The sequence below is a fragment of the Symphalangus syndactylus genome, chromosome X, assembly GCF_028878055.3.
Source record: "Symphalangus syndactylus isolate Jambi chromosome X, NHGRI_mSymSyn1-v2.1_pri, whole genome shotgun sequence".
Lineage (NCBI taxonomy): Eukaryota > Metazoa > Chordata > Mammalia > Primates > Hylobatidae > Symphalangus > Symphalangus syndactylus.
The window spans coordinates 118,726,625-119,014,982 of NC_072447.2; the positions used below are offsets into that span (position 1 = coordinate 118,726,625).

Genomic DNA, 288,358 nt, shown 5'->3' on the forward strand with positions numbered 1-288,358 from the left:
CTTGATAAGAGTTATCATTTCACAATGTATACGTATATCAAACATCAGGTTGTATAGCTTAAATATATATAATTTTTATTTGTCAATTACACTTCAATAAAGCTAGAGAAAAAATGAAATGGGAAAAAATAAACATGTAAAATTATTTTTCAAAAAAATATAACTGTTAGAACCAACTAGCAGCAATAAATATTCAATTACAATGTTTAGTACAAAGAAGTGAACTTTAAAAATTGCTTGCAAAACGTAAGAATTAAGAATAATAAATTTCTTCTTTCCTTTTTTGAGATAGGTCTCACTCTGTAATCACAGCTCACTGCAGCCTCAATCTCCCTGGGATAAGGTATCTTCCCACCTCAGCCTCCCGAGTAGCTGAGACCACAGATGTGCACCACCACATCAGGCTAATTTTTGTCTTTTTTGTAGAGAAGGGGTTTCACCATGTTGCCTAGGCTGGCCTTAAAGTCCTGGGCTCAAGTGATCTGCCTGTCTCAGCCTCCCAAAGTGCCGGGATTACAGGCGTGAGCCACCATGCCTGGCCAATGATAAATTTCAATAACAAAATTTAATATTATAAATTTTGATCTATTTTAATGCAACAGCCAGAAGCCAGCAACTGAATTCCTTTGTAAAGCTCTCTACAAAAAGACCATGTCCTATTCATTGCCATACCCACAAGGCCTGCAATACCAATACCTGGTATGTAGTAAGAGCTCAAAAAAGTGTTTCAAATTAACTAATTCAGAATTATTTTTTCAGAGTATAATAATGTTATCATATTGAAAACAAAGTCATACATAAAAGCTTTAAAGACTTGGAAAAGAAAACAAAAATCATACATACAAAGTATGTTTTAGTACAGTAGGTAAATGATCCAGGGATGGTTACGAAAAAGTTCAGTCCTTAAATAATAGTTCAAATCATATTTCTGGACCTTGGTTTCCTAGCCTGAAGAATGAAAACATGGCAATACCCAAATTCTAAAAATCTTTAATGGTTTAAAATTTTTTTATGATTATACCTAGGAGTATCATAAACTCTTCTTTATCTTTCACAATGAAAAACTGAAAACTTTGATGATGCAAAATGCCTAAAAATTATACCCATATTTTAAAATGTGTATTTGTAAATATATTTTATTAACTACTAACCATGATTATATCCAAGTATGTGGGGTTTTAAAATTTGAGTTACAGCATAATATTCATTTCTACTCAGTTGTTAATCTTAGATGTTAAAGATAATGAATGACAGACATACATAAAGTTATATTTTATTATTTATAATTCAATTATAGAAAAAGGTTCTAGTTCAATGTTGCACGTCTGTGCTCTTCCTTTTCATATTTAATTATTAATATTTCCATCTATTGTCAAAGTAAATGAGTCACCTTGCCATGAAAGGCATTTGACTGCCTTTGGCGTTTCAGGCTAACTTGGATCTTAATTTGTTTTCTAATTAGCAATGTATCCAGAATTTTTGTAAGGCTATTAAAATGAGTAAAATGATTCCAAATGTTTTAAATAAAGGAAATAGCATTTCGCATTTGTTTTGCGAGGGGGAGAAATTTATCTTTATCTCAAAATTAAGCTCTGATCATGGAACATAACTATTATGTTAAATAGATATTAGTTTATTTGTATATGGTCTACATTTAACATGTTATCCTAAAAAAATGATTATGTATTCAACTTAAAAGCAAGGATAGCAAGAAAATGGATGGATCTCAAGACTATAAAAAAAATTCATGTAGTTTTCTAAGTGCTCCAAAAAAGAAAGATAACACCTTTGTGCTTTAATATTTGTTAATTTAACATTACATTTGTTAATTTAACTTGTTTAGATATATACGACCATTTTATAATCACACATACCTGTGACTAGTTTCATTTATCTTGAAAATTATACAGCTGTGTGTGTTTAAAATGATTTTTCAGAAATGAAAATGTGAGATAGTACTAATCACAACAAAAAGTATACCTTTTTAAACCATAAAGAAAATCCCAAAGCCCTTAATAAAGTAGAACACATTTTAGAATAGAATTTAAAATATTAAGTAACGATCTTGAAACATCACTTAAAATATCGAACTACTATACTATTGTACAGTAAATTGATATTACTACAGCACTTGAATGACTATAGGGCTTTACTATACAAGTTGGCTATTGGACCAGCATCACTTGGAAGCTTGTTAGAAATGCAGAATCTCAGACCCCACACATGACCTATTGAATCAATCTGTACTTCGTTAACAAAATCCCTAGGTGATCCATATTGATCCATATGGATTTCTTAAAATCCAAAGTTTAAGAATCACTGCCCTAAGGTATTATTTTAATTACTACTTCATAAATTATACAGAATCACTTTGTGTTTATTTGAATTGGAAATGAATATCTGAAGTTTTATAACATTCAATTTGCTATTGAAAAATCTATTTCTATTTATCATTTACATATGTACATACCCAATACATTTCTCACCTATTTAGGTAGATAATTAATTGATGCATATCAATGGACTAGAGTAAAAATAAATTTATTTTTCTCTAACCATAAATGGCAGGGTACTCAAAGTATCCAAGAAATGAGGAAAATATTATGCAATAATTTAAATTTTAAAATGATCACATTTTAAAGAAACTTCTGTTTTTATTTTGGTAACTTTCAAATTATTCAATCACCAACCTTCTATCCTAAACTCTTTATGTAAGAATTCTCATAACTTCTGAACTCTGGTTTTCCAATGCAAATGCAATAAGATTCTATTTTGCTAAAACAACTGGAGCCTTACATGAAACACACACACACACACACACACACACACACACACACACACACTACTGGGGAAATTCTAAGCTATTTAAACACTGTAAGCATAAGGATATTTTTCATGTTTTAAAATACAGGATTAGAAAAGTTTATGCCTTAAGAAGTAGATGACATTCGATATTTTCCAATTTACCAATTCCAGAATATATCTGGACATTTCCACATGAATCTAATATACAGTAAATATATCAGTACCCTGGAGTGCTCTGGATAGTGAGATAGGTTCCTGAGAATTCTAGGCCATTCCATGTAGTGTACCAAAACTGTACATTTACTGAAGGAGAAAACAAGCTTAGTACCATTATCTAAAGATAATTCAAGGTTCTGTGATAAACTTAGAATCATTTTCAAACAACTTACACCAAATATTTACTTACTTAAGTACTTGTTTAAATCTGAAAGTTTACGATGAGTAGCTATAAAACAGGGAATAATATTATCTTCAGTAACATTTACCTGGATGACTTTCTACTTGTATGGTAAATCACAATTACAAATTAATAAAAGTTATTTTAATAAAATATGTGGATTTTTAAAATATTAAATTTACCTGAAAAAAGAAAGATTAATTTTTTATCATATAGCTTAAGGGCAATTCAATAATATACCTTTCACTAAAACTACAATAAAATTAATCACAATTGGCTGGGCGTGGTGGTTCATGCCTGTTAAATCCCAGTACTTTGGGAGGCCAAGGTGGGCAGATCACCTGAGGTCAGGAGTTTGAGACCAGCCTGGCTAACATAGTGAAACCCCATCTCTACTAAAAATACAAAAATCAGCTGGTGTGGTGGTGCACATCTGTGGTCCCAGCTACTAGGGAGGCTGAGGCAAAAGAATGGCTTGAACTCAGGAGGTGGAGGTTGCAGTGAGCCAAGATCACTCCACTGCATTCCAGCCTGGGCAACAGAGCAAGATGCTATCTCAAAAAAAAAAAAAAAAATCACAATTTTACCTATTCTACATTTATTTAACATAAAGTTCTCTTATATTGGCTGGGTGCGTTGGCTCACAGCTGTAATCCCAGCACTTTCAGAAGCCAAGGCAGGCTCATAACTTGAGGCCAGGTGTTCGAGACCAGCCTGGCCAATATGGCAAAATCCCATCTCAACTAAAAATACAAAAATTAGCTGGGTGTGGTGGTGCGTGCCTATAGTCCCAGCTACTCAAGAGGCTGAGGCATGAGAATCGCTTGAGCTAGGGAGGTGGAGGTTGCAGTGAGCTGAGATTGCAGGGCAAGACTCTGTCAAAAAAAAAAAAAAAAAAAAAAAAAAAATTCTCTTATATTTATGTTACATAGTTTATTTTACATAAAGGCAATATTATTTGGTGAGGATATCATAAAAAATTATTGTTAAAGAAAATATTACCTACTGAAAATGACATATTGTGAACCCCAAATATCTGAGACAGCTCTCAGTTAATTTAGACAGTTTATTTTGCCAAGGTTGACAACACAGAATACCCGAAAAGGGGTGAGTGATGGCTTTGTTCTGAATTTTTTAAGGTGGTTCAAGTCATTAGAAGCCTCCTCTAGATTTTTTTTTTTTTTTTTGGTACTGCAAATGGCAAAAAATAGGGTGGAAGAAAAGTAAATGAAAGAATGTTTGTTTTCAAGACAGGAAGCAAACACAGAAACCAAGTGCACGGTTTTTTGTTTTGTTTTTTTCCTCTTTTGCAGCTGCGAGGAATTTTAGACAAATTAGAGAGGCTTTCTTACCCATAATTTGGAATTCTCACTCAGATTTGACGAAATCAGGTAGAGATGGTCAAATCTGATGGGAGAAAGACCGGAACAAACAACAAAAAAACCCAACAATATGATCACTGAGCGCTCTAATGGTAAGGAGAAATTAAAACCAGCTGGTTGTTAATTTTAGTCAAATCAAAACCCCAATTCAGTTACTTACCTAGGGATGGGTCTCAGGCTGAACAATGTTCTCTACCATCCTAAAAGCACGAAAAAACTCAAACCCATCTTCCCTGTTGGGAGTGAGCTCAGACTCCATAAAGGATTACCTGCCTTCCATTGTCATGGAAGCAGGAAATCTTCCCTTCCTTGTTGGGAGCAAGTAAAACTCCAAAACAGGGAATCATATAGCAAAATAAACTTTAGATTTTGACCAGATTTTGGGAGATTAGGGATTCTCTGTAGGGGGTGCTCCCAGACCTCAGCAAATTGCCTTATTGGTTTGAGCCATACAGTTAGCTCATGTTGGTACCAAGCACCAATAAGAGATTTGTCAAAGGTCAGGGGTACCTCCACTCAGAATCCCTTCGTGGTTACCAAATGTGAACCCCAAATATCTGAGACAGGTCTCAGTTAATTTAGAAAGTTTATTTTGCCAAGGTTGAGGATGGTGCCCATGACACAGCCTCAGGCAGTCCTGACGACATGCGCCCAAGATGGTCAGAGCACAGCTTGGTTTTATACATTTTAGGGAGACACAAGACATCAATCAACATATGTAAGACAAACATTATTTCAGTCCAGAAAGGCGGGAAAACTGGAAGCGAGGAGGGGGCTTCCAGGTCATAGGTACATAAAAGACAAATGGTTGCATTCTCTTAAGTTTCTGATTAGCCTCTCCAAAGGAGGCAATCAGATAGGCATTTATCTCAGTGAGCAGAATGGTGACTTTGAATAGAATTGGTGGTAGGTTTCTCCTAAGCAGTTCCCAGCTTGACCTTCCCCTTTAGCTTAGTGATGTTGGGGCCCCAAGATTTATTTTCCTTTCACAATATAAAGTGAATCTGGACCTCTAAACCACTTACTTTGAATATTCTCTCAAAGTCTGGCTATTTTTCTACACTAGGGAACATAGACACCATCTATCAAATGCTGACAAAAAAATGGATGATGTGATGGTAAGAAAGGAGGTAGAGAGGGAGAAAAGAAATACCAGACTTAAATTTTTTCTTTCAACTTTATCCACAGTTTGCATCGGTAATATACATTTAAGTGTTCCATGTATTTTTAAATGCATCAGAAAAGCAATTATGATAGATCTGTGACCAATACAAACATTTCTGATTTATTCAAAAAATTCAGTTAAAAAAGTCATTAAACTAGCAATCTGTAAAGATAATTATTAAACAAATGGTAATGCATTTTTACTCCTTATTTCATTTCTAACATACCCAATGTCACTTCTTTCTTGTGCCATACAGTAATAAAATGTAACAGAAATAGCTATCTATTAAATTTTGGGGGACTAATAAAATATTTTTGATTATTCAACTGTCATTAAATCACAAATCCCACTCAAGTAATGAAAATCATTCTTAATTCAGTAACTGGTGAAATAGATAATAGCCATAAAACATTTAGAATAAATTTTACACTTAGAAACTACTAAAAGAAATACATCAGAGCCTTGGTATAACATTGTAGGGGACTATGCTGTGAAACTGCTTTAGAGGTGGTGTTGCCATTTGGCACAAGAGTAAATGAACTGCCATGATGTGGACCTCAGAGAAGCCCATCTTAAATTGAATTTTGCTCTGCAGTAAAGAATGCTACAGTGAGGTTCTGCTGTATTTTCTTTTTAAAGGAATAATTAACTGAAAAGTAACTGAAATGCAATAAGAAAATGGCCTACAATTTCACTACTACTTCAAAGATATGAAACAGGACAACACTTGTAAAATAAGTAATACTAGATTGATTAATCAGAGACTATCATAACACCTATGAAAGCAGTATGAATGATTGCTGTGTTTTTAATGCTCACTTAATTTGTAATGCTGTCAAATTTCTACATAAAAAGTCATTAACTAATGTATTTATTTGCCATTTCTTACATATATTACCCAAGTTTTCACTAGGGAGATTATGTCAGTGAGTTTTTTTTTTTAATCCAACTAAAAAATTAACAACTAATGAGGTCAAATATTTAAAATAATAAATTACTAATAATTTAATTCTTAAACCATATAGTCATAGAAGCTTTAATTCTTTAAAAGCTCCAATTTGACCCTTGGGGAATGTAATGAACACATCTGTATTCTAAAGCCAAAATTTAATTCTATGGCTTCATGCCAACTGATCAAAAAAGGTACAGTTGTTCCTATACCATTTGGCACACTAGTTTTTACCTTACATATATACCCTTTGAAATACCCAGGCCAACATTTTTAATAAGTTGCATCCATATTAAGAGGTAACAAGTGCAAATGATCACATACTTAAGATATGATGCTTGCTTGGTTACTACAAAAGTAACTATTAAGGTTCTTCTATAGGAAACTCAGTTATTCATTACAGTAATGTTTTTGAAAAATTCCTGCAATACCACCAATGTAAATTTACCCATATCTAAGTTAAAACAAGGACTTTGTGTAACACAATATCTCATGAAAATATTTATAGAAGAGTCTGTGTTTAATTTAACATCAAAGTAATCGAAGATCACAAGGTTTACAGGATTCACAAATGGCCAGATTTTGAGTAAAAACCTATTCCTCAACTGCTGCTCTCTGAATATACGTAAAGGCAGCACTGATAGAATGCTGCTCAAAGGGAAGATATAAACCCAAACTTTGGCAGTTTTATCAAAATGTCCTTGATAATTAGTACTTCACTAGTTCTCAAAAACTTCACTGCTTTGTGTAACATTTTCAATACAGAAATAAAATACTCTTCAAATAATACATTTTAAAAGATGATTTTCACAAAATTAAATAGCATAAATTAATCATATTAACATTGGTATTTTTGACAACATGAAATAACCAATTTAAGGGAAACTGCAATGGACTAACTAAAAAACCACAAATGTCACCATGTGAGGCTCATTTAAATCCTCACATATTACTGACTTTACAAAATCTACTAAAATATTTTAAAGTTCCATTGACTCTATTAATACATTTAAAAAATTGCAAAAATGCTTAAGACTATATAAGAGTCATCAATTACACAGGCACTTCACATGTAAACAATCTACAGTACAACTGAAAATATTTTGGCACCAACCTATAATACTAAAAGAATTTAATATAAAGCCAGAATTGTTTTTTCTACTCCTTTTTTCTAAAAAACTAAGACCAAAGATTGAAGAAATTGTGTATAAACTAGAATTAGAAGTGTATTAAATAACTCAAATATAGAATTGCTCTAAATTGCTAAAAAAAATTACCTTTATCCAGATGTTTACTAGTATGCGATGATGTAAAAAAATTAAACCTAATGTGATTATTAAATTGAAACTACATTTTAAATTTAGTATCAGTCTGCTTTCTGAAAAATAATCAAGATTATCAACTGACTTAGTAAAAAGAGAATTTGAGTTTATCAAATACTCTTATTAAATTAATCCAGTTTTCCCCCAAAGAAGTTTGGGCAATTCAATGTTTAAGTTTGATGTTTCAATGTAATTTTTTAAAAATCCTAAGGCGTGACCTAAGGCAAACTGTTTTTGACGGAATATTCTTATTCATGAATTTGAAATATTTGAAATCACTTCAAATAAATGAAACTATACACTTAAAATTTTAAAATGTTATATCAAGCCATAGAAAGCTGAGATGCCTTGGTTGTTGGTAATTCAAGGAGCGCCTGAACTGTGACACCAACTTTCACAAGTCCTCGTTCTTCCAAAATATGATGAGGCAAACAAAGTCTTTCCTGGAGAAAAAAAAGAGATATTTGAACATTCATTTTTTAGAAGTGTAATAAAATTAAGTCAGAATTTGATTTTAAAAACATGATTTCTGTAAAACATCAAGAAAAATACATAATTCTAAGTTTTCTCTTATAAATATTGTAATCTAAAATGTTTTTAGATTCTTAATTTATACTAAGAAAAAAGATTATAGAAGTTGGCCTTGTTTGAAATGCTGTCATTCCACACTTGTACCTCTTTCTCTACAAAGAAAATGTTTATAAAAGAGTTGGTCACCACTTTTGCATTTCCCACTCACTACTCAACCACTGCTATCTTACATCTAACCCTAAAGCATATGCCCACTAAAACTATTTTAGTAAAAATCACCAATGCCATCTTAAATGTCAAATGTTGCATATGTCTAGCTGACTGCTCAGTCATATTATGCCTTTGATTAATGCCTTTCTAGGAACCTTACCCCTCCCCTGTCTTGTGTGACACCATTCTTTCTACTTCAACTTTTCTGACAGCAATTGTGCAGTAGCTTTCATTAATTAGCCCTCACTGATCCTCTTCTAACATACCAAATGTATCCAAGGGTTCTGTCTTCACTCTCTTCTCTTTTACACTATATCCTCTCTTTTGGTATTCTCATCTATTTCTAGTTTTAACTACCCCTTCCATACCGATGATTCCAAGTTTTTATTTCCTCCCAAGGTCTCTCTATCGATCTCCAAATACACATATCAACTGGACACAGCCAAATGGACATCTAACAGACATATCAAAATCAATGTGTCCACAACAGAACTACTTTACCAAATTAACTTGTCCTTCTGTGATCCATGTCTTAGTAATACACTATTCAATCTCCATTGACAAACCTGTGAAATATAATAGTCTTCCTCTTTCTTCCTTACTCCCATAACCCATTCTCCAAATATTACTGATGGTATCCCATAAAGAGTTCTCAAAATTATTGCCTCATCTCCATCTTCACTGCTATATTTGTTGCCCTCTTAACATTTTGCTTATTTATTCAAATAACCACTGAAGTGTATACTAGAAAAGAAGGAAGGCTTCAAATCAATGACTTCAGCTTCCACCCTAGAAACTAAAAAAAGAAGAGCAAATTAAACCAATGGCAAAAGAAAGGTGCAAATAATGAGAATGAGAGAGGAAAACAATAAAGTAAAAAAACAAAAAACAATAGATAAAAAAATCAATGCAACCCAAAGTTAGTTCACTTAGAAGATTTTTTAAAATTCATAACCCTCAAGCTAGGCTAATCAGGAAGAAAAGAGAGAATACACAAATTACCAATATCATAAATAAGAGAAGTGACACCACAAGATATTCTACAAATACCAAAATGATAATAAGGAGACATTATAAACAACTTCATAATAATAGTTTGACAAGTTAGATGAAATGGATGAATTCTTTGAAAGAATAATTAAATGATTCTGTATAGAGAAACTCCTAAGGCACAGAAACACACACACAAAAAAAACTATTAGAACTAATAAATGAGTTCTGCAAGGTTGCAGAATACAAGATCAATAAAAGAAAATCACTTCTATTTCTATAAAGTAGCAATAAAAAATTGACAGTGGAATTAAGGAAATAATTATATTTATAATAGTACCAAAGAGAATAAAATACTAAGCATTTAATTTAACAAATCTAATGAAAAACTCATACACTGAAAACTACAAAACACTGTTGGAATAAAAATTAAAAGATATAAATAAATGGAAAGGTGTCTCATGTTAATGGATCACAGGAATAAATATTGTGAAGACGACAATATTCCCCAAATCATTTTACAGATTCGGTATCCCCAGCAAAATCCCAACTGGCTTTTTTGCAGAAATTGACAAGCTAATCAATCCTAAAATTGATATGGAAATGCAAGGGACTCAGTATAGCCAAAACAACCTTGATATAGAACAAATCTGGAAGACTCACACTTCTTGATTTCAAAATGCATCACAAAACTACAGTAAGACAGTGTGATACTGGAATAAGGAATTTAGTGGTAAAAAAACTGAGAGTCCAGAAATGAAGCCTTATATTTATGGTCAACTGATTTTTGACAAAGGTGCTAAGACAGACAATTCAATGGGGAAAAGAAGAGTCTTATCAACAAATGGTGCTGGGAAAATTGGATATCCACATGTGAAAGAATGAATTTGGATCCGTACCTCATACCATGCACAACCTGCAGAATGGGAGAAAATATTTGCAAATCATATATCTCTTAGGCAATTTGTATCCAGCATACATAAGGAACTACAACTCAAAAAAAAAGATAAATAATCCAATTCAGAAATGAACATAGGGTTTCAATAGACATTACTCCAAAGAATTTATACAAATCAATAAGCACAAGAAAAGATGCTCAACATCATTAACTACTAGGGAAACGCAAATCAAAACCGCAATAAGGTATCACATCACACACACTAAAATAGCTAGAACCAAAAAGGTAGACAGTAGCCATTGTTGGTGATGATGTGAAGAAATTAGAACCCTCATATATTGCTGGTGGAAATGTAAAAACAGTGCAGCCACTTTGCAACATATTTTGGCAGTTTCTTAAAAAATATTATAAAGATAGAGTTACCATATAACCTAACAATTTCACTGCTAGGTATATAACCAAGAGAATCGAAAACAAGTGTTCAAAGAAAAACTTATTCACGGATGTTCAAAGCAACATTATTCAGAATAAACAATGAGTGATAACAACCCAAATGTCTATCAACTGATGAATGGATAAACAACATGTGGTATGTATTTAGAACAGAACACTATTCAGCCATAAAAAGAAATGAAGTACTGACTTAGGTTACACATGGATGAACCTTGGAAAAATTATACTAAGTCAAAGAAGCCAGACACTAAAGACCCCATATTGTATGATTTCATTATATGTAATGTCTTAGAGCAGGCAAATCCACAGAAAGAACAGGGGAAGGACTGCGAATAGGTAAGGGCTGTGTTTCTGGGGTGACAAAAATATTTTAAACAGATTATTGTAACTGTTGCTGAACTCTGATTATACTAAAAACCATTTAATTGTACACTTTAAATCAGTGAATGCTATGGCATTTTAATTATATCTCAATAAAAATATTTTCTTAAAAAAATCAATGTATATGCCCAATCTCAGGCTTAAAAAAAGAGAACGTCAATCCATACTTTTTAACCACATACAAAAACTAACTCAAAATTGATCATAGACATGAACATAAAACCTAAGATTATAAAATTTCTAGAAGTAAACATAGGAATCTTTGTGGCCTTGGATTATACGAAGATTTCCTAGGTTTGACACAAAAAGCACAGCCCATTTTAAAAAATAAATTGTACTTCAATAAGTGAAGATCCTGCTCTTTGAAAGACACTCTAAGGACAATGAAAGGACAAGCCAAAGATTTGGATGCAATATTTATAAATCTGGTAAATGACTTCATCCATAATTCGTAAAGAAATCTGAAATTCAATCATAGGAAAATAAACAACCCAATACAAAATATACCTCAGATTAGAATATGTACTTCAAAAAAGAAAGTATACTTCAAAGTACTTCAAAAAGAAGATATACAGGTGGCAAATAAGCCTTGAAAAGATGATCGGCATCATTAGTCTTTAGGAAAATGCAAATTAAAACTGCACTGGCAAGTCAGCACATACATATCACAATGACTAAAATTTTTAAAAGACTGATCATACTGAATGTTAGTGAGGATGTGGAGGAACTGGAACTCTCACATACTGCTGACAGGAATGTAAAATGGTACAACCACTTTGGAAGAGTTATGTAGTTTCTTAAAATGTTAAGCGTGCACCTACCATATGTTCCTGTTATTCCACTGCTAGGTATTTACTAAAAATTAAAGAATGCATAAATCCATACAAAGACTTGTATACAAATGTTCATAGCAGCTTTATTTGTAGCAGCCACTAAAACTGGAAACAACCCAAATGTCCATCAGCAGGTCAAGGGATCAACAAACTGTGGTATATCCATACAATAAAATACTATCTAGAAATGAAAAGCAATGGTCTATTCATACATGCAACAACACTGACGAGTCATAAAATAATTATGCTGAGTGAAAGAAGATAGAAAAATATAATACATATTGTATCATTCCATTTATATAAAACTCTAGAAAGTGCAAACTAATCTGCAATGACAGAAAGCAGATTAGTGGTTGCTGGAGAAGGAAGGATTGCAAAGACACATGAGGAAATTTTGGGGGGCAGTAGATATGTTCATTATTTTGACTGTGGTGATGACTTCATGGTGTATGCATATGGCAAAATTGATAAAATTGTATACTTTATTTATATGCCCTATATTGTATGTTAATAACTCAATAAAGCTGTTAAAAATTGGAAAACATCCTAAAACAAAGAAAATTAATTTTAAAATTATTATACATTACCAATTCTGAGTTCACAGAAAAGCAATGAAGCTAAAAATAAAACCCTTAAAACAAAAATGACATAATATTAGTGAGGTAGTGAATGCTTGTAATCCCAGTTATTTGTGAAATGGAAGTCTAGAGCTCAAGAGTTCCAGTCCAGCCTGGGCAACACAGTGAGACTCCATCTCTAAAAAAAGGTTTTTTGTTTTTTAATTTTAAAAAAGAAAAAATGGCAAAACGGGAAAATCTGTATGATGTAATGGCTGCAGAAAACATTGCTAAGTTTGCTATTTCCCCATTGAAAGATTGAGAGTAGAAAAAAGAAACAACAAACATTTTTAAGAATTAAAAATTTAAAACATCACATCAGCCAAGTGCAGTGGCTTGCGCCTGTAATCCCAGCACTTTGGGAGGCTGAGGCGGGTGGATCACTTGAGGTCAGGAGTTCAAGACCAGCCTGGCCAACATGGTGAAACCCCGTCTCTATTAAAAATAAAAAATTATCTGGGTGTGGTGGCACATGCCTGTAGTCCCAGCTACTTGGGAGGCTGAGGCAGGAAAACTGCTTGAACTGGGAGGTGGCAGTTGCAGTGAGACGAGATCGTGCCACTGCACTACTCCAGCCTGGGCGACAGAGTGAGACTCCGTCTCAAAAAACAAAAACAAAAACAAAAAAACCCATCACATCAACTATAGACAAGAGGTAATTAGAGAACATTATGTAATTTCCAAATTACCCAACAATTCACTGATTCTCTACACATTAAATTATGTTTACTTACTTGAGGGAAGAGATTAAAGTGGGATCTGTAGACCAGATTATTAAGACACTGTTCAAAAGACAGCTTAACAAGCACAACAACTTAATTGTGCTCTGACAACAATGTCATTTCTCTCCATAGTCATTCATGTTGAGGTTAGGTTTATAACACTTTACAAAGAAGCAATATTGTGATTATACATGTTCCTTATATATTTACAATACTGCTTTAATGGTTAATTGTATAGTAGTGCAATTATTACATGAAACATAAGACAATTCCTAAAAATTTCAAAGTTTGTCCAATACAGGTATTATCATAATATGCTGGTATAATTTCCAATTTTGCATTTTAAATAAAGTTTAAAAAGCTGTTCACACTGAATGCAAATCTTCCAATCAGAATCAATCCAATGACTTACAAAGGAGTCCAAATGTTCTCTAGCAAAAAAAAAAAAAAAAAGAAGGAAAAAAAGATGGTAACAATGACATCACAACCAAGTTGTAAATATGGCCACCAAGTTATGTTTGGTCAGTGATGTGCATGATTTTCCATATTTGTAGCTATTTCATAAACGACTTTAAAGGTAGCTTAAAAACATTCATTAGATAACTGCTACAGCGAAAGCTGGAGCTCAGGAGAAGGTACCAAGAGAAGGCATTCATTTTCATGTTCAGAAAGCATTATTCATTGCTTTAAGAAGAACCCCAGTTTGCATATAATAAATTCAAATTTAAGTGATCACGTTGTTAGATAAATAACAATTACCTGTGAGACGCCCAACTTTTTACAAGCATCAAGAAAATTTTCTACATTTCTTCGACATTTTGCCATGCTCAGTTTGGGCTGTAAAGAGGGAAAAAATGTACTTTTAGGCATTTTTCTATGGAACTTAATCAAAACTGAAAACTAAGTTCACTGAGGTATATTATTTAAAGACAATTTTAAGAAGCTATATCTTCCTTTAGAGAACTAACAAATTGTAAACAAAACTTACCACTGCTGGTGATGGCACATGAATACTAGCAACAGAACGTGGCCTTATATGATTGGCTAAATGGCAAAGAACAACCCCATCCATCAGTGCAGCTCCAATGTCATCAGGCAAAATTACTTTTAACCTGGATTCAAGATTCTATAGAAAAACAGATATAAATCAGATACTCTATCTAAACATATATGTTAAATGTTTACATTACTAATTGTTGGATATCCAAACATTTTAAGGAGCATTGAAAATAAAATCTATACACCTTATTAATTTTCCAAGTTAAACCCATTTCCACAAAGCAGATCTGAAAGAGCAAACTGACTTACGTTGCGAAGTTGTCGTATTTGCTCTCGCTCTTCCCGTAAATGTTCCATCTTTCTTCTCATTGTAAATCCTGGATCTGCTGCCCCATATTCTTGGCGAGATGAGCGGCTAAAAGCTATAAAAACAGAAATTTCCTAACTTGTTACAAAATTAATGGGAAGGAGCAACTATTGATGGGGAAAGAGGCATGATAAAAAGAATCAATACAAAATTACATAAAACATTATTACTCACTAATACATTCCAAATATTTTTAGAAAATATATTTGAACTCTATTTATGTGCATAATTGAAAGCAACAGGGAAGATAAGTTAATGATTTCTACCACCTATACATGTTCTTACTCAAACATACGTTATTAGAAACTTATGGCCCAGGTTAAAAATGATTACTGAACATATGTCAGCCTTTTATCTTTTAAAAAAGGAAATTATTCTTGAAAGTCAATACAGTTATTCAGGAATAAAAACTATAATTCAATACCTTGCCAAGTAACATGGATCCATTTTCTTTTGGGCTTGCCAAATGCGAAAAGATCCCTTTATAAAACCACAATATAATGAAGTGCTATAATTTCAAACAGTGTTTGGTCTGCTGGCAGAGTGGTCATTCTAACAGCAGTCACAGTAGAGTAGAAATAAGACTGCAGTATATCTAAGGCAAAAAGCTGAGGTTTCAGGAGCTTGAAGGTAAAGTGGAAGAAAGAAATGGGAATGGGAATTGGAAAGACAAATAACATTAAGAGAAAATTGCTTTTAGGAGAGAAGAAAGAATCTATGTGTACTTAAAACTATGGAATCAATCCCATTTAAGCTGGGAAACTAGTTTCAAATATAACTAATAAATTTTATTTACAGAATATCTATTTACCTGATCTAGGCTTCAAGCCAAAGGGACTGTGTGAAAAACCATCAGTTCTGTCATATTCCTAAAAAAAATTAAAAAGTTAAAAATAAATAAATAATAAAACTTCTTTTCTTTCAAAATAATCAAGGTGCTTATTCATGTCCATGCCAATTTGGGGAGATACTTATTTTCCTATGATTAGTGAAGAGAAAAGTAACTTGCATTTCAATTCAAGTTGATACATGTCACTTTTAAGAGGTCAACTAATATTTGCTAGTTGAGCTAACTATATAGGCTTTAAACTTTCAAAATAGAAAGAAAATGAAAATCATTAGTGAACTGTATAAAATAGATCATACTTTTTGAAAGAATCAGGTTGAAGTTGCCCAAAAAAAGAAGTAAGCTTCAATGAAAAGGTAAGTGAATTTAGTATTTACTCAGCATCTACTATGGACTTAACACCTAACAGTAGATAATCTGAAGGCAAACCTATTTGTACAGGGACTGCAGAATGATAGATGATAAATATCATCTCTTCTATTTGAATGAATATTGTTTCAAATGTTTCACACACAGTGGTTTGCTGTGGAAAGATCTGTAGTACATTAAACAAATCTGCCGGTGGAGTTAGAAATCTCAGGCTATGTTTTGAGCACAACATACAATTTCTCTGTGATTGTTTCTTCATCTTTCAAATGAGGTTACTGTGAAGATTAAATGAGATGACTAAATGAAACTACTGTGTAAAGTGATAAAATAATGTAATCTTAGCAGCACCTTATTTAATCTGTGCAACAACTCTGTGAAGTGAGTAGGGCTCAGCTTCAGTCACTTCTCTGCCATTTATTAACTAAGATAGTTTGGAAAGTTACCCATCTCTTCAGCTGTAAAATGATGAGGATCATACCTATTTTACGGGGCTGCTTTTAGGTACAAATATACAGGCAAGCACTTTGTTAATAGTAAAGCATTACACTAATTGGTTTTACTCTTTTCCATTCACACATGAAATTAATGCAATCAGAATTCTGTAGATTACCTAAATCTTCTGTTAACATGTGATATGCAGTTCAAGTTAAATGTCAGTTGAGTTACCAAAGCACATACATACTCACCACCCTATCCAAATCTACAAGCCTCCCAGTTTGTCTTCACTATTTTGGTTAAATTAATATGAATTCCTAAGATGAAAATTTCACTGATCCAAATGAAATAAAAAATATATTATAAAACTGACACCTGTAATCTCAACACTTTGGGAGGCCAAGGCAGGTAGATCACTTGAGGCCAGGAGTTCAAGACCAGCCTGATCAACATGGTGAAACCCTGTCTCTACTAAAAATACAAAAATTAGCCAGGTGTGGTGGCATGTGCCTGTAGTCCTACCTACTCGGGAGGCTGAGGCACAAGAATCGCTTGAATGTGGGAGGTGGAGGTTGCAGTGACCTGAGATCGTGCCACTGCACTCCAGCCTGGGCAACAGAGTGAGATCATGTGTCATATATATAGCGATGTAAATTATTTGGGAAATTTGGTATGAATAGTCTTCCCTGTGAGCACAGATCATAAAGTCATATATCAAGCAGACAAATAAGTAGTAGTCACTTATACGCTTATACTTGTAACTTAAAGTAAAAGAATTACAAAAGCATATGACAAAGACTAATTTTAAGATATCCTAATTTAAATTGTTTTCTAAAAGTATGTATACCATTTTACCTATCATATAAATAATTTAGAAACATGTTTATAAAATTAATGTCCAAATCCATTTAAAAGTTTTGTAATGCAGATCACCCACAACAACAAAGAATCTTAGCCTATTAAAAAAGCAACACCACCTACATATAATGAAATATTAACAGCATCTATGTAACCAAAGTTACACAGTGAATTTGGGCCATCCAACACTTTGGGCAAAGTGTTGAATTCATCACATCAATGTGTAATCATTTACTTACTAATGCCAATACACTTTAAGGTAATCTGAAGTAGAAGAGATAGCGTTTAGAATTTTTAAAATTGATCTCTTGTTGTAAAGCAATAGACTTGAATAAATAAATTAGAAGAATCAGTCATTCAAGCCACCAGACTATTTGATCGAGATTTCACAAACTCTAACTTTCTGATACCCATTCTCCCAAAAACGTGTAACCTCCTGTCGATAGGAACAACCCACTGCAGGGATGTTTCTCGTGGAAAAAGGAAATTTCTTTTGCATTGGTTTCAGACCTGACTGGTTACAAGAAAAACCAAAGGCCATTGCACAATGCTGAAGTACTTTTTTCAAATTTAAAATTTGAAAGTTGTTCTTAAAATCTATCATTTATTTTAAAATATGGATGAATGAGAAAGCATAGATTTGATAAAGTGAATTCTTTTCTGCAATCTACAGACACTTCCCAATAAGAAAATCATAAATAAACAAGTGCTAGTATCAATATTTTCACCGAAAAATGGCATTCTTAGAATTTTTTATAGGCTAGAAGGTTTGTACAAACTCATCTGCCATGGATTTTAAAATATGAGTGAATAAATTACATTGCAAAAAAAATCAGGTTACAGAGAACTGGCAAGGAAGAATCTTATGTAAAACACAGAAAACATACAAAACATATTTTTAAGACATATAAAAACAGAACTTGTACCTCAGATGATACTGGAGATTGTGGTGACATATTAGCATTATCACTGTCTTGCTAAAACATAAAAATAAAAAGATGGAAGATGAAATTACAATACAAATGATGATTTAAACATACAAAAGGAAAATAAAAATCGTTTTGACCAACTACTAAAGGAAGAACTACTCTACATGTGGTCTGTGAACCAGCAGCATAGGGATCCTCTGGGAGTTTAGAGATGCAGAATCTCAGGCCTCACCGGAGACCTAACTAATCAGAATCTACATTTCAATAAGACCCTCAAGTGGTTCGAAATATAGTACTTTAAAGTTTGAAAAATACTATCTACATATAACAGCAGGGATGTGTTACCAATCTGAGACATGTAAATGAAGGCATGCAAAATCTCCATCACCCCAAATAACTTTCATCTGAAAATTTACATGTATCTAATATAGGCTTATTGATAACTACAAAGAATTTAATTTAATAAAATATTAAATGGTCCATGATTTTTAAATGACTATTCTATTGCCAACCAAATATGAAAATTTTGACATTTAACTTTGAATATGCACACTACATAGAAAATGTATTCATTCAACAAATGATTATTGGCTACCTACTATATGTCAGACACTATGCTAGACACTGAGAATACTGAAATTTAGTAAAATATCACCCACTGAAGGACCTTTCGGTTGAGGACAGAAATAGATTCATGTATACAGGTAATACAACATTCTCAATATAATACAGAACAATGCATGGCATATTATGAGACACAGATAAGGGGCACTTGGGGGGGATGATGAAGATGGTAGAGAAAGGCAAGTTTCCTGAGAAAGTATAAATTCAGTAAAAAAACTGAGTGTTTACCACAAAAAGAAAGAAGGGAACAACATGCTAAGATGAGAGGAGAAGAACCAAAGCATGGAAGCAACAAATGTAAAGATGAGTGCATAAAACCTCTGAGCAGTTTTGTCTTGCTGGAGGGTAAGGTGAATGGAGGGTAAGGTGAAAGAAGAGCAAGTTGTGAATTAAGGCTGATGTGGCAAGCAGGGGCTTGATAAAGGAGGATCTAGAATTTATCTTCTAAGTTATGGGGGGAAACCGAAGGTTTCCAAGCCAGGGAATGGCCTGATTGCATCTGTGTTCTTTGAAACGACCACTCTGGCTGCAGTGAGAATGGACTAGAGAAAGGGAGAAGAGTAAGGAAGCTATTGCAGTAGAACAGGCAAGAAATGGATGAGGGCCTCTGCCAGAGCAGAAACAGTAGAAATAAAAGAGGAATGTATGCAAAATATTTTAGTGCAAATAAACAAACAGTAAGTCTTGGCTACTGATTAGATATTGAGGCAGGCAATGATAAAGTTTAATTTATAAATCAGGTATGAGATTAACATCAATAACTAATAATAAAATAGAACAACTATAACAATGTATTATAATAAAAGTTATGTAAATGTGGTCTCTAAGTGTCTTATTGTACTGTACTCACCTATTTTTAGACTGTGGTTGACCACAGGTAACTGAAACCTTGGAAAGTGAAATGGAGAAAAAAGGAGGGCTACTATACTCAAACACTGCCACAGTAATGAAAAAGTAGCCATAGGCAAATGAGTATGGCTGTTTTCTGATGCAGCTTTACTTACAAACCCATACGGTATGTCAAATTTGGCCCCTGGATCATAATTTGCCAGCCCCTGCTCCAGCTAGATGATGGAAGGTGATTCCATTAACTCAGTAGTTCTCAACCTTGGCTGGACATTAAACTCACATGGGAAACGTTAAAAACTTCATTGCTCAGTCCATACCACATGCCAATTAAATTATAGTATCTAGGGGGTGTGACCCAGGCGACAGTATTTTCTAAAGCTCACCTGGTAATTTTAGTGTACAGCCAAAGTTGAGAGCCACTGCACAAACTGGATGTTTGGATGTTAGTGAAAAAGTGGGTTTAGAAGCAAAAATTTTTTAAAAACTCAGTTTTGAACATATTTAGTCCTATTGGGTTTATGAGATATATCCAGCAGAAATTCTAAGCAGGTAGGAAGATGGATAAAATATTGCAAGGGCTTGAACCTCAGGGGAGAGGTCTGGACTACAGACCAATCTGAGAGGCTTCAGCAGGTACACAGGTGTTATCCACTGAAGGCCTGACAGCTGGTGAAGACATGCTAGAGACCACACAGTAGGCCATTCCCTGGGAATAATATTTAAAGGGTAAGCTGGGATCTTGTGGAGTTGGTGCAATGGAAAGCTTGGGCAGGTGTACAGGAACTGATTGTGCTCATGCACGGGTAAATATTGCCAAGCATACCCATACAAAACATGTAGTTTAGGCTTAAACATAAATACTAACAGTGAAAATATGACCAGCTATAGCCATAACTGACTTTTATTCATCCCAGTAAATACTACTGGAGAGGCCATGGAGAGAAATCGGCAGCTGAGCTGGCAGACGACCAATCATCTGGCTCTATTCATTATTTTTCCCTGTGTGATTCTATTTCCTAAAACTGAAGACATTTTCAGAAGCCCTGCCAAGTACCCAACATCAAATTAAATACCAATCTCTCCAACAAAAATACACAAAACTTAAGTACTTATAGTAATGAGAATATATCTTTTCAATAATGATAGGCTGCTGCATAGTTTACGCTGTGCAGTAGAAAGGTTTATGGTAATGCACAAACTGTAGAAGTCAAATTTTAAATTTTAAAATAGTATGCAGAATTTGTGGAAGGAGTTCCTAAACAAAGTTCCTAAAAAAAAATCTCAATTGACAACCAGGCTGATTTAGAAAGATAAAAGATGTGAAAGACAACACACTTACACTCATAGATGACAGGTCTAAGACGAATGATGATAAAATTCTAAAACTGAATTATTAGTAATTCCATTCTAAAGGATATATGGAAATTAAATGATTAAATTAATAATTGTATGACGATGCTCATATGCTTTTATTGTTGGAAAATAAACCATGCATTAAATCAATAACAAACAAACTGAAAAATGGATTGCATTTTACTCTCACTGAGCCAACTTCATAAGTAAACACTTCAAATAATTATTAATATTATCTTTTCTCACCTCATTTTCATTGCCACTTGAACTCTTCCTCATTGATTTATACTGAAAAATATTTAAAACACATAATTTATTTTCCCTTGAACATATAAATTCTCTACTAGTAAATTATGTACAAGATTCTTTCATATTTTGGTAGCTTTATTACATTACCTGATAACAAATTTAAGTATATAACAGGTGTAAATAGTCCTACTACTAATAACTAACAAAAATAATGCTTTCCATGTGCAAGGCATTGTTATAAATACTTTACACAGATCAAGTAACATTTCTTTCTTAAGCCAAGCTATTTCCCATTCATTCAGGTAAGTAATCTGAGGGTTGTCTTAGAATTTTCCTTTTTCTTAATTCACTATATCCAATATGTCATCAAGTCAATTCTTTTTTTAATCTCTCTCAGACTTACTTCTTTGGAATTCTCACAACTACCACCCTTTTCCAGGCCCTCATTATCTTACACCTGGTCTATAATCTCACCATTCTAATATGTCATTCATTATTAAGAAACCTACTGCTTTCATGTTAAAAAACACTACATTAAATGTATATATTGATTGTTTAATAACTGTAATAATGATGATAGATAACACTTGTACTAGTGCTTGCTATATGCCAGGCACTGATTTAAATGTCTTACATGTATTAACCCATTTAATCTTCTTAACAACCCTACTACATAAGAACTGTGCTTATATGTGAAAAAATGCTTCTTAGAGTCAAGAAAATACAGTATGACAACCACTGGAATTCTTACTTCTGACTCCTCTTCACTGCAAATGATGCTGCAAATCACTGGCAGATTAACCTTCCGTTTGCAACTCATGACTGCCCTGTTGTAACACCTACTAACTTTCAGATTATGTCCAAACTTCTATGCCTGGCATTCAAGGTTCTTTTTTTGTAAATTTTTAAAATTGTTATTATTTTTACATTTGTATATACTTATATTTGTGGTCAATTTTTTTATTATACTTTAAGTTCTAGGATACATGTGTACAACGTGCAGGTTTGTTACATATATATACATGTGCCATGTTGGTATGCTGCACCCATTAACTCATCATTTACATTAGGTATATCTCCTAATGCTATCCCTCCCCCCTCCCTCCACCCCATGACAGGCCCCAGCGTGTGATGTTCCCCACCCTGTGTCCAAGTGTTTTCATTGTTCAATTCCCACCTATGACTGAGAACATGCAGTGTTTGGTTTTCTGTCCTTGCGATAGTTTGCTGAGAATGATGGTTTCCAGCTTCATCCATGTCCCTACAAAGGACATGAACTCATCCTTTTTTATGGCTGCATAGTATTCCATGGTATATATGTGCCACATTTTCTTAATCCAGTCTATCATTATTGGGCATTTGGATTGGTTCTAAGTCTTTGCTATTGTGAATAGTGCTGCAATAAACATACATGTACATGTGTTTTTATAGCAGCATGATTTACAATCCTTTAGATATATACCCAGTAATGGGATGGCTGGGTCAAATGGTATTTCTAGTTCTAGAATCTTGAGGAATCGCCACACTGTCTTCCACAATGGTTGAACTAGTTTACAGTTCCACCAACAGTGTGAAAGTGTTCCTATTTCTCCACATCCTCTCCAGCACCTGTTGTTTCCTGACTTTTTAATGATGGCCATTCTAACTGGTCTGAGATGGGATCTCATTGTGGTTTTGATTTGCATTTCTCTGATGGCCAGTGATGATGAGCATTCTTTCATGTGTCTGTTTTGAGAAGTGTCTGTTCATATGCTTTGCCCACTTTTTGATGGGATTGTTTGATTTTTGCTTGTAAATTTGTCTAAGTTCTTTGTAGATTCTGGATATTGGCCCTCTGTCAGATGGGTAGATTGTAAAAATTTTCTCCCATTCTGTAGGTTGCCTGTTCACTCTGATGGTAGTTTTTTTGGCTGTGCAGAAGCTCTTCAATTAGATCCCATTTGTCAATTTTGGCTTTTGTTGCCATTGCTTTTGGTGTTTTAGTCATGAAGTCCTTGTCCATGCCTATGTCCTGAATGGTAATGCCTAGGTTTTCTTCTAGGGTTTTTATGGTTTTAGGTCTAACATTTAAGTCTTTAATCCATCTTGAATGAATTTTTGTATAAGGTGTAAGGAAGAGATCCAGTTTCAGCTTTCTACATATGGCTAGCCAGTTTTCCCAGCACCATTTATTAAATAGGGAATCCTTTCCCCATTTCTTGTTTTTGTCAGGTTTGTCAAAGATCAGATGGTTGTAGATGTGTGGTATTACTTCTGAGGGCTCTGTTCTGTTCCATTGGTTCTATTTAATGGTCCCCTTTACATATGCAGCATTATCTTCCATAACCCTTGGAAAAATAGATAACCAACCTGATATCTCAACCACAACACTTGGAAAAACAGATAATCAACCTGATATCTCAGCCAAAAACTGGGGGATGAGCTGTATTAGGGATAATAAATACAAAACGTATTCTTCCTCCACTGTCTCTCCTATGGCAACTATCACTAATCTAGCAGCATGTTCTTTCCAGGTGATCTCACACAGAATCTCAATATGCCTTCAACTCAGTGTGCCAGAGAGCCACTGAATGAAATTGGCATGTGTGAAAAAATCCTATTTATCAGGCAAGACAATCACTGAAGGCACTTATTTTTGGTTTTAATCTATGTCAATGAAACAGTGATACTTGAGTGAATATGCTAATATTTATTAAGTGGTCACTCTGTGGCAAGTGTAATTCTAAGTACTTTTATTATTAAATAATTTAATAGTTATGAGCAGACCAGATTCTGCTCGCTCAAACGCCTTACTCCACTTCCTTGGCAACCACATCCAACAAACCCAATATGGCTGGGATTGAGAAATTTGGCAAGTCAAAATTGAAGAAGACAAAAAACACAAGAAAAAAATCCACTGCCTTCCAAAGAAATGACCAAACAGGAGAAGCAAGCAGACAAATCATAATGAGGTATACATCATGAAAATGAACTGTACATTGCACAAGCATTGCCTTCATATTTTACTTCTTTTGGCTGATTAACTTTGCAAGATGCAAAGAGGTCGGATCAAGTTTAAATGACTGTGCTGTTCCTCTCACATCAAAGAATCAAGAGCTACTGAAAATGAAGACTGCTCTTGCCTCTCCCGTCTGCCTGGCTGGCAGATAAGGAAAAGAATTTGAATGTTGGTGAAGGAAGAAGCAGGGTGGAATGACAGTGAAAGCTAGAGTAAAACCAACCTGGCCCAATTTAGTGTCCTGCAAGCTACAAAATTCAGTTTAATCAGAGTATCAATTTTTTTGTTCCAGTGATTTTATTTATTGGGATATACAATTTTTTAAATGTGCAAATACAAAGTTTCAAAATATGCAGAAAAAGTTTGTGGCAACCCTGTATCAAGCAAGTCTATTGGTGCCATTTTTCCAATAGCACGTACTCACTACATGTCCGTCAAATTTTGAGAATTCTCACAATATTTCAAACTTTTTCATTATTATCATATCTGTTATGGTGATCTGTGATAGTGATCTTTGATGTTACTATTGTAATTTTTGAGGGGTGACTCAAACAACGCCCATATAAGAAAGCAAACTTAATCTGATAAATGTTGCTTGTGTTCTGACTGCTCCACTAACCAGTTGTTCCCTATCTCCTATTCCCTGACACACAATAATATTGTAATTAGGCCAACTAATAATCCCACAATGGCCTCTAAGTGTTCAAGTGAAAAGAAATAGTATGTCTTTCACTTTAAATAAAAAGCTTGAAATGATTAAGCTTAGTGAGGAAGACACGTAGAAAGCAGAGATAGGGTGAAGCTAGGCCTCTTGCTCCAATTAACCAAGCTGTGAAGGCAAATAAGTGTTGAAGAAAATTAAAAGTGCTACTCATTCCAGTGAACGTACCAAAAATAAGAAAGTGAAACAGCCTTATTGCTGACATGAACAAAGTTTGAGTGATCTGGATAGAATAGCAAACCAGCCACAACATTCCCTTAAAACAAAGCCTAGTCCAGAGCAAGGCCCGCTCTTCAATCCTATGAAGTCAAGGTGAGGAAGCTGCAGAAGAAAAGCTGGAAGCTGTAGAGGCTGGTTGGTTCATAAGATTGAAGGAAAGAAGCTGACTGCGTAACATAAAAGTGCAAGGTGAAGTAGCAAGTGCTGATGTAGAAGCTGAAACAAGTTATAGAGAAGATCTAGCTAGCTAAGACAATTTATGAAGGTGACTACAGTAAACAACAAATTTTCTATGTAGACAAAATAGCCTTCTATTGGAAGAATATGACATCTAGGACTTGCTGTAGATAGAGAGAAGTCAATGCCTGCTTCAAAGCTTCAAAGAACAGGCTGACTCTTGTTAGGGGCTAATGCAGCTGCTGACTCTAAATTGAAGCCAATGTTCATTTAACCATTCCAAAACTCCTAGGTCCCTTAAGAATTATGCTAAATCTATTCTGCCTGTGCTTTATAAATAGACCAGCAAAGCCTGGATGACAGCACATCTGTTTATGGCATGCTTTACTGAATATGTTAAGCCCACTATCGAGCTCAGAAAAAAAGATTCCTTTCATAATATTACTGCTCATTTACAATGAGTCTAGTCAACCAAGAGTTCTGACGAAGATGTTCAAAGAGATCAATGTTTTCATGCACAACATCCATTCTGCAGTGCATGGATCAAGGAGTAATATCAACTTTCAAGTCTTACTATTTAAGTAATAACATATCATAAAGTTATTGGGGCCATAGATAGTGATTCTTCTGATGGGCCTGGGCAAAGTAAATTGAAAACCTCTGCAAATGATTCATCATTCTAGATGCCATTAACAACATTTATAATTTATGGGAGGAGGTCAAAATATCAACATTAATGAGAGTTTGGAAGAAATTCTTTCTGATCATCATGGACGATTTTGAAGGGCTCAAGACATCAGTGGAGGAAATAACTGTAGATGTGGTGGAAACAGCAGGAGAACTAAAAGTAGAGCTTTTTCTTTTCTTTTCTTTTCTTTTTTTGAGACAGGGTCTCACTTTGTCCCCTGGCTGGAGTGCAGTGTCGTGATCTTGGCTCACTGCAGCCTTGACCTCCTGGGCTCTAACAATCCTCCGGCCTCAGCCACCCTCGACCAAATAGAGAGGACTACAGGCATGTGCCACCATGACCAGCTAATTTTTTTGTATTTTTTGTAGAGACGGGGTTTTGCCATTGGCCCGAGCTGGTCTCAAACTCCTGAGCTCAAGGGATCCACCTACCTCGGCCTCCCAAAGTGCTAGGATTACAGGCATGAGCTGCCACGCCTGGCCTAGAAGTAGAGCTTAAAGATGTGACTGAATTACTGTAATCTCATGATAAAACTTTAGGCCGGGCGCAGTGGCTCACGCTTGTAATCCCAGCACTTTGGGAGGCCGAGGCGGGTGGATCACGAGGTCAGGAGATCGAGACCATGGTGAAACCCCATCTCTACCAAAAATACAAAAAAATTAGCCGGGCGTGGTGGCGGGCGCCTGTAGTCCCAGCTACTCGGAGAGGCTGAGGCAGGAGAATGGAGTGAACCCGGGAGGCGGAGCTTGCAGTGAGCCGAGATTGCGCCACTGCACTCCAGCCTGGGCGACAGAGTGAGACTCCATCTCAAAAAAAAAAAAAAAAAAAAAAAAACTTTAACAAATAAGGAGTTGCTTTTAATGGATGTGCAAAAAAGGTGGGGATTTTTAAGGTAGAATTTACTCCTGGTGAAGAAGCTGTGAACGCTGTTGAAATGACAACAAATGATTTACAATGTGACATACTCTTATTTGATAAAGCAGTGGCAGGGTTTTAGAGGATTGACTCCAATTTTGAAAGAAGTTTTACTGTAGGTAAAATGCTATCTAACAGCATCGCATGCTACAGAGAAATCTGTTGTGAAAGGAAAGTCCATTGATGTGGCAAACTAGAAATTGCCATATTCACCCAACTTTCAGCAACCACCATCAACATCTATGCAAGACCCCCCACCAGTAAAAAGATTATGACTCGCTGAAGGCTCAGATAATTGTGAGTAATTTTTAGCAATATTTTTAATTAAGGTATATCATTTTTAATACATAATACTATTACACAGTAGATTACAGAACAATGTAAACATAACTTTTATGCACTGGAAAACCAAAAAATATTCACGTGACTTGCTTTATTGATGTATATTCATGTGACTTGCTTTATTGAATAGATATTTGCTTTAATGGCGTTGTCTGGAATCAAACCCACAGTATCTCTTAAGTATGCCTGTACTGTTACACTCATTTATAAAGTTTTAAAAAACAAACTTAATTAAGGTTACATGACTTGATAAAGTCACATAGTTAATAGGTATCCAAGTAAGGACTGGAACCCAAGTGGTTTGATTCTATAAGCCCAGGCACTGTGCCATAAAATCATCTCTTGATATCTGCAAGGGATTGGTTCCAAGACCCCTACCCCCGCCTCACCCATGCCAAAATTCACAGATATTCAAGTCCCTTCCCTCATATAAAATGGCACAGTATTTGCATATAACCTACTCACATCTTCCTGTATAGTTTAAATCATCTCCAGATTACTTATAATATGAATACAATGTAAATGATATCTAAACAGTTGTTACACTATATTTTTATTTGTATTATTTTTACCTTTTTTTTGCCTTTTTTCCCACATATTTTCAATCATGGTTGGCTGAATGCATGTGGAACCTGCAGATACAGAGGGACAACTATACTCCCATTTCTAAACACTAATTAATAGGAATTTGCCAGAGATAAAAGGGCTAATGGACATTCTCAGAAGAAGAAAAGCAGAAAGAACTAAGAAAGCACAGCCTGTGTAGAAAACAAAGAGCAGTTTAATGAGGCTAGTGAGGAAAGTGAATTTTGGCAGGTAATGAAATATAGAAAAGGAAAGAAGGAATGGTCCACGAAGATTTTAACAAATCCAAACTTTATCTTATTGGTAATGGGAAGCCAGTAAGAAATTTTTTAGATGATTTACAGTTTTATTTAAGAGAAAACTTACAGATTTACAGTTTTATTTAAGGGCATTTTCTCACATTGTCTGATAATTATTTTTTATTGATACATACTTGTACATATTTATCAGGTACTTGTGATACTGTGATACATGCATACAATGTGTAATCATCAAATCAGGGTAATCACCTCAAAGACATTTATCATTTCTTTGTGCTGGGAACATTATCAATCTTTTCTTCTAGCTATTTTAAAATATATAATAAATTATTATTAACTATAGTCAACCTATGGTGCTACTGAACACTAGAATAAAGAAATTTAAAGCCAGAGAATTATCCAAGGGCTGAGAAAGCAGGACCATTAATCGGTTATCACAACTGCCTGGGCAAGAAAGTATGAGGGTTCCAAAAAGGGCAAGGGCAATAGAGATAGACATGAATTGCAGAAAGGATGCATACATTAGGGCTGATAACCAATTAGGTGATGGGAATGAGAAAGAAAAAGAATCAAGAAAGACTGAGGAATAGAGAGCTTAGACAACTGGGTAGATACCATTACAATTAACTAAAATAAAGAACAGAAAGGAACAGCAAGTTCCATGGTAGGGGATGGGGTAGATACTTAACCTGAAATATATGTAGGGCATCCAAACAATTAGAAACACAGATTTAGGGAACAGAAAAAAAGTTATAGGATGCAAATTTAGACACAGCAGAATATAAGAAACATCTAGAGTCATTAACACTCCAGCGAGCGCTTTTTAGAGTAATAAAATGAGGATCAGACCCTAAGAGCAAGCAGAAGAAAAGTTAGACAAGGACATCAAAATGATAACAGGGAAGAAAAATGAGATAGAAACCAAGACAGGAGTATCAAGAAGGAAGATGTGGTCATCATTGTCAAATGCTACATTGGATTTTGCCATTAGTAGGTGCATGTTAAAATCTAGCGAGGGGCTATTTCAATGGAGAAATGGAAGCGAATGCCAGATTGCAGTGGGTTAAGGAATGATCAGAAACTGGAGAACTAGAAATAGAAAAGTTTGGCCCTGGCCATGGTCAGGAGTTCAAGACCAGCCTAGCCAACAAAGTGAAACCCCGTCTCTACTAAAAATACAAAAATCAGCCAGGTGTGGTGGAGGGCGCCTATAATCCCAGCTACTCGGGAGGCTGAGGGAGGAGAATCGCTTGAACCCGGCAGGCAGAGGTTGCAGTGAGCTGAGATCGCGCCATTGCACTCCAGCCTGGGTGACACAGCGAGGCTCCGTCTCAAAAGAAAAAAAAAAGAAAGTTTAGCTTTAGAGAGCAAAGAGATAAGGCAACAGCTAAAAGGGCAGTCAGGGATAATGGTAGTGTCAAGGCTCAGAAAATACTACCCCAAGACATGGCACCTTCAAGGTCACTCTCTGACCTTCTCCAGGCCCCGCTTTCTTCAGCCCCCCTTCCTCTCCCTAAGGCAGGTAATAGAAACTAGAATTCCCCGTCTCACAAAGCAAGCCATACAATCTAGAAAGGTCACTCTCTGACCTCTTCCCTTCTCCCTTTAAGATGCATGTGACAAGTTTCCTGCAGCATACCAAAGGAGAAGGAATGTCATAGAGAGACACAGAAAAGATTCTCAACAAACAGGCCCAGTTTGTTACCATTAGATCATACCCTTTTTTTGTTCAATCACGTGTCTCCACAACTATTCATTTCTTTCATCAGACTTAGCATGAACATACGGTTTTCCCTGGGTCTTTGGGTCTTCATTTCTGAAGGATCCTGTGTCACATAAAAACTTGATTAAATTTTTATGGTTTTCTCTTGTTAATCCATCTTTTGTTATGGGGTGTCAGCTATGATTCTTGCAATGGGTAGGGAAAAGATATTACTTTTTCTTCCCTATAACAGAGGTTTGAGCACATTTATAAGGTGAAAGGTAAAGAGGCAGGAAAGACATAGAAGAATAAGAGAATAATTGAAATGCAAAGAAATACAAGATGATATACTTAAGAACTTAGAAAATGGGAAATGTATTACTGTTACTCAACTACAATTCTAATTTAAAATACTCATTATACATGAAAACTTAGAAAGATGCTAAGTTTGCATTACTGCACATATTTAAATGTCTTGAAACTCCAAACCTAATATATACATTGATTTGAGAATACTCTCTAATTCCAAGTTTTTACTAATTCAACTCGGCTATCCCCAACTAGTATTAGTCTGAATTCTGAATTACTGAAGTTTTATTACATCTAAATTCAAATGTTACAATAAAGGCCTAGTTTAAAAACCAGAAAAACAGACAGGTCAGTCCATCTCAGAAGCTTTTATATACATATACATATACATATACATATACATATACATTTTTTGAGGCTAGTCAAGTGAAGCAGCGGGAGTGGAAAATAAACAAAGAAATGTGTAATTGTGAGCAATTCGTTGTAAACACCACTGAATCGGACTAGCCTCAGAAGCTTATATTAATTTCAAAAGAGAGACAATAACTTGTGCATAAACTCTGACTCAGAATAAATCAGGTTATTTTACAATCCCAGTGGCTTCTTTATTCCCATATAAAACTAACAATGATCATAGAAAATGTGTCAAAATATTTTCCAGGGGGTTGACCTTTAAATAAAAATAGTGTACTATATTTATGAAATCAATATGTATTTTATGAGTTATTATGCTTTATCACAATAGTAATGAGATACATTTGAAGACATATATGCCACTTAAATAAATCAAATAATATTTAAAACTAACTGGCTAGAGATACTCTAATACTTTTTAACTGTTTTGTCTAGAAATCAATTATTAAATGCATTTAGAAATTCACTTGTGGCCAGGCACGGTGGCTCACGCCTGTAATCTCAACACTTTGGGAGGCCCGGGCAGGCAGATCACGAGGTCAGGAGTTTGATACCAGCCTAAACAATATGGTGAAACACCGTCTCTACTAAAAATACAAAAATTAGCCAGCTACCCACAGTAGCCAGCGGTGCAAGGACAGAAAGCCTGTACACTTGGGGGAGGGAGAGCACAGGGACTGGGGGACTTTACATTGAACTTAGTGCTGCCCTGCCACAGAGGGGAACAAAGCTGTGCTGCACTCAACAAGCACCCAAGCATGGAGGGAGCATTTGGATCAGCCCTAGCCAGATGGGAATCGCTCATGCCAGCAGCTGGAACTTAAGTTTCTCAGTAACCTCACCAATCGCAGGCCAAAGTACTCTGAGGTTCTAGGTAAACTTGAAAGGCAGTCTAGGGCACAAGGATTGCAATTTCTAGGCAACTCCTAGTGCTGTGCTAAGCTTAGAGCCAGTGTACTATGGGGGCATGTGACTTAGGGAGACACCAGCAGGGGTGGCTAAGGGAGTGCTTGCACCACTCCTCCCCCAACCCCAGGCAGCGCAGCTCGCAGCAATGAGAAAGAGACCCTTTCCTTTCACTTGAGGACAGGACAGGGAAGACTGAGGAGGACTTTGTCTTACCTCTTGGATACCAGCTCAGCTGCAGTAGGATGGGGCACTGGCTAGAGTTGTGAGACCCCCATTCCAGGCCCTAGCTCCTGGATGACATCACTAGACATACCCTGGGGAAAAAGGGAACCCACTGCCTTGAAGGGAAGGACCCAGTTCTGCCAGGAGTCATCACCAGCTGACGAAAGAGCCCTTGGGCCCTGAATAACCAGCAGCAATACCCAGGTAGTATGCTGTGGGCCTTGGGAGAGACTGAGATGTGCTGGCGTCAGGTAAGACTTAGCACAAAACCAGCTGTGGTGGCTACATGGAGAGACTCCTGTTTGAGAAAGGCAGAGGGAAAAATAAAGGGGAATTTGGCACCTTAGGAACCCACTCAGACACAGTGAGGTAAGCAACAAGCAGTCTCTTGGAGTTCAGGAATCTAGGCCTCAGCTCTTGGGCAGCATTTCTGGCCTTGCCCCAAGCCAGAATTCAGGGTGAGTCCCAGGCCTGGCAGCATTCACCACAAGCTGATTGAAGAGCCCTTGGGCTTTAACAGAACATGAGCAGCAGCCTAGCAGAACTCCCCATGGGCCAGTGGTGGTGGTGGCCACTGAGAGAGGTTCCTCTACCTGTGGAAAGGGGAAAGAAGAGTGGGAAGGACTTTGTATTGTGGTTTGAGTGCCATCTTGGCCGCAGTAGAATAAAACATCAATAATAACATTAAATGTAAATGAACTAAACTATTAAAATAAAAAGACATAGAATGGCTGAATAGATGAAAAAATAAGATGCAATGACCTGCTACCTACAAGAAACACACTTGAGGCCAGGTGTGGTAGCTCATGCCTGTAATTCCAGCACTTTGGGAGGCCGAGAGGGGCAGATCACGAGGTCAGGAGATTGAGACCATCCTGGCTAACACGGTGAAACCCCATCTCAACTAAAAATACAAAAAAAAAAAAAAAATTAGCCAGGCGTAGTGGCGGGTGCATGTACTCCCAGCTACTCTGGAGGCTGAGGCAGGAGAATGGCGCAAACCCAGGGGGGCGGAGCTTGCAGTGAGCCGAGATGGCGCCACTGGGAGACAGAGCGAGACTCCGTCTCAAAAAAAAAAAAAAGAAAAAAAGAAAAAAAAAAAAAAAAAGGAAAGCTTATTTTGCCAAGGTTGAGGATAGTGCTTGTGACACAGCCTCAGGCAGTCCTGATGACCTGTGCACAAGGTGGTCAGAGCACAGCTTGGTTTTATACATTTTAGGGAGACACAAGACATCAATCAACATATGTAAGACAAACATTATTTCAGTCCAGAGAGGCAGGAAAACTGGAAGAGGCTAGGGGACTTCCAGGTCATAGATAGAAAAGAGACAAATGGCTGCATTCTCTTAAGTTTCTGATTAGCCTCTCCAAAGGAGGCAATCAGATATGCATTTATCTCAGTGAGCAGAGTGGTGACTTTGAATAGAATTGGAGGCAGGTTTCCCCTAAGCAGTTCCCAGCTTGACCTTTCCCTTTAGCTTAGCAATGTTGGGGTGAGGCCTAGGGGGGTGGATTACTTGAGGTCAGGAGTTCAAGACCAGCCTGGCCAACATGGTGAAACCCCATCTCTACTAAAAATACAAAAAATAAAAAATTAGCTGGGCATAGTGGCACATGCCTGTAGTCCTAGCTACTCAGGAGGCTAAGGCAGGAAAATTGCTTGAACCCAAGAGGCAGAGGCTGCAGTGAGCCGAGATCATGCCATTTCACTCCAGCCTGGGTGACAGAGGAAGACTCCACCAAAAAAAAAAAAAAAAGAAAAAAAGAAAAAGAAAAAGAAAAAAGAAAAAAGAAAAAAAAGAAACACACTTCACTTACAAAGATACACATAGACTGAGAATAAAGGGATGAAGAAAGATATTCCATGCCAATGGAAACCAAAAAAGAGCAGGTGTAGCTATACTTATATCAGACAAAATAGATTTCAAGATAAAAATGAACAAGAGACAAAGAAGGTCATTATATAATGAAAAAGGGGTAAACTTAGTCAGAGGATATAGTGATTGTAAGTATATATGCACCCAATACTGGAGCACTCAGATATATAAAGCAAATATTATTGGAGCTCAAGAGAGAGATAGACCTCAATACAGTAATAGCTGGAGCCTTCAACACCCCACTTTCAGCACTGGACAGATCTCCCAGACAGAAAATCATCAAAGAACAATTGGACTTAATCTGCACTATAGACCAAATGGACCCAACAGATAGATATTTACTGAACATTTCATCCAGTGGCTACAGAATATATGTTCTTCTCCTCAGCACATGGATCATTCTCAAGGATAGACCATATGTTAGGTCACAAAATAAGTCTTAAAACATTCAAACAACAAAGAAGTTGCTGAGATAACATCAAGCAACTTTTCTGACCACAATGAAATAAAACTAGAAATCAATAAGAAGAAGAATTTTGAAAACTATACAAACAAATGGAAATTAAACAATATGCCCGTGAATGACCAGTGGGTCAATGAAGAAATTAAGAAGGAAATTGAAAAATTTCTTGAAACAAATGATAATACAAATACAACATAGCAAAACCTATGGTATACAGCAAAAACAGTATTAACAGGAAAATTTCCAGCTATAATTGCTTACATCAAAAGAGAAGAAAAACCTCAAACAAATAACATAATGATTCATCTTAAAGAACCAGAAAAGGAAGAGCAAACCAAATCCAAAGTTAGTATAAGAAAAGAAACAGCCCAGGTGTCATGGCTCACACCTGTAATCCCAACACTTTGGGAGCGTGAGGTGGGCAGATCGCTTGAGCCAAGGAGCTCAAGACCAGCCTGGGCAACACGACAAAACCTCATCTCTACAAAAAATACAAAAATTAGCTGGGTGTGGTGGTGCCTGTAGTCCCAGCTACTTGGAAGGCTGAAAGGTGAAAGGATGGCCTGACCCTGGGAGGTCAAGGCTGCAGTGAGCCATGACACCACTGCACCTCAGCCTGGGAGAAAGAGTGAGACTCTGGTTTAAACAAACAAACAAACAAAAGAAATAATAAAGATCAGAGCAGAAATAAATAAATTTGAAATGAAGAAAACAAAATGCAAAAGATCAATGAAATAAAAACATGGTTTATTGAGAAAATTGACAAACCTTTAGTCAGATTAAGACAAAAAGGGGAGAAGACCCAAATAAAATCAGAGATGAAAAAGGAGACATTACAACTGATACATAGAAATTCAAAGGGCCACTACTGGCTATTATGAACAACTATGTGCCGATAAATTGGAAAATCTAGAGGAGATGGACAAATTCCTAGACACGTAAAACCTACCAAAATTGGATCATGAAGAAATCCAAAATGTGAACAGGCCAATAACAAGTAATGAGATTAAATCTGTAATAAATAGTCTCCCAGTAAAGAAACGCCTGGGACCTGATGGCTTCAACGCCTGGGACCTGATGGCTTCACTGCTGAATTCTACCAAAAACTTAAAGAAAATCTAATACCAATCCTACTCAAAGTATTAAAAAAATTGAAGAGGAGGGAATACCAGCAAACTGATTCTACAAGGCCAGTATTAGCCTAATACTAAAACCAGACAAAGACACATCCAAAATAGAAAACTACAGGCCAAAATCTTTGATAAATATGGATGCAAAAATCTTCAACAAAATACTAGCAAACCAAATTCAACAATATATTTAAAAGGTCATTCATCATGACCAAGTGGGATTTATTCCAGGGATGCAAGCATGGTTCAACATATGCAAATCAATTGTTGTGATACATCATATCAACAGAATAAAGGACAAAAATCATATGACCGTTCCAGTTGATGCCAGACAAGCATTTGCTAAAATCCAATATTCCTTCATGATAGAAACCCTCTGATATGGTTTGCTTGTGTCCCCACCAAAACCTCATCTTGAATTGTAACTCACACGATTCACAAGTGTCATGGGAGATACCAGTGGGAGGTAACTAAATCATGGGGGCGGGTTTTTCCCATGTTGTTCTCATGATAGTGAGTAAGTCTCATGAGACCTGATGATTTTAAAAAGGGGAGTTTCCCTGCACAAGCTCTCTTCTCTTGTCTGCCACCACGTAAGATGTGCCTTTCACCTTCCACCATGATTGTGAGGCCTCCTCAGCCATGTGGAACTGTCAGTCCAATAAACCGCTTTCTTTTGTAAATTGACCAGTCTCAGGTATGTCTTTATCAGCAGCATAAAAATAGACTAATATACTCTCAAAAAATGGGGTATAGAAGAAATATATGTCAACATAATAAAAGCCAAAACTCATAGCCTTTCCCCTAAGATCTAAAAGATGACAGGGATTCACATTGTCACCACTGTTATTCAACACAATACTAGAAGTCCCACCTAGAGCAATCAGACAAGAGAAAGAAATAAAGGGCATCCAAATTGGAAAAGAAGAAGTCAAATTATCCTTGTCTGCAGATGATACAATCTTGTACTTGGAAAAACCTAGACTCCACCAAAAAAAAAAAAAAATAGAACTGATAAATTCTGTAAAGTTGCAGGATACAAAATCAACATACAAAAGTCAGTAGCATTTCTATATGCCAACAGTGAACAATCTAAAAAAGAAATTTAAAAAATAATCCCATTTACAATACTCACAAACAAAATTAAATACCTAAGAATTAACCAAAGAAGTAAAAGATCTCTACAATGAAAACTATAAAATACTGCTGGAAGAAATTGAAGAGGACACACAAATATGGAAAGATATTCCACATTCATGGATTGGAAGAAACAATATTGTTAGAATGTCCATACTACTCAGAGCAATCTATAGATTCAATGCAATCCCTATCAAAATACCAATGGCATGCATCACAGAAATAGAAAAATCAAGCCTAAGATTTAGATGAAACCACAAAAGACCAAGAATGGCCAAAGCTATTCTGGGAATAAGGAACAAAACTGGAGGAATCACATTACATGACTTCAAATTATACTACAGACCTATGGTAACCAAAACATCATGGTACTTGCATAAAACAGACACACAGACCAATGGAACAGAACAGAGAACCCAGAAACAACTCCACACACCTACAGTGAACTCAATTTCAACAAAGCTGCCAAGAACATACACTGGGGAAAAGACAGTCTCTTCAGTAAATGATGCTGGGAAAACTGGATATCCATATGCAGAAGAATGAAACTAGGCCCCTATCTCTTGCTGTATACAAAAATCAAATCAAAATGGATTAAGGACTTAAATCTAAGACTTCAATCTATAAAACTGCTATAAGAAAAACATGGAGGAAAATCTCCAGGACACAGGTCTGGGCAAAAATGTCCTGAGCTACCCCATAAGCGCAGGCAACCAAAGCAAACATGGAGAAATGGGATCACATCAAGTTAAAAAGCTTCTGCACAGCAAAGGAAACAAGAAAGTGAAGAGACAACCCACAGAATAGGAGGAAATAGCTGCAAACTACCCATATGACAAGGAATTAATAACCAGAATTTAAGGAGCTCAAGCAACTCTTTAGGAAAGTATCTAATAATTAGATTAAAACATGGGCAAAAGATGTGAATAGACATTTCTGAAAAGAAGACATACAGATGGCAAACTGGCATACGAAAAGGTGCTCAACATCATTGATCATCACAGAAATGCAAATCAAAACTACAATGATATATCATCTTACCCCAGTTAAAGTGGCTTATATCCAAAAGACAGGCAATAACATACTGGTGAGGATGTGGAGAAAAGGGAACCCTCGTACACTGTTGGTGGGAATGTAAATTAGTATAATCAATATGGAGAACAGTTTGGAGGCTCCTCAAAAAACTAAAAATACAGCTACCATACAATCCAGCAATCCTACTGCTGGGTATATACTCCAAAGAAAGGAAATCAGTATATCAAAGAGATATCTGCACTTCCATATTTATTGCAAAACTATTCACAATAGCCAAGATTTGGAAGCAACCTAAGTGTCTGTCCATCAATAGAAGAACAGATAAAGAAAATGTGGTACACATACACAATGGAGTACTATTCAGCCATAAAGAAGGAGAGTCTGTCATTTGCAACGTGGATTGAAATGCACGTCACTGTGGTAAGTGAAATAAGCCAGGCACAGAAAGACAAACACCACATGTTCTCACTTACTTGTAGGATGTAAAAATCAAAACAATTGAACTCATAAAGATAGAGAGTAGAAGGATGGTTACCAGAGGCTAGGGAAGGGTAGTGGGGGAGTAGAGGGTAGGTGAAGATGGATAATGGGCATAAAAAATAGAATAAATAAGACCTAGTATTTGATAGCGCAATGGGGTGACTACAGTCAATAATAATTTAATTGTGCATCTCAAAGTAACTAAAAGAGTATAATTTGATCATAACACAAATGATAAATGTCTGAAGGAATAGATACCCCATTCCCCATGATGTGATTATTGCACATTGTATGCCTTTCAAAATATCTCATGTATCCCATAAATATATATACCTAATATGAACCCCAAAAATTAAAAATTTAAAATAAAAAAAGATGTTTAATAAAATACTTCCTGGCATCATGAATTTCACTGAAATACAGTGATTTTATTTTGGCTATAAGAACACTAAATTTTATATACTAGAATAATAATCTATACAATGGTGGCCTGGGAATCTAAAAGAGTCGATGTAACTTTCCTACCATGATTTACTTGCTAACTTAACCTTACCCAATTTGTCTTCTTGTTCACACAATCTAGCCAATATGTTGAAACAGTTTTACCTAGTTTCAGGGACTTACCTGAAAAAAATACTATCCAAAATTAGCCTTCAAAACTAAGAAGAAATAGAGTTGGATTTCTCTCTCTCACACACACACACACACACACACACACACACACACTTTCAATAAATACACTGAATAACCATGACAAATAATTTACCGTGGGACAGAAACAAAGAAATCCTGTGCCTCAGTCATTTATATGTATTAAGATAAAGTTGCGAGAGGGTGGAGCCAAGATGGCCGAATAGGAACAGCTCCGGTCTCCAGCTCCCAGCCCCAGCGACACAGAAGACGGGTGATTTCTGCATTTCTGCTTGAGGTACCGGTTTCATCTCACTAGGGAGTGCCTAACAGTGGGTTCAGGACAGTCGGTGAAGCGCACTGTGTGCGAGCGGAAGCAGGGCGAGGCATTGCCTCACTCGGGAAGCGCAAGGGGTCAGGGAGTTCCCTTTCCTAGTCAAAGAAAGGGAAAACAGACGGCACCTGGAATATCGGGTCAGTCCCGTCCTAATACTGCGCTTTTCCAACGGGCCTGGAAAACGGCACACTAGGAGATTGTGTCCCGCACCTGGCTCGGAGGGTCCTATGCCCACAGAGTCTTGCTGACTGCTAGCACAGCAGTCTGAGATCACGCTGCAAGGCGGCAACGAGGCTGGGGGAGGGGCGCCCGCCATTGCCCAGGCTTGCTTAGGTAAACAAAGCAGCCAGGAAGCTCGAACTGGGTGGAGCCCACCACAGCTCAAGGAGGCCCGCCTGCCTCTGTAGGCTCCACCTCTGGGGGCAGGGCACAGACAACCAAAAACTCAGCGAGAACCTCCACAGCCTTAAATGTCCCTGTCTGACTGACAGCTTTGAAGAGAGTAGTGGTTCTCCCAGCAGGCAGCTGGAGATCTGAGAACGGACAGACTGCCTCCTAAAGTGGGTCCCTCACCCCTGAGCAGCCTAACTGGGAGGCACCCCCCCAGTGGGACAGACTGACACCTCATTCAACCGGGTACTCCTCTGAGACAAAACTTTCAGAGGAACTATCAGACAGCTGAATTTGTGGTCTCACGAAAATCCGCTGTTCTGCAGCCACCGGTGCTGACACCCAGCCAAACAGGGTCTGGAGTGGACCTCTAGTAAACTCCAACAGACCTGCAGCTGAGGGTCTTGTCTGGTAGAAGGAAAATTAACAAACAGAAAGGACATCCACACCAAAAACCCATCTGTACATCACCATCATCGAAGACAAAAAGTAGACAAAACCACAAAGATGGGGAAAAAACAGACCAAAAAAACTGGAAACTCTAAAAAACAGAGCACCTCTCCTCCTCCAAAGGAACGCAGTTCCTCACCAGCAACGGAACAAAGCTGGTTGGAGGATGACTTTGATGAGTTGAGAGAAGAAGGCTTCAGACGATCAAACTACTCTGAGCTACAAGAGGAAATTCAAAACAATAGCAAAGAAGTTAAAAACTTTGAAAAAAAATTAGAAGAATGGATAACTAGAATAACCAATGGAGAGAAGGGCTTAAAGGAGATGATGGAGCTGAAAGCCAAGTTTCGAGAACTACGCGAAGAATGCAGAAGCCTCAGTAGCAGATGCGATCAACTGGAAGAAAGGGTATCGCTGATAGAAGATGAAATGAATGAAATGAAGAGAGAAGGGAAGTTTAGAGAAAAAAGAATAAAAAGAAATGAACAAAGCCTCCAAGAAATTTGGGACTATGTGAAAAGACCAAACCTACGTCTGATTGGTGTACCTGAAAATGATGGGGAGAATGGAACCAAGTTGGAAAACACTCTGCAAGATATTATCCAGGAGAACTTCCCCAATCTAGCAAGGCAGGCCAGCATTCAGATTCAGGAAATACAGAGAACGCCACAAAGATACTCCTCGAGAAGGGCAACTCCAAGACACATAATTGTCAGATTCACCAAAGTGGAAATGAAGGAAAAAATGTTAAGGGCAGCCAGAGAGAAAGGTCAGGTTACCCACAAAGGGAAGCCCATCAGACTAACAGCTGATCTCTCAGCAGAAACTCTACAAGCCAGAAGAGAGTGGGGGCCGATATTCAACATTCTTAAAGAAAAGAATTTTCAACCCAGAATTTCCTATCCCGCCAAACTAAGCTTCATAAGTGAAGGAGAAATAAAATACTTTACAGACAAGCAAACGCTGAGTGATTTTGTCACCACCAGGCCTGCCCTAAAAGAGCTCCTGAAGGAAGCACTAAACATGGAAAGGAACAACCGGTACCAGCCCCTGCAAAAACATGCCAAATTGTAAAGACCATCGAGGCTAGGAAGAAACTATAGCAACTAACGAGCAAAATAACCAACTAACATCATAATGACAGGATCAGATTCACACATAACAATATTCACGTTAAATGTAAATGGGCTAAATGCTCCAATCAAAAGACACAGACTGGCAAACTGGATAAGGAGTCAGGACCCATCAGTGTGCTGTATTCAGGAAACCCATCTCACGTGCAGAGACACACATAGACTCAAAATAAAGGGATGGAGGAAGATCTATCAAGCAACTGGAAAACAAAAAAAGGCAGGGGTTGCAATCCTAGTCTCTGATAAAATAGACTTTAAACCAACAAAGATCAAAAGAGACAAAGAAGGCCATTACATAATGGTAAAGGGATCAATTCAACAAGAAGAGCTAACTATCCTAAATATATATGCACCCAACACAGGAGCACCCAGATTCATAAAGCAAGTCCTCAGTGACCTACAAAGGGACTTAAACTCCCACACAATAATAATGGGAGATTTTAACACCCCACTGTCAGCATTAGACAGATCAACGAGACAGAAAGTTAACAAGAATATCCAGGAATTGAACTCAGCTCTACATAAAGTGGACCTAATAGACATCTACAGAACTCTCCACCCCAAATCAACAGAATATACATTTTTTTCAGCACCACACCACACCTATTCCAAAATTGACCACATAGTTGGAAGTAAAGCTCTTCTCAGCAAATGTAAAAGAACAGAGATAATAACAAACTGTCTCTCAGACCACAGTGCAATCAAACTAGAACTCAGGATTAAGAAACTCAGTCAAAACAACTCAACTACATGGAAACTGAACAACCTGCTCCTGAATGACTATTGGGTACATAATGAAATGAAGGCAGAAATAAAGATGTTCTTTGAAACCAACGAGAACAAAGACACAACATACCAGAATCTCTGGGACGCGTTCAAAGCAGTGTGTAGAGGGAAATTTAGAGCACTAAATGCCCACAAGAGAAAGCAGGAAAGATCCAAAATTGACACCCTAACATCACAATTAAAAGAACTAGAAAAGCAAGAGCAAACACATTCAAAAGCTAGCAGAAGGCTAGAAATAACTAAAATCAGAGAAGAACTGAAGGAAATAGAGACACAAAAAACCCTTCAAAAAATTAATGAATCTAGGAGCTGGTTTTTTGAAAAGATCAACAAAATTGATGGACCGCTAGCAAGACTAACAAAGAAGAAAAGAGAGAAGAATCAAATAGATGCAATAAAAAACGAAAAAGGGGATATCACCACTGATCCCACAGAAATACAATCTACCATCAGAGAATGCTACAAACACCTCTATGCAAATAAACTAGAAAATCTGGAAGAAATGGATAAATTCCTCGACAAATACACCCTCCCAAGACTAAACCAGGAAGAAGTTGAATCTCTGAATAGACCAATAACAGGTTCTGAAATTGTGGCAATAATCAATAGCTTACCAACCAAAAAGAGTCCAGGACCTGATGGATTCACAGCTGAATTCTACCAGAGGTACAAGGAGGAACTGGTACCATTCCTTCTGAAACTATTCCAATCGATAGAAAAAGAGGGAATCCTCCCTAACACATTTTACGAAGCCAGCATCGTCCTGATACCAAAACCTGGCAGAGACATAACCAAAAAAGAGAATTTCAGACCAATATCCTTGATGAACATTGATGCAAAAATCCTCAATAAAATACTGGCAAACCGAATCCAGCAGCACATCAAAAAGCTTATCCACCATGATCAAGTGGGCTTCATCCCTGGGATGCAAGGCTGGTTCAACATACGCAAATCAATAAATGTAATCCAGCATATAAACAGAACAAAAGACAAAAACCACATGATTATCTCAATAGATGCAGAAAAGACCTTTGACAAAATTCAACAACCCTTCATGCTAAAAACTCTCAATAAATTAGGTATTGATGGGACGTATCTCAAAATAATAAGAGCTATCTACAACAAACCCACAGCCAATATCATACTGAATGGGCAAAAACTGGAAGCATTCCCTCTGAAAACTGGCACAAGACAGGGATGCCCTCTCTCACCGCTCCTATTCAACATAGTGCTGGAAGTTCTGGCCAGAGCAATCAGGCAGGAGAAGGAAATAAAGGGTATTCAATTAGGAAAAGAGGAAGTCAAATTGTCCCTGTTTGCAGATGACATGATTGTATATCTAGAAAACCCCATTGTCTCAGCCCAAAATCTCCTTAAGCTGATTAGCAACTTCAGCAAAGTCTCAGGATACAAAATTAATGTACAAAAATCACAAGCATTCTTGTACACCAATAACAGACAAACAGAGAGCCAAATCATGAGTGAACTCCCATTCACAATTGCTTCAAAGAGAATAAAATACCTAGGAATCCAACTTACCAGGGATGTGAAGGACCTCTTCAAGGAGAACTACAAACCACTGCTCAATGAAATAAAAGAGGATACAAACAAATGGAAGAACATTCCATGCTCATGGGTTGGAAGAATCAATATCGTGAAAATGGCCATACTGCCCAAGGTAATTTATAGATTCAATGCCATCCCCATCAAGCTACCAATGACTTTCTTCACAGAATTGGAAAAAACTACTTTAAAGTTCATATGGAACCAAAAAAGAGCCCGCATCGCCAAGTCAATCCTAAGCCAAAAGAACAAAGCTGGAGGCATCACGCTACCTGACTTTAAACTATACTACAAGGCTACAGTAACCAAAACAGCATGGCACTGGTACCACAACAGAGACATAGATCAATGGAACAGAACAGAGCCCTCAGAAATGATGCCGCATAGCTACAACTATCTGATCTTTGACAAACCTGACAAAAACAAGAAATGGGGAAAGGATTCCCTATTTAATAAATGGTGCTGGGAAAACTGGCTAGCCATATGTAGAAAGCTGCAACTGGATCCCTTCCTTACACCTTATACAAAAATTAATTCAAGATGGATTAAAGACTTATATGTTAGACCTAAAACCATTAAAATCCTACAAGAAAACCTAGGCAATACCATTCAGGACATAGGCGTGGGCAAGGACTTCATGTCTAAAACACCAAAAGCAATGGCAACAAAAGCCAAAATCGACAAATGGGATCTCATTAAACTAAAGAGCTTCTGCACAGCAAAAGAAACTATCATCAGAGTGAACAGGCAACCTACACAATGGGAGAAAATTTTTGCAACCTACTCATCTGACAAAGGGCTAATATCCAGAATCTACAATGAACTCAAACAAATTTACAAGAAAAAAACAAACAACCCCATCAAAAAGTGGGCAGAGGACATGAACAGACACTTCTCAAAAGAAGACATTTATGCAGCCAAAAAACACATGAAGAAATGCTCTTCATCACTGGCCATCAGAGAAATGCAAATCAAAACCACAGTGAGATACCATCTCACACCAGTTAGAATGGCCATCATTAAAAAATCAGGAAACAACAGGTGCTGGAGAGGATGTGGAGAAATAGGAACACTTTTACACTGTTGGTGGGACTGTAAACTAGTTCAACCATTGTGGAAGTCAGTGTGGCGATTCCTCAGGGATCTCGAACTAGAAATACCATTTGACCCAGCCATCCCATTACTGGGTATATACCCAAAGGACTATAAATCATGCTGCTATAAAGACACATGCACACGTATGTTTATTGCGGCACTATTCACAATAGCAAAGAGTTGGAACCAACCCAAATGTCCAACAACGATAGACTGGATTAAGAAAATGTGGCACATATACACCATGGAATACTATGCAGCCATAAAAAATGATGAGTTCGTGTCCTTTGTAGGGACATGGATGAAACTGGAAAACATCATTGTCAGTAAACTATCGCAAGGACAAAAAACCAAACACCGCATGTTCTCACTCATAGGTGGGAATTGAACAATGAGAACTCATGGACACAGGAAGGGGAACATCACGCTCCGGGGACTGTTGTGGGGTGGGGGGAGGGGGGAGGGACAGCATTAGGAGATACACCTAATGCTAAATGACGAATTAATGGGTGCAGGAAATCAACATGGCACATGGATACATATGTAACAAACCTGCACATTGTGCACATGTACCCTAAAACCTTAAAGTATAATAAAAAAAAAAAAAAAAAAAAAAAAAGATAAAGTTGCATAAAAGTTCTGTACATTTCGTCACAAAGCAAAACCTAAAAGAGCCACCACTGAACAAGCTCAGTGATAATCTGATATAAACCTCGAGTGTAGTGTATTTTACTGTTTAATGAACTATAAATACAGATTAGCTTTAATAATACAACCTACCAATAGCCCTTTCAATTATCAGGAGATAGGTGATTAAGAGAAATTTCCTTTTTGGAAGAAAGTCACTTCATAGAAGCTGCTGATGTTTTAGTCATGAAAATACTGACAATTCTGAATAATAGTGTTGATTTAGTTTAGGAAACTGTATGTCAGTTTTATATTTTCTTGACATCTTAGGAAAAAAAAAAAAAACTAGTGACATACTCATTTTACTATGTCCTAATACTGACATCTTCTGACAATTTAGGAGAACTACACATCTCCTTAAAACATTTCCCAGTGACTGAAGCTTATCTTTGCACCTAATTTATTAAGAAAAAAATTAACATTTGTTTAATGATGATTATGTAATGAGCACTTCAAATATTATATCATTTGATCTCTTTTAATAACTTTATAACATAACTAATATTATAGAAGATGTTTATTTTATTAAAAAATACCAATAAATGATGCTATGAAACCAAAGAATTATGTTTTTAAAATGCTGTTTTTAAAATGCACATTTTTAAAATGTGGCCCCTATTAAGACATCTTGAAAAGTCCACTTAAGTTACTGTAAAATGTTTTTTAAACACTAAAATTGGGCCAAAAATGGCAGTAATCTCAGCACTTTGGGGGGCCTAGGTGGGAGGATCTCTTGAAGCCAGGAATTTGAGACCAGCCTGGGCAATATAGTAAGACCTCACCTCTACAAAAAATTTTAAAATTTGTAGGTCACTGTGGGACATGCCTGTAGTTCTAGCTACTGGGGAGGCTGAAGCAAGATGATCACGTGAGCCCAGAGGATGGCCTGAGCCCAGGCATTTGAGGCTGCTGTGTGCTATGATCATGCTATTGCACTGCAGTCTGGGCAATAGAGACTCTATAATAAAAAAAAAAAAAAAAAATTAAAACCAGTAAAACTGTGTTTGTTTGAAAGTGTTTGCTGATTTGATATTAGGCTAAACACAGTAGATAAAGAGGCAGCCTAGCATAGGCTTTGGGTTCAAATCTCAACTCTGCCACTTATTACTAAGTGACCTGAAGAATACTACTTTGCATCTCTGTGCCCTAATTTCATCATCTGTAAAATAGAAATAATCATAATTGTACTTACCTCATAAGGTTGTTACGAGGATTAAATGAGTTGATCTTTGTGAAGTCTTAGGACAGTGCCTGGCACTTAATAAGTGCTATGTAAGTTTTTTGACAAATAGTCAGAATTGGTATTGTTACTATGATAAAGGAGAACTGGTTTTGTTATACTACGATATTGGTAGTATACTAAGAATTTGTATTGTTATACTACAATAAAGGAGAGCAAATAAATATCAAATTTCTTTTATTATATGAAATACTACTAAAATTTCCCCCATATCACCAGTCATTCACTAAGTTTTATCTACAAGCAAATTTTATTCAGTGCTTTGCTCAAGGTCCAATGAACTAAAAAGGGAAACTTTAAAATAATGCTGGAACGTAAACACAATTACAGATGTATAAAGGGTTAGGATAAATAAACGTTCACTATTATTGACCAGGGTTCTACTTAGAATGTCTTTCCCTTTTTCCTCATGTGTTTTGTTTCTTCGTTATCTCTCATATTGACCAGGAAATGTAAGACTCATGAAAAGGACTCAGTATTTATTTGTTGAAGGCTTAAATTTACCACAGATCCACTAAGACATATAACAGTTTTGTTTTAGTCATATGATACTATCTCCAAATGTATGTTACACACCCATATATAGAAACAAACAAATGTGCATACAGACCTATTTCTACCAGAGAAAAACAGAGAATATAATCCTATTTATTAGTGATATAAACTTGAACTTACCTACAATGTAGACTAGTACTATGTTTTTAGATAAAATTACTATTATCATCTAATAATAATTAGGCTTTGGGAAACATAAAACGTGTACAAAGACAACAAAATTTGCTATTCATGGAGCAGAAGCTTGTTTGTACTATTCATTTGAGTCAAATTCCAGTAATGAATTCTGGCTAGTATTGAATATTATTCCGAATTCTAACGATTGGCTTCTACAAATACAGCAGACCCCAATCACAAATAGACAATAATACAATATTTACAAATGTGTACACAGTAAAATTTCATTAAAACCCTGCTAACTAGAAATGTGGGATAATTTGGATGATCTGAGCTTTTCTTTTAGCTAAGATAAAAGATCCTCACGCAATCTACTAAGGTAACAAGAAGAAAAAAATGGAAAAATCTGCCCTCAAGCATTTTCAGAACTACATAAACAGCACTTATTTACATAGGAAAAGTTAAATGCTAATTGTGAATATGTGTCAAATATTTATTGAAACAAATCCAATGAAAGACTTTTCCTGGACAATTCTTTTAAATCATACTACATATTGCTACAACTAGCAGTGCAGCAAACATTCGTCTATCTTGTAAGTATTTGGTAAATCATAATTTATATTTATCTACTCAATTATTCTCAATTACTGAAACCTTATGGATATAATTAGATCGTATTATCCCATATATGATATGTGAGAAATCAAAATAACACATTTACTACATTTAACTAGAGAGTTACAGTCTACCTTATTAACTCAAAACAAAACTGACAAAATAAAAACTAATAATTACAAAGTAAATTTAAAAACTTAATATAGAGTACCTTGAAATATTCTTTTCTAATCTGTTTGCTCCGCCTCCTTTCTTCACTCTGCCAGATTATAGGGTGAGATTCTGGCCACGGTTGTTCATCTATTTGATCCTTCTGATTTTCTAAGGGCTATAATGAGACAATTTCTTTTAACTAAATAAAAGAGAACAAAATGATAGATATAATAGTAATTTAATTTCTTCTTACCTGCCAGGTGAGGGGTGATAATGGTGAATTAACTTCATCTGCTGAGACACTAAAAAATTAAAGATGCCTTAATACGTTAAAATATTTAGAATAAATCCTTAAATATATATTATGAACCTTATTATGTTATCTTTTTAAAAACATTGTAAAGAATTTACCCATGTCTACACTTTGGCCTAACAACATAAAACTTAAAGTTGACAGGAATATATTTAAGTTTCTAAAACCTGTTGCTCTACAGGAAATATCAAAATGGGTTTATTCTATGTAAGCCCTATGCATAGGTCTACTCTAAGGAATTCCCAGAAGCTAAAATAAGTGAAATATCTAAAGATATATTGTCAAAGGACAGACAGGATATTTATTATATTAAAATAACTAAAAAAAACTAATAATTTCCTTTGTCTAAATGCCAAAGAGCTCAAGCGAGTAGTTATTTTTGCCTACTGAATTACTGATTATGAGATGCAACCTGTTGATTCTAACAAAACAGGGGCTATGAAGGAAATTATTTTCATCTAATTTTTTGTTGTTGAGATAAGGCAGACTATGCATACTGTTGTTAGATGGCAATTTTGAACAAGGAGTTCCTGTGGAAAAAATATATAAACAAAATGTCCACCGAAGTTGCTATAACTTAACACTATTGTGGAACTTCTGTATAGTGCAATAACGAAAAGAAAATAAAAATTGGATATAAAGAATCCAATTTTTGAAATTTATAGAACACATGATTATCCAAGAGAAAAAGACAAAAAAATCTATTATTATAAGAGGTAAGGTTACCAGTTAAAGAAAAACATACAAGTTAATAGCTTTCCTACATATCAACTATAATGAGTTAAAAGATATATTAGAAAAAATGCTATTCATAAAAGGAAAGTATAAAATATCTAGGAAGAAACTTAACTATACTTGTACAAGACCCACATGAAAAAACTACAAATGTCTAGTAACAGACTTGAATAACCGAAAGGTTCTTGGATATATAAGTATTACAGGTATAACTTCTCTTTCAACTTAATTAATAACCGAAATGAACTGTAATAATAATTTTTTTTAACTCAAAAAGTATTTTTTGGTTTGTTTTAAACATTTGACAAAGGAGTTCCAAAGTTAATTTGGAAGAATGGATGATCACGAAGAAAAAAGTTATATAATAAAGGGGACTTCTCAATCCTCCCTTTCTACTAGCTCCAGAATCTACAGATTTTTCAATGGAAGAGGAGTACAGGACCACAAGTACAATAACTTCTGAAAAAAATGACATTTAAGATCATTGTGAAAGTAATAGCTTATATAACAAGTAGTAGAGAGACACCTGATTGATCACTTGTAAAATATACACTGAAAGAAAGAATAAAAAAGGGGAAGGAGACACAGTGAGAAAAAGGTGGAGGAGGAAGAAAACTAGATTCCTTACCTCATACCAAATGTCAAAATGAAAAATTAAAAGATTTAAATATAAAGAAGAAATCACAAAGTATCAGAAAAATACAGGCAGTAATTTTTTTAAATATTGGAATAGAGAGAGCCTATGGGAGAAACAATCAAAATTAAATACTAACAAATTTGAACACATAAAATGTAAAAACTAGACTTTGCTCGTGGCCAAGACTAACAGTGACCAGATTTATATCCTGACTGAAAAAACTAAAAGAATGGGAAAAATATTTAAAATTATGCCTTCTATGACATTGAATATTAGGCAAAAAATGACATTATCCTTTAGAGATGAGTAAGAAGGGGAATCCCATAACTGAGCCAAGTTGCTGCATGGAAAGAGTTTCCAGTCCACATCCCAGGAGAAAAAAACTAAGGCAGAGTCTAGCAGGCCCAGAATTCAAGAGACAGAGCTGGAGCCAGGGAGAAAAGGGCAGAGTGAGTTCATAGCACACAGTAACAAAGAAAAGGGCAATGCACAGAGAAAGGAAAGAGATCTACAGAGGCATCCCTCAAATTTTCATCTGAGCGTACTGATCATTGAACATGTATGTGAGGAAACTACCCTAGGCAAAAGGATAAAATTACCCCCAAAGATTAGAGGGAATAATTCCCAGATTCTCAGAGGACCAGGAGTAGTACCAGTTCCCACCAGCTAAACTGGAAAACCTCATAATTCACAGGACATCCAGTAGAGAAATGTCTTACCTCATTAAGGGGACAGACTAAATGCTGCACTGGTCCCACATAAATAAATTACAAAACCAAGTCCCAAAATATCAAATTATTTCCAAGTAATTTAACCATATCCCAGAACAAAAGTCAAAAATATGTATAATAATACTACAATATCCACACTCAAGAATGTAAAGTACACAATGTCTGTCATTTAATCAAAAATTCAACCAAGCAATGTTCAAGAAGCTAAAGGAAAAGACTGAACATGGTAAGTACAGACATAATCAAACTTCTAGAAATAAAAAGTTAAAACAAACTGGATGGAATTAACTGCAGATTAGACATTTCACAAGAAATGACTAGCAAACACAAAGACAAAGCAGAAGGACTTGCCAAAACCCAACACAGACAGAAAAATATTAAAGAATGAATAGAACATCAATGTTCCCTGGCAAACTTCAACTGGCCTAATTGGAGTTCCATAATAGAAGAGGTCAAATGATAGAAAACATATTTGAAGAAATAAGGGCCCCAAAATTTCAAATTTCATGAAAATAAACCCACAAATTCAAGAAGCTCAATGAACTCCAAACAAAAGTAACATGAAGAAAACTACACCAAGATATATCAGCATCAAATTACTTAAAACGAGTGATAAAAAATGTTACAGATACCCAGAGGAAAAAAGGACACATTAGGCAAAGTAAAACAAATATAAGAATATTCTCATAGAAAACAATACAATCCAGAGGATGGTGGAGAAACCTCTTCAAGGTACTCGAAGAAAACTAAAATGTCAAACTAGAATTGTGTATGAGCCAAAATATCTTTCAAAAATGAAGGTGAGCTAGGCATGGTAGCTCATGCCTGTAATCCCAACACGTTGGGAGGCCAAGGAAGGAGGATTCCTTGAGACCGAGAGTTCAAAACCAGCCTGGGCAACATAGTGAGACCCTGTCTCTACAAAAAAAAAAAAATGTTTAAGTTGGCTAGGTGGGATGACACATGCCTGTGGTCCCAGCTACTTGGGAGGCTGAGAGGTGGGAGGATCACTGGAGCGCAGGAGGTCAAAGCTGCAGTGAGCTGTGATGGCGCCACTGCACTCCAGCCTGGGTGACAGAGCAAGATCCTGTTTAAAAAAAAAAAAAAAAAAAATTTAAAAAAAGACTTTTTCAGACATAGAAAAGCTAAACGCATTCAATCAGCAGACCAGTAGTAAAATTATGTTAAAATCTCTCTTTTAGGCAGAAAGAAAATGATGCACATGTAAATATGAATCTACACAAAAAATAAAGGGCACTGGAGATAGTAACTAAGGGATTGAACACATAAAAGACATTATTCTGATTATCTAAATGTCCTTAAGAACAATAACTGTTTAAAGCATAAATAACAACTTGTTATGGTACACATAACAGATATATAAAAAGTAAAATGTATGACAACACACCAAGGCTAAAAAGGAAAAAATATAAGTATACTGTTCTAAGGTTCTCACATGATACATGAAATGGCATAACAGCACTTGAAGATAGACTGTGATAAGCTAAATATCATACTCTAACCCCTAAAAAAAACCATTAACATAACAAAAAGTTACAGCAAATAACCCACAAAGGAAATAAAAATTTTAAAATATAATTCAAAAGACAACAGAGAAGGAGGAAAAAAGAATAAAAAGGATAGAACAGAAAGGAAACATAAAGCACACCTCAAAATATCATTAATTACAAAAACATAAATGATTTTTAACACTGCAATTAGAAGGTAGATTGTCAGATTCAATAAAAAGCAGGAAGATACTACCATATGCTAACTACAAGAAATGCACTTTCTCTACAAAGACACAAATCAGTTAAAAATAAACGGATGGAGAAACATGCATCATGCTAATACTAAACAAAAGAGAGCTGGACTGACAATATTAATATCAGAAAAGTGGACTTCAGAGCAGACAATATTATCAAGAATATCAAGAAAAGTCATTTCAGAATGACAGTACAAATTCACCAAGAGGACAATACAATCCTAAACATTTATATGTCTAATAATAGAGCTTCAGAATGTATGAAGGAAAAATTATAGAACTACAAGGAGAAAGATAAATCTACAATTAGTGTTGGAGATTTCAATAACCTTCCCTTACTAACTGATAGAACAAGAAAACAGAAAATAGGTAAGGTATTGAAGATTTAAACAATACTATCAACCAACTTAACATGGTTGACATTATATAAGACGCTAACCAATACAGAATACATTTTTTTCCAAGTTCCTACAGAACTTTTACCATGATAGATCATATCCTGGGCCATAAAAAAACTCAATATATTTCAACAATAGAAAGTGCTTCTTACTACAAGAGATGCAAACAAACAAATTACAAAAGAAGCAATATAGATAGGCAATAAAAACTTGAAATAATACTCATCATCACTAATTTAATCACTGAAATGAAAAATAAAACATTCTGATATAATTTGTTCTTTTTAGAATGGCAAAAATTAAATAGATTGATAATGCATAGTGTTAACAAGTATGGAAGTAAAGCTATCCATGTGTTACTTGTGGGAATGCAAACATAAAAACTTCTGGAGACAACAAATCAAAAGCTTTAAATGTACATTCATGTTTTAATCCATCAATAACATATCTTTAAGCATTTAAGTTAAGAAAATAATACAAGTGGGCCAGGCGTGGTGGCTTACACCTGTAATCCCAGCATTTTGGGAGGCTGAGGCAGGTGAATCACTTGAAGTCAGGAGTTCGAGACCAGCCTGGCCAACATGGTGAAACCTTATCTCCGCGCCACTGCACTCCAGCCTGGGCGACAGAGCAAGACTCTGTCAAAAAAAAAAAGAGAGAGAGAGAGAAAGAGAGGAAGGAAGGAAGGAAGGAAGGAAGGAAGGAAGGAAGGAAGGAAGGAAGGAAGGAAGGAGAATGCAAGTGTACAGAATATATAAAGTTCATCAAAACATATATTTAGATTTAGTAGGTATATAAAACCATCACTATAATATTAAATGAAAACTGCATATTACTAAATAGTATACTCAGTATGATCTCATTTTTGTTAACAGAAAGTATGTGAGATTTTTCTAAAGGTGGGGAAGGGGTGGGGTGTGCTCACCCATGTACTGCTGAAAAAAGTCACAGAATTTAAAATATTTTCCCATAATTTAATGTGTTTTGATAGGTGCAGCAAAACCATCATAGCACATGTATACCTAGTAACAAACCTGCAGATTCTACACACGTATCTCAGAACTTAAAGTATAATTTCAAAAAAGAAAAAAAAAGTTAAGGTCATATAATACTTCTTAATACCAGAAAAAGAATACCCACAAAGCTATTTTCCTTTTGAACAAAAAAGGTTAGAATTGAAAAAGGAAGGGCTAAGATACAAAGAAAGGAAAAATAAGAAAGTCTACAATAGTAATAACTATAGTTTAACAACTAATAACATATGTGACACTTTCTGTGTGCTAATCACTGTCATAAGCAATTTACTACATTAACCCATTTCATCCTTACAGTAACCATGAGGTAGACAGTGTTATTATTCGTGTTTTAAAGAAGGGGTAAATGTGGCTCAGAGCAAGCTAAATAACTTCCCCAAGAGAATGAAGAAAGAAGTTCTGTTCCTAAATGCAAATGGTGCCAGTAGGGGAATGTACAAGATGAAGCTCTCAGGGTAAGCAGAAACCCACTTCAATCTTATGGGTTAAGTTAAATATTTTAAGGTTTATTCGAAAAGTTGTAAAGAGTCATTAGAAGATAATAAATGGGAGTCACAAGTAAGATTTATGTTGCAGAATTATCACTCTTCCATTGTGCAGAAGACAGACTTAAAGCTAGGCAAATCTGACGAAAGGAGCTATGTCTGGGGACTGTTGGAATAAGCCAAGCAGAAAAAGACTGGGCCTGAACATTCTCAGAGGATTGACTCAGGAGTTGAGTCTAATCTAAATTCAAACCATCAAAAAGAATAAATAGAAACTTTCAAAGTCTTCTAGTTCTCAGGAATTCATATATATGTGGATTTATATCATGTATTCACATAGAAGAATCTAGTAACACCCAATTGAAAAGAAATGAAAACATAAACAGTATCATAGAGAATAAACACAATCAATGATAAAGAAACACATTATTCCTGGCAGGAATAGCAATATAATAAATGTTCGCTGAATGAATAGATAAATGATTCTATCAAGACAAAAATGCATCTATGAGCAAAAAAGATCAGCATTTTTTATTTTGCTTATATCAAAAGTAAATTTAACTCACGTTCTAAGACATTTCCTATTTAAATTATCTAGTTATATTAAATCTGTATCACTTATTTAATTAAAGCCTATATACAAAAACATCACTGTCAAAGGATCAATACTCATTATAAAATATTAAATGTAAAAACTAAGATATTTTTATACCTCTTTTCACATTCCACAGTTTGTTTTGGCTTGTTTCTCATCACAGAAGTTGAATGATTAAGAATCCTAGAAGTAAATCAACACATTAATTCCCAAATCTATTAAGAATATTACATCACATGATATAAAAAAAAATCTCTAAAATAAACTGCATCTGGTTCTTGAAGATCTTTGCTAGAAAATAATATTTAAATATTATTTAGATCAGATGCCCATAAGTGTACTATTTATAACAAAATGAAGCTCGGCAACTTTTCCACGCATCTTCTTTTATAAACCCTTTCTCAAAGTTTGGATATCTTCTACCCATGCTATTATTGCCCTTTGCATATCTAACTTTTGGCTGAGATAGAAGATAAAGAGATACAGAGGTACCATCATGACTGATTTATTTTTCCCAGCACAGCAAATGATATGAGGTGTGTTTATGTAAAACACATAATTATTTTGCCAAATGAAAAACTTTAATTCTAAATGCAAAATCAGTGCTCAAGTTAAATTCTTTAAAAATAACACAAGTTTCTTAAACTTTTAATAACTAAATAAAACCATTCAAAGAAAACCAAAGAAAGAAAATGATGAACCATTATAAGTGAGAACTATTTCTACATAATGTTACATAATTCTAAGTATTAATCTCAAAGTCAAAAGTAATGAATTACTATCCTTAACATAAGTAACTACACTTAAGAGTTCTTAATGTTACTATATATAAATATAATTTTCACTTTTAAAATTTAATATCATAGAAGTAAAATCTCTGCCTTTTATTCAAAATAAAATCTCCAGATGTCAACTGCCAAAATAATATAGAAATGGATTTTAAATAAAAGCTATATATTGACTAATAAAATACATAATGAATTAAATATAAGTTGGTAATTACAGAAATATGGTTAGCATAAAGAAACCAAAGTCCATTACGCTGGATTCCTCACTAGCGTGGATCTAGTGGAGCCTCACTAGGAAAAAGTGATAATGAGATGCAAAGGACAAGTATCATACACCAATCAGTGTAGCTTTGGGCCAAACAATTTCAGAGTTAAGGACACTTATTCTTCTTTGTATAGGCATGCATTAAAATTGCCTTAAATTCTTAAATACAGAAAAATTAAGGTAATGAAATATCTAAAACTATTAAGAAAAATGTATTTTAAAAGAGTGATTTTTTTTAAAGAAGAGACAGCAGTAAGTACTATCCTGGGGGAAATTTCAGAATTATTGCAGGGGGAGGGGAGTCAAACTACAATGGCCTTCACTATGGTAAATTCTAATTCCTTCTCACCACACATTCATTAGCATTGTGATTACAGTTGTGTATGAGTTATATTGAAACAGAAAAAAAAGTTGAGATCCACTTACCTATACATTTTATGTACTTGAGAATTCACCTATGTAAAATTTTGCTATGTTCATTATTTTATGATTTACTCTGATACCCAAAGTCAAAACAACCATCTATTCTAATTAAACATCTAGATTATTAACATACTTCCCTAATCCAGTTACTAGTACTTATTTTAAGTAAAAGACTATACAATTCAGCTATGTCAACCTGGCCCCATAATACTTGAAGGCTACCACAAACTCTAGATACCTTGATTCATGTCCTGTTGCTCTGGTCCTCTGGAAGAGTTTATCACTGAATGATGCTCCTACAACTTAAAGGCCTCTGTCTGTATTCATATTTCACATAAATCAACCAAACCAAAAGATGGGAGAAGAAGATGTTTTTGGAGAGACAGGGTAGTCATTTGTAAAGAAAGCAGAAACAAAAGAATACATAGATTTCAAGGACTGAGAGATCTACCTAATTAGTTATAACAAGCTAGAGGTTAACATGATGCTCCTCAAATTGAAATGTTCATATGATCAGGAAAAAATCATAATAAAACAGGTAATGTCCGTAATTTCTATAATTCTAAAACAAAATTATAAACTTCCTAAACCTAGTTTTGCTTTCCATGATCCTTAATTATACTTTAATTATAACTTTTCATAATTGCTGTTTGTTATTTAGCTGTATCACATAGTAATTAGAAGCACATCTTTCCACAATAAAGAAAAACTCTCAAGACACACCTAAAAGCAAATAAAATAATTACTAAAAGGAAAGACACAACAGAAAATACTACAGCGTAAGTTAGCAGGAACAAACATGCAATGGGAACCAGTTAAATGAAGCTATTTATTGCAAAATCACACATATATTTTAATCCTTTCTTTAGAATAATAACTGAACAAAATTTAACAAGCCAGCTAAACATCTACTTATTAAGCCCCCTAAGAAAATCAGTGTAAGAAAAAGAGCAGTAGCCACCTTTCTAACACTAACATAAATGAGTAAGACTCATGGAAATTTGTAAAACTGGCTCAATAATTCATAATACATATCAACTTTTTTGTTTTTCAACAGAATTTCCTTTTTATTATCAAGTTAATATTAAGAATATTCTAATAGTATCATTTTATTCTCAGTTCCTTCCTTGATTTTTCTTGTTCTAAAAAACATGCTCCCTTTTTTCAATTTTATTTTATTTTGGTAAGAACATTTAACAAGAGATCTACTCTCTTAACAAATTTTTAAGTATACAATACTGTATTGTTAATTATAGGCACAATGTTGTACAGCAGATCCCTAGAACTTATTCATCATGCAACATTATGTTTAAGATAATGATTTTTTTCAAGACTTGTTTTTATTTCCCAAAATAATGGTGAAGGTAAAATGAGAACTTGATGAATAGCTATTTAAATATAGTCAAAGTCGTTGATTCAGAGTGACTTCAATACACTCAGACGCAAGTAGAAATAATAATCCAGTATTTTGACAGGGGACGATAAAGACTGTTTATCAATTAAAAAAAAATTCAGGCTGAGCGCGGTGGCTCACACCTGTAATCCCAGCACTTTGGGAGGCCAAGGTGGGCGGATCACGAGGTCAGGAGATTGAGGCCATCCTGGCTAACATGGTGAAACCCCGTCTCTACTAAAAATACAATTAGCCGGGTGTGGTGGCGGGAGCCTGTAGTCCTAGCTACTCTGGAGGCTGAGGCAGGAGAATGGCATGAACCTGGGAGACGGAGCTTGCAGTGAACCGAGATCGCGCCACTGCACTCTAGCCTGGGTGACAGAGTGAGACTCTGTCTCAAAAAAAAGTTCAACAATAAACTGTAAACATAAAGTAGCTTAATCTACACATCTTAATCAGACAAAGTGGAGGCAGTCTTCTAAACAACTAGGCTTCAGACTTTAAAACCTTATGAGTTACCAATTTGATGGTTTATTTGCTGATCTCTTTTCCCACCCTTTTTGAGTATTATTTCTGTACAATATCCTCTTGCTGCTCCTCTAGGACAGTTTCATGTACCAAGTACTGGCATAAAGTTTCTTAAAGAATCAAAGGCATTTTAAAAAATAATATGAACTGCCAGGCATGGTGGCTCACACCTGTAATCCCAGCACTTTGGGAGGCTGAGGTGGGCGGATCACAAGGTCAGCAGTTCGAGACCAGCCTGGCCAACATAGTGAAACCCTGTCTCTACTAAAAATACAAAAATTAGCCAGGCATGCTGGCGCATGCCTGTAGTCCCAGCTACTTGGGAGGCTGAGGCAGGAGAATTGCTTGAACCCGGGAGGTGGAGGTTGTGGTGAGCTGAGATTGCACCACTGCACTCTAGCATGGCCAACAGAGTGAGACTCCATCTCAAAAAAAATTTTTTTAAATAAATTAAAAAATTAAAAATATATATGAACTAAGCAAGTGGCAAAACTGCCATAAGGAAATCATCACTGAACTCAATGTAACCTGTTTTTTAATTACCTCTAGTTTGGGAGAAGATACATGGCTTCATTTAGCTGAGAGTTAACATTGCATTTGTCTTCTACTAGTAGCAAGTTAAAGAACAGTTAAGTAATATACAGTCAAAGTAGCAGTCCTGGATGATATTTCCTGGTAGGTGAGGGTAATCTTAACCCAGTTAAATTATTTTTAATCAAGACTAAAAACAAAATTTACAATAATTATTTTAAAACCTAAAAAGAGATGTTACAACTCCTGGCCTACAATTTTAAATAGCATTTCAGATCCTTCACTAATATATTTGGAATATAAGACACAATAATACAGCATGAAAAGGAAAATCCACAACCAGAGAAGGTATAAATTATATCAAATCCACTGTAGGATATATCCTCATATAGGATTACGCTTAGATTTTTGGTCTCATTCAAATTCAAGTATTGTGACAGTAAACAAAAAATTTTAAGTCCCTAAATCTAAAAGATCTAAGCGATAGCAACATACTGTAGAAGGAAGAAAGATTATTTAATAGAAAAAATATTAGATTTAGCATTTAAAAATTCTGAGACCCAGTTTAAGTTCAGGCATTAACAGAATTGGCTAGGGATCTAAAATTCTCTATACATTATAAATTTTAAAAGTAAAATGTGCTCTTTGGCTGGGAGTGGTGGCTCACGCCTGTAATCCCAGCACTTTGGAAGGCAGAGGCGGGTGGAACCCTTGAGGCCAGGAGTTTCAGACCAGCCTAGCCAACATGGCGAAACCCCATCTCTACTAAAATACAAAAAAAAATAGCCGGGTGTGGTGGCACACACTGGTAATCTCAGCTACTTGGGAGGCCGAGGCATGAGAATGACTTGAACCTAGGAGGCAGAGGCTGCAGTGAGCCAAGACTGTACCACTGCACTCCAGCCTGGGCAACAGAGCAAGACTCTGTCTCAAAAAAAAATGCTCTTTACTTTATGATCATATTATAAATATTTTAATGTCTGCAAAAATTAGACATACTTATCACAATGTCACCGTATATTAATATCTAATCTAAAAAGTTCTTATATTAGTATGTACTAACATCTAAAAAGGATGATAAAGAAGAGAATTAGAAAAAGACATAAATTACTTTTGCATACATCTTGAAGAACAGCAGAAGTTTTTTTTAGGGAGAACATATAATTTTTTAACTAATGGCTCCTACTAGTTTTAAATGTATTGATTTAATTTTCAAGCAGTCAATCAAAAATATTATGTATTTACTATGTATAAGGCACAGTGCTAGATGCTATTTTGTACTGATTACAAAACTATCACAAAAATAAAACCAATGAAAGATAACTATTCAGTCAATGTTGTACCTAGGCTAGAAAGAATAATTTAAGTCACATGGATAGATGAAAAACTAATATGCTAATAGGAAAATGGAAATACAGAAATATTGTATATGGCAATGTAAAAATCTATAATTATGCACTCAAATGCTATTCCTAATACCATGAGAAAAATGGATATGCTTGTCGGTTTTGTTTTGTTTTTGTTTTTGTTTTTGTTTTGAGATCTGTCACCCAGGCTGGAGTGCAGTGGCATGATCTTGGCTCACTGCAACCTCTGCCTCTCAGGCTCAAGCGATCTTCCCACCTAAGCTTCCCAAGTGGCTAGGACCACAGGTGCACACCACCATGCCCGGCTAATTTTTTGTATTTTTGGTAGAGACGGGGTTTCGCCATGTTGCCCAGGCTAGTCTTGCACTCCTGAGCTGAAGTGATCCACCCACCTTGGCCTCCCAAAGTGCTGGGATTACAGTCCTAAACCATGGCACCCAGCTAGCTGTGGGTTCTTAAAAAAACAATATTATCTTCCCATAATGATAAATACAATTCTTTCACCTGCTAGGTAGAGGAGATAGAAACTTTTTAAGCTCCACAGAATAGGTGATGGCTTGCTTCATCAAACCTTTTAAATCACAGGGCAATCAACACTTAAATTATATTGGAGGGGGAAAAACAAACACAGCCTCATAAGTAGCCAATTTGTAAAAGGCCCATTAGAAAGGAATCACAGGAAAAGTTGAAAAGATAAACATCACAGAAAAAGCAGAAAGAAAGTTACAGCAGAAGAAAAATGTGAACTGCTGATGAAGATACATTCGATATGAAAGGAATAAAGGTTAGTGATTTTCTAGTATGATTTTGTATATCTATAAATGTAGCAGCTGTGCAAAAAAGATACTTAGGCAATTTAGCTTATTAGCTATTATATAGATTGCCCCTAAAAAGTGGCCCCTAGAAACCATATATTTGTCATTTGATAAGTTTTAGTTGTATTTTTCAATGTACATTTAAACAAATGCCAGTATATTTAAATTTGAAACTTCCCAAAACATGGTCATATTAATCATAAACATTTATTATTTTGAATAAATGAAATAAAATACTTTTTACTTATCCATGTTAAATGCACCAAAATTATTCTCTTTTCTCAAAGCAAAAAAAAAAAAAAAGCCACTCAGATCTTTATCATTTCAAAACTATAAATGTAGTCCTCTCAGTACATGAAGATGGCAATAACAGCTGACCCTCAGCAGCATATGGAACTTTTCCTGCATTAGAAGTGGACATGTCCTTCCAGCCTGGGCGACAGAGCTAGACTCGGTCTCACAAAAAAAAAAAAAAAAAGAAGTGGACATGTCTTGATTTTATTCTCATTCACACAGTGCCGTTCTCATTGCCAACAACATGTACTTGAAGAAAGCCTAACCAAAAGATGAGGAAAATGGTCTTTGACCAAGAAACAGACCAAAGTGAGCCAGTGACCCTCAAATCATCATACTGATTTAATCAACTCTTGTAAAATTCAACTCCATTCTAAGGAGTTTAGACATATCCCAAGTTTGGAATCTGAGTTTTAAAAAGCACATTATATACATGACATGTACCTAGAAAAAAAAAATGCTTACAATGTAAATAATGCTACTGTGAGCTAAAATTAATATCAACAAATAAATTAGTTATTATGATTCAGCACACACACAGGAATAAAAAAGAAATACCTAAGCAATATTAAATATAGTGACTATATATATGAGTACATTCTGTTAGTTGTAAATGTAATTTTATATTCCTGTCCTAAGTATTTCCTATTGCCTTTTAGTACAGGTTGAGTATCCCTTATTTGAAATGCTTGGGATCCGATTTCAGATTTCTGAATGAGGGATACTCAATCTGTAGTTAGTCCCTTGAGATAGATCTTAAGAGGGCACTATTGTTTACTCAAAACTTCATATACTTTATTTGATAATCTTTAAATAATCAATTTAATGATTATAAAATTTGCCAATTCAAATCTCATTACTGAAAGGAATACCTGGTCTTCTGTTCTTGCTGCAGTAACTGAGCAGCTATTTTCCTCAAATCAGTTACTTCCTTCAAATCATCATCCTCTTCCTCTGCCAGCAACTGTTCTTTCTCAAGTCTGAAAGGTGACACAAACATGGTTATCCAAAAAGTAAGGCAAACTATATTTTATGCCAGCTTCCAGAAATAGAAACCATTTTTGCTTTTAACACCATATGAAAGTTAAAATCCTAGGTCCTTCTTTTAAAATACTAAAATAAGAAATAAGGAAAACATCTATGTTCTCTAATCATTATGGAATGTAGCATACTGGCTGTATTAATATAATTAATGACTAACAAATAATAGCAAAGTATATAACCATTTTTTAAATTTCTGAAATGTGTAATGGTAATAGTAACCTAAAAATGTATATTCTCCAGCCTTCAGTATAAAAAGGACTGCAGAGTTCTACATGGCCTGTCTTAATACATAAATTTAAAATGTTGTAAAATTTTGTCATTTAATTGCACCATCCTGTTTTTATCAGTTTATTGATTTTGATTTTAAAAATCTGTACATAAAATGTCTAAATAAAGAAAATCCAAAATAGGTTCAAATAAGATTGGCAAATGTGCCTGAAAATACTAATATGTCATCTTTATAAAAGAGAACAAAAAAATTTTAAAATAGTTATCCAAACTCTAGTCATTTTACCTTTAGATTTCACTTTACAAACAGTATCAAACCATGAATCTTTGTGACTTTACCACATCGTACATGCTACAGGTGACTCTCAAGTTTAAGCAACTGACCTCATTAGATGAGGTGAGAAAGTAAAAGAATGAAATCTAAACAGTTCAAGACAAAGCAATGTATCTCCTTACAGGACATCAGAGATGATTAACTAATAATTGTGAAGTCATTTGGAGGAAGCATAATGTAGAGAAAAGAGAAAAGTTTAAAAATCAAAGAGAGCTACGTTCACACTCTAGGTACTAGTGGACACTAGCTAAGTGGTTTTAGGCATACAACTTAAGAGTCTTTGAACTTCACCTTCCTCATCTGAAAAAATGAGATCAATATCTACCCTACAGGATTTTAATGAAGATAAAATGAGAAACATGGGAAAGCACATAGCACCAATCCTGGTACATGGTAGGTATTCACCAAATGTTTCTTCTTTCCTTTCTGCATCTATAAAGCAACCTGAAGGAGTAACTGAAAAAATGTGGTAGGTCATATTTCATCATTTTATAAGATGAATGGTTCAGAAAAGATGCAAAGCACAATTATTTTAATAAACTATGGACATAAGTACCCTTAAAAGTCATAGCCAGCCTGACCAAATGGAAAGTATAGTAGAACAAGAGACAATACGTCTGAGTTCCAGACATTTAAAACTCCTGGTTTCAGTGTCTTAATTGGTAAAGTGATGTCAATACCATCTATTTCAGATGGTTGTTAAATAGCTCAAATGAAGCAATGTATATGACGGTATAGTCCTCCTCAATAATAACAATAGAAGTCATCATTACACTTCAGGGGGAAAAACTGCATATCCTACACTCTAACGCTTACTATAATTTTGTGTTTAATTGAGGAATACAGACAGATGTGAAGTATTTATAAATTAACTATCTAAACAAGAGGTAAGTGAACAAAAAATTATATTTTTTTCAAGTACTCTTTCAAGTAGGAATATCTAATGAATGGCTCAAGGGCTTATAAGTAACATTTCATTTTCATACGTGCTTACCTTTTTTCATCTCCTAATTCTTCATTTTTCTGAGATTTTTCAGAACATTTTTCTTTTCCCTTATATAAAAGAAAGTTACATTTTAAATTGTATAGTCCACTTTTATAAGATCAACAGAACATGTTATTAATATTTGTTCAAAGTTTTATTTACCTTGAAGAATGATACAAATGATCCAATATGTGCATCTCCCTGTTCAGGAACTGCTACATCTTCTGTGTTGGGGTCAACAAAATCATATACCTCCTGGTCTAGGTACAGATTAATATTTATTAGAAAATGTACATAGTAAACTGTATGCTTGACACTGCTGTCCTTAGAAAAATGTGTATTTTCTCAATATAAGAGTTGGCTAAAGACAATATAATTTTTCAAAGCCCATTCTTAATGTGGGCTATGTACATGAAACAAAAATAGCAGGTACCATATGAATTACCTTTCTGAGAGTCAGTCTTACTTCCTATTATGTGACTGTCATTTCTTGATGTCTGCTCTCTATTTGATTCTGAGACTTGAGAATGAAGGCTGACTGTGTCATCATCCGATGGCTAAAAGGAATAAGCAAAAAGTACAAATGAGGCATTTTAAACTTATGATATGGATTATGTTGCTTCAATTTTAAATATGAATTACAGAATGTCTGCTTTACATCTCCAGTTTTCAAACCCAAAATTAACATAAGGTTTACTGCTCAGCTTTAAAAATCAGCATGCCCTTTTTTTCAGTTTTAGTCATAAAATATAATGACCATATTTTCAAGCAAAATAAACTCAAGTATGCACAAGTGTCTCTATTTCAATGCTCTAATAAAATTGTAAAACAGAATGAATCAGCAATAGAAAATACTCACTTCTGTTGTGGATAATCGTTTCTCTCCATTATCACTTCCAATTCCAGAGTCAGGGCCATGATTTTTATTTGGATAAAAATCTTCCATACTATAGAAACAGAAATCCTAAGAGCAGTTAGGATTTTCTTCTTAAATAGATAATGCACACTTGACCTAAAATTTCCCTAGATAATACAGAATATATACTTTTGATGTCTAAGATCCTTAATTAAGGACATGAGGAGAAAAATATCAGAACTCTTCCTACAAAACATTTTATTCATGCCATTCATGCAATATTGTTCGTGTACTCTACAGTGTCAATTGTCAACAATAACCTATTATTTCTCCTCAGAGATTCAGAAAATCAGGCTGCCTTGTTAGAACATTATCTTGATGGAAGACCTGATTCTCCCCATTGGTTTGTCAAATTCCATAACAGAGCTTTGAAACATTTTTTAACTTCAATTTATATGGTTTACTCTTCATTGGCTTTAAAAATATGTTTTATTTATATAAATAATGACCATCTAATACTTAGGAGAGGATGTAAAAATGAAGGCTACAAAGTATTGAATATGCACGTTAATACTTTCAAATTCAATTTGTCCTTGCAAATTTCTGATTTACAAAATATGCCACCCAGGAAGCAAAGTATTTTTCACTTAATTTGCAATTTTACCACACAGTCTACAATGACCACTTATTATGTATGAGGAACTGTGCTAAATGTTTAAAAGACAAAACGTCACATATTTATTGTGAAAAACTGTAGCAAATTGATGGCGTTTTCTCATTTTATACATGATAAAACTTAGACTGGAATGGATTAAGCAATTTACCCAAGGATACCCAACTTGCAGCCAGCAGTCCAAATTTGATCCCTCAATTATCTAGCACCAAAGTCCCTGGTCGTAATCACTATGTCATAATTCCTCTCCTAAAACCAGTTTCATGCTGGAAAAAAAAAACTGATTTTTGTATTTTTCAGAAGTATATGAATACATTTAGGGAAGCACCTACCAAGTATCAGGTACTATGCTGAATGCTTAAGAGAAAATACATTTTTAAAACTTGCCTCCAAAGAGCTAGCTCTCAGTCCAGAGGAAAAATGAATGTGTTTAAATGTTTTGAAGACTATGACAAAGGTAAATACAAAGTGCTATGAGAAAAAAAAAAAAAAAAGGTCAACTAATTCTCCTCAGTAGCTAGGAAAGGCATCACTCAAGAATGTGGCATTTGAGCTTAGTCTTGTGGATGAAGAGGCAATAACTGTTAGCATTCATTGAGTGTCTATACTGTGTTATGTACTGTGTTAGATGCACCTCATATTTTAGACATAATTCTTACAGTCTTGAAGTTATAATTATTATTTCTTTTTACAAAGAAAAATAATAAAGCTTACAAAAGTTAACGTCCCAAGGGGAGAAATTATAATATTTGCTGTTTATCATTTATTGAACTAATTGCTAGGCACACATTTAATTCTCACAACTGTAGAAGTGGGTATGGTTAACATTTTAGGTATGAAAACAGGCTCAGAGAAGTTAAATAACTTACACAAGGCCACAGAGAAATTAAGTGGTTAAACCATGATTAGAGCCAAAATTCATCTGACTGCACTGCACAAAATACCTCCATGTATTTGTAATAAATGACAATGATGATAATAAGCTATTTGTTGAGGAAATATTATGGGAATGGCATTGCACTAAGTACTCTACATACATTGCTTCATTTAATCCTGACAGCACCTGTGTAATTATTTTCTTTTTTACATATGAGAAAACTGAGGACCAGAGACATTAATACACAAGGACATACAGTTATTAAGAGTTATAAAAGGGCTTCAAAGCCATATTATGTCTGACTCCAAAAGCTATTATATGTAACTACTGTAGTGCCTATCTATGTATAATAAAGAGTTTACAAAACAGACAAGGCATGGGAGGGCATTCTAGGTAGTAAGAACCATACAGCCAAGAGCCTGAGTATGAAAGTGGAAAGCACATACAAGAATTTTCTAAGTAGTTCAATACAGACTGTGAGTGAGAAATTAATACAACTGACAACCCACTCTATAGACCTGCACTGTCCAATACGGTAAGTAGCCAGTAACCATACACAGCCATTCTAATCGAGACACACTATACACTAAAGTACATACCAGATTTCAAAGATTTAATATTAATTAAGCATGTAAAGTATCTCACTAAGGTTTCACATTAATTACATGTTGAAATGATAATATTTTGGATATACTCAAATAACATGTATTTCTTTTTACTTTTTTCAAAATGGGTAACAAAAAAATTAAAAATTATATATGTGGCTCGCATTATATTTTTATTCAATGGTCCTGCTAGAGAATCTCTCTAAAATATATCTTAATTCTGCCCATTTCTTTTCATCTCTATTGCAATTACTTTATTCTAGACCCCCGATCTCTTGGCAGTACTACAACAATCCAACTGGTCCCTGTGCTTCTATTTTTGCTTACTTCCAATCTATTCTCCTATAAGCCAAAATAGTTTTTAAAAAAAAAAATGAGTCAAATCATGTTATTCCCCCCACTTAAAACTGTCCAATGACTTTCCCACTGTACTTTAAGTAAAATTCAAACTTCTTACCACATCCTACAAAGCACCCACATGACTTGAGCTCTGACTACCTCTCTAAAATCAACATGTACCACGTTTCCCTTCAGCTACTCTGCTCCAACCACGCTGGTCTCCTTTCAGTTGTTTGAACACACAAAGTTCCCTCCTAACTTAAGGCCATGGCAATGTCATTCTTTCTGCCTAAGATGCTCTTACTTACTTTGCTCTTCACAGAGCTGGCTTTTATTCATTCCCTGACAACACTCTTGAAATACGTTCCTTCACAGCACTGAATACAATTTGAAATTTTATATGTGTGTGTATTTCCTTGCTTTGTTTATTCACTAACTCCTGCCCCACTACATTGTGAGCACCATGAGTGCCAAGACCAACATGTATGACATTCAACAAAACATAACTGAATCTACCAGTAGGCATTCAACTGATATTTGTAAAATAAATGACTAAAACAGTAAATGCCATTACTAAAAGTAAATTCATGTTAAAATAAATATAAAGCAGATTAATAGAGATTAGAATGTCTTAATTCCAATTTTTGGAGCCTTGTTTGTTCTAATACTGTTCATAATATTAAACAAAATAATCTTTAAGAACTGAATCTAATGTTTAGATACTTAATTCTACTTACAAAATAAAAACATTCAAGAAAAAGTCCTATTTGGGAATTCACAAACTTGTGCTGTTAACAATAGTACTTACTATATTGCCATTCAAAGTAATATAAAATTTATTATATATGCAATGAAAAATCTTTAAATATTTTAGGCAAGGGCATGGTCTAGCTTTCTGTAGTCTCACCCCATTCTAGGTTATTTTCTAAACTATTACATGGATTTATACTTTCATAAAATCTTTCAGACCAATCTACATCTTGAAAGGATGAATTAAAAACAGAATGTTCAATCTACCATCTCAAAATCTCATGAGGATCAAAACACTGAAATCATAAAGAACATCAAAGATGTTCATCAAAGATGACATATCATTATATGTCATTATGACATATCATCTTTGATCCAGACATAAAGACTATGATGAAAGGGAAAAGGTACTCCCCAAATGTCTTGCTCTTCCACCAACCTCAGTTCAAAGTCAAATTCTACTTCTTGTTACAAATGTACAATACAGTGATCACAAAAGTAAATTAATAGTTGTCACATGCTGAGAAATTAGTGTTTCCGTAATATAACATCAAACATTTACATTTTTACTACTAAAACTTTAATAATTGAGAAAATGTCAAAAATATTCTAGTATCCTAGAACTTCATTCTATGATGGTGATATGTAGCTTCGGCCAATTATTTATTTTAGTTCTGGACCAATCGGCCTAAATATATTCAGAACACTCAAGATTAATAAGTATATTTCATAAAAGGAGAAGACAGCAATCATCAAATGAAACTGTAAAAATGTTACATTACCTGTCTGTGAGAGGCTGGGAGGGCATTCGTTTACTCAATGATGGAAGATCCAGGGAATCTGGTTTCTTATCCATTCTGCAACATGCTTGAATATTTAAGTACTTAAATATGTGCACCTTACCCTTTAAACATATCTGTCAATAAAAAATAAAGGAGATTTAATTATATAGTTCCAAATATAAATGACATCTATCATTTTAAACCATTCAATAGTCTCAAATTACATTGAGACATCACAATCTTGATTGATACTTTGCATATTTAAATAATTTGTACTTCTGACACCAGGTGGAAAAATCTGACAACACTGATATCAACTAAAATTCTATTGCCATCTCTATTCTTATTGAAAAAAGTTAATTTTTCTATATTTCACTAGAGTTTTCTTGTTAAAAGCAGAATGTACAAACTATTAAACAATATGAAGTTTACAACTCATAAAAGTGGCCTTTATTTGAAAAAATGAAAAATATATATTCATTGGAATGGTAAGAAAAGAACAAATAATCTATGTAATTATTTAAAGTAATCTCATCAGAACCACTAAGATGTTTGGCATAAACACTGGAGAAGGCTAATATAAAAAATATAAATATAGGAAAAATGAATTTGTTGAAAGGTACGATATTAGGCTGGTGAGACTGAAATAATAAAAGAAAACATTGGTCAATTCAACTAGAATAATATCCTAAGAAATTACTTCCGTTGGCCATAGAGAAAATGAATATTGAGGAATAAAATACTACGTGAACAAAGATACTCTGCATAAAAACAATAGAAAATGAGAGGTAAGAAAACTGTAAGTCAGCTTTATCAAGGTTAATTACAGTCACTAAGTGACATCAAATAAATATTTCTCAAAATTCTAATAAAAAATGTAACATTTTATGGGCTCATATAAGCTTACCTCACATGCAAAAAAATCAGCAAAGAAAACAGTAAGACAACAACATTAAAAAGCAATTATCATTCCAGGTCCAAAGGAAGAATGTTTCTTAGATAATTCTAACAGATACTAGGTCTGATTTGACCACTGAAAAATTTCATTTAAAAGGAAAATTAAAACTTTTGAGCTATTAGAATATAAATATATTGCCAATTAAATGTAAATATCATTAATTGATTTTCTATTAATTATAAATTATTATTAAATATTATCAACTAAAATGTGCTAAAATTAAAATGTGAGGTAGTATTCTATGTCCAAACTAAACAAAAATTTATCTTAATTACCAAATTAAGTGCTGGTAAATCACTCTCTTGTACATTTTAACTTTTTATCATAGTACTTCATGTACACAGTTTTTAAATTTAAAAATAATTACAAAGCTGACAAGACATAATGCTCAATTCTACTTCTCCTTTTTTTTTTTTTTTTGCTTGTTTTTGGAAAACAGTGTCTCATTCTGTCACCCAGGCTGGAGTGCAGTGGCGCAAACATGGCTCACTGCACCCTTGACATCCTGGGCTCAAGTGATCCTCCCAAATTAGCTGGGATGAAATTACAGGCATGCGCCGCCATGCCTGGCTAATTATATTTTGCAGAGGCAGGGTCCCACTATGTTGCCTAGGCTGTTCTCGACCTCCTGGGTTCAAGTGATCCTCCCATCTCGGCCTCCCAAAGTGCTGGGATTACAGGCATGAACCACCGTGCCCAGCCCATTCTACTTCTTTCAATCTCTAAGATCAAATTCCCACTGTAAACTCTTTTAGTTTAATTTCTGCTATTTGCCCTCATATTTATTAATAACATGCTTCTACTGCTATTTGTTTTAAATTTTCCAATGATAGATTTATTGGAGTATCACTAAGGAAGATGAGGACTTGGATTTCTTACATTACCCACACCACCACCACCATCCCAGCCTCCGCGCTTCCTATCAATTCACATAAACATACTTCTCTCTTCAGAAGTATAACATAGTGGTTAAAGAGCATGGACTCTGCAGTCACACTGCCTTAGGCTGAATCCTGGCTCTAACTCATGCTAGCAATGTGACCTTGAACAAGTCATTTAACTTCTATGCCTCTGTTTTCTTATATGTAAAATGAGGATAATGACAGTACTTGTTTTACAGGGTTAACATAAGAATTAAATGAGTTAATATATGTAAAGCATTTTCAACAGTGTCTAGAACACAGTAAATACTATATAAATCTCTGCTATTATAACTATGTCACAATTTTTCACTAAATCAAAATCTAGTATTTATATTATTATGACCAAGAAAATATTCACAGATAAACTCCACAGAGTAATATGATTACATTTCCTTTCTCCTATTTTTGTTTTTCCTAAAGTAATTAATGGTCCCATTTTTTTCTTTTGAAAAATTTTCTATATGCCTATTATAAATTCATTCTTGACTCTGACAGAACTATAAAACATCTCTCCATGTGGACAAACATATTAAGTCATCTCTTACTTTCTTTCTTTTTTTTTTTTTGGAGACAACTCCTGTACTCCAAACTACTGACTGGCTGCTTACTAGGCCTATGCATATCTGTCAATCTCGGACATGAAGAATTCCCCTTTTTTTAGTTTACTCCCTTACTTTGGTATAGTACACCCTCTGCTAGCATCCTAAGAAAGGGTACACGGGAGTAAAAATTTCTAAGACCTTGCATGTTTGAAACCTTTTTCTACCTCACATTTGATGATAGTTTGAATGCGGAATGTTAGAAATACTCCCTTAGTCCTCAAAGGTATCATTCCAACATCTGCCAGTTTCCACAACTGCTGCTAGAAAGCCATGCTGATTAGCACTCCTATGAATATGCTCCATTTTTCCTCTTTTTTCTTTGAGCTTTATTAAAGTATGAGTCACAAATAAAATTTTTTTATATTTAAGTGCCATGTCCATCCCGCTGACCCTGACCCAATGATGGATGAAAGACGTACACTGACACAGATATTTTGCCTGTCGGTCTGGCTAAGGGGCTCTGCTGCCTGAGTCTGCAGCATCTGCCTCGATAAGCTGGGGAAGTTCGCATTTATTTAGTACTAATTAAATGACAAAGGTCTCGAGTAAACACCACTAGAGGGTAATTAACATTGCCAACCCCTCGAGTAGAGAGCAATCATGCACCCACAGATGATAAAAGGTTGGGCTTAGGGCCACATGAGTAAACAAGCTATTTAGATAAACTCCTTTACATTCCTTTGTACCTACTTTAAGCTATTAACTCAAGATAAGAGGATTAGGCTGACTTCAGCTAAATCTTTTACTGAAGCTATGCAACCCCCTGGCCTTCCAAGAAGGTTTGTGTCTATTTCCCATAACTATCTTCATAATTTTTCTTCTGTAATTTTTCCCACCACCCTGACTGAACTCCCACATTTAAGGTGTACAATGTGATGCTTTGATATACAGTTGACCCTTGAACAACACAAGTTTGAACTGTGCAGGTCCATTATACATGGATTTTCTTCCACCTCTGCCACTCCTGAGACAGCTAGACCAACCCCTCCTCTTCCTCCTCTTCAGCCCTGTTCAATGTGAAGACCATGGGGATGAAGATCTTTATGATGATCAACTTCCACTTAGTGAATGGTAAATATATTTTCTCTTCCTTATGATTTTCTTAATAACATTTTCTTTTCTGTAGCTTACTTGATTGTAAGAATACAGTAAATAACATATAACATATAAAATATGTGTTAGTCAACTGATTGTTATTGATAAGGCTTCCAGTCAACAGTAGGCTATTAGCAGCTAAGTTTTTTGTGATTCCAAAGTTATACATGGATTTTTTACAGTATGCAGGGTTCGATGCCCCTAACCCTCATGTTGTTCAAGGATCAACTGTATTATACATTGTGAAATGATTACCACTGTCAAGCTAATTAACATGCCCATCACCTCATGTAGTTACCTTGTTTGTGTGTGTAGTGAGAACACTTCAGTTCAACTCTCTTAACAAATTTCAAGTAAATGCAATATTATTAACTATTATCAGCATGGTGTACATTAGGTCCTCAGTACTTATTCATCTTATAACTGAAGGATGGTACCATTTAAAATCTCCCCTTTATCCACACCCCCCAGCCCCTGGTAACTACCATTCTACTCTCTGTCACCATGAGTTCAACTTTTTTTTTTTTAAGATTCCACATATATGTGAGATCACACAGCATTTATCTTTCTGTGTCAGGCTTATTTCAATTAGCATAATGTCCTTAAGTTTCATCCATGTTGTTGCAAATGACAGGATTTCCTTCTTTTTCTAAGGCTGAATGTTTCATTACACAACCACACACACACACACCCCACACACGCACACACACACACTATATTTTCTTTATCCATTCATCTGTTGACAGACATACAGGTTGTTTCCATATCTTGACTGTAGTGAATAATGTTGCAATGAACATGGGAGTGCAGATTATTTCTTTAAGATCCTGATTTCATTTCCTTCGGATATTGTAATTTGTAAGGAATGTATACTTGGTCTTGCTCCCATTTCCTATACACAGCTCCTAAAACTCTTATACGATCTCTTAAGTCGTAAGTACCCTTTTGTATGTTAATGAATGACTACTGGTGGCTGGGAGCTCCTGGATAGCCACAGGATAAGGGCCTGATTGCCAGGAAAACCAACCATGGGATTAGACGGTTGAAACTTTCAATCCTACCTCCCTCACTTCCAGGAACCAGAGAAGGGCTGAAAGTTGAGGTGATCACCAATGGCCAGTGATGTAACCAATCGTGCCTCCACAACAAAGCCTCCATAAAAACCAAAAGGACAGGGTTCGGAAAGCTTACAAATTGCTAAACACGTGGAGGTGCCTGGAAGGTGGCGTGCCCACAGAGGGCACAAAAGCTTCATTGAGGCTCAGAAAATGATACCCCAAAATGAAAGCCTCAGAAGCAAAGTTTTTCTCTGACCTTCTCCAGACGCCCCTCCCCTGTCTCTCACCTCCTCATTCTCACCAGAGGCAAGTCATGGAAACAAGAATTTATCTTCCCTAAGGCCAGTCATAGGCACTAGAACCCCTTTATTCCAAAGCCAGCCATAAAGCCTAATCTAACCTTCCCCTACCTTTCTGTGTAACCACTGGCCATAAAGAAATTAAAACCCTCATTCCAGAGAAGTATTACCCTACACCCAGGAGGAACAAACGCTACAACAGAGACACCAAGAAAAGGCCTTGCTAGGTTTTCCCACTCCATCTATTACCATTAGCTCATGCTCTTTTTTTGTCCAATCACATTTCTACACTGCTGTCCCAGTATCAATTGAATTGAAGCATAAAGTCAGCTAACTTTCTCTATATCCTTGGGTCCTTATTCTGAAGGCTCCAGTGTCACATAAAACTATGATCTAATAAATTTGTTATCCTTTTATCTTGTTTACTTGTTTTTTGTTATAGGAGTATCAGCTGTGACCCTTACAATGGGGAGGGCCCCTCTCCACCCTTTCAGTTAGCACCCCTTCCCATATGCCTTGTCCTATCCTTCTCTTCCATCTGGCTATTCATTTGTATCCTTTGTAATAAATTAGCAATAGTAAGTAAAGTGTTTCTCTAAGTTCTGTGAACCACTCTAGTAAATTAACTGAATCTGAGGAGGCGGTCATGGGAACCTTAACTTATAGCTGGTCAGTCAGAAGTATAGGTGAGCAGTCTGTGGGACCGAGCTCTTAACCTGTAGGATCTGATGTTAACTCCAGGTAGTGTCAGAATTGAATTGAATTATAGGACACCCAGTCAGTGTCTGCTGGAGAACTGCTTGGTGGTGGGAAGAAATCTGACACATTTTGGTGACCAGAAGTGAAGTATTCTGTATTGAGAGTTAGAATAGAAAAAATAGTTTGGTTTATTTTTCTATCTCTTACAGATGTATACCCAGAGGTAGGGCTGCAATATTATATGGTAGTTCTATTTTTAATTTTTTGAGGAAGCACCATACTGTTTTCCATAATGGCTGTACCATTTTACATTCCCATCAATAGTGTACAACGGTTCCCTTTTCTCCATATCCTTGCCAGCACTGGTTATCTTTTCTTTTTGATAACAGGCATCCTAACAAGTGTGAAGTGATATCTCATTGTGGTTTTGATTTACATTTCCCTGATGATTAGGAATGCTGAATATGTTTTCACATAGCTGTTGGCCATTTGTATGTCTTGTTTGAAAACATGTCTATTCAAGTCCTTTGCCTAGTTTTCAATTTTTTTTTTTTTTGCTATTGAGTTATATGAATCCTTTATATATTTTGGCTATTAACCCCTTATCAGATATATGGTTTACAAATATTTCTGGATATCCACACACACAAAAAAATAAATGTGCTCCCTTTTGTTTCACTGAAAGCCTTTGGTGTTTTGGTCTCTGTCTTTCACATTAGAGATTACTCTTGCAATGTCTAATGATTCTTGGCTGTCTGTTCATTTTCTTTTTTCTTTCTTTTTTTGAGACACAGTCTCACTCTGTAGCCCAAGCTGGAGTGCAGTGGCACGATCTCGGCTCACTGCAACCTCCTCCAAGGGTCAAGCGATTCTCGTGCCTCAGCCTCCCCAGTAGCTGGGACTACAGGTGCATGCCACCACACCCAGCTAATTTTTTGTACTTTAGTAGAGACGGGGTTTCACCATATTGCCCAGGTTGGTCCCAAACTCCTGAGCTCAGGCGATCCATCTGCCTCAACCTCCTAAAGTGCTGCGATTACAAGTGTGAGCCACCGCACCTGGCCTTTTTTTTATTTTTAAAGACAGGGTCTCACTCTGCTGTCTAGGCTGCAGTACAGTGGTGTGATCAGGGCTCACAGCAGCCTCAACCTACTGGGTTCTAACAATCCTCCCACCTCAGCCTACCAAAGTTCCAAAGTACTGGGATTATAGGCATGAGCTACCATCCGACCTGTCTGTTAATTTCCAAAAGGGATAATAAAAAACAAACTGGAAGCTCTGTGTACATGGGGAAGTTTCCTGATGGTGAGCTTCCATCTATCTGGTGATCAGACACAGACTAGCCATTTCATCAGGTGAATCCAAAAGTTCATTATATAGATAGGTCTCTTCTCCTGCTGCAGTTTACTAAGGAAGAAGTCCACCAATTCTGCCTGAAATATGTAAGACAGGTTGCAAGCATTCTGGGAGCCAAACTGGAACGTCTCAACATTCAGTATGCAAGCATTCACTGTTTTCAGTATAGGGTCTCGCTCTTGCTATATAAGCTGTACCTGGAGCCCCTGACTCTGGTTCAATCCCTTTATAGCTTCACTGTCCAATAGGGTACCACTAGCCACATGTGTCTATTTATTTATTTTACTTTAAGTTCTGGGATACATGTGCAAAATGTGCAGGTTTGTTACACAGGTATACATGTGCCATGGTGGTTTGCTGCACCTATCAACCCATCATCTAGGTTTTAAACCCCGCATGTATTAGGTATGTGTCCTAATGCTCTCCCTCCCCTTGCCTCCCACACCCCAACAGGCCCCAGTTTGTGACATTCCCCTCCCTGTGTCCATGTGTTCTCACTTATGAGTGAGAACATGTGGTCTTTGGTTTTCTGTTCTACATGTGTATTTAAACATAATCAAATCTAAATAAAATAAAAATTCAGTTCTTTTGTCACACTATACACTTTCAAGTACTCAGTAGCCACTATGGCTACCGTATTGGACAGTGCAGATACAGAACATGCTCATCACCACAGCAAGTACAAATGGGATGGTGCTTCTCTAAGGAGTAAACACCAGTCTTCTGATGAGGCAAGAAGTGAGTCATCATCTGGCCACTGAGCTAACGGAGAAAACCTAAGGATCTACCTACTCCTTAGAATAAATTCCGGACTTCTGCTGATGCAAGTAAGGAATAGTCTGTGGCTGTGGGGCTGAGGGCAAGAATCTGAGGGTGTAAATCTTAGAGCCGTGGTGTTTAATATGGGAGCTACCAGTCACATGCAGCAATTTAAATTTAAATAAATCAAATTAAAATAAAATTTAAAATTTGGTTCCTTAGTTGTACTAGCTATATTCCAAGCATTCAACAGCCACATAAACAAGTGGTTACAGTATTGGACCAGTGTCGATTATAAAATATTTCCATCATTCAGAAAGTTCTACTGGACAGCACTGCCTTAGACATTCCACAAACCATCATGTTTTCAGTACTTAATCCCTATATTCAGAGTTACATGTTTCCTCCAATACTCAAGCCATTCCCAGGTTTGACGCTGTAAATCAACTTGAATCTGATTGCCTTCTCCCATAGCAGGCACAAGTTTCAGCTTTCTTCATTCTGCTAAGGTTGCTACCACCAGGACTCTAGCCAGTCTTTATTTGAATTAGAAAAGGTAACCCCTTTAGAATGAGTGGAATCTACTTTTGTAGGAAGAAAAAGACGACCTTTCTTCTGGATGTCTGCAAACCCTCTGCCAGGGCACACAGCATAAAGTACCATTTCACCGCTACTTTCTCCTCAGCCAAATAATCTTGGGCAATCTAAGTAAAGGTACTTGTTTCTACTATTCTATTTTCCATTTTCAGAAATTCTATTGACATCTCTTCCCCACTGTCCTCTTTCTTCTCTTTCATACTTTGTCCATAGGGCATTATATCATAGTTTATTCCTTAACTATCATTTAAGAGGATTCCACATGGATTTAATCCTCACTAAAGTCATAATTAATATTTTCCACTTGTATTTTGTTCTTTCTGTTATAATTCCATCTCTCAGTGCCAAGAATGTACTCCAATCAATCTCACAACAAATCCCAAGTAGATATATACCTGAGTGGGAAATAGGTAGAGAGACTTCAGAGTCACTTTTGTAAATAACTAACACCCAGAATTATCAGTTCACAAGCAGAAAGTTATTATCTGGGTTTTCCAAATGCTATCCTAGAGCCTAAGCTAAAACTCCTACCAAAATGCAAAAGGCAATGCTCAGAAAAACTCTAGACAACAGTGCTTGAACAACAAATTGGCTCTTGATTTAGGTGCTTTTTGATTTACCAGTCATAAACAGATAAAATTATGAATAAAAATCAGGAGAAACATGTATAATATTTTTATTACAAACCTGTGCTGGTGGTACTTGCAATGGATTGTTATCCAAAATTATTACTTGTAAATGATGCAGCTTTCTGTAACAAACTGGAATTTCGGTCACTTTATTACAAGAGAAATCCAGCTTGACTAAGGGAAGGTCTCCTAATTCTGGTCAGAAATGAAAAATAATTAATTAAATTTTACATAGTTACTCTCTTATTCATGTGAGTAAAAATAGTGAACATCTTACCATCTGGCAAAACATGAAGATTATTTCTTCTTATATTTAGCTCTCTAAGTGAATGTAATTTTCCCATTTGTTGGGGAAGGACTTGAATCTCATTGCAGCTAATATCCTAAGGAGAACAATAAAACAGAATTATAACAAGCTAACTGAGAAACACATATATTATATATATATTCTAATTTTTAAATTAAAGCACATGGTTAATAGCTAACAAAAGTTACCCTCTAATGTCATTGCTCTAAAGATGGATTATCTGGCAGATTTCTATTTATATGACATCATGAAGCTGACCTAGCACAGTAAATAGAAACTTCCCATACGAAAATTTGAGGTTATATCTTAGTAACTACAACCTCTCAAAAACCTCAACTAAAGGCCAACTCATACCAGCCAAAACCAGAAGTAAGAATGATCCGGCACTCTTCACGTGGAGGTAAAGTGAAAGACTAACAACTCTCAAACATTGTGTAATCTGTCAATTACAGTAGTTGTCTTGAGATACTTGGCTGGGCAGAGCCAAGAAAGTCAAGGATTTATAAATGTGCACTGGAGAAACAGACTGTGATCAAGATCGATTTAACTAAATCGCTTTCTCCAAAGGGATACAAAATGGGAAGTTACAAGCCCCAACACTTGTGACTCATATCATAGCTCAGAGACATTCTAAGAGATCTGAGTTGGAAATCTCTCAGGTTATCTAAGGTGTCTCTCAGGAAATCTCTGTGGTTAAAATCCAAGCCCCAATTTAAAGGCAAACAATATCAAGTTTCCATAATAACAAATTGAGGTTTTTATTTATTATCATAATAAAAAACAGAAAAAAGAACAGTTTAAGTTAACTGTGCTCTCTCCCCTCTTTCTTACAATAACATCAACAAAAAGAAAAGAGAAATCTACAGCATGGTCTCAGACAGTAATCATTCCAGACACACTTCAAATGAAATTCATATTCTAATGCAACTGCCCCCAATTTCCAACTTTTAGTGAAAATGATAATAGCTTGGAGGGAGGAGAATAGTACATACATTCAGTTTTCAAAATAATATTAAAACCATGTAGGGAAGAATATAATAATGCTATAGATGATTAGGAAAATATATCCTACATACCTCCTTCAAACAATATCTAAGGCATCTTCATTCAACAATAAATATTTATTGAATACTATTAACATTTGCTAGGTACTGTTCCAGGGACTGGGGATTTATCAAGTGACAAAACAAAATTTCCTGCTGTCATAGCTCCTCGTGGAGTTTACATGCAAGCAAGGGGAGTAAATTATATAATATGCTAGAAGGTGATAAGTGCTACTTAAAAAAGATAACAGGGTAGGAAAATGGCTATGCTCGCAATAGTGGGGAGGGATACTACTTCATCTCATAGAGAAGGTGATATTGAGCAGTACTGTCAGAGCTAAAGGAGTGAACCATACTAATATATAAGAAAGGAATATTCCAGACAGAAGGAACAATAAAAGTAAAGGTGCTCAGGCAGAGCACACCTGACAGGTACAAAGAACAGCAAGGAATCCAGTGTAACTAGAGGGAAACAGGCAAGGGAGAGAGTAGAATAGAGGGAGGGATATGACTTTAGCTTTTATTCTGAGAGATGTGGGCAGGATCCAGAAACTTTTGAACAGGGGATTGACATGATCTGACTTATATTTTGACAGGATCACCTTAGCTGCTATGTTCAGAATAGACTATTATTCAAATGATGGATAATAGAAGCTTGTGAAAATGTTATTTAAACATTATTGCTTCTTTCTAAAGGTATTTGATACTTATGATTTCCATATGGAAAATCCATAGAAATTTGAGAGATAGCTGTCATTTCCCAGGAGAAATAAACACAGGCATAGGAAATGAACCCACTCCAGTGGGTGCTCTACAAAATATTCTGCAGAGGATTGGAAGCCAGAGAGTATTTCCTAGGTTTCTAATGATAGAATTTCATTGCAGTTGATTATCACATCATGTGGAAGAGTATCAGGGGAAAATATTCCAATGACAGGGAATACCCACCAATTCAATATGTGATTTACAACTGTCAATTAGCCCTCCTAATGCTATCTACCCATCTACTGTTACTGATTTCAAGAGTTTAAAGCATAATAATTTTACAGTACCTAGTAAAATAATAGTGTTTAACATTTTAGAATTTTCTACATAAATTAAAAAACAGTTGGTCCTCTGTATCCACGTGTTCTGCATCCATGAATTCAACCAAATACAAATAAAAAATATTCAGGAAAAAAAAAGCATGGTTGTGTCTGTACTGAACATATATTAACTTTTTTTCTTGTCATTACTCCTTAAATAATACAAACTAACAACTACTCACACAGCATTTACACTGTATTAGGCATTATAAGTAATCTAGAGATGATTTAAAGTATACGGGAGAATGTATTTAGGTTATATGTAAATACTACCATTGTATATAAGAGACTTGAGCATTCGTGGATTTTGGTATGCGGTGAATCCTGGAACCAATCCCCCATAGAGGGACAACTGTACTAGAATTAATATAAAACTCCTAATTATTTTTTACATTTCATTTATCTAAAAATTACACCATGTAATGTAATTAAAAACGTAGAGCCCAAAACTAAATTAAAAAAAAAATTACAGAGACATAAAATCTTAAATTATAACCTTTATAAAATCTGGAAAAACATTAATAGTGTTCAAGTCAAAGAAAATAATGGTCCCTTTTATTATGAACTTGTTAGATCATATCTGGAATCTCTGTTCATGTTTTAGTATAACATTAAGTGAGACTTTAACTAAAAGGAACATTTCCTAAATCGAATTAGCTAAAAGTAAAAAGTCATACAAAGGAATAAAGGGAATAAGGATGTTTAAGCTATAGAAAAACACATCTTAAGAGTTTGGTAGGCTGAGCGCGGTGGCTGACGCCTGTAATCCCAGCACTTTGGGAGGCCGAGGCAGGTGGATCACGAGGTCAGGAGTTCAAAATCAACCTGGCCGAGATGGTGAAGCCCCATCTCTACTAAAAATACAAAAAAAATTTTTTTTTTGATATGTTTTTATCAAAGTAATATGCACACGTTTTTTGTTTTTTGTTTTTTTTTATTATACTTTAGGGTTTTAGGGTACATGTGCACCATGTGCAGGTTTGTTACATATGTATCCATGTGCCATGTTGATTTCCTGCACCCATTAACTCGTCATTTAGCATTAGGTATATCTCCTAATGCTGTCCCTCCCCCCTCCCCCCACCCCACAACAGTCCCCGGAGCGTGATGTTCCCCTTCCTGTGTCCATGAGTTCTCATTGTTCAATTCCCACCTATGAGTGAGAACATGCGGTGTTTGGTTTTTTGTCCTTGCGATAGTTTACTGACAATGATGTTTTCCAGTTTCATCCATGTCCCTACAAAGGACACGAACTCATCATTTTTTATGGCTGCATAGTATTCCATGGTGTATATGTGCCACATTTTCTTAATCCAGTCTATCGTTGTTGGACATTTGGGTTGGTTCCAACTCTTTGCTATTGTGAATAGTGCCGCAATAAACATATGTGTGCATGTGTCTTTATAGCAGCATGATTTATAGTCCTTTGGGTATATACCCAGTAATGGGATGGCTGGGTCAAATGGTATTTCTAGTTCTAGATCCCTGAGGAATCGCCACACTGACTTCCACAATGGTTGAACTAGTTTACAGTCCCACCAACAGTGTAAAAGTGTTCCTATTTCTCCACATCCTCTCCAGCACCTGTTGTTTCCTGATTTTTTAATGGTGGCCATTCTAACTGGTGTGAGATGGTATCTCACTGTGGTTTTGATTTGCATTTCTCTGATGGCCAGTGATGAGGAGCATAGCCAGGCGCAGTGGCAGGTGCCTGTAATCCCAGCTACTCGGGAGGCTGAGGCAGGAGAATTGCTTGAACTCGGAGGGCGGAGGTTGCAGTGAGCCGAGATCACGCCACTGCACTCCACCCTGGGCGACAGAGTGAGACTCCGTCTCAAAAAAAAAAAAAAAAAAAAAAGAGTTTGGTAAAATGGAGAGTAAACACACAACAGATTACAAATATCTGAAGGGAAGAGAAGTTGTCATTATCTATATTTCTTCACATGGTAGTCCCAGGCCCAATGGAAAAAAATGATAGAAGCATGTATTTTGGTTCAAAATAAGAAAGATTAATAACAAATAGAGTTTTGCAAAGAAGAATTAGGACAGTCACGCATGCACACACGCGTGCGCACGCACGCGCACACACAGACACACACATATACAAAGTTGTCCACCATTGAAAATATACAGTAGATGTATCAGGGATTCCTACATTAGAAAGTGGTTGTATCTGATCACTTCTAAGATCTTTTATAACTTCAAAATTATATGGTTCTAAAACATAAGGTGAAATTCGAGGAAGTTTCCTTGTATTATAATTGGACATGCAGGTATTCCTTAATGAATAAAAGGTACTCCTGAAATCTCTGCTCATTACATTCTGCTAATATTAATTTCTCATTATGAAATTGTAGGTAAGTTCCTAAAGAAAACTTTTGACCTCCCCGGACATAATAAAGTCATACATAGGAATACTTTAGGACTTTAGTCCATGCACGGTGGCTCACACCTGTAATGCCAGCACTTTGGGAGGCCGAGGCAAGTGGATCACTTGAGGCCAGGAGTTCAAGACCAGCCTGGGCAATGCAGTGAAACCCCATCTCTATGAAAAATGCAAACATAAGTTGGGTATGGTGGTGCATGGCTGTAATCCCAACGACTTGGGAGGCTGAGCACGAGAATCGCCTGAATCTGGGAGGCGGAGGTTGCAGTGAACCAAGATCGTGTCACTGCACACCAGTCTGGGCAACAGAGCGAGATTCTATCACAAAAAAAAAAAACTTTAAAAATACCTATTTATTAGGAAAGCATCATTCAAAATAAAAGAAAAACATTCAGCATGGTATACTGCGTAAAGTGGAGGTAACCAAAGGATGAAAAATAGCTGAAAGCTTTGAGGCTCTGAATATGTTTCTCTCAGAATTCAATATCCTGGCCGGGCGCGGTGGCTCACGCTTGTAATCCCAGCACTTTGGGAGGCCGAGGCGGGCAGATCACAAGGTCAGGAGATCGAGACCACGGTGAAACCCCGTCTCTACTAAAAATACAAAAAAAAATTAGCCGGGCGTGGTGGCGGGCGCCTGTAGTCCCAGCTACTCGGAGAGGCTGAGGCAGGAGAATGGCGTGAACCCAGGAGGCGGAGCTTGCAGTGAGCCGAGATTGCGCCACCGCACTCCAGCCTGGGCGACAGAGCGAGACTCCGTCTCAAAAAAAAAAAAAAAAAAAAAAAAAAAAAAAGAATTCAATATCCTTTAATACCTAAAATGTTATGTCCAAGGTAATTAATTTAAATTATTCTATATTTCTACAATCAATTGCATATAATGGCCTTTTACCATTTATTTCAGTCTAAAAAGTGTTATAACATCACATAAGCAAACAGTGAGGAAGAGTTATGTTGCTAATTCTGTTTGCAGACACCTTCTTCTTTTATCTCCTTTCTTTAAGGATATATCATAGTCCTATAAAAGTTTTATTTTAAAAATTCCCTTAGCTTTTCTCTAAGACCTTTACTGTCCACAAAATGAGTAAACAAATGCTTATTCATTTGAAAAGTATTTTTTAGTTTGTAAGCAAGCCTTCTGACGTCACTAGGACTAAGAAAGAACCATGCTGTTTTGTGACTGGAAAAACTCAGACATATAGTATCTCAAGATTTTACTAAGTCTTACTGAATTTAGACATATACCAAGTTAGTACTTTTTTTAAAAAATTACAATTAAATTCCATTAAAAATGGGTAATCTTCCAAAATGTAGATATATTATGCATATTTCATTAATTGATACAACTATGTTACTCACCAATTCCATTAAATCTTTTAACTTCCCAATTTCTTCTGGAATCGATACCAGTTTATTATTACTGACGACCAAAACTTTAAGGGGAAGATCAAATAGGTATTTTGGCAATGTTGATAAAAGATTTCGGCTGAAAAGAATGAGAAAGTTTCATTATGAGAATATGTATGTAATGTGACATATTACAAATGAAGAAATCACTTTGTAAGTAAATAATATTCTATCACTAAGTAATAACTTAATAAGTACTTACTGAGTGCTCACTTTGTATCAGGCACAGTGTTAAATTTCTTATATGCACTGTGTCATTTAATCCTCATGTTAATGACACAAGATTAAGTAGTTATTATCTCCATTATACAAATCAAAAACGAAAGTTAAAACTGGTTAAGTGATTTGCCCAACTACAGCAGAGATCCATAGCATAGCAAACCCCATGCAGGCAGACCTATGATACTACTCCACACACCATCAGTTCTCAAAAACTCAGAATGATTCCCCCGAGCTCAATAATGTCAGAACTTTGCTCCTTGATATAATTCTGGTATATTCAATACTTCCATGCTAGGGAAAGTCTCCAGCGATAAATGTGCATGCACTATGTTCAAGTTTATAAAAGAGTGAATAGGACTATACCTTCAAAAACATGTAGTAACCCTAACCCATTCCCTTTTAAGGTTTAACAGCCTATTAGCACCTTTATCTCAGCTCAAAGTTGATAAAACATTCTTATCTCTGTAGATACATTTAAATATAATAACTAACATTACTGAGTGCCTACTATTACCAGGCCATGTTCAGGGCAGCTCATGTGAATTAACTCTCACAGTGATCCTCATTTTGCAGCAGCTCATGTGAATTAACTCTCACAGTGATCCCCATTTTGCAGATGAAGAAATAGTCACAAAGAGTTTAAGTAAACTGCTCAAAGTCACACAGCTGTAAAGTGGGAGAGGCAGGATTCAAACTCAGGCAATCTGGCTCTGGGGTCTTTGCTCTCAAAGTACTATGGTCAAATTTATATGCCAAAACAGACTGACTGACCCAAATGAACCACTAACAAAATGTGTATTTTTCCATTCCATTTACATACTAACAAGCATTGGTAAGCAATAAGCTATTATTTTCCCTGTTTTTCAAAGTGTCATTTATAGACCTACACCTAGCATTTCATGTAACATACACAGCAACAAAAGTCCAGTGTTACTCAAGGGGGGACTTGAAGACCCTCCTCCCCATCTTTTCTCTGGCAAAGGACATCCAGAAATACTAAACTGGTTTTAATAACACGGCACAAACAAACAAACAAAAAAAATGGCAATGCCCCTCAACCAGCAATAATGGCCAGACTGCTGGAATGTCAAATGTGCTAGGGTCCTGTCATAATCCTTCACACTTTCAGGATGAAGCAGGCTCCTTGGAAAAATGGTCAGTCTGGGTCCCTTCACACCAGGGCACACAAGGATCTTTCTATAGGATTCTACTGAAAAAGGCAGGTAGTATATAGGAAGAGAGAAGAGTTGAAAAATTATTTTACAAGTTTATTAAGAGATTTTCACCAAAATAAATAAATACATGGAAGAAATAATGGCAAACTCATTCTAATACATCTTCAGGCCAAAAATAGCTTAACAATCAATTTATTTTCTTCCCTTAAAAAGCATATTTAGGCTGGTCACAATGGCTCACGCCTGTAATCCCAGCACTTTTGAGAGGCCGAGGCGGGCAAATCATTTGAGGTCAGGAGTTTGAGACCAGCCTGGCCAACGTGGTGAAACACTGTCTCTACTAAAAATTAGCCGGGCCTGGTGGCAGGCGCCTAGTTCCAGCTACTTGGGAGGCTGAGGCAGGTGAAACATTTGAACTTGGGAGGTGGAGGTTGCAGTGAGCCAAGATGGTGCCACTCCACCCTGGGAGACAGAGTAAGACTCCGTCTAAAAAAAAAAAAAAGGCATATTCATTGAGTTAACACAATCATCTTTCACCAGAATCTGGTTTCTTCATACTGGCAAATAAATTATTAATTGTCATTTTTTTACTACATGCTTTAGAGAGGAATTCAGTCACTAGAACAAATGTTATTTCAATATAGTTTGCTCAAAAATTTTTGTGACTGTAAAAAAAAACCAAAGTTGACTTTTACAGATCATGACAGGACAGAATCAGAGAAAGTTTTAGTAAAACTAAGATTACCATATGTGTTAATAGAGAAATGTAATTCAGTTTTTGGCGAATCACTTTTTCCGCAAAAGAACAAAATGAAACAGAAACAAAGACAAAACTTAAAAATACCTCACTTTCCTCAAACCTCTCCTAAGCCAGGCCAAGGAGATTTATACCTACTTAGAGAAAGGAGCAACCCAAATGATTGGTATCTATGAAAGGAAATTTCTCTCACACTTTTTTTTTTTTTTTTGAGACAGAGTCTCACTCTGTCACCCAGGCTGGAGTGCAGTGGCATGATCTCGGCTCACTGCAAGCTCCGCCTCCCGGGTTCACACCATTCTCCTGCCTCAGCCTCCCGAGTAGCTGGGACTACAGGCACCCACCACCATGCCTGGCTAATTTTTTGTAATTTTAGTAGAGACAGGGTTTCACCGTGTTAGGCAGGATGGTCTCGATCTCCTGACCTTGTGATCCGCCCGCTTTGGCCTCCCAAAGCGCTGGGATTACAGGTGTGAGCCACCGCGCCCAGCCAGGAAACTTCTCTCCCACATTTTAAGGTGTAAAATGGTTTCAGTTAAAATAGCTTGTACTGTCAGGTAACACCACTGGGGGAGTCATACAAAAGAACTGATATATCACAGTGAGAAAGGAACATTATCATTTATGTATATTAATTATATTTACTACTTCTCTATATGGGAATTTAGACAAGTAACTTGGTTAATGAGATTATCCCTTCCAACTGAATAAAAAAAGAAAAACATTCTAAAATTAAGTCACAATATATCAATTTTCATTCAATGTTACTGATTCGGCCGGGAAAGTTTTTTCTTATACTTATTGAGTGTTCATTCTTTTACATATATAAGGTAAAAGCTATGTATGAATGAGAGCTCTATAGCCAGACCGCTTCGATTTTAATCTTGGCTCTACCACTTGCTGAATATATCTATGAATTTGGACAAATAGCTTAACCCAGTTTCCTCATCTGTAATGCAGGGATAACAATAGTATGTATCTCAAAATGCTGTCATGAAAACTAGATAAGGTAATATGGGTAAAGCGTTTGGAACACTGACTGCCTGGCACATGGTAAGCACTTACTAAGTATAAACATGAACTGTCATCCACTTCCAAACCTTTCAACATTCTCACCCCACTCTAACCATCCTTGAAGTAGAAGCAAGAAGTCACAAAAGTGAGAAAAAATAACTCAAGCACTGTTTCACATATCTAAGGATGCATATAAAATCTGTATTGTGGTGCTATAATTTCAGGAAAATATTTATGGTCTAAAGCCTTGCTACTCAAACTGAGGTCTAAGGACCAGCAGGTAGGCATGGGCATTGCCAAGGGGCCTGTTAGAAACGCAGGCCCCACAACAGACCTAAGAAATTAGAATCTGCATTCTAACAGATCTCCGGGTAATTCCTGTGTGTTAAAGTTTGCTAAGCTCTGCTCTCAAGAACAAGATAAAAGCCTAAAAAATAATGTGAACATATAAAAAACATAAATAAGATACTGTTGAGATAAATTTAAGCTACACAGCCAAATCAAACATATTCCTTTGCGACTAAAAAAGGATTAGAACAACAATAAAAACCAAAATTTATTTTTAAACTGTTTCCTTACCTAATGTTAAGGTATGTTAACATCTGCAGATTTTTAATGGCTTCAGGAATGGTTTTGATGCAATTATGATATAAATTTAATGTTTCAAGGGGTGCAAATAACCAGACATCAGAAGGAATTTCTGTAAAACGATTTCTGGAAAGATCTGAAAAAAAAAAAATGAGTATTAAACATATACCTATATCTATGGTAATTAAAAGAACTATTTTCACACTTGCTGAATCACTTAGAATCTAAGCAACTACTTAAAATACTTTAAAATATACAATATTATCCATCAATACCTTGAAGGCAAAAAACATCATTTAGAAATACACTCATACGGCTGGGCGCGGTGGCTCCCACCTGTAATACCAGCACTTTGGGAGGCCAAAGCAGGCAGATCTTTTGAGCTCAAGAGTTGGAGACCAGCCTGGCCAACATGGCGAAATCCTGTGTCTACTAAAAACACAAAAATTAGCCGGATATGATGGTGGGCCCCTGTAATCCCAGCTTCTCGGGAGGCTGAGGCAGGAGAATCGCTTGAACCCAGGAGGCGGAGGTTGCAGGGAGCTGACATCACACCACTGCACTCCAGCCTGGGTGACAGAGTGAGATTCTGTCTCACAAAAAAAAAAAAAAAAAAAAAAACCTCATAGAATGCATGTTTATTAACCAGATGTATTTGATATGCTTCAGTATACCTAAATTCCAAATATGCTATTTGTTTTTTAAAATACCAATGAAGAATTATCTCTGATCTTTAAAAGCAAACACAATAATACCTCCCACGATCCCACAACCCCCTCCATCTGCCTCTTCTTTTACAGCCAAACTTACATAAATCCACAACACAACTAAATTTCTTACTTACCATGGACTTCTCAACCCACTGCAATTTGGTTTCTATCCACTCTCACATCCACCAATGTTACCAACAACCACCATATCAATAACCATTCCATATGTCTGGAAAGATCATTTTCCTTTGGCTTAGAAGACTACACTTCTGGGATCTCTTCCTACCTCTCTGGCTACTTCTTATTTTCTATTCCTAGGTTTTCCTCTACCTGCATCATAGACGTTGGTGTTCCCAAGAACTATGACGTAAGGTACTCTTCCTTCTTGAGACATACACCCCCCAACCGGTAGGAGCCGCCCTCCACGAGAGGGCTCGAAGGCCGCGACTGAGTTGCTGTGTCATCACTTCCCACTTCCTCTGACCCACCATTCGGCAGGCAGACATGATGGAAGCGGATCGCCCAGAGAAGCTTTTCGTTGCGGGCCTCAACCTCAAAACCGACGAGAAAGCCCTCAAGGCCGAGTTTGGCAAGTATGGCCGCATCATCGAGGTGTTCCTGATGAAAGACCGAGAAACCAACAAGTCGAGGGGCTTCGCGTTCATCATCTTTGAAAGCCCTGCAGACGCCAACGCCGCCGCCAGAGATATGAACGGCAAGTACCTAGATGGTAAGGCCATCAAGGTGGCCCTGGCCATCAAACCAGCATTCAAGAGCAGCCGGTGGGTCCCGCCAATCCCTGGCAGCGGCGGTCGCTCGAGGTTCTCACACGGAACCAGTGGGGGTGGCAGCAGCCCACAGCAATCCCCCTCTCGGGGCGGGCCCGATGATGGCCGCGGCTACGCGGGGTATTTCGACCTGCGGCCCTACAGGGCCCTGATGCCCAGGAAGCGCGGGCCGTCGTGGCACTGGGCCAGCCCACCCCACAAGAGGGCCGCGCCGTCGAGCCTGGCTCACAGCGTTGGCGGTGGAATGCGCGGGAAGGCACCGACCATGTCGGGGAGAGATGGCTACTCAGGCTTGCAGCCACCGCACTGGGCCGGCGCACCCCGCAAGAGGGCTGTGCCCCCGTCGAGCCTGGCTCACATTGGCGGCAATGGAATGCCTGGGAAGGCCCCGGCCCTGTGGGGGCAAGATGGCTACTCTGGCCCACCGGTCCGGGAGCCGCTGCCCCCATGCCGCGACCCTGGGGATTTTGTCCCCGCGCTCAGAGAGTACAGCCGCCGCTATTATGGCCACTCCAGTGTCCCCGACTACCGTCCCTTGGGAGGCGATGGCAACCAAAATGGCTACAGGGGTCGCGACCATGACTACGCAGGTCATCCCAGCAAAGGCTCCTACCCAGAGCCCCTCGAGAGCTACGGAGGCCCATGCGGCGCTGCCCCTGGGTGGTGGACACCGCCATCTTATGGAGGAGGATGCCGCTACGAGGAGTATCAGGGCCACTCGCCTGATGCCTACAGCGGGGGCCGCTCGTACGAGGCCTTGCCCGTCGCCTTGCCAGACGCCTCCAGCGGGGACCGCTCGCCCAAAGCCTATAGCGGGGGCCGCGGCGGTTCCAGTAACGGTTATGGCCGGAGCGACCACTACGGAGAAGGCCGCCACAAGGAGTACAGAGGCTACTCACTCGAGGCCAACAGCGGAGGCCACTCGCCCGACACCTACAGCGGGGGCCACGACAGTTCCAGCCGGAGCAACCGCTACGGAGGAGGAGGCCACTACGAGGAGTACCAAGGCCGCTCCCTCGATGCCAACAGCGGAGGCCACTGGCCGGACGCCTACAGCGGGGGCCACGACAGTTCCAGCCAGAGCAACCACTACGGAGGAGGAGGCCGCTACAAGGAGTACCGAGGCCGCTCGCTAGATGCTAACAGCGGAAGATACTCACCCGACGCCTACAGCGGGGGCCATGACAGTTCCAGCTGGAGAGACTTCTACGGAGGAGGAGGCCTCTCCAAGGAGAACCGAGGCCACTCTCTGGATGCCAACAGCAGAGGCTGCTCGCCCGACGCCCACAGCGGGGGCCACAACAGTTACAGCCAGAGCCACCTCTACGGAGGAGGAGCCCACAGCAGGGGCTGCTCCACCAATGCCCACGGTGGGGGCCACTCCGACGACGCCTACAGCGGGGGCCATGACAGTTCCAGCCGGAGCGACCGCTATGGAGGAGGAGGCTGTTATAAGGAGTACCGAGGCCACTTGCTGGATGCCAACAGCGGAGGCTGCTCGCCCGACGCCTACAGCAGGGGCCACGACAGTTCCAGCTGGAACAACTGCTATGGAGGAGGAGGCCGCTACGACAACAGAGGCCACTCTCTGGATGCCAACAGTGGAGGCCACTCGCCAGATGCCCACAGTGGGGGCCGCAACATTTCCAGCAACAGTTACGGCCAGAGCCACCGCTATGGAGGAGGCCGCCATGAGTATCAAGGCCACTCGCACGAAGCCCACAGCGGGGGCCACTCCACTGATGCCTACAGCGGGGGCCACGACAGTTCCAGCTGGAGTGACCACTACAGAGGAGGAGACCGCTACGAGGAGTACCGAGGCTGCTCACTCGATGCCAACAGCGGAGGCCACTCCGCCGATGCCTACAGCGGGGGCCACGACAGTTCCAGCTGGAGCGACCGCTACAGAGGAGGAGGCCGCTACGAGGAGTACCAAGGCTGCTCACTTGATGCCAACAGCGGAGGCCACTCGCCCGACACCTACAGCGGGGGCCACGACAGTTCCACCTGGAGCCAGTGCTATGGAGGAGGAGACTGCTACGAGGAGAACCAAGGCCACTCTCTCGATGCCAACAGCGGAGGCCACTCACCCGAGGCCTACAGCGGGGGCCGCGACAGTTCCAGCAACAGTTACGAGCAGAGCCACTGCTATGAAGGAGAAGGCTACTACGAAGAGTACCGAGGCCCCTCGCCTGATGCCTACAGTGGAGGCCGCGACAGTTCCATGAAGAGTTATGGCCTGAGCGACTGCTACGGAGGAGGAGGCCGCTACGAGGAGTACCGAGGCAGCTTGCCCGACACCTACAGTGGCGGCCGCAACAGATCCAGCAACAGTTACGGCCGGAGCGACCACTACTCGAGGGGCCAAGACCGGGTAGGCAGACCGGATTGTGGGCTCCCTCTGCCCATGGAAAGGGGCAGCCCTCCCCTGCATGATTCTTACAGCCGGTCGGGCTGCAGGGTGCCCAGGGGCGGAGGCCGTCAAGGAGACCGCTTGGAGAGGGGGGAAGGCCGGAGCAGATACTAAGCAGGAACAGACTTGGGAGCAAAAATCCCTTTTCAAAGAAAGTAACAAAAAGAAGAACCTGTTCTATGTTAACTACCCAAGGACTAGTATAAGTAGGAGTTGTTTTTACCTTTTAAGAATTTCCTGTTAAGATCTCCATTTTTATGCTTTTGTGAGGAAAAACTTAAAATTTATTTAGTTTGAAATTGTTAATGTTTGTTTCAACAAGTTCATGTTAAAAGTATAAGATATGAACCTGAGTCTTAGTCTTCTTCTATTTACAAGTTGAAATACGATTAATGGCTTCTTCCCTTGTAAATGTTCCTGATAAATGAGGCAAACAGTTCTAAGATCTTTCATAAACATCTGCGCACCTAAAATGGAAAAATGGATCATTCTGCTAATTTAAACCAACTAGGTTGTGGGTGGAGAGTGGGAGGGATTGGTGTATACTACTCTTAAGATTTCAGGGTGTCTTTCAAACTGAATCTCCGTGTTCCCAGTATTAAAAACCAAACAACCAACAACAACAACAACAAAAATGATTTAGATCAAATGTTTATGAAAATAAATTATGTTCACTCAGTAAATCTGAAAAGTAAATGGAAAAAAAAAGATATACACTCTACTGGGTGATTTCATCCAACCTAGATCCAAATTATATTTACATACTGATGAATTGCAAATTAAGGGTATGACTAAAAGCCTATGTTCTGATCTTCAGGACTTCACCTTGATATCTCTCAGGCACCTCAAATTCTACAAATATGAAATCTGAAATGAAGATCTTTTCCCACACTTCTGTTTTGTTTTTGTTTTTGTTTTTTGTTTTTTGTTCTCATCTCAATGTCAACAACAACTTCCTGGTGAGTTGCTCAAGCCAGAAACCTGGTATTCATCCTTGATTCATTCCTCTCCTAAATTATTGCAAGTACACACAAATATACTTCCATTCATTTAAATTTTCACAAAAATTAAATCATGGAATTGTTATAACCATTACTCCTATTAAGGGTTTACTTGTTAAATGAAATTTTGAAAAATACTTAGGACATTACAGCAGTGGGTTGAAAAATAAATACTCTAGAAGAGAGTTGCTCAACCCCACCACTGTGGACCTTTTGGACTGGATAACCATTGTAGGGGGCTATCCTGGGCACTGTAGGATATTTAGCAGCATCTCTGGCATCTACCCACTAGATGCCAGCAACAACCTGTATTCATGGCAGACAAATAATGTCCCCAAAGGTGCAAACCCCCAAAAACTACCTGGGTAACTATCAAGTTAGTTACCTTGTCATAGAAATTTACTCTGCTTACACTAGCTCATTATATTTATTTGGTTAAAAATGTAAGAAAATTTTGTGCCTCTGTTAGGAAGAGCATCCAGCTTAGTTCAATGTACCTCATTTAGCATCTGATCTGCCCTCATAAAAACAACCTCCTATCAGTAATGCTCAACTTCCTCATTCCAAGGGATGAGGCCTATTCACTTAGCAATATAGTAAATTCCTTATTCAGAACATTAACATATGTATTACTATATATGTAATATATAGAGATACATATAGAGAAGGAGAGAGATATATATTCTCTTAATGTAAAATTGTATAACTGGCAAAAAATAGTTATGTTTATATAATATGAAAATTTCTATTCTTCCTCCTCCCACCATAAAATTCTGAATAACTAAAAAAAAAATAGAATTACTGGAAGCCAAAATCTAAACTAGAAATAAATGTTTCCCAATATTCTGGCTTACCTCCTCTGGATACCCAAGCATCACACAGTTCTATTGGGGAAGAAAGTGAAGTCACTGTTTTTAGTTTAGGATATGTTTCTTTATATTTACAGTTTTACCTCTTATTCTTGTAACTTCAGAATTCTGGGAGTTCAAAATTACTGTTTACAAGTAATTTGAAATCCTAAAAACAAAATTATGCCCAGTTTGTTATTCTGTATAATACCTAGTATTAAGTACTCATAAATAATACAGTGGTCTCAGAGATAGATGATAGTAACTTGTATTAAGATTGCAAGAACAGGGTTAAGAGAAAGTGGATAAAATTTGAAATATATTTTGAAATTAGTACTCACAGGGGATGGCAAGGAACTAGGTATGTGGAAGAAATGAGAGGAAAGAATCAAGGATGGCACCCAGGATTCTGGCCTGGACAGCTAAAATAATATTTTTTAATAAACAGTGAGAGTGTAACAGGATTTTTGTAGCTGCTTCTACTGGTGAGGTTTTTGCTTTTCTGAAACAGAGGTGCAATGAAGGGTTCAAGTTTATATCTGTATAAACCGAGACATCTGAGAGAGACTCAAAGAGGGGATGTTAAATGGGCATTAGACAGATGAATCTTGATCTCCTAAGTGAAGTATGGCATGGATATATAAAATTGAAAGTTTTGGCGGGGCACAGTGGCTCACGCCTATAATCCCAGCACTTTGGGAGGCCGAGGTGGGCGGATCATGAGGTCAAGAGTTCGAGACCAGCCTGAACAATATGGTGAAACCTCGTCTCTTACTAAAAATACAAAAATTAGCCAGGCGTGGTGGCGCACGCCTGTAATTCCAGCTACTCAGGAGGCTGAGGCAGGAGAATTGCTTGAACCCGGAAGGCAGAGATTGCAGTGAGCCGAGATCGTGCCACTGCACTCCAGCCTGAGTGACAGAGTGAGACTCCATCTCAAAAAAAAAAAAATTGAAAGTTGTAGGAATATGGTTAGTTCTATTAAATCACAGAAATGGAAGGCATCACCTAATATCTGAGTATTGAATTAGAGAGATCAAGAATGGGCTTTCAGGAAGGCCAACACTTAGTGAGTAGAGAAAAAACAGCAAGCAGAGACGGCTGAAAATAATAGTCATGAGAAAACACAGTAACCAAAGAAGTTCAAAAAGTGACAGGAGGCTGACCTTTGTTTTCCAAGATAGCTGACTAAAAACATTTCCAGCGCACCTCATCCACGTAGAAAAACCAAAGTGGTATGCAGACAATCACACTTTGAATACATTACCCAACAGGGAACATGGGATTCAACAGAAAAAGTGAAAGGAAACTCCAAAATCTGGGAATGAAAAGGAAAGCAGACAGCCTGTGTGGTCTGTCTGCTGGGAACTGGCAATGAATCCCTAAGAGAGAGTGAGTGAGTATCTTTCTGCAGTCCACTTTCCCACTCGAGAATCATACAATCCAGGCCACAGGAGAGCACCCTGACCCACCCAAATCCTGAATCTGATTTAGGGAGCATCCAGGAGGCTGTGAGAAGGAACTGCTCCAAGGAGGCAACATGCCCTGGGTCCCACACAATTCGTGAGAACTAAGTAGCCACAGTAAGATGCCATTCTTAATCCTAGCTCTTAGCAAACTATGAGTGGTCCTGGGAATCTGCAGCACCAGTCTTGGCCATTGGGGAAGATCAGGTTGCATCTTGTGGAGCAGGGGCTTGAGCAGGAATGGGGATCAATGGGGATCCCACAACCAAAACTAAGAAACAGACATGGCATGGGCTCCAGCCTCTGGCACTGGAACCAGGCTCCCAATGCTCCAATCCTGAGCAGGATGAGTTACTGCAGAGGCTTGGTCTTGAGCTGGGTGCTGGCTTCTATGGCTCATGGCTGAATTATGGGCTGGGTGCAAACTGCCATACTAGCAGAACAGCCAGGTTGGCTGCCACAGCTGGGATGAGGGAGGGACAGCAGTGGTCTCATCCTCCCTGGCACCCATGGCAGGACCTCAGCACAGCAGCAGTCACCTCTCACCCAAGCATTTCACCAGGGGCATGAGGACTACACTGCCTGCCCCACCCCCACATCATGGTGCACGCAGGCACTTGCCATTGGGAGGTGTTGAGTACAACCTTGCCCAGTCTAGATCCACCCAGCTTCACCCTCCTAACCTTATGCAAACATGAAACTGTGGGGGGCCAGGTTCTGGGTGTTCCACAACCCAATCTACCACCGGGGGCACATGAGTACCAAGGGGACAGAGACTGAGCATAAACACCCTACTTCTACAGTCTCAGCTGGCTCTTACCTGCAAGCACCACCTTCTGGCCTAGAAGCCAGTTTGCACAGCCTGTTGCAATCACTTCCAACACAAGAGCACAGTGCATGGGAATGAGGAGAGCATCTCACCACCACTGCTACCTCTATCACCCACACTACCCCAGCTGCTCAGCTCGAGAGCCTGCTTATCTGCCTGGTATACTGCTACTAAAACTGGCATCTGAGAAAGCCACCCAGATGCCCAAACATTAGCCTGCCTGGAAACTGCCAACACAGGAGCCAGCATATGCTGTCCCAGGTCACAAGGATAGACATACTTAGCACACCTCTGCTACCATTACAACCTGATGATGGGCCCATCAGGCATTCCAGTCACAAGCACAACTTCACCACAGGCCCCACCAAGAACCACACATCAACACAATAAGGATAGCCATACAAATTATACAGAGTCTTCACTACTGCATGCACCTGGAAGCAAAGCCAGAAGGCCTTACCCAACGAACATCATTGTCATATCTTCAAGAAAAAAGTCCCCCATTCACGTGAAAGTAATTTTTTTAAAAAGATGTAACTGTGAAGCCAGATGAGCAGAAACCAACATAAAGATACAGAAAACATGAAAAAGCTAGGTAATATGATGGCCTCAAATGAATGCAATAATTCTCCAGCAGTAGATCCTAACCAAAAAAGGAAAAAAAAATCCTCAAAATCCCAGATAAAGAATTCAAAATATTGATTTTAAAGAAGCTCAATGAGATGCCAGAGAAATGTAAAAACCAATACAAAGAACTCAGAAAATCAATTCAGAATACAAATAAAAACTTATAACATGGAGATAAATATCTTTAAAAGATAAAAAGGCCGAGTATGGTGGCTAACGCCTATAATCTCAGCACTTTGGGAGGCCAAGGTAAGAGGACTGCTTGAGCCCAGGTGTTTAGGACCAGCTTGGGCAACATAGCGAGAACCTGTCTCTACTAAAAATATAAACATTAGCTAGGCATGGTGGCACATGCTTGTAATTCCAACTACTCGGGAAGCTGAGGCAGGAGGATCACTTGAGTCCAAAAGTTTGAGGTCATACTGAGCTATGATCACACCACTACACTCCAGCCTGGGCAACAGAACAAGTCTCTCTCTCTCTCTCTCTCTCTACTACACTCCAGCCTGGGCAACAGAACAAGTCTCTCTCTCTCTCTCTCAGACAGACACACACACACACACACACACACACACACACACACACACACACACACACACACAGAAATTCCGAAACTAAAGGATTCATTGAAGAAAATACAAAATACATTTTGTATTTTGAAATTGTATTGGTATTGAAATACTAGATCAAGCAGAAGAAAGAATTTCAGAACTTGAAGACAGGTTTTTTGAAATAATCCAGTGAGACAGAAATAAAGAAAAAGAATGAACAGAGCTTTTTTTTTTGAACTTGCTTATTGCTTTTATTTATTTTTTTTATTATACTTTAAGTTCTGGGATCCACATGCAGAACATGCAGGTTTGTTACATAGGTATACATGTGCCATTTGAGACTACATAAAATGACCAAACTTACAAATTATTGGTATTCCTGAGGGAGATGAGAGATTAAAAGGCTTAGAAAGCCTATTTAACAAAATAAGAAATGAAACTTTTCCAAGTATAGCAAGATTTAGACATCCAGACACAGGAGACTCAGTGATTCCCAGGAAAATACAATGCAAAAAGGAGTTTGCCACAGCATATTATAATCAGACTGTCTAAAGTAAAAAGAATTCTAAAATCAGCAAGACAGCATTCCACCACAGCCACCATTGCAGAGCAGCAGCAATGGCTGTGTGCTACACTATGGTCATGGGCCTCAACAAGGGCCACAAGGTGACCAAGAATGTGAGCAAGCCCAGACACAGTCGTAGCCTCAGGCGCTCGACCAAACACACCAAGTGTGTGCGGGGCATGATCCAAGAGGTATGTGGCTTCACCCCATACGAGAGGTGCACCATGGAGTTACTGAAGGTCTCCAAGGACAAACAAGCCCTCAAGTTCATCAGGAAAAGGGTGGGGACACACATTCACACCAAGAGGAAGCGGGAGGAGCTGAGCAATGTCCTGGCCATCATGAGGAAAGTTGCTGCTATGAAAGACTGAGCTCCCTGTCCTGCCCTCTCCCTAAAATAAAGAACAGCTTGACAGAAAAAATAAAATAAAATCAGCAAGACAAAAGCACCCTGTCACCTACATAAGGAAACTCCATTAGACTAACATGAGACTTCTCACCAGAAACCTTAAAAGCCAGAAGAGAAGGGAATGACATATTAAAAATGCTGAAATAAAAAAAAACAAGAAGAAGAAACGAAGTCTTTCACAGACAAGCAAATGCTGAGGAATTCATCGCCACTAAACTGGCCCTACAAGAAATGCTCAAAGAAGTCCTAAACTTGGAAGTAAAAGTGATATTCATCATCATAAAAACACACAAAAGTATAAAACTCACTGGCAAAGTAATCACACAAAGGAGGAAGAAAAAGGAATCAAATGGCACCACTACAGAATTCCACCAAACCACAAAGGCAAACATTCCAAGAAAAAGAAACAGAGAATTTATAAAACTAGAAAACAACAATACGAGAAGAACAAACCCTCACATATCAATATAAACCTTGAAAATAAATGAATTAAATGCCCCATTTAAAAGATATAGATTGGCAAAATAGATTTTAAAAACATAATCCAACTATATGATGCTTACAAGAAACTCACATTACTTGTAAAGACACATATAGACCAAAAGTAAAGGAATAGAAAGACAGTCCACACAAACAAAATCCAAAAGTGAGCAGCACTAGCTGTACTTGCATCAATTAAATCAGATATTAAATAAAAGACAGTTAAAAAAAAAGACAAAGAACTTCATTCTATAATAAAGGGATCAATCTGGCAAGAGGCTACAGCAATTTTAAATGTATATGCACCCAACACTGGAGCACCCAGATCCGTAAAACAAATATCACTAGGCCTATAGAGAAAGATAGATACAATAATGGTGGGAGACTTCAACGCACCACTCACAGCATTAGACAGATCATCTAGATAGGAAACCAACAAAGAAACATTAGATGTAAATTGGACTTTACACCAAATGGACCTAACAAATTTACAGAACATTCTGCCCAACAACTGCAGAATATACACTCTTTCGATGAGCACATGGAACATCCTCCAAGATAAACCACATGTTAGGCCATAAAACAAGTATCAACAAATGTTTAAAAATGAAATCCTATCAATTATTTTCTCATAACAGTGGAATAAATAGAAATCAATACAAAAAGGAACTTCAGAAACGATACAAACACATGGATATTACACAAGCTCCTGAACAATCATTGGATCAAAGAAGAAATTAATACAAAAGATTAAAAATTTTTTGAAACAAATGAAAACGGAAACACAACAAACCAAAACCTGTGGGATATAGCAAAAGCAGTGGTAAGAGGGAAATTTGTAGCATTAAATGCCTATTATCAAAAAAAAGAACGATTACAAATTATCAACCTAACAATGCATCTCAAAAAACTAGAAAATCAAGAACAAACCACACTCAAAACTAGCAGAAGAAATAACAAAGATCACAGTAGAACTAAATGAAATAGGGACCAAAAAAATACAAAGTATTAAAAAAACAAAGAGTTGATTCTTCAAAAAGATAAATAAAACTGATAAACCAGTAGCTAGACTAACCTAGAAGAGAGATGAACCAAATAAACACAATGAGAAATAAAAAAGGAAATATTTCAACTGATACCACAGAAACATAATAGATCATCAGAAACTATTATGAACAACTGTATACTCACAAACAAGAAAACCTAGGGGAAAGAGATAAATTCCTGGAAACATACAACCTACCAAGATTGAACAAGGAAGAAATAGAAAATCTAAACAGGCCAATAATGAAGAGCAAAATTGAATCAGTAGTAAAAAAAAAAAAAAAAATCCCAATAAAACAAGCTCAGGGATTGTTGAGGGAGCTTGGCTGAGGGATTCACAGCCAAATTCTATCAAATATAAAAAGAAGTAATACCACTCCTCCTGAAACTGTTCCAAAAAATTGAAGAGGAGAATATTCTCCCTAATTCATTCCATGAGACCACTATCACCCTAATACCAAAACTGGACAAGGACACAACAACCAAAAAAGGAAAACAGCAGACCAATATCCCTGATGAACATACATGCAAGAATCCTCAACAAAATACTAGTAAATTGAATACAGGACATCAAAAAGATAATGCACTGTATCAGTTCATTTTCATGCTGCTGATAAAGACATACCTGCGACTAGGCAATTTACAAAACAAAGAGGTTTATTGTACTTACAGTTCCAAATGGCTGGGGAGGCCTCACAATCATTGTGGAAGGCAAGAAGGAGCAAGTCACATCTTACATGAATGGCGGCAGGCAAAGAGCTTGTGTAGGGAAACTCCCGTTTTTGAAACCATCAGATGTCATGAGACTCATTCACTGTCACAACAACAGCACAGGAAATTCCCACCCCCCTGATTCAACCATCTCCCACCGGATTGATCCCTTACACAACACATAGGAATTATGGGAGCTATTAAGATGAGATTTGGGTGAGGACACAGAGCCAAACCATATCATACACCATGATCAAGTGGGTTTTATACCAAGGACGCAAAGATGGTTCAACATATGCAAATTAATAAATGTGATACATCACATAAACAAAATTAGGACAAGAAACATATGATCATTTCAATAGATGCAGAAAATGCATTTGATAAAATTAAGCTTCCCTTCATGATAAAAAACCCTCAACAAACTAGGCATAGAAGGAACATACCTGAAAAAAATAAAGGCCATATACAACAAACCCACATATCATACTGAATGGGGAAAAGCTGAAGGCCTTCCCTCTAAGATCTAAAACAAGACAAAGATGCCCACTTTCACCACTGTTATTGAATACAGCACTAGAAGTCCTAGCCAGAGCAATCAGGCAAGAGAAAGAAATAAAACACATCCAAATCAAAAAAGAGGAAGTCAAAGTATCGCAGATTGCTGACGATATGATCTTATATCTAGAAAAACCTAAAGACTCAACCAAAAAAACTCTTAGATTTGATAAATATAAAGTTTCAGGATACAAAAATTAACGTATAAAACACAGTAGCATTTCTAAATACCAATAATGATCTCACTGAGAATGAAATCCAGAAGTGAATCCTATTTACCACACCTACCAAAAAATAAAATGCCTAGGAATAAATTTAACCAAAGAGGTGAAAGATCTCTACAAGGAAAACTATAAAACACAGATGAAAAAAATTGAAGATGACAAAAACAAATGGAAAGATATCTCATGCTCATGGATCAGAAGAATTAATATTGTTAAAATGACCATACTGCCCAAAGCAATCTACAGGTTCAATGCAATCCCTACCAAAATACCAACACAATTTTTCACAGAATTAGAAAAAACAATCATAAAATTCATATAGAACCAAAAAAGAGTCCAAATAGCCAAAGCATTGGTCTTCTGCAGCAACATGGATAGAACTGAAGGTCATTATCTTAAGTGAAACAAACCAGACACAGAAAGAAAAATATCACATGTTGTCACTCACTCACTTTTTAGTGAATGCTAAAAAATGGTGTATACATAGATATAGAGAGCAGAGTGATAGATAATGGAGACTCAGAAGGGTGAGAGAGTGGGAGAGGGGTATATAATAAGAAATTACTTAATGGGTACAATGTATGTTATTTGGGTGACAGATTCTCTGAATCCCCTAACTTGACTACTATGCATGTAATAAATTTGCACTTGTATGCCATAAATTATATAAATAAATTTTTAATGAAAAAAAAAGAACAGCCACACTGGAAGACAGTCTGGTATGCTTTTACAAAGATAAATATGGTCTTAATTCAGGAATTGCAAGCCTGGGTACTTACTCAAATCAGTTCAAAACTAATGTCTACACAAAGTCTTCACACTAACATTTATAGCAGCCTTATTCATAATTCCCAAAATTTAGAAGCAAACAAGATGCATCTTTCAACAGGTTAATGAATAAACTGTGGAATATCCATACAATGGAATAGCTTCCAGGAAACAAGCTTTCAAGCCATGAAAAGAAATGGAGAGACCTTAACATATACTGCTTCTTGAAAGAAGCCAGTCTGAAATGTCTACATATGCTAGGATTCCTAGTAAATATCATTCTGGGAAGGGTAAAACTATGGTGATAGTAGAAAGATCAATGGTTGCCATGATTTGGGAGGAAAAGAGGGAATAAGGGAAGAGGAAGAGAGTATTGGTCCATTTTCACACTGCTGTAAAGAACTACCAGAAACTGAGTAATTTATAAAGAAAAGAGGTTTAATTGACTCATAGTCCACATAGCTGGGAGGCCTCAGGAAACTTACAATCATGGCAGAAGGCAAAGGAAGAGCAAGCACCTTCTTCATAAGATGGCGGGCAGGGCAGGGGAACCACCACACACTTATAAACTGTCAGATCTTGTAAGAACTCACTCACTATCATGAGAGCAGCATGAGGGAAACCACTCCCATGATCCAATCACTTCTCACCAGGTCCCTCCCGACACATGGCAATTATAATTCAATATGAGACTTGAGTGGGGACACAGAGCTAAACCATATCATTCTGCCACAGCCCTTCCCAAATCTCATTCCCTTATCACACTGCAACACATTTGCAAAATTCCATCTCAACAGTCCCCAAATGTCTTAACTAATTTCAGCATTAAGTCAAAAGTCCAACTCCAAAGTCTCATCTGAGACAAGGCAAGTCCCATTCTGCCTATGAGCCTGTAAAATCAAGTTAGTTACTTCCTATATACAATGGGGGTACAGGCATTGTATAAATACACATGTTCCAAATGGGAGAAATTGGCCAAAATGAAAGGGCCTCAGGCCACATGCAAGTCCAGAATACAATGGGGAAGTCATTAAAGCTTAAAGTTCCAAAATAATCTCCTTTCAATCCATGCCTCACATCCAGAGCCCACTGATGGAAGGGGTGGGTTCCCAAGGCCTTGTGTAGCTCTATCCTTGTGGCTCTTCAGGGTATAGCCCCCATGGCTGGTTTCAGGGGATGGCATAGAGAGCCTGCAGCTTTTCCAGGTGCTCGGTACAAACTGTCAGTCTAGAGGTATGGAGGATAGTGGCCATCTTCTCACAGCTTCACTAGGCACTGCCCCAATGGGGACTCTGTGTGAGTCTCCAACCCCACATTTCCCCTCTACACTGCCCTAGTAGAGGTTACCCATGAGGGCTCTGGCCCTGCAGCAGACTTCTGCCTGGACATTCAGGCATTACCATACAGCTTCTGAAATCTAGGCAGAGGTTCCCAAACCTCAACTCTTGTCTTCTAAGCACCCACAGGCCCAACACCATGTGGAGGCCACCAAAGCTTGAGGCTTGCACCCTCTGAGGCAACATTATGAGCTGTGCCTCGGCCCCTTTTAGCCACAGCTGAAGCTGGAGTGTCTGGGACAGAGGGCACCATGTCATGAGGCTGCACAGAGCAGCAGGGCCCTGGGCCAAGCCCATGAAATCATTTTTCCCTCCTAGGCCTCCAGGCCTGTGATGGGAAGGGCTGTCATGAAGATCTCTGAAATGCCCTGGAGACATTTTCCCCATTCTTTTGGCAATTAACATTTGGCTCCTTTTTACTTATGCAAATTTCTGCAGCAGGCTTGAATTACTTCCCAGTAAATGGGTTTTTCTTTTCTACCATATAGGCTGCAAATTTTCCAAACTTTTATGCTTTTCTTCCCTTTTAAACATAAGTTCCAATGTCAGACCATCTCTTTGTGAATGCATATGACTGAACACATTCAGAAACAGCCAGGTCACATCTTGAATGCTTTGCTACTTAGAAATTTCTTCTGCCAGATACCCTAAATCATGTCTCTTAAGTTCAAAGTTCCACAGATCTCTAGGGCAGGAGCAAAATGCCATCAGTCTCCTTGCTAAAGCATAGCAAGAGTGACCTTTACTTCAGTTCCCAATAAGTTCCTCATCTCCATCTGAGACCACCTCAGCCTGGATTTTGTTGTCCACATCACTGTCGCATTTTGGTCATAACCATTCAACAAGTCTCTAGGGAGTTCCAAACTTTCCCATATATTCCTGTCTTCTTCTGAGCCCTCCAAACCATTCCAACCTCTGCCCATTACCCAGTTCCAAAGTTGCTTCCATATTTTCAAGTATCTTTATAGCAATGCCCCACTTCTTTAGTACCAATTTTCTGTATTAGTCCATGCTCACACTGCTATATAAAACCACCGGAGACTGGGTAATTTATAAAGAAAACAGGTTTAATTGACACACAGTTCCACATGGCTGGGGAGGCCTTAGGAAACCAATCATGGCGGAAGGTGAAGAAGAAGCAAGCACCTTCTTCACAAGGCAGAGGGCAGGAGAAGAATGATACACACTTATAAACCATCAGATCTCATAAGAACTCACTATCATGAGAACAGCATCGGGGAAACCACCCTCATGATCCAATCACCTCCTACCAGGTCCCTCCCCTGACACATAGTGGTTACAATTCAATATGAGATTTGGGTGGGGACCCAGAGCTAAACCATATCAAAGAGTGATTAATACATGGATCACAGAATTTTCAGGGCAGTTACACTCTTCTATGTGATACTGTGGTGATGCATACATGACACATGCATTTGTCAAAACACATACAACTATACAACACAAAGACTGAACCCTAATGTATAGACTTTAATAATAAAATATAGCTTCATCAATATTCATCATCAAGTGTACCATATACTGGTTCATTAATTATAAAAGATATATTACAAAAATGTAAGATGCTAAAAATAGGAAAACTATGAGCTGGAGAAAAGGAGTATGGGGTAACTGTACTATCTGCTCAATTTTTTTGTAAACCTAAAACTTCTGAAAAATAACATACGAAATAAAAAGGCAGCCAGGCATGGTGGCTCATGCCTGTAATCCCAGCACTTTGGGAGGCCGAGGCGGGTGGATCACAAGGTGAAGAAATCAAGACCATCCTGGCCAACATGGTGAAACCCTGTCTCTATTAAAAATACAAAAAATTAGCCAGGCATGGTGGCAAGCACCTATAATCCCAGCTACTTGGGAGGCTGAGGCAGGAGAATCACTTGAACCCGGGAGGTGGAGGCTGCAGTGAGCCGAGATCACGCCATTGCACTCCAGCCTGGGCAAAAAGAGCAAAACTCTGTCTCACAAAAAAAAAAAAAAAAAAAATGCAAAAAAAATGAAATAAAAAGGCAAATAAACTACCAAAAAGGGACAGAAAAATATACTAAAATATCAGTATTATAACAAGAATAATTTAATGATTTAAATAATATCAAGACATTACTAACCTATACATTTTTCATGCTCCTTTATGTTCGTTCCCCTCCAAATAAAAGATTATTTAGTTAAATTACAAAGTAATATTACAAGCTCCCTCAGGGAATTTAATTAAATGTGCATTCATAAACTATTTTCTGGATGATTTCATGTATTTATTTAGTAAACACCACTTAAAATTATAATTATTATTCTAATTTAATGGAGTTAAATTAAATAAAGAATAATAAATCTTGCTGGGAACAGGCCCCCAAATCTGGCCATGAACTGGCCCCAAAACTGGCCATAAACAAAATCTCTGCAGCACTGTGACATGTTTGTGATGGCCTTGACACCCATGCTGGAAGGTTGTGGGTTTACTGGAATGAGGGCAAGGAACACCTGGCCCACCCAGGGCAGAAAACCGCTTAAAGGTGTTCCTGAACCACAAACAATAGCATGAGCGATCTGTGCCTTAAGGAGATGCTCCTATCACAGGTAACTAGCCAGACCCATCCCTTTATTTCAGCCCATCCCTTTGTTTCCCGTAAGGAATACTTTTAGTTAATCTATAATCTACAGAAACAATGCTTATCACTGGCTTGCTGTCAGTAAATATGCAGGTAAATCTCTGTTGAAGGCTCTCAGCTCTGAAGGCTGTGAGAACCCTGATTTCCCACTCCACACTCTATATTTCTGTGTGTGTGTCTTTAATTCCTCTAACGCCGCTGGGTTAGGGTCTCCACAACTGAGCTGGTCTCAGCAAAATCTAATTATTAGGTGTTTCAGATTTAAAATCAGTATAAACATCCAAAGCAGTGGGTAAATACAATAACAGTGCCAAAAAAAAAATACAACCATGGAAAGAAAGATGGGAAATAACATAAAACTATTTGTATCTTAATTTCTTGAACTATCTCACACTAACAGCATCTCATATTTTCCATCAAAAAAGTGAAGATTAACTTTTATATAGCTATAATTAATAAAATTTAAACTGATTTAAAATGTTTATCTTGTGATATACAATAAACGAGCTTTTTAAACATTAAAAATCACTTAATTAACATGTACACTGAGGCAACTAGGAAAATAAAATATGACTAATAATGAACAAATAATCGAGAAATACATGCAAAACTGGTATTTTAATTGAGTTCCAGCAAAAAATTAAATAAATAAAAATTCCACCTAAAAATTGGGGGAAAAAAAAAACAGCTGAGTGCAGTCGGTGTCTCATGCCTGTAATCCCAACACGTTGGGAGGCCCAGGTGGGAGGATCATTTGAGCCCGGATGTTCCAGACCAGCCTGGGCAATATGGCGAAACCCTATCTCTACAAAAAAAATACAAAAAGTAGCTAGGCATGGTGCATGCCTGTAGTTCCAGCTACTCGGGAGGCTAAGAGGTGGGAGGATGGTTTGAGCCCAGGAGGTTGAGGCTGCAGTGAGCCATGATCATGCCACTGCACTCATGCCTGGGTGACAGTGAGACCCTGTCTTTTTCAAAAAATAAAAATAAATAAAAATCGGAAAACTGCTCATTTATTCCTCCGTGAGTGATTCACTTCACAACAATTTCAAGGCCTACATTCTTAGGCAACAAACAACACTTGGGAAAAGACAATTATAAAAATAGTTCACCTTTTCCACATAAAAAAGGACATTAAAATGTGTATTTATCTTCCTGTCATAGGCTGAATGGTGGACCTCAAAGATATCAGATCCTAATTCTGGAACCTGTGAGTGTTATCTTATATGCTAAAGGTTTTACAGATGTAATTAAGAGTCTTGTGATGAGATTAGCCTGCATCATCCATGTGGATCCTAAATGCCATCACAGGTATCCTTGTAAGAGGAAAGCAGAGGGTAAACCAGACAGACTGAAGAGGGGGCCATGTGGAGAAGGAGGCAGCCACTGGAATAATTGTGCCACACAGTGCCAGTAGCCATCAGAAGCTGGAAGAAGCAAGGAATGGATTCTACCCTACAGCCTCCCCATAGGGAGTGCGGCCCTGCCAAAACCTTGATTTTGGCTCAATTAAATTCGTTTCTAACTTCCAGTCTCCAAACCTGTGAGAGACTAAATTTCTGGTTTTTAAACTATTAAGTTTGTGATAATTTGTTATGGCAGGCACAAGAAACTAATATACACCATAATGGTAGTTTATTGGAATTGATAAGAGAATGATTGTAAATACTTTTTAATTACATAGCTGTGTATTTTTTTCTTGTGCAGTATCGATATCTCAGTTAATTAGTATCCAAAGGGATAAGCACCTTTATAACCACTGAGCTGTTTGTCTTGTCTAATTTTTAATCATAAAATCCAGTATTGGCAGTAAATCAACAGTAGACAGATTGCTGTGTACTGTTTCCTGCCTTCCTTCAAGACATTCCTTGTAAAACTGCTGGGAGTCTATTAGAGACCTTGGTCAATAATCTTAAGTAACCCAATCTAAATTATGTTCTGTATCACTCTTGAGCTTCAGAGGTCAAGGAAGCCAGAGAAGAAGGAGAGGAGTCAGATGGAATGGAAATCTGTTTGCTGTCTCCCAAGCTGCACCCACAAGCCACAGATTGGTCTATCTGCTGCCCATTGAAATTCCTGGCCCACTGGCTACCATTTCTGCCAAATATACAAAATGACTTTCAGAAATTATACTATTATACTATACTAATTATAGTCTTATCTTATTCAGTGTATAAATGGCTAGAGTTTTTTGCACAAATTGATAAACAAGTTTAATTGCTGTTTAATAATATAGATTACCACAGTGTCTCCTTTTAAAAAAAATCCTAGGTAATATTTGAAAGCCTGACACACTTTTACCTCTGGCCCTAAAAATGCCATCACGTGTATCCTTATAAGAGGAAAGCAGAGGGAAATTAAACAGACATATTAAGGAGAGGGCCATGTGATTTTTACCTCTGATAAAATTCCTAATAATGAAGGGTGCTGTTTGAACACATCTTCATCATTACAGTAGAGATATCACCGTAGAATTGTCTGCTTGAAGGAACATGGGAGTTAATGGAGAAATAACTTGAAATCAGAACTCTAAATTCACATCATGAATAACCTAAGTGGAATTGAGGCAAATATTATACACATACACTCTATATGCTAGATCACAATACTGTGCACTTTGCATAGATTATTTCTAATCCTTTTAACAATTTCAATTTTGTAAGGTAGTTTCTGTTTCTCATTTAACATATTGATATGGTCTGGCTGTGTCCCCATCAAAATCTCATCTTGAATTCCCACGTGTTGTGGGAGGGACCCGGTGGGAGTTAATTGAATCGCAGAGGCAAGTCTTTCCCATGCTGTTCTCATGATAGTGAATAAGTCTCACAAGATCTGATGGTTTTAAAAAGGGGAGGTTCCCTGCACAAGCTCTATTCTCTTGTCTGCCACCATGTGAGATGTGCCTTTTACCTTCCACCATGACTGTGAGGTCTCCCCAGCCACATGGAACTGTAAGTCCAATAAACCTCTTTCTTTTGTAAATTGCCCAGTCTTGGGTATGTCTTTATCTGCAGCATGAAAATGAACTAATATAGTAAATTGGTACCAGTAGAGTAGGGCACTGCTGAAAAGATACCCAAAAATGTGAAAGTGACTTTGGAACTGGGTAATAGGCAGAAGTTGGAACAGTTCGGAGGGCTCAGAAGAAGACAGGAAAATGTGGGAAAGTTTGGAACTCCCTAGAAACTTGTTGAATGGTTTTGACCAAAATGCTAATAATGATATGGACAATGAAACCCAGGCTGAGGTGATCTCAGATGGAGATGAGGAACTTGTTGGGAACTGGAGCAAAGGTGACACTCTTGTTTTGTTTTAGCAAAGAGACTGGTGGCATTTTGCCCCTGCCCTAAAGATCTGTGGAACTTTGAACTTGAGAGAGATGATTTAGAGTATCTGGTGGAAGAAATTTCTAGGCAGCAAAGCATTCAAGAGGTGACTTGGGTGCTGTTAAAAGCATTCAGTTTTAAAAGGGAAACAGCATAAAAGTTTGGAAAATTTGCACCCTGACAATGTGGTAGAAAAGAAAATCCCATTTTCTGAGGAGAAATTCAAGCTGGCTGCAGAAATTTGCGTAAGTATCCAGGACCTGAATGTTAATCCCCAAGAAAATGGGGAAAATGTCTCCATGCATGTCAGAGGTCTTCAGAGCAGCCCCTCCCATCACAGGACTGAAGGCCTAGGATGAAAAAATGGTTTCGTGGGCCAGTCCCAGGGCCCCTGTGTGGTGTGCAGGCTAGGGACTTGTTGCCCTGTGTCCCAGCCACTTCAGGCATGACTATAAGGGTCCAAGGTACAGCTTGGGCCGTGGCTTCAGAGGGTGCAAGCCCCAAGCCTTGGCAGCTTCCATGTGGTGCTGATCCTGCAGGTGCACAGAAGTCAAGAATTGAGGTTTGGGAACCTCAGCCTAGATTTTAGAGAATGTATGGAAATGCCTGTATGTCCAGGCAGAACTTTGCTGCAGGGGCGGGGACTTCATGGACAACCTCTGCTAGGGCTGTGCAGAAAGGAAATGTGGGGTCAGAGCCCCCACACAAAGTCCCCACTGGGGCACTGCCTAGTGGAGCTGTGAGAAGAGGGCCACCATCCTCCAGATCCCACAATGGTAGATCCACTGACAGCTTGCACTGTGCACCTGGAAAGGCCACAGACACTCAGTGCCAGCATATGAAAGCAGCCAGGAGGGAGGCTGTACCCTGCTAAACCACAGGGGCGGAGCTGCTCAAGACCATAGGAACCCACCTCTTGCATCAGCGTGACCTGGATGTGAGACATGGAGTCAAAGGAGATCATTCTGGAGCTTTAAGATTTGACTCCCACACTGGATTTCAAACTTGCACAGGGCCTGTAACCCCTTTGTTTTGGCCAAATTCTCCCATTTGGAATGGCTGTATTTACCCGATGCCTGTATCCCCATCGTATCTAGGAAGTAACTAACTTTCTTTTGATTTTACAGGCTCATAGCCGAAAGGGTCTTGCCTTGTCTCAGATGAGACTTTGGACTGTGGACTTTTGAGTTAATGCTGAAATGAGTTAAGACTTTGTGTGACTGTTGGGAAGGTATGATTGGTTTTGAAATGTGAGGACATGAGATTTGAGAGGAGTCAAGGGCAGAATTACATGGTTTGGCTGTGTTCTCACTCAGATATCATCTTGAATTCCCATGTGTTGTGGGAGGGAACTGGTGGGAAATAATTGAATCATAGGGGCAGGTATTTCCTGTGCTGTTCTCATGATAGTAAGTCTCATGAGATCTGATGGTTTTAAAAAGGGGAGGTTCCCTGCACAAGCTCTCATCTGCCACCATGTGACAAGTGCCTTTCACCTTCTGCCATGATTGCGAAGCCTCCCCAGCCACGTGGAACTGTAAGTCCAACAAATTTCTTTCTTTTGTAAATTGCCCAGTCTTGGGTGTGTCTTTATCAGCAGCGTGAAAACAGACTAATACACATATGAAGCAAAGATAGACTGAATGACATGCCTTCCCAAAGTTAAAAAAAATTAAAAGCTAGTAATAACTGACAGCACTGGGTTCCAAACTCATGTGTCTTCAAAGCCTATGTTCTATGTGTGATTTTCCACTCCTTTAACACACTACTGTGGCCTTCTGTCCCACATCTCAAATATTCTGTCCCACTGCAACCACAAACCAGGGTCAGAAGAATTCTAAATTTAACAATATCCACACACACCCCCAAGATTGCTTCTTGCAATAGGAGGCAGAATGTAAATCTTACTTCTTTTTTTTTTTTTTTTTTTTGAGACGGAGTCTCGCTCTGTCGCCCAGGCTGGAGTGCAGTGGCGCAATCTCGGCTCACTGCAAGCTCCGCCTCCCGGGTTCACGCCATTCATCTGCCTCAGCCTCTCCGAGTAGCTGGGACTACAGGCGCCCGCCACCACGCCCGGCTAATTTTTTTTTTTGTATTTTCAGTAGAGACGGGGTTTCACTGTGGTCTCGATCTCCTGACGTCGTGATCCGCCCACCTCGGCCTCCCAAAGTGCTGGGATTACAAGCGTGAGCCACCGCGCCCGGCCGTAAATCTTACTTCTAGGTTCAATTTTTGTTTCAGAGAATAATGAACACCATTCTAAAGCCCTCAGCTGTTCCCAATTTACCAATTCAAAATTGTTTCATCTGAGATGACACACAGCTTTCTTGGCTCCTTAAAGAGATGGGCTCTTATTACTTTTCAATATTTTTAGCCAATTCAATAAACAAGGATTAAAGAAAATTAGTCAAACAAATTTTGTCTAAAGGAGGATAACATCTTATAGCCAAAATCATTGTGCTGAGTACCTGTCAAGAACTCTGAAGGGTCGGATTTTGCCCTACTTTTAAGCCAGTATGTTAGCCCAACACTGTTGTATAGATGCTAGCAGAAGACATGAGACTCCTGTGTGAGAGACAGAGGCCTTTACTGCTCACAGCACAGCAAGTGGCATGAACAGCATATTTGGGTCAGTTCCCCTTACTCCCCAAAATCTCATGGGGGCAACATTGATGGGCCCAGATGGATGCATGCACGTGCAGTATTATCACATTATGGGAAAGGAACCTGAGCTGAGGGAACCCAAATCTTTTATCATAGTAAGCATGCTTGTCTTTTGTTCTAAGGGAGACATTATCTTTATTTTATTCAACATTAAGCATGATTATCTTTTGCTTTGGAGAGAAATGCTATCTAATTTGTCCAAGGATGCAAGCAAATCTGCCCTTTGCTTTGGTTTGTTTTTGTTTTCTTTGTTTGCTTTTTAAGACAGTATCTGGCCAGGTGCGGTGGCTCACGCTTGTAATCCCAGCACTTTGGGAGGCCGAGGCAGGCGGATCACAAGGTCAGGAGATCGAGACCACGGTGAAACCCCGTCTCTACTAAAAACACAAAAAATTAGCCGGGCGTGGTGGCGGGCGCCTGTAGTCCCAGCTACTCGGAGAGGCTGAGGCAGGAGAATGGCGTGAACCCGGGAGGCGGAGCTTGCAGTGAGCCGAGATTGCGCCACTGCACTCCAGCCTGGGCGACAGAGCGAGACTCCGTGTCAAAAAAAAAAACAAAGACAGTATCTTGCTTTGTCGCCCAGGCTGGAGTGCAGTGGTGTGATCACAGCTCACTGCAGCCTTGACCTCCCAGGCTAAAGCAGTGCTATTGCCTCAGCCTCCTAAGCAGCTGGGACTACAGGCATGCACCACCAAGCTTGGCTATTTTTTTTAAGAGACAGGGTCTTGGCTGGGAGCAGTGGCTCACATCTATAATCCCAACACTTTGGGAGGCCGAGGAGGGTGGATTGCTTGAGTCTAGGAGCTTGAGACCAGCCTGGGCAACATGGCAAAACTCCATCTCTACAAAAAATACAAAAAAAATAGCCGAGTGTAGTGGCATGGACCTATAGTCCCAGCTACTTTGGAGTCTGAGGCAGCAGGATCACCTGAGCCTGGGGAGGTTGAGGCTGTGGTGAGCCAATTGTGCCACTGCACTCCAGCTTGGGAGACAGAGCAAAAGCCTGTCTCAAAACAAAAGGGACAGGGTGTTGCTACGTTGCCCAGGCTGGTCTCAAACTCCTGGGCTCAAGCAATCCTCCTGCCCTGGCCTCCTAAAGTGTTGGGATTACAGGTGTGAGCCACTGCGTCCAGTCTGCACTTTGTTTTGAAGGCAAACAGTAGGTTTATCTTGCAAAGCTGTTCACTGTACCAACATCATTGAAAATAAAGTTCAGAATACAGGGCAGTTAGTGTCTCACTTGTAAGATGTGCAGAAACATGAAGCCATGGTGAACTGTCTTTGAACAGTACCATTCCTTTTCCAGCAGGGCTTAGAAATTGCAGCCTAACCACAGAAAACATACAAGGTAAAATATTCAAATATCTTAATATCAAATTATCTGTGGTCCTGCATTTCCAGAGTCTGTGATAGAGGCAAGCAAATTCTGATCCTTACCTTCCAAGCCTCATTCTCCATATTTGCCAGGTAGCATCCTGACTTGACTCACAGCCTTTATCATCCATTTGACAAAATTCCATTAAACATTAACTATAAACTAAGCATGAGATGTTAGGGTAAATCAAAAGCTCAACCAGACACCAACTCTAGGTAATATCAATTCTTGTTCCACTCCAACACCAAATAATACCTGCTTAGATAGTAACACTTCAGTGAAAGAATGCAAAAAGAATCACCTCCATTTAGTTCTACTAAAATTGTAGATTCTATAATATAAAGCTCTTGTGGCTAGACCAATACAGCATCATCCTTGGGGTACGTCTCAAAGTTCACAGAAGTCTTACTGACTAAAAAAGAGGGGAGACAAACACTAGACTTGATCTAAACTGCATTTCTGAATCCACTACTACCTATTAAATAGTGCCAAAATCACTTAATTCCTATTTCAGAGCTATTGGTAATGACTAAATATTCTGCAACAACCTAAAATCCCTAGAAGAAATAATCAACGGAAATGATGGGAAAATTGTCAACTTGTACATAATGATAGGTAATGTTCATAAAGATAGAAAATAAAATGATGGAAATTAGACCATTATATTCATTTCTTGTAACATAAAAAATATATAGCAGAAATATGTCTTCAGGAGAGTGCATAAAATCAGCCAACTCAGATACTTATTTTCTAACATGAAAATGAAAAAATGAAATGTTCTCTGCTCTTTGGTAACTATTATTACTCAAATTTGAGCACAATTACAGTATGTAAAATCTGATTAATATGTTCTCAAATGTTAGCAATTCCTCATCTATTTTTCTATCTAAAAGAACTGTTAAGACTAGAAACAAAAGCAGCAAGAAAACAGAAGGCACCACAGCTGTCTGTCGATGCAAGGATGGAAAGTGTCTTTGAAGTATTAGAGACTGATATCCGATGGAGCCTGATGGGAAATGACAACCCCATGGCTCTGGCATCTGCTTCAACAGATGCCCTCTGCAAAGACAGGTGATTTCTTGATTCAGTATTCCCTGGAAGGGTGTTGTGCAGGACAAAATAATGAACAGTGTATAACACTGAGACCTTGTTGAACGAGTAACATGTATGGATTACAGAATTTCTAAGCTACTCCATGATGAATTAAAATTTTAACCATAAGTGCAGCAGGGAGAAAAAAACAACTTGTAGACATTGGGAAAAAATGAAGAAAAAAAATGCTTCAAAGTTAACAATTATGATAAACAATAACAAGGAGATCTCATCGACCTGAAGCAACCAGTAGTGAAAGGCTCATTTTCAGCACAGGCACTTTGAGAAGCAAAGGTGCAAACGAAAACAGATATTGCAAGGGGAAACCACAGCTGCTAACCAGAGGGCAGATACGTGCATGCAGAGTAAGGAAAGGACTGTGAGTCTTGCAACAATTAAGCCACGTGGAAAGACAAGACCTTATTTAAAAGAAGAGGGAGGGGCAGCTCTATGCAGAGTTACCTGTAGGAAATTCTAGTAAGTTTTTCAGTTTCACCAAGAAATAATGACTAATGAATCACTGTAACAGCATTCAAACATCAAAGTGATATTTAAGAATGGCACTATACTTCAACCATTATAAAATTTATTATAAGTTTGTCATTTCAAATCAATGTAGTATTACTTATTAAATGGCTATTGAATAACTGTATTTTCAAGACAAATATTATTGCTTTATCACATAACTTTTACTAAAATAAAATCCAGATGGAAGAAAAAGATAAACATGAAAATGAAGCTTTGAGAAAAACATTATAGGGACTAGTCACCTAATATTAGAATGGGAAAGGAGTTTCAAAGTATTAATATAAAGAAAGAATTCATACATGAAAGATTTCTAGGTTAAGTTACATAAAAAGAAGAAAAAACTTCAGTCTATCAAAAAGCAAAAAGATACCAACAACTCATAGATAAAACCTGGGCCAAGGACATAAACAGTTTCAAAATGAAAACTATCAACGACCAAGACGCATATGAAAACATCTGCAAACTCACTGTAATCAAAATAAATGTAAAAATCATGATAACATAATTTGGCCAGGTGCAGGGGCTCACGTCTGTATTCTCAGCACTTTGAGAGGTCAATGCCAGAGGATCACTTGAGGTCAGGAGTTCAAGACCACCCTAGCCAACGTGACGAAACCCTGTCTCTACTAAAAATACAAAAAATTAAAATAAAAAATTAGCCAAGTGAGGTGCCATGCGCCTGTAGTCCCAGCTACCCAGGAGGCTAAGGCAGGAGAATCACTTGAACCCAGGAGGCAGAGGTTGCAGTGAGCCAAGATCGCACCACTGAACTCTAGCCTGGGTGACATGGGTGACAGAGCGAGACTCCATCTCAAAAAAAAAAAAAAAACACCATAATTCATTAATCAAATTTAAAGGTTTTAAAGCTATTACTTGGTGTTGGCAAGGCTATTTTGAATTAGGCACTTCCATACATCATTGGTGGGAATACAAAATGAGGTAACTTTTCTGGAGTGCAATTTGGCAAAGTGAATCAAGGTCCTTAAAACTGTTCATAATAATTGATCCAATAATTCAATTAATAGCAATTTTTGATTGAAACCTAATAGGAATATGTAAAAAATATGCATATTTCAGGATTATTTAAAATAGTAAAAAATTAGAAACAACTTAAATGTCCAACAATAAGATAAAGGCTAAACAAATTTTTATATCCTTAACATAGAATACCCTGTAGCCTTTAAAAATCATATTATAGACGTGATTCCTTAGTATGGAAATATGCTCACAGTATAATAACTAGAGCATTTAAAATGTAAAACTATATACACCAAATGCAACAATAGTTTTCTTTAAAGACCATACGTAAATTTATAAAGACCTACAGGTATGTGCAAGATGATGAGTGTTGGGAATATAAAGGAAATATACCAAAATATTAATGTTTATTCAAGGTTGCTGGAATGAGAAGCAATTTGTATTTTCTTCCCTATGCTTCTATTTTCCAAATGTTCTACAATAAGCAAGCACTGCTTTTGTTGTATACATACAAATGGCCAAGAAGCATATGAAAAAATGAAAAATATGAAATGAAAAAATACTCAACATCACTAAGCATAAGAGAAATGCAAATTAAAACAGACAAAATTTTGAGACAGCCAAGGTACCACCCTACACCAGACAGAATGGCTACTACTAAAAAGTCAAAAAATAACAGTTGGTGAGGATATGGAGAAAAGAGAACGCTTATATATTGTTAGTGGGAAAGTAAATTAGCACAACCCCTGGGGAAAACAGTATGACGATTTCTCAAAGAACTAAAAATAGAACTACCATTCCATCTGGCAATCCCACTACTAGGTATCTACCCAAAAGAAAAGAAATCATCCTCTTTTTCCAGCCGGAACCATGGAGGGTGTAGAAGAGAAGATGAAGAAGGTTCCTGCTGTGCCAGAAACGCTTAAGAAAAAGTAAAGGAATTTTGCAGAGCTGAAGATCAAGTGCCTGAGAAAGAAGTTTCCCCAAAACATGCTTCGAAAGGCAAGGAGGAAGGTTACCTATGATAAAGCGAAGCACTATCACAACGAATATAGGCAGAAGTACAGAACTGAATTTCGAATGGCGAGGATGGCAAGAAAAGCTGGCAACTTCTATGTACCTGCAGAACCCTGAGACTCAGAAACGCAGGAAGGTAGGAGGGGGTTGAGGGGTGAGAAATTACCTAATGGGCACAATGTACACTATTCGAGTGATGGTTACACTAATAGTCTAGACTTCATCACTATGTAATATATCCATGTAACAAAACTACACTTGTACCTCCAAACTCATAACAATTTTTTTTATTATACTTTAACTTCTGGAATATATGTGCAGAACGTGCAGGTTTGTTACATAGGTATACAAGTGCCGTGGTAGTTTGCTGCACCCATCAACCCATCATCTACATTACCTATTTCTCTTAATGCTATCCCTCCCCTGGCCTCCCACCCCACAACAGGCCACAGTGTGTGATGTTCCCCTCCCTGTGTCCATGTGTTCTCACTGTTCAACTCCCACTTATGAGTGAGAACATGCAGTGTTTGGTTTTCTGTTCCTGTGTTAGTTTGCTGAGAATGATGGTTTCCAGCTTCATCCATGTTCCTGGAAAGGACATGAACTCATCCTTTTTTATGGCTATATAGTATTCCATGGTATATATGTGCCACATTTTCTTTATCCAGTCTATCACTGATGGACATCTGGATTGCTTCCAAGTCTTTGCTATTGTGAACAGTGCTGCAATAAACATACGTGTGCATGTCTCTTTATAGTAGAATGATTTATAATGCTTCGGTTATATACCCAGTAATGGGATTGCTGGGTCAAAAGGTATTTCTGGTTCTAGATCCTTGAGGAATGGCCACACTGTCTTCCACAATGGTTGAACTAATTTACACTCCCACCAACAGTGTAAAACTGTTCCTATTTCTCCACATCCTCTCCAGCATCTGTTGTTTCCTGACTTTTTAATGATCACCATTCTAACTGACATGAAATGGTATCTCATTGTGGTTTTGATTTGCATTTCTCTAATGACCTGTGATGATGAACTTTTTTTCTTATGTTTGTTGGCTGCATGAATGTCTTCTTTTGAGAAGTGTCTGTTCATATCCTTCGCTCAATTTCTGATGGGGTTGCAGTGAGCCAAGATTGGACCACTGCACTCCAGCCTGGGCAACAGAGGGAGCTCCCATCTCAAAGAATAAAAAAGTTAATTAATTAATTAATTCATCAAAATCATGCTTTCATGTAACGTATTTTTTAAAGCAAAAAAAAACACCTAATATCTGAATTGTTATGATTATTCTGATTAATGAAGTAACCAATGGCAAAACATGTATCTTGACCATCTCTAGTACATCAGAATTGATGATGTTCAATTAGTTTTGAGGCGGGAGAATAGGATCTGGAGGCAGGGCCGTTTCACACTGACTTCCTAGAACTAAACTGAAAGGAAAACCCTAACTTTCCACACCTGAGTAACAAAAGGAGCAGAGACCAGTCCCTTTGCAAACCCCCACTATTTCTGCATGGCAGATGGGAAATAGAAAGTACCTCTGATTGGTTGGTTTTTGTAACCAATCAGACGTTTGCATAGGAGTATAACTTTGTAACTTCACTTCAGCCTCTGATTGTTTGTTTTTTGCAACCAATCAGACTGATTGCAGGCCAAGTCTTCGTTAACATAGCAGTGCAGCTTTGTAACTTCACTATAGGCTCTGTTTGGTCGCTTTCTGCAACCAATCAGATTGATTGCAGGCCATCACTTCATTTATATGAGGTAAACACAAAGTGGCCAATGGGAATCCTCTAGCAGCGTATTTGGACCCAAGAAGATTCTGTATCGGGGCTGTGAGAGGCTGCTCGGCCTGCTCCCACCCTGTAGAGTGTACTTTCCCTTTCGATAAATCTCAGCTTTTGCTGCTTCATTCTTTCCTTGCTTTGTGCATTTTGTCCAATTCTTTGTTCAAAACACCAAGAACCTGGACCCCTCCATCGGCAACAGTTTGACTTTGATCTTTCTGCCTAGGTCAAGGTCAACCAGCCACTGAAAATCAGGTAGATCTGTGTATACAATATACATTTTATTTGCATGTTAAGATACCTTAGTACCTTTCTACTGCATGAGAAAGGAAAGTCTAATATAATATGAGAAAGGTCTGCATCCAACTGACTCTCCAGGACAACTTAAGCAGGCTTCAGATTGCGAAACAAAAGTAGTCCTTGAGAAGAGAGGGAGAAAAAAAAAACCAAGTGCAAGCCACTGTACTAAACAAAACTAATTGCTTTATCTTTGATTTATACAGATTAAGACTAATTTTATAGCTGCATGCTGTACCCCCTAAAATAATACTGTATTTAGAGAGCAAGGACCATCCTTACCTGAGCTATTTGATAGCTAAGCACCAATCACCGAATCCTGAAATTAAAAGCAATTTACAATAAATTGACCAATTAAAAAGTAATGACAAATTCCACAAACTGGTCAAAAAAAACCCATTTGTTTACGTTAAGTGGTCAAGCAGCCCCTACACATCAGCACAGTGCCAGCTGCCAGTGAGACCAAATGGATTCAGATGGTTTATTACTAACACAGGCAGAGAAGGCATGATCAGCATGGTATCAGCTCCCCATGTCCCTAGTCCTACAAGAGAAACCCAAACTGGAGGGACTAAATGAAAGACAACACACACAGTGGGTTGCTCTGTTGTTGAGGAGTCAATTCTAGACTGCAGCTATGTCATTTTATAGTCACAACTGTGCCTGAAGGAAACTCCCGTGCCTCACCAAAATGCAAATAGGAGATAATAAGCTGCCTTGAGGCAGCCTCCTGTAAGATACAGAGGTGGATAAGAAATGGCCTTGTGACAGCTCCTCACGAGTCTATCTTAACATGTATCAAGGAGGATCACAGAGTATTCCCCCAAGACTTGAGACAGATTGTGGTTGAGCCTTGCCTATGTGGCCTATGTGGGTACATGCAAGATCACCAAGGCACCATGGCAGAGGCATTCTCCTACACATAAATAGTATAGGAAGTCAGTATATAAAATTGTCACACTCTTTCCCATAAAGTTTAAAAATTTGAGAAGCATCTATTATAAACTATTGCAGAGAGTCATAGCACTGAACCAAACACTGTCGAGAATTTATATAAAGAATGCATTATCTGTCCTAAAGAAGTTTAAATTTCTCTGGGGAGAAAGCAATGTAAAGCCAGGAGCACAACTACACCTGGTTGTTTATTAATATTAAACAGTAACTTAAACATCTAATGGTAGAGGAATGGTTAAATAAGTTATTGTGCCTCCATACATTTTTCTTCAGTGGAATGGTGGCATAAGGAAAACTTTCTGAAAGAACAATGTAGAAGAAGAGTGTACAATAGACTACAATGGAAAGATGTTTAAGGCAACAATATTATATTGATAAATGTGAGAAAGTTTAGTCATTCATTAAGTGATGAGGCTTTTTGCAAGAGAAGAAGCGGTGAAAACAGAGAGCTGTTGTGAGTGCCTTTAAGCTCTGATCCTACTAAGGATGATAAACTTCGTAACTGAAAGGTAGCAGATCCCGGGAGCTTAACTTTGCACATGGCAAATGGAGGAGAGCAGACAGTAAGAGGACAAAGTAAGACCAAGACATGCTAAAACACAATTTTAAATAATTCAGAGCTATACTACCGAGAAAACTCCTAAATCTAATCATGAAATGTCCATTTATCTCTCAATTTTTCCTGGACTTCATCTACAAACATGATTTTCAAAATAGAATTTGTTAAAAGAACATATTAATCCTCAAAACATTTTGTAATGTAGTATTTTCAATGTCAATCTTATTTAACATCATAAACAGTACTTTCAAATCAATTTTAATGAATAGCTAACCTAAATATTTTTAAATAGCCAGCTACTCAAAAATAAAAACATATCTAGTGGCATAGTATAAGAATATATAAAAACCGGCCTGGCGCAGAGGCTCACGCCTGTAATCCCAGCACTTTGGGAGGCCGAGGCGGGTGGATCACGAGGTCAGGAGATCGAGACCACGGTGAAACCCCGTCTCTACTAAAAATACAAAAAACTTTAGCCGGGCGCGGTGGCGGGTGCCTGTAGGGGCGCAGTGGCAGGCGCCTGTAGTCCCAGCTTCTTGGGAGGCTGAGGCAGGAGAATGGCGTGAACCCAGGAGGCGGGGCTTGCAGTGAGCCAAGATCGCGCCACTGCACTCCAGCCTGGGCAACAGAGCAAGACTCTGTCTTAACAAAAAAAAAAAAAAAAAAAAGAATATATAAAAACTACAGCAAATTTCCAAACTGTTAAAGTTTAATACTCATGTCTCTGCTTATGAAGCAATAACAAGATATGTCTTTTTTCTTTCTAATTTTTTTTTCATTTTTAAAAATAACAAAACAATAAAAACAAAAATCAGGAAAACAATGAGGAGTTCAGATACACACCCTGAAGAACAGAGTATCTATTTATGAAGTAGTGGAAAACACAGAGGAAAACCAAAGGGACAAATTGTGCAGGGACTCAAAAAGGCACCCATGGCAAGAAGCAGGTTTAATTGAACAAAATATGCTAAACAACTACTATGTACCACACACTGTACTACTAGCTACTGGAGTGGCAACAAAGTCACTATTCTCAAATAACTCTAAAACCAATAAAAAGGGAAGTGCAAACAAATAACCTATATTTCTTTAATTCAACAATGCATATTTTCTTCTAATGCTAACGTTTTTGAAATCTATGTATGCATTTACTGAAGTGGTGTTTATTTGTTAGAAAAGTTATTAAATTGATGGTGCATACTAGGGTGAAGGAAATATATTCACTGCAATACAAAATCACAGAGGCTATAATAGAGGTATAATCACTGTATGTAGAAGATGAGGGGAAAGGGAAAAGATAAAGGCCTGATCTGGGATACAAAGAATCAATAGGAGTTCACAAGGTGGAAAGCCGAAGAAGGATATTAACAGGAAAAAAAAAAGAAAAAAGAAAAATGCTGAGGCACCAAACAGCATGATACTTTCAACGAGCAGCACATATTATAGTTTGATAGGCTGGAATATAGAGGTCCGAGGCAGTATGAGACTAAACTGAAGTTCAGGTAGGTCAGGAATGCAAAGCGGGTTCATCTTATATTCAAAAACCAAACAATATTATATACCATGTTAATACAACAAAGGACAAAAACCATATGATTAACTCGATAGAACAGAAAAAGCCTCTGACAAAATTCAACGCCCTTTCGTGATAAAAACATTTGAAAAGCCAGGTATAAAAGGGAATTTCTTCCACCTGATAAAGACCATTTACCGAAAAAAAACAGAGCTAACATTATATTTAATGGTGAAAGACTGAATATATTCCCCCTAAATTCAAGAACAAAACAAGAATGTCCACTTCCACAGCATCTGCTTAACATTATGGAAACTAGAAGTTCTAACAGGGACAATTAGGCAAGAAACAGAAATAAAAGGCTCCAGATTTGAAAAGAAGTAAAACTATCTCTATTTGCAGATGACATGACATAGAAAACCCTAATGAATTAATTTAAAAGACTACTAGAAGAAACAAGTTCAGCAAGGTTGAAGGATAAATGATCACTTATAAAAATCAATTGTATTTCTACACACTAGCAATGAACAATCCAAAAACTAAATTTTTAAAATTCCAATTACAACAACATCAAAAACTACAAAATAGGAAACTACAAAATAATTGTTAAAAGACATTAAAGATATAAATAAATGAAAAGACATCCCCTATTCATGGATGGGACAACTTAATATTGATAAGATGGCAAAATTCCCCCAAACTGATGATTCAACACAATCCTTTTCAAAATCCCAACTTGCATTCTGCATTTTCCAAAGAAATTGTGTAGCTTATCCTGAAATTCATGCAAGGGTCCCAGAATAGCCCCAAAAATCTTGAAAAAAATGTTGGAAAATTCACACTTCCCAATTACCAAACTTACTGCACAGCTACAGTAATCAATACAGTGTGGTATTGGGTTAAGAACAGAAATATAAATCAATGAAATACAATTGGGAGTCCAGAAATAAATCTTGACATTTATAGTCAACTGATTTTAAACAAGGATCACAAGACAATTAGATGAAGAAAAAAATGACCTTTTCAAAAAATGGTGCTAGGACAACTAGATATCGACATGTAAAAGAATGAAGTTGGACCCTGATCTTACATGACACACAAAAATCAACTTAAATAAGCAGTAAAGCTAAATGTAAAAAAATGAAAGAGCTAAAACTATAAACTCAGAATACATAAGGATAAATCGTTCTGACCCTGGGTTAGGCAATGCTTCCTTAGACACGACACAAAAAGCACAAGCAACAGAAGAAAATGGATAAAATAGGTGATATCGGTATGTTTTAATTTTGTGTTTCATAGTAGATGAACCAACAGAATAGGAAAGAAATATTGGCAAATGATGTATCTGATAAGAGACTTGAATACAGAATTTTTTTTTTAAAAAAAAAACCTCTTACAACTCAGTAATGAAAAGACAACCCAATTAGTAAATGGACGAAGGGTCCTAATAGACATTTTGCTTATGAAAATATACAAATAGTCAATAAGCACATGAAAGATGTTCAACATCATTAGTCATGAGGAAAAGTCAAATCAAATCCACAATGAAATCCTGACTCAGGCTGGGCACGGTGGCTCACGCCTGTAATCCCAACACTCTGGGAAGCTGAGGCGGGTGGATCACCTGAGATCAGGAGTTCAAGACCAGCCTGGCCAACATGGTGAAACCCCATCTCTACTGGAAAAAAAAAAAAATACAAAAATTAGCCAGGCATGGTGGCACACGCCTGTAATCATAGCTACTCAGGAGGCTGAGGCAGGAGAATCGCTTGAGCCCAGGAGGCGGAGGTTGCAGTGAGCCGAGATTGCATCACTGCACTCCAGCCTGGGCGACAAGAAGGAAACTCGGTCTCAAAAAAAAAAAAAAAAAAAAAAGAAGAAGAAGAAGGAAAGAAATACTGCCTCATACCCACTAGGATGGCTATAAACAAAAAGATAAAAACAAGTGCTGCTGAGAATGCAAAAAAATTGGAATTCTCATAATACTGGTACATGCTACAACATAAATGAACTTTGAAAACATAGTAAATTAAAGAAGCCAATCACAAAAGGTCACATCCTGAATGAAGTCATTTACATAAAATGTACAGATGGGGTAAATCTATAGAGACAGAAAACAGATGAATGGTTGCGTAGGGTTTGATTGGTTGGGGAGGAGGCAGGGCGAATGGAAAGGGATTTATTTGTACAGGATTTCTTTCGAGGGGAGATAAAAATATTCCAAAACTAAATTATAGTGACGGGTGCACAGCTAACAACCAATAAACAATATACTTTAAATGGGTCCACTTTTGGTCTGCGAACTCTCAATAAAGTGTTAAAAAGAAAAGAAGTAGGCCAGGTGCAGTGGCTCACCCCTGTAATCCCAGCACTTTGGGAGGCCAAGGCAGGTGGGTCACTTGAGCGCAGAAGTTCAAGACCAGCCTGGGCAAGATGATGAAACCCTGTCTCTACAAAAAAATACAAAAATTAGCTGTGCATGGTAGCACACCCCTGTGGTCCCAGCTACTGGGGAGGCCGAGGTGGGAGGTTGAGGCTGCAGTGAGCCGTGATTGTGCCACTGTACTCCAGCCTTGGCAATAGAGCGAGATCCTGTCAAAAAAAAAAAAAAAGAAAAAGAAAAAAGAAAAAAGAAAGGAAGAAAAGAAGTAGATATAGAATCCAAGGCCCTTGGTCCCCTAAAGTTTCACAATTTCACTGAAAAATCACTGAAATGAGGCAGATTGATTAAAAGCAGAAAAGGCATACAAGTTTACTTAAAGTATATATATGGGAGCCTTCAGAATTGACCCAAAGGAGGAATTGCCTATGTTATGCTTAGGTTCAACAAATTACGGACAGCCCAGCTGTGCAGAAATATGATTGGCCAAAAAGAATATAATCTAAAGCTGACAGACTGAGTGGGGAAACCTAGCAAAGCCTGTCTGCCTATTAAATAGATTCTTCCAGGCCTCTCTGAGCCTGTATTCCTTCCTTCTGACTGTGGGGCAGGGCCCTCTCTGGAATGGGGGTCTTAAGACCTACAGTCAAACAAGGTAGGTCAGATCATTTCTTTGTGTCCAGTTTTTACACAGAAAGGCAGAGGGGAAATTAGAGTGATAATTTTAGGTCTTATGGCTGGCTTTCAGGAAAAGGGGTTCTGGCTTCTATGATCCTCCTTGGGGAAGAGGGATTCTAGTTTATGGCTAGCCTTGGAGGAGAATGGGACCGAGAGACAGGAGGGCAGGACAAAGTCAGTGCAAAACTTCTGCTTCTGAGGCTGCTGCTGAGGCCTTCATTTGGGGGTATTGTTTTCTGAGCCCCAACATAGGTAAGGATGGATCTGAAAAAAGATAATCTATATGTAAAAACAGGAACATGGAACTCCACCTCCCGCTATACATAAAAATCGATTCCATATGAATTAAGAACTTTAATACCAAAAACAAAACTAAAACTCTTAGTAAAAAATGTAGATGAATACATTTTACATATTCTTAAACAGGACACAAAAATCATTGACTATAAAATTCAAGATTGATACATTTGGCTGTATTAAAATTTACAAATTTGTCCATCAAAACACCCCTCAAAATGCAAAAAGGCAAGTTATAAACAAGATATTCAAAATATACAAAACAAATGATTAGTATAAGGAGTATTTTTTTAAACTCATAGAATTCTATTTTTTAAAAAAGGACAACCAACCAACAGAAAATGGGCAAAATAAATGAAAAGTTATTTCACAGTACAGGAAAGACATATGACCAACAGACATCTGAAGAAAGGTTAACATCATTGGTGATCGGGGAATGTAAATCAAGAAAGACTTCATCGAAATACCATTTTAAACACACTTGGCCAAAATTTTTTAATTTGACAATACTGTTTTGGAGGGCACATAGATTCATAGGATCTCCTATACATGTCAATGGAAACAGAAATGATAAACCGGTTTGAACACTGACATACCATACAGCCCAGCAATTCCATTTTCAAGTATATACACAAGAGAAATCCTTGCACAAGTACAAGAGACATGTATAATAATGTTGATAGTAGTGATATTCCCAAGAGAAAAAGGAGGAGGGGGGAATGAAAATGGCTATCAGTGAGAAAGTGAATAAAGATGGTATATTCACATGATGCAAGATAACACAGCCATCCAAAAGAATGAACCACAGTTTTACATAACAATTTGGATGAATCTTAGCAATTTAATTTTAACTAATAAAATATTAAAATTACCACGGTTAAATAAAACATAGTGTATGTATTACTTTTTTTAATGTTCAAAACAAGGAATAAGGAAATAAGATTTTGAAACGTATGGCTTGAAAACTGGCTACTGGCTTGAAGGTGTTTTAGTAACATTGTTTTAGTAACATGTGACAATCAGGTTTGCATATTAGAAAGAATGGTTTAGCTACAGTGTGGAGGGCTAACTAATTTAAGTTGAAGAAAACTTGAGACAGAGAGATCATTTAGAAAACTACTGACAGGTCCAGTTAAAAGTGAGGAATAGAGGAGAATCTGAACAATGACATTGAGAATAGAAAGGAATGAAACTGATCTGAAAGCTATTCAGAGTTATGACCAACAGGCCTTAGTCCCTCACTAGATATAGAGGATGAGGGAAAGGGAAGAGTGGAGAATAACTCCCAAGTTTTAGATCTGGGTGACAAGGGGGCCTAGGGTGAATAACGAGAGTTCATTATTTGACATACTGAGTTTGAGGAGACTCTGAGATATCAGCATTCATGTAGTTTCCTCCATCTAAGAATAACTATAAAATCTGATGCATCCTCTTTAAAGGCCAATCCTCCAACTTCTTTATAAAGCCCCCCTCTGCTGTTCGAACAACCAAATCAAATGTTATCCCTCCCTCTTTGAACCTATGCTGCACTTTCCATTTATCTTACTCTAACCCAGGGTTTCTCAACCTTGGCACCATGGACATTTTAGACAAGTTAAGTCTTTGTTGTATGGGGCTGTCCTTTTCATTGTAGGATGCTTGGCAGCATCCCTTGCCTCTACCCACTAGATGTCAGTAGCAACCCCAAAATTGTGATAATAAAAAAATGTCTTCAGCCAGGTGTGGTGCTGCGGGACTATAGTCCAGGCTACTCAGCAGGCTGAGACAGGAGGATCACTTGAGCCCCCGAGTTAGAGCCTGTGAACAGCCACTATATTCCAGCCCAGGCAACATAGCCAGGGCAACATAGCAAGGCCTTGTCTCTTAAAAAAAAAAAAAAAGTCTCCAGATGCTGTCAAATATCCTCTGAAGGCAACCTCTCCAACCCTACCCTTCCCCACAATGAGAACTACTGATCTAGGATATAATAGGTATATGACTTCTTATTTTAAACCATTATGAAATCATTAACTCACTGAAAGCAGCAACTTTTTACAACCTTTACAAAATATCTATATGACAAATCCATTCTTATATACTCACTAAGGTAGTTTAAGGGCACAGTCATCTATGTTTAATTTACTATTTCTAATTCACAAAAACCTTTAAATGTAATTATTTCCCATTAATATAGACATCCCCAACCAAGTAGCTCAAAATACTAAGGATTTACGTATTGCAATTATTTTTTTAAGAAGTGAAAAACTCTAGACTATACATACTAGATTCTCTTAGGAACATAATCATTAACAAAAAGCCATTTCTGAGTGAAATCCAAATTCACAAATGTTCTAGAATCAGTTCATCTCCATATGGTTCAAAGAAAAGTTTATGTCACAGTTATCTTATACCTGTCTCTTGTCACCTTGAATCTCTAATATTCTACTGAGACAAGTAATTAATTTAAAAATAAAGTGACAACATTCTCTGTCACAAATTAAAAAAGACTACACAGAATCAAGTGTTCCTGAAAAGGAAAGAACTTACTTTCCTATTTGGAAAAAACTTTTCCTCAAAGAATTTGATATAAAAAATACATTAGAAAATATCTACTGTTGAATTATCCATTACAGTCCACTGACAGGTATTCTGTTAATGGAATGCTACCTATTTACATGAAACAAGAGAAATGTAAAGATTAAACATTACAGTTTGACCTTTAGCAGATTGAGTGCACTAGTTGAGAGTAAACATAAACTTACACTGTTATTAAATTGGCTTATACAGTTTTCTTTAATTACATTAAATGGTTCCCTGGCATGTAAGGTATTTTTTTTTCTATAAATGAGAAGCAGACAACCCTTTCTGAAACTTTCCAGATAACTGAGTATAAGAGTATTACAATGTTTTAAGAAGCACCCAAATACACTCAAAGTGTAGAGAAAAAAAGAAAACTAAAAGATTTCCCTTTCTAGGTCATGATGATAACTAGCCTCTGCAGAATGGGGAGGTGTGTATCATGCAGTTAAGGCATCTCAAAGAGTGGGCTGCTAGGCTGGGCTGGGAGAACAATATGCCTCTTTTGCAAAGTTTCACTGTGTGCCTAGGAACTTAAACAAATGGCACCTCCCAGCAAATCAATTTTGTAAGTCTTCAATTATCTTTATTTGTAGTAAGTGTCCCTAGCATTACTTCTTACATTCTCAATGAGGTTCTGGATCTTGTCTACCTTTATGCCAAATAAATGCTTCAGAATTTATATCACAAATACTCTAAATTGAAATATTAAATTTAAACCTTAAGCAAAAGTATTCCACTAACCCCAATTTTAAAACATCCCAATCAACCACTTCTGTTCTTACACCTGTCATGCAACAAATACCTAACCTAACTTTTCAGGAAGCTTTCTCAAACTAAATTAATCCCCTCTAAAATTAAGCCTTATGCCACAGTTCCGTATCTCTTATGTGTACAGTATATTGAAATATATTATTTTGAATACTATTATATATTATAGTGAAATTCTTTTCTAATGGCTATATTACTGTACACATTTGACTATTGTATAAATCCTTCGAATACAAAAACCATGTCTCTTTTTATTAGCCATAATCATGTTTCCAAAGTTGGAGTTCAATAAATGCTTGCTTAATGAATCTATTCTAAAACCATGAGAAAGAGAGGCATGATAGCTATGCAAATACACACAAAACAAAACACACCATACCGTAAACAAAAAGTATATAACCTATGAAGTTAAATAAGCATTGAATTTTCAGAATAAATAACCTATTTATTGGCATGGTGTTTAATAACTGCTTTTTTATAAAGAGAGAATGTGTTACAGTAGAAATAACATCAGGATAGCACTGGAGTTGAAAAACCTAGGCTCTGACCCACACACTCTGCCAGACTCACCATTTAACTTTGGACAAATCACTTAACCTCTCTCTCAACCACAACGAGCAATTACTATGTACTCTGCCAAGCTCACAGAGTTATTATTAGGATACAATAGGATAATACATATGAAAGTACTTAAAAATGTATAAAGAGCTGTATAAATGGTATTATCTTAATGATGAATGTACCCTTCAATTAAAGATAACATTTTATTTTAAATGAAAGAAATTAAGGGATAACTATGCTGAAGAACTTATCACTGAATAAATCAGTACAAGGTTCAGTAATTCAGATTCAATCTACAGCAATTAAAATATGAGTCAACTGTCAAAAACGTGCTTCACATTCGATTTTTCAGGAAGACATTTATTAAATAAAGCAAGGCAGATATTTGAATAAGGCCACAAAATCACAATCATGAGCTCATTCCACTAAATGCACTGGGAGGACCTTCACCTCACAAAATCAAATGCTGTGTTTATCTGGCTCCATTTTACAACCTGATACAATGCACCATGCCCTACAGTTGAAAAGGTGAACCAGCACATGTAGGAAATACTAGAGTTGACTCCTGGTTTACAGGAAAACACGTGATTATCCAGGACACGGCACAATCTGATGTAAGAATTCCTAAATCTGTTTCACAGACCTACTGCTCATGCGCATAAACAGGTATAAAGAAGCAGAGGGAGCAGCAGCAAGTACGCTGAAACATATCCACTTATTTGTAGCACTGGTGACAGAGTCAACTATGCAAGGTTTCAGGATTTGTTTGGGTAACAATTAAATTCACTTTCAAGTCAACAAATTATCATAGTATCCAGATGGACCAAAAAGTTCTATGCAATTTCCCTTCATCTTATCAAATCTATCTACGGACCATCTCGGAGAAGACATTACTGCAAGAGTCAGCTACTTTACTGAAATGGGTTACCAACTTTCTGATCGCTGTTTTATGTCCTTATGTGGGTGAAAATTTTAATCAAGGAGTATCTGGAAGGGAGATCTACTCAAAAAGGTCATGAATCTCCAATCACCAACTGGAGATTCAAGTAAATTAGCAAACTCCCCCTTTTCAATGTTAATCTCCTAGAGAGGCTGCCATAATCATTTACCTGAGCTCTATCCCAATAAAGTAAGGAGAGTGAGGTTGAAGAGAGAAAGAGAAAGGAGAAAAGTGTGATGGGGACAAAGGGAGGAGGCAAGTGAAGAACAGACACTAGAAATGCGGACAGAGGTAAAAAGACACCAAAGATAAACTCTGCAAACAGCTGCCTAAAATACATTTTCCCTCATAGGAGGCCTGTTAGCAGAGAAAAGATTTTGCTGCTACATGTTTGGGGGGCATCATTTTCTTCACGTAAATTTATCAAACAATTTGAAACAATTTTTGAGTACTTAGTTCCTAGTTTCGGTTTTGACCTCCTTGACAAGTGGCTTTAAGGTTAGTAACTAAACTTTTATCAATGTTCTTATTCACTCAAAGAACAAATATTTCTTGATTGCTTAAAAAATAAACAATTTTAGGGTTTCTCAGCCCTGAGTGCATATTAGAATTACCTGGGAAGATTTTTTTTCCTTAAGTTCCTTGGCCCCTGAGATTCTGATTTAATTGGTCTGGGGTGGGATCCAGGCAGGGTTGAAAAAACAAACAAAAAATCTCCCTTGCAATTGTAATGTGCAGCCAGGGTGGAGAACCAGGGGTCTATTTCATCTTAACGTAAAAAAACCTTCCCCCACTTATTTTGAAATGTATTAATTTCTCCTTATTCAATATTGTTTCACCCAGATTCTCACTACCTCTCACCTAGATTAACATTAACCGCTTCTTAGCTATTTTCCCTTCCTCTTGTCTCTTCCCAATGCAATAAGGAATGCTTGTCTAACTAATCAGTTTGGTTCTGAAACAGTATTCCACTGAGTCATTTTAAGTATAACAAGATCACCAAACAGATCATTTTCATCAAATACAGAATATACTGTATGTGTGTTCCTGTATGTATGTGTGTGTATGTATGTACCTATGTATGTATAATCTCAAACACACTCTATTTTTCTTCAGTTCCAATGTACCTGCCCTCATTTACACATAATGAATAGTGGTCTCTTTACATTAAACAATACTGCCCCTAAAAATTTCGTGGCTAAATTTTATCAAAAACAAATGGCAAATGAGTCACCCAAAGATATCTAATTTAAATGAAAAAAAAAAAGAGCAGCACAAGATCTTGTTTACTCTGATTTTTTAAATGCTCCCACAAGAAACGCTCATTCAACTGAAGAGAAAAAGTAAAATGAAACTTATGATGAATGAATGTTTACCATGAACAGATATGGTTCTGCTTTGTGTTGAAGCTTGCCTCAGAAAACCAACTGAAGGCTTAAAAGCCAAAGGCTGTAACTGCATCAGATGATATTCATATTTATGAGAAATATTATCAAATACAATACAGGGAATATATAATAAGAAGACTGAACAAGTATATGGCTTACATCCTGCCTTTTAAGGGGCTCTATTTCTTCTCAGGGATAGCAAGACAGAAACATAAAAAGAAAATAAAGCCAGCACTGCCAAGTAAGTGGTAAAGACAATAAATACCACGGGAATTCAAAGAAACAGGAGATTCCTGTGGACTAAAGGAGTTGGAGACAACTTCTTGGAAGAGCTGGGGCTTCAATAAAATTAAATAGACGGAGAAAAGAGGGAAATCCCAAGCATACAGATGATCTTGTACAAAGATGAGGCAGAAATGCACAAAATATATTTGAGAGACAGAGAGTTGACCTAGTTGGAAGAGAGGATTCTATGTGGGAGCATTTTGGGGGATAAGGTTGCAACAATAAAGTGGAGCCCAACAATGAAAGCCCTGAATGCCAAGCTAGGATGCTTAAACTTTGTCCTGCAGGTAGAAGGATCCTTTATAGGTTATAAAGAACAATAAGCAAAAAAAAAAAAAAAAAAGAAGAAGAAGAAAAGAAAAAAATCACTATAATGATGCAGTCTGAAACTGTTTTACTTGAAGCCTTTGAAGAACACACCAAGTTGCATAATATCTTGAATATCATGAATATGTGAACATATTATTTAGGAAATCTGTTCTGAGTGAAGGAGTAAATACTCCAACATGCTTTACAAAATATAAAATCAGTGGTCGATTACACATTCATAGTTCTTAGGATAATTCCTAAAAGAATCACTGGGTGGAAAGCTTCAATTTTAGGTTTTCCTCCTCTCCCCACCTTGTTCCAACACAAATACCTTGATTTAAGATCTAAAAACTGAATACAACTGAAATTGTCTTGTTTTGAAAATAAGAGGTATTTTACTACTCCTCATTATGGGTGAATTTACTTACTATATTGTTTCAAAATCATGACATCTATTAAAATAATTTTGTCCAGGATTTATTTCAGCAAAGCAGATGAAAACAGAAATAAATAACAAATTTAAAGATTATAAAAAGCAAAAAAAAAAACCTTTCATCAAATCAAGACATATCTAAAATAATCCAGCATTGGTTTATAAGAGAGTGTGTCCCTAACAAAAAATGCCAGCCACAACAAAGACTACCAGAGAGTATATGAAGAACATTACAATAGCCAATTTCTCATCCAAAGTGATAAACCTTTAATCCACAACTCCATAAAGAATGGAGTTAATTTTTTCTCAAAAATACCCTTAAAATTGTTGGCTTTCTACTATAAAAATTAAGACTCTAAGATAACTCAAAACAAGGATTAGCTTTCTTCTAGTAAGCAGACATGTAAGTGATTGACGATTTAATTTGCCACTGCAGCAAATACTAATTTAACCACCACTACCTTCTCAACACCAGGAAAATGAAAAATCTCAGTCTTTAAAGGCATACGTGACAAGAAAGAAGCCAAGAATATCCTAGGATGATTAAACCACACAGAAAAACCATGGCAATCCTGCTGCTGTACTCTGAAAAAGGATATGCCATTCTTTCAGGCACGTATGCCTTTAAGGAATATGTAGAGATTATGATTTTTGTGTTTGGTTTAGTTTGGTTGGGTTTGGTTTTCCGGGAAAGATGGGAAGATCCAGGAGAGTTGAAAGAAGTGCATTAAGGAAGGTGTCAATGCCTCCCTCCCACCCAAACTGGGGAAACTAGCTTTAACAATGATGCTCTTTCACCCCTAACATCCTACCAGTTTCCATACATCCTTCAGGCAGCATTCCTCCCCTCCTCTATTGCTTGCTTTGCCCCTCACGTTCAGGAGAACGGGCTGCCCTGACTTTGTTAGTCTGGCAGCCCCCGCGCACCCGCCCAGACCTGCAGAGTCCAACAACGCAGCCACGCAGCCACCCACTCCCCGCACCTCCTCCTTCACAGCCAGCTTCCCCTCCCCCCGTCCTGTCACCTGCTTGGGTGGTGTCCGTCAGGTCGTAGCCGCTGCCCGGGAAGTCTCGGAGTTTCCGACCACTGAGGCTCAGGATGCCGGAGCTGCCCGCCTCTTCCAGGGCCCGGTCCAGGCTCCTCACGGTGTGCTGAGGCTGCAGGCTCCCCGGGTTCCACGGCGGCCCGTTGGGGAACGGCTGACCGAAAAGAGTCGGTACCGGGATGGGGACCACCAGGGTCCCGCCGCCGCCGCCGCCTCCCGCTCCAGCCCCGCCACCTCCCCCTCCAGCCGTGCCACAGCCACCGCTACTTCCACCTCCACCACAACCGCCGCCCCCACTGTTACCACCTCCTCCCTGACTCGCCGCCATGTTCCTGGGAGAGAGAATAGCCCCCGACAATACTGTCAGCCTGTGCCGCGAGTGTAAGGGGTTCTTAGGACGCATGCGCAGGCTGGGGGCGGGGGGTGGGGGGCGAGGTAGAGAGTGGGAAGGAACCAGGGGGCGGGCTGGGAGGAGGTGTTGGATAGAGAAAAGATGATATTTGAAAGTGCAGAACGCTTGCTTTAAGAAATGTATGATGAGAAGAAGGATGCTAAATCCCGGTTCTGCTGCCTTGGGTACCAAAGTCTTGCGAAACGACACCAGGCGAACTGTAGGTCATCTGGGCTGTATGTCCCCAAATCTCTAAGTTGCTTCACTGTTTCCGTTCTGCAAAACAGAAACAAATATATGAGCTAGGGATGAAAGGGATTCTTTTCAGAATATACAGAAACAGCACTTAGAAGGGCTATGGGGCAGCTTATTGAGAAGCTTACTGCAAATGCCTCAGGAATCCTTTACCAGTGTTAGAGAAACGCTGGGGAGTCACTTGGGGAGGGAAACGAGTGCAGTGTTGAGTTTGGGGCATATATGAATTTCTCCATAGTTTAGAATTCTATAATAGGAAAAAATTTGTAAAATGTTTTCAAGGAAGCCTCTCGTTTCAATGTATGTGAGTCTCAGCCAGACTGTTGCCTTCCAAAACTTGGAACCGAGTTATCCACATTCTGTTCTATCACTCTTTGAAGTTGTGCCAAGATCTCCAAAATATCTCTAGTTTCTTCTCATCGTGTCAGTATTGCCTTATGAAAATCTCTTTGATCATCAAACAATCTTAAAGGTTATTTCTGAAATACAGGTTTTGTTTTTAGATGGAATTCTGAAGATTTAACCCTGGGTATTATGAAGCCAATCGATCTTGAATTTTAGGAGTTCATTCTCAGAACCTGAAAATATTTTTAATGTAGAAGACATAGAGAAGAAAGTTCAAAGTCCTTTATCAGGCATTCCAGGCCTCCATAATTTAACCCCAGACTATCTAGCCGAGTTTATCACCCAACCATTTAGGCCACTGCCATCCCTTTACCCACTACCCTCTCCACTCTCAATCACAGTCATTCAAATCTTTTGCACTAGTATTCAGTAAAGTTGATGAAGAAAACTATCAGGATGCTTGGACATATTCACTTATCATTGAGTATCCTATGTATCTCTTTTACACCCATTTCAATTTGAGGAATGTGTCAACAGTCTCATTTTTTAAGAGAAATCTCCACTTCAAAAAAGTGTATCTGCCATAGGCTGTACTTTATAAAAGATTACAGGAAAGAATTACAACTTGTCTAAATTGCTTTGTGGCTATACTGGTTAACTAAAATGATTATGTCATCAGAAATTACATTCACCATATGCATGACCCAGAAGGAAGAAAACAGAGAATCAGACTCTGTATAGTGAATTAGCAAGTGAGATAAATTATTAAAACATGCCGGTGTCAAAAAGGCATGTTGCACCTTATATCCCATCTTCCTTATATCCTATATCAAATTATTAATTCATAATTCATAATTAATCGAGAACTTCAGAATTAAGACGAATGAGAAAGGACACTAAGTTCATTAGTTAGAGAAAAGATTAAGAAAGAAAATATTTTAATAATTAGCCAATGAGAATTTTTGCAATTATTTAAAACAATGTATTGGACTCCAGGAAAAATATGTCCTATCAGGATACCTGTCCAGTGAAAAAGGCATGTACAGCCAAATTTAAGAAGGAAAATAATTTTTCAAAAAGTTGAAAGATAATCTAAGTAAGAAAATGGGACCTTTATTAAGTAAGTTATGTATACCTTAAAATCAGACAAAATAACATGTTGTAGAGCTCTTTGATAAGAACACCAAGGCCAAAAAGTTTAGAAGAGAGGGCATAAAGTTTAGAAATTTATTCTGAACTTTTAACTCCCTGTGTAATACTTGGGAAAATGGCTTAAAAGCTCAGTACTTCAGTGTCTTCATATGTAACAATGGAAAATAACAATAATAATAATAATAATATTTTTAAAGTGCTTGCTACTTGCCAGAGACTGCTCGGTGTATACTTGTCTATCAATCCTCATAACAACTTTGTAAAGTAGGTACAATTATTCTTCCATTTTATAGATGAGGGAAAATAGTACATACCTCACGTATGATTGTTGTAGGAATAAATAAAGTCATACATGTAAAGTGACAGGCACATACCTGACATTCATTCATTCATTTAATAAGCATTTAAGGAGCAATTACTCTGTGCTAGAAACTCTCCATGCCAGTAATACTATAGCATTGGGCACTCAATAAGTGTTAATCTCTTTACTACACCTCTACTCCTTCAAAAACTAAAATAATAAAGAACATTCAAAATGTAGGACGCCAAGGAAAAAATTAGTAAATGTCCTGATAATTGTGGGTAAAGACATTATCTGACATATTGCATGAATTTTTTGATTCAGTCTATACTAGAGGATATTTTACACTGATTACCACTGCAATGCAGTCCCTGAAATGACACATTGGTAACTGGCTGAATTACAGCCAGCAGTCAGAATTATCCAAGCCAAACTTACAAAATGTATGTTGGTAAGTCACCAACTATATGACATATACCAAAAATTATACAAGGAAAACAGGGAGAAAGTAGGGGAGTTTTGAACAAAACATGCAGCCTCTACTAAATCACTGGCAGACTCCAAATGTAGTTTCTGTTCAAAAGAACTCTAGATAGGATTTCTGAAATTCCAGGCCAGTTTATAGTCACTGCTATTCCAAACAAACACTTATAAATATATGGAGAAAGAAAGGCACAACCAAATGTCCAAAGCTACAAATTCTATTAAAGGTCAAGATTATTGGGCTAAAGTACAGGATGTTCTTACTAATCTGTAAATAAATCAAATGTGAGATATGTTTTAGCTCAGGATCCAGAAAAAGGCGACCAGCTTGGAGATTAAATAGCTCAAAGTATATTACGAATTTTTAAAAATCTTGATCAAGACCCAGGAAAAAAACATGAAAATCTCTGTAGTCTGTTTTTTGAAAACATCAGCTCAACTAAATGCTAACTTCAGGGGGAAAAACGAAATGTTGGGTGTCATCAAAACATGTATGAAAAAACTGAGAAAACATGTTGGTTTACCCCATACTAAACTATTGGAGTGAGCTGCAGCTGGAATGAGATATGCAGTTCTGCTCACTCCAATCTCAACACAGTCTCGAATTAGAGAAAGCCTTGAGAAATGCATACAAAATGATTAGAGATAAGGAGGAGGAAACTCACTTGGCCCTCCTTTGTCTAGTAACTTGATCTTCAGTCTCTTCCAAAATCCCTGTTCTTTCCTGGGGCCTTGTAAAGGACTATACATTAATGTATTTTAGCATAATTTACCACATACTATATACAGCATCTCTGATCCTCCTTCACCTATCTGTTCTTGATTCTGCCTTTTCAGATAATCCTTTGTCCTGCTTTAACCAATCCTAACAAATTAATTAATCCCCAAATTAATGTTTATTAACTCATAAAGCATTTGGACAAATGTATGAATGATCACTATTACTTAAAAGAAGCTATTACATACCTAGTCTTCAAGGTTGATGTCAACAAGCACTACTTTGTTCCATCTCGGTTAGAATCTCTGCCCTGACATTTGAAAAATGTGAGATGTTAGACAAGTCACTTAACCTCTCAAAGTCTCAGATACCTCATCTATAAACCAGAGATCATTACATTATTAGCTATCTTTAGGATTGTAGTGAGAATTATATAAGATAATTATATTAAGTAACTAGCATATTAATGATTATTTTCAATGGTTCTAGGTTCATTCTGCCAATAGGACACCTATCTGAGTGGACCATGAGTTAACAGCAGAGCAGTTCCTAAATTCTTCTATACTATTGTGCTACCAGCACTAATAGGCACTTCCTTTAGTGTCACTGTTGAGGTTATAGCCTTGTCAATTCACCCCAAGTTCCTGCCTCCCCTAATCATTGTGTTTTCACTATAAACAGTTAACCTGACTCCAATTTCTGCTTACTGCCTCTAATGCAATCCCAGATTTTGACCTCTGTGTTTCTAGTATTTTAACCTGATATCATGAAATTTATTTAAAATATATGTTCCAAATCCTTCTTTAAAATATGCCCTAAATGTTTTTGTGTACACGACATCGGTCTGTTACAAATTTTGAAGTTTTCTTATTAGAATAGTATGTAAAGATACAGAGATTGTTAAATTTTGCTAGTGTAGCTTGGTCAAAGGAAAGTAAGTAAAACATCACACAAAATTACTGTAAACCTATTATGTCCAATTAGAAAACATAATGTTGAGGAAGATTTTTAGTCTTCCTTAAGATTACATTGGAAAATCTCCTCTTCATATATAAACATGGAAACACACATGCTATGATGTATAAACATGGAAAAACACCTGTTTGGGAGATGATTTGCCCCCTCCAAAACTCATGTTGAAATTTGATACTTAATGTGGTGGTGTTGGAAGGTAGGGGGCCTACTGGGAGGTGTTTGGGTCATGGGGCAGAACTCTCATGAATGTCTTGGTGCTGTTTTCGTGGTAGTGCATTTTCAATCTCTTGAGACTGGATTAGTTCCAGAGAGAGCAGATTGTTATAAAGCCATTTTCCTCCTCCTGTTTGGTTCTCTTCTTCCTACTGACCACTTCCCCTTGACCTTTTCTGCTATGTTTTGGCCTAGCACTTGGCCCTCACCAGAAGCCAAGCAGATGCCAGCACCATGCTTCTCATATTTCCCAACTTGTAAAACCATGAGCTAAATAAACCTTTTTTCTTTATAAATTACCCAGTGTCAACCAGACTTGATGGTTCACACCTAAAATGCTAGTGCTTTGGGAGGCCAAGGTGGAGGGTTGAGGCCAGGAGTTCGAGACCAGCCTGGGCAACATAGCGAGACCCTATCTCTACAAAAAAAAATTACTCAGTCTCAGATATTCTGTTATAACAACACAAAACAGTCTAAGACCATGACATATGCCCTTTTTGGCAAGTATGTCTTTTATATTTTCCTCTTCTTGCAGTATGGAAGAGGGAGCAATGAAATAGGGTCTTCTCAAGCAAAATCCAAATGTCTAAAAGTAAAACCTAAGTAATTATCATACTACCTCTAAGCAGGCATAATAAAGTGCCCCTAATAAAATGCCCATAATCCTAACAGGTTGGGATGTGAAGGAGAGAAGATCCTTGAGCCCAGGAGTTCAAGACCAGCCCTGGCAACATAGTGAAACCCTGTCTCTACATAAAATAAAAAAATAAAAATTTAGCCGGGAGCAGTGATATGCACCTCTAGTCCCAGCTACTAAGGAGGCTGAGATGGGAAGATCTCTTAAGCCTGGAACTTCCAGGCTGAGTAAGCCCTAGCTGCTCCACTGCACTCTAGCCTGGGCAACAGAAGGGGGAAAAAAAGAAGATTGGAATGAAATGTTGAAGAATCCAGTTGGGCATCTATGAAAGTCTAATCATATTTTTTTACTTTAAAATTTGCTTCAATCTTAACCATACTATATAGCATTTACTTCAAGTAAAGTTGACTGGTTTACAAGTTTAGGTTTTTTAGTTTATCTTCCTCAATTGATTAAACTAATGAATTTCTGTTGGACTGTTATGAGGCATCTCCTAATGGCAATGCACCCAAATTACAAGGGGTTTTGTTTATTTTGTTTTGTTTTGTTTTTTGAGAGAGGGTCTGGCTCTGTCACCCAGGCTGGAGTGCAGTAGTGCAATCTCAGCAGCTCACTTCAACCTCTGCCTCCGGGGCTCAAGCCATTCTCCCACTTTAGCCTCCCAAGCAGCTGGGGCTACAAGCACTCGCCACCAAACCTGGCTAATTTTTGTAATTTTTGTAGAGATGGGTTTCATCATGTTTCCCAGCCTGGTCTCAAACTCCTGAGCTCAAGCAATCTGACTACACTGGACTCCCAAAGTGCTGGGATTACAGGAGTGAGCCACCATGCCCAGCCACAAGGGTTCGTTTGTTTTGTTTTGAGAATGATGAAATTTATTTTAAAGTCTAAATCTGTAAACTTAACACTAAACATAACAGGGTCACACATTACCCTAAAATCCAATTTTTCTATTTGGTGACAAGATTTGCTTCTTCTTGACCATGGACTATATCATGACCCTAGTTAGCCTATTAGTAGAGAGTATGTGAGCAAATATTGCAGAATATCTTAAATGTGTTTTGTTTTGGTGAGGCAGTCAGAAATTCCAGCTTTCACTTACATTACAGGTTTAGGTTGGCAATGATAACCTTCAAGAGGATATTTATTTCTGCTTAAGTACATTGTCTACACTTATGGTATGATTCCACAAAGTAGGAAAAAATATATTGGTTGTTATGGTCTCATGTTTCACACTACGAGGTGTAATTAAGGTAGAAGACTAACATACTTTCCCCCTCTCTTGTGGTTTTAACAGTATCTTTATTAAAACAGCTAACACTAGTCATTAAATAATGGAGTAGACATTTCTAAGGTACTAATTAGTAAACAACTAGGTTCTTCTTGATGAACTCATCTACTTCTTCCCTATTGTATATCTTAAGCACTCCTTAATAAAAACCTTCTATTTAAACACCTCTACTTAGATTAAAGCCTTTTATTCCAGGACACATACATAAAGTTTCAGAGGAGCTTAAAATTTTCTTAGCTTCCAATGGCTTCTTCTACTGATGGTAAGCGATAGCTTTTTGAGAAGGTAGCAAAACTACAGACATAAATGCACCATACTGTTTGACCTCTGTTACAGTATGTCCCTGTATGCTTAGTCAACAGACAAAATGGACTCTTTGTGCTTAACTGAGGTGACTTAAAACAGAACCAGGTGGCCATGGCTCATGAGAGAGCCGTCATTTATTCTGTTCTCAGAAAGATGTTGTAAAGATATCACAGGACCTCACTTTCTACAGTCAAGCCAAACCAGTTCCTATTGTTGGTGCCAAGATAAACTTCAGAGAGAACACCCCTCCCCAAGCTGTTTGAAAGAAAAGTCTCACAGATTTCTAGTTTGGAACTTGGAAACCAACCAATCAGAATTCACCTGCCCTGGACAATCAGGGGTCAGTTGTATCAACCAATCAGGACTTGGCTGTGTCAACCAATCAGAGCTAAGGAAGTTTGAATCCTTCATTTGCATAAATGGGCCTCATTGGGAACTTTGGTTGGAATTTTTGCTATAAAAGACAAACTCAACAGGCATGGTAGCTCCTTCCTGTTATCCTAGCACTTTGGGAGACCAAGGTGGGAGGATCACTTGAGCACAGGAGTTGGAATCCAGCCTGATCGACATGGTGAGACCCCCCATTTACAAAAGAAAAATAATAGCCAGACATGGTGGTGTGCACCTGTAGTCCCAGCTACTTGGGAGGCTGAGGCAGAAGGATAGCTTGAGCCCAGGAGTTTCAGGCGGCAGTGAGCCATGATCGAGCCACTGCTCTCTAGCCTGGGTCACAGAGTAAGACTTTGTCTCAAAAATAATAATAATAATAATAAATAATTTTTAAAAAATAACACAACTTGCAGGGACAAGGATGAAGCTGGAAGCCATTATTCTCCGCAAACTAATGCAGGAACAGAAAACCAAACACTGTGTGTTCTCACTTATAAGTAGGAGTTGAACAATGAAAACATATGGACACAGGGAGGGGAACAACACTCACTGGGGCCTGTCGAGGGAGGGTGGGTGGAGAGAGCATTAGGGAAAAGAGCTAATGCATGTGGGCTTAATACCTAGGTGATGGGTTGATAGGTGCAGCAAACCGCCATGGCACATGTTTACCTATGTATCAAACCTGCACATCTGCACATGTACCCCACAACTTAAAAATAATAACAATAATAAAATAAAGAAAGAAACACAAACTTGCCAGGTGCAGTGGCTCATGCCTGCAATCCCAACACTTTGGGAGGCCAAGGCAGGAGAATTGCTTGAGCCCAAGAGTTCAAAACCAGCCTAGGCAAAGTCCTCTTCATCTCTACAAAAAAATTAAAAATTTAACCAGCCATGGCTGTAGCTGTAGTCCCAGCTACTGGGAAGGCTGAGGTGGGATGATTCCTTGAGCTCAGGAGTTTGAGGCTCCAGTGAGCTGTGATCATGCCATTGCACTCCAGCCTGGGCAACAGAGTAAGGCCCTGACTCAAAAACACACACACACTCTCTCTCTTTGTTCTCTGGAACACACCTTCATTTTACACCAAAATCTGTATCTCCCCTGTTTGCAAACTGTTCACTGGAATGAAGTCTCTTTGCACCAAATTCCTTTCCAGAGAACTTCTGTTCACATTACTAGCATCTCCACTGCTGTAACCTTAATCCAAGTCACTATTTTCTCTGGACTACTACAGTAACCCTGATTTAGGCCTTTCTGCTTCTACTCTTCTGCCACTTAATAACTATGTGGTTTTGGGCAAGTACTTATCTTCTCTTTGCCTCTGTTTCCTCATTTGAAAAATAGGGATGATAATGCTACCTACCTGATAGGAATATTGAGAGGATTAAAATTAGTTAATATAAATACAACACCTGAAAGAGCTTGTAGCACATAGTAAGTACTCAAAGAATGACAGCTAGTATTAAAGGTAAATTAACTCTCTTAATTTCACAAGAGTCTTGTGAAGCAGGCTTTTTTTTTTTTTTTTTTTTTGGACAAGATCTCGCTCTGTTGCTCAGGCTGGAGTCCAGTGGCACAATCACGGCTCACTGCAGCCTTGACCTCCCAGGCTCAAATGATCCTCCCACCTCAGCCTCCTGAGTGGCTGAGACTACAGGTTTGCACCACCACATGGCTAATTTTTGTATTTTTTGTACAGGCAGGGAGTCACCACGTTACCCATGCTGATCTGGAACTCAAAGCAATCCTCCCACCTCGGTCTCCCAAAGTGTTGGGATTACAGACGTGAAACACCACACCCTACCACAGGCATCATTATTATCTCCATTTTGTAAGTGAGGAAACAATTGTTCAGAGAAATTAAGTTATTTGTCTAAGGTTTCAGCTGAGAAGTGGCAAAGCAAAAAATTTTAATAGAAGCATGCCTGACTCCTAAACCCAGTTTCTAAACCACTATAACTCCTGGCAGTTATCCATGTGCATTAGTGTCTTTTCTCGGCCCCAAAATTGTTAGTTACTTTACTCCTTCCAAGCTATCCCCAAGTAGTAGTGATTGTCAATTGCTAAGTGCTGCCTGGTTAACTTAAGTAAAATTACTAAGTTTGCTCGTTAACAACTTCCATTAAACTTCAAATCAACCTACTTGCTTACATGGACTTAAATAGACTGGCTTCTTTTTTAAAGTATGATAAACCTAAGATTATCACAACCTTTTTCAAGGCTTTTTCTTCATTATGAAAACTTACTCATAAACCCAGTTCCCAAATACAACCATTTCGTTGTATTTGGTGATGATATTTTTATATATTTGGTTCTAGGTTTTCCTATTAGCACAAATTCTTATTTCATTCATTATCTATTTTATTTATAAATATTATAAGCATTTATTTTTATTGCGATATACTCTTTAGAGATATTATAATCATATACTATATACCATATAACAGCAGTCCTCAACCTTTTTGGCACCAGGGACAGGTTTCATGGAAGACAATTTTTCCACAGACCAGTTGGTGTTGGGTGGGGGGATGGTTTCAGGATGATTCAAGCATATTATATTTATTGTAAACTTTATTTCTATTATTATTACATTGTAATATATAATGAAATACACAATTTACCATAATGTAGAATCAGTGGGAGCCCTGAGCTCTGGTCCCATCTGGGGTGATGGGAGGCAGGGACAGATCATCGGATGTTAGAATCTCATAAGGAGTGTACGACCTAGATCACTTGCGTACGAAATTCTCAATAGAGTTCATACCCCTATGAGAATCTAATGCCACTGCTGATCTGACAGGAGGCGGAGCTCTGGTGGTAATGCAAGTGATGGGGTGTGGCTGTAAATACAGATGAAGCTTTGCTCGCTCACTAGCCACTCACTTCCTGTTATGTGGCCCAGTACCAGTTCGTCACCCAGGGCTTTGGGACCCCTGCTATATGATATGTATTACCCTATATTACATAATCATACACTACTTGACCTGTGCATTTATTATTTGCTATTTGAGTTCTTACCAATATTCCTTTATTATGTATAACCTTGTTATTAACATATTATGAAAAAAATTTTTATTTATATTTCTGTATGCTAGATTTCAAGATCAGTTAATCATACAGTAGAAATATATATATATATATATATGCACACACACATATTTATTTATTTATTTATTTAGACAGAGTCTTGGTCTGTTGCTCAGGCTAGAGTGCAGTGACGTGAACACAGCTCACTGTAGCCTTGACCCCCCGGGCTCAAACTATCCTCCTTCCTCAACTTCCCAAGTAGCAGGGACCATAGGCACACGCTGCCACGCCAGGCTAATTTTTATTTTTTGTAGAGACAGGTCTCATCATGTTGCCCAGGCTGGTCTCAAACACGTGGGCTCAAATGATTCTCCCACCTTGGCCTCCCAAAATGCTGGGATGAAATATTTTAAAATATTTTAGTAAGTATTGGCCAGGCGCGGTGGCTCACGCTTGTAATCCCAGCACTTTGGGAGGCCGAGGCAGGTGGATCACAAGGTCAGGAGATCAAGATCATCCTGGCTAACGCGGTGAAACCCCGTCTCTACTAAAAATACAAAAAAAAAAAAAAAAATTAGCCGGGTGTGGTAGCGGATGCCTGTAGTCTCAGCTGCTAGGGTGGCTGAGGGAGGAGAATGGCGTGAACCCAGGAGGCAGAAAATGAGCCGAGATCGCACCACTGCTCTCCAGCCTTGGCGAGAGAGCAAGACTCTGTCAAAAAAAAAAAAAAAAAAAGAATTTTAGTAAGTATTGCCAAGTTTCTTTCCAAAAGGTTTGTACCAATTTATATTGTCAACAATAATATATGCAAGAACATTGTCAGTGCTGAGTATGTTAAGTTTTCTAATACTTTTACTATATTATATATGACCCAAAAAACAGTGTTGGTTCTGCTATAAGCCAACGTGGAAAAGCAGGGACTGGATTTACCCTCTCACCTGAAATAACTAAAAACTTGGACAAAGTATGTGAAACAGTGGTTTTCAAGATACCGAACATCAAGCAACAAAAACAGTAACACCTGAGTTATGGGACACAAAGGAGGTGAGACCTGCAAATGCCCAATCTTACTGCTTTAAGAGAGTTTCCAGGCCATGAAGCAAGGAGGGGAAATCCAGGCAGAACCTGGAGGGCAACCTAATTTTAGGAGAGAAAACTGAGATTTCATGGACACCAAGACAGCTACAATTTGCAGAATAGTTCACTGGATAGGAGAGAGCTACACAGAGAACTCAGGAGATATGCTGAGAGTCTACCTTAAATATTCATCTGAATGTGAGAAAACTACCCAAGGCTCAGGAAACAGCCCTCCAAAATGAGTAAAGGTAACAGTGTTTGGAATTCACACATGGCAGGGATTAGCACACATTCCTATAAACAAGACTGGAAAACCTTATAATTTGTGGGTATTGAGTACAGAACCGAGAAGGATCTTGCCTTCGTAGTGGGGAATAATTAACCCTAAACTAAACGCTGCTGTGGTTTGGCCTAACAAATCTTAAGAGTTAAAAGGATCAGTTTCCAAGTAACTTAACTGTGAAAACAGTTCAAGAATTTTATAGCAATACAAAAATATCCAGCAAGCAGAAAGATAAAATTAACAATTTCTGGCATCCAGTGAAAAAATTACCATACATGCAAAGGAACAGAAAAATATGACCCATGGCAAGGAGAAAATCCATCAATTGAAAACAACCTAAAATGGATACAGATGTTAAAATTACCAAACATAGATATATAAACAGTCATTACAACTGTGTTCTATATGTTAAAACCTATAGTAGAGACATGCACAATTTTTTAAAAGACCCAACTGAACATCTAGACATGAAAACGGCAATAACCAAGATGTGAAAAATAACAAGATGTGATTAACTACAGATTAGGCATTTTGGAAGAAAAGATTAGTCTAGACATAAAAATTACAATGACCAAAATGAAAAATAACAAGGTGAGATTAACTGCAGATTAGACATTGTGGAACAAAAGATTAGTAATAATAAAGACATAGCTATAGAAGCTATTTAAAATGAAACACAGAGATTTAAAAAAGACCAAAAATAAATAAATAGGGCAAACAGACACATTCAACTGGCCTAATATGTATGTAATTGGAGGCTCTTGCCAAAAAAAAGGCAAGAGAGGTAAGTGACAAAAAAGTTTTTGAAGAAATAATGAAAAACTTTTTTTCCCATTTGATGAAAATGATAAACTAACTCATCCAAGAAGCTCAATTAACCCCAAGCAAAAGAAATACAAAGACAACTACACCAAGGCATATCATAATTGAATTGCCTTAAGCCAATGACAAAGAAGAAATCTTAAAAGCGGACAGAGTAAAAGATACATTGTGTACAGAGAAAAAAGCTAAAGATTACAGTAGATAGAAGCAAGGCAAGTAAGAAGATATAGAAGCAACATCTTTAAAATATGGGGAAATAAACTGTCAACCTAGGGTTCCGTATCCACTAAAAAAGCCCTTCAAAAATGAAGGATAAAAAAATAGATGTTTTTCAAACATAGAAAAGCTGAAAATATTCATCACCAACAGACTTATACTATAAGAAATGTTTGGCTCACACCTGTAATCCCAGCACTTTGGGAGGCTGAGGCAGGCAGATCACAAAGTCAGGAGATCGAGACCATCCTGGCTAACACAGTGAAACCCTCTCTCTACTAAAAACACAAAAAATTAGCTGGGTGTGGTGGCGGGCGCCTGTAGTCCCAGCTACTCGGGAGGCTGAGGCAGGAGAATGGCGTGAACCCTGGAGGCAGAGCTTGCAGTGAGCCGAGACTGTGCCATTGCACTGCAGCCTGCGCAACAGAGCGAGACTCTGTCTCAAAAAAAAAAAAAAAAGAAATGTTAAAGGAAGTGCCTCAGACAGCAGGAGAATAATACCAAACATAAACATGGATCTACACAAAAGAATGCAGAACACTGGAAATGGTAACTTCATGGGTAAATATACATTTTTAATGTTTATTATTTAGATTTCTTTAAAAGATAAATGGCTGTTTCAAAAACAATAATGATAATGTAACATGGGTTTCTGACAGATGTGATAGTAAAATGTATGGAAACAAAAGAAAAAAGAAAAGATTAGCAAACTATGGGGTCTGTGGGCTAAATCCAGCTCACCATCCATTTTTGTAAATAAAGGTCTATTGGCACACAGTCATGTTAATTCATCTTCGTATTGTCTATGATTGCTTCTGTTTTGCAATTGCAGAGTTGAGTAGTGACAGAAACTGTATGGTTCACAAAGCTAAGAAAACTTATTTGGCCCCTTACAGATAAAGTTTATTGACCCCAACAAAAAGGTTGTGAGAGGAAAACTGGAAATGCACTAATGTAAAGTTTTTATAATATATGTGAACAGGAAAAATATTACTTGAAAGTAGACTGTGATAAATTATACTATAAACCCTAAAGCAAGTACTAAAAAACAAAACAATGAGTTATAGCTAATAAGCCAACAAAGAAGATAAAATAGAATCGTAAAAATATACACATTTAATTCAAAAGAAGGCATTAAAAGAGGAAAAAGCAAGTAAAAGACTGGGGGAAGAAACAGCAAATAAATAGCAAGATGATAGAAATAAGCAAAACCACACTAATAATTATTAAATGTGAAGGTTAATAAATGTAAATAAAACCCCATTTAAAAGGCAGAAATGGTCAAATTGAATAAGAAAGCAAGACCTAACTACTTTCTACTTACAAAGAGTTCATTTTAATATAAAGACATAAATAGATAAAAAGTGAAAAATAGAAAAAGATATGCCATGTTAACACTAATCAAAAGAAAGCTACATTAGTATCAGACAAAGTATATTTCAGAGCAAAGAATATTACTAGCAATAAAGAAAGTCATTTCACAATGGTAAAATGATCAATCCATTAGGAGGACATAACAATATTTTTATGAATAACAGAACTTCAAAATCCAGAAAGCGACAATGGACTATAAGGAGCAATAGATAAATCCACAATTATAGTCAGTGATTTCAATAACTCTCTCACAATAATTGATGAAACAGGAAGACAGAAAATCAGTAAGCATATAAAATACCTGAACAATGCTAAACCAACTTGACCGAATTGACATTTATAGAATATTCTGTACAACAGCAGAGTGCATAGTCTTTTCAAAGGCACACAGAACATTTAACAAGGTAGGCCATATGCTGGGACATAAAAATGTCCCAATAAATTCAAAAGAACTGAAAATATACAAAGTATACTCTCTGACCACAATAACAGAAAGAAATTTTGGATTCACAAATATGTGGAAACTAAATAGCATACTTTACATGTCATAGGTCAAAGAATAAATCGTGCCTGGCTTCAAAATATATTACCAAGCTATAGTAACCGAAATAGCATGATATTGGCATAAGAATCGACGCATAGAACAATGGAACAGAATAGACAGCCCAGAAATAAATCCATGCATTTACAGCCAACTGATTTTCAACAAAGTTGCCAAAAACACACACTGGGGAAAAGATTGTCTCTTCAGTAAATGGTGCTGGGAAAATTGCATATCCATATGCAGAAGAATGAAACCAAACCTGTATCTATTACCATATACAAAAAAACAACTAAAAATGGGTTAAAAACTTAAATATTAAGATGTGAAATTATGAAGCTACTAGAAGAAAACATAGCAGAAACACTTCAAGACATTGGATGGGGCAAGGATATTTTTGGATAAGACCTCAAAAGTACAAGAAACAAAAGCAAAAATAGACAAATGAGATTACATCATACTAAAAAGCTTCTGTGCAGCAAAGGAAAGACTCAACAGAGCAAACAAGCAACCCGCAGAATAGAAAATATTTGCATACAACACATCTAACGAGGAATTAATATCCAGAACATGTAAGGAACAAACAACTCAATAGCAAGAAAATATGAAAACAAATAATCCAAAGAGAAAATAGGTAAAAGATCTTAATAGATATTTCTCAGAAGAAAACATACAAATGGCCAACAGGTATATGAAAAAAATGTTCAACATCACTAACCATCAGAGAAATGCAAATTGAAACCAGAATGAGATACCACCTCACTGCAGTTAGAAAGGCTATTATCAAAAAGAAAAAAGATAAATGCTGGCGAGGATGTGTAAAAAAGAGATCTCTTAACCACTGTAGGTGGGAGTGTAAATTAGCACAGCTAATTTGGGAAACAGTATAGAGGTTGCTCAAAAAGTTAAAAATAGAACTACCATATGATCCAGTAATCCCACTACTGGGTATGTTGTACCTAAAGGAAATGAAATCAGTATGTCAAAGAGATATTTGCACTCTTATGTTTATTACAGAACTATTCACAACAACCAAGATGTGGAATCAACCTAAGTGTCCAACAACAAATTAATGAAGAAAATGTGATATGTATACACAATGGAATACAATTCAGCTATTAAAAAATAATCAAATTCTGTCATCCAAGTGATTAAAAAAGAACAAGTGACAGGATTTCATTCTTTTTAATAGCTGAATTGTTTCCATTGACAACTTGTTTACTTATTTCACATAATGTCCTTTAGGTTCATCCAAGTTGTCAGGAATACATCCTGAGGCCCAGGCTAGAGGATGACTTGTGTCCAGGAGTTCGAGATCATCCTGGGAAACATAGTGAGATACCCTCATCTCTACAAAAAATAAAAAATTAGCCAAGTATAATGGCGGGGGCCTGTAGTCTAAGTTACTCAGGAGACTGAGGTGGAAGGATCATTTGAGCCTGGGAATTCAAGACTGCAATGAGTTATAATTATGCCACTGCCCTCAGCCTGGGCAACAGAGTGAAACCCTGTCTAAAAAAAAAAAAAAAAAAAAAAAAGAAAGAGAGAGAGAACAAACAGTGAATTGATACAGAAAAATCAATGAAAGGAAACTGGTTTTTTAGAAGATCAGTAAAACTGAAAAACCTCTAAACAGACTAATTAAGATAAAAAGTGAGAAGACATAAATTACCAATATCAAGAATGAAGAGGGAACATCACCACAGAATCTACAGACATTAAAGTGATAATAAAAGAATATTATGAATCGCTTTTTGGTAATAAACTTGATAACAGGTTAAATGAACAAATTCCTTGGAAGACAGGCGGGTCACTCAAGAAAATAGAGGTTGACTGAGGAGCCCTATATCTACTTTAAAAATTGAATTCATGGTTTTAAAACTTCTCATAAAGAAAATTCCAGACCCAGATGACTTCACTGGAGAAATCTACATTTAAGGACAAAGTAATACCAATTCTATACAAGTCCTTCCAGGATATTTAAGAGAAGGGAGATTATACCACCTTATTATACCAGGCCAATCTTGTCATAAAAAAAGAGGAAGACATTACAAGAAAACAACAGACTGATAACTTTTGTGAATATAGATGCAAAATATCTAAAAATAAAATCTAACCCAAAATTTATCAAACCATATCAACATATTAAAAGAATAATACATCAAGACTCAGTAGGGTTTAACATTAAAAAAATCATACAGTGTAATTCACCATATAAACAAACTAAAAAGAAAAGCCATATGAGCAGCTCAATTAATGCGGAAAAAGCTTTTTTTAAAAAAGTCCGATATTATTTTTAATAAAAACTCTGTGTAAACTAGGAATAGAAAGAAACGTCCTTCTTCAACTAGAAAAAAAAGGAAGATCTGTGAAACACCTACAGATAACAATAAACTTAGTGATGAAAGATTGAATATTTTATCTCTAAGATCAGGATTAAGACAAGGATGTCTACTCTCACTACTCATTGAACATTGTATTGAAGTTTCCAGAGAAAGAAGGCAAAGAGGAGAAAAAAAAAAGGCGTTGAAGAGAGAGGGAGGGGAGGGAGGGGGAAAAGAAATGGGGAAGGAAGGAAGAAGAGATAGAAGGAAGGCAGGGAGGGTGAAAGGAAAGAAAGAAAGAAGGGAAAGAAAGAAAGAAGGAAGGAAAAAATGACATCCAGATTGGAAAGAAGTAAAACCATAATACTATTTTTATTTGCAGATTCTATGATCATTTGTGTAGAAAATCCAATGGAATCTACAAAAAAGCTACATAAAAAAATAAACGAGTTTAGCAAAGTTTTGGCATAGAAAGTCAATATGCAAAATTCAATGGTATATTATACCCTAACAGTAGACAATTAAAAATTCAAATGAAAATAAATACATTTCACCATAGTATCAAAAAATATAAAATACTTGGGTATAAATCACAAAAATGTAAAAACTTGCATGCTGAAGACTACAAACCATTGCTAAAAGAAATTAAATAAGACATAAGTAAATGAAGAGCTATATCAGTTTCACGAATTAGAAGAATCAATATTTTTATGATGTCAGTTCGCCCCCAAAATTTGGCAGGAATTTTTATAGAAACTGACAAACTAGTTTTCAAACTCATATGAAAATGCAAAGGATATAGAATAGTGAAAACAATTTGAAAAAAAAGAACACAGTTGGAAGACTAAGACTACCAGATTTTAAGACTTACTAAAAAGTTACACTAATCTAGACAGTGTAGTACTGGTGTAAAGATAGAGAAATCCATCAATGGCACAGAATAGAAAATCCAAAGATAATCTCACACATATGGACAAATGGCTTTTGAAAGAGGTATAAAGACAAGTCAGTAGGAAAAAGGCTAGTTTCAACAAATGCTGCTAAGCAGAATTGGATATCCATATGCAAAAAAGGATTAACTTGAATCCATATCTCACATCATATGTAAAAACTAATCTCTAATGCATCATAGACTTAAATCTGAAACCTAAAATATAGGAAGAGCTATTTGTGGCCTTGATTTAAGCAAAGATCTCTTAAGTAAGTCATTAAAAAAATGAAATTGGACTTCATCAGAATTATAAACCTCTGCCTTTTTTTTTTTTTTTTTTTTTTTGAGGCAAGGTTTCCCCCGCCACTCAGGCTAGAGTGCAGAGGCATGATCACAGCTCACTGCAGCCTCAACTTCCTGGGCTCAAGCAATCCTCTCACCTGAGCCTCCTGAGTAGCTGGAACTACAGGCCCACATACCACCAGGCCCGTCTAATTTTTTTTTTTTTTTTTTTTGTAGAGATGAGGTTTTGCTATGTCCCCCAGGCTGTCCCGCTCTTTTTAAAAATAAACCTCTGTTCTTTGAAAAACACTGTTCAGAGAATGAAAAGACAAATGGCAGAATGAGCAAAAATATTTGCAAATCATGTGTAGGTTAAAGAATTATATCTACGCTGTGCATACAACTCTCCAGAGTAATGAGTCACAAACAATAATAAGAAAACAAACAACCCAATAAAAAAGGAGCAAATGATTTTAACACTTTAACAAAGAAAATACATGAATGATAAATAAGCACATAAAAAGACGTCAACATCATTAGTCATTAAGAAATGAAAAATAGGTTGGGAGCAGTGGTTAATGCCTGTAACCCCAGTGCTTTAGGAGGCTAAGGCAGGAGGACTGCTTGAGTTCAGGAGCTCAAGACCAGTCTGGGCAATATAGCAAGACCTTATCTCTACAAAAAATTTAAAAATTAGCCTGGCATGGTGGCACACACCTGTAGTTCGCGCTACTCAGGAGGATGAGGCTGAAGGATATCTTGAGTTCAGGAGGTCAAGACTATAACAATGAGCTATGATCACATCACTGCACTTCAGACTGGCCAGCCTGGATGACAGAGCAAGACCTTGTCTCAAAAAATAAAATAAAATAAAAAATAAATCAAAAATAAAACTACATGAGATAATACTACACACCTACTAGAATGGCTAAAATTCAAAGGATTAGCCTTAGCCTTACCAAATATTGACAAGAATGTGGAGAAACTGGAATCCTCATACACTGCTGTTGGGAAGGTAAAATAGTAAGACCACTTTGGAAAATAGTGTGGCAGTTTCCTAAAAAGTGAAACATACACTTACCATATGATCTACCCAAATGTATGATTCCATTTACATAAAACTCTAAAAAATGCAAACTAATCTGTACTGACAGAAACCAAATTAGTAGTTTCCTGGAAGGAATGTGGGTGTGGAAATATGGGAAGAGAAATTGCAAAGAGTTATGAGGAAACTTTTGGGGGTGATGTGTATATTCACCATCTTAATCCTAGCGATGGCTGCATGAGTGTAAACACATGCCAAAACTTATGAAATTGTACACTTTCATTATGTGTAGTTTATTTTGTCAATTACACCTCCAGAAAAAAAATGTTAAGGTTGATAAATATTCATTGTACAATTAATATGAAAGAGATTGTTTAAGATTAAAATTCCCATAAAATAAATTTAATATAGAAATATTAAAATGTTCTTATACAATTTAATAGAAAATTGGTTGAAGAGTTAAACTGAGTGAACTGGCCGGGCACAGTGACTCACACCTGTAATCCCAGCACTTTGGGAGGCCAAGGTGGGTGGATCACTTGAGGCCAGGAGTTCAAGACCAGCCTGGCCAACATGGTGAAACCCTATCTCTACTAAAAATAAAAAAATTAGCCAGGTGTCGTGATGTGCACCTGTAATCCCAGCTACTTGGGAGGCTGAGGCATGAGAATCACTTGAACCCAGGAGGTAGAGGTTGCAGTGAGCCGAGGTCATGCCACCGCACTCCAGCCTGGGTGACAGAGCAAGACTCTTGTCTCAAAAAAAAAAATAAATAAATAAGTGAACTGTGTTTATTCTTAATATACTTCTTCAACAAAAAGGGTCAGTGATATGTAATTCAGAACCAAATATTTGTATGTATAAGTGAGAAGTCAAAATGTCTTTAGGGTCCAAATGTCATAGTCTACGTTGTCTACTGTATCAAAATGTTAGAATAAAAATGGCCTAAACTCAGTTGGGATGATCGAGGTAATACTGTGTTATTATCCCCTTAGTGAATTTACAATGTAGTTGAAGAAGTAAAACTTGCCTATATTAAATAGTTAAATTGTCTAGAGAGTATGTGATTCCATCTAAAATTGTATTGGGAAATCAGAGAAGTAAGAGAGTGAAGGAAATCCTTATGAAGGGATTGGAACTTGACCTGAGCCTTGAAGGAAGATAGGGCAGGCAAAGCAGAAAGGATATGACACCTCAGGAATGGACAAAGACGGAAATGAGCAGGTAGTATTTTAGGGACAATATGCAGCATGGCCCGATCAGAGCAAGGGGAGAATGTTGGGGAGAATGGGAAATATCTTACACAGGTAGAATGGAACTGAGTTATGGAAGACCTTCAAGTCAGAAAGAGGAAATTAGATTAGGTTCATCAGTCAAGTTTCTCAAAGAGGATCTGGCGTCACTACGCTCAATAGAGAAGTGGAGTGGGAGAGATTAACTATTGTGGTAGACTAAGGTAGTGGTTTTAGAAATGTTTAAGAGACAAATTTAAGAGGTACTTTATGGGAGGACGTGGAGACAGATTAGACACTTATTTCTCTCACATTGTTAGTTCTATCCCTTATTTCCTTAACATTGCATTCTAGTGTTAATTTAATGTTTATGTCACCTTTCACATCCATATTAAAAAATAATCACGTAATTTCACTTACATAATCTAAGCCTGGGATATTTTCTATGCTCATTCAGTCATAATATTTCATGGAATTCTTCCTGATTAATTTATTTAGTATAAAGAATTTAGTTTCATCAATGTCCTGTGTATAATTGTGTTCCATTATAACTTCATTTCATAATGCGGTACACTATTTATTCTGATTTTCGTTTTATACAAGATTCATTTTTAAATGATTATATCAATCTGTAATTTAAAAAACTTTTTAAAGCATTTCAAACTTAATTCTCAGTGATTCTGTATCATGTCTTAATAATTTATTATTTATTCTGGTTATTTCTTCTTACTGTTCTTGCACATTGTGAACTAAATATCATCATCAGTTGCATTCCATATGGTCTTCTGGACTCTTCCTTTGCAAAATAAACAGATTTCTGGAATGGAAAGCTTCTTTTTTGTGGGATTGCTTAGAGGGTATTTGTGCTTCTGTAAAGAAGAAAAAGAGACAGCTGGCTGAGCCTTTCTCCCTTGCTGTGACCCTAACTTGCCTTATTCCCACTGCACAAATTCCTAGAACATGCTAAACCACATGAGTTATTTAACCCTCAATAGGCTAAGCAACCAATCTTCAGCAAATAATTACTCTTGCAAGCTGAGTAAAAAAACAAGGAATTTTTAAAAAGAGCACTTTCAGAATTAATTCTTTTTCACAAATATCTTATCTCAAATAAGCTTTTGTGATATTGCATCACACTATCCCACTGCCCTCTTTCTGCTGCTACCACATCAACTACTTTGACTTCCAAGTCAAAGTAAGCCTTGAATCAAAACAATACAAAACAAGGACAATAACAAAAGTTTTTCTCAATAGTCTCAAACCCATCTCCTTGCTGCCATCCCCTATGCTACTACCTTTGTTGTGACCCCAGTTATCTCTCTCCTCGACTATTACCACTCTTAACTAGTCCCTCTGCACTGGACTTGCCTCTGGTTCTTTCCATTCTCCATGCTGCTACCAGAATGAATATCAAAAATGGTCACTTACCAGCTTCTCTGTTGCCTGTAGGAGAAAGTTCAGCTGCTTTAGTAAGGCATATGGGGTCTTCCAAATTTGGCTCTTGCCTATTTCTCTGGTCTCATCTCTCATCATTCACTTGCTTTGCACTTTATTATCTAGTCTAACCATGCTGAAATATTTACATACCATGCAGATCCTCCTGACTAAAATGACCTCCTCAAACTCTTCCTTCTAGGTAAGTCCTACTCATCTTTTAGGATTCAGTTCAGGAATTGCTTCTCCAAAAAGCCTTCCTTCAACTTCTTATCAGTTGGCTTCCCTCCAGTTCACCGTGTTCACAAAACATCCTGTGCTTAGCTCTATCAGATAAATTATTACAGTATATGACCATCCTTTTAATTGTCTTGTTTCTTCTCACCTGGACAAAAACTCCTAAAAGGCTGTATCAAATTCATATTTGTGTTCTGGCACACATTTGGTACTCAAAAATGTTTGTTCCATGAATAGAGAAATGCAAAGGTGACTACCTCCACCTCATATTTGGCTTCTAGGTACCACTTGAAAGAGTCTGATGCCAACTCTTTTTGAGGCACACATGTATGTGTGTGATCATTGAAATCATTTAATCCTAATGTCTGCAATAGTGTGATCCTTTTTTTCCTGAAAACCACATTCTAAATTCTCCTCTCCCCACATCACAGTTGCGATCGTCTCTCTATCCTTGCATTCAACATAAGGCTGCTGTGTTTCAAAGTTTTGTTATTTGCAATCCTGTGTTTTCACTTAATGTGACTATGCCCCCCACTCCCTGATTCCTGGGAGCCTCACACTCTAGCCTTGTGAGCAACAAATTTCCACTCCTTACTTCCCTAAGGCCAAATCCAAGAGAGGTTTTCTAGCTCATAAAATTTTCCTGCTGTTTAGAGTAGAAGGCACAGAGCCTGGGTGTTGTAACAGAAAGTGCTAATCTGTACACCGGGTGTATTGAGGCATGTAAAGCCAATTCATAACATTCTATGACACTTTTATGAGCTTAAAAGCATCTTTCCAGGCCTATTCAAATTGTATGCATGTGAAAGAATTGTGCTTATAGCTATTTTTAGAGTTTTAGATAATCCTCCACAAATATGCCAAGGTACCCTCAGTAATCTGTTAGAGATCAAACACATTTTTAAAGAAGCATGCCAAGGTTCCAACTCCTCCTCATGTGGCAGGGTTTGGAATAAGGAAGACTGATTACAGAATTCTGATTCTTTTTGTGAGTTAAAAAGATGGACAGCAGGTCTGCTAGATTTCTAATAAGAGGCAAAGCAGACTTTTAATCTGCTGATTGCAGACATAAGATAAGTAGGTGACAGTGAGCAGTAGTTCTTGCAAGTGGCTGGCTGTGAAAAACCTGATGGGCTGTGGGAAAGGGGAACTGGAGTTATTGAGAAGTCTGTGTGCCACCTTTGGTGGGAATACTACATATTGCTATCCATCTCAGGATAAACTTGCATCTACTGTCATCTCATCCCATTCACACATCCCATTCAATTCTGTTGTACATTAAAGCTTGAGAAATAATGATTTAGGAAGTACATGACAACATCGTTCAAATATTTGGAAGTGTTTTTGTTTTGTTTTGTTTTGTTTTGTTTTGTTTTGTTTTGTTTTGTTTTGTTTGAAACAGAGTCTCGCTCTGTCACCCAGGCTGGAGTGCAGTGGCGCAATCTCGACTCACTGCAAGCTCCGCCTCCCAGGTTCACGCCATTCTCCAGCCTCAGCCTCAGCTGGGACTACAGGCGCCCGCCACCACGCCCAGCTAATTTTTTTGTATTCTTAGTAGAGACGGAGTTTCACCGTGTTAGCCAGGATGGTCTTGATCTCCTAACCTCGTAATCCACTCGCCTCGGCCTCCCAAAGTGCTGGGATTACAGGCGTGAACCACCGCACCCGGCCTGGAAATGTTCTTATATGGAAAAATAAAAAGATTAGTTTTGTGTTGCTCAAGAAGACAGAACTTGGACGAAAGAAAGAAGGTAGAGGGGTGGATGCAAATTATCACAGAAGAGTGTCTTGCTTCTGTTTTGCTTACATATTTGTGAGCTTTGAGTCATCCATTCCTGAAACTCATTCCTGCCCTAAAAGGTTTCAGTTAACAACACAATCACAGAGTAAATAATGTGACCAAGTCTACTAAAAATTGTTAAGATAATTGTGGACAGTTTCAGTAGAACATAAATCAGGTTAAATGTGATAATATCCTAAGTCCACTTCTAATTAGTCAAAATACACCTGAATATTTGGTTTCATTGTGGGGACTACACCTAAAGAGAATAGATACAAATATCCAGTGACTTCGAGGATTACATTTTATAAGTACTATTTATTGAAACATTTAAAAAATATTTTTGCCTAGGCAGTGTTTTGTGACAAGTAGTCTGTGGACTATCTGCATCAAAATGATCTAGTGTGCTTGTTAAAATTTTATATTTGCTGGGCACAGTGGCTCATGCCTGTAATCCTAGCACTTTGGGAGGCTGAGGTGGGCAGACTGCTTAAGCTCAGGCATCTAAGACCAGCCTGGGCAACGTGGCGAATCCCCGTCTCTACGAAAATAATATAAAAATTAGCCATGCACGGTGGTGCACGCTTGTAGTCCCAGCTCCTCAGGAGGCTGAGGTGGGAGTGAAGCAGGATATTTCCCTGACCCCTTCATGGGCCTCGTGACGAGGTGCCTTGCTTACTCAGCCCGCAGCACTCCACCACTTGCAGGAGGTAGAATGAAGGTGAGTGGGTGCAGGAGCCAGGGTGAGTGCTTTGGGGCACCGACAAGAGCAAACTCCTTGTGGGGCCCCATGGCAGCATCTAGTAGGGTGACCATGACCCCTGAGGCCCCAGAGGGAGTGTTACAGTCAGTGTTCTTTTAGCTCTGCCATCCGTGGACAGCTTAAGTGTTAATAGCTCAGTGGGCCCTCTTGTATCCACACTCATGGCTCTGAGCTCTTGTCCAGCATCCAGGAAAAATGAGGTCACACGAACAAACTGAATATGGTAAATGGGGAGATTTTATTGCCGATACAAGTGGCTCTCAGTGGGATGGGGAGTTGAAAAGGGGATGGGGCAGGAAAGCAATCCTCCCCTGAAGTCCAGCCATCCCCTGTCATACTCCTCTTCAAAGCTATGCTGTCAAGCTGTCCCTCTGAAGTCAAGCTGCTTCTCTCTGACATCCAACCATAGTCTCTGACGTCCAGCTGCTTATCCTCTCTCTGCCAGCTGAACCTGAGGTTTTCAGGGGCACAGGATTGGGGACAGGATGGGCCATGGATGGTTTTGGAAAAGACAACATTCGAGAGGGAAAGCAGGGATGTATATTCTCACTCTGGGCTGCGGTATCAGGCTTTTCAGCTTGAGGGTGGGGCCCTCGCTGGGGACCTGCCCTCTTCTGCCCAGAATTTCACTGCCTTCTGTCCCTATCAGAAGGATTGCTGGAGCCCGGGAGTTTAAGGCTGCAGTAAGCTGTGTTCACACCACTGCACTCCAGCCTGGGTGACAAAGCAAGACCCTATCTCAAAAAAAAAAAAAAAAAAAAAAAAAGGTATTTTCCTAGGATTCGTACCAGACCTATTGAATGTGAGTCTTGGAAGGTGGGACCAGGAAATCTTCATATTTAACCTGCTCCCTAGGCAATTCCATTGCAAATGAAAGCTTGAGAATTAATGGTTTAGGAAGCACATGACAACACCCTTCAAATACTTGGAAGTGTTCTAATATGTAAAAAGGAAAAGATTCATTTTGTATTGCTCAAAAAAACAGAACATAAATAAAAGAAAGAAGGCAGAGGAATGGATTAAAGTTATAACAGGAAAGTGTACAAGTATGAGAAAGACAAAAAATAGATATAGCCATCAATGGGATTAACTGTCTTGCAAAAGAATGCATCCTTTAAAGTATTCACATAGAGAAGACAGAGAGCTCTGTTTAAGGGATGAGGTAGTAGGGATTTTAACATTGAGTGGGAGATTGAACAAAGGGACTTCTCTAGTCCCTTCAAGCTAATGGATTTGATTGATTGATTTATACCAAAAGTTTCACATTAGTCAGATTATGCCATGGCTTCTGAAGCTGATAATCCTTGTCTCTTTGCTCTTTCCCTTAATTAGCATACATCTGTAAGCAACTACTTTGTACTGGACACTGTGCTAAGTTGCAGGAATACAATGGTCAGCAGGCAACAGTGTTGCTGCCTTCGTGAAATTTATAGCATAATGAGGGAAATAGGTAAAGTACAAGGTTAGAGTGCTACTTGCTGTGGTAAAGGAAATAAAAGATGTGGAGGGAAAATAGAGAAGGGATACCTTATCAGACTTGGGAGTCAGGAAAAGCTTTCTGGAGGAGGTAATTTCTAAACTGAGAACTAAGGGATTACCAGGAGCTGTTGAGGTAAAGAGAGGGAGGAGCCCGTGCAAAGGCTAGGAGGAAAGGTATAGGACGCCCATTCAAACAAGTGAAAGTGGTTTGAATGGCTTAGAACAGAAGTGCCAGGAGACATAAAATGAGACCAAAATGGTATATATGGTCAAAATCTCTCTGAGCCTTGGATTTTATCCCAAGGGCAATGCGGAGTTATTGAAGGGTTTTAAGAAAGAAAATAGGCCAGGCACAGTGGCTCATGCCTGTAATCCCAGCACTTTGGGAGGCCAAGGCAGGCGGATCACCTGAGGTCAGGGATTCGAGACAAGCCTGGCCAATGTGGCGAAACCCTGTCTCTACTAAAAATACAAAAATTAGCCAGGCATGGTGGTGGGCACCTGTAACCCCAGCTACTTGGGAGGCTGAAGCAGGAGAATTGCTTGAACCCAGGAGGCGGAGGTTGCAGTGAGTGGAGATCGCGCCATTGCACTCCAGCCTGGGCGAGAGAACAAGACTCCGCCTCCAAAAAAAAAGAAAAAGAGAAAGAAAGGAAGTAAATTAACCAAAAACCATTCTTCAGTGAGGAGAAAGTATTGCAGAGGAGGCAAGACTAGAGGGCCAAAGACAGATACAAAAGGCTTTTTTCAGTAGTCCAGAAGAAAGGCAGTATTGCTAAGATGAGTGAAAGGGTATTGGAGATGGTGAGAAGTAAATTATTTGAGAAATATTTAGAAGCTATTATTGATGGGACTTGGTAATAGATTGAATATAAGGGCTTAAGGGAGACAGGAGTCAAGAATGACTCTCAGGTTTATGGCTTGAGCAGTTGGCTGGATAGTGGCACCATCGAGAGAGTGAGCCAGGAGTAGGAGGCTTTGTGCAGGGAAAATGGTTGTGATGAGTTAGATTTTGAACATGGAGAATTTGAGCAGCCTATAAGACTTCCAGATTCTTCCTAGGCAATAGAAAGCTGGGTATGTAAAGCAAGAGAGGGATCTGAGCCAGAGATGTAGGTTTTAGAGTCATCAGCTTTTGGAACTATGGGAGTGGATAGGCTCACCCAGGGAAAATGTATTAACTGAGAGGGGAGTCTAGGACAAATCTCTTTGAAAACGATTAATTAAGCTACCAGATAAGGAAGAAGAGAATGCTGAGAATGTTCAGATTTTTTTTTTTTACTAATTCATTTGTATTGTTATATCTCTTTCTGTGAGTCACTGAACTCTAATGATATGGTATATATTAGAATGAACTCTTTGTCCCATTTGACTAGTTGCTTTTCTGATAATTTCCTTCATGCACATAACAATCTCTTGCTCTGACTTTCAACAACAGTGTTCTGGAATCCTACCTGCTTATCTAGTGCCTGAGTGTAATGCCTGGAACTAGTGATTGTCCACAAATGGTGGCTGTTTTTCTTATGATGCCTTGCTGCTCTTGGTTCTGATGTACCACTTTATCTCTCAACTGTAACGTAGTTTTCAGTCCTGGATGGACACCACTGACTCTGGGTTTTCTCCTCCTTTGCATAATGAAATTGCCATTTGCCTCAATGCTTGGTAACGGTTTCAACATTCCTTGTATTTCTAACTCTGTGATTCTGGTTTCATCCAGACTCAGAAGATTAATACAATGTTATTTAAAAAATTCTAAAGTTAGACCAGGCGTGGTGGCTCATGCCTATTATCCCAGCACTTTGGGAGGCCGAGGTGGGAGGATTGCTTTAACCCAGGAGCTCTAGACCAGCCTGGGAAACATGAGACCCTAGCTCTACAAAAATAAAAATTAAAAACATTAGCTGGGCATAGTGTTGCACATCTGTAGTCCTAGCTACTCAGGAGGCTGAGGTGGGAGGATCACTTGAGCCCAGAAGTTCAAGCCTGCAGCTAACTATGACCATACCACTGCACTTTGGCCTGGGTGACAGAGTGAGATCCTGTCTTTAAAAATAAAAATTCTAAAATTGTATTGATATTAAATGCTGAAAATGTATAATTCAGGATATTAAGAAAGAAATACATTGTTTACAACCTTCATAATAAAAGCCTTTGAAATTTAAGTTGTAATTAAAAAGTAAAGGAAGGTGAAACAATCAAAAACCAGAACACATTTTGATGCATTTTAAGTGCTCTCATCACCAGAAAATATTAAGTACATGAGGTAATAGATACGTTAATGAGGTTGATTTAGCCATTCTACAGCGTATACATATATCAAAACATCATGTTATATACCATAAATATATACATTTTTATTTATCAATTATACAAACTTCTTAAAAAATTCAACAACTAGAAAAAACAAGAATGCATACTACAAAATTTAGTAAAAGGAAAGAAATCCTGTTAACTAAGATTAAAACTGATAGGGTACAAATTTGGGTTCAGTTTCTGTTATACATTAGATATGCTCAAATCCTTAGAGAACAAAAGCAGAAGATTTGGAAATTATGATAATGTGAAATGAATGAGGGAAAGATGGATTTGGTGAATTGCTTTGTTATCCCTGAGGCAGTGAATAAGTCTGTTTGCCAGCTGTTTGCCTATTTTCCTAATGCATCTGTTGGGTATTTGCTGTAGAGACGAAAACAAATAATAGTCTTGCCAATACAGGTGAAATTCTAAATAAGTGGCCTGAATAAAAGTAATTAATATGGGAAGACAATGAATAATGTTATATAACACTGCTGAATTATGTATATTTAATGATTTAGTCTCTAAAAAGAGACATAGAGCAGTTCATGGAAAGAGGACTTAAATTTGTGCAGGCCTAATACTAATAAAATTGTTAATTTAGCCAAAGGTAAAAATACTTTAAATAACTAGAATCAGAAAAAGACATAAATGTTTGACAGTACATTGGTTAGCTCGATGTCATAGATCAGCTTTAGAATACTATTGCAGATGCAAAATTATAATACACGAATATAAATTTATGTAAATATTTGAGAAATATTTGATAATACATAAGAATATCTAATTATATAATTATGACTATTATATGATGAGTAAAGAACTAATCCTATTTTTGTCCTCTGCTTAGAACTGAATTCATTCCATAACCTTTAATTAAAACAGATTTTAAAAGATAAAATACATGTTATGGTAAAAATAATAGCGTAATTATATTAGCCTAATAAATCAAACCTCTTCATAGAAGAATAGGTTTCATCAGTCTATTAACTGGATTACATAATGAATCCCTATCAAAGAAGATCCTCCCAAGAACATAAATAGATTTTAAATTCATTGTTTTAGAGTATGTATAGCAACAGCCACAAGGTACAAGAAGAATGCATGAAGGATCACACTTACCAAATGAAAGGGTGTAGGCAGAAATAAGTCTTTCTCCCCAAGATTTAATATGTCTTCCTGAGAAGGAGAAAAACTAAGCAAATCTCCCTTTTCTTTATCTGCCAGTTCAATCTTGAATATAGGCCTTATTGTCAAGACTAACATCTAGGAAACTATGTGTCTGCATTATAAGGTCTTTAACAAAGATGACATACAGACTGAGGCAGAGTGTAGAAGAGAATGAAACAAAAATGCGTAGCTTAAATGCTGCCAGAAAATCTCTGACAAATTAAGGCTAAATCCTGTTTACCTGTAACAGAACCGGTTCTGGAAGTCTGCAGATACCTCAAATATATTAAAAGAACCACGTTCTTCTAGCCATCTGATTTGGCAATGCAGTGCCTCTTAGTGTCCATGGTAACGCCCACAGAGTGGTTTAGAGATTCGCCATTAAAAGGCTTGCTCATTGAAATATAATGGTGGGTCAGCCACAGTACTTAGGTAATGTTCAGTTTCTGAACTTCAAAGCAAGCTTAAGCCATTCTACATCTTTAGAAACATATTGTCAGAGGAACATATGGAACTAGTGAGGGTCCACAAATAGTGGCTGTCTTTATTATCATGACGCCTTGTTGATGTATTATATATATATATGCCCAAATTTTATTTTAATCCACAGCAATGTAAGTTTTCTATTACTACAAAGTATAGCTAGTGGTTAAGGGGTAGAAAAAGTAAAAACATGAAAGCATTTTAAAATCTACAATGGTCTCACAAAGTATCAGTGTATATAATGTTATCATAAAAATGTAAATTTTAAAAATGGGAATTTCTATTCATGTCCTCAAATGGCCATTTTGGTTTTTTGTTCTTTATTTTAAAGGACTGTAACGTGGTTGTATTTTTAACTTCAAAACTGCTAACGTTTTTTGGTTATCCTTTAAGCAGTAAGAAGATAACTAAATTGAAGTAAGACAAGATTTAATTTAGTGGGTTGAAACTAAAGAAATGTGTTATGGTTCCTGCTTATAATCCTTCCTTGGCAGGTTGCGTAGGATAATTTGAGAAATTGGTTAAATGCATGAAAATGCCTCATGGGTTCATTGGTCACTTAAAAGCAACTGACCTTTACTTGGCCTTTAATCAATGAGTGAATTCAGTGAGATGTGACTAATCCCAGAGGGACAGCTTTTGAATATACCTTAGTTTGGGTAAGAGCTGGCAGAAACTCAGGATCCATTTAGCTAAAATTAAGAATATGAAAGTTTTAATCCTTTAGTAGTTTAAATGCATTATATACATTTTAAAAGAATAGATGTCTCCATTTGAATTTTATCAGTCAACAGAACTGTAGGCTCGAAATACAATACATCCCCAGAATTTTAGATGAGGTCAAGAAATGTTACGGTCTGAACTGGAAATTTAAAAGAATCAACACCAAATGGATAAAATTAACCACCTGGGCAAATATTTTCAGAAAAATAGCCCTTGTAAGAGATGATCTCTGAGCATGTTGCCAGTTTGACTAGGGGTTCTTTGAGTCAGAACCACCTCCTTTAAAAGGAAATGTTGATTTTAAACATAGTAATAGCCTATAATCAGTCTATCATGAGGAAGGATTGAAGTGGGAAAAAAGTTTTGATGATTGACAGAGCAATACATTAAAATAAGGGATTTAGAGTAAAACAATTTGTCCATTTCTCCAGTACCATGCAAGAAAGGAGATTCCATTCTTGGCAACATCATCCCTATAGAGGCAATGGATGCAATTGATTATCATAGTTGGATTACAGCAGCCCATTGAGATAATTCAGTTCTTCGTGCTATCTCTAAAGGAGACTTTTATCTGACAGTAATGCTTTTCACTGTGAACATTGCCTCCCAAGTCTCTGATGGGTAGACTATATGCATTGTAACTCCCTCCCCCATACATATAAACACTCTGTAAGACACAACCTAAGCAGCTAGTGAGGCTCTTTCTGTGCTATCCTATGTAAAATATGGATATACTTGAGCTGCTCCTCTGCCATAGAGAATAGATGTCTATAGCTCCATTCAACGAAAATGTTCCTGATCTACAAAAGGATCTTATGATTTATGTAAAATCAGGTGTATACTGCTTTTAGAAAACTCGATAACATATATAAACTGTGACACCAAAAACAGAAATTAGAGAATGAGTAAATTATTTATTTTAAAAGTCCTTTTCTTATGGCTTCACTATGTGTTTCTCTTAAATAAGAAATTACTCTGATAGGTTTCAAATATGAATCAGTTACAACTTTTCAGACATGTTCCTTATACATACTGTACGTAAAGTGAGAAATAACTTGAAAATATGTAGAACATTTGACAATCTTAATATCTCTATTTTTCTCACATTCTACATCTATTTGTACTCCTTCAAAATTTATTCCAAATCTAACCATTTCCCATTACCCTGTTCCAAACTACCATCATCTCTCACCTGGACTCTTGTAATAGCACACGATTATCTATTTCCTGCTTCCACTCTTGCCCCCTACAGTCTGTTCTCAATACAGCAGCCAGAATGACTTGTTTACAACAGAAGTCAAATTATTTCATTCCTCTGTTCAAAACTCTACAATAGTTTCTCATCACGGTCACATAAAAAGCCAAAAACTGTATGATGGCTCCTTCATAGCTGTAAGAAATGTTCTCCTTCCCCTCTTACTACTCTGAGCTCATGTCCCTCTACTTTCTCGTCTCTCTCACTCTACTCACGCTACTTTAACCTGTCCCCCTAACACATCAGCCACTCACCCAACCTCAGGGTCTTTGCATGTAGCTATTCCTTTTCCCTGTGAAACTCTTCCACCAGATTTCTCCTTAGCTGACGCCCTCATCTCCTTCAGGCCTTTGCGCAAATGACACATAGCATCAAGGTCTTTCCTGACCCTGCTATTTAATATTACAACTTTCCCACACACACACCTTCTTATCCTCCTTTATTGTTTTTTTTTCTCCACGGCACTTATCATTATCTAATATCATATTTATGTTACTTACGAGTTTATAGTCCACCTCCCATCACTGGAATGTAAGCTCCATAAGGGCAGGGATTTTTGTGTTCCTTGGTCACCGCTGTATCAACACAACCTAGAACACTATCTGGCTCAATAAGTATTTGTTGAATGAATGAGTGAAGCACATGAGATGATGCTTCCAGCTGAGAGCATTCCTTCTACATATGCTATATATGTTAATATGCTAAATAATTCACTATGTGTTAATATGGAGATAACATTCTCTAGATTCTTCTTTCAAACCTCTACCACTAGACATTATTCTAAAGCATATTCTGCCAGCGATTTCCTTCTCATTCCTAAGTGTACACACTCAGAGAGCCTGCTCTCCATTGCTTTTGCATTGCAGAGCAGTGGTAAGGGCTGAGAGCCAAATTCATGTTCATGGAGAGCAGTTCTACCACTGAATTTTATTTTCATTTTTCACTGAAAAACTTGGTCTACACATAGTGACTGTGTCTGTGTATAAAGGATAGATATTTTTCATTTGAACACAAAATGTTTAAATGAACATTTAAGTAATGTATATTTCAAATTGACCATATGGTTCACAAAGAGGAGTCAGACTCACATAGAGTTAAATATACTCCTCATTCTCCTACCCAAAGTTAACGAAAGTAGCTATAAAAAATCCACCAGTTTTTAGAGGAAAAGGGGAAGCCTATAGGAAACCTTTCCAGGTGAGTGGAGTTAGTAACCAGTTTGCAGTGTTCAAGTAACTATATACTTGTTTATTAGCTAGTATAGATAGCATAATTTAAAGTATGTGCATAGATGGCATTGTACATGCTATAGCAGAATTATTAGTCACAAAACTAAAGCAGTAACAACATCTAAAAAACAAGTATTGGTTCCTATCAAAACCAAAGAATAGATCCAAGGGAGTTTAAATCCAAAAGCTAAAGGAGAAGGCACTTATTTGTTATCTTTAAAAGGTGTTTCAGTTCATGTACTTTTACTTGCTTCTGTGTTCTAAAATATGAAAAGCAGCAGATGCTACATCTATTTTAAAGCATCAGTTTAGTATATAAAGCTGCAGTTATGGCAAACTCTTTTTGTATTAAAAAATCAGAGCAAATGGTGAATGAAACTTAACAAAACCACCTGAGCATGAATGAATACTTTCAGTGGGATACTTAAGGAAAGAAAAAAAATTGTTATTATTATTATATGGTACTTTGTATACTAGTGGAGAAACCACAGAATGTTCCATCCTATCCTTTGCAGAAGGTTATTAACAATGAGCTCATATATTCCTAAGAAAATCTCAGATTTGCAGAGTATGCCTAAATATACAGCTGGTAATGCTTCACCACGCTTGTGAAAGTAGATAATTTATCTGAATATCCGAATGTAGAAGTACAATGGACAGGCTTCAGCCCCAAAAAGGAAGCAGTCACATTAATAAAGGGTGTAGCTCTCCTACCGAATGTATCTTTTTACCCAATACACATAGGATATTTGATATAATAAATATGGAAAAATATGGTGGAACTGAACAATATGTTTCCCCTATTTTTAAATGTATATTTATTTGAATTTAATAGCAATAGGATTGAATACCATGTCTGTAACATGACTTTAGGGATAGATACTAAATTTTGAATTTTGAACAAAATGTTCAGATAACAGGATGTCTTGACCAAATAGATTTTCTGATTAAATGTAGGCTGAGCTAAATTCAGTTTTCTTCCAATTTTTGTTAAACAACAATATTCTAAAGGATATTGTTCTTTGTTGAATTAATTTGTGCACCAAAACTTAAACGTTTTTTATGTTTGAACGTGTGATATACTTTAGAATCATCATGTTGGACAGCAATCACTTTTCAGTAGTCTAAACATAGAAGGTGAAAGAATTTGTGATTGCTTGCCGTGTCAACAAATAGAAAAAAAAATCTCTGACAACAGGTTTATTGTGATGTTTCACTTTCTTTTCCAAGTGGAAGATAGCAAAATACCCTGATTAAGTAATTGGAAGTTATATTTAAGTGGATAATTGGACTGTAAGATTTCCCATATATAAAGAAAATGAATTGAATGAAAGGAATTTGAATATTACACAGTTAGGCATTTTAATCTTTTTTTCCCCTCAATTTCCAAATTCAGGTTTGTGAATTTTCTCCATACAGCTAAAACAGAAGCTATGTGCCCGGCCCCAGTTCTGCAGCTCTGGATGTTGGTCCAAGTCAGGCTACATGCTGAGGGCTGAAAAATTCACCAGCTGTATATCAGAGTGTATGAGCACAGGAGGATCTGCCACAAACTGTTCCTATGCATTGCATGGAAAAGATAAGGAACCAAAAAGAAAAAAAGAGAGAGAGAGAGAGAAAGGAGAGAAAGAAGGAAATTCATTTTTTTTCTGGACTCTACTCTTTAGGAAGGACTTCAATTACATCTCTCCTCTCTATCTGAGCTTAAATAATAGAACCCACGAAGCTGGCAACTCTTAATGAGAAAAAAAAAAAGGTTGGGGGGTAGAGGGAAGGAGTAAAGGCACCTTATCCAATGTAGTGGAAAGAGAAAAAAAGCAAAGACAATAGCTGTAGACAGAGGAGAATATGTGAAGCATGTTTCTCCTGAAGAACCTTACCATGACTCTGTGATGATTCATGAACTGATTTAACAAATACAGAAATGCATATTTTAATGTGATTGAAAAAATACAAGGAATAAAAAAGGAGCAAGCTTAGGTCATTACTTGCCCAACTTCATGTTTTTTGATGCATTTATTTTTACTTCCCATTTATTTGAAGGTAGGTAGTTCAAAATGGTAGCAAAATTTTCACCCTAAGGTCAAACTTCTTAGCTAAGTTTTCTAAATTTTAAGATGCTCTAGGTATGTTTTGACAATTAAAAAATTAAAATATCCCATTACCACCTTTCTCTCCTAAAATTTCCTTGATCGACAATGCAATGTGACTCAGAAAATCAGTTTTTTCATCCTGTTTCACCAATTCCTAGTTGGGTGTCATGGGGAAAATAACAGACTTCTCAGGAGTTTTCTTTGTCCCTAAAATGACAGGGTTGGACTGGACCACCCTCAAGGCTCTTTTTCCATTGCAAAATTCTGTACCATTTTAGAATTATTATTCCTATTTTTAAGTTGGGCCTACTTGATACAGAACAAAAGAGGGCACTGGAAGAATAGGAGTTAGAAAACCAAAGCCAATTTAGGCCAGGGGAAAAAACATGTAGGCTTGAATTATCCAAATGTACACAAACTAAGGGATATAATTTCTGAAATTTCCCTTCATTTTGTAGTGTACAATTGTACTATTTTGTAATGCAGTTAATAATATTCAGAATGTCACAATTTAGAGGAAGATTAATTTAAAATCTTTTACCTACAGATGTAAAAGTACAAAACACCTTTAAAAATACTCAGAAAGCAAATGTGATGTTAATTGGGTAGCACCATTCAAGGCAGAATTGCTTTTCCAGGATCCTAGCAAGAGAGCATTTTCAAAGTCACACAAACCTAGGATGTTTCATACTCTTCAGTTGTGATATTTAGTTATTATAATAGGATGTATTTTTTCAGTGCCTCAGTTATTATGGCATCTTTTGTGACTTAAATTCCAGATTTGAAACTAAATGTTCCTTTGTCATCATGAAAATGGATAATGCCAAAAGGAATAAATTTAATAAGTAGTTTTTTCTGACATCCAATTTAAGGTAATAAAAGTAACACATCTTATTGAAAATAATAATAAATTGTTTTCAAGACTTAATGCATTATGTCTTTTTAAAAATAGAAAAACATAAGTATCTTACTAGAGGGTGTTATTATCTAACAATTAAATATTAAAATCTGGTGTTTTCAATACAAATGGTATTACATAAGATAAAATATAGCATCACCTCTCAAGCCTTATGTTTGCTATTCTGCACACAGGATATGTCATTATGTCAATTTATGAAAATTATCTTAGTGAGCCAAAAAATGGCATTATGCATATTGACCAAGAAAATTACATTTCAGAAATAATACCAGTCTCAAGTGTGTTAAACCTCAATGTTATAACTAATATACGAAGATGCCATTTGGGTTTTTGTTTTCTTTTGTTTTTAATTTTTAATTTTTAATTTTTGTGGGTACATGAGATGTTTTGATACAGGCATGCAATGTTAAATAATCATATCAAAGAGAATGGGGTATCCATTCCCTCAAGCATTTATCCTCTGTGTAAAGGTGCAATTTTATAAACTTGCATTTGTAAATTAATATTTATAACTTTATTTTCCTCAATAACATCTTAATGCCTTGTATATTTATTTGTAAGAAGAATCTTTATTTTTCTAACTTTGTTTCAAATTTCCAATAATGGAAAATGATCATGTGGAAATTAGGCATATTTTTATAAAACCCCTAAGAATAAATAAAATTATTAAGTAGTGATCTGTAGGGAAGTAATATTTGTTGTATTTTTTAATATGTTACTGTAAGAGTGTAGATTTGTTGTACAACAATGTGAATATGTACAACACTGCTGAACTGTACACTTAAAAATAGTTAAGGTGGTACATTAAGATGGTAAGTTTTATGTTATATGTTTTACCACAATTTTTAAAATAAATAAAAATAAAGGGGTTTATATTTCTAAATCAGTCAATGCTTTTACAATGTTCTCTTGGTATTAAATGAAGTATGGGATAACCTCTCAAATATTATTTTTTTCTGTACAAAGGATATGGCATTATGTCAATCTGTAAACAATTATCCTAGCTGGGGAAAAAAAAGCATTGCACATTTAACTTTGTGTATGAATAACCCCTTGAAAACATGGAAACAAAGAAGATAATGCTGCCCTTTTAGGAGGTAAACTAGCCAAAATTGAGAAAGATCTGGTGATCTGGTAAGGAGACAGCTTTGATTTTGAATTTGGATATTGTATAAAGTCTATGTAATAAAGGTGAAGGTTAGTTTAAATTCAAACAGTTTCTGATGTGCATCAGAAAAATCACAGACTTTCCATCAAAATCTTCTTGCCACTTTATACATATTTATGTGAGAAGGGGATCCTGAAAGACATAGATAAAGAATAGGAAATATAATGTAGTTTCCAACATGTTATAGGCAAATGTGTATGAGAGGACTTCCAATCATATGACAGACCAAAGGCTAATATCCATAAGATTCAGAGAGCTCCTAAAGTCAAGGAAATATAAATATCCCAGTTGAAAAACAGGTGTAGCATGTAAAATATATTTTGCAAAAGGAGAAACAGGAAATAGCCAGTAGACATGAAATAAAAAATCAGCCTCCACCAGGCAGAATGGCTCACGCCTGTAGTGTTGGCACTTTGAGAGGCTGAGGCAGGAGGATTACTTGAGTCCAGGAGTTCAGGATCAGCCTGGGAAACATAATGAGACCTCATCACTAGAAAAGATTTTTAAAATTAGCCAAGCATGGCGGTTGACGCAGTTTGGGTGTTATTGTTGCCTTTAAATTCCATGTGGAAATGTAATGTCCAATGATGGAAGTGGAGCTTGGTGGGAGGTGTTTGGGTCATGAGGGAGGATCCCTCATAGCTTGATGCTGTCTTCCCAAAAGTGAAGAAATTCTCACGAGATCTGGTTGTTTGAAAGCGTGTGGCACCTACCCACCCTCTTGCTTCTGCTCTCACCATGTGACACCCTGCTCTAAAAAAATGAAAAAACAGTAATGTAGTCAGGTGTCGTGGTGTGTGTCTGTAGTCCCAGCTATTCAAGAGGCTTAGGTGGGAGGATAACTTGAGCCCAGGAGTTCAAAGCGGCAGTAAGCTATGATCCTGCCACTGCACTCCAGCCTGGGCAACAGAACACGATCCCACCTCTAAAAAATAAAAATAAAAAATAGAAATTAAACAGACATGTTGATATACAATTTACATACCATACAAATCACCTACTTGAAGTATACACTATACCCATTATTAAAAGTCTCCAACTATTGTTGTTGAATTTTCTCTTTCTCCCTTCAGTTTAGTCAGTTTTTGTTTCATGTATTTGGGGCTCTGTTGTTATGTGCATATATGCTTGTGATTGTTTCTCTACACCTTTATACCATAAGAGAGAATTTTTATTCTACTCTCTGATTCTACAGCACATTGATCATTAGTCTATTATATGACTTTTTCACAATTCTCTGTTATTTTATGATTTTGTATTTGTTGCTCTCCCTACTGCGTCTCAGTTTTCTCTGCACTACAGAACCTAGTGTGATCTGAGAGAACAAAATAGACGCCCCTTTGTCAACTAAGATGAACCCAAAGATTAAGGAAACAAAGTTATGGGTTGAAGATTCAGGGTCTGGTTGAAATGGCAAATTTCTAAATTCCTACAGCTAAACTCTCCAACAATGGGAGCCATCAGCTATAACTCTGACTGGACAGAAGACCAACCAACCATACATTTTTTTTCCTGATAAGCTAACAGAAACCTTAGGCCAGTTTCATCCATCTTATAGAGGCTACACACAAAACACTTTTGTGTCCTGGAGTTCACCTTTTCATGTAAAGAAAGCCCTGCCCAAAAGTGAACGTGGGATGTATGTTTACTCAATCCATATGTACTTAGCTCCCCTCATAAATATGTAAAGCTTTTCCTCCAAACCTGCTAAAAATGTATGATATCCTGAATATGTATGACGCTCTGCAAGGCATAAAATCCAACCTGCCCTTCCCCTCTTCAGAGTGAGCACCTTCAGTCCATGCTGGGGATGTTCTTTTTCCAGCTTGCAAACCAGTGTTGCAAGGAGGCTCTCCTTTCTACTATTTAGCCATCCTGGCAGTCTTTTGGAAGACACTAGTAAATTACGAAGGAGAAAATAGGTAGTCAACCCATGTTGTGAAATGACTGAACGAATGCCATTGTTTTGTATTAGCCTCAAAGATATTCTTGCCATGCTTAGCATTTGAGTTCACTATTCTGATATCTTACTGTCTTAGTCTATTTTTTGTTGCTGTAATAGAATACCTGAGGCTAGGTAATTTATAAAGAAGAGAAATTTATTTGGCTCCTCGTTCTGCAGACTGTACAAGAAGCATGGCTCTGACATCTGCTCAGCTTCTCGTGAGGGCTTTTGTGCTGCATGAAAACATGGTGGCAAAGGTCAAAGGGGAATCAGGCACATGTGAAAAGAGGGAAACCTGAGGGGCATCCTAGCTTTATAACTAACAACTCTGCAGGAACTAATCCATTTCATGAGAACAAATTCAGTCTGGAGAGAGTGAGAACTCAAGAACAGCATCCAAGCCACTCATGAGGGTTCCACTCCATTGTCTTAACACCTCCCACTAGGACCTACCGCCCAACACTGCCACACTGGTAATCAAATTTTGACATAAGCTTTGGTGAGGACAAACAAACCATAGCCAAATTGCAGCACCAACTTTCTCAAAGGCAACTTTAAAAATGCAACCAACACTTGAAAATGTCAAGTAGAGACCCGGCAAGGTGGCTCCCACCTGCAATCTCAGCACTTTGGGAGGCCAAGGTGGGCAGATCACTTGAGCTCAGGAGTTCAAGACCAGCCTGGCCAACATGACAAAACCCCGTCTCTACTAAAAATACAAAAATTGGCCAATTGCGGTAGCTCACGCCTGTAATCCCAGCACATTGAGAGGCCGAGGCAGGCAGATCATGAAGTCAAGGGATCCAGATGATCCTGGACAACATGGTGAAACCCCGTCTCTACTTAAAATACAAAAATTGGCTGGGCATGGTGGTACGCACCTATAGTCCTAGCTACTCAGGAGGCTGAGGCAGGAGAATCACTTGAACCCGGGAGGAGGAGGTTGCAATTAGCCGAGATCATGCCCATGCCCTCCAGCCTGGCAACAAAGCAAGACTCTGTCTCAAAAACAAACAAAAAAAAAATAAAAAAATTAGCCAGGCATGGTAGCGCACACCTGCAATCTCAGCTACTTGGGAGGAGGAGACAGGAGAATCACTTGAACCCGGGAGGTGGAGGTTGCAGTGAGCTGAGATCATGCCACTGCACTCCAGCCTGTGCAACAACAACAACAAAAAAAGGAAATGTCAAGTAAAATTTGGATAAAACTTCCCCCAAAATTTCCTTCATACATTTCAGCATATCCCATATGTAATTCATTTGTGTGAGAAAATTAGCATAGTTACAAAGGGAGAGTTCTGCTCCTTTCTAACTTCTTCTCGTATATATTTACAACACTTTTACATAAATGATTTCATTTCTCTTGGTGTTTTTAAAACATTTCATTTATTTTATTCATTGATAAGTAAAAATTGTACATATTCATGGTGTGCAACATGATGTTTGGGTTTTTTTTTTTGGCTCAGAATCATTTGCCTCCAGTTATGTTTGGTTTCTTTGTATTTTTTGTTTTTTAAAACAATATTTTTTATTTATGCATAATAGATGGACATAGTTTTAGGGTGCATGTGATAATTTAATACATTCATATAATTTGTAAAGATCAAATCAGTGTTACTTGGGATATCCATCAACTTAAATATTTGTCTTTTCTTTATGCTAGAAACATTTTAATGATTCTCCTCTAGCTATTTTGAAGTGCATAAGATATTATTGTAAACTATAGTCACCCTACTGATGTATCAAACACTAGGTCTTATGTCTTCTATCGAACCATATATTCGACATGTTTTGATATATTATCCACCTGATTTTACATTTCGACACCACTAATGTGTTCAGTGAGAGGCCAGGAGTAAGAAAGTGGAACAGGAAAAAAAAAAACCAGTAGCATTAAATATTTGCTCCACTTATATCTATTCCATTTGCTGTCTACCATTAGCCAGGCTTGTAATCTAGAATTGCATGATAAGAGAAATAATAGATTATTTACTCTCTAGGAAAGTACTTACGCAATTTTGAGAAATATGAACATGAGCTTTGATAAAAGTTCAAAGAGTTTGCTCTCTTTAAAAGTTATATAATCCTAAAAAAATAAAAAATAAAAATAAAAAGTTATATAATCCTCTCTTTATATGATTGTATATTTATACTGCTAAATATTTGGAAACTTGTTTGGCTACCTAATAAGCAGCAGAAATTAACACTTAGAATATGTTTTTTAAAAATCACCTTAAATAAATAATGCAGGCTGGGTGCAGTGGCTCAGGCCTGTAACACCAGTCTTTGGGAGGCCAAGGTGGGATGATCCTTTGAGCCCCGGAGCTCGAGACCAGCCTGGGCAACATAGTGAGAGCCTGTCTCTACAAAAAATAAAAAGTTAACCAGTCATGGCAGTGTACACTTGTAGTCCCAGTTACCTGGGAGACTGAGGCAAGAGGATTGCTTGGGTCCAGGAAGTCAATGCTGTGGTGAATCATGATCACACCACTGCACTCTAGCCAGGGTGATAAAACTATATATATACACAAATATATGTGTGTGTATGCATGTCTTTTTAAAAACAAAAGGAAATACAGCATCTTGAAAAGAGTTTTTAAAAATCTAATAGTATAACTAACAATCTTGTTTAAAATATTAGCCTTTAAAAGAAAGTCTCTTTAGAAACCTTATGTTTGAAACATATAGAAATATTTCTACAAGATCATAATCCATATTTTTTCTTGCAGAAAATTCAGTAACTAAGTTCTAATGAAATATTTCCAAGACAGCAAGATGTTTGGATTGCATTCTATTAAATCAGGAGATTCAAAAATCAGTTAAGGTAATCCACCACATCAACGGGCTTAAAAAGAAAAATCACATGATCATATGAGTAGATGCAGAAAAAGCATACAACAAAATCCAACACTGATTCATAACAAAAACTCTTAAGAAACTAGTGATAGAGAGGAACTGCCTCAACTTGATGAAGAATAGCTACAAGAAACCTACAACAATTAAAGTGGGTGGAGAAAGAGGGAGAAGGAGAATTTGCCTGGTTCAATCCCCTGTATAACATCGTTTCTTTTCTTTCTTTCTTTTTAGTTCTTTCTTCCTTTTTTTTTTTTTAGAGATGGGATCTTGCTCTGTAGCCCAGGCTAGAGTACAGGGATGTCATCACAGCCACTGGAGCCTTGAATTCCTGGGCTCAAGCCATCCTCCTGACCCAGCCTCCTAGAGTGCTGGGATTAAAACGTCATTTCTTTTGTGATCCTATAACACATTTCAATTATCCAAAGACAGAGGTGAAGCATGTGATTATATAACAAAACTAACCGACCACATGTATAACCACATGTTCCAAACATTCTTTGTCCTTTTGTCCATCAAACATCAGAATGCCAACTATGTGCCAGATACTATGCTGGAAATATTGGTGGCATAAAGATGAATAAGACTCATAAAGATGAATTCACCACCATTGAAGAATTCACAACTTAGTAGGGGTTCAGGGGATAGATTCATTTATTTATCATTCACTTACTCATGCGTGCATTCTGAGTTTAAATCCTGGCATTGTTACTTACTAGCTTTGTGACCTCAAAGAAGATACTTAACCTTTCTATGTTTCAATTTCCTCATATGTAAAATGGGAGTAAAAATAATATCCAAGGCCAGATGCTTCTTAACAGCATGTGCAACTGAGTGCACTGGCTTGTGCCTGTAATCCTAGTACTTTGGGAAGCTGAGGTGGGTGGATTGCTTGAGCCCAGGAGTTTGAGAGTAGCCTAGGCAACAGGGTGAAACCCCGTCTCTACAAAAAATATAATAATAAAAATATTAGCCAGGCATGGTGGTGCATGCCTGTGGTCCCAGCTACACGCGGGGCTGAGGATTGCTTCAGCCCAGGAGGACAAGGCTGCAGTGAGCTGTGTTCGTGCCACCACACTCCAGCCTGGGTGACAGAGTGAGACCCTGCCTCAACAATAAATAAATAAATAAATAAATCCATTTCATAAGACTGTTTACAGAAAGTATGTTCTTAATAAATACTACTTAGTATCATTGTCATCAGAGTACTAGGTGCTGGTTATTATTATTATCAGTAAACTACTAGGTTAAGAAGAGAAACATAATCCTTGACTTTTTGTAGTTGCAGTCTAGTGGAGGAGATGCATAACTGACAAAAAAACAAACAATTTAATATGAAATACAAATTGTGACACATACAATTAAGGTAGATGTGCAAATAATTCATATGCAACATGATATATGCTATGGTATAAGAGGGATGCATAAAGTGCAACAGAAGTCGAGAGGAGGTAAAAATTCTCTTTGTCAGAAGAGATTTGGTAAGGCTTTACAGAAGTGGTGACATTTGAGATCGGTTCAGAAGAATAAATAAGTAGGGGCTTAAGTTGGAGAGAGAACATTTAAGATCATTCTAATCTAAGGAGACAGTATACACAAAGGCATATAGTTTGCAAATGTGCTCAGAAAACAGTATTTCTTTTCATGTGGATGAAGCATGATCATGATAACATCATGCTCTTACATGGTTGGGGTGGTAGGGAGTAGCAGGAGAAGCTCTGAGAGACAATGAAAATATTATGGGTCATGGTGTCAAAGAGTCTTAGGTTGTTATGCTGGTATTGCTACTTACAAGGGATAAAACCTTGCACAAGTTACTTAAACTTTCTCATTCTTGGTTTTTTCATTTTAAAAATAGAGTTAACTGCCCCCCCCCCCCACCCTGTTGCTTGGCTATCAGTTCCCACTTGCCTTTGCAGTATTCAGAGTTGAGCTTAATCTCTCTCCCCTACTGGCTTTTAGGCTTTTAGCAGCCTGAAGACATAGTTTTTAGTTTCTGTCTCCAGTAATAAGCAGAAAAGAGGGATGAAGAAGGGGTTTTACTGGCTCAAACAGAAACAGAAACTAAGAACCCATGACTATATTCTCTCCCTTGCACACCCCTGCGAAGGCACTAGGAAAGAATCCTTCCTTGACTCTTCCTAGCTTCTTGTGGTTGTCAGCAATTATTGGTGTTTGCTTGGCTTGTAGTTGCATCTCTTCAATCCCTTCCTCCATCATCACATGGCCTTATTTCCTGTGTGGCTGTATCTCTGTTATAGCTTTCTGATCAGGACAGTAGTCATTGAATTTAGGACGCACCCTAATCTACTATGACCTCATCCTAACTAATTACAGTTATAAAGGCCTTATTTTCAAATAAGATCACATTTTGAGATTCTGAGTGGACATGAATTTTGGAGGGACCCAATTTAACCTAGTACATCATGGAAGTAGAAAGCTCAATTGAGATCACATTGTGAGGGGACTCTTGTATGTTTGGATAAATGTTTTTTACTTTTGTTATGCAATAGGAAACTATCAAATGCTTTGAAAAAGTGGAATGACCATATCAGATCTGTACATTTAAAACATAATCCTGAAGTGTTAGGACGGCTAAGCGACCTAAAGTACCAGAATCATAGAAATGCTGTGGGTAAATCATAGTCTTTTATTTTTTTTAACAAATGCTGACTCAACTGGATATATACATAGACAAAAATGAACTCTTACTCCTACTTAGCTCATATAAACAATCAATTCCAGACAGATTGTTTTTCTACATGTGAAAGGGAAAACAATAAATCTTTTAGAACAAAACATAGGATAATACTACCATGAACTAACAGATAGGCAAAAATTTCTTATCAGATAGAAAAAGACCTAGCTACGAATGCAAAATTGATAAATTGAACTTCATTAAAATTAAGAACTTCTGTTCATCAAATGATAGCATTAAAAGAGTAAAAAGGCAGGCTACAGCCTGGGAGATGGTATTTGCCACGTGTAGAGCACTCATGCAAAAGATATCAAGAATCCCTACAAGCCAATAAGAAGAAGCCCAAACCCAATATAGTATGTGCAGAGAATTGAGCAAATACTTCACAGAACAGGATATTCAAATGTCCAGTAAGAGCATGAAAAGATGCTTAACATCATTACTTATCAGAGAAATATAAATTTAATTCATGAAATGATATTATTACATACCCACCAGAATAAACTCAAAAGAGGGAAAAAAAAAGATTGACAATACCAAATGTTGGAGAAAATGTGGAGAAATTTGCAATTTCATACATTGGATGTGAGAGTGTAAGTTGGTATAACCATTTTGGAAAACTAATAGTATCTACTGATGCTAAAGGTACATATAAATGATGACCCTGCTATCTATCAGTTCATCAATCTATCTATCCATCCACCGAGGAGAGAAATTAATGTGTATATTCCCCCAAAGGACTTCTTGTACACAAATATTTATAATAGCCATTGACATTATGAAAATAAGATTACTCAGGAAGAGTATGATGAAGATGCTGCTAGTAATAATAATAATAATAAAAGTGACCATTAATATTTACTGAAGACCTACTATGTGCTAGTGCTTTATATGCATTAACTTTAATCCTAATAACCCTTCAGGATAGATAATAATCCTGTTTTACAGATGAAGAAATTAAGACTCAGAGGTGCCCTAGGCCCTGCAAATTATAAGTGAGCAGAGCTTGGAATTAAACTCAGTTCTCTTAAGTCCCTTATTCATTCTAGCATATCATACTACCTCCCCAATTTAAATATCTGATATAATCATGACAGATTTATTTACTTCTTTAATAAGGTTTTATTTTATTTGTTCCTATTATATAAGCAATTAAAATAAAAAAATCTGAAAATACCAGAAAATAGAAACAAAAGTAATAACGCTTCAGTCCATGAACCCAAAACATTTGCTAACATTTGATGTATTTGTAAATCTGTTTTTTCTATAAAGGTTCAAATATAATTGTAAGTAGACTAGACTATTTTGTATTCAGCTCTTCACTTAAAATTAGAATGTAAGCATTTTCATTATTTCACACCCTTCATGAGCATCACTTTAAATTAGCCATTTTGCAAAGGATCCAAAAATTCACATTGTACAGTATTGTATTTTGAAATTTTACTTAACAATAAAGGGTTCATGTTAAAACCAGAGTTATTTGGCTGTGAATTAAGCCTATCACATTTTGTTGTGGCATTGAGGTTGGCTATAGTATTCGTTATCTGTAAACAATAACCTTTCATAAAATTGCTTTTTAAAATCTGGATAAAATTACCCCCAAATCAATGTCAACTGCTAGGGCTGTAGTGATAATCATGAAATTAGGAATGTATTCTTTATATTTAAGTAACAACAACATTAGGTAGGTATTTAAAGCCATGCATTAAAGATTTTTTTTTTTTAGTTATATAACCAGAAGCTTAAAAATCTGAGGCAGAAAAGCAAGAAACAAAATTTAATATATATACATATATATATCCTTTTTTTTTTTTTACTATGTATGGGTTTTTAACCTTTATTTTTTATTGATATATAATAGTTGTAAATATTTTGGAGTTACATGTGATATTTCGATACCTATATACAATGTATAATGATAAAATCAAGGGAACTGGGATATCCATCACCTCAAACATTTATCTTATCTTTGTGTTGGGAGCATTACAAATCTTCTCTTCCAGTTATTTTGACATATACAATAAATTATTGTTAACTATAATTTCCTACTGTACTATTAAATGCTAGATTCAAATTGTTTAACATAGAAAGTGTGGCTAGAAGGAAATAAATGAAATGTTTAAAATGATCTTTGAATATTTGATTTTATTTATTTACTTTTTTTTTTTGAACTGAAGTCTCACTCTGTCACCTAGGCTGGAGTGCAGTGGTGCAATCTTGGCTCACTGCAACCTCTGCCTCCCGGGTTCAAGCGATTCTCCTGCCTCATCCCCCCAGGTAGCTGGGATTACAGGCATGCACCACCACACCCTGCTAATTTTTGTATTTTTAGTAGAGACGGTGTTTCACCATGTTGGCCAGGCTGGCCTCGAACTCCTGACCTCAGGTGATCTGCCCACCTCGGCCTCCCAAAATATTGGGATTACAGGCGTGAGCCACCGTGCCCAGCCTATTTATTTACTTTTTTATGTTTTCCAGACTGCCTATAAAAATATGAGTGAAACTGATCGTTTAAAAGTATAATTTAAAAATTGGGTTTTTTTTTTTTTTTGGAAAAGGAAGAAATAGAGGTTTGCCCTAAATATCGTTGGAACATATATCTATTTAGGGATCAACTGATTACCCACCGGAGAATAAATTAAGCTTATCTTAAAAAGCACACAACCTAGCAATAGAAATTATTTTATTCCTAAAAAGTGTTGGCCGAAAACAATATAACCGAGCTCTCTCTCTAAAGAACTCAACCTTGGCCAGGTGTGGTGGCCCACGCCTGTAATCCCAACACTTTGGGATGCTTACGCGATTGGATTGTTTGAGGTCAAGAGTTTGAGAGCAGCCTGGACAACATGGTGAAAACCCGTCTCTACAAATAATTTAAAAATTAGCAAAATGTGGTGGCACACACCTGTGGGCCTGGTTTTGCAAAGGAAATCTACCTAAGAATTGATAGCTAAGGCCAGACACGGCAGCTCATGCCTGTAAATCCCGGCACTTTGGGAGGCCGAGGAAGGCAGGACACTTGAGCCCAGGATTTCGAGACCAGCCTGGGCAACACAGGGAGATCCCTATCTCTACAAAAAAAATCAAAAAATTAGCAGGTTCAGTTTTTTACTGAAATATCATAGTGCTTAATTTCCATCCTAGGTACTTAAAATCTTTTATGTTGCTATTGCCACTCTAGTGCAATGATTAACTATGTGTTCCTTGATTACTATGTTCATTCGTATTTTAAAAACCTGAGAAACTGAGAATGGTCTTAAGTCATGTGATTTAAATAACTAGCAAGAGAAGTCTCTGTGTGTCTGTTTTTTCTGCAATATCAGATTAAAAGGAAGCTCAGTAACCACTGAACCAAACTCATTGAAGTAGGCAGTAATCTAGCTTCTGCTTTAATATTCACAGTGTCAAGTATGTCAATTCAATGCAGCTTCTCCCGTTGTAGTTTTGTCCCATTGTTTTAGTTTTCATTATTAGAAAGTTTGTCTCTATATAGTGCAGAAATCTGTTTTCCTGTAATTTGGGTCAACTTGGGGTAATGCTGCCCTCTCCTGCCAGACAGAATAATAAATTCACTCCCTCTTCCATAAAATTATTTGAAGACAGTTATTATGGTCCCCTGAGATTTCTGTTCTACGGGCAAAATTTCTTCAACCATGCTTCAGATGACATGATTTAAATCTCCTCACAAACCTGGTCGATTTTCTTTGGTTTCACTGTAGTTTGTCTGGTAACAACTGGTGCCCAAAACTGAAGCAAAAAGCAATGAATTATCTCCTTTATATTTCTCTTGATGCCAGTAGAAACAGAGTTCTTAGTTGAATGTGACAAATCCCAGCTGCTTTAAGCATAGAAGAAATTTATTGAAAGCCTGTTATGTTACGTAGCTCAAGGAATAGCCATGATGTCTAAAGAACCAAGCTCAGGAAAAAGTGCAGGAACCAAGAAAGGTGAGAAATTTATAGTATTAGCTAAAATCACACATCAAAACGAATCTGAAGAGGCCACCACTGCCAGACACTAGATACTGTGATTTGCAACACTGCCATTGCTGCCTCAAGAAACTGGCTTTTGCTGTTGCCACTGCTGTTGCCAGAATTCCACACTGTCCCTGCTGTTTTGTTTTGTTTTGTTTTGTTTGAGACAGGATCTTGCTCTGTCTCTCAGATTGGAGTTGCAGTGGCGAGATAATGGGTCACTGCAGCCTCTGCCTCCCTGGCTCAAGCGAGCCCCCCATCTCAGCCTCCCGAGTAGATGCGACCACAGGTACACACCACTACACCCGGCTAATTTTTTTAATTTTTTGTAGAGACGGGGTCTCACATTGTTGTCACTTTGTTGGCTGACCTCGAACTCCAGGGCTCAAGGGATCCTCCCGCCTCAACCTCTCAAAGTGCTGAGATTACAGGCATGAGCACCACGCCAAGACTGATGTTTTAAAAGGCTCACTTTGGTTTCTGCGTGGTTTTGCAAGTCTGTCCCTAGATGCTAGATTTGTGCTCACTCTTTGAATTTGAGAGAACCTATTTGAATGAAGGCAGAGAAGTTCAACTAAGAGAAGTGAAAGTTATGCAAGATCAAATTAATCAAATAACAAGCAATTTCAAGCAAAGCATGATGTCTTTCAAAGTTATCTCCTGGTCCCATCTCTACTATGGCTCAATTCTGAAACCTAGGGAGAAAGGGAATTCATTGATTATTTCCTTACTTCCTTTTCTTTATTTTTATTTATTTAATTTATTTATTTGAAACAGAGTCTGGCTCTGTCGCCCAGGCTGGAGTGTGGTGGCGCAATCTCAGCTCACTGCAATCTCTGCCTCCTGTGTTCAAGCAATTCTCCTGCCTCAGCTTCCCAAGCAGCTGGGATTACAGGCACGCACCACCACGCATGGCTAACTTTTGTATTTTTAGTACAGTTGGGGTTTCACCATGTTGGCCAGGGTGGTCTGGAATTCCTGACCTCAAGTGATCCGCCTGTCTTGGCCTCCCAAAGTGCTGGGATTACAGGTGTTAGCCACTGGGCCGGCCTCCCTTTTCTTTATTTCTAATGTGTCTCTCTTTGCTAGCTCCCTTCTCATGACCTATAAGCATGTTTAATTTAATCTCTTCCATTAAAAAAAACTACCCTCATGTCCTTTGCAGGGACATGGATGAAGCCGGAAACCATCATTCTGAGCAAACTATCGCAAGGACAGAAAACCAAACACTGCATGTTCTCACTCACAGGTGGGTATTGAACAATGAGAACACATGGACACAGGAAGGGGAACATCACACACCGGGGCCTGTTGTGGGGCTGGGGGAGGGGGGAGGGATAGCATTAGGAGATATACCTAATGTAAATGACGAGTTAATGGGTGCAGCACACCAACATGGCACATGGATACATATGTAACAAACCTGCACGTTGTGCACATGTACCCGAAAACTTAAAGTATAATTTAAAAAAAAAAAAGCCACCCTATACTACCTTGTGTAAAGGTAGTAGTTACAAGCATGATTTTTAGAGCTGAACTGCATGGGTTTGAAGTAATTCCAACATTTACTAGCTCTGTGTCCTTGGGCAATTTTTTAAATGTCTTTGTGCCTTCTTTTCCTTGCTGGTAAAAGGAGATAATATTATTTCTCATGGGGTTATTGTGAAGATTAAATTATTGAATATTTGTAAAGCTCTCAGAACTATGCCTGGCAGATAGTAAATGCTATATGTGTTTGTTAAATAAAAATTAATTGTTTATCAGTTTATAGCCTGCTAGAACTCTGCTGAAGGTAAAAACCGGATCTCATAATTACTAAATTTAATGAATTAATCAGTTCTTAGCTCATCTGACTTTCTATCAACCCTTGACAAGATGGACCCGTCGGTTCCTCCTGGAGTTCTCCCTTAATAAATGAATACCTCTTTCCTGGTTCTACCCATATCTCTCTGATATTTTCTACTCAATGTTCTTTTTGATTTTCTTGGGGTTCTATCTTTGATCCTCTTTCATTCTCACTTCATACCTGACAGAAAAATAAATCTGATGGAAAAAAAGTCCCAAACCATTAGCATAATATATTATAAAAGTCACTCCATGGTCTAATATCTGTTGATCTCTTTAGACTCATCTCTCAGTACCTACCACATGGAATTAACAGAACTTTCCACAGTGTGTTAGTAGTGCTGCTTCCTCTGCCAAGAAATACCATTCCCATCCCTACAATTATTCCCTAATTTTTCAGGATTTAAATAATTTTTTTTTGATTCCTTAGGTGAATTTTCTCCTTTGAATCTCAAATACATTTTGTACATACCTGTATCCTCAGAACCTAACACAGCAGGAGCTCAGTATTTGTTGACAGACTAAATTACAGCACCTAAATTAATATGTTGCATGCATTTATTGTCTTCAGGCAATTGTATATGCATGGAGAAACAGATTTATTTATTAATCTTTAGGTCCCAGGTGCAAAGCATTTACTTAAATGCAATAAATAGTTAAATAATTTAAATAATTTACATTTTTCAAAATCTCTTCAGGCATTTATTTATGTTGTGGCTTCTGCAATAGCTTGAACATATTTTTACCTTTGAAAATGTATTAATTTGATCTTTGTTTCTACTGAAGAGCCAGTGACAAGATTTCTCTAACATTTTAAAATAGCGTTTGATTGAGCAGTATTAGGTGATAACAGGAACAATTACATTTTTCTTAAGAAATGTCATGGACACATCTTTAAGGTCATTGAGCAGCATGTGGCAGGCCGGGCATGGTGGCTCATGCCTGTAATCCCAGCACTTTGGGAGGCCAAGGTGGGAGGATTGCTTTAGGCCAGGAGTTTGAGATCGGCTTGGCCAACATGGTGAGATCCCCATCTCTACAGCCCGAGAGGAGCCTGAGAGGTTAAGGCATGCCAACCTTGGCAACAGATTGAGGAAAGAAAGAAAGAAAAAAAAGAAAGAAAAGAAAGAAAAAGAAAGGAAGGAAGGAAGGAAAAAAGGAAGAAGGAAGCAAGGAAGCAAGGGAGGGAATGGGAGGGGAGGGGAGGGGAGGGAATAGCTGGTGCAGCAAGGGAGGGAGGCTGAGGCGGGTGGAAAGAGAGAAGTTAGGAAGAAGGAAGGGAGGGAGGAAGGAAGGAAGGAGGGAGAGAAGGAAGGAAGGAAGGAAGGAAGGAAGGAAGGAAGGAAGGAAGGAAGGAAAAGAAAGAGAGAAGGAAGGAAGGAAGAAAAAGAAAGAAAGAAGGAAGGAAGGAAGGAAGGAAGGAAGGAAGGAAGGAAGGAAGGAAAAGAAATTGTGGTGAGGGAGGGATGCCAAGGTGGATGGAAAAAAATAAGTTAGGAAGAAGGAAGAGAGGGAGGGAGGGAGGAAGGAAGGAAGGAAAGAAGGAAGGGAGGGACGGAGGGAGGGAGGGAAAGTGTGGGCGCAGCGGTATGAGGGGAGCCGAGACGGGTGAATCACTTGAGCCCAGGAGACCAGCCTGGCCAACATGGTGAAACCCCATCTCTACTAAAAACACAAAAATTAGCCAGGCGTGGTGGCGCGCTCATGTAATCTCAGCTACTTGGGAGGCTGAGGTGGGAGAATCGCTTGAACCCAAGTGGCGGAGGTTGCAGTGAACGGAGTTGGCGCCACTTCACTCCAGCCTGGGCCACAGAGAGAGACTCTGTCTCAAAAAAGCAAAAAACAAAAAACAGAAAACAAAAATGAAAAGAAAGACAGAAAAGAAAGCGTGTGGCATTGCAAACCTGTGAATCCTCCCTAGATGTTAAATTTGTGCTCGCTCTTGGAATTTGAGAGAAGCAGAGCACCAGCCCATTAAGTCAAGAATATAAGGTTTTATTCGCCATGAATGCCAACAGCAAAGAGGAGAAACGGGTCCTAGGAACTGTGAAAGGCAAGGGCCGGAACACCACATACACTAGAAACTTGTAGCCAACTAGAGAGTGCTCTGCGTGGAGAGAATATTTTTAGAAAGGGGTGTGGGGTGGGAGATGGGCGGGTCTTTCCTTTTTTTTTCTTCTAGTGAGCCAAGCTCCTGATAGGAGACTTGGTGAGGGGTATACGCCCAGCTCCACCCCTTGGGGGCTTAGCAACAGCGAAGGGAGAGGCTATGATTGGAGGATCAGGTTAGCTCACCACCCTGCTCCTCCTGCGCGGTAAGGGGGCGGTACACGCGCCCTACCTCGGAGTGTGTGGCGCCATGATACAGAGGAGATGGCTTCGTTTCAGAAGCTAACACTTTCTGAAAAAGTGCCGCCAAATCATCCCAGTCGGAAAAAGGTTAACTTCCTAGATATGTCTCTAGGTATGTAAATCTCGGATCCCAGTCCCCACTAGTTTGGGCTCGCTGATCTTGAGCGCAAGACCTCGGCATAGCGCTGACTGTAAGTGGCGTCGGGAGGAACACAACCCTTAGAGGAGAGGCTTCCCGCTCAGGGCATCTCCACACCTGCCCCACCCTGACGAACCCTGGGACCACTTGGCCCCATCCCTCCTCTCCTTTTCTTCTCCTCACCTCCAGCCCTCTCCTTTCAGGTGGGGAACTGAGGGAGGCTGACAAGAAGCTCGTGGGGATTAAGGATTGCTGAAAGGGGCAGGCGGAGAAAATAGACCGCTATTTCCGTGTATTTTACTCTCCTAAGAATTGATACCTAACTACTGGCCTCCTTCAAACACATGGAGCCAAGTGCTCTTCTCAGTCCAAGCGGATGTCATAAATCACTCCAGGGCCCGGAGGAGCAAGCCTTAGGCTATTTTACTAGGGATCCCAGCGTGGTAGTGCCAGGAGTTGTTGGTGGGTTGGTGTATCTGCTTTGTTGGCTGGTGGTTATTCGAAGGGGTGGTTGGTCCATTTATTTGCTTGCTGGCTGGTGGTTATTCGCTCTGGATCGCCTTTCTTTGCTGGCGCTCTCTAGTCTCTAACCTGAGACCTCTACATGGAGAGTGGAACCTTAGAAAAAAGAAATCCTTTATCAAGGCCCTTAACCTCCTCCATTCGCACCAAACCCAGAAAAAGTGGATTTTACTTGGACCAGTTCCTCTGCTGTTATGCATCTTAGAAATAGGGGAGGAGAGGAGGAAATAGACTTTCCAAGCCAAGTGGGGAGTGAGCAGAGCTGAGTAGAGGATGGAAGCTGACTTTAGAAATGGAGAGGGGCATCAGAGCACGGAAGAAGGAAGCTGTAGAAATGGGGGAAGGAGGATAAAACAGAAAAGGGCTACTTTATTTAGTTAGGGGTGTGTATGTGTGTGTGTGTGAAACAGGGGCTTGCTCTGTTTCTCAGGCAGGTGTGCAGTGGCATCATCTTGGCTCAGTGCAACCTCCGCCCCCTGGGGTCAAGCTGGGACTACAGGCACGCGCCACCACACCCGTCTAGGTTTTTTTTTTTTTTTTAAATTAGTAGAACAAGGTTTCACCATGTTGCCCAGACTGGTCTCCTGGTCTCAAGAGATCCACCCGACTCGGCCTCCCAAAGTCCTGGGATTACAGGCGTGAGCCACTGCCCCCGGCCTAGTTAGTTATTTTTGAGATAAGGTCAGGGACTGTTGTCTGGGCTGGAGTGTAGTGGCACGATCACGGCTCACTGTGGCCTCAAGCTCTCAGGCTCAATCAAGTGATCCTACCACTTCAGCCTCTCGAGTAGCTGGAACCACAGGTGCTCACCACCACGCCCACCTAATTTTTAAATTTTTGTAGAGATTGGGTCTCCTTATGTTGCCCAGGCTGGTCTTGAACTCCTGGCCTCAAGCAATCCTCCCGGCTGGGCCTCCCAAAATGATGGGATTGTGGGCCTGAGCCACTGCGCCTGGCCAAGGGCCACTTTAGAAATGAGAAGGGGAGAGACAGAGCAGTGGGAGCTGAGCTTCTATGTGGATGCGCAGGGTGGAGCAAGGAGAAGCAGGAACAAGGAGGGAGGACCTCAGAAATTGATGGAGCAGTGGAAAGAGGGTTCACCTTAGAGATGAGGGTAGGGGAGCAGAGCAGGGAGGGCTGAACTTTAAAAGGGGCAGGATAAGTGGAGGGAGAGTGTACCATAGAAATGAAGAGGGCCGGCTGGGCTTGGTGGCTCATTCCCTATAATCCCAGCACTTTGGGAGGTTGAGGTGGGTGGCTCACTTAAGGCCAGGAGTTCGAGACCAGCCTGGCCAACATGGTGAAACCCCATCTCTACTAAAAATACAAAAATTAGCTGGGCATGGTGTTGCGTGCCTGTAGTCCCAGCTATGCAGGAGGCTGAGGCAGGAGAATTGCTTGAACCTGGGAGGTGGAGGCTGCAGTGAGTTGAGATCACCGCACTGCACTCCAGCCTGGGTGCCAGAGTGAGACTTCATCTCAGAAAAAAAAATAATAATAATGAAATGAAGAGGGGTGCCATGGCTCATGCCTGTAATCCCAGGAGGCAGAGGTCAGGCTGGTCTTGAACTCCTGACCTCAAGTGATACGCCCACCTCGGCCTCCCACAGTGCTGCGATTACAGGCGTGAGCCACCCCACCTGGCCTAAACTTTCTTTATAGTGTCCTTTGAAGTCCCGAAGTTTCAGATTTTGATAAAATAAAATTTATCTGTTTTTTGTTGTTGTTCATGCTTTGGTGTCATATCTAGAAAATCATGAAGATCATACCCTTGTTTCCTTCTGAGAGTTTTCTAGTTTTAACTCTTACATTTACATCTTTGATCCATTTTGAGTTAATTCTTGTATATGTGGTGAGTTAAGAGCCAACTTCATTCTATTGCATTTTGATGTCTAATTGTTCCAACACTACTTGTTAAAAAGACGAATTTTCCTCCATTGAAAGCTCTTCTTGGTGGAATTGCTTTCTTAATTTCGTTTTTGGATAGTTCATTGCTGGTATATATAAATAGAATTAATTTTTGCATATAGATCTTGTATCCTGCAACCTTGCTGAGCGTGTTCATTAGTGCTAATCTCCGTGTGTGTGTGTGTGTGTGTGTGTGTGTGTATCTTTAGGAATTTCTGCATACAAGATCACGATATCTGAGAACAGAGATAGTTTTACTTTTTTCTAATCTGCTTGCCTTTTATTCTTTTTCTTGACTAATTGCTCTGGATAGAATTTCTAGCAAAATGTTAATTAGATGTGGTGAGACTGGACATCCTTGACTTGTTTCTGATCTTAGGGAGAAAAGCTTTCAGTTTTTCACCATTAATCATCATTTTACCTTTGGTTGGGTTTTTGTAGATGCCCTTATGAGGCTGAGGAATTTACCTGCCTCCCACTTTACTTCTGAGGGGGAATGGCCATGAAAAGTAACAAAGTATTTTTTGTTGTTGTTGTCTTTAAGATGTTTTTAGCAATCTATTTTAAGATTGGTATCAATTTCCTCTTCTAAGACATGGTCCCTGTTGATCCCGTACTGCTACTTCCCCCTACCCCAACTTCATCACAAGTTCTGAAATATTTTGTGGCATTAAAATGACTTTAAAAATAATATTTGGTCACTGGCCAGGGCTGGGACTAGGATGAGGTAAATGAAGCACTTGCTTCCAGTATAAAGTTCAAGGAGTCACAAAAAAAATTGTTAATAGGGATAATTAATATTTTAATGAAATACTTAAAAAATTAAATGGACAAACTACAGCCGTCTGTCTGGCCACCTGTTTTTATAAATAAAGTTTTCTTGACCTAAGAACCAGAGTGAAGCAAGTGAAGGAGGGCTGTACAAGTACAGGGTCTGAGCTGATCCTATTTTTTTTTCTTTTTTGAAATGGGATCTCACTCTGTCACCCAGGCTGGAGTGCAGTGGCATTATCACAGCTCACTGCAGCCTCGACTTCCTGGGTTCAGGCAATCCTCCCACCTCAGCCTTCCAAGTAGCTGGGATACAGGCATGTGCCACCACGCCCAGCTAATTTTTTTGTATTTTTGTAGAGACGGGTTCTCACTATATTGCCTAGACTGGTCTCGACTTCTGGGCTCAAGCGATCCACCCACCTTGACCTCCTAAAGTGCTAGGATTACAGGTGTGAGCCACCACATCCGGCCTTTGATACTATCTTTTAAAAAACAAAAGTTTGATATTTTGTTCATCACGGATTGGTTTTGCATTGATTTTTATTTTTGAAAATACTGTGAGGTGGGCGTGGTGGCTCACGCCTATAATCCCAGTTCTTTGGGAGGCTGAGGCAGGTAGATGACCTGAGGTCAGGAGTTCGAGACCAGCCTGGCCAACATGGTGAAATCCTGTCTCTACTAAAAATACAAAAATTAGCCGGGCGTGGAGGCGGGCACCTATAGTCCCAGCTACTTGGGAGGCTGGGACAGGAGATTTGCTTGAACCCGGGAGGCCGAGGTTGCAGTGAGCCAAGACCGTGCCACTGCACTCCAGCCTGGGTGATGGAACTAGACTCTGTCTCAAAAAAAAAAAATTAAAAAAAGAAAATATTGTGTTAAGATATTGTAATCTTGATTACTGAGTTTTGGGAGACCTCCTTGAATTTTGTGCCTGAAGTGAATTCCTCACTTACCTCACTCTATGCCCTGCCTTGTCACTGGGACCTTGAAGGGAGAAAAACCCAGAACTGAAGGGAATTTACAGCACCGAGGTAAAACTTCATGCTTCCTGCACTTTTCTTTGTGTTGATTTCACTGACGTTTTTGCAACTGCTAACAGAAAAGACAAAACAAAACTGATAAATAGCTAAAGCAATGGGTTTATCTCAAAATTCAGAGAAATAAGGGCCATAGTTGCAGAGTGGCTTGGTCCCAAAAATGTAGTAGTTGTGTGACCTTGTGCAAGTTGCTCCATCTCTTGGGGCCTGAGTTTCCTGATCTGAATAAAATCTACATCATAGAGTTGTTGAAGATTAAATGAGATAATACAGGTAATGTTCACAAAGTATGCTGCCTGACGTGGAAAAAGCTGAGTAAATATTTGCTGTATGTGCCCTGGAAAGTGGGCCTAAACCCTCACTTTTGGGTAGCCAGCAATTTGGCAAGCTGGAGAAGTTACCTCTCCTCTCAGGATTTTGTTATCAAACTTCAGAGATGCAGTAGACATGAAAGCGATTAAAAACCATCTAGGTGAAAGATGGGGTTTAAACAGCTCACGTCTGTCTCTGGGAGACTGAGAGAGATGGTGGTGTCGTGTAACTTGAATAATTGTGAAGTAAACGGAATTAGGAGGCACTTATATTTTAGTAGATGATTACAGCTGGAAGGATACTGGAGAGTCTGCTTTGGGAAAGATTGGTTCAGTTATTTGAAAGGCTGAGGAAAGATGTTGAGTTGAATTTGGTAGGTTAGTTGGAGATTAAGTATGACTGTAAGATCTCATAGTCACCGAGTTGTAAAAAATCTTGAGGTCACTGTTTTATCCTTTTAAACGTTGGTTCTCTATATCCATATTTTAAACGTTGGTTCTCTATATCCATATTTATACCTCTTTAGACAGATGAGAATCCCAGTTTTGATCCTATCAGGAGGAACAGCAAAACTTTCGACTAGTCATCACAGGCCCTTGCGGTTTATTTTGTTTTTATTTTTATTTAATTTTTTGAGACAGGGTCTCTGTCGCTGAGGCTGCAGTGCAGTGGCACAATCACAGCTCGCTGCAGCCTGGACCTCCCAGGCTCAAGCGATCCTCCCACCTTTGCCCCCAGAGTAGCTGGGACCCTAGGTGTGCACCACCACACCTGGCTCATTTTTTGTATTTTCTTTGGTAGAGACAGAGTTTCTCCATATTGCCTAGGCTGGTCTCGAACTCGTGGGCTTGAGCGATCTTCTCGCCTTGGCCTCCCAAAGTGCTGGGATTACAGCCGTGAGCCACGGTGCCAAGCTGAGGCCCTTGCAGTTTGAAGGCACGAAAAATACACAATAAATAGTAAATACATGTTGCTTTCTATGATGTAATGAGAAAGCATAGTTTTTCCTGATAAATTTCCCCATGTTTTTCTCAGTGAAAATAATACTTGTTAACAATGCATATCTTTGTTTTTAGATAACTAAACACATGCTTTAGAAATGCAGTAGTATGTTGGATGCAAGGTTATTACTTCCATTGTAATACACGCTAAAGTAGGAAAAGGCTCTACAGATTTATTTTTGTTTTCGTCCTCAGTAAACATACCCAAAAAGTATTAGAGTCTTTTTTTTTTAAACAAATAAAAGGCAAAAATAAGACCAAAATTCGAACTGGTAACAGCAAGAACTTAATAGGAACTCTACTCCCCTGTTAATTACTTTTACCTAAAAGAGACTGATGCAAAAGTGTTGTAGTTAGAAAGAAAAGAACTCTTTCTGCCTGCTGGATATGTTAGTCCACGAATCCACAAATATGGATTATCCACTCTGTATTCTGTGCTAGGCACTTAGTACACTAATAAATAAATAGTGGTCTCTTCTCAAGTACCTCCTAATCTAGCTGGAGAGACAGCTAAGTAAATATGTGCAATTATACATTGTTTTAAGTATTCTGGAAGTATGTATAGTCAGAATTTTTCAGAAATTGAGAGGAACCTAAGTCACTTACATTTTTTGAGGTTTCCAGTGTTTTAAATATTTAAAAAATGGCAAAACAAAAATTGTGGTGTATTTTACATGTTTATAAATATAAAATAGTGCTTTCGGCCGGGCGCAGTGGCTCACGCCTGTAATCCCAGCACTTTGGGAGGCCGAGGCGGGCGGATCACGAGGTCAGGAGATCAAGACCATCCTGGCTAACACGGTGAAACCCTGTCTCTACCAAAAATACAAAAAAATTACCTGGGCGTGATGGCGGGCGCCTGTAGTCCCAGCTACTCGGAGAGGCTGAGGCAGGAGAATGGCGTGAACCCGGGAGGCGGAGCTTGCAGTGAGCCGAGATTGCGCCACTGCACTCCAGCCTGGGCGACAGAGCGAGACTCCGTCTCAAAAAATAAAATAAAATAAAAGATAAAAGATAAAAAAAAATAGTGCTTTCAACCCACTGTAAAATATAATGCAATTTAAGTATACTTTTCACAAGAAAATTAATTACGCAATTTAAATAAAAATGTAATTATTCATATGGCACCTCAAGCAGTGTGATCAGCTTTAAACTGTGTGAGGAATACTGTCTTTCTTCAGTCCTGACAGTTTATTTCTAAGAGTAAGTATGTCAAGAATTCAAATTTGGCCGGGCGCGGTGGCTCACGCTTGTAATCCCAGCACTTTGGGAGGCCGAGGCGGGCGGATCATGAGGTCAGGAGATCGAGACCACGGTGAAACCCCGTCTCTACTAAAAATACAAAAAATTAGCCGGGCGTGGTGGCGGGCGCCTGTAGTCCCAGCTACTCGGAGAGGCTGAGGCAGGAGAATGGCGTGAACCCGGAAGGCGGAGCTTGCAGTGAGCCGAGATTGCGCCACTGCACTCCAGCCTGGGCGACAGAGCGAGACTCCGTCTCAAAAAATAAAATAAAATAAAAGATAAAAGATAAAAAAAAATAGTGCTTTCAACCCACTGTAAAATATAATGCAATTTAAGTATACTTTTCACAAGAAAATTAATTACGCAATTTAAATAAAAATGTAATTATTCATATGGCACCTCAAGCAGTGTGATCAGCTTTAAACTGTGTGAGGAATACTGTCTTTCTTCAGTCCTGACAGTTTATTTCTAAGAGTAAGTATGTCAAGAATTCAAATTTGGCCGGGCGCGGTGGCTCACGCTTGTAATCCCAGCACTTTGGGAGGCCGAGGCGGGCGGATCACGAGGTCAGGAGATCGAGACCACGGTGAAACCCCGTCTCTACTAAAAATACAAAAAATTAGCTGGGCGTGGTGGCGGGCGCCTGTAGTCCCAGCTACTCGGAGAGGCTGAGGCAGGAGAATGGCGTGAACCCGGGAGGCGGAGCTTGCAGTGAGCCGAGATTTCGCCACTGCACTCCAGCCTGGGCGACAGAGCAAGACTCCGTCTCAAAAAAAAAAAAAAGAATTCAAATTTAAGGCTCTTTGGTGAGGCCTGGATCAAATGTCTCTCCTTGAGAGATTGGCTAAGTGTTCTCTAGGTGGATTCAATGGAGAATATCATTACAGAGAGCAGAATGAACAAAGCCCCATGTCTCTGTACTGATATATCCTGAGAACTAAGGAAAAGGACATGAGAATCTGGAAAAATACTATAGTATTAAGGATGCTTTCTTCATAACCTCATAGCCTATGTTGGAAGGGCGTTTAGTCAGCTTACCCAGGTTCATAAGCATTTGCTTTCTCTTCAATATGAAGAGGCTGAGCAGCAATTTGATTTCATCTCTAAGTCGTAGCTGATGAGATCTACCCAATTCCATTACAATCCAACAGATCAAATGGTGGTCTCTGGAATTACAAAGTCTAAGGATTAAAATTACGTATGATTTCACTTAAAAAAAAAAAACCCTGCAACACATTCCAGGGTGTGGATAATTCAAAAACATTTTTAAAAATAAGTTTTATGCCGGGCGTGGTAATTCACACCTATAATCCCAGGAGATGTCAGCCATTTCAAAGAAAATCAGAATCAGATTTTTTTCTTATTATTTTAATTGTTTATTATTTGTTTGTAATTTTTGTGGGTATATATTAGGTGTATATATTTATGGGGTACATGAGATGTTTTGATACGGGCATGCGTGCAATTGCAATGTGAAATAAGCACATCATGGAGATTATCCATCCTCTTAAGCATTCATCCTTTGAGTTACAAAAAATCCAATTACACTCTTTATTTTAAAACATATAGTTATTATTGACTATAGTCACTCTGTTGTGCTATCAAATAGTAGGTCTTATTCATTCTTTCTATTTATATTTTATTGTACTACCTATGTATTGAAAAGTTGTTGTAGTTATTTTTTATTGGTTCATCGTTTAGTCTTTCTACTTAGGATGAGAGTAGTTTATATACCACAGTTACAGTATTATAATATTCTGTGTTTTTCTGTGTACTTACTATTACCAGTGAGTTTTATACCTTCAGATGATGACTTATTACTCATTAATGTCTTTTCTTTCTGGTTGAAGCACTCCCTTTAGCATTTTTTATAGGACAGGTCTGGTGTTGATGAAAACCCTCAGCTTTTGTTTGTCTGTGAAGCATTTTATTTCTCCTTCATGTTTGAAGGATATTCTCACTGGATATGCTATTCTAGGGTAAAGTTTTTCCCTTCAGCACTTTAAATATATCAGCCCACTCTCTCCTGGCCTGTAAGGTTTCCACTGAAGGGGCTGCTGCCAGATATATTAGAGCTCTTGTTTGTTATTTGTTTCTTTTCTCTTGCTGCTTTTAGGATCCTTTCTTTATCCTTGACCTTTAAGAGTTTGATTATTAAATGCCTTGAGGTAGTCTTCTTTGGGTTAAATCTGCTTGGTGTTCTATAACCTTCTCGTACTTGGATATTGATATCTTTCTCTAGGTTTGAGAACTTTTTTTTTTTTTTTTTTTTGACAGAGTGTCGCTCTGTAGCCCAGGCTGGAGAGCAGTGGCGTAATCTCAGCTCACTGCAACCTCTGCCTCCCAGGTCCCCGTTAAGCAATTCTCTTGCCTCAGCCTCCCGAGTAACTGGGATTACAGGTACATGCCACCATGCTCAGCTAATTTTTGTATTTTTAGTAGAGATGGGGTTTCACCATGTTGGCCGGGCTGGTCTTGAACTCTTGACCTTGTGATCCGCTGGCCTCAGGAACTTCTCTTTTATTATCTCTTTGAATAAACTTGCTCTGTCACCAGGGCTGGAGTGCAGTGGCGCTCTTGGCTCACTGCAACTTCAGCCTCCCAGGTTCAAACGATTCTCCTGCCTCAGCCTCCCAAGTAGCTGGGATTACAGGTGCACACCGCCACACCCAGCTAATTTTTGTATTTTTAGTAGAGGTGGGGTTTAACCATGTTGGCCAGGCTGGTCTCAAACTCCTGACGTCAAGTGATCCACCTGCCTCGGCCTGCCAAAGTGCTGGGAATACAGGCGTGAGCCACCACTCCCAGCCTCTTTGAATAAACTTTCTACCCCTATCTCTTTCTCTACATCCTCTTTAAAGCCAATAACTCTCAGATTTGCCCTTTTGAGGCTGTTTTCTAGATCCTGTAGGTGTGTTTCATTGTTTTTTTTTCTTTTGTCTCCTCTGATTGTACATTTTCAAATAGCTTTTCTTCAAGCTCACTAATTCTTTCTTTTGCTAGATTCATTCTGCTGTTAAAGGGCTCTGATGCATTCTTCAGCATGTCAATGGCATTTTTCCAGTTCCAGAATTTCTGCTTGACACTTTTAAATCATTTCTATCTCTTTGTTACATTTATCTGATAGAATTCTGAATTCCTTCTGTGTTTGCTTGAATTTATTTGAGTTTCCTCAACACAGCTATTTGGAATTCTCTGTCTGAAAGGTCACATATCTCTGTTTCTCCAGGAGTCGTCCTTAGTGCCTTATTTAGTTCATTTGGTGAGGTCATGTTTTCCTGGATGCTGTTGATACTAGTAGATGTTCTTCAGCGTCTGGGCATTGAAGGGTTAGGTATTTATTGTAGTCTTCATTGTCTGGGCTTCTTTGTACTCATCCTTTTTGGGAAGGCTTTCCAGATATTTGAAAGGACTGCAGTGTTGTGATCTAAGCAGTTTCTACTTTAGGGGACATCGCAAGCCCAGTAACACTGTGGTTCTTGCAAACTCGTGGAGGTACTGCCTTGATGGTTTTGGACAGGATCTGGGAGAATTCTCTGGATCACCAGGCGGAGACTCTTGTTCTTTTCCCTTATTTTCTCCTAAACAAACAGAGTGTCTCTGTTCTGAGCCACCCAGAGCTGGGATGGAGTGACACAAGCAACGCTGGGGCCACCACCACTATGACTGCACTGGGTCAGACCCGAAGCCAGCACAGCTCTGGGTTTCACTCAAGGTCTGCTGCAAATACTCCTGGCTACTGCCTAGCTTGCTCAAGGCCCTGAATCTCTACAATCAGCCAGTGGCAAAACCAGCCAGGCCTGTGTCCTTTCCTTCAGGGTGGCAAGGTCCCCCAAGCCCGAGGGGGGTCCAGAAGTGACATCTGGGACTCAGGACCTAGAGTCAAAAACCTTAAAAGTCTACCTGGTGTTCTATTGTATTATGGCTGAGCTGGCACTCATACCACAAGATACAGTCCTTCCCACTCTTCCCTTCCCTTTCCAAAGGCAGAGGAGCCTCACCCCATAGCCAGTCACCCTAGGCCAGGAAGAGTACTGTTGGACTATCATAGATGTTCCCTTAAGGCTCAGGGGCTCTTAAGTCAGCTTGGGATGAATGCTGCCTGGTCTGAGACTCACCCTTCAGAGCAGTGAGCTCCCCTCTGGCCTAGGGCAGTTCCAGAAGTGTTATCCAAGAGTCAAGTCCTGGAATCAGGGATTCCAAGAGCCCACTTGATGTTCTACCCTTCTGTGGCTGTGCTGGTACCTGAAGCCAGCAAGTCTCGGAGTCTCACCCAAGGCTCTCAACATAGTACCAGGGTATTGCTGCTAGTTATTCAGGGCCCAAGAGCTTTTCAGTTAACAGTTGATGAATTCTGCCAGGGCTGAGTCCTTTCCTTCAAGGCAGTCGGTTCCCTTCTGGCCTACGGTGTGTCTAGAAATGTGGTCCAGGAGCTAGAGCCTGAAACAGGAACCTCATAACTCTAACCAGTGCCCTATCCTGCTGTGGGTGAGCTGGTATCCAAGATGTAAGACAAAGTCCTCCCTACTCTTCCCTCTCCTCTCAAGTGGAAGGAAGGGGTCTCTCTTGGAGCTGTGAGCTGTTCAGCCTGGGGTTAGGGGAGGGGCGATGCCACCACTCCCTTGGCTGCCCCAGCTGGTGTCTCAGTATGTCGTGTGGCCCCCCGAGTCCACACTCTGTTGGCCCAGTTCAGCACTAAGGCTTGCCTAAGAGTTGCAGTCCTTATGGCCTAGACCAGGTGTTTCCAATCTTTTGGCTTCCCTGGACCACACTGAAAAAATCATTGTCTTGAGCCACACATAAAATACACTAACATTAACAATAGCTGATGAGCTAAAAAAAAAAAAAAAATGCAGAAAAAATCTCATAATGTTTTAAGAAAGTTTACGAATTTGTGTTGGGCTGCATTCAAAACCGTCCTGGGCCGTGTACGGCCTGCAGGCCGCGAGTTAGAAAAGCTTGGCCTAGATTACCTTTCAGGTTTACTTGGAGATCCAGAGCACTGTAGCTCTTGATGGAGAGGTTTGTGGGAACTCATGCTCGGACTGCCGGGATGGGTGATTCCTCTCTGACTGGGGCTGGTTTAAATCTTCCCTCCATGGGCAGGTGTCAGGTGAGTTTGGTCCAGTTTTCCTTTCTGCTCTAACAGGACAGCACTAAATTCAATGCCTCATGATTGCTGTGTTCTTCCTTCCCCAGTGCCCAGAGATGCTCTTGGCACCACCATGTCATTGCTGCCGGGGGTGGGGGAGGGGTGGCATTGGCGATTCAGGACTGTTTTTTTCTGTCTCTTCAGTGCCTCTTTCAGTGATAAGAAGTTAAAACCAGTTACTATGAGTACTCACGTGATTTTTGGTTTTTATGAAGGTGTTTTTTCTGTGTAGATAGTTGTTAAATTCGCGTCCTTGCTGGGGGGACGATCGGTGGAGGCTTGTATTCTGCCATCTTGCTCCCTATCCCAGAATCAGATATTTAGAGACCTGAGGCAGGACTAGTACTAAGCAAAATAATAAAGGCGTGGTTAATCTGTGTCACCCAACTGCGTCTTTTGTACCCTTTTCAGCTCTTCTTTTAGAATCTCCAGTTTTTTCCAAATACCTAGCTTGTCCTTTTTTTCTTTTTCTCTTCTTCCTGAGTGTAGCTTCCAGAAGGTGTGGGGGGCTTGTGCTTATTTCTAAAGATGTCTTAACATGAGTAAAGTTTTATCCACTGATAGAGCATCCCACCTGTAGACTTTTCCATTCTAGATGTTAGGAGAGATATTTTAGAGCAAGTCGTACCTGTCTGTCATTCTTTAAATTATGCCATGCAAGTGCTTTCTGCCTGAGTATGTAAGTACGTGCCTGACTACAGAGTCAAGTCTGATTGCTTCCTGCTACTACAATAATCTAGATTCCTCACTTCTGTGGTGTCTTCTATGAACTTCCATCACCACTTTCTTACTTTTGGCACTTCCTTTTTCTTTGCTAGTTTTTGATAATATACATGTAACTAATTGTCTATCACTTACATTTAATCAGATAGACATTTAATGGTCTATCACTTTACATTTAATTACTGATTTACATTTATTTAGTCAGCAACTTAATGACTCTATTGCTCTATATTTCTGTGACACTGAAATAACATTTAGTAAAATCATTTATTTAGATGATATCCCCCCTGAGCTATCGCAGTGTGAAAGTATTTTGCTTTTGCCTGAATAAAGTAACCATATATCTAACAGGAATTGTTCTTTCTTGTTCCAACAAACCTAAGATGTCGGTACTGTTTGACCTTTGTTACAGAGTTTAACAAATTTATTATTATTATTGTATTATCATTTTTAGGGCTAACCAGTTTTTAGGTATTCTGAAATATGATGAGATAGGATATAGATTATTCACTAGAGACATTTTTATTTGGCTTTTGCCATTTTATTCATTTTTTATGTATTTTCTAATACAGATGACATTATAATCTATAAAGAGTTAGGAGGGACAAATGCTGAAGAAGAAGAAAAGAATAAAAGACAGAACCATAGTAAAAAGGAATCGTCTTCAAGACAGCAATCAAATGCTCGTAGACATCGCCATCGGAGAGGTAAAGTATGCTGAAAACAGTCACACATGGTAAAAAGAGTCTGAAATATTTGTGAATAACTAGATAAGTAAAATCAGGAATTCACAATATTGTTCTAAAGTTGCATTATGTTGCTTATTTTATTTTTTCTGGGCATGGGCTCATACAGGGTTGGTAAGAATTTATGCCATGTCATACGAATAAAAATTTATTTTAATTTATAAGAATTACTTCCCTAATGGAGAGTGGGATAAGAAAAGTAACCATATGAGCTGAGAGATATTTTGTACTTGTTTACAAGCCTGGGTTGGTTGGTCCAGTTCCACTTTTAGGAGGCAATACAGGAGGGTTAAGAGCATAGTCAATAATCTGAACACTATGGCATCCATATTTTGAAAATACAAATGTTGTAAGACAAAAAGAGAAGGGTAGAACATGACAAATGTCCTCTATATACTTAACCTCATTGGTAAGTGCAGTATGCATTTTTTAATATGAATGTGCTACAGATTGCCACGATACAGAAGTCTTTTCAATAATTAAAGGTCTTCATGATCTAGTCAACAGATTGGAACCATTTTGACACTGTGATTACTATAAGCCCCGACAGTTGCCTATGCAGCTTCATTTAAGTTCTTGTGTGAATCTTCAGTGGCTCAGCATGTTCCGAGAAGAGAAGCGATGGTAGTTATTACAGGGGCAGAGCAGCCAAAAAGGGTAACATGGCCCATTCTTATGTGCTTAACCAGTCATCATAAAATTGATCTTTGTGAGCCTTTTGGACATATTCTTTGATGGGTTTTTAAACTGTCTTTATACCCAAACAAAGCAGACAATTGAGACAAATATTCACATGACTAATACAAAGCAGACAGTTTCTCTCCATCTCTCCTTTTTCTACTGGAGTATTCTTTCATTTAATTTCAGATAGTATGTCCCAACTTTGGTGGCATATGAAACCAAAATTGAGGTATTATATACTGAGAAGACTACCCTATTAAGGTATGCAAATTGAAATAGTATGGCAAAGACTGTTCTAGAATTCAGTGAGACTCCCAGATGATACCAGAGTAATGAAATATCAAAAGTTTTGCAAAACCCAGTGCATAGCCTTAAAAAAAATGAGATCAGAGATAATACTTCTGAAAGATACGTTGAATTTACTACTTGAAAATACAGAAAATATTTATTTTTCAAAGGCTACTCAAGATGCAGAAGCAACTCTGAGGAAGGAAATCATGATAAAAAACCATCCCAAGAACCTTCTGGATTCAAGTCTGGACAACACCCTTCAAATGGGAAGCCTTTAATTGAGCAGGTAGATAAGTACCAAGAATTAACCAATGTTAAAAATCCTACATTTAATATATTTCCTAATATTAATATATTTTTCTTAATAATATATTTCCTAATATTAATATATTTTTCCTAATAGTATATTTCCTAATATTAATTAATATCTCCTATAATTTTAATGATTAAAACAATCCCTGCTTTAAATTCTATTGAAAGCAGGGATTGTTTCTTGGTATTCCTCCATGGTGCCCTTGAACATATTTTAAAATCAATGTTTATTAGTTGATTTTTCCCCTGTAACTATTTTAATAAACATTTGACTTTTGCTATTTTCAGTCATTACTAAAACTTTCGAATTTATAAAAAGCCAAAATAGATTATTAGTTATTGTCATTAATCTTATATAATCATTTTTATTTGTCCTCATACAGAGGGTTTGACCTTAAGTTATAATATAAAAAGAGTTTTAGTATCTTTGCGAATGAACTGTAAAAGCCAGAAGTCAGATGATATCAGATATGAAATATACTCTGGAAGCAACAGGTGGCACAGACTATCCCTGTACAAATCCATTTCCTCTAAACACGTATAGGTGAGCCATTCAGTAGACAGGAATTTGAGAGGTGCTCAGATCCAGAATCATTAGCTAACGCTGGTGTTAATGTTTCATCCTAGCTTATAAACTGGTTCTTCTTAAGGTGTTAAGTGGTCATTTATCAAAAATGGCAGTTCTGGGAGCTTAAATCATTTTTGCCAAATCATGCAAATGCGAATGTTTATTTATTTGCTTGTTCATTTGTTTTGGAGAAAAACATGTTGCATTTTCAAATATTTAAAGGATTACTTTAAGTTGTTCAAATTATGATTCAGTGCCTACTCTGTGCAGGCACTATGATACCAGAACAGCCTGCTTCAAATAGTCTGTATGGTGGTGGAAAAGAAAGCTAAGAAAGAAATGTAATGCCAGGCAGTATGCAGTATGTGCATAATATGGCATAAGTTATATATTGTGGGGATGTAGAAATTCATTCTGATTGGGATTCTTGAGAAACTTTGATGGAAGAGATGGCATATGATCTGTGCCTTATAGGATGGGGAGATTTTTTTATAAAGTTTGGGAAGAAGAACATGAGCTTCCTTCTGATACAGTCCAAGATGCATAAATAAACTGAGAATAAATATTAAACAATATTTTCAAATTGAAAGCATCCTTGTCCTTTTATTTATTTTTTGAGACAGGGTCTCATTCCGTTGCCCAGGCTGGAATGTGGTGGTGTGAACATGGCTCACTGCCTCTTCGACCTCCCGGGCTCAAGCAATCCTCCCACTTCAGCCTCCCAAGTAGCTGGGACTATAGGCATGTGCCACCATGCCCTGCAAATTTTTTTTTTTCTTTTCTGTAGAGATGAAGTCTCACTATGTTGCCCAGGCTGGGAAAGTATCCTTCTATTATTCATACTTTTGAAACTTTTGAGACTATCATAGCCGAACTCACTAGAAAAAAATACCCTGCAATAAAGAAATGTATTAAAATTTAAGCATAATTATTTCACCAATAAATTGAATAATTACAGTTTTCAATAATACTTTACAATTCTATTAAGCTAGTTTCATACTTAACAAGATTTAGTCTTATTATCAGTGGAACACAGTTGTATTTGTTCACCCCATGTATTTATTCAACACAACCTTTTGATAGAAGGCTTCTCTTGTTTGTAAGGAAAGAAAACTAATGTGCATTTTGTTTTCCAAAGGTAGGAAATACATAGTACACAAGTTGATGAAAACATTTCTTATATAAACATTCATAAAAGGGACTGCAAGCTCCTTTGGAAAGGTACTTGGATACATACGGGTCTTTAGAAAATGGAACTCAGTCCTATCTTTCCTACTGACCCACTGTGCTCCCAACACCAATCACTTAGAAAAGAGAAAAGGTACATGTGCATTTCACCCGATCTCCTTATTTAGGTTTTTCAGTACAAAAGCTGGAGAGTGGCTATAGCTTTATGTTTTAGCAAAACAACTAACTTTTTACATTTTTATTTTAAAAAAAGTTTTCTGTGCATAATATCTTTTGTGCTGGTACCTCCCCTGCTGTTTAGCAGTTGCTTCCAGCTTCTGGTAGTGTTAAACTAGAAAGTCATAATGCCAAATTTAGGGGATGTTGTGTTTGTCAGGCAGCATATACTAGTAGAAAGCTTGATTTCTCAGCATGGTCTGTATGACTTTATCCACTTACATTTATGTAGCGTCATAGAGATTTGTCAAAGGTTTCATTATTTCCATTTGGCTGATTCACTCCACTGTCTTTTTGGCTTAAAAACTGAAAAGGTAGAAAGGCTGTGTTGTTGCCAGCCTAATTTACTTGAATAGTATTAAGCCAACCTTCCGCTTTTTTTACAGCTTCCTTTCCCCTTCCTTACTTCGTCTTTCTGTCTAGAATTAAGTATTAATTTATAATGAAAAGGTAGTTTCTTTTTAATGATCATTGAGTAGGCGAAGAGTAAACAATATGATTTTGAACACTTTCCTTTTGATCCTAAGGACTTACACTACAAAATATTCTATCAAAGTCACAGAATCTGTTGTTTCTTTAGTAAAACATAGATCAAGAAATTGGTAGGTAGAACATGACCTTAGAGTACAGTCAAACTCATAAAACAACTAATTTTCCATATTTTTATTTTATTGGTTTTAGTTGCATAGCATTTTTGTGCCAATGACATGATACAATGGAGCTATTCTGTAAGTTAGTTCTAAAAACTGGTTGATAAATAAAAGTAAGCACAGTGGAATTCTAAAAGAAATAGTTGCCCATAAAAATGGTCTTGAGAATATATCATTATGACTTAAATCATGAAGTATATGTTTCATTTGTTTTGCACAATTGGGATCCTTTTCAGGAGAAGTGCAGTGACAATTATGAGGCCCAAGCGGAGAAGAATCACGGCCAATCAGAGGGGAACCAGCATCAATCAGAAGGAAATCCGGACAAATCAGAAGACTCTCAGGGCCAACCAAAAGAAAATCATCATTCTGAGCGATCCCGAAACCACTTAAAGAGATCTCTTTGTCAGTCAGACAGATCTCAAGGGCAACTAAAGAGACATCATGCCCAATCTGAGAGATCTCATGGCCAATCCAAGAGATCTCATGGTCAATCTGAGAGATCTCATGGCCAATCCAAGAGATCTCATGGTCAATCTGAGAGATCTCATGGCCAATCAAAGAGATCTCATGGTCACTCAGAGAGATCTCATGGTCACTCAGAGAGATCTCATAGCCAGGGAGATCTTGCAGTCACTCAGAGTGATCTCATAGCCACTCAGAGAGATCTCATAGCCACTCAGAAAGATCTCATAGCCACTCAGAGAGATCTCATAGCCACTCAGAGAGATCTCATAGTCACTCAGAGAGATCTCATGGCCACTGAGAGAGATCTCATGATCAATCAGGGAGATCTCATGGCCAATCAGAAAGACATCAGAGATACTCAACAGGTAAAAATACAATGACTTCTTAATCATCAGAACAATGTGTTGCATTCTGTGGAAATAGAAAAGCATATATCTATATTCTAATGGCTAAATATGTATTTGTTTAAACAGATGTATATTAGGACAAAGATATAACTATTAGAATGGAGGTAATACATACATGGTATCAATATTCTTTCAATTTGATGTCCTCTAAGCTATCATCCAGTTACCCAAGATGTCCCATTAAGTTGTTCCCGGTAGGTCTGCTTTCCCTGGAAGAGCCCTATGTACTCAGCCTTTCCTATTGGGCCTTCCCCACAATTAGAATATTTTGACTTAGTGTCCTGTCCCCCTTGGACATTCCAACCTGGTAGGTAAGCTAATCTAACAACTGACTGCCAAATTGATAATATATAATCTATGATAATGAATACCTCTGTTTTCCACTTGTGTCTCCTTCCTAAGCCGTCCTCAGAGAGTCCTTAGCAGACAAATGGCAGATGTATCTTTGGGCAACTGAACTTTTCTGCTTTCCTCAAATCAGACCATAGGAGAAGATATACTTTATGCATAGATGTAATGCTAACCTTCTGAATATGTTTTGAATACATTTATATATTCACTGTTGCCTTATAAAACTGTTAGGGTAGGTCTGTCTACCCTAGCAAAAGAAACAGAGAAATTTAAATGTACTGGGAGTTATGTTTTTAAAAACACAAGATATGTTAATTGCAATTTGTTTGGTTATTCAATAAAAGTTTTAGTTTTAATTTCTCAGTGATTACCTTGTTTGTATTGACTGTAAATGTCTAGTCAAATATTTTAGGTTCATATTAACTGCTGCACAGAATTACTTACTTCAGCTAAAAAAAATTATTTCCGGCTGGGCGTGGTGGCTCATGCCTATAATCCCAGCACTTTGGGAGGCCGAGGCAGGCGGATCACTTGAGGTCAGGAGTTTGAGACCAGCCTAGCCAACATGGTCAAACTCCGTCTCTACTAAAAATACAAAAGTTAGCCAGGCGTGGTGGCAAGCGCCTGTAATCCCAGCTACTCGGGAGGCTGAGGCAGGAGAATTGCTTGAACCCGGGAGGCGGAGGTTGCAGTGAGCTGAGATCTTGCCACTGCACTCTAGCCTGGGTGACAGAGCAAGACTGTCTCCGAAAAAAAAAAAAAGTATTTCCAAGATGTGTGTATGAGTTACTGTGCATGTAGACGATGTCTGATGCAGGCATCATTTTAATGCAAAAGGCCCCACCCTACTTATATTAGCAGTATACACATAATTTGCTATAAAAATGAAAATATTTAATACTAATGACAAGCAATCCATATTTCTGCATTTATTAGGAATTTGTACACATTTTACTTAATTTTACCTATCAATTTTTGTTTGTCAAGTGGTATAATACTTCCATTAAGGCACTAAAAATTCTATTTAAATTATTGTCCATTGGCATATTCCTATCGTTTTGCAAATACATTTTAAAATATAATGAACAAGTCCACTCAGTTTTTTTCCTTTATGTTCCATTATAATTTTTTCATATTCTCAGCACAAATAGGTACCACCTGAATGGTTAAGGTTAAATTAATCATATGTAGAGCTATTACTAAAGAATACAAGCCAGGCGCGGTGGCTCACGCTTGTAATCCCAGCACTTTGGGAGGCCGAGGTGGGCGGATCACGAGGTCAGGAGATCGAGACCACGGTGAAACCCCGTCTGTACTAAAAATACAAAAAATTAGCCGGGCGTGGTGGCGGGTGCCTGTAGTCCCAGCTACTCGGAGAGGCTGAGGCAGGAGAATGGCGTGAACCCGGGAGGCGGAGCTTGCAGTGAGCCGAGATTGCGCCACCGCACTCCAGCCTGGGCGACAGAGCGAGACTCCATCTCAAAAAAAAAAAAAAAAAGAATACATAAATTACAGAAAATTAGCATGTATTAATTGATATTTTGGAGATTAATTATTCTACTCCATAACTTTCTACTCTAATATGTATTAGAATAACAATAAATTGACCAGGTGGGTTTAATAGCACCCTTCAGAACTAAAATTTGCTTCTATACCAAGTATAAAATAAAGATTTCAGTAATTTCATGATCCCACTAAAAATCTTCCCCTCAGGCCAGGTTCACCAGAAGGTAAAGACATGCCAGAGAGGCTACATTTCTGCTTTAAACAAACAAGTTAAATCTAAAGGCCATTGTGGCCTTAATAAATAGCTGGGCAAACACTTCAAATAAAATACGGTAGCATATTCAGAATATTATTTATTTATGAAGTTTGGAATAACTTATTTTCATTTTTGAAAAACTAATATGCCTCCCAATAAAAACTCTATAAACAAGATGTATGCAAACAAGGTGTAAATTTGAATTTTTAACTCCCTTAAAATACCTGATAATTGCAGGTTTTTGTCTTCTTTCCTGATATGGTAGTAATATTCATAGTCAAATGCCTTCCTTGGCTGGATTGATAGGTAAATAGAGAGGGATAGCAGAACAAAAACTGTCTTTTGTACCCACATTAGGTGTGGCAAAATGAAATGTGTGGCAAAATATGCATATCTTTACATTAGTTGGGCTGTCCACCTGATTAAAGCTTTTTAAACATAGATAATAGCTTCTGAGGAAATTATGTATTTAATTTGTAGTGCTTGCTACTTGAACTCCAATTATAGAGTGACAACTAATATCTCATCATTTAGCATCTCTTTGAATTTTAATACTAGGCAGCATTCCAAGTAATTCTTAAAATAGATTCAGGCTTGATTATAATTGACAATCAGATCTTTGGGTCTCAAATCCCTAATATATTGTATATCATTCTGAAGACAGAAGTTTTTTCTGATATTTGATTTTATTATTTGATTTTCCTATTTTTATTGGAAAGTGAAATTCTTCACTTTTCCCTAGCCCCATTTATTGCCCAGTTGTTTGTATTTTTCTTATTTCTTGAAAGAAGATGCCAGTGAGAATCTGGTTTGCATTTTTCTAAGGAATTGGCCTCTAATGCGGCATGAGTAGCATGAGTAAGTGGAAGTGACATAAGAATAAGAAGACATGTCTCCATGTCCCAAATCTGTCAAAGTATATGACATTGGACAAATTAGTTAATAACTGTGCATCTCAATTTCCTAATATGTGAAAGGAGGAGTTTGGACTACATGACTTTAAAGACCTATACCAACTAAAAACATCATATGAGTCATGAAAAACGAATGATTTATTCATTTTTTCATTAAAAAAATTGTGGTTAAAAAGATACAAAATTCACCATTTTATCCATTTTTAAATGTACAGTTCAGTAGTAAATACGTTCACATTATTATGCAATACATCTCTAGAACTTTTTCATCTTGTAGATCTTAATTCTATACCCATTAAACAACAACTCCCCTTTTCCCACTTCCCTCAGCATTCCCTACCATTTATTTTCCTACAATTTTGACTACTTCATATACCTCGTATAAGTAGAGTCATACAAGATTTGTCTTTTTGTGACTTTTATTTCACTTAGCATCTTGTTATCAACATTCATCTATACTGTAGCATGTGACAAGATTTCCTTCATCTATTAGGCTGGATGATATTCGTTGGAATGTATATACCACATTTTCTTTATCTACTCATCTATTGATAAACATTTGGCTTGCTTTCACAACTTGACTGTTATAAACAGTACTGCTAAGAACATGGATGTGTAAATCTCTTTGAGACTACCCTTTCATTTCTTTTGGGAATATACCCAGAAGTGGGAATACTGGATCATATGGTAGTTCTATTTTGAATTTTCTGAAGAACCCTCATACTATTTCTATACCAGTGGAACCATTTTACAGTCTCAACAGCACACAACTGTTCCGATTTCTCCACATGCGCAGCAATACTCGTTATTTTCCATTTTTCTGGTAATAGACAACCTAATGGATATGAAATGATATCTCATTGTGGCTTTCATTTTCATTTCTCTAATGATTAGTGATGTTGAGCATCTTTTCACATGCTTGTTGTGCATTTGTATATCATCTTTGGAGAAATGGCTGTTCAAGTCCTTTACCTGCTTTTTAATTGGGTTATTTGAGTTTTTGATGTTGTAGGAGTTCCTTATATATTCTGGATATTAACCTTTTATTGATATATGATTTGCAAATATTTTCTCCCATTGCATAGGTTGTCATTTCACCCTGTTGATTGTGTCTTTTGATGCACAAAAGTTCTTAACTTTAATATAGTCTCATTTGCATTTTTTTGTTTTTATTGTTTGTACTTTTGATGTCCTTTCCAAGAAATTATTGCTAATTCCAGTATCAAGAAGCTTTCCCCTATGTTTTCTTTAGGAATTTTATTGTTTTAGATCTTTAATCCATTTTCAGTTAATTTTTGTATATGGTATATGATAAGGGAAAAACTCCATTCTTTTGCATGTGGATATTCAGTTTTCCTAATACCATTTGTTGAAAAGATTGTCTTTTCCCCAGTGAGTGGTCTTGGCACCCTGGTTGAAGATCATTTAATCATATAACCAAGGGTTTATTTCTGGGCTTTTTATTCTATTCCTGTAGTCTGTTTGTATGCCAGTATGATGCCATTTTTTTTTTTTTTTTGGTAGGAAAAACAAAATTCCCAGTCCTCTTGACATGACAGTGGGATCTAGCAATCTACTTAGGTAGGTATAAGCTAGGATGTGCCAAGAAATGGAGGTATCTTAGACTGCCCCTGCACAATTGGTGCCAAGTCCTCACTCTTTTTTTTCTTTCTATCATGCCTTTTGCAATGTTACCTCTTATTCCACCAGCATCTGTCCCCAGGCAGTTGGTCGATGCTGGAGCTAATTCCCATCGGTATGCAGATTTTCTAAGCACACAGCAGGCATCTCTCTTCTGATGCCCCCAGACATTACAGAATATCAAACTTCACATTGGAAGGTGCAGAAAAGGAAGGTGACCATGTCCTCGACAAGGCATGCACCTGATAAGTAGGTCATACTTTCTTTTTCTATATATATAGAGCTGTATGTAAACAGCATTGGGGTGTCTGTTTCTGCAGCTGGATTTCCAAAGGGTTTCCCCAGTCCTGTGCTCCAGGCCCTGTCTTTACTCTCTACTTCCTTCTCAAAGTGCCAACCGCAGCCTTTCAAGCCCTGGGTTTCCCCTCTGAAAAAGGGGAACCAGCTTTCTCCAAGGACACAGGGTTTTTACCAACCTGTTTATCTCTCTGGCCAGCGGTCTGCTCAGGCCCCACCAAGAAGTCCCGTGTTCCTACAAGCTCTGCCTGCCAAGCAGCCAGGCCGCCAGCCCCACCAGCTGTGGGGCCGCATACAGCCAAGGCCAGTAGGTACGGTGCTCGCTGGGCGTGGGACTGCCACGTGATGCACTGGTGCAGCTCCTTTCGGGGCTGTGGTGAGCTGCGCTGCGGCCGGCCAAGCGCAGCCCCAGGCCACCCGCGAGGCAGGCATACAAGGCCAGGGAGCTGTGGCCGCGGTGCAGGGGGCACGGGAGCATGACAGCTGGCCTCGCTCCCTCCCTGTGCTCCGGCAGCCCCTCGCCTCCTCTCCGGCCTCTGCGCCCGCTGCCGCCTGCCGCCGGGGGCCTCCCCTGGACACCAAGTTTCCTCTTTTGTTGTGTGTTTGTTGTGCTGATAGCATTCACTATTTTGATTACTATAGTTTGTACTATGTTTTTAAATCAAAAAGTGTGAGTCCTCCAACTTGGTTCTTTTTTTTCCTCAAAATTATTTTGTCTATTTGGGGTCCGTTGAGATTGCATATGAAATTTAGAATGAATTTTCTTATTTCCGCAGAGAGTGTCATTGGATTTTGATAGGGATTTCATTGAATCTATATATTTCTTTGGGCATTATGGATGTCTTAACCATATTAAGTCGTATAATCCATGAACATGAGATATCTATTTGTTACCGGTGGAGGGTGTCCAGGTTCTTGGTGTCTTGAACAAAGAATTGGACAAAATGCACAAACAAAGCAAGGAAAGAATGAAATAACAAAAGCAGAGATTTATTGAAAATCAAAGTACACTCTACAGTGTGGGAGCAGCTGAAGCATAGGGGCTCAAGAGCCCCATAACAGATTTTTGGGGGTTTAAATACCCTCCAGAGGTTTCCATTGGTTGCTTGGCATGTGCCCTATGTAAATGAAGAGGATGAAGTAAAGTTACCAAGTAATTTACTTGGTATACTCCCTGTATAAATGGGGAGGATATTTCCTGTCATAGCTGAAGTGTTTCCATTTGATTTAGCTCTAGGAAGTCAGCGTGAATTAGCCTTATGTTCCCTGCCTCCAGACCCTATTCTCCTGCTTCATTTCCCACCTGAGAGATGTGATCCCCATAAATCTTTATGGGTGGCAGAGGGACCAATGGTCTTTGTTCTGTAACTGCTTCATACTGGCTTGGGGCATAGTCCCTACCTATTGGGTATAATAGAACTCTCACATTGCTCTGTCTAGTGGAGGCAGGGTAGTTCCTTGATGGCCAGGGGTAGTGTCTTCACCTGGAACTGGCTGGAACCCTTGTTGCATGATCATCTGAAGCTTGGTGGTCTCTAGGCAACAGGAAATGAATTTGGTTAAAAGATTTAATGGGAACTTCAGGAAGTGGATACCTCTGCTGTCAGGAATGTTTATTATAGAGATTTGCAGGAGAAAAAACAAAACCTGGTCTGTTCTAGGATCTATGTGTTTGCTTAAAGTCTTACACAAGCAACTCCATTTTGGTTTGGTTTGTTCTGTTGGGGCCTAGTGCATGAGCTCAGTCCAAAACAATGGCCTTCCTTAATTCTGTTTAAAAATATTTCCCCTTTTTGCTTAGGTTCTCACTTAGGTGAGAGTGTGACCAAAACTTAGGGCCTTAGTGCCACCCTCAGCATCATTTTGCGTTTCCATTCTCAGCACATTATGCATAGGTTATGATGTCCTCATAGTAGCACATTTTTTTCAGCTCTTGTCATTCCAGTTGAAGAGAGACCATTTGACATTGCAGAGATGTCTCCATGCAAGCATTTAAAACCTTTGAGAGAATACGGTGCACCAGGGAGACTATTATTATGACTACTGGGAGAATCATACCGAGTTTGCAGTATGCTTCTTACCCAGGGTCCCCATAAACCAAACCTCCTAAAATCAAATAGATCAAAGAATGAGCTAAAGAGTCTCCTCACTTAACTAAGCAGTCTCTTCATTAATCCGCACAACTGAATCTCTATAATACCCAATGTTTTCTCCATAGGCCATGAGTACCAGCAGCTGCACAGCTACTTCTTTGTTCAACCAATTCTATCATAACTTTCACAAGAGAATTTAAAGTTTATTGTGTAACTGTAGCCTGTACAGTAGAATTTGCTATAAGCCTATCATAAGGGATACATTTTTAATCGTTGCTTCTTTTACTCCAAACCACGGAAAAAGTACGTAACAAATGATGCCCTTCTAGAAGGGTGAAGGCCTCCTAGCAATGTTCTTTTTAACCTGCGATGTGGGTTAATAGGAGAGAATCAATGTTCTGTTTCTGACTGATTATGAGGCAGCGTATGTACCATTAAAACTTCTTGGCAGGGCACGGTGGCTCACACCTGTAATCCCAGCACTTTGGGAGGCCGAGGCAGGTGGATCACCTGAGGTTGGGAGATCGAGACCATCCTGGCTAATACGGTGAAACCCTGTCTCTACTAAAAACACAAAAAATTAGCTGGGCATGGTGGCAGGCATCTGTAGTCCCAGCTACTTGGGAAGCTGAGGCAGGAGAATGGCGTGAACCCAGGAGGCAGAGCTTGCAGTGAGCTGAGATCGCGCCACTGCACTCCAGCCTGGGGGACAGAGCGAGACTCTGTCTCAAAATAAAATAAAATAAAATAAAATAAAATAAAATAAAATAACTTCTTACCTACATTGGGAACATAAACATAATTATGATTGATAGCATACTCAGGCATATTAGAATTTTATAAATCCCATATAGTTTTGGAACATATGTTAATATTATTCACTAAAATATAACCTGAAGATGATTAAACATTTTTTTTTATTTTGACAATGCTTCCCATGTAACTAAACATGTCAAAGAATAAAAGACAATTGTAAAGCTTAAATTTGATTTTGGGAAACCTATTAAATATTGTAAAGGTTTAAAAAATGTACACTCTCATGTCTTCTTATAATTTTCTACCAAAAACACATTTCACTTTTCTACACACCTTGCATGTAAAACTGTTTCTTCAGTAGTTTCAATTACATGTTACAATGTTAACTCTTAGTGACTTTTACTTTTGGTGAAAACCTTGGTAAGTTCAGGATTTTAATTGTGTATTAGATGTGGAGCCTAGGACCCAGACAGAGTGCAGATAAGGTCTGACTCTCCAGCATCTAACTCCAAGTGTCCCAGGCATTACCTAGCTGTAAAGCAGGCAAGTTGTACAGTTAAGAGTCATAGTGGCATTTTATCAAGCATTTAGGAGGCCTAATCACCTTTAAATTGTATAATATTTCTCGCATAAATTCTCCTTCATAAATTCTTTCACAACTTACACAGTCCATCTACGACATGATTGGACTTCTGACTTGTCCTAAACATCCCTCTTTTAAACAACCAGTTATTTTACTTTAGGACAAGAATTTACCATACAAGTTCCTTTCTTATATATAATCTCTTTTCTTTATAACCTTCTTTGCATAGCTATGGGGCGTGGCTAATTTCACATGTCCCTAGGCCTTATCTAGAATCTAATGCTCCTAAATAAATTGAACAATTTTTAAAAGTCAAAGAAGCAGTTTATGACCTTAAAGCATTTAGCATAACTAATATTCGACCTGCATAATTTAGACCAAATGTTTACATTTTTGAAGATATTTTTATTTTACCAATAATCTTTAAAACTGTCTTTATTTCCCAGAGATTACTTAAGTCACATAAACTAAAAGGCGTTACACTTTTTACATTTCTGACAAAATATTGGATTTAAGCTCTTATTATTATTAAACCAGTTAAAGCTCTTTTATATTATGCACACAACACATATAAATACACAGAAGATAAAGGACTCATTCCCTCATCCAGGAATTGGACCCTAAACCCAGGCAGCCATTTTGAAAAGAGAAAGCATGGCCACATGGTTACAAAGCCAAGCTCCCAAGAACATGACTGACTGGTTTGCTGGGCCCTGTTGAACAACAGCCCTATTGGGGGTCCTAGGCACACATTTTATCTTAAGGTACCCCTCTTTATGACAGAACAATACGGAAAGACACACAAAGCACACCAGATTCACCACAGCATAAGACCAACATCAGAATTCTTTTTTATATTAATTAAAACTTTACAGAGGAGATAAACAGTTACTTTTACCTTTCATTTAACTGGTTTGCAGAGAGAGAGAGGCCAGAGTCTGACTGCTAAGAAATTCTTACCCTTTTGCTGGCATGTCAGATTTCTGTATTCTCTCTCCCTGAGCAGTCCTAGCAACTCTGCTTGACTTTATGCAAACAAACACATTGCCATGAATTAAGAATATTCACAAATAGTTTACAAATTTTGGACAAATTAGGCAGAAAGCAAGAAATATGACTCAAATTCTATTTACAAAAGTATACTCAACACACTTAAAGTATCAGGAAGCGTAAACTCCAAAAAGTTAGTTTAAGGTGAAAAAGCTGATGTGCTCCATTAATTCCTGTAGCCAAACAAAGGTAGCCTAGGAATTCCCGGGAAATGTAAGAAATGATGACTTGCTAGAAACACATAGGAAACAAAGTAACTGTTCACAGAACCAAATAAAAGCCTTCCACTAGAAACTAAAAAAAAAAAAAATGTGGTTTTACGTATGCATACACAAGCAAAGCCAGAGAAGAATAAACAGCAAATGAATGAAAACTAGAAGCAAAAACAAATAAACAGGAAACCAACCCTAAACCTTTTCTATTCAGTCTTCGCTGGAGTCTACAGTGTTACCCAGGGGCCCCTAAAAACCACATAATGAATATTTTATCCCTGATACACAATTTAATATCCTTAAGTTCACCACTATCACCATACATCCTATGCAATAAAGAAATTCACTCTAGGCACATGACCAATAATTACTCCAGTGCCAGTACTATAAGCACAAAACAGTAAACATAGTGTGAAGCAATGCAAGCATGTATGTGAAATTTGGCTCCATGCTAAATTCAGGCTTAACTATATTAAAAAAAAAAAAAGAATTGCCTAACTGCTGATGCATTTCTTTACAATACTTCTTATTTTACTTTAATCAGGCCTAAGAGCTTTAACTATGAAAATGTTAATTAGCCAAATGTCTCCAATTCTCTATCAGGTTTTAAAGAATATTTTATTATCTAAACTTTGTCCACAATCTTCTCTCCTACTTACTGGCTCCTTAATACATTGTTTAACCAACTTTCAGATAATTAGACAAAATTATTCTTTTTCTCACTAATAACATAACCCTTTCTGGCACATTTTGTGTACAGAATTATGTGTTAATTAGAATTCTTATCCTTAGTAACCTAAAACTTTAGTGAAACCCTAAAAAGCAAGAAATCCTGAACCATAAGATATGGGCATTTATAGATAAGAACAATTCCACAATTTTAGAAACATATTTCCCCATATCACAACCCTTTCTTAATTGGAAATGACTCAGATAGTAAATGAGCATCAAAAATAATTTACACAAAAAGTTTACCTAAAACATTTACTCCATTAACTGTACTCAGTTCTTTCACTGTTAACAAAGCAGACATGAGACATCAATCAACATATGTAAAATGAACATTGGTTCAGTCTGGAAAGGTGGGACAAAGCTGGCAGGGGTCTTCCAGGTCACAGGTAGGTGAGAAACAAATGGTTGCCTTCTTTTTGAGATTCTGATGAGCCTTTCGGAAGAAGGCAATCAGATATGCATTTATCTCAGTGAGCAGAAGGATAACTTTGAATAGAATGGAAGATAGGTTTGCCCTAAGCAGGTCTCAGCTTGAATTTTCCCTTTAGCTTAGTGATTTTTGTGGCCCAAGATATTTTCCTTTCACAAATTACTCATTAAAAAAAAAAAGGCATGCAAACCAAGATCATTTTGTTTTGGCTAGGTTTATAGTATTATAACCTTCTATGCCAAACACTTGACATATCCAATAGTTTGGAACCCTAGCCATGAAATAGCAATACAAGCTTGCCAGTTTTACTTTGTTTGCCCCAATAGATAATCCGATGAAGGCTGTGAACCAGTTTCAGGTAAAGCAGTTTCCATGGCAGTGTGATTTTTAAAGGCCAAACCTCCCGACTCCAAAGAACACTGGGGCCAAACAGCACCAAAGGAGAGCATCACACATTAACCAGGCCCCCTGCTTAGAACAGCAGCACAAAAGCCTGGATACATGCAATACCATCCCATTTTCCCATTCAACAGTAAACTCCAGGTTCCAAACAATATTGGGTCCAAACAGTATTGCAACTGAAAGAGGAAATTCTAAGGATGGTTTAATACTAGACCTCAGAACCTCTGCTAAGGATATCCCATTTGGAGATGTCGAGGTCTGGAGGATCCCCCAGGGTATCCCCCTTTGAGGTCCAATCTTAGATTGTCAGACGTCTCTGACCTCAGGTGGGCACCAGTGCCACTTGCATGTTTTCTTTCCAGAGGTGATGGCCTACTATGAGCTTTCCTTTTGTCCCTGGATGAAGGCCTCAACTTCTAGCAGCCTTTTAATTTATAAGGCCACCTTTTCCCATGCTTCCTGTTCTTCACTAGAGTGATAGCTATGAACTTTAATGATAGGAAACTAAAGGCTAGGTGGGTTTCTTTTGTCCTTAGCCAGTCAAGTAGGAGAAGGGAAGAATTTAGCATAAGAAAAGAAGGTGTAAGTCACCTGAAAAGCGTGTGAGTTTGCTCCAAGCTGCGCCACATGTAGAGATCAGGGACCACAACCAGAAAAGATAGAAAAGAGTAAAGAAAGAGAGGGAAAAAAAAAGGAAAAAGACCCAGATCCTTTACCCGAACTGGGTGGTGGTGGTTAGGCGCCTCCACATGGACACCCCTTAGTTTCACCGGCCATGGCGGGAAACCTCCAGTTGCCTCCATGTTTAGCTGCTGCTCACCAAGCGCCCCACGTTGGAAAGAAAAAGAGAAAAAGAGAGATTCCCCTGTATGAAGCAGAAAGGAACAGGAGAAAATTAAATTCCAAACTTTGGGCTTACCTCCTGGCTGACTCACCAAAGTATGTTACCGGTTGAGGTTGTCCAGGTTCTTGGCGTCTTGAACAAAGAACTGGACAAAATGCACAAACAAAGCAAGGAAAGAATGAAACAATAAAAGCAGAGATTTATTGAAAATGAAAATGCACTCCACAGTATGGGAGTGGTCCCGAGCATAGGGACTGAAGAACCCTATTTCAGAATTTTCTGGGGTTTAATTACCCTCTAGAGGTTTCCATTGATTGCTTGGTATAAGCCCTGTATGAATGAAGAGGATGAAGTAAAGTTAGAAAATAATTTACTTAGTGTACACCCTATGTAAATGGAGAGGACATTTCCTGTCATAGACGAAGTATTTCAATTTGATTTAGTTCTCGGAAGTAAGGGTGAATCAGCCTTATGTTCTCTGCCTCCAGGCCTTATTCTCCTGCCTCATATCCATTTATTTGTGCCTTCTTTAATTTCTTTCAGTGATGTTTTCAGTGTACAAGTCTTTAGCCTCCTTGGTTAGGTTTATTCCTAAATATTTTGTTCTTTTTGATACTATTGTAAAAGGAATTTTTTTCTTAATTTCCTTTTCGGATTGTTAATTGTTAGTTTATAGAAATCAAGCTGCTTTTTGTCTGTTGATTTTGTGTTCTGCAACTTTGCTGACTTTGTTTATTAGTTCTAACAGTTTTTTAGTGGAATCTTTAAGGTTCTCTACATATAAGATCATGTGATCTGCAAACAGATAATTTTACTTCTTCCTTTCCAATTTGGATACATTTTATTTCTTGCTCTTGCCTAATCGCTCTGGCTAGCATGTCCAACACTATGTTGAATAGAAGTAGTAAAAGCAGGCATTCATGTCTTGTGTAGAGCAATCAGTCAAGAGAAAAATATAAAGGGCATCCAAATTGGAAAAGAAGAAGTAAAATTATCCTTGCTTGCAGATTATATGATCTTATATTTGGAAAAAACTCAAAGACTCCACAAGAAAACTATTAGAGCTGACTTTAAAAATTTAGTATGGTCACAGGATACAAAATCAACATACAAAAATTAGTAGCATTTCTGTAAGTCAATAGTGAACAATGCGGAGAAAGTAATTTAAAAAAGTAATCCCATTTATAATAGACACACATAAAATGAAATGCCTAGGAATTAACCAATCTTGTCTACTTATTTAGGTTCATCCGCAAGAACCTAAATATAGAATTATTTAGTCCGTCTCAGGCCATATTTACTTTGCTTTAACAGTGGAAATGTAAATAAGTACAACCACTGTGGAGAGAACAGCTTGGAGCTTCCTCAAAAAAGTCAAAATAGAACTGCCATATGATTCAGCAATCCTACTACTGGTTATGTATCCAAAGGAAATTAAATCAATATGTGGGAGAGATATCTGCCTTCCCATGTTTGTTGCTTCTGTGTTTACAGTTGCCAAGATTTGGAAGCAACCTAAGTGTCCATCAACAGATAAATGGATTAAAATATTGTACTTGTACACAATGGACCACTGTTCAGCCATAAAAAAGAATAAGATCCAGTCATTTGCAACAATATGGATGGAACTGGAGGACATTATGTTAGGTGAAATAAGCCAGGCATAGAAAGACAAGCATTGCATGTTCCCACCTATCTGTGGGATCTAAAAGTCAAAACTATTGAACTCATGGACAGAGAGAGTAGAAAGATGGTTACCAGAGGCTGTGAAGGGTAGTGGGGGTGCTTGGGGAGAAGTGGGGATGGTTAATGGGTACAAAAAAAAATTAGAATAAATAAGCCCTACTGTTTCATAGCACAATTGGATGACTATAGTCAAGAATAACTTAATTGTACACTTTAAAATAACTTAAAAAGTGTAATTGGATTGTTTGCAACTCAAAGGATGAATGCTTGAGGGAATCAATACCCCATTCTCCATGATGTGCTTATTTCACACTGAATGTCTGTATCAAAACATCTCGTGTGTCCCATAAATATGTACAGCTACTATTTACCCCCCAAATTTGAAAAGAAATTTTTAAAAATAATAATAAAGAGTAAATTAAGTTATTGGGATAATACAGTTTTCTCTCTCACTTAGCTATTATGAATACAGTCAAAGTCACAGGCCTAGTATATATAAAGATTTTCAGGGCACTATTCGTAGATTTTATCTCCAACTATGATATATTTTCTAGATTCTGACAAGCAGTGTTTGGATCCAGGCCCCACTGAGATCTTAAGACAGTTTGCCTGTGGGTCACTACTAGCTATAAGGCCTTCAGGAAGTCTTTTGACTCTTCCGAATCCCAGTTTCCTTATCTCTTAAGTGAAGAGGTTGACCTGCTTGATCTCTAGGGGTTCACCGGCTTTGACATTCTTGCATCTGGTAATAGTGGCAAAAAATCTGAAACTGAATGTCAGACTGAGGATCAAGCAAAGAGAATATTGTCACTGAAAATGTTGAGTGAATTTTAAATACAGACAATAAACACCTTGTGCTGAGTAAGGATGGCTTTTGGATGATTTGTTTCAACTTTTCCCATTTAGATAACACCAGGAAATGAGTGTAATTCCTATAAAAATCATAGAAGACAGAAAGGTTAATTGCAGGCAGACATCTGTACAACTATATTTAATTATTCTAAATGGACAATATGAAATAAAAAATGTAATTTTCAGCAGGGAGCTTCTAGAATCTGACTGAACAATCCATAACAACGTCTGTAAACAATCCTAATGCAGAACCAGAAAATTCTTAAGTAAAACTACCTGGCTGGTTTTTTTGTTTTGTTTTGTTTGGTTTGGTTTGGTTTGATTTTTGTTTTTGTTTTTGTTTTTAAGACGGAGTCTTGCTCTGTCGCCCAGGCTGCAGTGCAGTGGCGTGATCTTGGCTCACTGCAACCTCTGCCCCCCCGGGTTCAAGCGATTCTCCTGCCTCAGCCTCCCAAGTAGCTGGGACTACAGGTGCGTGCCACCACGCCTGGCTAATTTTTTGTATTTTTTGTAGAGATGGAATTTCACCCAGTTATCCAGGATAGTCTCGATGTCCTGACCTCGTGATCCGCCTATCTTGGCCTCCCAAAGTGCTGGGATTACAGGAGTCAGCCACCCTGCCCAGCCATCTGGCTTGGTTTTATTTTTACATTCGAGATTTCCATGCATCAATTTTCTCTGGTGATTATAAATGTCTTGATGTTGTACCCTTTCTGCTTAAAGCATGCAGGCAATGTCATGTTGAAGAATTCAATGCTGTGAAGATTTTTCCTCATTTTCAATCTTAAAATTTAAAACTCTTCTGCTCTTTAGAAATACAAACATACTAGACATGCTAAATAAATTTCAGTACTCCAAATGCTGCTGGCTCCAATAGCGGAGGACTTTGCCTAGTGATGATGTAAGGGAAGAAAGAATAATTTTTCCTCTACCTTTTCTGAGTTAGTTGAGACAGACCCCTGTAACAAAAGACAGATTAACAAGAGAAAAATAATTAGAAGTTTATTTGCATATACAGGCATACCACAGAGATATTGCAGGCTTAGTTCCAGACTACCACAATAAAGTGAATATCCCAATAAAGAGCATACAGCAATAAAGCTGTCACACAAATTTTTTGGTTTTCCAGTGCATGTGCAAGTGAAAGAGGAGAAAAGAGAAAACCCGGTCAAGCAGGCAGTTAAGGTGGGTCCTGAGTTTACTCCTTTTGACCAAAAGAACAGCCAGCATGCACTGATAAGGGAACTTGCACAAGGGGGCTTCCCTAAGATATGCCCACAGCTGCACAGATAAGAAAGGCTACACAGATGACTTGCCCGGACATGCCTGCAATAGAAAATTCTGTTCCCTGACACATGTGCAGTAAGGGAAACAAAACAATATGAAGTAACTCAAGCTAAGGGCCAGCATGTGCATTAGAAGGACAGGGCAGAGCTACAAGAAATTCATGGTTTATGCAAATGAGATGCCCAGCCCTCATCAGTTTCCTATAAAAACCTTTGTGTTCAACTGTAAAAATGGCAACCCACTTCCAGGCCTCCTCTCTGCAGCAGAGAGCTTTCTTTTTTTGCTTATTAAACTTTCACTCCAACCTCACCCTTTGCGTCCATGCTCCTTAATTCTCTTGGTTGTGAGACAAAGAACTTCAGATAATACCTCACAATAAGAGACTGCTACATTGTGGTGCATTGGCAAGACTGTAACACAAGTTTTATGTATACTATACTATAGTCTATTAAGTGTGCAATAGCATTGTATGTAGAAAGACAATGTGCATATCTTATCTTAAAAATACTTTATTGTGAGAGAATGGAATCATGTCCTTTGCAGCAATATGGATGCAACTGGAGGTCATTATCCTAAGCAAATTAACACGAGAACAGAAAACCAATTACTGCATGATCTCATTTATTTAAGTGGAAGCTAAATTTTGAGTACAAATGGACACAAAGAAGGGAACAACAGACACTGGGGCCTACTTTAGCGTGCAGGGTGGGAGGAGGGTGAGAGTTGAATAATTACCTATCAGGTAATACGCTCACTATCTGGGTGATGAAATAATTTATACACCAAACCCCACAAGTACAAGTAAAGAAGTTAAATTATTTAAAAGCCTAGTGTATTAGTTTTCTATTGCTGCCAGATTACCACAGGCAAGGTGAGGTGGCTCACGCCTGTAATCCCAGCACTTTGGGAGGATGAGGTGGGTGGATCACTTGAGGTCAGGAATTCAAGACCAGCCTGGCCAACATGGTGAAACCCCGTGTCTACCAAAAAATACACAAATTAGCTAGGTGTGGTGGTGTGCACCCATAGACCCAGCTACTCGGGAGTCTGAGGTGGGAGAATCACTTGAACTTTGGAGGCGGAGGTTACAGTGAGCTGAGATCATGCCACTGCACTCCAGCCTGGGCAACAGAGACCCTGTCTCAAAAACAAAACAAAGCAAAACAAAAATTACCACAAAAAGCAGCTTAAAATAGCACCCATTCATTATCTCACAGTTCTATAGGTCAGATGTCCAGGCATGCTTGGCTAGTTCTCTCCCTAGGGTTCCATAGAGATGAAATTGTCACATGAAAGAGGTCCCGATCCAGATCCCAAGAGAGGGTTCTTGGATCTCGTGCAAGAAAGAATTCACGGCAAATTCATAAAGTGAAAGCAAGTTTATTAAGAAAGTAAAGGAATAGAGAATGGCTACTCCATAGGCAGGGCAGACCTGAGGGCCGCTGGTTGCCCATTATTATGGTTATTTTTTGATTATATGCTAAAGAATGGGTGGATTATTAATCCCTCCCCTTTTAAGACCGTATAGGGTATTTCTTCATGTTGCCATGGCATTTGTAAACTGTCATGGATCTGGTGGGAGTGTAACAGTAAGGATGACTACAGGTCACTCGTGTCGCCATCTTGGTTTTGGTGGGTTTTGGCCAGCTGCTTTACTGCAAACTGTTTTATCAGCAAGGTCTTTTCGATCTGTATCTTGTGCCAACCTCCTATCTCACCCTGTGACTTAGAATGCCTAACCATCTGGGAATGCAGCCAGGTAGGTCTCAGCCTTATTTTACCCAGCCCCTATTCAAGATGATTCAAACGCCTCTGACAAAATCAAGGTGCTGGCCAGGCTGCCCTCTAACTTGGAAGTTCTCGGGAAAAATCTGCTTTCAAGCTCCTTCTAGTTGTTAGCAGATTTCAGTTCCTTGGGATTGTGAGAATGAGGTTCCCGTTTCCTTGCTGGCTGTCAGCCAGGGGCACTCTGCCTCTAGAGGCAGCTTGAATTCCCTCCATCTTTAAACCAGCAAAAGAAGGTTATGTCCTTCTCACTCTTTGAATCATTCTGACTTACTCTTTTGCTCCCTTTTGCTTTTATCATATGATTAGATTAGGCCAACCCAGATGTATGTTGTTAAAGAAAATAAAGAAAAAGAAAGCGAAATTACAACTGAAAAGCAATTAGGAAACTAATTACTCAGAGCATTCTCTCCGTTTTTTCCAAAATAAACAGTTTTTGGTCCAGTTGGGTCATGGTAGGAAAAACATTTATAACCAGACTTAAAAAAAAATAAACTGAGAAAAAAATATCTGATTTCTTTGGAACTGCTAAGTACAGCAACTCAACTGACAACATCGGAATCACCACACAGCATTTGGGCTTTTGTTGTATTTTACCTCTAACAGAATGTGACTATGTGTGATAAACATATTCCCTTGAAATATCTAACTACCCATTAAAAAAAAGTCTTCAGCCAGGTCCTATGGCTCATGCCTGTAATCCCAACACTTTGGGAGCCCAAGGTGGGCTGATTGATCATGCCCAGGAGTTCGAGACCAGCCGAGTAACATGGCCAAATCCCGTCTCTACTACAAATGCAAAACATTAGCAGGCTGTGGTGGTGCGTGCCTGTAGTCCCAGCTACTTGGGAGGCTGAGGTGGGAGAATCAACTGAGCCAGGGAAGGTGAGAATGCAATGCGCTATGATACTCGGGGACTGGAATGAGACCTTGTCTTAATGTCTCAAAAAAAAAAAAAAAAGAACGAAAAGAAAATAAAACTCTTCTGTACTGTTTATTTATGTGAAGAGCTGTTTTAGTAAGACAAAGCAAGAACCAGGCCCCACTAGCAGCCTTTCAGGAGTCCTCATGTAGAACATACCTCTACCATGTGGCAGAATGAAATTTTGGATAACTGAGCTGCTTTTCATATTAACTGCTATGTAGCCATGTGCTCCAGCTACTTTTCTGGTAACAAGTTTATTGAGATATAATTCTCATACTATAAGGTTCACCAAGTTAAATTATACGGTTCAGTTAGTATATTAACAGAATGTGCAACCAATACTATAGTCTAATTTTAGAACATTTTTAATGTCCCCCAAAGAAACTCTGTACCCATTAATAGTCACTCCCCCTTTCCCTCCTTTCCTCCCCTTCTCACAGCCCAAGGCAACCATGAATCCATTTTTTTTCTCTATATGAAGACTCTGGCTACTTTTGTTCCAAAATGCATATAGGGATAACCATACTTTAAAAATAGTAAGACTGATTTGGCATTTAAACAGTGGAATCTGGGCACGGTGGCTCACACCTATTATCCTAGCACTATGGGAGGCCAAGATAGGCTGATCACTTGAGCCCAGGAGTTCGAGTCCAGCCTGGGCAACAGAGTGAGACCCCGTCTCTACAAAAAAAGATACAAAAAATTAGCTGGTTGTGGTGGCACGTACTGTAGTACCATCTACTTGGGAGGCTGAGGTGGGAGGATCACCTGAGCCCAGGAAGAAGAAGAAATTTTTTAAAATAAACAGTAGAAAAACTCATCTAGGGATTTTGAAGTAACAATATAAAAAAGACTAGATTAATGCATGCATGCAATTTTTAAAAAAGATAAACAGTAGAAAAACTCACCTAGATATTTTGATGTAATGATTTAAAAAAGACTAGATTAATGTATGTTTACAATCCTTCTGAATGCTGCACTGATACTCCCTGATTCAGAACTTGGAATCTAACTACTAAAAAGGGAGCTTGAAGATTCTTGAATATACCTTCTTCGTTTTATAGCTGGTGTTAATGAGACTTACATGAAGTTGAATGGCCCAAAGTTGCTCATCTAATTAGTGGCTGTCAAATATATTTTTATTAATTATTACGCTTAAATGACACAAATGTGAGACATAGGGTTAAAACTTTACTCCTAAGGACAAAATATACTACAACCAAGAGTTTTCTGCACCAGCCCAGAGGAATATACTTGAAATTCAACTTTCAAGCAAAGGATAATCAGGTGAGTATAATAGAATTGCACAATAAGCTTGTTCACGTGATATTAAAGAATTCATGTCTGTTTTAGGACTACTTGATGTATAAAAAGGTATCTTTTATGTATCAGAAGAAAATGCAGTTAACTAGATTCTACCTGGAGCCCTTAATTCACAAAGAGTCTCTTCCTGTACTGCACCTTCATGAAGGATACAAAGGTCAAAGAAATAAGCCAACTTCAATTATTTATTTTTAAAATGAACTTCAAGTTGAACGTGGATTTAGTCCAATCTACTACATTTGTCCCTTGGTATCTGCGGGGGATTAACTCCAGGACCCCAGTGGATACCAAAACCATGGGTGCTCAGGTCCCTGATATGAAATAACATAGTAATTGCATATAAGCTATACACATCTTCTTGTATACTTTTTTTTTTGAGACGTGGTCTCACTCTGTTGCCCAATGTGCATGAAGCTTCCTAATGTAATTTGTGGCAAATGATTTGGAGAAAGAATGTTTCTTCATATCACAAAAATAATACGTTAATTGCAGAAATTTTTCAAAATACAAAATACCCAAAATTATCACACACACAGACACACACACACACACACGCAAACTTGTAATATCTACCTCCGTATTTATTTTACTGCCACTAAGCCTTCTTCCACAGTAAAGCTTTCTACGCTATTTATCCAGTTCCCCATTGCTGGATAGTTAGGCCATTTTCAGTTTAAGTTTTTGTAAATTATGCTTGTGGTGAGTTTTCATGTACTTATATGTTTGCAGTACCTCTTCAATTCATTACGTATGATAGTTTTCCAGAAGTAAAATTGCTGGATCAAATAGTGCATATTTGGGTTGCTACAAAGAAGTTGCTGTACAGAAAGGTTGTACCATTTGACATCCCCACTACCAGAATACTAAAAGGCTTGTTTTCTCATAATCTCATTTACAAAGAATATGGGATGGACACATTGCTTTCAACGTCTTGCTTGCTAATGGGTAATTACGGTAAAGAGCAACAGTATGGCCAGGTGCAGTGACTCATACCTATAATCCCAGCACTTTGGGAGGCCAAGGCAGGTAGATTGCTGGAGCCCAGGAATTCCAGACCAGCCCGGGCAAATGGAGAAACCCTGTCTCTACAGAAAAAATAGCCAAGTGGGGCGGTGTGCACCTGCAATCCCAGCTACTTGGGAGGCTGAAGTGAGAGAATCATCTGAGCCTGGAAGGTGGAGGCTGCAGTGAGTGGCACCACTGCACTCCAGTCTGGGCGACAGAGCGAGAAACTGTCTCAAAAGAAAAAAAAAAAAAAAAAGCAAAAAGCAACAGCATAAGTCAGTGAGCCCAGCAATATTTCCCAAGCTTCAAATGGTTTTTCCCCTGTATGAAACAGCAGCTATATAAGTCACAAACCTCTCCCTCTCTGCCTTGAGTAACATCAGAAGTACAACATTGTCACAACAATCAGTTGGGACAATGCCAAGAGATGTGCAGTCTAGCTGTTTGGCAGTATGTGAACAGAACAAAGAAACAGGCTGACTGAATTTCCCATTTTTGCTTCATTTGGCACCAATCATAGCATGAATTTTCTGTGTGTGGTCTTCAAACCAGCATTCTCAGCCTCACCTGAGAACTTGCAAATTCTCAGGCTTCACCTCAGACCTATTGAATCAAAACCTCTGGGTATAGGTCCCAGAAATCTGTGTTTTAGCAAACCCTCCAGAAAATTTTGATGTATACTAAAGTTTGAGATAATGCAGGATCTTACTTCTTAGTGGTAGTTAAAACTCCTGCCCAAGATCCGGTGAAATTATAGTGCTTACCCCTTATCTCCATCTCTCCATCCATCAGTCTTTCTGCTTCTTACTTTTTAATGTGCCAAACTCCCTCCCTCTCTCCCGTCTACTACATCCCCACTCTAATACTCCATCCAATAATAATAGTGGATGTTGGGTGACCCTCTGCTTGGCTGGATCTTTACCACTCTATCAGTGTAGCCATCTTCGTCTGATCTTAGGGTTCCTAGAGACAGGGCCTATGATGTACTAACTGATTACACTCTATTTATTGGTTCGGGAAAAGGGGATCATGGTACAACCAGAAGTGGCAGAGTTGGGAGATCTCTCTCAAGTCCCAGAGCTCATACTCTTAACCTTAAAAGCGCTCATGCCTTTGCTTCATCATTGGTCTCTCTCCGGGATGTTCTTTCCCTCCTTTGCTGACTGTGGATCCTCCCCATCCTTCAAGATGCAGCTCTGTTATGTTAAATGGATTTAAATGGGGGAAAATAAAATTTGCACATGGTTTGGTCCTGTTGTGGTTTGATGTCTGGCTGCGCTCTCCTATTTTATTTCCTTCCTGTTTTTATCTCCCACACACCTTTCCAGCCACACCAGCTTCCTTACTATGCCACTAATACAGTAAGCATGCTCCTGCCTCAGAGCATTTGCACTTCCCTTTCCTCTTAGAACACTTTTCACACCTAGGGCAGAGGTCCCCAACCTTTTTGGCACTAAAGATAGGTTTTGTGGAAGACAATTTTATCATGGATTGGGTGTAGGCAGGGGGGATGGTTTCAGGATGATTCAAGTGCATTACATTTATTGTGCACGTTATTTATATTATTATTATATGGTAATATATAATGAATATACTGAATGAATATAATGAATGTAATACATAATGAAATACACAATTTAATGTAGAATCAGTGGGAGCCCTGAGCTTGTTTTCCTGCAACTAGACGGTCCCATCTGGACGGAAGTGATGGGAGACAATGACAGATCATCAAGCATTAGATTCTCACAAGAAGTTTGCAACCTAGATCCCTTGCATGCACAGTTCACAGTAGAGTTAACGCTCCTATGAGAATCTAATGCTGCCACTGATCTGACAGGAGGCGGGGCTCAGGCGGTAATGCCAGTGATAGGGAGCAGCTGGAAATACAGATGAAGTTCAGCCTCCTCTCACCTCCTGCTGTGCGGTCTGAACAGATACCGGTCTGTGGCCTGGTTGGGGACCCCTGCCCTATGGGACTCTTCCCCTACACATTTACATGGCTTTCTCCTTCTGGTCATTCAGAATGCTGCTCAAATGTTACTTATTACACTACCTCAGAGGGGCCTTTCATGACCACCCTATCTGAAGTAGCTCTGTAATCATTCTATTTCCTTTTGTCAAGCCTTATTTTTCTTCATAGCATTTCTCATGATTTAACCTTTAATTGTGTCTTCATTTGTTTATTGTTGCTCTTGACCCCGAATGCAAGCTCTGTGAGGACAGGGACTTTCTAGATTTTTTTCTTTATTATTTTATCTCTAGTGCCTAACGAAGTACTTGGTATTTAGAAGGTACTCAAGAAATATTTTTGGATGAAAGTCAGAGTTATGAAAAAAATTGAATTTTTTTTTTCTTTGAGACAGAGTCTTGCCCGTCACCCAGGCTGGAGTGCAATGGCGCAATCTCGGTTCACTGCAACCACTGCCTCCCTGGTTCAGACGATTCTCCTGCCCCAGCTTCCCCAGTAGCTGAGATTACAGGGGCCCACCACCACGCCAGGCTAATTTTTGTATTTTTAGTAGAGACGGGGTTTCACCATGTTGGCCAGGCTGGTCTCGAACTCCTGACCTCGTGATCCCCCCACCTCGGCCTCCCAAAGTGCTGGGATTACAGGCCTGAGCCACCGTGCCCGGCAAAAAATTGAATTTTTAATGAAACTCGGGATATTGCAAAGAATGCAATAAACAAAGATTGGAAAAAAATGCACCAAAATGCGTTAGAATTTAAGAACTGTAGGAAATTTGTATTTTCCCACATGTACTTTAACATATTTTATAAATTCCTGAAATAATCATATTTTACTTATATTAGAAAAAATAAACCATTTGTGGGTAAAATAAAAAGCATTTAAGTTGCTTTTTGATTTGTACATCTCATGCTTTTTTTTTCTTTAAGAGATGGTTGCGGGGGTAGGTGGGCGGGGGTCTCACTGTGTTGCCCAGCTGGTCCCGAACTCTTGCCTCAGGTAATCCTCCCACATAGGCCTCCCAAAGTGTTGGGATTACAGGCGTGGCCACTGTGTCCGGACCTACATCTTATGCCATTAGTCCTGTGGGTTTTTTTGTTGTTTGTTTTTTGCCACGGGTCAGGCGGAAAGATTTCCCTACTCCAGCTCAGTGCTGCCTGTCAACCACCAGATGGCAGCATTCAACTTCCAAAAACTGGCCTTTCATTAACTTCTCACAAACCGCAGTAAAATAAAGGGAAAAAAAAAAAAAACAAAAAGAAAACCCTTATGGTTAAACAAATTGTGGAGTTTTGGGATACTTCAGAAAATAGATATTCGTTTGAAGATGGAAAATATTTTATACTTAAACCACAGTTTCCCAATTTAATTCGGACAGTTGATCTTCAGGGTATTCAAACAACTAATCCTGAAAGTCTACTAGTAAAGAGGAGTTATGGCATAATTTTGCATTTCTCAGAATCACACCTGGCAGCTGTGGTAGTCAAGACCAGCCTTCTTTGGAAACGTTTTGGCATCTGCACGAAAAGCGTAACTTTAAGACCTCTGAACAATTCTTCTCCCATCCCCACAGCTATAACTAATGCTCCCCCAAATCACTTTCCATTACCAGATAAGTAACCAGGGAGCATTAAACGTCTGTTCCCTTTTTAAATTCAAATATCCCTCGGGGAATTTGAATTGTTACAGGTTTTTGTGTTTTGTTTTGTTTTTGAGACAAGGTCTTGCTCTGTCCCCCAGGCTAGAGTGCAGTGGCATGATCTCGGCTCACTGCAACCTCCGCCTCCCGGGTTCAAGCGATTCTTGTGCCTCAGCCTCCCAAGTAGCTGGGACTACAGGCGCGTGCCACAACACCAGGCTAATTTTTGCATTTTTAGTAGAGATGAGGTTTCACCATGCTGGCCAGGCTGGTCTTGAACTCCTGACCTCAGTTGATCTGCCCACCTTGGCCTCCCAAAGTGCTGGGATTACAGGCGTGAGCCACCGTGTCTGGCCATGAGTTGTCATAGAATTTTAATGTTGTAAATCGTAATAAAATATAGTTTTATTTTGTTTTTAAGGAAATAAATCTGGGACTAAGGGCTTAAACAACTTTCCCATGATTAGATAGCTACTTAGTGGCACAGCTAAGTAAAACAAGGCCTAGGTCTCCTACCTTCAGCCCACTGTAGGCTTTATGTTTATTTAGGTTCTGCTATTATAGATATCACACCGCTTTTCTTTATGAATATATACCTTGCAATAGTATGCTGTCTGGGGCTTGCTTTAAAATATTTTAGAAAGCAATCACCCATTCAGCAAAATATATAAATTATGTATAATTTATAAATAAATATTAGCTGGGCATGATGAGGCGCACCCACGGTCCCAGGTACTCGGGAGGCTGAGGTGGGAGCATTGCTTGAGCCAGAGAGGCAGAGGCTGCAGTGAGCCGAGATCGTGCCACTGCACTACAGCCTGAGTTACGGAGTGAGACCCTGCCACAAAAAAAAAAAAAAAAAAGAACAAAAAAGAAAAAAACAAGAAATTTATAAATAAATAATATACAGTATATGAAATTCTATAATAAATATAATAAAGAGGTTTTTTTAAGAGTATATCTTATTGAGATACCAAGGAAGGAACATTAAAAAAGATGGAATGGGAAATGGAGAGGTTGAGGATGAGGACAAATTTCTTCCAGTTAATTCTTCATCTACTGGTGACGCTTGACTGAATCAGCTGGGTGATCTTAGGGAAGTCATTTCCCCTCTATAAGCTTGTTTCTTCATCTGGTAAGTGAGGTCTTTAGAAACGATGGTCCTAAAGGTACCTGGAAGCAATATGCATCTCAGCTCCCTACGAAAACCCCCAAATATTTAAATTCCTCTTTGGATTTTCTGAAAGGGATGACAAAAGAAGCCTCAGATTAGGTAGAGCCCCATAGTTCTGACTAAATAATTTCTGACAGCTACGCAGTTCCACGGTCCCACAGTTCCTCAGAATGCTCCAAAGCCACCAGTTCTGAACTGAAACTGAAGTCTTTAGGAAGCAGCCATACTTAGTGTTGCAGTTTCCCCATAGCTTGAGGGTACCCAAGGAACATGGCTATGTACCATTCCCATGGCTCCCCGAGGCTTCCATTTAAATGTAAGAACACAGACTGAGGTGGACCAAAGTTTAAATCCCACCTCTGCCACTTCCTAGATGTGTATGATCTTAGTTATTTCTAGTTCTCAATCTCCCCATAAATAAAACTGTTGGGAAAATTAAGTATTCAACAAAGGTGAGTAAGAAGGTAGATAGAGAGGTAGACAGAGAGATGATAGGATAATATATTTGAGATATTGAATTTTTGCCCTCCAGGAGTTCGCCCCCTTCCCATTCGAAGTGCTAGTCATTTCGGTACTCATTTTCTCAGCGGTGGCATGTGACTATCATAAGGCATAAACAGTAAGATCTTTCTGACTTAGGAGGGCAAAATCTTCAGGCAGTGGTGTGCTGGAGCCGGTTCCATCTGGCTCCTTGAGCTAAAATTAACCATTTTAAAGTAAACAACTCAGTGGCGCACATCTTGTTCCAAAACATTTCCATCAATCACTACAAAATAAAACCCCACACCAATTAAGAAGTTAGTCCCCATTCATCCTCCTTTCAGGCTCTGGTAACAACCATTCTACTTTTCATTTCTCTGGATTTTCCTATTCTGGATATTTCATATAAGTGGAATCGTGTGACCTTTTGTTCCTGACTTCTTTCACCTAGTGTGACATTTCCAAAGTTCATCCACTTTGTAGCATGTATCAGTACTTCATTCCTTTTTACGGCTGAATAATATTCCATTGTATGAATGTACCACTTTTGTTTGTCCATTCATTAATTGATGGACATTTGGATTGTTTCCTTTTTTTAGTTGTTATGAATAATACTACTGTGAACATTCTTGTATAATTTTTTTTGTGTAAACATATGTTTTAAATTTTCTTGGGTATATACATGGGAGTCGAATTTCTGGGTGATATGGTAACTGTGTTACCAGAGTTGTGAATAAATGCCTACAATCAGCAATCAAGAGCTATGTGGAAATCAGTACGTGGAAAGATATTCAACATCATTAGCCCTGGGAAGGGGGAAATGCAAACCAAACCACAATGAGATACCACGTCACATCCACTAGGCAGATAATAACAAGTGTCAGGGAGGATGCAGAGAAACTGAAACCCTCATACGTTGCTAGTGAGATTGTAAAATGGTGCCGCTGCTTTGGAAAACAGTCTGGTAGTTCCTCAAATGGTTAAACTTCAAGACTTCGTTTGTGAATGCCTCCTGGTCATGGGAGGGGGTGGTCAGGCCCTGAACAGAATAGCTAGAGAAGCTTCTTCCCTCCTCCCCCTGGGATGAGATAATCATTAAACACACGCCCATTCAGATAGACAGATGGATATGTGGATCTGATATTCATCTCTTTGGTGTCACCTCACATCTTATCCCCACCCCCATCCCCAATTCTCACCTTCCTGAGTGGTAGCTATCCTACTGCAATGCAAATTCTCTCCAAAACAACTAATGCAGAAAAGGTAATCCATGGTTTCCCCTCTTTGTTATAACTGATTTTCTGGGGGATTTTTGGAAGTGCGAGCAGAGGCTTACCATGTAACTTACATATGCAGTTCACATTACGTATTGTCCTGCCCCTGGATCCGATTGCCACCATTCCACTCCTGGAAATGCCCCCTTCATTCCTTTCATCCTGTCTAGCTCCTTCCCATCCTGTGAGATCCAGGTCAAATCTCATGCCCTCTGTAAAATTTTTCCTCAGTTAAATCCAGGATAAAAGTGTCCAGTGACTGGGTAGCATAGCTCCCGGATATCCTAGTACTTGTAACTAAACACCGTAAAATGCTGCTTTTAAAAACTTAATATAGTGAAGCACATGATTTTTTTGGATTTATGTTCCACCTTATGCTAAAGAAATGGTGGCAGGCACAAAGAGTTTAAGAAATAGTTAAGGGGCCCGGCGGGATGGCTCACGCATGTAATCCTAGCACTTTGAGGGCCGAGGCAGGTGGGTGGCTTAACCTCATGAGTTCAAGACCAGCCTGGGCAACAAGGTGAAACCCGTCTGTACAAAAAATACAAAAATTAGCCGTGCATGGTGGCATGTGCCTGTAGTCCTAACTACTTGGGAGGCTGAGACAGGGGGATCGCTTGAGCCCAGGAGGTTGAGGCTGCAGTGAGCTGAGATTGCTCCACTGCACTCCAGCCTGGGTGACAAAGTGAGTCCCTGTCTAAAAACAAAAAAGAAAGAAAGAAAGAGAGAAAGAGAGAAAGAGAGAGAGAGAGAAAGAGAAAAGAAAAGAAAGAAATGGTTAAGGGAGATAAGTTTAAAATAAAGTAAATGTGAACTAAATTTTGTGTGGAATGCGTTGGTTAAAGACTTTCATTGTTTGGTTTTACTTGGAATACTAATGTTTTGTAGCTGTATTGTTTACCTTCCCTTGGGTGGTAAATAGGTGGGATGAGGAATTGATAGGTTTGGGTTCTGGTCCTAGCTTAGTTGTTAACTAGGTATATAATCTTTCAGCTCCTTTAACCCTCCCTATGAATCAATAGGAAAATGGGAATGGTACTACCTATGATAAACAATTCCTATAGATTCTATCTTCTTTTCTTTGTAAACCCTTTATTACTCCCAATATTACTTCCCTGGTTCAGACTTTCATCATTCTTAGCCTAGGCTCTTGCTACCCAAAATGTGGTCTTCAGCCAAGTAGCAGCTTGTTGGGAACACAGAATCTTGGGCTTCACTCCAGACCCTAACAAATCAGAATCCACATTTTAACAAGCTCTTTAGGTGATTCATATGCACATTAAAATCTGAGAAGTACTGGCCTAGACTAATTACAGCCTTTTAGCTGGTTTCTCTGTCCCCACTCAGGGCCCTTCCAATCTACCTTCTATGTTGTAACTAAGAAGAAATTTTCTAAGCCAAGATTATATCACTTCTCTATTTAAAATCACTCAGGAAGCCAGGCACGGTGGCATGTGTCTATAGTCCCAGCTACTCAGGAGGCCAAGGCAGGAGGATTGCTGGAGGCCAGGAGTTCAAGGCTGCAGTGTACTCTGTTCTTGCCTGTGAATAGCCACTGCACTCGAGTCTGGGCAACACGGTGATAACCTAGCTCTTAAGATAAATACACAAAATAAAATCCCTCAGTGGCTCACCATTATAAAATAGCAATATGGAAAGAGCATAGGCAGTAGAATCAAACATATTAAGGAATCATATGTTTGAACCAGTAAGTTTTGTGGCTTTTTTTTTTTTTTTTTTTTTACCGTTTCTCACTCTGTTGCCCAGCCTGGAGTTGAGTGGTGCAATCAAGGTTAACTGCAGCCTCGATCTCCTGGGCTCAAGCCTCAGCCTCTGCCTCCAGAGTAGCTGGGACCATAGGTGTATGCCACCACACCTGGCTAATTTTTTTAATTTTGTAAAGGCTATTTTGTGACTTTTGACAAGTGATACAAGCTCCTCTTGGTTCTAGTTTCTTCATTTGTAAATGGTTAAAAAAAATGCCCACTAACGAGTCTATATATGCAGAAATGTTTGCAGATGAAAATGTGATGTCTGAGATTTGGTTTCACATAGTCCATGGAAGTGGAGGACGTGTAGGGGTATAGATAAAACAGGAATGGTGTGGAAGATTGTGTTTTCAAATATGGCAGCAACAATATCTCCCATTCTACGTGCTCTTCTACAAGGTGACCTTGACACTCACCCCATTTAAGAGGTTGAATCTAATTCTGTTCTCTTTGCATCCTAGCAAACCTTGTAACTCACTTAGAACCAATATAGCAGAAGTGATGTTGTGTTACATCTGAGACAAAGTCAGAAAACCTCATGAAGCTCCTGCCTAGTTCTCTCTGGACACTTGCTAAGGGAGAAGCCAGTAAGAACTTTGATTACCCTGAGACTGTCATGCCAGAGACGCTACATTTAGATATTCCAGTCAACAGTTCCAGCTCATCTCAGCCTTCCAGCCATTTCCATCAAGCCACCAGACATAGGCGTGAAGCTTTGTTTGGACCCTCCAGACCAGCTCATCTATTAGCCACTACTATCAGCCGTCTATCAGTAGGCCACTCCTGAGTGGCCTCAGTTGGTGCTACAACCAACAGAATTGCCCAGGTAAGCCCTGCCCACATTCCTGGTGCCCCAAGTCGCAGAATCTAATAAAATTCTTGTTTTATCCCATGAAGTTTGGAGGGTGGTTTTTCAATGCAACAACAGATTACCAGAACAATTGGCATGAGTTGATAATTGTTGAAGCTGGGTAATTGGGTACACGGAGGTTCATTGTATTATTCTTTCTACTTATACATATGTGTGGAATTTTCTATAAGAAAGAGTTTTTTAAAAAGGAAATGTACGTAAAGTACTCAGCTTAAAGTTAATAGTCAATAAATAGTAGCTATTGTTATTGTGAATGGAAGTAGTCAATAAATAGTAGCCATTATTATTGTCATTGGAATGAAGTTCAGTCTGAGTAGCACAGCATTCACAGTCCTCTTGCTAATTTGGTTCTTGCTTCTTCAAGTTCATCTTTCACCAACTCACACCCTTCACTTCGCTCTTACGTGCTCCAGAAATTACCAAAATGCTTACAGTTCCTAGAATATGGCTCTGTGCTTATGCCTCCATGCTATTGCTTATGTTGCTTTCTCTTTGGGGAAGTATTTCCCCACCTTTGTTTCTATATAATGTTTCAAGATTCAGCTCATATGTAACTCCATCAGGGAAGCTTTTTCTAACACATAGAAATAGAATTTGTTCCTCTTATTACTAGGACCCTACTCTAAACAGACTTCTTCCAAGGCATCAAGAGTAGTTTCTTATGCTTCTGTGTGTGCTTGTCTGTTTCTCTACCAGACTATGAAACCTTCCCCACTGTGCTATGTGTGGGGAACCACGTCTTAACCCTCTTGAAGCTCGCAGTGCAAGTAGAGAAGCCAGACAATAAACAAATAAATCTATAATTAAATTGTGATAAGTCTTATGAAGGATACAAGCAGGAAATTAGGAGAAAGCAGGGGGCCGGAAAGGGAAATCCTCTCAGAAAAGGATGACATTTGTGTTGAGCTGAGAGGATGAGTAGGAGTTAGCCTTATTCATATGCTTAAGCCAAGGCCTAGCTCAAGGCTTGGCAGGTAGTAGGATGCATTAAATACTTATTGAATGAACTTGCTCTGCCTCACTCAGAAGTTTCTTGTGAGCATCATATGTGATAACATCTGCAAAAGTTCTTTGGAGAGTATAAAGTGCAACACAAATGCAACTTTATTACAGACGATATCCTGAGAGGATAGGAAGCAGAATTCCCTCTTTCATCAGAGTGGACTTCTGCAGACAGGCAAGTTCTGCCCTGGCCAAGTGTATCCAGGCTTACAGTCTTCTCTCCAAACATAATTTTCTCATTTTTTTTTGAATCGTCAACATGGCCTTTAATGAGATACAGGAGGGAGTAGACACATGGCTTGTGTGGGTGTAGGTTTGGATGAAGTCCTATAGCAGGAAAGCAGCCAGCTCTAGTGCAATGACTTGAAGATCAAACTGGATGATTTTCAAGGGTGGAGGGGAGGATGCTAAGGAAAGTGGGAAGTAGGGAAAGTGATTAAGAATAGTAATATTAACTCCATGTTTGCCCATCCATATGATCTGATTCTATCAAGTGCTTAAGTTCCTCCTCTCCCTTTTCTTTACCTCCCCAACTTACGGTTGTCCAAATATCTCCTGTTTTCAATAAGACCAGAAGAGAATTAACGTATATTTAGCATGTACTATGTGAAAGGCACTATGGCATGTGCTTTTAAAACATAAAGGTGTGGTGGCTCATGCATGTAGTCCCAACTACGAGGGATGCTGAGGCTTTAGGATTGCTTGAGCCCAGGAAGCCACGATTGCACCACTGCCCACCAGCCTGGGTGACAGAGTGAGACCTTGTCTCAAAAAAACAAACAAACAAAAAATAAACAAAAACAAAAAACAAAACAAAATACAAAAACCAACATAAAGAGCACAGGTTCTGGAGTGAGACTGTCTAGAATTGTACCCCTCACACCAAAATACCTGCTACTTCATGTGTATTTACCCTAATTCAGATACTTCATGTCGAAAAAAGTATCCTTGCCTATCTCTTGATCAAAATTACCATTATGCAAGAAAAGTATATTGCCATATTATGGGTGAGCTATGTGCCTTCTAATTCCAGCTCTCCCTGTATGAGGTGGATGGCACTAGGCAAGTCCATTTCCTTCTCTGGATATCAGGCCCATCTGTATATGAGGGTTTGGATTATGTAAGTGATTTTCAAACTGTGTTTCTTTGGGAACTTAAGGTTTCTAACAGGAGACTCAGGGAACTCTATAATGGTAAAAAGCAGAATTGGCAGGGAACTCAGTACGCCCACTTTTGCTTCAACCAGAGCAGCTAAATTCTGCTTCTACCTTTTTATTTATTGCTCTTTCTAATAAGGTTTCTATTGAAATAAGGGTTTTATCTATAAATTTGTTTAACCACTGAAGTAGATCCTAACACCTTTTCCATGCCAAAATTCCATGGCTGTAAAGGAATTCTGTAACTAGTTAAATGTTGAATGCAGCAATGTATTTCCAAGAGAAAGTATAGCTTAAAAAGCACATTGACACCATTATCTCATTTGATACCCAAAACAACCCCATGAGGGTTAAAGAATGAGAGATCAGGCCAGGCATGGTGGCTCAGACCTGTAATCCTAACACTTTGGGAGGCTGAGGCGGGAGAATCGCTTGAGCTCAGGAGTTCAAGATCAGCCTGGGCAACATAATGAGATTCCCCCTGTACAAAAAGTTTTTAAAAATTAGCTAGGCGTGGTAGTGTGCACCTGTAGGCCCAACTACTCACGAGGCTGAAGTGGGGGGATTGCTCAAGCTCAGGAGGTCAAGGTTGCTGTGAGTTGTGATCATGCCACTACATTCCAGCCTGGGTGACAGAGCAAGATCTTGTCTCAAAAAAAAAATTGTTTTAAAAAAGAATGAGACATTAAGAGATGGGGAACTCGTTGCCTGAACTTCTGTAGCCAGGTATGGAAGAACATGACTGGAACCTAGGTCTATTTTTGCTGATTGCTTATCTAGCCTCCACTGCACTATATTACAACACTTCTCAAAATCTGATTGTGGTGGGAAACAATAAGCAGAAAATTTCCTCAGAAGTGATGTTGGGCAACATAAACACGAAAGTTGGAAAGTTCTTTGGCATCCTGAGAATTTCAGTTACAGAAGCAGAATCAACTAACTCTACCTTCAAAATGTTCAGTTCCCACAGGCCACACTTGGAAAGTACCCAGCCAGAGTGTTAAGCTGTTCTTCCTCTCTTTATCCCAGAGAGAACGTATCAAGGAAAAATGATGCAACTGATTGTCTAATGAAAGCACTCCCTATATGGGAATGACTAGAGTATACACAAATGCCTTGTTGACTCCTTGAACAAAGACCTTAACTTACACCTTGACATGATGGTTATGGCTGGAAAAGGCCTAGAGATCACTGAAACCAACAATACAAAGCTAGGATCCCAGAAAATTCTACTTACGACATAGAGTTGTCTTAGTGGCAAATATAGCACAAAGACATTTGCAGGCAAAGTGGTATAATGAAATGAATGGACCTCTGAGTCAGATAGAACTAGGCTTGAATTTGAACTCTTGCTTTTCTACTTGTGCATCATGGGGCAATTTAATCTCTCTGAGCCTCAGTTTCCTAATCTGTAAAATTAGGATAATATCTCCTAAGGGGTATTCAAAAAGGGGTAAATGAGATAATTCTCATAAAACTCCATTGCTAGCCGTAGATTCACTTAACTTCACTAAGCCTTTCTTTGAAATGTAGACAAAAATAACTACTTTGTAGAATTAATAACTATTATGTAGGCTCAGTGTGGTTTTAAATGATATTTCAAGTATTTAACTACTGATAGAGCCTGGGCACTGACCAGAGTGGCACCTGCTGAAAACAATTGGTTTGACCATTCTAGTGCCTAATTGCTGCACAGCCAAATATCAGCCTTCATGTGGAAATTAAATTAAATGACGTGAAACCTAATAGTTATATAGTGAATTCTATTTATGTCTCTTTCCCTTCCTGCTCTTTTAGTTTTCTATCATATCAAACTACTTAACTAGAGGAATCTAGCTCCTCCCCTATGTGAATTAAGGTGAATTATGTTTGCCTTTCTGATTTCATAATTATATTTGGGTTCCCTATTCCATCCTGTTTTAAAGTCTTGGCATTCCAATATAAAAACTTCACATTTTCATGATAATATCAAGGTATCCATAATATCTATTCTAAGGAACTTGGGGAGAGTAAGTTACACATCTTAGGAAGCTGCAATAGAGTGAGCTCACTGGAATCATTTTTGAGGAAAAGGTCTCTTTGTGATGTGAAAAGGTAGATGTGTCTTGGAAAAACAAAACAAAACAAAACAAAACAAAAAAAACCAAAAGAGCCCACTTCAGATCTAGAGTGTGCACTGGTTTAAAAAGCTATAAACAGGGCTGGAAACAGTAAGAAAAAAAGATGCTACGGATCTATGGAGTCACAGATTAGTAACTAAAATAGTGCTTAATACTATTGTCAACAAATACCTTAAGAAGGATGGGAGGGTGAGAAGAAAGGAGTGGTGAATAATGTGTGATTGGGGTAGAAATGGTTTAGAAAAGGAATTAGTAATGCGGCCCAGTCCAGCAAAAGTCAAAGAACTATTGCATATCCAGCACCGAGACACTTCCAACTCCCCCTTATAAAGCTGTCGCTTTCTCACAAGACCCAACTAGTCCTTTGATCTTTGTATACTTCTCAAGTTGAGGCAGGAATCGAGTTAAAAAATAAAAAAAGATCCCTTTTTGCTTAGAAGGAATAGGACTTTGTAGGCATTATAGAGAGATTAGTGGCACTTGGAAGCTCTTCCCAAAGGGACTAGAGTCAGCCCTATCCTGACTAGGGCACCTGAAAAAAACAAGGGAAACTTTAACTTTTAAAAGAGAATTTGCAGAGTCAAAAGATTTTTGATGCATCATTGTGGAAAATTTCAGGGCTTTGTTCAGTGTTTCGTTGACTTTTTTCCTAAAATCAACATTGTCATCAGAGAAAGTAGCAAATATGGTTGTTATATGTCTGTTTACATTATCTCCTACATTCCCAGAGAGAGGATGTTCTGACTTCTGATAACTGGGCAGAAGTCTGACAAAAAATATTTAAGTGGTAGAGGTTGTTCCATTAGGAAGATGAAAAGACCTCTTAGTTCCATTATTCTGATTTTTGGGGGTTTTTTTTTTTTTTTTTTGAGACAGGTTCTCACTGTGTCACCTGGACTAGGGTGCAGTAGGGCGACCTTGGCTCACTGCAACCTCCACCTCCTGAGCTCAATCGATCCTCCCACCTCAGCCTCGCAAGTAGCTAGGACTACAGGTGTGTGTCACCACGACCAGCTAATTTTTGTATTTTTTTTGTAGAGACAAGATTTCACTATGTTGCCCAGGCTGGTCTCGAACTCCTGGGCTCAAGCGATCCACCAGCTTCAGCCTCCCAAGGTGCTGGGATTACAGGTGTGAGCCACTGCACCTGGTCTATTCTGACTTTATGTCATTTAATTATACCACAATATAAAATCTAGACAGTATGTTGTTTCTCTAAATGGACTTGCTGACCAAGGAGATGGGGCCTGTGCAGAAAACAGGGTGTTCAGGCTTAGATTTTGGTGCAGTTCAGATTAGGAATAGTATAAGCCATTCTGAGGCTCAATCATCCATGGGTAAGTGGACTCTCAAGGTTTTGGGCCTACAGAGCTGAGAGAGAGAACACTTTACCTTCGAGAACCAATTTTTTTGTCTTCTCTCACCCCACGTGGACAAAGTGTGACCATCCCTGAAGACTCTGTCCAGATATGCCTTGCTCTATTTTACACCATTGCCAACAGGTTTCCACCACAGCCCAGCAAGCTTTACTTTTTTACTTTGCACTCTAAACTGGTTTTTAAAATTGACTCTTGGCCTTTTGCAGTGGCTCATGCCTGTAATCCCAGCACTTTGGGAGGTCGAGGTGGGAGGATCGCTTGAGCTCAGGAGTTCAAGACCAGCCTGGGCAACATGGCGAAACTCCATCTCTACTGAAATTTAAAAATAAATTTTAAAAATAAAATAAAATAAAATAGACTCTTGGAGAACACTTCCTGGCACAATAGTCTGTTCCACATTCTGTTGTGCCCAATAATTAATTCTTAATAATTGTAGTACAATGGGCTGCTATTTATAGTGACTATTAAAATATCCCTCACTGCCTTTTGCTGTTAAAATGCCTAGAACCCACTTTATAATATTTTAACATTCTTAAACAGTAATATAAAATGGCATCTGCGTACGTTTTTCCTTCTCGAAAATTAATAAAAGAGTGGTTCGCTAATGACTGTGTCTGTACAGAGCAAGACAAGGCTTCCAAAAGGGGCTAACCATCTGTGTATCTACCTTCTCAGTTCTGGTGAAGAATTCTGAGATGATGGGATGAGGACAAGAGAGTTGAGAAGAGTCTGAGAAGGGTGAAATTAATTAGATATCAGGAAGTCTCTGGAAGCTGCTTTGAAACCATGCTAGAAATCAATGACATTTGCTATGGGCAAGCCACTGCATCAAAGAGAAAAGAGAGAATTGGTTTGGACTTTGCAGAAGCACAGCCACATGAAGGGTATTCCATGCAGGGATTTACATGCGCAATTCTGTAAATTTGGGCAAAAAGTCAAGTGACGATGCTACGGAGATAAGTGCTCCAGTGACACATTAAATCACTCTCTGAGAATCTGTTGATTAGGATCTAGTTTCTTTTCGTGTTCCAGAATAAAGCTAGAGCAATGCTGTCCTCTTCAATCTCAATATATGTATTGCTTGAAAAACAAGGGAGAATATGAGACCTTTTGCATGTTCACACAGCAAGTACAAGAGAAAGGGGGCAACGTGGATTTTTTCTAAATCATGTTTCCCAGCTGAGGAACAGGCTGGAGCATGAGAGGAGTACAGAGCCATTACAACCGTTTAGATTGGCTTCTCTTTTCAACAGGGTCACACTATCTTCTCTGGAAAGGTAAGTCCACTTTCCATGCCAGGCAACAGGAGAGGTTTTGAGGACCAGGGGTTTGTTTCTCTTCCTTATTACCCTTCCCACCCAGGTTGTCACACCATACAAGAGGAATAAAGAATACACTGAGAAATACTGAATGGGCCAAAAGTCTGACAAATAACCAAGCATTTTCATAAAAAGAAAGAGTTTGGTAATTGCCAATATACTCTGGTTTTGCTTCCAGTTGGTTCCCTTTTCCACTGATTAGCGCAAGTGACTATTGAGAGCATGGAAGCATCTCAGGGTTGAGGAGACAGGTGTCCCATTTTCCACTTCCTGCCCTCTTGGGTAACTCTGCTTCCTCCTGAGCAAAGAGTTAATGAAGACATTGTTACCTTTTTTTTTTTTTTTTTTGCAAATAAGGAAAGGCAGACACTGAATGTTTATTATCCAGTATGAACATAGAGCCAAAACTAGGAGAAAAGACAGATATGAGGTTTGTAGAACTACGGAATTTTAGACATATTATATTATCAGTTATCATTTATTGAGTACTTACTACGGACCAGCCACTGCATTAAGCATTTTACATAGTCTATTACATAGTTTAATTTTAAATTTTTACTTATTTATTTATTAGAGATAGAGTCCCATTCTCACCCAGGCTGGAGTGCAGTGGCATGCAATAATATCTCACTGCAACCTCAAACTCCTGGGCTCAGGTAATCCCCCTGCCTCAGTCTCCCAAGCAGCTGGGAATATAGGTGTGTGCCACCACACCTGGCTAAAGTTTATTACATAGTTTATTAGTCTTGACAATAGCCCTATGAAATAGGTACAATTATTATCCCCATTTTACAGATGAGGAAACTGAGGCTTACAGAGGTTAGGTAACTTTAACCAAGCCTAAACAGCTAGTAAGTGGTGGAAGTGATTCAAATCTAAGACTGTGTTACTAAGAGAGCTGTGTCCTCAATCACTCTGCCACACGGTACAAGAGAGGTGTTAGCTAGAATGCCTTCAGGGGCATAATAATAATTATAGTTAATGCTGTTGTGGAAGGCTTATTATATGGTAGACCCTATTCTAAACACTCACCTATGTCAACTTTAGGCTCTGCATCTCACACTCTACAAAGAAGGAGCTATTATTGGGCCCATTTTACAGTAAAGAAAGTGAGGCACATCGAGGTCTTAAGTTCACGGAACTAATAAATGGTGGAGCAGGGCTACAAATTCGGGCACTCTGACTCCAAAGATCATCCTCTTAGCTGCTAAGCTATGTTAAGGTAAAATGTTCGTTTCTGTGTGAGGAAGCCCAGTCCACTTTGAGAGTCAGCTTTCTTTGTTAGAAAGTTGTGCCTGCAGCTCTAATAGATTTCTCAGAAGCAAACAGAAGGGTTCAAGAGTCCAGCCAACAGCAGAGGCTCTTGCTCAATCCCTTCCCAGAATGCTTGTCTCCATTACCCTTTAACCTGCATCTTTGAACAAATTGATATATGGGGAGTTCAGCAATGGCAGATCTCAGCTGTGCCTTTAATGTTTGATATGTCTGCTAGCACACCATGTTTTTCATTTGATCTAAAGGGATCTAATGAGAGATCATTTCCTGATAACGCATTGTCTGCTTTCAACATCACTAGGAAAGCACTTTGCTGCAAACAATCCCTATGTTGGTTTAATTGCCTTTGAAAAGGGGCACAAGAGGGAGTATCAACTCTTCAGAGTTTGGGTCTGATTTCCTGAGGTGTTCCATTTCAGAAGAGGCCCCTGACAACAGGCAGAGAATAAAAACAAGTGTGGTCTAGGGCAGACAGTGTTTTTCAAACAGTTGGCCAAATCTCTCCTGGCAGCCGGGAAGCAGCTGAATCATCAAACACTAGGCCTCTAACGAGATGGAGGCTGGGCTGTATTGAAGTGCATTCCAGACTGACTGTGAAACCCAGAGCTGCTGCTGCTTTCCCAATGCTGGCGCCCTTCCAAGGGGCTGGCCCAGCTGAGCTGCTTGTCAAAGCTTCATTTTGTCTCTTCTCTCTCTTTTTTTCCTCCTCTTTGTGATTTCCCATGTAGCATTTGCCTGCCCTTGGATAGAATATTTGGATGAATTTTGAGGTCACCTCAGGTACAGCCTCTGCTCTGCAAACTAAAGTTCATGAACTGTGTTTACCTGTTGGAAAGTCAGAATGGCAGAGGGGAAAGGCACTAAGCTAGAACACTCGGGGCATGGACAAGTGGACAGACATTCTTTTCTGAGAGGCAGGAATGACCTAGACATTCAGAAATTGAAAGCCAGATGTTGGGATAAAACTCTAGACTCAATTTGAATCGTAGGAGTGTTGACAACCTTGATGAAATCCTATGACTAAAACTGAGTAGAGGGGAATTAATGGGGCCTAAGTAGGGTAACACATCTTGAAAATAACCAGATCCCTCTATTTATATCAGAAACAAATGTTTGGACTCTTTAAGTGCCATGGTCTGAATGTTTGTGTCTCCCCCAAAATTCATATATTGAAACCTAATCCCCAACGTGTTGGTAATTGAAGGTAGAGCCTTTAGGTGGTAATTAGGTCATGAGGGCAGAGCCCTCATGAATGGGATTAGTGCCCTTATAAAAGAGGGCAGAGGGAGCTTGTTTGGCCCTTCAGCCATGTGAAGACGCAGCAAGAAAGTGCCATCCATGAAGCAGAGAGTGAGACCCCATCAGACGCTGAGTCTGCTGATGCCTTGATCTGGGACTTCCCAGCCTTCAGAACTGTAAGCAATAATCTTCTCTTGTTTATAAATTACCCAGGGCAATGTATTTTGTTATAGTAGTCTATTAAACATGAAGAATAAACAATATTTTCTGTGCCTTTTATGATGACTGCCTGTGGCATATACCATCGGCATGCCTAACTTTAAATGAGCACAAAAATATCTATTGTTTTCCATCTCTGCTGATATGTAGATGACTATTGTTTAATTACATTTACCCCTAATAAGGAAGGGGAAAGATCCAATGTCTTCCTGACTGACAGTGCCATGTTGGCCATTGATCTCAACTTGGAGCTGACCTCAACCTGCTCAGATAGGTTTTTCACCTAAATAAATATTGTGGAAGAGAGAAGCCTCCTTCTTCACTGTTAATAGTAAACTGCAAAAGCATGGAGGTAGGGGGAGGGAGGCTGTGTTTTGGAAAGAACCTTGAAGTTCCACAGTACTATAATACATTGTCTGGACTCTGATGGGAAAAAGAAAAAAACTGGATTCCCCTCCCGTCAGTCTTTGCCAACAGCATTCCTTTTTCAGTTTGTTCTCCCTGACCCCACCCATACTATTACTACTACTAATAATAATGTGTGTTTTTATAATCTCTAAAGAAGTTTCGCACACATTTATATTTGATCTATACAACTTTGGGAGGATGAAAAGAAGAGACTTGTCCCTTTTTACAGATGAGAAAACTGAGGTCCAGAGAAATGAATTGATTTGCCCAAAGTCACACAGGAAATTAGTTGTAGAGCCAGATCTATTAGGTCATCAGTTTCCAGGGTCGTTACTTCTTTTACACACCAAACTATGGAGTGCTGGTTCCCAAATATTCATTGCATCATAATCACCTGGGAAACATTTCACAAATGCATACTTATGGACTCTACCCTCAGAGATACCACGGGTCTAGAATAGGTATCTAGAGTCTGCATTTTTAACAACGTTCCCAAATGCTTCAATAAACGTGGCCTCTGGGCCATACCTCAATTGGAAGTGAATCTATAGCCTTGAACTGTGCAGGAATCTCTTTTAAATCTCTATAGATAATCTGTTTATTTTGAGGTTCACATAGGAATAGAAGAAAAATAACAGGGTTATCCTTAAGAGGATTGTCAGATAAGGGGGTACAGGAGAGTGGATGTTCTTTGGGAAAGGACATTTGCTACATCCACTCTCTCTCCAAAATCCCTTTTCCACATGAAATTTGATTCAAATGAACATAAAAGGAAACCTGAAAGATAATGACATGGTGAAAACTGGCCCCTAAGACAGCTGGCCAATAGTCAAAGAAAGGGGGTTTGCAAAGATGCCATGGGGGTGGCTCTAGGTCAATAGAATATACATACTTGAACTTCAGGTCTTTTTTTAAAACACAGCTGGTCAGGTCTTTTTACTGTGGAGCCCAACTGCCTGGGTTTGAATCCTCTCACTGCCAATTATCAGCTATGTAACCTTGGGCAAGTCATTTAACTTTTCCATGCCTTAGTTTCTTTAACTGTGCAATGGGGATAATATTACTACAAATTTCATAGGCTTGCTGTAAACACTAAATAAAATAATGCATGTACAGCATTACATGTTCTAGGCACAGCACCTAGAACAGTGGCTGTCATCTAGTGAGTAGTGTTAGTGTTATTGTCAACTACAATTTTCCTGAATCATTGCTCTGCTACAATCAATAAAGGATGGCTTGGGCCTAGAATTGGTCATTTCAATGGTTTTCATGTCTGTGCCTCAGTAACCTATGAAACAGGTGCTCTGAAGAGCCACAGGTGGCACTAAGTCCATTTCCCAGACTAATAGATAAATCCTGACCAGCTACGGGACTTCAAATGTTTTCTGTGGCAACATCACAGAACAGAGACATTTGACCCCCAAAGACAATACTCTTCCTATCCTCTTAAAAATTATTCAGTAGAATTTACTAAAAATCTAGTCAGTGTTGGTAGAGAGCAAAGTATACATTCAAAGCACCGTGGTGCAAAGCTGTTGTTCCTCTTTCAACCTTTCCATCTCAAGACTGTTCCATAAATGACAAAAGACGATGATAATGGGGACACCAAGGCACTGAGTCTCCTCCAAGTGTATTAGAAAGGCCTATGGGGACACAGGCCTCAGTCAACTGCACAGTGTGGCATGGTAGCTGGCTATAGAAGTTATGCCCAGGGACTGTCTTCCTAGAATTTGCTGATAGGTAATATTTTGGGATTTTGACAGGGTTTCAAAGTTGATAGATCTGGCCTGGCGCGGTGGCTCACGCTTGTAATCCCAGCACTTTGGGAGGCCGAGGCGGGCGGATCACGAGGTCAGGAGATCGATACCACAGTGAAACCCCGTCTCTACTAAAAATACAAAAAATTAGCCGGGTGTGGTGGCAGGCGCCTTTGGTCGGAGCTACTCGGAGAGGCTGAGGCAAGAGAATGGCGTGAACCCAGGAGGCGGAGCTTGCAGTGAGCCGAGATCACGCCGCTGCACTCCAGCCTGGGTGACAGAGCAAGACTCCGTCTCAAAAAAAAAAAAAAAGTTGATAGATCCATGGGATTCAGATCAACTGTCTGGAGACCCTAGTGTATACGGTCAGGGAATGTATGAGAAAGAGAGAGGAGGAAGGACGGAGGGAAGACAGAGTGAGAGAAAGAAAGAGAGAAAGTAACAGAGACAGAGGGCCGTGATGTCAACGTATATTGGGCAGAAGTGGGGATTGGGGATGGAAAGCAAGAGAAGAGAAGTTTTGAGAGGTGACGGTGAGAAGCAGGGAGGGGTCTAGACTTGAGTCTAGAATCTCCTTGAAGCTTCTGGAGCACATCATGTCTCACAAGGAAAGCGAAGTTTCATTCCAGCCTGAGTCAGCCTGCCTACCAGTGGCCTTGTTCCCTGCTGTCTTATTGTCACTCATGCTCACAGGCACATCTGCTTCAGTGCCCCAGGCCAATTCACGGTATATTCATCTGAACATTCGCGGCTCAAGTGACTGCCAGCCAGCCAGCGAGGCGTCAGGGCACCAGCAAGTAGCCTAGGTTGAAGCGCAAAGGAAACACTGACAAATATAAAATACTTATAAGTGTCTGGTGCCAATTACAGCCAGTTAGCCCTTAAAAAATTCAAGAGGCTGGAAGCAGTGGTATCACTATTGGAATCCAAAAGCTTGTGTCTTTGATTATGTGCATATGTGCATCTAAAGAACACACTTGCACATAGAAGTCTTTCAGTAACTGGCAATCTTCATGAAAATGATGTAAGAAGGATAAGTCCATTCCTGGTTTTCTCTTCCAGTAGGTTCAGTTACATAGTGCAAACTGTTCACAGATCAGACCATTTATCCCCTGACGAGTGTCTGTTTGGCCAGGACCCAAGGCCTGCTAGGTTGGAAGGTGATGGTGGCTGCAGAAGCTTTGGCTACTGTGCTTTTTATGCATATGCAGCTCCCACATTTTACCATTGGAATTGGATAGTCTCTTGCAGAGTACGTTGAACTTGGAGAGATTTTTCCATGTACTTTGCAGCCTCCAAAACATCCAAGGCTTTTCTTATAATCCCAGTTCAGTTGAACTTTGACTAGCTTTTGTATAGACATAGTCCAGTTTAATCACTTAAACAGAAGAACATCATGAAACATGTTTTCATTCTGACGATTTTGCACCAAACTAGAAGACAACCACCAAATAAAAAGTCTTTCAGGACTTTTTTTTTTTTTACAAGACTATGAAAACTCTTTAATTCTTAGACGAATGTAGAGTTTGAATGAACTAAAGTCAGAGTTTATAGAAGGTCAGAATAGAAGGCTAGAATTAGTGGAAATAAATGCTTTTGCCTTTTGGAGACAAACAGAATAGGACAGAACTATTTATCTAGAGCCAGGTTATTCAGAATATCCAAAGAACCAAAGGATAAAGGCATATCCCTTCAGACTTCTTTGTAAGAACAATTGAGGTAACTGGCTTTGGTGATATACACTACTGTTAGCAAAATCCTCAGCAAGTTGCATGTACCAGTATGGTTTGAAAAAGTGAATAATCTATGCCTAATGTCCAGGACTTACATTTCAGATATAATGATTGCATACATTAGGCCTGTTATGATGATATGCACCAGCCCTTGCCTATAGACTTTTAAAAAAAAGTTGTTGGCCGGGTGCGGTGGCTCACACTCCTAATTCCAGCACTTTGGGAGGCTGAGGTGGGTGGATCAGCTGACCTGAGATCAGGAGTTCGAGACCAGCCTGGCCAATGTGGTGAAACCCTGTCCCTATTAAAAATACAAAAATTAGCAGGGCGTGGTGGCATACAGCTGTAGTCCCAGCTACTCAGGAGGGTGAGGCAGGAGAATCACTTGAACCCCAGAGCCAGAGGTTGCAGTGAGCCGAGATCTTGCCACTGCACTCCAGTCTTGGAGACAGAGTGAGACTGTCTCAAAAAAAATTTTTTTTTTTTTGTTGAGGTTTGATCTCAAGAAAGTCTTCCCTGAATTCCCCACATTCAGGAAAGAATGTGGGTGAAACGTCCAGTGATATATTTCTAAGTAATTATCTGTTTAGATTTCTGTCCTTCACACTACACTGTAAGGTGTTTGAAGGCAGATACCATATTCTACTTATATTTAAAACACCACTACTAACTTGCTGTATAATACAGATTAGGTACTAAATAAATATTTGTTTAACTATTGGTAGAAGACAGGCAGTGGGACAAATGAAAATTGAGGAGGGGTGATCTAAAGTGAGCATTCAAAATATGGTCCACTTTTTAGTCTGTTTTCCACGATGTGGATGAAAATCTGCATTCCTGAATCTGAGCCTATCTCTGTGACAGGACCAGGATTATATAATATGAGTAAAAAGCCTGTCTTACTAAGTATCTTTCTCCTGAACTTCGTGACTTTATTCTGTTGTTTTGCCTGAAATCTCATGATAATGAGATCCCTTTTGTAAAGTCTGAGAATCCTTGAGGATCTTTCACGTGATTTGTCTTTCATATCATAGTATGCAATTGTTGGATCAGGTTGTTCTACTTTTAACACCTAGCTGATATTGGCACAAAACAAAAACAAAAAGAAAACCAAACAAAAACAAAAAGAAAAGAATTTTGGCCAGGCACGGTGGCTTACACCTGTAATCCCGGCACTTTGGGCGGCCAAGGCAGATGAATCACCTGAGGTACGGAGTTCGAGACCAGGTAACCAACATGGTGAAACTCCATCTCTACTGAAATTACAACAGTTAGCTAGGCCTGGTGGTGGGTGCCTGTAATCCCAACTACTTGGGAGGCTGAGGCAGGAGAATTGCTTGAACCCGGGAGACAGAGGTTGCAGTGAGCCGAGACTGCACCATTACACTCCAGCATGGACAACAAGAGCAAAACTGTGTCTCGAAAAAAAAAAAGTTTTGACTAAAGAGGTGGGAGGATGAAAGATGGTGCCAAAGTAAGAGAAGAGGAGTATTTTGGAGCGTGGGAAAATACCTGGGAAATTCAGTCTGGGTAGCTGACTGCAGATTCAGGTCCTGGGTTGGGTAGCGGGTGGAAGTGAAGCATGGGTACAGAAAAGGATTTGGTGAAGGTCAAAGTCAAATTGAGAGTGATCAAGTCGTGGACTAGGAGAGTTAGAAGGATTATTACAGGTCCTTAATGCCAAGAGAATATGGAGGTATGGAAAGGTTAAGTGACATTTCCAAGATCATATGGTGTTTCTTGGTAGAGCTAGAAATAAAACCAACAGAACTTTGATCCTTTTACCACACAATTAAATTCCATTTCTGTGCTTGTTAAACAGCTACATGTTCAGCACTGTGCTACATACTACTGGGAGTGAAAGTTCCATTTATGATATTTTGCCATCATGAAGTCCTCCATTTTCCTTCCTTGTAATAAAGATTTCCTATTGTGAAGGCCAAAATATATGAGCAATACTGCCTAATTTATGCTGGGATACTGGAATTTAAAGATAGCAAGTGAAAGTCTCTGCTTTATAGCAGATTCAAATCAGTAGGGGTAACAAATATAATAAAGTCAATCATAAAGAACTAATTTCTCTCTTTGGAATCAACTTTAATATCCCCTTTCTTGATTCATTTAGGCATCAAGTCATGTAGATTCTAACTTCATAATCTCTCCCACGCCTGCCCCTTTACTCACATCACCTTCATTCTCACCTTAGACTGCATCCTTACCACCGCTCATAGGGATTGTTGCAGCCATCTCTAAAGTGGTATTCCTATATTGATTTTTTATCATCCTTCAATCAATGCACACCTATGTCAGATTAATATTCCTAAAGCACCACTTTGCATTCCTCCATCATAACTCTGTTCAAAATTAATTTAATGTTTATTTAATATTTAATGCATTTAATGTTCCCCATTGACCAAGGATAAAGGCCAAATTCTTATGCTGACTTCATGGTCATCTCCTTTGTCATCCTTTGTAGTCATCTGTTTATGAACGTATCTTATTTCTGATACTGGATTGTACATTTGTAGGGACAGGAACTCTAGCTTCTTGTCTTTCAGTTTCCATACACTAGCACCAATTAGACACTTGGTAAATGTTTCTTACTGATGATTGCTTCCTATAACATAATATCAAAATGTGTTCATTTAATATTCCATTCTCAAATTCACAGAAGACATTCCTGTATTTGCTAAAGGCTTATGTTATTAGTTATTTGATTTAATCTTTGTAACCATTAATCTTCAGAAAAAATATTTCATATTGTCTAGATTTTTACACATATGCACACATTCACATAGTTAAGTCAAGCTTTGGCAGAGACTGACCTAATTCCTTAATATGTAACCCAAACACCTACACTGTTATGATTTGACTTGCCTCTAAGTGCTTAAGCTTAAATCTGTCTTATCGCTACTAAATATACAACCCATTCTAGCCAAGTGTATAATAGAGAAAAAATAACTCTTCCTTCTCTTTGTGCTTTGTGTTTGTTCTTTGTACTGGTTCCCACAATGGGTATATTCCCAATGGGTCCATAGGCAGTCAACAAGAGTTTTAGCTGAAGGCAAATGATGGATTACGCCCACTAAGAGAAATTCCATACTTATTTTTAATGGGCTGGGAAACAAGATGTTCTGGAAAAATCATTGACTTAATCAGAATAACGAGGTTCTAGACTTGGTTTTACCAGGAATTAGCAGTATGATCTTAGAGTCCTGTAAATACTTGTTGTCAATCTATTTCCACATCTGTTGAACATAAGATAATGGTGGTGGATTTGATTCATTCATTTCACAAATCTTCAGTGGTTGCTGAATACATGATAGGCATGGTGCAGGACACTTTATGGAATAGAAAGGTGACTTCAGTAGAACCCAGGCATGAGCTTCTGTCCTTAAGGAGCTTATAAGTCTAGGAGGTAGACGATACATACCCAAAGGACTGAAATACAAAGCAGACAGACATGAGAACCATGAAAGAGGTACAGAAAAAGTATGTAATGATCTCTCCAATCCCTTCAGCTTAAACATTCTATGGTTTGTCATTAATTTTTCATGAGAAAACTCTTTCCTTCCCAAAACAGAAGTGCTGTAATAATTTATTAAAGTGCTTTCTTTACTAGCATCACTTCCCGCATCAATGGGAAAGTTAGGGAGATCAAATTGAATGATTTGGACCATAATCACAAGGAGATGGAAAAAGGGCATTTTGCAGAAAGATGTAATAACCATTAACAAGTCAGCAAGAGACAACAACAGGAACTTTTTAAATTACTTTTTTTAAAAGTACCTGTTTTGTAAAAGAATTTTGAAGACAAAAACCAATCACACGTTACTGAGTCTCTATACTTCTAGCCCTCTTCAAGAGACTGCAGGAGTTGGAAATGAAGCTTAACATATGGTGCCTCTCCTCATTCTGATTAGCATGTAGGTAGGAAGATCAGACTAAATATAGAGAGGATGATTTTAAAACAGTTTGGTATAAAATTGCATAGTGCAAATTATGGTATCATAAGAGGTAAGAGAAGAGAAACATTGCAATGGAGGAACGATGTCTTTAGAATCAGTCAGATCTGGATTTAAAACTTTCTCTGCCACTTCCTGGCTATATGACCTTGGGTTTATTGCATAAATTCACTGTAATTCAATTTTCTCAACTGTAAAATGAGGATAACTGTGTAACTTGCTATGCAGGGTTGTTATGGAGATTAAATGGGCAAGTGCATGCAAAGTGACAAGCATTGCCTGGCCCATAGAGGTGTTTAATGGTCATTTGTTGATTTTGATAATTAGAGTGAGTTGGAGTACCTAAGGAAGAAGTTCAGACCCAAGGTGGGCATTTACAGATGGCAGAGAGGAGAGAGTAGAAAAATATATAAATTAAATCTACTTATAAATTTGACCTGTAAGAAAAAATTGAGAGGAATAAGCGTTATTTCATGCACTTCCACAATGTATCTGGCAATAAACTAATATTAGTAACCACCAGCTAATAGCTAGTGATAATTAACAATCTAGTACTCCTCTGGTTAGCATGTCTCTTGTCAATGTAGTCATTAAACTCCTTCATCAGGGAATCTGTAAATATCATAAGGCTATTAAAATTTGCTCCATGGATCTTAAGAGTAAAACACAAGCACAATTCATTATTTGCTAAACTCAATGAATTTGCTCTTGATCCTCTAGCAGCCCAGAATGAGTAAAGGGTTGAGAAATATTTACAAGTAGCATAATACCTCTTTCTTACATCAACCTTTCTGAAGTTGTTGAAACTGGATAAAGTATTTAACCAGCCTTATACCTTTTTCTTTTTACATAGTTATGATGATGATGACTGGCAGACCAAAAACATTTTGGTGCTTTGGGGTGAAATGTACTAGACACAGAAGATACAAATCATCAAAAATAAAACTGGAAAGAACGAAGTTTATCCACCGAATTCAGTTTTCAAGGAAGAAAACCAAACATCTTATTGAGAATAAGTTGTCTTCTGTGTTGATATAAACTATAGGCATGCTATTTTCTCTGAAGCAGGAGTAGACAACACTCTCGTGGTCTTTAACACACTAGAGTTGTTGTGGAAACATCACATCCCACTTTGATTCATGTACTCTGGGCTAGGAAAATGAATTTGGAAAAAACCAAAGCACTCTCTATTTAACTTTCCAATGAAACTACACTCTCTTTGTGTGCCCCCATTACTTGACTTTGAATGGAGGTAACCATACTCTCTTCCTAAGGCTCCACAGGATTAGAAAAACTCACAGCTTCTAGGTTGTCTTAGCTTGACCCAGGCAATCACCCCTGGGATCCCAGTAAGGCATATTTCCAGAGCTTAGAAGAAAGATTTTTTTTTTTCCTTGAGGAATTGATGGCATTTTGTAAAGGAGGAGAGGAAAACTCATAAAGCATTTGCAAAGACTGAACACTTTAAAATTGAGTTCTTCTCAGAGTTCATCTTTCTGTACATAGCCAGTGCTTCTAAGAAGTGAACCTCACCTCACCACCCCTCCAACCCTGAAACTGAAAGACCTATTAGTAGTGGGGATTAGCCTCAGAGTGATGCGTTTGTTATTAGAAGATGAAGTATAAGTCTAGCTATTTAAATCAATTATTTAAAACCTTCACAGTTGATGAGGAGTCATGCAGCAATTTTAGGGTTTAGTAATGCAAGCATACTTAAATAGACTTGAGGCCTGAGCCATAGCCAAGAGGTATGTCATGATCCTGTGGAAGACAAATCCATTATTTCCTCCAAAAGACTTTTAAGGAAACTAAAAATAGTCAAATACATCTTACGATAAAAATATTAAGACACATTTTGAATCAACAGGTAATAAGATACAGGCACACAAAAGATATAATAAAATTGTTATGTCCTTCTGGTTTCTAATGTTAATAGAGGTTTTTCACAATTAAAGATACTAAGATTTTGTCTTTCTATCTGGAGATGGTTTTAACATGAAAATATGGTATATGAAATGGATAATTCATGTTGCAAGCCTGTGAATTTTACATTCCTTTCCAACTGCATGTTGTTTCTCTCCCAAGATACTGTCTCAGAGGTTTGCCAATTACAACAGTGACTCTTTTGAAAGAATGTTCATTTGAGTTCCCAGCAAAAATAATTTCAAGGAGACGTTGCCATTCAAAACATTCACAAATGAACTCCATACTTCATTACCTCAATTGCAGGCAAAAATATAAAAACAATCTGACCTTTTCATTCAAAATATGTTTTTGACTGAAACAAACAAAAAATCATATTCTTCCTTAGAAAAAAGTGTCCAAGGAGGGGTAAAGGTAGACTACCTCGACTGCTAATATGAACTTGATAGTCCTGTTTGGTTACTGACAATGACATAATACATTTTGTTCTCCATGGAACCCATTTTACTACCTCTGACCATTTGATGGTTGCTTAGGTTTGGAAGCTGTCTAATATCTGTGCCCAGGGCAAACCACTGGAGTTAAAATGTACAGAGGAAAGAGAATGTGGTTTATTGAATGCTAAACTAAAGTGAAAGTCAGCAGACTTCAGTTCTATTTCTGGCTTCTCTTTGGACAAATCGTACCTTCCTTGACCTTGAGCAAGTCATTTACTATCACTCTATCCCAGATGGTACAATTAGACCTCATTATAAGAAAATGCCAATACCACATTTTTCCATAGCGTAATTTATAAGGTAAGGAATAAATGTAAAATGGATTAATTGAAGAATTGCTTATTGGAAATGTCTCGAGCCCCACTGTCTAATGGTACTATCAAAAGTACAGCTAAAAACAAACTTCAGAACAGCAGTGGGAGTACATGGCTCTTTATGTCCTCAAGTGAGATCTGAGGTACAGTTATGGGGAGAAAAGAAAAGAATGACCCAGGACAAAGATTTAGTTACTCTCCCCACTTCCCTTCCTTTTTCATATTTCTTCCTTTCCTGATTTTATGAGAATTGCTGAATGTCTTTTGTACTGCGGACACTCATGGTACTAACACTATTGACCAGAGGAAAGTTCTACCTGAACAAAGCAAGAGAACAATAATTGAGGGTTTTATAGGTAAGAGGAAAGAAAATGGTTCATCATCTGTACCCTTGAGTGTTACCAAAGCTTCAGAAATGGAAAACGGTATGATCTTCAGAATGTCTGTGATTTCCAAGTCTGGAATGTAACTCTTAAAAAACTTCATGTCTCAGGAATACCTCTTTAATTATAGGATGTAAGGGAGTTGTAACGCAGAATTCCTTTTATTCAAGGATGCTCTAATAAAGAAACAAAAAATCTAGGGATGCAGTTATTTTATATATTGAAGGATAGTTAGGCCAGGTGATTATTATTTCTACTCCATTTTATGGTCTTTAGTGAATTTAGTATAATAATAAAATAGAATCCGAGAATTATAGAGCTGGAAGGAGCATTAGGAATAACAGAGTCATTTTGCAGGCAAATCAGCTGAGGCACAGATATGAGTTGCCCAAGATCAACACTGGTAAATATGAAGGCTAGAAATTGAATCTTCTGAATATTATTATAATAATAAATATTCCATTACTTAGATTTGACATCATATGGCCTGACAAGTTCCTATAAATAGTAACACTTGAATTTTCCTTCTTTCTATAGGATGTCCAACTATTAAATATGAAATCAGTTACTGAGACCATAATTGACTTTAGTTGCATATTCCTTTGTTTTTATTTTGGCTTCCATTTCTCCACCAGTTATATGGTTTGGCTGTGTCCCAACCCAAATCTCATCTTGAATTGTAGTTCCCATAATCCCCACATGTCGTGGGAGGGACCTGGTGGGAGGTAATTGAATCATGGGGGTGGTTACCCCCATGCTGCTATTCTTGTGATAGTGAGTGAGTTCTCACGAGATCTCATGATTTTATAAGGGGCTTTTTCACCTTTTGCTCGGCACTTCTCCTTGCTGCCGCTATGTAAGAAGGATGTGTTTGCTTCCCCTTCCACCATAATTGTAAGTTTCCTGAGGCCTCCCCAGCCATGCTGAACTGTGAGTCAATTAAACCTCTTTCCTTTATTAATTACCCAGTCTTGGGTATGTCTTTATTAGCAGCATGAGAATAGACTAATGCAACCAGTAAGGCATACATTTAGTTATTATTGTTTTCATTATTATCCCCAACAGAATGAAAAGAGGAGAAAAATAAGATGCTAAAATGTATTGTCCAACAAAGCCACATGATCGTCTACAAAAAAATTTTAATAGGGAAGATAATTGCTGATGATTTTTCCTGCCTAAAGATAGCAGGCAAGATGAATCTCTTCCAAAGCCATATTCTAAAGAATGTATCAGTGCCAGGGCCACTACTGGCACATACAGTGCCTTCTGGCAAATTATAAAATGGCATTTCCTGTAGGCAGATGAATTGGGGGGAAAAAAAAGGTCCCCTCTAATCGGATCAATTATAGAGAGACACAGCTTCTGGAAATGCCTGTGCCAGTAGTATTTCCCCACCTCTACCCATGCACTCAGAGCCTCTGTGCAGGATGCAGCCTGCATAACCTTAAACTGAGACCCTGAGCATTATTCTCTTTATCACAAATGCTGTCACTTCTGTCTGCATAGACTTCATTAGTAATAAGTTAAAATTCAGCTGTGGAAAACACATGTCTTCAGTTTCTTTGGCTTGCCTTCAATACCAACAAAGATAGGAGTCCCAAGTCTCTAGTATCCTAGCAATAAGTATGGATTTTGACATTACCAAACACATTGACCCATTCTTGTAGATTTGCAGACTGCCCTGCCCAACTCTTCTGTCCGGCCAAATCCTATTGACGCTTTAAAGCCTCATCTTCTCTTCCAAGCAGCCTTTGCTGACTCATTCCAATCCTCACTGATATTTCTTCCCTACATCCCTTAAGATTCATTGTCTGTTGAGGATTTGGCATTTATTAATATGGCATTGAATGATATTTCGCCAGAGGACCCAGTAATGCTTAAATCACCAGACTGCCCTGGAGATGACATGGCATTCCTGCCAGAGTGGTTTCAGGGCAAGGGGGAAGACAACCTGAAGACTCTAGCAGCTCTATATTGTGAACTAAGATAGACCAACAAGTAATAAAACAAGTGCTCGGCTGCCCAATGCACCCAGTACTGGCATGTGCTGCCCAGACTTCCCACTTTCTTGGCGTACAGATAGGCACCCAGCCAGTGTTTCCAAAAACAGTGGATTGATCATTCCAACTGGCTATTGTGAATGGTGATTGAAAGTATCTGCCTCTTAAGTAATGGAGGCAGCACTTTATTTTTTTATATATATCAACTACATTACTTTCGACATGAGGAACTTCTGAGGCCTGTTTAAAAATGTGAGAAAACGCTGGGTGCAGTGGCTCACACCTGTAATCCCAGCACTTTGGGAGGCTGAGGCAGGCAGATCACAAGGTCAAGAATTCGAGACCAGCCTAGCCAACATGGTGAAACCCCGTCTCTACTAAAAATACAAAAAATTAGCCAGGCGTGGTGGCAGGCACCTGTAATCCCAGCTACTCAGGAGGCTGAGGTAGGACAATCGTTTGAACCTTGGAGGCGGAGGTTGCAGTGAGTGGAGACTATGCCACTGCACTCCAGCCTGGGTGACAGAGTGAGACTCTCTCTAAAAAGCGAAAAAAATAAAAATAAAAATAAATAAAAATGTGAGAAAAAAATCAGGAAAGCTACAAAATTAACTGTCATACTAATGAAGACATTTAATAATTTAGCCGATCCCCTACAATAATTGCCACCAGATGCCCCCTTTCCTGAAATTGGTGCATATTTGAGTAAAAAGCATAAGTAACTTCAAGTCTATCTTTTCAGCTTCAAACAGGAAAGGATGTTGAGCAAGGAGTGGCAGGAATAACAGGAACTGATGTGACTTCCTCTGATATATTATCAAATATGTATGTAGAGGTGTTTATTATTTTCTACCGGTTTGTAGATATGGTGCTAATGACTGCTCCCTTTTGAGATTGCTGTGACATAAAGCTTACCTTTTCCTGAAAAAAAAAAAAAGGCAACGATACAATAAAAAGTAGGGCAAAAGGCCATCTTACTTCTCTTTCTATCCCAAAACCCAATCCCAAATCTTAACACTCCAATCAAGAATCAGCCAAACAAGTCAAGAAATAATAGAAGAAAAATGCATACTCATAAGCTCCAATGCCCATATAGGTGTGTGTGTGTGTGTTTGTATGTGGGGTTGAGAGGTGAAGCCAGCTGGACTTTCTGGGTCAGGTGGGGACTTGGAGAACTTTTCTGTCTAGCTAAAGGATTGTAAATGCACCAATCAGCACTCTGTAAAAACGCACCAATCAGCACTCTGTGTCTAGCCAAAGCTTTGTAAATGCACCAATCAGCACTGTGTAAAAACGGACCAATTAGCACTCTGTAAAATAGACCAATCAGCAGGATGTGGGTGGGGCCAAATAAGGGAATAAAAGCTGGCAACCCAAGCCAGCAGCGGCAACCCACTTGGGTCCCCTTCCACACTGTGGAAGCTTTGTTCTTTCACTCTTCACAATAAATCTTGCAGCAGCTCACTCTTTGGGTCTGCACTACCTTTAGGAGCTGTAACACTCAATGTGAAGGTCTGTGGCTTCACCCCTGAAGTCAGCGAGACCACAAACCCACTGGGAGGAATGAACAACTCCGGACGCGCCACCTTTAAGAACTGTAACAATCACTGCGAAGGTCTGCAGCTTCACTCCTGAAGTCAAGTGAGACCACAAACCCACCGGAAGGAAGAAACTCTGGACACATCTGAACATCTGAAGGAACAAACTTCCGACACACCATCTTTAAGAACTGTAACATTCACCGCGAGGGTCCGCGGCTTCATTCTTGAAGTCAGCCAGACCAAGAACCCACCGGAAGGAACCAATTCCGGACACAGGGTGGAGGAGGGGGTGAAGGTTAATGTGCAATTTCTAGATGAGAATGCCTGTGGCTTCTCTTAGCCACATGCAAGTGAACAAGCACTGGCAGAGAGACAGATGGCTTAGCTTGCCCAGAGCAGCCCCAGTACTCTTAGGGAAGGAAAAGAGCCCACTTCACTTCACTTCAGTTCCTCCTTTCCCCAGCAGGGTGAGCAACCCCTAAAGGCCATCGTTATTTTGAGGGCTTTTGATTAAGTACAGCACATATACTGGAATGTACTACGGTGATGGCCTATGGTGCTCTTGAATTGTTTCATAAATATTTATCCTGAATCCCCAGAAAGATTAGAAACTCATTGAGAGCCAGATCCAATATCCATGCCGCTTCTATGTCTCAAAAGGCTTAACTGAGGCACAGAGTAAATGCTCAGTCAATATGTGTATGATTGAATGAAAAAATAAATCCTTAATTTTGAAACTCAATACAACCTGGTTTTACAGATGTGAGGATAATGATATGGCATATTCAAAGGACGTAGAAAGGAGTTAGGAACCGGCAAAAGAGTTTAAACCATCAAGTGTAGCTCCATTGTATGAAAAAAGCATGCCCCCCTCAAACCTTCTAATCATAGACTAGACTCTGTGAGTTAATGACATTTCTTTATAAGACATGCAATGTTATTTTTTTTTTCTGTCTGGAAGCAATACACATTCAGAAATTGAAGCAAACATCAATAGAACAAAAGCTGCTGTAGCTCAGCTGTTTGGAGAAAATCAATTCAAACAACTCATAATTTGCTGGGTGACACATCATGAAACATTAAGCTAAGTGGCGGCACCTGGCTTCAGAAGCATACTCTCTAGGACAGCTACTAATTTATTCGTGCTGAAAAGGAAAGTCTCCCCTCCCCACTCCTTTCATGTAAAGCTTATAAACCAAAATGAGAATGATATCAAAGGGCTCTAAAAAAAGAGCTTTCCAATAGACAGTTATCTCTTTGTCAGGTTATTTCATGCAACTTCCTCAAACAAAGCAAAAGATGAGCTGTACTAAGGAAATGTTTTGAGATCTATAAGCTGTGAACAGAACTTATGAGGTTCAATATGAAAGGAAGATATGCAGTATGGCAGGATATTAGTATAATGGAAGTCTGGTTCACAGTTTGGGAAGGTTGTTGGCAAAGGTATTTTCATTTATTTAGTAACTGGGGTTAGTGATTAGAAAGTACAAGGACTCTGAACCTTAAAAATCATCACGATCGGCTACTTACTGAAGAAATGGCAAGTGGAGTTCACGCACACACACAAAGCAGACAGGGAGGGCCTGACCTTGGGTTGATCGAGAAAGATGGTCAATGAGAATACATCATTGGTGGTGAAACAAGGCATTAAGTCTCACGGAGAAGCTGGGGAGTATTCACTACAACATCATTGATCATAAGTACATATTGAAGGAAGATTTACTGCGTGGCCAGTTTGAGCCAGCTGAGATGAGGAAAATAGAAGAAATGGAGCCACTTCCCCCAAGTAACATATAATCTAATGAAGACAAGATTAATAATGATCATTGAATATTTACTGTGAGCCAAGTAGTGCTTTACATAGGTTATCTTACAACATAATCCTCACAACATCCCAGTGAAGCAAGTACTATTATTCCCTCTATTGTAAATACGAGGAGACTAAGGTCAAAATAGGTTATGAATCTTGTTTAAAATCATTCATCCGGTAAGTGGCAGAGCTAACTTGAACTGTGATCTTACTCCAGAGTCTATGCACTTAATCACTATAGTAGACCCAACTGTAAAGTGGGGATAAAAAGGGTGTCTACTACAGAGTTGATATGAGAATAAATGAGGTAACACTAAAAACAGCAAGGAGAGTGCCTGGCATGGAGCCAATGTTCAAAAATGGTTGGCTATCATCATCTTTAATGTCATCAGTGTTTTCCTACCTCCTAAAAATATGAATCCTTTTTACAACAATCTTGACAGGTAGTTCCCAGCTCCTGATAATATATCTCCCCAAGGGCAGGAAGCTCAGTATTTGAGCAGGCTGCTTCCTTGTGCAACAGCTCTTGTTGTTCAGAGGAATTTTCTTTGATCAGCTGAAGTAAACTTCAGCTCTTCTGTAACTTTTGCCTATTGGCTTTAGTTCTGCCATTGAGAATAACACAGAATAAGCTGACACCCTCTTCCACTTGACTTGACAGATTAAATATGGCAAGAAATAGAGAATCATTTACATTTTTTTAGCTGGAGAACAACAACAAAGAAAAGGGAGTCTAATGAAGCTGTGTCTGATGAGAATAAGCAGAGCTGGATTTGAGAGCAATGAGAATGGAGACAGGGAAGCCAGTGAGAAGGATGTGGCAGTAATCCAGGCCATATGGACCAGGATGAGAGGAATGGCAACGAGGATGAAGAAGAAGTGCAGATAACAGAAACTTTTCATGTGGGAAAATGGACAGAACTTGGGGTCTGGTCAGATATTGGGGCGGGGGGGTAAATTTTAAAAATCTCATTTAGGGCCCAGAGTTTTCAAACATAACTATTAAGAGAATTCAAATTTGGGTTTTTTTTTTTGTTTTTTTTTTTTTTGCAGTGGGGGTGCATTTGGAGGGTGGTAAGATGATGATTTTGGATTTGAGTTGACAACCAAAAAAAAAAAAAAAAAAATCCGGTAACTAGACACAGGTGACTGGCAAGAGTTAGCTGGGATAAGAGATACACATTTTAAAGTCATCAGCCAGAAAGGTTGAATAGGTTGGACAAACTGTTGATGCAGGGCTTCAGATGTTCAGGTGAGAATCTGAGGGTGGGCCAGAGGGTAAGGCTGGCCCCATGTGGAACTCTGAAGGAGCTGGTATTAGGAGCCTCTGGCTGCCCTCCCACTCTCTCTTTTTTTTCCTTTGGTGGTGTCTTTCCCTTCCACTTAGGTCTTAAATACCCTTATCTCTCTCTACTTGCCCTCTCTCTTAGTCCGTTTACACTGCTAAAATAAAATACCACAGACTGGATAATTTATAAATAACAGAAATTTATTTCTCACAGTACTGGAGGCTGGGAGTCTAAGATCAAGGCACTGACAGGTTCCATGTCTGGTGAGGGCCTTATCTTCACTTCCAAGAGGGTGCCTTGTTGCTGCATCCTCCAGCAGGGAGGAACGCTGTGTCTTCACATGGTGGAAAAAACAGAAGAGCCAAAAAGGGAACCAAACTCCCTCTGTCGAGTCCTTTTATAATGGCATTAATCCATTCATGAGGGCAGAGCTCTCAAGACGTAAACACCTCCCAAAAGGCCCCACCCAATTAGCAATACTGTTGCATTGAGGGTGAAGTCTTGAACACCTGAATTTTCGGGGACATTCAGATTATAGAAAGCTCCTCTTAATATTGTGATGAAGACAAAACTAATTTAAGTGGGTCAAGGTGGTTACATAGCCAGAACATAAACTGGGATTCAAGAAACCTGGATTCTAAGCCGGGCATGGTGGCTCACGCTTGTAATCTGAGCACTTCGGGAGGCTGAGGCGGGAGGATTGCTTGAGGCCAGGAGTTTGAGACCAGCCTGGGCAACATGGTGAGACCCAGTCTCTAGAAAAAATACAAAAATTAGCCGGCCGTGCTGGTGCACATCTGTAGTCCCAGCTACTTGGGAGGCTGAGGTGGGAGGATTGCTTAAGCCCAGGAGGTCAAGCCTTCAGTGAGCCATGATTGCACCACTGCACTCCAAATCCAGCCTGGGAAACAGAGCAAGCCTCTCTCTCAGAAAAAGAAACCTGGATTCTAGACTTAACTCTACCACTCCTCCTTTTGAATCTCAGAAGGGCCCAAATGGCCCTTACAACTAAAAATAAATCAATGTGTGTCCAACCTGCCTGTACTGAACACTGCCCCAGTTAATTGGCTCAGTGCTGCAAACCTATTTCCAGATTCTCCATTCACTCTTAAGTGCAAAAGACACAGAAGAGCTTAGCATATACTGTTGGAAAGAAAGATGCAGATAATATGTTTAATGGATAACCAGAAACAATAGTCTTTGGTCTTGGACTGTAGCCTGACATAGATATCCAAACACATGCCTACTAGTACAACCATTCATTCACCTTCTCCTGAACTCAGCTGGATGGCTTACTGCTGGACCTGGGTAAGATAAAGTGGGAGAGAAAAGCAGTTACATCGAGTAGACTTCTAACGAGGATTCCAAGAGTTATGTATTTGTTGCATACAGGTTATGTGCAAATATGTATATAACTAAGAATAAAAGGATCTGAAAGGTTATATATGGAACAGTTGACAGCAGTTCCTTCTGGGAAAGAGACTTAGATCGGGATGCAGGGGTGAGAATGAAAGGAGACTCCCATTATACTCTAGATAGTTTGGCATGTTAATTTTCACAATGAGAATGTATTCCTATGTTACACAAGTAATATATGAAACAATGAAAATGCTTTTCATTTTTAAAAAGAGACAACTGTTTATTAAGTCTGAGAAGCTGAAAAGTTTAGAGTAGCATTTCTGGTATCACAATGATAATGACTTCATGTCTTAGGGTGCTTGGTGGACAGCACCCTCCTCTCCCTTCCATAGATCACCAGCCTTTCTAGCCTCATAGCCACCTGAGAAGCAGAATCAAGGAAAGAGGTGTTTGAAAAGAATGCAGAGAAGAAATGGAGTGTATCAAATGACATCAGGAAGGCTGGCTGGTGAACTATAGGCCCCAAAGGTTAGCCAAGCAGTGTGTCAGGCAGTAAACCAGAGGGTCCTCTTTGACCTCCTACCACCATTTGACGAGCAAACAAGAGAAAATGTGGCTGGTGTGAGTCCACTGCAGAGGTGGGGAGTTATTTCGTGCAGTAGTGACAATGCCCTGCTTCCCCAGATCTGGCACATTTCAGAAGCTGCTGACGTGTTGATGCCTGCTAAAACACGATGTGGGAAGAAGAATGAATGTGGGCAAGCTCGGCTAGCCACTCAGAGGGAAATGATCTCATTTCTCCTGCTGGGCAACCCCCAGTTGCTGGTAAGTGGAAAAAGACAGGGTAGAATTTAAATTCCACCATTATGTTTTTTTCTCAAAAGCCACAAGTTTACAGATGATGGCTTATATTGTCTCATGAGCTGTTTATCATAGCTATTGCCAGAAAAGGAGAAGGATTCAGAAATATTTTCTTGGCCAGAATTTCATTCCCTTGCTTCTCTTTGGGGATATTTCCATTTTTTTTTTTTTTTTTTTTTAACATACAGGAGTGGCCTTTGGCACTTGTTATGGCCTTATGTGCTGACTGGTTGGAAGTCATGAATATTGGAGCCTTTAATCCATAATCTGTCTCCCAGTGCAATTTGTCTATGAGATTCCTTTCCTGTCCTGCCAGAGGGTAGTAGAGTTATAATTCATTATCCTGTGATCTTCAACATGGCTTCTGGCACAGTGAGTAAGTTCTTTGTTCTTTTAGGACAGAACTGTCACTCATCACTAAACAGCCCGTCATTTTTTTCCCCAAACACTGACTCATAGAATCATAGATTCTCAGGGATGGAAGGAAGCCGAGAGGTCGTCTAATCCAACCCTTTACTAGTTGACTCCAGGCAGTGCCTAGACATGGTAAATTACTTCATGCCCCAAGTAAGTAAAATTTAGTGAAATAAGAAGGGTGATTTGTGAGAGTCAGAGATGGAACACCTCCAAAGGGACTCTAAAGAGATGTGTGTGCTCAAAGGTGTGATGAAGGAAAAAGGCATACTTAATAACATCTCTGTTTCTGTGAGAATGAATTGGGTGCAAATCCAAATTTGAAGCTGAGAACCTCCTAATTCTATAGTAATAGTGATAATAATAATAGTAATAAAAAGTCAGAACAGTTAAAATGAGTTAAGATTTTCTGAACACTCGCTATGTGTCTGACATGAATCTAATTTATTCATGTGAATTATATAATCATCAAGTCACCACTTTGGGGCTGGTGTCTTCCATATTACAGATGAGAAAACTGGGGAGTTTTGGAGTGTTTTGCCCAAGGTCATATACCTAGTAAGTGTCAGAACTAATACTGGAATCCAGGAATGTCTAAGTCTTTACCACCAGGCTATACTACCCTATTATCCTCAAATAAAGACAGTTGCTATAGAAAATAGTTGCCTCCTGGATTTATCACCAGCTGCCAGGCTAGTGAGGAGGATATGTTTTATAATCTTTTCCTAGACCTCTTGAGATCTTCTCAATATAAGTCCTCATTTAAACTGAAGCAGAAACATTTCTTGCTTCTGTCCCTTCACACAAAGGATGTTTTGGTTTCAGACAAGAGCAAGAGAAATAGCTCCCCAGCTTTGAAATGTTTTAGTCATCCTGTTTGCTCATTGGAGCAGGTGATACATTTAAAGTGAAAATAATAGCCTATAGTCCTGGACAACTGGTTTGAGAGAAATTAAAACCCTACTCTGAGCCAAAGAATAAGGACCTTTCACACAAACTCTCTACCCAGCTAGTCAAAATCCATAAATCTGTCAAATAGAGTGAAGTTTTTTTGTCTTAAAATGTCTCAAAGATAAGCTTTCCTATTAAGTGTGTCGTTCTTTGAATACTGCATTTTAAAAAGCTGGGTTGCTATGCTGTGGTTAAATATTTTAAAAGTGTAAGAATATCACAAAAATAAATAACTAGAGTCGCTTGTAAGCACTTGTAAGTTAACAAAGAAGCCATGCTTTTTTTTCATATTCATACTTTACCAAATGCCTTCCCATACTTTACTTGATTTGATCGTCACAACAACCCTGTGAGATAGGCAAAACATATTTTATTTTCCCAATTCAGTGAGAAAGAAAACTGAGACACAGAGTTTAAAAGAACCACTCAAAGTTTTGTGGGGAAATGATGAAAAAGGCAAGACTAGGACTTATGAATCTTTTTATCTTGCTCTATCTACATTGGATAGTTCTAGACTGACAGATGGCATGTTTATCATTTTTAAACATTATAAAATATCTCTAATGATTTTATCATCCTTCTTTGGTTTTAAATGCCTTAGTGTTAACAATGTACTTGTTCTTTGATCTTCAAGGGAAATTAATAGTATATGTCAAAGCATTAGTAGATTAAGTCTATGCTGGAATTTCCTGAATATAATTTTTGAAAATGCAATATATGGTCATTGTCTTCACTAAATGATAACACAGCAATAATATTTAATGAACTTGGAAATGCGATTGGTTGTATGTTTAGAAAGGTGAAAATATCACACTAAATAGCCACTACATGCTGGATACTTTATGTGTGTTATTTCATTTAATGTTTTTCAATATCAAAAAAGGAAGATACCACTATAGTATAGTGGCACTATAAATTGACTGATATTGGGGGCTTTTATTTTTATTTTATTTTATTTTATTTTTAAGAAGGAGTTTCACTCTTGTCACCAAGACTGGAGTGCAATGGGTGACCTCGGCTCACTACAACCTCCGCCTCCTGGGTTCAAGCTATTCTCCTGCCTCAGCCTCCCGAGTAGGTGGGATTACAGGCACCCACCACCACGCCCGGCTAATTTTTTGTATTTTTAGTAGAGACGGGGTTTTGCCACGTTGGCCTGACTGGTCTTGAACTCCTGACCTCAGGTGATCTGCCCGCCTCAGCCTCCCAAAGCGCTGGAATTACAGGCGTGAGCCACTGCGCCAGGCCCAGGACTTTTAAATGGACTCTTAGAGATGTTGTTAAACATCTCTAAAATTGACTCTTAGAGAATTAAAAATGGACTCTTAGAGATGTTAAAAACTGACTGTTAGAGATATTAAACAATATGACCAAGGTCTCACCGATATTAGGTGGTAAAGCTAGGACTCAAACTAGTGTAGTCTGACTCTGAAGTCCAGGTTTTAAACAAACATGCATACTGCTTTGTAGTAGCTGAAGCTAAATAAATATGAGTAGTAGCTCACCTTGGGGGTTTATTATCTACCAACCATTGTGCTTATTACTTTGCCCCCTTCATCCCATTAATGTCAAAACCTACCAAGTAAGTGCTAATATTATTTCCATTTGGTAGGTGAGGAAACTGAGACTGATAATGGTAAGTAATTTAAGCCACACAGCTGGAAAAGAAAGGAACCAGAATAATTAGTATGCATCTCTGTATTCTGTGTGCCATTTAGGCAGTACAGCCTATGTGTATGAAAAAAGGACTAGAGAATCACTTTGCAGCAATATTTTGAGTTGGCACGCATATGCACACACTCACATATCAAAAACTCAAGGACCATGAGAAACATTACTCTTTTGCTCTCGAGGTTACAGACTGCTTATAAGGGAATGAGGACATTTTGATATGCTAAGAAACTCTATTGAAGACAGAAGCCATTAAATGAATCAGTGTAAGGTTAAGAACAAAACTGTCAATTGGAGCATAGTTTAATTTGCTGCTATGATGACATCGGCCAGTTCATGAACTTGAACCCTGACAGGTATAATCTTTTACCTTGTATTTGTTTTGGAAATTTTACAGAAGAAAAAATTTAAATAACAATGTGATGAATTGCTATGTAATGACACATGAGCTATGCTGTCAAAACATTTAAAAGATAAAGTATATACATACAGACAGGTATCAGTTTGGATCCCGACTCTGCTGCTTCCCAGCTGTGTGATCCTAGTCAAGATAGTGACCTTTCTGAGACTTACTTACTAGGTAATTTTTTTTAAAAAATGAAGTCTTACTCTACCACCCAGGTTGGAATGCAGTGGCGTTATCTTGGCTCATTGCAGCCTCTGCCTCCCAGGTTCAAGCAGTACTCCCACCTCAGCCTCCCAAGTAGCTGGCCTGACTAATTTTTGTATTGTTAGTAGAGATGGGGTTTTGCCATGTTGGCCAGGCTGGTCTCAAACTCCTGACCTCAAGTGATCTGCCCACTTCACCTCTCAAAGTGCTGGGATTACAGGCATGAGCCACCAGTCACCTCACAGGGTTGTACTTAACCTCACAGGGTTGTGGTGGGCCTCTAATGAGTTTAAATATGCAAAGCAGCTAGTCATGCACTTAGCACACAGCAGTAACTCAATATATATCAGTGCCATTTGCCTTCCCTTGAAAATCGTTATTGAAAATTAATCTCCATACAGCAAGGATGTTTTATAATCTATAACATAAATATTTTATATGTAATAATTGTAATTAAGTTTCATATTATTTCACCATTGCTACTTTGTTACATAGTTGTGGTTACCCCAGATCTTGTGCTTCTTAATGGTATGTGTAGAGACTCACCCACACAAAATGGATTATTTTGTGGCTGATTTAATAAGATTTGCACAAAATTACTGCTGCATTTTAATTTGTTTATTCTGTTTTTCTTTTCATGCTACCTGGCAGAATTGTCTTAATGGCACTTAGAAAACCAGACTTACATGGGAAAGTAAGTTATCCAAGCAGACACCCAGAATTGCTTGGCATACTCTATAACAACTGGCAAATTAACCTTCACACACTCTGATAATTCTGCAGAATTTAAGGGGCAACTGTATCTGCCTCCATGCAGCTGTCTAGTTTGCTAATGCATGTTCCTAAAATAAAATAAAAAAAAAAAAACACTGACACACATACTGTCTTTTTCCTTTCAACAATCCAGCTACTCAGTCCTTCTTGAAGTCCATTTTCGTAAACACTTTGCTGATCAAGAAGTGTCTGAAGATGGGAGGATGGAGAAAGCTTGTATTGTTTACTGAGTATCAGAGGACACTTCCTTCAAGTGACCTAAGGCATGTGTGAGTGCTATCCTACCAGCCACATTCTAAAGGAGTGAAGTCATCACGAGCACTGCCTTAGAAGAGTCAGTTAGTGCCAAAGACTATCCTCAACAGCATTTCCAGACTCGCTTTTCTAAAAATCCAGAGTTTTTTTTTAACGTATAAATCAAGAACGAACAAGGCAAATGTTCAGCAATTCACTTCCATGCATTACTCCCCTTCTCCTTGGAACTCAATTTCTTAGCCAGGTTGCTTTTTGGGGCTAAAAGAAAGGAAAACAGAGATGGAGACAGACAGGGCCAAGAAGTCCATAAAGAGATGAGCTGCACGAAGGTATAATAATCAGTAAACCTAAGCAAGAAAAAGCTGAGAGGAAGGAAAGTTACTTAAAATCAGAGAATGCGGGGAGGGAGAAAAATTGCTTAAAATTAGTTCACAGAAAAAGAAAATTAACCTCCATTTTACTGTTGAATGACCTTTAGTCTGGAATTAGAATTCTATAAAGTCTAAACAAAGAGCCACATTTAATTCCCTGGGAAACTCCAATTTTAACTTGGATTTAATAATAAAAATTTTTGTATGCAGCACACACAAAGAAATTAAAGAATACAAAAACCTGTCCTAGGTAATCATGGAAATCTTACATAAGGAGAAAATGAAAATCTTTTCATGCAATTGCCCTTTACTTGAAAATTCTACTAATCCTGACCTTTCAGGTTTTGTGAAGTGCCAAATGTAAATTAAATGAAAATGAAATCACAATACATTGGATTTTAGAGAAAGGAAATGGCTAATCATGAATGCTTTTTTTTGGCAAGAACTATTCAGGTGAATATTATCCTTAGTAATTGTTCAGGCAAGAAAGTGGGTAGAAAAAAGCTTCCTCTCCTACCATGAGGCTGGATGCATGCTTTGTTCTCTGAGGGAAAGATCTCTACACATTGAATAAAGGCGATGTACTTACACTGGACTTTAGCGAGAGTCTGACCCACAGAATTCCTTTCCTTTGTGGGAAATAGGAGCAATTCTCAGCATAGGAAGTACACAGACACACACACACACACAGAAGCATCGCGCCCACTCTCTTTCCTTGCCTGCGCCTTTTGTCTCCAAACCTAAGGGACCACACACCATCTCCATTTTATAGGCCCCTGTTTGACACTCTTAGGCATTTCAAATTTATCCTGCCCAAGCCTATATTTAACATTCTAGATTAAAATCAGAGAATGTTAAAGCTGAAAGTTACCTTATATACACATAGGTCGGCCGGTCAGTCAGCTCTTGCAACATTAAGGCCATTTAAATAATTTAATTGGCAAATTAAATTTCCTTGCTTTTTTCGGAAAAAAAATATATTATGTAAAGTTAAGTTAGCCTCTACAAAAGTATTTGTGCTTTAGCTGTAGTCTGGTCAATGATTTTAGTGATCATTTATGAAAATATATCATTCATTCTAAGTCCTGTTAGGCATTTAGAGGTGAAGGGGAGTTGAAAATACTTATTTCTGAATTTGTTCCTCCTCTATTTCTTAGGATCGCCTCTACCTCCCATGCACATTAACCTGGGAAAGAGACAGAAAAAAAAGATGTTAGGAGAAGCTGAACAGACTGAAATTCTCCAGAACGGGAGTGAAAGGAGCTGAAATGCCTTTGAAATATTATTTCTCAGCAAACAAAAATCACAGAATAGATGCTGCAGACTTGAAAATGGATAAACACTGTTTGTGCCTACATCTTTATCTCTTTGCAATCACCTCAAGATTGAATTGCACTGTACACTATGGATGTCTAGTTGTGCTTCAGTTACAGTACATTTCCTTTGATGCCAACCTCCCTAATGTCAGGATTTTTCCCAGGTTAAGAGTGAGAACTGGGATTGAGCCAAACAGCAACACAGAATCCATAATCTTCAATACAGTTCAAGGTTGTTTCCAGGGATTAAAGAGTAGAAAAATACACCAATGCAATATAGGGCAAAACAAAATACAGTAATATCCCACTTACCCTATCACCTAGCACACAGTCATATACAGAAAGGCTTATAATTTCTCTTGGTAGTAAAAAATGTGTTACCTTAAGCCCTCTATAGTTAGATGATTGCATGAAAAGTAAAAAAGCAGATTAGAAGGGATACATCCAGGCATAAAAAGGAATGCTGATAGTAGAAGAGGAAAATGTGAAATACCCAGGGTCCAAGCTTAGTACACTATGGTTAATTAGTGGTGAGGAGCAACAGCTAGTCAGTCCACAAGAGTCTCAGGGATAGTGAGACCCCCCATCTCTATAACAAAAAAAAATGCCCGCCGTGGTATCACGTGCGCCTGTAGTCCCAGCTACTCAAGAGGCTGAGGTGGGAGGATGGCTTGAGCCCAGGAGGTTGAGACTGCAGTGAGCCATGATGAGCACACTACTTCACTCCAGCCTGGGTGACAGAGCAAGATTCTGTCTCAAAGTAAATAAATAAATGAATAAATAAATAAGCCCCAATCACTGTTTAATATACAGTGTGACAATTACATTTGTAATGTTTCTTCTGCCGCCTCAGTTGTCATACTCCTCAGCGATTACCACCCTACCCTTGCAAGCTCTGCCCTCTGCTCCAAGTTTCAAGGGGGTGTATGAACTGAAATATCTTCCCTTCGATATAGCCTGTGTATGCTTTAAGGCGGTCTTCCATGATCCCTTGTCCATTCAAAAATGGGTTGGGTTGTTCTTTACATGTTCCCAGCACCCTGAGGTTTCATTCAAAGCATTTATCAAAACTGTAACTAGATCAAGTGCAGTGGCTCATGCCTGTAATCACAGTATTTTGGGAGGCTGAGGCAGGAGGATCGTTTGAGGCCAGGAGTTTGAAGTTACAGTGAGGTATGGATTCACCACTGCACTCCAGCCTGGGTGACAAAGTGAAACCATGTCTCAAAAATAAATAAGAAAAAAAGAAGACATGAATTAAGTGAAAAAAAACATAAAGGAATGGAGAAAGATCTACTATGTGAACACTAATAAAAAAAAGTGGCAGTAGTTATGTCAATCTCAGCAAGAGTCAACATCAGCTAATGACAGTTATCAGGGATAAAGAGTGGCATTACATAAAGATAAAGGTGTCAATTATCCACGAAGACATAACAACTTTTAATATGTACATGCCTAACTTTAGAACTTCAAAATACATGAGGCAAACACTGAGAGAACTTCAAGGACTTCAAAGAGAAGTAGATGAATCTACTATTATAGATGGAAACTTTATAACGCCTATATATCAGAAATGGACAGATTCCCAAGGCAGAAAATCAGTAAGGACATAGTTAAACTTAGCACCATTAATCAACTAGTTATAATTGACATCTATAGACTACCTCATCCAACAACAGCAGATTACACATTATTCTGAAGTTCATGTGGAACATTCACCAAGACTGACATTCTGGATCATAAAACACACCTTAACAAACTGAACGGAATAGAAATCATATAATGTCTGCTCTCAGACTACAATGGTATTCACCTAGAAATCAATAACAAAAAGATAGCTGGAAAACTTCCAAATACTTGGAGATTAAATGTTAAACTTCTAAATAACATGTGGGTCAGAAAAACTCAAGAGAAATTTGAAAAATATTTTGAACTAAATGAAAATGAAAATGCAACTTCTTGAAATTTGTGGGATTCAGCAAAAGCAGTAATTAGAGGGAAATTTGTAGCACTGAATCCGTGTATTAGATAAAAAGAAAGGTTTAATATCAGTCATCTAAGCTTATATTTTAGGAAACTAGAAAAAAAACACATTAAATCCAAAGTAAAGAGAAGAAATAAAACAGCAGAAATCAATGAAATTAAACAGAAAATTAATAGAGAAAGTAAGTGAAACCAAAAACTAGTTTTTTCAAAAGATAATGATAAGCCTCTAGCCAGGCTGAGAAAAAATTAGAAAAGACACAAATTGTTAATATGAGAAATGAAAGAGGGATATCACTGTAGATCCCGTGGACATTAAAAGGTTATCCTTTATTATTAAAGGAATACAATTAACAACACTATGCCCACAAATGTAATAACCCAGATGAAATAGATCAATTCCTTAAAAGACAAAATCTGCTAAAACTCACACAAAAACAAATAGACAATCTGAATAGGCCTGTATCTATTAAAGAAATCGAAACAAGATACACCTAATGCTAAATGACGAGTTAAAGGGTGCAGCACACCAACATGGCACATGGATATATATGTAACAAACCTGCACATTGTGCACATGTACCCTAAAACTTAAAGTATAATAAAAATAAATAAATAAATAAATAAATAAAATCAAAACAATAAACAGAAAGCACCAAACCCAGATCGCTTCACTGGTGAATTTTACCAAACATTTAAAAAGTCATTAGAGCAGTTCTCTACAATCTCTTCCAGAAAATAGAAGCAGTGGGAATATTTCCTAATTTATTCTATGCTGCAGCATTACCCTAATACCATAAACAAAGACATTATAGGGAAATAAAACTACAGACCGTATCTGTCTTGCACATAGATGTAAAACTTCTCAACAAAGTATTAGCAAATGAAAGCCAACGATATATAAAAATAATTATATGTCACTACCATACTAGGTATGAAAGGCTGGTTCAACATTTGAAAATCAATTAATTCCAGTTTTATTGTTTATCAGTTAAAAAGAAGAAAGAAAATCAATTAATGTAATCCATTTCACCAACATGCTAAAGAAGAAAAACCACATGATCATATCAATAGGTGCAGAAAAAGCATCTGACAAAATCCAACACCCATTCGTGATAAAAAACCCTCCATAAATTAGTAATAGAGGAGAAATTCTTCAACTTGATAGAGAATATCTACAAAAAATCTATAGCTAACATTATACTATTAATAAATAGTGAGAAACTTGATGCTGTGAGCACCCTAGACAAGCAAGGTGTCAGTTCTACATTTCCATCTGCCTTCAGGCTATGGGTAATGAAGGGCTCTCTCTGCTTCCATCTGGCTTTGGGAAAAAGCTTGTCACCTTTGATCAGATTAAGATTTCATCCAGTGCCTCAGTACTTGTGGGATATGCTTTGGATTAGCCTTTTGGCCTCTGATTTGGGATATATTGGAATCTAACTCAAGCTTACAGATAGTAAACAAAGCACAAGCAGATACCACTGGAAAAAAGAGTAAAAAACTGGAAGAGGGAAATTAGTATAGACTCAGAGAAATTTGTGAATTTTTCTCTTACTTTGGAATTGAAAAAAAATTAAAAATAAAACTCCTCTAATAAATTCAATCTCTCCCTTTGTCTCCTCTACACCACCACCCTTCCCGTCCCCACCCAATACATTCACATGTACACATACACACATACACTCACATGTGCATGAATGAAGACAGAACTAAGCCCATTGAGAGTAAGAAGAAGGAAGAATTCAGAACTAGAAGTTTGTTGAAGACACTTAGAGTGACCCTCCAACAAGCCCTAGAAGCAATCCAATAGGCAATGGAACCCAGACCAGTCCCTCTTCCGGGAAAATTGACTAAATGTCCACAGGGTTTGCGTTTTAAGTTCAAAGCCTGTACGTGGCCATAACCCTGCTGACTTCAATATGGCCATTTGCTCAAAACTATAGATCCCTTATTTCCCTAAGAAATTCCATCAGTTAAAAAGCCAAATACTTGGCCCTTATTAGATCCAGACCTTCATCTATATTTTCGAGGACCTGTGTGTGTCTTCTTGGGTTTGGTTTTCTAAGACCTGCTCTGACCTAAAATAGGAATAAAAATGATATAAATATGGGAAACAGTTCATTTACATATTCTGCCTCTATAGGGTGGATGGAGATAACTACACAGCACAATTTTTTAAAGCTATTAATTCTCTAAGACAAGTGATTCAGAATTACACTTCCCTTTCTTGTCTCAAAATTTATAGTGCAAGACAATTCAACAACCGTTTATCAGGTTTATCAGGTGCCTAGCACAGTGTTCTAGTGTCTATCATGGTGTCTCAAAAGTAGTTGCTCAATTATCATTTGATTCAAACTGCTATTAGTTAATTTTGCCAGCCCGAAAGACAGATTATTAGAAAATATCTTCATCTGGCATCTGAGGGGTTTGGAAAGAATCTGGATTCATTCCCAGAAATGAATATATCTGCTAATCAGGGTTCTGGAGTGGAAAAAAAAATGTTGAAGCTTAGGTCAGATTAAGAAATAGGTGGTTTTTTTACTTCTTCTGACTATCCAGTGTTATTCTAATGCTGCCCCCTACTTAAATGCATAAGGAACAACATTAAAGCACTCCACTCTGTGCTTTGGTCGGATGGATGGGTCAATAGAAAAAAAGATAAGCCATAAAAATACAAAGTCTGTAGAAATGATTGATTGTAAGGAGCTTTCTTTGGGAGAAGGTTTGTAAATGTGTTATAGAAAGAAAAGGCGTGCCTGGAATCTTGTCAAAAAGACTGGCATCTTCCTCAAGGTCAATCAAGAAACCAAAGTGACTGGCATAAGATGACAATGGAAAATTATAATCTGCTCAACTGCATTGGAACTTCTCTGGCATGACATAGTCGTGATGAAAAATATAAAAGGAGAATGGAAATTTTAAAACTGGGAGAAAATGGGATTTTAAAAATGGGAATAATTTATCCATTTTCAAAGAAGAGTAAACTCTAGCCCTTTCTATGGGTTACTGAGAAACAATAGCCTTGACGTAGAGAAAGACATTCATTTAGCCATGCTTATTTGATAAAAATAAAAGTACAGAACTCGAGAACCCTCCTTCCCTTCATCCAAATTCTTTGCTCACCAAGCAAACTTCCCGTCTATAATTTGGTTCCCTGAGCGCCCATCCAAAAGGAATGTCATGAGAAAATGACAGATGTGAATTATTCTACCAAATCCATCTGTAAATTAATAAATGACTCTGTGGTTTATATGTCAGCCTTTTACAAGTGTAGATAGTATGAAGCAGTCCCCCAAAACTGACCACTCTGGGGCTAAATAAACCAAGTTTCTGGATCTGCAAAGCTGAGGATCTGACCTTGAATCCACGAGGAACGTTCAATCAGCCTGCCCATTGAGCTTTGCTGACTTGGCACATTAAGCATTCTTGTTGCCATTCCTTAGCTGTCACACGGCCTGAATATCACATTTACTTTCATTAGAAATAAATGTGCAAAAAATAAGAAACTGTGAGGAAAGTAATATAGCAGAGAGGGAAAGGGCTTTAGTGTCATAAGACCTGATTTTGGACAAGATACCAAGCTCCTACCTTCCATTTTTCTCATTTGAAAAATGGACTTAATAATATCTACTTCTGAAATACTTCCCTGTGAGATTAAATGATATTACATATAAAATATCTGGCAAATGGAAGGTGTTCAATAAGACATAAATTTTGTTACTACCAGGCTATGTTTATATTTTAAAAATACCTTAGACTTAACCCAAAGGCATAAATGTCTGGTGGAGACATCTCAGACCCCAGCCAGGAAGCAAAGTGGCAAAATAATGTGGGGGGACCCAGGACCTATCAAGGTCTTTGGAAATTGCACCCCAGGAGCCTCAAACACTAGAGCTTCTGGTTTTCCACTTAGGGAGTATGAAGTAATTAGGTAGCTATCCTAAACCCATTTAGGGAGGATGCAGTAATTAGGCAGCTGCTTCTATCATAATTTCTGTGTAGATGGATGGTTCATTGACATAGGCTACTCCCAACACATTGTCACAAGATACCTTCTATCTTCATCCAGAGAAAGCTTGCTGGGAAATAATATAAATAATAATAGCTAACATTTGTTCAGCATTTACTTTGTGCTTTACACTGTGTTAAGAAAAGTAGTTCTCTAATTATTTTCATATGCATTTGTTTTGTCTCATCAAGAATATCCTCAGCTCCTTGAGGATTTAGTGTCTACCTCATTGCCTAGCACAGTGTAGGGTGTAATGGAAGAACAAATGCTACGGATGCTGCTGCTGAACTATTAGCATTTATTGATTGGTAACTATAAGCCAACCAGTATGCTAACTGCTATTACCTGCATTATCTCATTCACTTCTCTTAATAACCGGATGAAGTAGGTTATTATCCCCATCTTACAGATGGAGGCATTGGAGCTTGAAGGTTAGGTTGCTTGCCCAAGTTCGCTCAGCTCTAAGTGGCTGAGTATGGAGTCAGTCCATGTCAGTGATTCCCAAAACCATTCTACTACCATCCTATTATCTCCAATCTTGGCTTTACCACTTACCTCAGGCAAGTCATTTAACGTTTTTAAAGTACACCTATGCTATGGTCTGAATGTTTGTGTATCCCTAAAAATTCAACTGTTGAAATCCTAACCCACAAGGTGATGGTATTAGGAGGTGGGGCCTATAGGAGGTGATTAGGCCATGAAGGAAGAGCTCAGGATTGAGATGAGTTCCTTTATAAGAAACCCTGGAGTGCTAGCTCACCCCTTCCACCATGTGAGGACACAGCAAACAGGCACCATCTATGGAAAAGGAAACAGGTCCTCCCTCAACAAAGACCAAATCTGCAGGTGCCTTGATATTGGACTTCCCAGGCTCCAGACTGTGAGAAATACATTTATGTTGTTTATAACCTTCCCAGTTTATGGTATTTTGTTATAGCGGCCCAAATAAACTAAGACAACCTATGAAATTGAGATAATAATTCCCACCCTCAACAAAACAGCGCATTGTGAATTCATCATTTTGACCCTGAGAATGATGAAACCCCAAATAAAGACTGGTCATTAGAGAGATCCTGTAATATCTAATTTCACAATCTGTTATGAATCCAATAAGAAATTAATATAAACCTTTTGCATTTTTATCCAATTCAAAATAAATATTACTGGTAAAAAAAAAACAATCAGCACAGAAGAAAACTGAAAAAACTGGAGCAAAACCAACTATATTTGATAATAAAAAATTGTTATCGATGAAAAACTAAGAATCACACCTTTTCAGTCAAAAAACTGCAAGAATTGACCTAAGTTAGACTTGGTAGACCTTATCAAAGAAATAGAATGGAAAATGAATAAAAACACACTAAGAAAAATATGTCATTAATTGCAAATTGAATAGGAAACAAAATTTTGCAAAATATATATCTATCGAATAAGACTAAGGCAAATTGAACTGTGTAGAAATAATTTCCATAAATGTGAAATTAGGGAGAAAATATTTGCAAACAACCCATCTGACAAGGAATTGATAAGCAGAATATATAAGGAGCTCAAACAACTCTATAGGAAAAAAAATCCAATAATCTGATTTTAAAAATGAGCAAAATATTTGAGTAGACATTGCTCAAAAGAAAACATACATGTGGCAAACAGGCATATGAAAATGTGCTCAACATCATTGATCATCAGAGAAATACAAAACAAAACTACAATGAGATATCATCTCATGCCAGTTAAAATGGCTTCTATCCAAAAGACAGAAATAAAGACTGCAATAACAAATGCTGGCGAGGATGTGAAGAAAAGGGAACCCTCGTATGTTGTTGGAGAGAATGTAAATTAGTACAACCACTATGGAGAAAAGTTTGGAGGTTCCTCAAAAAAACTAAAACTAGAGCTACCAGGTGATCCAGCAATCTCACGACTGGGTATGTATCCAAAAGAAAGGAAATCAATATATTAAAGAGACATCTGCACTCCTGTGTTTGTTGCAGCACTGTTTCCAATAGCCCAGATTTGGAAGCAACCTAAGTGTCCCTCAACAGATGAATGGAAAAAGAATATGTGATACATATCCACAATGGAGAACTATTCAGCCATGAAAAAGAATGAGCTTCAGACATTTGCAACAACATAGATGAAAGTGAAAGCCATTATGTTAAGTGAAATAAGCCAGGCACAGAAAGACGAACATCACATGTTCTCACTTATTTGTGGAATCTAAACATCAAAATAACGGAACCCATGGAGATAGAGAGTGGAAGGATGGTTACCAGAGGCCAGGAAGGGTAGTGGGAGGTTGGTGGGGAGGTGGGGATGGTAAATGGGTACAAAAAAATAAAATGAATGAACAAGGCCTAGTATTTGATAGCACAACAGGGTGACTATAGACAATAATAACTGTTCATTTTAAAATGACTAAAAGAGTATAATTGGATTATTTGTAACACAAGGGATAAAGGCTTGAGGAGTGGATACCCCATTTTCCATGATGTGCTTATTTTACATTGCATGGCTAAATCAAAACATCTCATGTACCCCATAAATATATACACCTACTATGTACTCACAATGGTTAAAATGAAAACATTTTTTAAAGTAAAACTATATATGTACAAAATAAATTTCAATATAACCTTTACAAAGAAACTAATTGATTTTGATAGCAAATAATTTAAGCAAATTAAAAGTAAAAATGAAAAAAATAAATATTTTCACTTCAATGCATAGAAAAATTGATAAAAGAAATATATAGGCTCAGTGGCATTCTCTCCAGAAAATACTTTAAAGAAGAAAATTCATCAACGTTGTTATAATTAAGAGTCATAGCAAAACGGTTTAGAAGCGTGGGCTCTGGAGCCACATGATCTGTGTTTGAATTTCAGCTCCACCACTTACTTAACTGTATACTTCAGCTGGTAGCTTATCCTCTCTGTACCCTGCTATGACCTTGTCTGTAAAATGGGTATAAAAATCTGTAAAATGGGTATAAAAATAGTATTCGGTTCTTGTGAGGAGTAAATAAAGTAGTGCATACAAAGCACTTTAAAGTGTGCCTGACACATACTAAGTGCTATATAAGCACTAGCTATGTACAAATCTTTCCTTTTCCATTACTTTCAGGACCCCATATAGCTTAATATTGGGTCATAATCATTGCATGACAAGGTGCTATCAAGACATTATGATATGCCTGTAATTGACAGAACCAGTGTGTTATCAATGACCAAAAATCCCATGTTTGATAAACAAGTTTTAGGTTATTTCAACTGCCAGAACTAGGTTGTTTTGCAATGATTATAAAAAGTAAGTTGATAATTCTGAGTTGCTTAAATGTAGGCTGTTTTGTTCTCTAGTGCTAGGAAGGTGGGTGGGTAGTGTCTGCAGAAAAGAGTTCGTCTTCATAAAAAATATATGTGATTTAGGCACATATATATTCAGGCTATAAAGTTGCCTTTTGATTCAAAGATGCTGAGTCTGGGCACTTTCCTACTAGGTATTTCTGTATTTTAGTTTGATCTCTTTATTTCCGAATAGAATGGGCCTCCCTCAATAATTCATTCTAGTGTTTAAAACTCAGTATATGGAGATGTTAAGGCCTGGATATGATGGGAGACGGGCAGAAACTAGAAAAAAAAGGGCTGGCGAATATCTTCTTTTTACTGCCAGTTTTTTAAAATTTTATTCTTATTTTTTAAAGTTCTGGGGTACATGTGCAGGATGTGCAGGTTTGTTACATAGGTAAATGTGTGCCATGGTGGTTTGCCGCATCTATCAACCCATCACCTAGGTATTAAGCCCAGCATGCTTTAGCTATTATTCCTGATGCTCTTCCTGTCCCCCGCCAACCCCGACAGGCTTCAGTGTATATCGTTCCCCTCCCTGTGGCCATGAGTCCTCATTGTTCAGCTCCCACTTATAAGTAAGAACATGAGGCACCACCCGTTTTTTTTTAAATCCCATAATAAAAATTTTTAGATATTTCCATTTTCCCCTACTCCAGAACTATTTTTTACCCCTCATATGTCTGTCACTGTCCCTTTTAACCTTTCCCTCTTTATTGCCCAGTTTTCAAGGCTCAGTTCGTTTTCCATCTCCTCCCTCCTCTAATTAATCAAGATACTCTCTCTTTGAATTCACATTGCATTCCTTACCTTGACCATGGAACCTTAGACTTCATTACTTGTGTTGGTCTTCATGTCATGTGTTATTGTAGTCCAGTGTTCTTAGCCACAGCTGCCCACTGAAATTAACTGGGGGGCTTTAAAAATGTCGATGCCTGGTCCCACCTCACAAATTCTTGTTGATTTAGTCTTAGATGCAACCCAGAGATTGGGATTTTTAAAAGCTCCCCAGGTGATCTTAGTGTGTAGCCAGGATTGAGAACCACCATTTTAGTTCATCATGAATGTAAGCTCTTTTATATTAATAAATTTTGTATTAGCAGTAGCATTAGCAGCCCTCAGACTTGCTCAGATGCTGGTATACCTGGAAGTTACAGTGCTCTTTAAAGAACACTATAAAATATTGATGTATTTGATTGATTCCTGTAAATGAGGAACAATTTTAGTGGCATAAAAATAACTATGGTTTGAATATAAAATATAAGAGCATAGCCCTGTGTACATATAACCTAGACAAACTTTTGAGCTATACATGACTGGCTGATTCCCAGTTTCTCCTTAATATTCTTTGGCTTATTTTTCTGTGATCTGTAAGCATTCACTAACAGTCTCATAATAGGAGGTATCAAAGTTTTAAATAAAAATTGTAAGCGAAAAAAATCCAAAAGTGGCTAAATTCCATCTTTTGTATTCTTTTACTTGCAAAGTAAGAAAGGCCTATTGCTACTAGATTTTAGTGTTGAAATACCTCCATTCAGCTTGCAGAACACCCAACACAATAATAACTGCTGACATTTATTAAACCCTTATTACATAGCAGATGATCTTCTTTATATACATTATTTATATTTATATGCTTTATATGTTTATGCATTATATATAAATTACCATTTTGTAATGACAGGTTTTGTTAAAAAGGAATGAATGCAATACAAATAGCATTTTATTTGGAAATTACTTGTCTGAAGCAGGTCTTTTGAATCTCTTTATAAAAGAAACTTGTATTTTATTAATAACAATGGCATGTACATGAATATGTAATTGGTAGGAGTCATACATGTAAGCTATTTATTTCCATAAAAGTTTTGGAGCCCTAGAAATAATTCCATAGTTGGCTAGCAAACTGAGAGTTACAGGTTGTAAACTAGATGTTGAACTCCAAATTTGGAGTCTGTAGTATGCTGATTAATGGCCCCTACAGATATCCAGGTCTTAATCTCTGGAATTCGTGCATGTTATATGGCAGAAGAGACTGTACAGATATAATTACATTAAAGCCCTTAAAATAGGGAAATTATCCTGGATTATTTAGGTGAATCTTAGATGCAATCACATGCATCCTTTAAGAGTGAAGCAGAGGGAGATTTGACACAGAAGAAAGAAAGCAATATGACAACCTTAGCAGAGAGAGAGAGATTTGAAGATGCCAAGGTATAGGTACTGTAGATGGAGGAAGGGCCCCCCACAAAACAAGGAATGCAGATCTTTAAGCCGGAAGGCAAGAAAACAGATTCTCCCCTAGAGCTTCCAGGGAGCACAGTTCTGCCAATGCCTGAATTTCAGGCCAGTGAAGCTGATTTTGGACCTCTGGCCTCCAAAACTGCAAGAAAATAAATGTGCATTGTTTTAAGCCACCAAGTTTGTGGTAATTTGTTACAGCAGCCATAGGAAACTAATAAAAAGTCTTTCCCCACGTAGATACTGTCAGGAAAAGATGAAGATCAAGATTTCAGGTCTAGGCCATCACGACACTTAACAAACATAGAAGGACATATTAAAACCAAGGAAATAATTGCCTGAACCTATTCCTTTGTTTTTAAATTGATGAGGTGTGCAATAGAAAACTGGGCTTATTGTTAATGTAGAAACCACTTTAGTTGAACAGTCTTTGAAGAAATTTGGCTCTTTTTTTGGATAGTGTCCACCCAGCCCAAGATGTGCCAAACCAAACCCCTCTGTGTGGTTTACATCCGAAAGTGTACTTTTTTCCCCTTTTTATTTTGTGTGTGTGTGTGTGGGTGTGTGTGTGTGTGTGTGTGTGTGTGTGGAGATGGGGTATCACTATGTTACCCAGGCTAGTTCAAACTCCTGGCTTCAAGTGATCCTCCTGCCTCAGCCTCCCAAAGTGTTGGGATTACAGGCATGAGCCACCATGCCCAGCCCAGAAGTGTACTTTTTTAAAGAATGTTTTGGTGAAAGATGACTGAAAGTCTTTATGTGATAGTTGAATTTTGACTTGAAATTCTTTATTTAAAAATTAAAATGTAATAAATGGCATGGATTATCAGTTATTTACTTATAAATAACTTTAAGGAGCAGATAGGTTATCAATACTTTAATGACTTAGGATGTCATCAGTAAACATCCCATTAAGAATTTGGTGTTTTTGGTCGGGCTCGGTGGCTCACACCTGTAATCCCAGTACTTTGGGAGGCCAAGGCGGGTGGATCACGAGGTCAGGAGCTCAAGTCCAGCCTGACCAACATGGTGAAACTCCGTCTCAACTAAAAATACAAAAATTAGCTGGGCATGGTGGTGCGCACCTGTAATCCCAGCTACTCAGGAAGCTGAGGCAGGAGAATCACTTAAACCTGGGAGTCAGAGGTTGCAGTGAGCCAAGATTACGCCACTGCACTCCAGCCTGGGCAACAGAGTGAGACTCTGTCAAAAAAAAAGAAAAAAGAATTCAGGTTTTTCCACTAAAGATACTACATGGACAGCATGAGAGTACCCTCACATTCTGGTGATGACAGGATGGCATACTCTTTGAAGATTTGGCTTCACCTCAATTTTTTAGAAGATAAACTCACTTTACCTAGAAGTCAACATGGATGTTGATGGGTCATTTGTAATTTAAAAAGGGGGAATTCCTATGAAGGAAACAAAAATAAAACACCATTTAATGAAACAGGTGTTCCCTTGGGAAGGGTTGTAGGGGTTGGGCTGGGGAGTGAAATTTTATGTTTCAAAAAGCTCGATCAATCTGAAAGTGACTGACTCTATAAAGGCTTCGTTTAATGGCCACAATAGAAAAGTAATAAAAACAAACAACTATCCCTAAAAGTACAAAACCATAAATTCTGTATCAGTGGGTCTATGTTTTTCAAAAGAAGCAAAAAGAAATTGTTTTAGAATTTGTTATTTTATTTTGTTTTGTTTTTTAACAATAATATGCACTCTAGAGACTAATTATCAGCCTTTCATTTCCTGGTCACAAATTACTTCTAAGCTTCATTGTTGTATTAGTATCCATTTTGTGGTGTTTATTTCTGTCTTTTAACCATGAATACACATATTGGAGTAAGGATGTGTAACTGAGGTTGTAAAGCAATTTGCTACATATGCAGCCAATGTTTAAGTCATTTCAAGCCATTAAAGCTTATAAAAGCAAATTATTTGCTCTTTCTAGGTCCGCTAACAATAACTTTCACCAAAGTGGTTTTAGAGGAGCATAGTTACTGAATTAGATCCTGCTGAATTAGTAAGTTTATACTCCCCCAAACAGTATTTAGTAAGTCAGCACATCTGTAATTTTTAAATTATGGCTCTTATAAACAAAGACAGAGATAACTGGAGGCCACAACTTAATAGCTCTCTAGACAATTGTCTATTCCCGTTCATGGGTGATATCTTAACGAGGATTCTTTACATCATGTAACTGGATATAGGAGGAAAGAGGTGACAGTAGCAGAAGGTAGTGGCAAGGTCTTTTGTTTGTGTGATAGGAAGCCTGGACGCTGTCCCTCTAGTGAGAACCCCTGAATGGCATATCTGGCTTCAGAAAAGCTGGATCATCAGTGTTGACAATCAGAAATCCTATTTACATTAATACCATCAAGCCTCTTGAGAATAAAAAACAGATTACTTTTTGACTGACAGTAGGTTCCTGTGACAGAGATCAAGATCCTTAAACAAAGCAATGGGACAATAGTCACCCTTATCTTAGGAAGCATGAGAGGTAATGCCAAGAATGAGTAGGGAGCCCCAGAGTAGAATAGGTTTGAGGAACCTAGGCACTATCACAGACACTGGATTTTTTGTTGGCAGGGAGAAATGTTTTCCAATAAGACCCAAGTGGCTTTTGTTCAAATGTCTATGGTAGGGGTTGGCAAACTTTTTCTGTAAATGGTCATATAGTAAATATGTTGGGCTTTGTGTCTCAAGAGATAAAATTGAGGATATTATGTTGGTGTTTATATAACAAGAGAGAGAACAAATTTCCACATATTCAATGTTCAGTAATAGTGATTTGAGGCCAGATTTTATTCATTCAGAAAAATTTCAATCTCAGCCCTGAGCTAAAAAAAAAAACTCAATAAAAATGTACCACTGCTAAGCCATTGAATTTCAGTGTCGTAGGGAAAGTCAGATATTCAGTTTCTATTTCTGACAAAAATTCACAGAACTGTTGATGGCTAAGTCCAGGAGAGAATGTGAACTTTATCACTGACGCTACTGGTATAATAACACAGTAGATGCAAATACTTTCTGCAAAGTGCCTGCTGAAGCAATGAATAACCATAGGCTTTAATTAACTCACCATCAGTAAATGGCTTTCTTTGCTTGCCTAATAAATGAGCCACTTGGAAATTTACTTTGGTGGCAGCCTCACTTCCTGTGAAAAAATTCTTCTGCAATAAGGTATTCCATTTTAAATGTTCTAATTTTTCTAACCATTGCTTTCCTGTGAGTTGGGGATATTAAGAGTGCTTAGTCTGGAAATGTTGACATATACCGTATTCTTTGGATAACCTACAGCCGTAGTGTCATTGCACAATAAACACAATGCTTTGCCATATAATGAGACAACCAAATAACCAAACTCCAGTATGTCTTAACAATACAACAATCAGAACTGGGTGTTGTAGTGTGTGCCTGCTGTCCCAGCTACTCAGAAGGCTGAGGCAGCTCACTTGAGGCCAGAAGTCTGAGCCCAGCCTGGGCAACATAGCAAGATCTCTGTCTCTTTAAAAATACATACAACAATCAAAGTCCACGTCATTTTTGTCTGAAAGGCTGTTGAATTATAGATGTGGCACTGCAATTTATAATGCACTGAGCAACAGTGTGAAGAGATGAGAGAACCATATTTGGTCTCTGTTGCAACCATAGTGTATAACTTTTTTTTTTTTTTTTTTTGAGACAAAGTCTCACTCTCTCACCCAGGCTGGAGTGCAGTGGCGCAATCTCGGCTCACTGCAGCCTCCAACTCCCGGGTTCAAGCGATTCTCGTGCTTCAGCCTCTTGAGTAGCTGGGCTTACAGGAGCGTGCCACCATGCCCAGCTAATTTTTGTAATTTTAGTAGAGACGGGGTTATATAATGTTGGCCAGGCTGGTCTCAAACTCCTGACCTCAAGTGATCTGCCTGCCTTGGCCTCCCAAAGTGCTGGTATTACAGGCCTGAGCCATCATGCCAGGCCCCAAGTATAACTTTTGACTCCCCAAAATCTTAACTACTAATAGCCAGCTATTGAGCAGAAGCCTTACTGATAACATAAACAGTCGAATAACACATATTTGAAGTTATACGTACTATATACTGTATTCGTACAATAAAGTAAGCTAGAAATGAGGAAATGTTATTAAGAAAATTATAAGGAAGAGAAAATATAGTACTTTACTTATCGATACCTTAAGTTCACATCATCTGTTTACAAAATAAATTGTTTGTCAAAATAGTGGGCCACCTCCCTCTGCAGACCTCAATCTATGGTGCGTATCAAGCAATTCAACTTTTTCTTGTAATGTCATGGCTTTCCTCTGCTTCTTAGGAGCACTTCCAGCACCACTAGGGGCTTTTTGTATGGATCCCATGATGTTATTCAAGGTTTACAGTATTGAACTAAACATGATGAAAAATAAAGAGCTCCAGGATAGGTCACTTTTTACCTCACTCCAGGATATACCAGAGACACAACAGCTCACACAGAGATGATTTGTGTCACATGACGTTTTAAGCAGATATTCAAAATATTTAACCTCACCTCAATAGCAACAGGAGGTGGCTACAAAAGCATTATGTATCACAGAATGCATTACAGTTAATTTTATGCAGTTATGATTAATGTAATAAGTTTGTTTACATTTCTTTCAAATGGTGCCAGGTATGGTCTGTGTTTGTGTGCATTCATTTTGATAAATTTTATCTTTTTATAGTAATTTGTGTATATTTTATGGTTGTAAATGGTAACATAGACTATTATTTACATATATTTCCTGCACTCATGGCATACCTTTTCCTCAATTTTTTTGGTATTTCTAAACTGGGTGGTTTATCTGTGAGTTTTTCAAATCATCACAAATGTCAAAAAATTGTTCCAATATATTTATTGAAAGAAATCCATGTAACTGTGGACCCATGCAGTCCAAACCCATGTTGTTCAAAGGTCAACTGCACTTAACTCTGCTATCATAGCACAAAAACAACCAGAAATAATGCATAAATGAATGACTGTGGCTATGTTCCAATAAAACTTTACTTATAGGCCCTGAAATTTGAATTTTATATAATTTTCATGAGTCATGAAATATTTTTCTTTTCTTTTTTTTTTTTTTTTTTGAGATGGAGTCTCACTCTATCCCCAGGCTGGAGTGCAGTAGCGTGATCTCGGCTCACTGCAACCTCTGCCTGCTGGGTTCAAGCAATTCTCCTGTGGCAGCCTCCCGAATAGCTGGGACTACAGGCACGTGCCACCATGCCCAGCTAATTTTTGTATTTTTAATAGAGATGGGGTTTCACCATGTTGGCCAGGATGGTCTCAATCTCTTGACCTCGTGATCTGCCTGCCTCGGCCTCCAAAATATATTTCTTCTTTTGATTTTTCTCATCCATTAAAAAATATTAAAAACCATTCTTACCAGAAGAAAACCTAGAGAAAAAGCTTCATGACATTGGAGTTGGTAGTGTTTTATTGGATAAGAGATGAAAAGCACAGGCAACAAAAGCAGAAAATAGACAAATGAAACTACAATAAATTTAAGAAAGCTTTTGTGTATCAAAGGACACAATCAACAGAATGAAATATCAGCCTACAGAATGAGAGAAAATATTTGCAAATCATGTATCTGAAATGGGGTTAATATTCAGAATATATAAAGAACTCCTACAACTCAACAACAGAAAAACCCAAATAAGCTAATTTAAAAAATGAGCAAAGGACATGAATATACATTTCTCCAAGGATGATATACAAATGGCCAGTAAGCATATGAAAATATGTATATCACTAATCAGTAAAGAATTGCAAATCAAATGAAATATCACCTCACACCTATTAGGATGGCTGCTACCCAAAAAAATCAATAAAATAAAGCATGTTGACAAGAATGTGGAGAAGTTGGGACCTTTGTGCGCTATTGGTAGAATTGTAAAATGGCTCAACTTCTATGGAAAACAATATGGTGGTACCTCAAAAAATCAAAAATAGAACCACCATATGATCCAGCAGGCTTACTTTTGAATATATTCACAAAAGAACTGAAAGCAGGGCC

General features: G+C 38.1%; 4 protein-coding genes and 1 non-coding gene across 8 annotated transcripts; 3 read left to right on the top strand and 2 right to left on the bottom strand.

The window, feature by feature from the left end:
• Positions 1-5,846: 5,846 nt before the first annotated feature.
• LRCH2 (leucine rich repeats and calponin homology domain containing 2) lies at positions 5,847-133,475 on the bottom strand. 4 transcript variants are annotated; one of them, XM_063634842.1, is made up of 22 exons: positions 133,068-133,475; positions 87,389-87,533; positions 83,594-83,720; positions 77,691-77,796; positions 77,472-77,608; positions 68,439-68,572; positions 64,416-64,503; positions 64,002-64,113; positions 63,719-63,816; positions 63,566-63,624; positions 61,838-61,945; positions 54,679-54,744; positions 51,252-51,371; positions 48,122-48,170; positions 47,927-48,043; positions 21,532-21,573; positions 18,457-18,507; positions 15,833-15,890; positions 14,964-15,076; positions 14,644-14,781; positions 14,415-14,492; positions 5,847-8,463 (listed from the first exon to the last, which is right to left on the bottom strand). In XM_063634842.1, exons 1-22 carry the CDS (start codon positions 133,414-133,416, stop codon positions 8,344-8,346), a joined length of 2,415 nt encoding a protein of 804 aa, XP_063490912.1. In that variant the 5' UTR covers positions 133,417-133,475; the 3' UTR covers positions 5,847-8,343. The 4 variants fall into 4 exon arrangements, with proteins under 4 accessions (XP_063490912.1, XP_055123831.1, XP_063490913.1 ...); XM_055267856.2 differs by lacking the exon at positions 51,252-51,371; XM_063634843.1 differs by lacking the exon at positions 18,457-18,507.
• Positions 17,955-18,083, bottom strand: LOC129476593 (small nucleolar RNA SNORA35). Its single transcript, XR_008655018.1, has one exon. It is a non-coding gene; the product is annotated as a small nucleolar RNA SNORA35 (small nucleolar RNA).
• On the top strand, positions 88,290-92,538 carry RBMXL3 (RBMX like 3). The gene has a single exon (XM_055267855.2). The coding sequence runs from the start codon at positions 88,612-88,614 to the stop codon at positions 91,420-91,422; it is 2,811 nt and encodes a 936-aa protein (XP_055123830.1). The 5' UTR covers positions 88,290-88,611; the 3' UTR covers positions 91,423-92,538.
• LOC129475646 (large ribosomal subunit protein eL36-like) lies at positions 97,249-97,636 on the top strand. Its single transcript, XM_055267859.2, has one exon. The coding sequence runs from the start codon at positions 97,249-97,251 to the stop codon at positions 97,564-97,566; it is 318 nt and encodes a 105-aa protein (XP_055123834.1). The 3' UTR covers positions 97,567-97,636.
• A 52,910-nt stretch (positions 133,476-186,385) lies between the features above and the next one.
• LUZP4 (leucine zipper protein 4) lies at positions 186,386-204,712 on the top strand. Its single transcript, XM_055268805.2, has 4 exons — positions 186,386-186,507; positions 199,778-199,912; positions 201,091-201,209; positions 204,094-204,712. The coding sequence occupies exons 1-4, from the start codon at positions 186,417-186,419 to the stop codon at positions 204,703-204,705; spliced, it is 957 nt and encodes a 318-aa protein (XP_055124780.1). The 5' UTR covers positions 186,386-186,416; the 3' UTR covers positions 204,706-204,712.
• Positions 204,713-288,358: the final 83,646 nt, after the last annotated feature.

What these genes read in the sequence shown, in the direction of transcription:
- RBMXL3 (XM_055267855.2), top strand. Translation starts at nt 88,612, where the DNA reads ATGATGGAAGCGGATCGCCCAGAGAAGCTTTTCGTTGCGGGCCTCAAC.
- LOC129475646 (XM_055267859.2), top strand. Translation starts at nt 97,249, where the DNA reads ATGGCTGTGTGCTACACTATGGTCATGGGCCTCAACAAGGGCCACAAG.
- LRCH2 (XM_063634842.1), bottom strand. Translation starts at nt 133,416, where the DNA reads ATGGCGGCGAGTCAGGGAGGAGGTGGTAACAGTGGGGGCGGCGGTTGT. An exon ending in TAAAAGATTTAATGGAATTG is followed by an intron (nt 77,797 to 83,593) that starts GTGAGTAACATA and finishes TGTTCTCCTTAG; the next exon opens with GATATTAGCTGCAATGAGAT. An exon ending in AACGATTATCCACAACAGAA is followed by an intron (nt 64,114 to 64,415) that starts GTGAGTATTTTC and finishes TATTCCTTTTAG; the next exon opens with CCATCGGATGATGACACAGT.
- LUZP4 (XM_055268805.2), top strand. Translation starts at nt 186,417, where the DNA reads ATGGCTTCGTTTCAGAAGCTAACACTTTCTGAAAAAGTGCCGCCAAAT. An exon ending in TAGACATCGCCATCGGAGAG is followed by an intron (nt 199,913 to 201,090) that starts GTAAAGTATGCT and finishes TATTTTTCAAAG; the next exon opens with GCTACTCAAGATGCAGAAGC. An exon ending in GGAAGCCTTTAATTGAGCAG is followed by an intron (nt 201,210 to 204,093) that starts GTAGATAAGTAC and finishes GATCCTTTTCAG; the next exon opens with GAGAAGTGCAGTGACAATTA.